At 43.8% G+C, this 274,152-nt stretch overlaps 4 protein-coding genes and 2 long non-coding RNA genes across 11 annotated transcripts; 3 read left to right on the forward strand and 3 right to left on the reverse strand.

Annotated features, from left to right (window-relative positions):
• Nucleotides 1–1,427: 1,427 nt before the first annotated feature.
• LOC146079592 (uncharacterized) lies at nucleotides 1,428–15,287 on the reverse strand. Its single transcript, XR_014474628.1, has 4 exons — nucleotides 15,169–15,287; nucleotides 14,481–14,681; nucleotides 2,838–2,980; nucleotides 1,428–1,545 (listed from the first exon to the last, which is right to left on the reverse strand). It is a non-coding gene; the product is annotated as an uncharacterized LOC146079592 (long non-coding RNA).
• On the forward strand, nucleotides 15,151–125,638 carry LOC146079591 (centromere protein N-A-like). 4 transcript variants are annotated; one of them, XM_083186306.1, is made up of 8 exons: nucleotides 15,167–15,508; nucleotides 18,645–18,825; nucleotides 32,248–32,293; nucleotides 50,432–50,491; nucleotides 50,635–50,711; nucleotides 103,468–103,638; nucleotides 108,031–108,132; nucleotides 125,477–125,638. In XM_083186306.1, exons 1-7 carry the CDS (start codon nucleotides 15,231–15,233, stop codon nucleotides 108,121–108,123), a joined length of 906 nt encoding a protein of 301 aa, XP_083042432.1. In that variant the 5' UTR covers nucleotides 15,167–15,230; the 3' UTR covers nucleotides 108,124–108,132; nucleotides 125,477–125,638. The 4 variants fall into 4 exon arrangements, with proteins under 4 accessions (XP_083042434.1, XP_083042433.1, XP_083042432.1 ...); XM_083186305.1 differs by having other exon boundaries at nucleotides 15,170–15,508; nucleotides 50,635–50,723; XM_083186308.1 differs by lacking the exon at nucleotides 103,468–103,638 and having other exon boundaries at nucleotides 15,151–15,508.
• On the reverse strand, nucleotides 64,263–65,493 carry LOC146079589 (uncharacterized). The gene is made up of 2 exons (XR_014474627.1): nucleotides 65,402–65,493; nucleotides 64,263–64,440 (listed from the first exon to the last, which is right to left on the reverse strand). It is a non-coding gene; the product is annotated as an uncharacterized LOC146079589 (long non-coding RNA).
• LOC146079809 (uncharacterized) lies at nucleotides 72,197–83,559 on the forward strand. Its single transcript, XM_083186451.1, has 7 exons — nucleotides 72,197–72,337; nucleotides 80,679–80,778; nucleotides 80,978–81,103; nucleotides 81,329–81,436; nucleotides 81,626–81,844; nucleotides 82,042–82,080; nucleotides 82,298–83,559. Exons 1-7 carry the CDS (start codon nucleotides 72,197–72,199, stop codon nucleotides 83,350–83,352), a joined length of 1,788 nt encoding a protein of 595 aa, XP_083042577.1. The 3' UTR covers nucleotides 83,353–83,559.
• LOC146079590 (uncharacterized) lies at nucleotides 106,209–107,189 on the reverse strand. The gene is made up of 2 exons (XM_083186304.1): nucleotides 106,961–107,189; nucleotides 106,209–106,881 (listed from the first exon to the last, which is right to left on the reverse strand). Exons 1-2 carry the CDS (start codon nucleotides 107,031–107,033, stop codon nucleotides 106,448–106,450), a joined length of 507 nt encoding a protein of 168 aa, XP_083042430.1. The 5' UTR covers nucleotides 107,034–107,189; the 3' UTR covers nucleotides 106,209–106,447.
• Nucleotides 125,639–147,127: 21,489 nt separating the features above from the next.
• Nucleotides 147,128–254,999, forward strand: GOLGA4 (golgin A4). 3 transcript variants are annotated; one of them, XM_083188235.1, is made up of 26 exons: nucleotides 147,128–147,469; nucleotides 153,418–153,510; nucleotides 158,343–158,441; nucleotides 170,151–170,204; nucleotides 182,276–182,590; nucleotides 182,938–182,985; nucleotides 183,379–183,435; nucleotides 191,191–191,289; nucleotides 191,929–192,049; nucleotides 194,030–194,217; nucleotides 197,163–197,246; nucleotides 202,154–202,301; nucleotides 217,953–218,131; nucleotides 218,250–218,381; nucleotides 218,597–218,752; nucleotides 219,300–223,195; nucleotides 223,438–223,559; nucleotides 228,714–228,844; nucleotides 233,068–233,181; nucleotides 234,505–234,528; nucleotides 239,135–239,203; nucleotides 239,989–240,064; nucleotides 241,792–241,895; nucleotides 242,437–242,523; nucleotides 250,390–250,446; nucleotides 253,989–254,999. In XM_083188235.1, exons 1-25 carry the CDS (start codon nucleotides 147,395–147,397, stop codon nucleotides 250,417–250,419), a joined length of 6,501 nt encoding a protein of 2,166 aa, XP_083044361.1. In that variant the 5' UTR covers nucleotides 147,128–147,394; the 3' UTR covers nucleotides 250,420–250,446; nucleotides 253,989–254,999. The 3 variants fall into 3 exon arrangements, with proteins under 3 accessions (XP_083044361.1, XP_083044362.1, XP_083044363.1); XM_083188236.1 differs by lacking the exon at nucleotides 250,390–250,446; XM_083188237.1 differs by lacking the exon at nucleotides 158,343–158,441.
• Nucleotides 255,000–274,152: the final 19,153 nt, after the last annotated feature.

Consider the following 274,152-nt stretch of genomic DNA (forward strand, 5'->3'; position numbering starts at 1 on the left):
TCATGGCTAGCTCTAAATAAAAGACTGGGACGTAGATATGATAGCTCACCTTTTATTACTCTCTGGGGGAACCCATGTTTTAAACCAGGATTGGAGAATGCTAATTATGTAGGATGGAAAGTAAAAGGTATATCGGCAGTGAAAGATGTTTTTGACCCGGGTGGAACTGTAATGTCATTTTCAGCAATGAAAGAAAAGTATGATATCACAGATAATTTTTTTTATATGTATTTACAAACAAGACATTTTGCCCAGTCAATCGCAAAAGCTTGGGATAATGAAGATCACCCAGATCCAGTCCTAGCTCTACTATCCACACACAATATTATGGGCTACAGAATTCGATATTTATATAATAACCTGGTTTTGAGTGATGTAGAGAAGCTGAGGGCCCCGTTGGAGACTTCTTGGAAAAGAGAGGTCCCCTCGGCCCCTGAGCTTAAAGAGGTGTTCAAGAAAAATACTAGCACTCTAAAATATCTAAGGGCTTCTTCCCTGCAGGAAACTCATCTAAAGTTTATGAATCGTGCCTACATCTCTCAAAAACAAAGGAGCCATTTCGTGATGGATGATATTGGATTGTGTCCAAAATGTAACATGATGGGTGCCTCTTTTATACATAATTTCTGGGAGTGCAAAAAGATTAGAACCTTTTGGCATAAGTTGACTATATATATAAACAAAATATTCAATGTAAAGCTCATACCCCAATTAACCCCATGTCTATTCCTATATTTTAAGGATTGGGACCTGGGCAGAAACAAGAGAAGCATAACCCCTGCACTAACAGTGTTACTCACCTTAGCTAAAAAGTTAATACTTAAATATTGGATAAAGAAACAGGCTCCATCTATTACAGAATATAATCGAATGTTATTGGATGTTATACTATACTAAAGACAGGCAGCCTTTCAAAATATAGAGAAGGGTGTGATCCAATTCTACAAGAAATGGGAAACTGTGATATTAAGTTATGAAGAAGAAACCCAAGCATATATCCAAAAATTGTTTGAAAATACCACATGGTTCCTCCACCGTCAGTTAGTAGGATGATTTTGACCAAGGTTGGTGTGGGCTCGGCTGGGATGACGAGCTTTATACAATAATTGTGACTACTCAAAGGATCTAGATGAAACAACCAGGCATGCCCCCCCCCCATTGTTTGTCTTCCTTGTGACCCTCAAAACCACCTCCTATGCCTTCCTCCCCCCCCCCCATTCTAACTATATTTGGTTTATACTACTGATTAATATATGTATTATATAGTATATAGAAACATGAGGACATGATACCCGGTACAACTCCATACGAGATAACAATTTCTGGCTCTTCAGGGATAACTCTAATTGAAGTATGAGACTTCTCCATCCCTGTGCTAACAGGGTATTGGGGTAATAGAAGAAAAAAAAAAAATCAGAAGAGATTTCTTACAGAAGAATTAAGTTCTTTATTTTTGTTTAAAAATAGAAAGGAGAGTCTGTTCCTTGCATAGGCTTGAAGCGAACTCATTCCACTGTATCCCAAGATGTGGTCTTCTTGTAAAGCCTAGAATTACAAAATGAGAACTGATATTATGTTTGACGTTGTTTGTTTTTGTATTACATGAATAACCTGCAAAAGATAAAATGTCTTCTTGTGAAATCAACTGTATGGAAAATTTGAAAAATACAATAAAAAGTATTTAAAAAAAAAATAAATAAAAAAAAAATAAAAATCCTTCGGAGAATTTTCAGGCTATAAAGTGAACATCGATAAGTCGAAACTCCTAACCATACAGGGACCTCCCCCGAACTTCCCGACAAGAGACATCCTTAATTCCATAAAACTAAACTCCAGCCACATAAAATACCTTGGAGTGCAGATCCCAAACAAATTAGCAAACTTAGACAAAGTTAATTTCCCCCCAATAATTGAAAAACTCCTCAAAACTTTAATAGATTGGAAGAACCTGCCCCTCTCGCTTTTAGGGAGAGTAGAAGTGGTGAAAACGGTAGTAATGCAGAGACTGATGTACGCATTACAGATGCTTCCAATAAAAATTAAAGCCCAAGAAGTAAAAATATTAAACCAAGCATGTTCCAAATTCATTTGGAACCACAAAAAAGCAAGGATATCATTATCCAAACTACAACTTCCAAAAAAAGGGGGTGGATTGGGACTGCCGGACATAACAAATTACTCTAGCTCCCTCCTAGCAAGATTTGCAGTAGGCTGGCTCGCAGAAACAGACATCTTCTCAATCTACGCACTTGACAGTGCAATGTTTTTCCCGTACACCCCGAAAGCCCTATTACACTCTGACCCCAAGCACATACCAAAAAACATCATGACCAACCCCCTCTTTAAGGATATCTATCTTTCATGGAGACAGATTTGCAAAAGAATAGGGACTTCCAGTACCCACACTGAGTGGATACCAATATGCGGCAACCCTATGTTCCCTCCAGCGGTGAACAACCCAACCTTTAATCGCATTCAGGCCAAAGGATTGAAACTAATATCCCAAGTATTTGACCCTGGAGGTAAACTAATCCCCTTCTCAGCTCTTAGAGAAAAAGTTGAACTGCCACACAGCAGTCTGTTTCCGATTATGCAACTACACCACTTCGTTCTATCATTATCCCTGTCCCAAATTATCTTGCACCCACATACAGTGATAAATGTATGGGTTGACAAACTAATGAAAGGCTCCTTTAAACCCAAGATCATCTATGAGGCATTATTACTCCTAGACACACAGAACATATGGAATAAATCCAAACTCTCATGGTTACAAGACATTCCTTTATTGGACACAACTAACATATATGACAGATATGAATTCTCAATGCGCTTACTTCAATTATCTGTTTTACAAGAGGTACATTTTAGATTCATACACAGAGCATACATGTCGCAAAGACAACGCAGTTACTTCGATCCAGATGAATCAGGTCAAATGTGGGTACCATTCAGCATGTTACTTTCACAACTTTTGGACCTGTGGACATATAAAAAAGTATTGGAACAAGATAATGTACTATGTAAACACCACATTCAATTTATGCTTATCGCTACATCCAATACCAATGTTATTTCTAGACTTCTCGTTATGGCAGTTGGATGAAACCCATTGCCATCTAATCCCATTTCTGACCACTTTGTTTACCGCTGCAAAAAAGGTGATTCTGACATCTTGGATAGATAAACACACCCCCACTCTCATGGATTTGGAGGGTCTCCTGCTGAAATATATGTCGTATGAACGGTATAACTCATTGCATGTAACAAAAACCTTATCCACTAGCTTCATGAGAAAATGGGAACCATACATTCGATCAAAACCCCCAGAGTTCCAATCACGCATTCTTTCGGCACTAGACCTCTAACAGACATTGTAACCTTAATAATGTAACCTGAATATTGTATATTGTATTTTTGAATGTGATGTATATGATGTGATATACCTTGTAAAAAAGTAGCCAGACGGAAAAGATAGAAGACTAAGCAAGTAGGGGACTGCTAGAATACCTACTACCTCCCCCATCCTCAAACCTCCTCCCCCCTCCCTACTGAGGAAAACATGGACTAATCGATCAATTAACGCAGACCCTAAGATAGTTTTTCCAGAGAATGATACCTCGAACAAACCCAAGATGCATGCAAATGACATCCCCCTCCCCCCCCTTTTCTATCCCCCTGATTATTGTAGTGATTATAACTATGACATATCCCTCTCCCTACCTTTGTAAATAGTTGAGACACTCCCTCCTCCCCCCCACCCGCTCCCCCCCCTCCCTACGTACTTCCATCAATCTTCCTCTCACTGACAGCAAACTAGTGTCTAACACCTCAGGGTAACTTACCTTCCCCCACTATCTCAAGACCATGAAGGTTCTCGAAAACCAAAACACCGAAAAGTTGCTTAGGTGCCGACACCAACCCAACACACAAGCAGGGAAGTCTGTATTCCATTCCGACACATTATTACAGATTAGATTTAAGCAAAGACAGACAGAGGTTGACAAATCCCCCCCTGGGGTATCATTGTTGGTGTAAATAATTTGCTGTTATGTTGGAAGACTTGATGTATACTTCTCCCTTTATACCCATTGTGAAATGTATGTAATTGAAGTTAATTTTGAAAAATTCAATAAACATATGTTTGAAAAAAAAAAAAAAAAATGATCACTAAATTTATTTGGGCAGCAAAAAAGCCCAGGATGCCTATGTCCAGACTGGTTCTCCCAAAACAAGGAGGATTCGCACTCCCCCACGCCCAAGCTTTTTCTCAAGCAGCCCATTTTCATTACACGACTGACTGGCTCCTTAACAGATCCACTTACACAAATGATAACCTGGAAAGGGCGCTCTTCCACCCATTCTCACCAGCAGCACTGCTCCATGCCCCACGTAAGGCCATCCCAAATGACATCAAAAATAGCTTATTGTTTAGAGAAACATATAAAATGTGGATTTCAATCCATAAAGGTTTTGGTAGAAACCCAGCTAGCACGCCACATGTTACCTTCTGGGGTAATCCCAGCTTTGCTCCGGGCCTGGAGAACCCGTTGTACCTGGAATGGCACCAGAAGGGAATATCAGCCATTTGCAACGTCTTCGACCCAGGAGGCACAATCATATAATTTGCAGACTTAGCAACTAAGTATCATCTTCCCAACACACAATTTTATATGTACCTGCAGGCGCGACATTATGCTCAATCTATCCCCAAGGCTTATGCGAATCCAGTTCACCCTGACCCAGTTCTGTCACTTATAGCCCAACATAATATTTTGGGATACAGGATAAGAAAGTTATACCAAGCCCTGATAGTAATCCCAAAAGATAAGCTGCTCCAGAACCTGGAGAATAGATGGAAGGTAGACATCCCCACCATCCCACCTTTTCTAACAATAATAAAAAAACTCCCCACCTCTCTTAAATACCTACAATCAGCCTCCCTTCAAGAAACGCACCTCAAATTTCTTAACAGGGCTTATATCTCACAACAGCAACGAAGCCACTTTATCCCAGGAGACTTAGGACTATGCCCAAAGTGCAAAATGAGAGGAGCAGACTATTTTCACAATTTTTGGGGATGCGGGCATATAAGAATATTTTGGAGAAAACTAGTTGCCTTCCTAAACATAACATTCACTCTGCAGCTGACATACGACCCACTAACATTGCTCTTCCTCTACTTTAGCAATTGGAACTTAGGACCCAACAAAAGGAAGATTATTCCTCTTATAACCCTGATTCTTGTATTAGCTAAAAGACTAATCCTGTCTCTTTGGATAGGAAGAAATTCCCCCTCTTTAGCGGAGTTAAAGAACTCTATTCTTAAGACTCTATTCTTTGAGAGCCAAGCAACACTAAACGATATAGAAAAGGGAGTCAAACGCTTCTATACCAAATGGGAAACCTACATTCTGACCCTGAGTGTTGAGGTCCAGACGTCCATACAAAAAATCTTTGAGAACACTACATGGTTTTTGTTGCGCCAGATTACCTAGGATCTTGAATGATAGGCTATTATGGTAAATATCTGTTGTCTTGTCCCCCCCTGTCTTGTTGACCTTCCCCTCCCCTTCCTTCCCACCCCCCCCATAAATCCTGATAAGATTAGTATGTTAAGTTGTTATTATACCATGAAGTTGTTATTATACCATGAGGCTTGAACAAGTTTAAAGCTATGCTCTTTTACGAACTTCGATTGGCTTAAAGGAATCTCTCCGCTGGTCGCAGGTTCCTTCTTTATCTGGACTTCCATCGGTAGGCGGGTCGGGAGAATTGCTCAGGAAACACCCGTTTGGTAGTTATCTCCCAGGACCACCCAGCCCAACTTTGCCATACTTTAATGATTATGTGATAGTCCAATGTATAGAGCAAAAAAACAAGCAAGCCATATGTTATGTTCAATGTTTCTTGCCTTTTTTGGATTTGTTATAACATGTACTGTTTTGAAATACTTTCAAATAAAATGTGATTTAAAAAAAAAAAGACCTCTTAGCGCCCAAACTGCTCCATGCTTTCAACGCCAACTCTGCAGATTCTCACTTCTCTAAACAGTCACTAGAGGCCCACATAATGGTCATTCCAAAACCCGGAAAAGACCCCTTGGTATGCTCCAGCTATAGACCCATATCTCTCTTAAACATCGATGTTAAGCTATTTGCTAAACTGATGGCGAATAGGCTAAACAAACTTCTCCCTGCATTGATCCACAGCGACCAGGTGGGATTTGTTCCTGGCCGTGAAGCGAAGGACAACACCACCAAGGTCCTTAACCTGATCCATCTCGCCTCTCAGCATCGGATCCCCACTATTTTGGTCTCTACTGATGCCGAGAAGGCCTTTGACAGGGTCAGTTGGAGTTTCATGAGGTCTGTGCTGGAGCATATCGGCTTGGGTACACAAGCACTCCATAGAATCTTGGCCCTATACCACATGCCCACAGCAAGAGTAAGGACAAACGGCTTCCTCTCCGATCCCTTCCCTATTAGTAATGGAACAAGGCAGGGCTGTCCTCTCTCACCGTTAATTTTTGTCCTATGTATGGAGGCCCTGGCGAGAGCCATAAGACTGAACAAATGCATCTCGGGTATACGAGTCGGAGAGGCGGACTACAAGTTGGCACTATTTGCCGACGACCAACTGGCAATAATTACACACCCAGAGACATCACTCCCCCACTTTGTACACGAGCTGGATCGCTTTAGCGCCATCTCCAACTTCAAAGTTAACATGTCCAAGTCAAGTATCCTTAACATCTCAGTACCCGCCATGGCGATCCCCCAACTGAAGAATGATTTTTCATTCACATGGCAACCCTCCCACATAACATACCTAGGTATTAACCTACCCAGCGACCTAACCCGATTATACTCTTTAAACTACCAGCCCCTACTAAAATCCCTCCGAGCAGACTATAGCAGATGGCATAACAAACAGCTATCCTGGCTAGGCAGAATAAACATCACTAAAATGAACTCCCTATCTAAATTGCTCTACATACTTCAGACCCTACCTATCTCTGTTCCAGAGATTTGATTTAAATCTATCCGAATCCTGACCCAACAATTTATATGGTTTCGTAAAAATAAAACAGAATTAGACAGGAAGTTCTGATGAAAAGTACCCAAAAAGGGGGATTTCAGCTACCAGACCTTAAAAATTACTATCATGCCATACATTTAAACAGGGTACTAGCCTGGACTAGAAGTCGGAGCAACAAACAATGGGTGGAACTAGAAGGAGCCTGTGTCCATCAATACCCTGAAATATTCCCCTGGCTTCCTAAGCTTCCTAAACCTCCATCTTCCCACCCGACTATCCCCCCTACCCTAGCTATTTGGAAATCTCAACGATGTAACCCCTTCATTTCTTCAGTATTTGGCCCAATGACTTCCTTTCTGTATAACCCAGACTTCCAATCAGGGTTGAACATCCCCGATTTCTCCAAATGGGCACTAGAGGGACTTTTTAGAGTAGGTCAGGTGATGGTTGGCTCGGGGATGCGCTCGTTTTCAGACATACAGGTAAAATGGGAAATCCCCTCTAGGGATTTCTGGAAGTTCCTTCAGGTTCGTCACTTCCTGCAAACAAGCTCTAGAACCACACTAGCCTCCCGAGAACTGACTTCCTTAGAAAGACTCTGCGTAGCTACATGCGACCCCACCCACACAATCTCACTGTTATACAAACTCCTTCAAGACTCAAATAACGATACATCCTCATCATTCACCCGAGCCTGGGAAAGGGATCTAGGCCTAACCATCTCTAACAAAGAGCCCACGCCAGTTCTGTCTGCATCCAAACAAGGGAAACCCAATACAAAATAATTATGCGTTGGTACAGACACCCATCGATCTTACACTGCATGAACCCAAACATCTCGGCAGGTTGCTGGAGGTGCGGGAGGGCCACTGGAACTCTCCTACACATATGGTGGGAATGCCCACTAATTACCCGCTTTTGGACCGATGTTATTGAGACCTCACAAAAAATAATCTACATCTCCCTTCCCACAACTCCCGCCTTCTGGCTATTGAACCTATCAACCACCCCGCTTTCCTCCTACAAAACCTCAAAAAAAAAAAAAAGACACCTGTGAAAGATCCAGCCCAACTCCCAAGCAGGGATAACAAGGTCATACCTCCCAGGCTTGTGCTTAATTAAACTCACAGAAGATTTAGCTGTAATGGCACAGACTCACCACTGGAGGCCACCAGAGAGTCCAATACCAGAAAAAAACTAAAACAACACAGAACAGACATGACAGGACTGAGCTATGATACATGGCTCCTGACAAATCCTGCCAAATTATTCTCCTAATTCTCAATTAGTCACAGATTTTTTTATTATCAATGATTGCATTGATGGGTGAGGGACAAACAAGCAGCACTAGGGCTGTTTAAAATCAACAGGAAATATGAGGCATATATTCGGATTTGCTTGCATGCGCTGTGGCATTAAATACCTGAGAGGGGAGAGCGCAGAGAAAAGCGGGGAGACGGAAGAGTACCTGTCTGTCCTGGATGGTGGTTCACGTCGATGTCTAGCCAAGTGTGCGGCTGCAGGGTCCGCTGTGCACAGCGAGTTATTACTAACAGGATCGTTTCGCTAAAGGGGCTACCTCAGTGTGTGGGTATGCGGTCATGGTTAAACAGGACGTTTTAAGCCCGATTGGCTAACCTAAATGGAGATGGAGGGTCAAACTCTCGTGGCTTGAGAGGGAGGAGTTAAACTTACTAGTGTAAGAGCACTGGGTATTTCAGCTTAGGGGATATAGATATATATTTAGATGGAGTATATTTGTAGGACCGACCTATATTGGGTAAATTGTTTTATAGTTATTACACGTTGAATCTCCCTTATCCCAGGACTTGACAATTTTTTTTTAAATCTAGGAGCTAGGCCAAAAGTGTAGGAGCCACACATGCTTAAGGCTGCCCATACACAGAGCGATGTGCCCGGGTGACAGAAGAGAGTAACTGGGTGAGGGGGCGGGGTGCTATGTGATGAGTTTTGAGAGGGAGTGAGGTGTTGTGTGGCAAAAGAGGGTGGGGTGGAGTAAGGTGACAGAGGGTCCAGTGATTGTGGTCAGTGAAAAAGTGTGGGTCCAGGGGTCACTTGCCCTAGTCTAGTCTCCTGCTAGTAGGGGAGACAGGGAGAGACTGTTAGGGAGAGGAAGGAAAGAGAGAGGAGAAACTAGAGGCAGGGAGGTGAGACAGAGGGGGGTGAGTGAGGGTTGAGAGAAAGAGGGGGCATGCGGAAGAGAGTAAGGAGAGAGTGGACGAGGGGGGGGGGAGCAGGGGAGAGAGAGGGTGACAGACTGGGTGGGTGAGATCACAGGAGAGAGGAAAGGGGATGGGAAAAGAGCAAAAAAGAGGAAACAGACAGGGTGGGGGGGAGGTGAGAGAGGGATGAGATGAGAGGTGGAAGCTGACTGGGGGTGAGGTGACGGTACAAGAGGAGGGGATGTGATTCAGGGTGAAGTGCCAGTGGGCGAATGAATAAGGTGATGGAGAGTAAACAGAGGGTTAGGTGGGAGGGGGTGAGGCAACAGTGGAGCGATAGGGTGAGGTGCTTGGTTACGCAAAGGGGTGAGGTGATAGGGGGTGAGGTGACAGGGGGTCAGGTGAGAGAGGGTGAGGACACAGGGGGCGATAGAGAGGGTGAGGAGGTGGAGGGGCGATGATAAGGTGCAAGATGTAGTAAGTGGATGGGGGTGACGTGACATGGGAAGAGTGAGTGAATGGGTGATAAGACAAGGAGACAAGGAGCGGAAGCAACGGACCAGTAGCGAGAGCAGCAGCTGGTGCTGGGGACCAGGAGACCCACTTTTGCTGGTGAGAAGACTTGCCTCACGCAAGTCTTCTCACCAGCAAAAGTGGGTCTCCTGGTCCCCAGCACCAGCTGCTGCTCTCGCTACTGGTCCGTTGCTTCCGCTCCTTGTCTTATTATCCCCTGCTCCCCGGTGCCAGACGCTGCTTGGTTGTGGGGGGAAGGGGGGTGTTTGCTGCCGCTGCTCTTTTAGGGGGGTTGCACTTCTGCCGCCGCTACACTGTTAGGAGTGGGGGGGGGGGGGGGGGCGCGCAGCGCTGCGGCTGAGCTTTGACGAGAGAGGGGGTCAGGAAGTGCTGCCTGCGCCGCGGTTGTGTTGTTAGAGGAGGGCTGCCCACACCACGGCTGTTAGGAGAGGGGGGTCTTTAGGGCTGCCCATTCTGCGGCTGTTCTGTTAGAAGAGGGGGGGGGGTCGTCGAGCAGTGCTGCCTGCGCTGCTGCTCTGTTAGGAGGTGGAGAGGGGGGAGGAAGGAGCACGCAACGCTGGCCCACGACCAGATTCTGCTTCCTTCCTTGTGGCAAAAAATAAATACAAACTGGTCACCAGGAAGTAGAATCTGGTCACCATGGCGACCTGGCGAATGGGATTTGTCGAGCCCTGCCTTATCCGTATATTGCACAAACCTAAATATTCCGAAAACTGTGGTTTTTCTGAATATTTCAGGGTTTTTGGTTCCCCCACCTCTTTTTTCATACTTACCTTGTCTCCCAGTGTCCACAGTGGCCATCAAAATCCTCTTCAGCGGTATCACCGGTCCCACGGATGCATTGCGTGGACCACCGCACCAGCGCACCCACACACTTGCACAATGCACCTCTGGGACCAGAGATGCCGCTGAAAATTATTATGAAGGCCACCATGGACAGCAGGGGACACTGAGGATGTTGGGAACCATCGGGGCACTTCTGGGGGACCAGTTTAGTATGTTAAAAAAATATTCCAAAATTCGCAAAAATCCTTTATCCAAAATGTTTGTGGTCCCGAGCATTTCGGACAAGGGATCTTCAACCTGTATCAATAGAAAGCAATAGCAGAATAAGTTTTATAGCCATCATCAGCAGACAGCAATCATTCACAAAAATCTGTAGCGGTCGTTCTGTATGGCTATATGGAATACCTAAAGGAGTTCATTCTTCAATGGCATAGAGGGGCACTCAGGGCTATTTTTGGGCCAGAATGCCCCGGAATGCCGTTCCTGAAGCTCTTTTGTCATTAGGAACAGTTTTCCGGGACCTCCATGGCCTGCCCTTCTGTCTGTCTCCTCCCCCACCGCTTCCCTTCAGAGGGGAGGAGAGCGCATTGTGTGTCTTCCCACTGTTTCCCTGTGACTGGGAAGTCAGCCAATCAGAGCTTGCAGGCCGGCTCCTGATTGGCTGCTGGCCCGCTAGCCAATCAGAGCTCGTGGGCCGGCAGCCAATCAGGAGCCGGCCCGCGAGGTATGATTGGCTGACAGCCCAGTCACAGGGACACAGTGAGGTGAAGGAGATACATGCGATGTGCTGAGCACTCCCCTCCCTTCTCCTGGAAAGCGGCGGAGGAGACAGACTCCTGTTCCCTTGAAAATGGCGGCGGCGGAGGAGACGGACACCGAACTGGGGTGAGGACAGGAGAGGCGCGTACTGTGCTCCCACCCCACTCCAACAAAAGCAGCAGCACATGGTGGTAGCAGAAGCAGCAGCAGCAACAATGGTGAGTTGCACTGCTGGTGGGAAATTCTGGCACTGTGGGGGCATATGTGTTTCTGGTGCTGTGGGTGCATACATGGCACTGTGGGGGCATATGTGTATCTGGCTTTATGGGGAGCATATTTGGCACTGTGAAGGGCATATGTGTATTTGGCACTGTGGGGGCACATCTGGCACTGTGGGGGCATATGTGTATTTGGCACTATGGGGGGCATATCTAGCACTGTGGGGGCATATGTGTATCTGGCACTGTGGGGGGAAATATGTGTATCTGGCACTATTGGGGGCATAGCTGTATCTGGAACTGCACTATTCGGGGCATATGTGTATTAATGTTTATTCTAGGATTGTCAGCGGGCAGGGCGCCGGGGGGCGGACCGGGCCCGCCGACGTCACAGCTGGGGGCAGTCCCGGGCCGCCACTGTCACAAGAGGAGCGTGCCCGGGCCGCCGCCGTCATGAAAGGGGTGTGCCCGGACCTCTGCCGCCATGAAAGAGGCATGATCAGGCCGCCGCCGACATAAAAGGGGCGTGCCCCGGCCGCCGCCATCATGAAAGGGGGTGGGCCCGGCTGCCACAGTCATCAAAGGGGGCGGGCCCGGCCCCTCCGAAGCCACTATGCTGCCGGGAAAGCGCCGGGCATTGCCGTCTATGGCGACGCTGGGCTTCCCCGTGAGGCTGTTTTACCAGGGCGTTGCGAGAGGGGCAGGGTGCATTTTGCCCATTAAAAATCGGGCAGGGCGCTAAAACAGCCTAGCTTGAACACTATGTATCATGACCCCATTTTCATTGGCCACACCCAATTTTTAGAGCACGCCACAGTACCACTAGGTATTTTTTGAAACTTGCACCACTGGGGTGCATTGTGTATCTGGCATTGCTGCGGGAATTGGAGGCATTGTGTAACTGGCACTGTTGAGGACAATTGATGCCCTGCTGCTTTGTTAGCTCCACCCCACCCATAACATCGCCCATTTCAGCCCCGCCCACAGTTCCTGAACCTATTTCCCTACAAAAATAGCACTGGACGTACTCATATTCACTATATGCACTATATGTATATGTCTGTCTGCTTTTCTTTCCAGCATGGCTCCCGGGACCAGGTGCTTCACGCTTCAAGATTTTCACAGTCACATAATATATGGGCAATACCCCTTCAATGTGCATATTCATATACATGAGTCTATGGGTGAACACCCTATGTGCCAGATGTTAGATAGCGTTATTCCTGGGACCTAGTAGTTTCACTTAGGAATTCTGCAGATAGATGCTACTGACAGTGATCTTTGTACATATAGTATGTATATAGGGAGATGAATGGTATGATTCTTATGTTAAGAAATAGAGAAAGTAAAAGAATGGTATCTATGTGTGTATAGCACCAGTGTGCCTGTTGGTTTATATAAGGTATGACTATTTAGAATCAATATGTATACATATAGGTATCCGTTATCCAAAATGCTTGGGACCAGAAGAATTTTGGATAAAGGATTATTCCGTATTTCAGAATATTTTTGTATTTCAATGATGTATCCATAGGTATCTTGCATTTATGTTGTTCAATCACATAAAATACACACAAATATATTTATTTGTCCATAAAGCAAGGTTTCAAAACATGAAACAAAGTTTGTATACAATCTCATGCTCTGAATTTGAATGGCAAACAATCATTTTCTTGCACATATTTCGTGCCAGTTACATAATTATCATGTAGTGCTGTTACCAATGTCCCCAGTATGTTTTTAGCAAGAAATGTATTTTCTTCACTTTCTGCAATGTATGGTTTTCGAAAATAATTTGGATAACGATTATTTGGATAATGGATACTCAACCTGTACCTCAATATACATCATTGAAATATAATAATATTCTGAAATACGGAATAATCCATTATCCAAAAATTTGGATAATGGATTTTGGGTAAGTGATACTCAACCTGTACTATTAAAAAATAATTTAATCGGTGAGAGGGGGGAGAGTGTAGTGAATTGTGCATTGGTGCAACAGTTATAATGTGTTAATATTACTTGAGTGTAATAAAGAAATATATAGTGAGTGATGAAGTTTGAAAAATGATTTCCTAAATGGTTTTAAGTAATTAGGGAAGAGAATAATGATACGTGTAAGCCAGGGGTGTCCAAACTTTTTGCGACAAGGGTCAGTTTTGGTGAGGTGAAAATGTGGGGGGCCGACCATTCAGCCTGACATTCTTGGAATCATTAATTGCATCAGAATGGTCCCCCACTTTGCCCCATTCACTTTATGTCCCCCAGCCTGCCCCTTCACTGTATATTCCCTAGACTTCCCCTCCCTTCTCTGTATCTCCTCCAGCCTGCCCCCAATCACTGTATGTCCCTCACTCTGCCCCCTTCACTGTATATTTCCCTGCCTGACCATCTTTCTCTGCATGTCCCCCAGCCTGCTCCCCCTTCACTGTATATCCACCATTCACTGTATGTTCCCCACTCTGCACCCATACACTCTGTCCCCCAGCCTGTCCCCCCTTCTCTGAATGTCCATCACTTCCTCCATTCACTGTATGTCCCAAAGCCTGACCCTCCTTCACTATATGTCCCCCAATCTGCCCCCATTCACTGTATGACTCCCATTCACTATGTCCCAGTCTGCCCCCCTTCTCTGAATGTCCATCACTGCCTCCATTCACTGTATGTCCCCCATCCTGACCCTCCTTCACTTTATGTCCCCCACTCTGCCCCCATTGACTGTATGTCCCCCTACCTTATCTCTATGTTTTCCAGACACTTGTGAGAGTCAGAGGACGGATAGGCAAAGCAGGAACTACAGGAGATGCTTGGGCTCCCGCTGCCGCCCCCCTCCACTCTGCATGTTACAGGAGCAAGCTTCCCCCTTGCTGCACCCCCTCCCCACACACTGCTGTCACTGTGATTGCGGAGGAGGGTGATATACAATTGCAGCTGCAGTGGTTGGATGCATACTCACCCAAAAGACGCCAAACACATCTCACTGTGGTGGCCGGCACCTCCTCACTGCAGCAGGTCTGCAAGGTAAAGGCGCGCTCGCCGGGACCCCACCTTTAGTGCTGTTTGTCCCGCATCTGATGCTCCACCCGCTTCTGGCTGGAGGCTGCTTGAAATGACAGCATGGGCCTCAATTGGCCCCCGGGCCGGAGTTTGGATATGCCTGGTGTAAGCATTATAAGTGATAAGTGAAAATAAATTATAGAAAGAGGTGGGTGCACTAATTACAAGCTTTTCAACCTTGGCATGGGCTTCTTCAACCAAATACACATGCACATATATGTTGTCTTAGGGATAAATGTTATATGTTGTATACCGGTATTAGCACCAAATTTTAAAAAAATCATTTAATTATACATTTCTATCTATATTCTATTTATCTGTAAATTTTAAAAATCAAAGCTTATAATCCTTCTATAAAAAAAAAAAGCATGTTTTAATATAATTATATTATAAACCTGTACATTATAAACCCGATATGCCCTGTAAAAATCACTCCATTGCGTTTAATATAAACAGTGTTTTGGGTACTGGTAGTACAAAGTATCCCCCGCCCCGGTTTTCCTAGGGATGAGCAAAAATGATACCCCACTGAGCGCGGAGCTGATCTCCACCGATCCACGAGGGCCCGCAGTAAATAGTCTCATTACCTCTGTTTCGCCGCAATGTGTAGTGTAGGACCCGGCGTAGCAGGATATGACAACTGAATCGCATGCGCAGTGCACCCCGCAGTTCCGCACTGCCCGGTGACCCATGGTTCGTCAGCAACTGTCTGTGTCACGTGGGTAAGACAAGTGCGAGTCAGTGCCGCGCCCTGCGCTCTATTAGAAGAACTAATATATACAGTAGCCGAATTTCTCCTGATATGGCAGCCCGAAGCCCACAGCAGCCTCAGAAGAGGAAGAGAGGAGGAGATCCGGACGGGGATCTTACAGGAGAAAATAATCAGGCCCGGCCCCGACGACTCAGGGATGACGGTCAGGAGTCAAGGTATGATACATGCTCTCTCATGTGTGAAACCACCTGAAATTAAACCATTGATGGATTTGTCCACCGATGGTCACCCCTGCTTTACAATTCAGTAGGCTGTGGACCAATGAGAGCCCAGGTGCGGGGCTTTGTGGGACTGTCTGTGCCCCGTGTCCAGGATCTTTGTCAAAATAATTATAGATACATTTTCATTGCTTGTGCTCCCAACTGTCACGATTACAGCGGGACAGTCCCGATTTTCGGTCCTGTCCCGCTGTCCCACCCGCGGCAGGCATTGTCCCGCTGCAGGGGGTGGCAGTTGGGAGACCCCCCAATGTAATAGAATAGACGCTGTGCGCGTGCGCACAGCATCTATTCTCGTATGAAAATGAGGTTGCGGCTAATTAGCATAATCCGCGCCCTCATTTGCATACGCCCCGCCCCCTTTGTCCCTATTTCTTAAGCACAGAAGTTGGGAGGCATGCATCATTGATGGTGGGAAACCATCTGGCCAAAGTATTTAACATAGCTCATAGACCATCAATGATTGAAATGGTCGATTGCCATCCCTAGTCCTGTTTGCACAGGTGACAAAGAGCCTGATTCAGACCTGATCGCATTGCTGCTAAATTCGGAGCCCAGCAATCAATTATACGCCGCTTCCGTGAAAGGACTGGGTACGCTTGCATTTTCCGTGACACAGAAAATGGCCGGTTACCATCCCCAACCACTGGCTTCCTGTCAAACACCTTTCGAACAGTCAGCAATTAGAAGAGTAGCAGGATTTTATCACAGGACAGACTTGCGCATGCGTTCTGTGGGCCATACACATGTGCAGTCCATAATCGTCCAGCCTGCGAATTCACAGCCGGACGGAGGCTGGGGGCAGCCCAGCAGCTTACCTGGGTGCTGGGTTTGCAGGGGTGTCAGGCGGCGTTGCGGGGGTGATGGTCGGCAGGTTTCCCAGCATTTGGAGATGATGTCATCTCCAAGCGCCGGCTCAGGACCTGAATTCACCGGCGTCCCCTACCCGGCATAATGTCGGGGGAAGCCGGTGTAAAAGGGAACAACTGCCGGGTGGTTTAGAAGTACTGTTGGAAGGTATCAAACTGATATTGACAAGAAATGATGACATCTAGTCCACAGGTTCTCAAAGTCAGTCCTCAGGACCCCACACAGTACATGTTTTGCAGGTCTCCTCACAGAATCATAAGTGAAGTAATTAGCTCCACCTGTGGATCTTTTAAACTGTGTCAATGAGTAATGAGTGCAGCTGTGCACCTGCTGGGTGACCTGGAAAACGTGAACTGTGTGGGGTCCTGAGGACCGACTTTGAGAACCCCTGATCTAGTCCAACAACACTTGGCGCTACTAGTTATGCGGAGTCTGCCAGGTACTTCTAGGTATTGGGATATCACAGTAGGCGTTACTTGTTCTGTACTTACAAAGTGATCTGATTCTACACAAATAAAAATATAGCACGTGTCTCCATTGCAAATATTTAGCAATTGTCTCTTAGCGATACTTTTTATCTATGCTGTGTTTTGTATGTCTGGTAAGTATGACGCCAAAGGAATAGCAATGCCTTACAAAATACATAAACAGAAATAGCAGAAGACTTCCAATAAAGAACATTGCAGAATATGGGGCACAAGCTATATAACCCCTGCTGCACATGCAATCCTTGTTCCCTCAGACACGGCACCACATGAACCCAAAAATTCAGGGCCATTGATGGTATAAATGAGGAGGGCCCTGCTCATAAGTGCTTATGTTTTCTAAGCACAATCTCTTTGCAATTTGGCTGACAGGAAGTTGGCGTTTGAGGGGGTGAGGTATATTTCACCGACAGTCGGGATTCTGACAGTCATTACTCAGACGTCGGAATCCCGACTGCACAGTGGGGGGAGCGCAATGAAGCCCCTTGTGGGCTCGCTGCGCTCGCCACGCTGCAGGCACGGTGGTGAGCTGTGCTCGCCACCTATTTTATTCTCCCTCTATGGGGGTCGTGGACCCCCACGAGGGAGCAGTGTGACACGATACTGGACAGAGATATTTTTGTAATTCACTTGCAAACTTGCACAGGGTGGGATTTCTTTCTGTGTTGTCAGTAGCTTAACTACTCGCATGCATATGCAAATTAGCGGATGAGTGATCAGTTCTGAACCAGGCCCCTTATCCGCACTTACTCATCCAGCAGCTCCTGAGCGGCTGGATTGCGTATGATACATTGTATGTGGTCCTTTTGCATACATTGTATCTTATGCGAAGCCAGCAAGGGCTACGAGCTGCGATAAATATCTATGGCAACCCGTCTGATTTGCAATGCGAGGCACACGGGAACACGCACACATTGCAATCGCAGGAAAAGGACATATGATATGACACTTTTAAAGCAATGCGTCGCAACAATGTGTTGGAATCGCATCAAAAGTACCCATATTTAACTATTGGATGGCGGCCTTAATTAAGGAAAATTCACGTCATTCATGGAATGTGACATATTCAGCAATCTGCACAATGTTCATTTTTTTTCATTGTTTTTTCCACGTTCCTAATAAGCGAAGTGTATTATGATGTTCCCTGCAACTGACAGATGTCCTGTCCTTGTGTGCATTCAGTAGCGATATAGGGCCTACAGTTATTCAGACCTGATTGTAGGACAACTTTGTTATCAAAATGATGAAAACCATGTGCATTGCAGGTGAGGCAATTATAATATGGGCAGAGAAAGTTGTGCACACACACACACACAGTGCGATTTGCTTCTTTTTAGTTCAAAATGCATTGTGTCTAGTTCAAATCACACTGTTTGGTTTCCCTTGCGACGCACGCTTCCACATAGTCAATATCGCAAGGCTAAATAGTATGTGCATGCAGGTATTTTTGTACTACATGTCATGCTATTGCACTACATACTATTGTAGTGTAGTCAAAATATGGTGTAGTTTAAATCACAAGTAGCACTTAGTCAAAATTGTATAGCACACATTGTATCTCTCTGATAAAAGCTTGAGCAAGCCCAGTGGAGCTGGCTGGGAGATAGATCGTTGCAGTGCCACATCATGTCAGAAGTTGTACACCAAGATTTAGTTTGCAAATTGTGTTGAAATCCTTGTCTGCTGCTAATTTTTGTTTCTTGTCACCCGTCCCCTAGTATTCCTAAAATAGATCCATGGGTTGGTCAATTTATCAAGACCACAGTCCAGAGTATGAAGCTTGCAGAATCAATGAATATTCTGAGGGCCTGGGGATTTTTTACAGAAAGTGAGCTCAACAAGCTGGCTCTGCAGAAGACCAAGGAAAATCGAGCATTGAAAGTGCTTGATTATTGCAAGGTAACAACAGTATTTTTGTTAATATAGCACTCTTTCTCCCATAGGACTCAAGGCACTTTACAACGATATAAGGAGGCTTTAGTGTTACAGCAATTAAAAAAAAAGGGAAAATCTAGAGATCATCCATAATACCAAGTTGAAACAATCATTTTAAGTTATAATTTCTTCTTCAGGGTTCCTGAGTCCCACAGGGATAACATTGGGTTGTAGGCGGATCCAGAGTACCGGCACCAACTCTCCAAAGCTTCCCATCATGCCTGGTTCCTCTCTCCTATAATCCCACCTCCATTCTAGGTCACTCAGATTTTTGTTGGTGCCTGCAGGAAGCAGGTGTACCAGTGTTTTCTCCTGGGATTGCGTGGAGGCAATCCCAAGCTTTTACTATTAGACTAGACTAGATTTTTTTTTCTAGTTTTACACTGAGCTAGTAGCGCTGGTAGTCATGGCAACTACAGCACTACCGTTCCATCACCCCCCTGGCCCGGCATCCATCACCCCCTGTCACCCCCCGGGGCGTACACAGGCAGAGAGGATGGAACAAGAGCCCAGTGCAGCACTGCTGGGTGCCGAAAAATTCCTGAACAGCTTGGCCAGATTGTGGGAGGGTAAGCGCTCTCACTGAGAGCATAAATCGCTGTTCAGGCTGTGTACTCTGTGGGAGCAGGTCACAGCGCTGGTGTGGATACTGCCCCCCCACAGCAGGGATTCCACTAGCCCACCAGGGTAAGGGAGTGCAGGCTGGAGGCAGTTCTCCTGAGAGGGAAGCTGTCCTCCATTTTACCATTAGGCTTCATTATACCGGTGGGGGAAGTCCAGCTTAGGGGGAGGTGGCACGGCCTGTGGCCCCTCCCCCCATAATTTAGGTGCCAGTTCACTTCACTGCTGCACGCCTATTAGCTGCAGATTCGTGCCTTCAGCTCCACTCACAGAAGCTGGCAGCCATCTTCATCGCTGTGCAGACTCCTGGATTGCTGGGCGCTGCTCCCCTGTAAAAACATTGCCTGCTAACAGGTTTTTAAAGCACTCACTGTCCTACCCAGCCTCTGGCTTATGGTGTACTGGACATAGTGCCATTTACAGTAGTATTCCAAACTATGGGAGAATCCACCACCGGTGGACTCCCACGTGACCAGCCTTGTTAAACCCACTGTTTTGCTGGTCACTTCTGGGGCCTCTCTAATAGACGTAACAGATAGACATCTAGAACAGTGCCTGAAGTCAGTATTTAGCCTGGGCGGCTAGGGCAGTGCAGGACTGGCTGAAGGTTGAAGCTGAACTCCCAGTGTCACACGTGCAACAGGCCACTACATACATAACTGAAGCAATGATGGATGCCAGCCAATTGGCAGCCAAGGTCTTAGCAGTCTCTGTGTACGCCAGACGCATGCTGTGGTTACGCTTATGGATGGTGGACACGGAGTCCAAACAAGCCTTAGAGGTGTTACCCTTTTCAGTAAATACTCAATAAAATAGTTGCCTCTCTGGCAGCAGCCAACAAGGCATGCCTTCACTCAGCTTCTAGTATTAATCGTTCAAAGGATAGCACTTTTCAGGTTTTTTGCAGACAGATGGGACAAACCAAATCAGCCAAACCTAAGCCCAGACAGCCCTAGGTGACGAGACAGGCACCCCCTAAGCCTGATAAGCCCGATGCCTGGCGGTGCTGGCCTCCCTCTGGGGGACCGACTTCTCTATGCAAATGAGACAACATCCGATGCCTGGGTAAGAGAATTGGTGATCCATGAGTATGCTGTGTCCTTCAACAGTTTTTTCCAACAAATCTACCGAAAGATCCGTTAAAAAGGGCCTTTCTACAACAGGTAGTGGACACCTTGCTTCAGTCCAGAGTGATTGTGCCAGTACCTCAAAAACAACGAGGTCAAGGGTATTACTCAAACCAAACGGATCGTTCAGACCCATACTAAACTTGAAATCAATGAACAAGTTTATAAAGGTGTCGAAATTCCACATGGAAACCTTAAGGTCCATTGTTTTCGCAATGGAACCGGGGATTACATGGTATCCCTGGATATTCAGGATGCATACCTGCATGTCACCATTGCTCAGTCTCACCAATGGTTCCTGCGGTTCACCATACCACCACAACATTTTCAGTTCCAAGCCTTCCATATCTGGACAATCTCTTGATTATTGCCAGTTCACAGGAGACATTGTTAGCACACTTACAGCTAACCAAGGAATTTCTACAGACTCACGGATTGCTGATAAATTGGGAGAAATCTGCCTTGGTGCCGTCCAAGCAGATGTTACACCTAGGAGCCTTGCTTAACTCCAAAGCCCAGAAAATAATACTCCCTCTGGAAAAGGGCCAGCAGCTGCAGGCAAAAATTCGGAACTTCCTTTGCCTCCAGAGAGTTACGTTACAGTAAGCCATGCACATGCTAGGTCTGTTGGTGTCCACATTTGACATGATCGAGTGGGCGCAATTTTATTCCCATCCTTTGCAAAGGCTGATCCTAGTCAGGTGGGTCAGGCATCATCAGTCCATTCACTCCTTCTGGATTCCACAGTGGGTGCTTCTCACCACAGATGTAAGTCTGCGGGGTTGGGGAGCTGTAGTAGAATCCCGATCCTTGCAAGGAAGATGGTCTTAGGAGGAAGCCAGATTGTCAACAAACATGCTGGAGCTGAGAGCAGTCTTAAACACACTTCAGCTGTCGCAGCATCGGCAGACTGGTTCAGATACAGCCAGACAACGCCACCACAGTGGTTTACACAAACCACCAAGGAGGCACGAAGAGTATAAAGGCCATGAGGGAGGTATCCAGGATTCCCCCTAGAGTGGGCCAAGTGCCATGTGCAAGCCATCTCAGCGGTGTTTCTCCTGGGAATTCTAAATTGGGAGGCCAACTTTCTAAGTCGACAGGATGTTCACTCAGGAGAGTGGTCACTGCACCCCAAAGTGTTTCGTCAAATAGCCAAAAGATAGGGCACTTCAGACATCTACTTCATGTCATCTCAACACAACAACAAGGTGCTGCTGTTCGGCTCCAGGGCCAGGGATCCACAGGCTGCATTCACGGTCCATACAGTGGAACTTTCATCTTCCATAAGCTTATCCGCCAGTTTTACTTCTGTCTCGGGTTCTCCGGAAGTTCAAACATTAAGGGGAAAGCCTAATCCTGGTGGCCCAGGAGACACTGGTTTCCTGATCTAGTTCATCTGTCAGCTGCTCCGTTTCTGTTACCACTGCGACAGGATCTGCTCAGTCAGGGTCCTTGTCTGTACCCGGACCTGAAGAGGTTAGCTTTGACGGCGTGGCTCTTGAGACAGTCTTAAAAAAGAAGGGCTTCTCTAAAAAAGTGCCTGGAAGCCGGCATCAGCACATATCTATTATAGGGTGTGGCACACCTATTTCTCTTGGTGCAAGGCAAGATCTTATGGCACCAGACAATTTAAAGCACAAGATTGTTAGCTTTCCTTCAGAGTGGCCTGGATAAGGGTCTGCCTCTGGTATCCCTTACAGTTCAGGTCTCAACTCTATCAGTGTGGTTCCAGAGAAAATTGGCAACACTACTGGACGTGCGCACATTCTTTCAGGGGGACTTAGGATTCATCCCCCCTATACTCCTCCCTTGAGATCTATCAGTGGTTTTAGAAGCCCTTTCAGGACCACCATTTGAGCCTCTAACTTCGGTGGAGTTAAAGTGGCTTTCTGCTAAAGTGGTCTTTCTGATGGCTATCACCTCAGCAAGGAGGGTATCAGATTTGGGGGCTTTTTCCTGTCGTTCCCCGTTCTGGTGCTCCATCAGGAAAGGGCTGTCCTGCGAACAAAATTATCATACTTTAAAATTTAAAATTATCATACTAAGATACTTTCGAAATTCTATGTCAATCAGTGGTTCCGGCCCTCTGTTCCTCAAACCTCTCTAACAAAGAGAGATCTCTGGATGGGGTACGGGCCCTTAACATTAATGTATAGCGTACGGAATCTATCAGATGTTCGGATTCCTTGTAGTGCTCTATGGATCGCTGGATTAGCATGGATAATTAAGCAGGTCAATGAGAAGGCTAAACTACCGTTGCCTTCATCAATTTCTGTACACTCGACTCGGTCAGTTGGTCCTTTGTAGGCTTCTTGGCGTGGTGCTAAGGCAGCAACGTGGTCCTCGGTCCACACATTTCTGAGGTTCTAAGCCTTTGATACTTTTGCTTCCCAAGATGCTGCGTTTGGGCGCCAGGCTCTGGTGGCCCCTCAGGCATCTACCCACCTGTAATATACTGCTTTGGGACATCCCGATGTTATCCCTGTGGGACCCAGGAACCCTGAAGAAGAAAACGGGAGTTACAGTAAAATCTACCTTTGGTTAACTCCCTTTCTTTGAGGTTCCTGGGCCCACAGGGCTCCCACCCTAGTACACCTGATAATCTATGGGTCATGTGACCTTGGTCCTTTTCCCTCTTGAAGGAGTGAATGTATGAATGTATATTGTGCCTATATTCTGTCTTCTTTCCTTCTCTGTTTTCTTCTGGGAGTAACTAAACTGAGTGACCTAGTATAGTAGGGGAGAGGAGCCAGGCATGATGGGAAGCCGCAAAGAGTTGGTGCCCGGTACTATGGATCCGCCTACAACCCCATGCTATCCCTGTGGGCCCAGGAACCTTGAAAAAAGGGTGTTAACTGAAGGTAGGTTTTACCATAACTCCTGTTTTTCACAGATGATCCATATCAGCAACCAGATGAGGCAGCTGCCTAGGGCGCCTAGAAATGACACAAAATGGGTGGTTGCATTGTGTAAACACAACTGTTAGATCCAGTGGCAGCTCCAGAAGAGGGGCTGCAGCACAGTTGAAAATTCAAATAGGGGAGCCACACGCACTGCCAATCCATACTGATGAAACTTATTGCATTGCTCATCACATCCCAAATTTGTGGTTAATCTATTATAGTTGAAGATGTTATCCTCATGGGGTCATCCTGCTGAATTCATAAGTACCCAAAAAATTTAGGTAATATACACTGGCAGTCAACATATAAAAGTATATATGTAATGTTGTGAATAATAAATATAATTCTAATACCCCTTTCAGATTGCAAAAATAACCCAGGTTATTCAACACAGATTATAAGAAGGGTTAAACCAGGGTCGCCCCCTGTATAATGGGCAAACCAGGTTTAGTGTGAATGGCATTGCGGTCTGAAAGCGATATAAGTAACACTCCTCATAAACTAAATAAGTGTCAGCTGAAACGTTTTGTACTGTGCAACACAAAATAAAATGTGAAATAAATAGTAAATACAGCACCAACTAGTATAGATAAAACAGTTGGGTGACCAAATCACCCTGTGATAAGTGTAGAAACAAAAAAAAAAACCCTGTTAGATCACATGACCGACAAGTTTGGATATATGTAATCAAAGTAAAAATATTAAACATAGTGTTCAGCATTTAAAACTCCATATGAACCAAAATGAATACTGTGATTAGTAATAAGGAACAGTATAGTCCCATATAAGACTCCTTTAAAGCAGATTTATTTAGATTTAACAATCAGCAGCAAAGATAAGGTAACACACAAGAAATAAAACCAGTAGAGCTTATGGGGGTACAGTCCCAGTTTCATTGTGTTTTGTCCTATCCTTTGGAATACATGGAATGTTGTATGTGATAACTTCCCATCCCCCTGGAATAGCAGCGCTGTTCACTGACCTGCTGCTGCACCCAGGGCACATTGTCCGGCTTGTCTTTCCTCTATAAACCTTCCCCCCAGACTCCCATTGTCTAGTTTCACAGGAGTTTGGGGGGGGAGTGGGTTTATAAGGAGCCGTAAAGCCAAATGATAGTCCAAGATGCAGCAGCGTTTTCATTAGACACTGCTGATGATCGCATGGCCATGTTTGCAGCGCCTGTGTGTGATGGCACACAGCCACCGCGGCCCTCCCCCTGACCAGCTAGATGCACCTATGTTGTCAGGACTACTCCCACAAAATGTCAGTTGCTGCCTCCCGTCACGTTGTTGCCGGCTCTAAAACTGCAATCGCTTGTGATCACAATTTTAGATTGCGCTTACATGCGCAGAAGTGCAACAATCTCCAATTAGCGATTTCTGCACTTCTCCGTAATGGTCTGAAATAGGTCCTAGTTCTAAATACATTCTTACAGCACATATATTTATCAGTTGAAATATTGGCCCTTATTCTGGTTCGTGCGGTACGGCCCGCGTGCGGCCGTACCGCCGATGTTTTCCGTCTGCACATGCGCAGAGGTCAATCTGCGCATGTGCAGGCGAATTCGCCGCACATAACGTTAGTACGCCGCAAAGGGGGCGTATAGGGGCGTGAGGGGCTTCATGCCCTCATTTCCCTATGTATACGCCCCGCGTTTCATGGGCGTTCCCATGCAAACGCGGGGCGTACGCATGGTAATGAGGCCATGACGCAACTCATGGGGGCGGAAAGCTGACGTCGCCGGATGTCAGCTTTCAGCCCCCATACAAGCTACCACACGGACGATTGTCCGTGTGGTCTCAGCTTGCGGGAGCTGCCGCGGCGTGCGGACCTGCCTTCGATGGTCGACGACCATCGAATGCAGGGGGCAGCTCCCACCATGGTGGAGGCGTACGCCTCCACCATTTTCATGCGGATCGGCAGCCGTCCGTGTACGGACGGCCGTGCCGATCCGTCTTGTAGGCGGGGATTCGTCTGGTGCGGTCGGAGCCGCATATGCGGCTCGACCGCACCAACCAGAATAAGGGCCATTGACTTTCTGATAATAGTGGGAACTAAAAAGCAATTTTATACTGGATGCACATTGGTCCGATATATGATCTTGTCGATTGAACAGGATATATCGGTAGGAGACCAGCTGGTGTGTATTCTCGATCTTGTCATAGAAACATATAGAAACATAGAATTTGACGGCAGATAAAAACCATTTGGCCCATCTAGTCTGCCCCTTTTTTATCCTTCAGGTAATCTCAACCCTTTTTGATCCTTATTTCTTTGTAAGGATATTCATATGCCTATCCCAAGCATGTTTAAATTGTCTTAGCCTCTACCACCTCTGATGGGAGGCTATTCCACTTATCCACTACCCTTTCTGTGAAGTAATTTTTTCTGTATTGTGGCTCCACTAGGAAGCTTGTTGCACGCCTGCACGCCTGCACGCCAAATAGTAATTTTTTCTAACATTTGTTCTATTACGTCTTTTCCTTTGAAGAAAATTTCCCTCCTGTACTATGTTAAAACCCTTGATATATTTGAAGATTTCTATGATGTCCCCCCTTTCCCTTCTCTGCTCCAAACTATACATGTTAAGATCTTTTAGTCTTTCCAGGTAACTTTTGTGATGTAGGCCATGAACCATTTTAGTTGCCCTTCTTTGTACACTCTCTAATGTATTTATATCATTCTGAAGACATGGGGTGACATTTAATAGGAGTTGATTTCTGTTTTTTTGCGATATTTTCGCATAAAAACTGAGATTTCGCATTTTTTCGCATTTTTTTGGGCCAAATCGCAACAGCCCGTTTTTCGCATTTTTTTGGCGATAAATCGCACTTTCTAAAAGTGCGTTAAATAATCTCACTTAATTCGCATCCAGATGTTTTCGCACAGAAAAGCATACAAATCTCTTATTTAATAGCATGCGCAAACGGAAATCGCACTTTTTTGGTCGATATAATTCACACTTTTTTCAGACCAGGGTCTGATGTGTGAATTGGACAGAGACATGCACAGATTATTGTGATCTGTGCATGTTTCTGGTGTAAAAATAGAGTTAAAAAAAAACGTTAAAAAAACGTTGTGGGGTGCCCCCTCCTGAGCATAACCGGCCCCGGGCTCAAAGAGCCATGTTCCCCTTGATTTTATAAAACCAGCACCAGGCTCAAGGGCCGGTCCTGGTTCCCAAAATACAGGGGACGAAATGACTAGGGGTCCCCCGTATTTCAAGAACCAGCACCGGGCCCAACCAGCCAGCAGGGTAATGCCGCAGCCGGGGGGGGGGGGGACGACGACGGACTTTTTATACAAGTCCCCCCGACCAAAGCATTCATCCCCCTGACCGGTCAGCATGGGCAGGGGTCCTGGGGGAGGGGGGACCCCCCGAAAGAAGGGGTCGTCCCCCCTCCATAACTTACCTGCCCATGCTGAAGCCCGGGGCTGTCCTCGATGCCCCTGGGTGGTGGGCATTGAGCTGATAATTGGTGTAAAAAATAGATGATAAACTATTGTCTTATACCGTGGAACTGTGAGTCCCAGCAAGCCTCCCCCGCATGCTGGGACTTTGAGAACCGCAAGTCCCAGCATGCGGGGCATTAAAGGGCCCGCTGGCACTCGTAGTTCCACAGTAAAAGAAATAGTTAAATAAACACACACTGACACCCATTAAAAATAAAACTTTAATACATCCAAAGCCCATACATACTGATACTTACCTATCTTGAGCCCGTCGGTAGGTCCCAGGGTCCGGTTCTGGTGCCTTGGTTCCGGGGCTGGTCCGGGGCTCCGGGGCTGAAGAGTCCAGGGACCTGTGGAAGGAAATCCTACTCACCCAGGTCCTCTGGCGAAGATCCCCTCATCTTCTCCGTCTCCACCGTAGTCTGTCGCCGGTACCCATCGGAATTAGAGCGGCGCAGAGATGTTTCATCTTCCGCGCCTCTCATCCGAATGACTCTATTGGCCGCCTAGCGGCCAATCAGGAGCCAAGAAAGTCGGCTCCTGATTGGCCGCTAGGTGGCCAATATAATCATTCGCCTCTCAAAGTCCGATGGGTACCGGCGGCTGACTACGGCGGAGACGGAGAAGACTAAGAAGATGTGGGGATCTTCGCCAGAGGACCTGGGTGAGTAGGATTTCCTTCCACAGGTCCCCCATGGATTTCTTCGGATCCAGGACCCTGGACTCTTCAGCCCTGGAGCCCCGTACCAGCCCCGGAACCAAGGCACCAGAACCGGACCCTGGGACCTACCGACGGGCTCAAGATAGGTAAGTATCAGTATGTATGGGCTTTGGATGTATAAAAGTTTTATTTTTATTGGGTGTCAGTGTGTGTTTATTTAACGATTTCTTTTACTGTGGAACTACAAGTGCCAGCGGGCCCTTTAATGCCCCGCATGCGGGGGAGGCTTGCTGGGACTCATTGTTCCAAGGTATAAGACAATAGTTTATCATCTATTTTTTACACCAAATATCAGCTCGATGCCCACCGCCCAGGGGCATCGAGGACAGCCCCGGGCTTCAGCATGGGCAGGTAAGTTCTGGAGGGGGGGGACCCCTTCTTTGGGGGGGTCCCCACTCCCCTAGGACCCCTGCCCATGCTGACCGGTCAGGGGGATGAATGCTTTGGCTGGGGGGACTTGTATAAAAAGTCTCCCCCCGGCTGTGGCATTACCCTGCTGGCTGGTTGGGCCCGGTGCTGGTTCTTGAAATACGGGGGACCCCTAGTCATTTTGTTCCCCGTATTTTGGGAACCAGGACCGGCCCTTGAGCCTGGTGCTGGTTTTATAAAATCAAGGGGAACCCTATTTGTTTTGCCCGTGATTTTATGAAACCAGGAACCAGGACCGGCTCTTTGAGCCCGGGGCTGGTTATGCTCAGGGGGGGGGACCCCACGCCGTTTTTTTTCCCCAGAGATCGCAAGTTTTGAAATGTGCACAATTTCATGAATGCAAATGCGCACATTTCCATGACTTAAAATCGTCACAAATCGCACCATTTCGCAGTTTTTATCCTCTTATGCGCATCCCATTAAATATGCGATTTTCACATGAAAACTGTGAGACAAAAAGTGCGATTTGCGGCGATATGGTGCGATTTTAAAAAGTGCGAAAAACTCTCATTCTATTAAATGTCACCCATGGTCTCCAGAACTGGACACAGTATTCCAGATGAGGCCATACCAATGACCTATAAAGTGGCATTATTACTTCTTTTTTTCTGCTACTGATTCCTCTCCCTATGCAACCAAGCATCTGGCTAACCTTCCTCGTTGCTTTGCTACATTGCTTTCCTGCCTTTAAGCACTTAAAATAGTGACTCCTAGATCCCTTTCCTCCTCAGCAGTTTCCATTATAGTACCCTCGATACTACTGTATATTGAGCTTTTGGGTTTTTGAGTCCCAAGTGCATAATTTTGCATCTTTTAGCATTAAACTGTAGTTGCCATGCTCTTGACCAATTCTCAAGTGCACCTAGATCATCAGTCATTTGATTTACCCCTCCTGGTGTGTCTACTCTGTTGCATATCTTTGTGTCATTTACAAAAAGGCATACTTTCCCTTCAATACCATTTGCAATTTCACTAACAAAGATATTAAAGAGCACTGGTCCAAGTACAGATCCCTGGGGTACTCCACTGGTAACATGTCCCTCCATAGAATGCACTCCATTTACTACAACTGTCTGTTTCCTATCCTGCAACCAGGTGCTTATCCATTTAATTTTTTATAATCCAATCCCACACTTTCAAGTTTATTTAGCAGTCTGCGATGTGGGACAGTGTCAAATGCCTTACTAAAGTCTAGATATGCCACATCTACAGCCCCCCTTCATCTATTATTTTGGTCATGGAGTCAAAAAAGTCAATAAGATTTGTTTGGCATGATCTCCCTGTAGTAAAACCATTCTGTTTTTTTGGATCCTGTAAGTTGTTTAATTTAAAATATTCCACTATTCTTTCTTTTATTAGTGTTTCCATTAATTTCCCTACTGCAGATGTAAGGCTCACTGGTCTGTAGTTACTTGCTTCTTCTTTGCTTCCGCTTTTGTGCAGTGGAACTACATTTGCTTGTTTCCAGTCCTCTGGAACTGCACCTGTATCTAGTGACTGGTTGAAAAAAACTGTTAATGGCGCTACCAGCACATCTTTTAGTTCTTTTAGAATCCTTGGATGTATTCCGTCTGGCCCCATTGATTTATCCTATGCCGTCTGGCCCCATTGATTTATCCACTTTCAGTCTTGAGAGTTCTGTTAGGACTTTCTCCTTAGTAAATGTACTTCCATCTACATTATATTTATGAATGTCCTTGCAACTTTACTGTGGTCCCTTCCCTTCTCCTATATTGAATATGGAGCAAATAATTTTTTAGATGTTCTGCAATTGCCTGGTCTCCCTTATTATTCCTCCATTTGATTTTCTCCTTTCACATATACTTAAAACAAGTTTTGCTTCCTTTATCTACTGACTGAGCCATTTTCTCCTCAGCTTGTGCCTTGGCATGCCTGATCACTTTCTTAGCCTCCTTGCGTCTGACAAGATACACTTCTTTGTCGTTATTATTTTGAGTCTGCTTGTATGTCCTAAAGGCCATCATTTTTGCTTTTACACTAGTTGATACCTCTTTAGTAAACCACACTGGCTTCCTTTTCCTGGTACTTTTATTAACCCTTTTGATACAAAGGTCCGTTGCCTTTAGTATTGCACTTTTTAATTTTTTTCACCTCTCCTGCACTCCTTTGAAGTTCCTCCAATCCGCTAATGAATCGCTTAAACATCGCCCCAATTTTGCAAAGTCAGTCTTCCTAAAATCCAACATTTTAGTTTTTGTGTCACTGGGGTTGGATCCTGCCTTGATACTAAACCATACTGCTTGATGATCACTGGATCCTAGGTTCTCACTCACATATATGTCTGATATCCTGTCACCATTTGTGAGTATTAAATCTAATATTGAGTCAAAATTTGTATATTTGTCCAGACATAGTGAAAAAAAGGGTACTTGTTTCCTAGCACGGCGCCCACTATTTTCAGTCGTATGGCACCTTATGCATTGTATCGCATCGCATGCCATATAGCCGCATGCGATGCAATGCAATGCAATGCATTTTAAATTGCATAAGCACCCTAATGGGTGTTTTCAATGTTAAATGGCCCCCCTATACGATTTTTTATTGTATAAGCCCCTAATGGGTGCTTACAATGTTAAATGCGTCCTCCGACCTTTTCATACCCCCACTATCCAAGCCCGAAGCGTGGCGAGTGCACACTATCTACAATCAACTCCACACCGACGTGGATAGTGGGGGTATGAAAAGGTCGGAAGACGCGTACTGCCGCCCCTAGCGGGCTCTCTACGCTTTGAGTTGGCATTGATACTGGGGGTGTCGTGGGGGTGCTTTTAACATTGTAAGCACCCGGTGCTTATACAATTAATAATCTTATAGGGGGGCCATTTAACATTGAAAACACCCATTAGGGTGCTTATACAATTTAAAATCGTATACCATCGCATTATATGCCATTGTATGCCATATACAATGGTATACGATTTTAAATTGTATAACACTGGGTGCCATTTCGTCGCATCGCATACCATTGTAAGGCTTATGGTATATGATGCGATGGGTGCCGTGCTAGGAAACAAGTACCAAAAAAAGTTCCATTCTATATGGTCCAAGTGGCTAGAGTCTATTTATTCAACAAAACATGCTCATGGGCAATAATACCATATGGTATGTACCTTACTGCATAAATCACCCCCTATAAGGATTAACACCCAATGTGACTTATCTCTAGAATAATATTTATTTACACTCTGGCATTCAGCTAATATTGCCTTACTCACCTACTATTGATTCCGAATACTTTATAATGTGACCTATAGCAATATACAATCTAATTATTTAGTTTCCCTTTTTGTGGTTCTAACCTATATGATAATAAGAGACCACACATGAAATAATAAAGTATGCTTACAGTTTTTATTGTTTTGAGGACAGTATGATTATATATACAACGTGAGTCAATGTATCATAATATTCATTTATAACCACTGTATGTTTATGACAATAATTTAGATTGTGATATTGAGACTCTGTATCTATAATCCCTTGTGTCTTTGTATTTCATGCTTAAGTGTTTGTTCGTTTGTTGCTTTGTTTTTTATGTATCTGAAAAACAAAAATCAATAAAAACGTATTGAATTAAAAAAAAATCTAATACTGAGTCTTTGAGAGTAGGCTCCCTCAATTGCTTGAGAGATGCACCCTGTAGGGAATTTAGGAATTTGCCACTTGATCTTGCAAAAGACTCCTCCCAATTCACATCAGGTAGATTAAAGTCTCCCATGATTATGACCTCTCCCTTTAAAGCCAGACATCGGCTCTGCATTACTGTGTGTATGAGTAAGCCGCCTGCACGGTGGCTTCAGGGACTGCCGACACTGATTCAAAGTCCATCCAGCTGTGATGTCAGGACTGACGTATTGAGCGTTGAGCAGAAAGTGTAAATGCTTACCAGAACCTGTTGGCTCAAATGCCAGTAGGCAAATAGATCTTCCATGTGTGTACCCAGGTGTACTCTATGGGTGCAAGAATCTAAAGTTCTTATGGGCAATCTATTTGATGGATCTTTCAGTGAATCACTATAATGGCATATCTGCACTACATTAAAGTATGATATCATGCCCCAGATGTTGACATTGCAGTTTTATGATGTGTGTGTGTTTTTTTTTTCCAGCGTAAAATGGCTAATCTATCTCATGCAGCTGATTTAGACATCATACGTAAGTTGAACTATTTATATGGTATTGGGTGTAACTAAGGAGTTGCTTGTTATAATGGTTTTTAATGAGTTACCACCTAAACAGTAACTAAAAATATATAATTGTTTTATATAATTTTTTTATTGAGACATTGTATGATAAACAAAGCAAAAGAATATCATATATAAATGTTCAATAAGCATATGGTAATAGTGATTGAATGGAAAATAGAGTATCAATCAATCAATCTTTGCTCGTGTACAGATTAATCGGTAAGGTGGGGAAAAACAATACTAGTAATACATTTGTTTCATACATGAATCAATTTGAACACATATAATTAAGTAATGTATGTCTCCGGAGCCTGAGGAGTATTCTGTTAACCCTGTTTTCAATTTATGACAGGTTAATTGGCGGATCATTTGTCACCAACCTAGTAAGATACCATGGGGGAAAAAAATAGGTGTAAAAATAGGTGTATTCTTCTACAGAAATGCACCTATTTTTTACAAATTCGGATTTTCAGGATTTACTATCCCAAAAATATGGCAATTCGTGTTCATGGCAAATTCGTATTTATATTTACAAATACGAATGTATACGCCATCGACAGAATACGATTAAGAATCACCATTGAAAAGAATGGTGATTCCTAATTTACTAAGCGGCCGTATTGAAACCGGCAATTGCCGGCCAAATACGCCAGGAAAATACACTTAATTTTCCTGGCATATTTGGTAGAAGCCTGCACAGATCAGTCTGATCCGTGCAGGCTTCAGTGTAAAGAAAAAAGAAAAATAAACAATTTAAAAAAACGGCATGGGGTCCCACAAAGCTCGTCCTGGTTGTTAAAAATCAGGTAAATTTGCGAAGGGTTCCTCTGATTTTTTACAACCAGCCCAAAGGTCAGTCCTGGTTCCCAAAATATGTGGGATAAAATGACTAGGGGTATTTTAAGAACCAGCACCAGGCCTAATGGCGCCTAGCGGCCAATCAGGAGCTGCTTGGCGGCCAATAGCGGCATTCGGGAGGAGGAGCCTTCAGAGGTAAGCAAACATCCTCTGGTTTCTCCTCCGTAGTTCGGCCTGGTTCACGTGAATCAGTTTTTTTTCTCTCCCCTGGATGCTACTGGAACAAAGAGGACGTGATCTACCCTGGAGAACCCTGGTAAGTATGGTTTCCTTCCACAGGTACCCCAATGAATTTGTTCAGGACCAGACCACCTGACGGATGGACGGAGTGCTACCTACGGGCTCAAGGTAGGTAAGTATCAGTATGAGGGGGCGCCGTGTGAAATAAAGTTCACATTCTGGTGTCAGTGTGTTTATTTAACTATTTGTAGTGCTGTGGAACTACAAGTTCCAGCGGGCCCTTTAATGCCTGTATGCTTGGACTTGTGATTCTCCAAGTCCATGCATGCGGGGGAGGCTTGCTGGGACTCATAATTCCACAGCAATATACAATAATTTTCATCTATTTTTGACATAATTTACCAGCCCGGTGGCCACCGCTCCAGGGCCACTGGGGACAGCACCCGGCTTCAACCTGGGTAGGGAAATTCTGGAGGGGGAACCCCTTCATTGGGGGCTCCCCACTCCCCCAGGACCCCTCCCCAGGCTGACTGGTCAGGCAATGAAGAAGGCAAGTCAGATGCTTGGTTGCATAGGGAGAGGTATCAGCAGTAGAAAGAAAGAAGTAATAATGCCACTGTATAGGTCATTGGTGCGACCTCATCTAGAGTACTGTGTTCAGTTCTGGAGGCCATATCTCTAGAAGGATATAAATTCATTAGAGACTGTACAAAGAAGGGCAACTAAAATGGTGCATGGCCTACATCACAAAACGTACCAGGAAAGACTAAAAGATCTTAATATGTATACTTTGGAGCAGAGAAGGGAAAGGGGGGACATGATAGAAACTTTCAAATATATCAAGGGCTTTAACAAGGTACAGGTAGGAGACATTCTTCACAGGAAAAGGAGCAGCAGAACAAGAGGACATACACTGAAACTAGTGGGAGGAAGATTCAGGGTAAATTTGAGGAAGATTTACTTCACAGAAAGAGTAAGATAAGTGGAATAGCCTCCCATCAGAGGTGGTAGATTCAAATACAGTAGTACAATTTAAACATGCTTGGCATAGGCATATTGATATCCTTACAAAAAAAATAAGGATCAAATATGGTTTGAGGTAACATGTTTAAAAAAGGGGCAGACTAGATGGACCAAGTGGTTCTTATAATAACAGCCGCATTCAACGGCGCTGGTTATGCCGGCTCCACCTCCGATGCCGCCTCGTCTCCAGTGTGACAAGGTGGCCCGCAGGAGATAGAACACACGGCAAAAAGGGTGAGCTGGCGATCACACCCAGTCTACCAAGATGCAGGCAAGAATAACCCCACAGGTGCAACAATGCACAGTGGTGGTATATAACACAATTTAAATGCAACAGTGCACAGAGGTGGTATGTAACACAATATAAATCTCCAGACTCCTGCACAGGGAAGGAATGACCCCTAGAAGGCATTTAAAAAATTATTTATTTTTCTTCTTTTTTTTCACACTGCAGCTGATACTAATTCGTATTTTAAAGTATCGGCAAAAATACGAATCCATATGCCATCGGAAAATACAAATCAGTCAAATACATCTGATTAGTAAATACGAATTTGCATGTGGCTATAACAGCCATATGCATTCATATTCAGGCGTATAAAGAATACAAATATGAGTTTTCGTATTTGTATTCTTAGTAAATTTTCTGATGCAGCCTTAAAACGGTATATTGCCGATTTTTGAGGGCAAAATACCGTTTAAGGCTGCAGTGGGAAAGCGCCAGAGTTGAAATACCGTTTAAAGTTAAACGGTATTTCAACCCGTTTTCAAAGCAGTGTTTTAAATGGTAATCTACCGTTTAAGAGGCAATGGGAATGCATCTTAAACGGTAGAGATGATTGCTGATTTTTTCAGCCATCATCTCTGTGTGTGTACGCTGCCGGGCTGAAAGATTAACCACTTTCAGCCCGGCGGTACGCCCCGCTGCCACCCCCCGCCCCCCCTCCCCCCTCTTGTTATACTCACTTGTCCACGCTGCCCCGCTGTGTCCGGCTGGCTGCTGCTGCGGCGGCTGGATGCTGAAGAGCCCTGCTCCCCCGCCTGTCTCACCCTGCCGTTAGCCACGCTGGTCCGGTCCGCCCCGCTGGCCATCTGTGCTTGTCCTCCCGGGTCCGGCCACATGCCCCGCCTCCCTCCGTCCTGCTCCACACAGAGCAGCACTGGCCACCAATGTTTTCTTTTGTAAGCCAGTAATATATAGATTGCTGGCACATGCCAGCAATCTATATATTACTGGAACCACTGGGCACCAATGACAATCATAAGCCAGTAATATATAGATTGCTGGCACATGCCAGCAATCTATATATTACTGGAACCACTGGGCACCAATGACAGTCATAAGCCAGTAATATATAGATTGCTGGCACATGCCAGCAATCTATTTATTACAGGCACCACTGGGCACCAATGATTTAGTTATTAGCCAGTAATATATACATAGCTGGCACTGGCCAGCAATGTATATATTACTGTCCACCATGGGTTAAATTGAGCTGACACTGTCATGTATAAAAACATAGCACAAATGTTGACGGCTGCGGGATTTGTACGCACCACTGGCCCCTCCCCCTCCTTTTATTATGAGAAAACAACTGTGGGTGTGCACCTTTTTAACCCTGAAAAGCCCATTAAAGTCACAGGCACTCATTTGTGCTGTAAAAACATTTTGAAGAGCTAAAACGTTTTACCTGCAATGGGAATTGTACTTAAATGGCATTTAAAACTGTAATCTGCTGCAGTGGGAATGCTAAATACCGTTTAAGATTACCTGTAACTTAAAACGGGTCTGCAGTGGGAAAGCAGCATAAGGTTCCCACAAGGACTAGTGACTTTGGGCCTTATTTTGGTTCATTCTTTCTGACAAAATCCTTCTTAGATGGGCAAAACCATGTGCACTGCAGGTGGGGCAGGTGTTACTTGTGCAGAGAGAATTAGATTTGGGTGGGGTTTTACTTCAAAGTGAGATCTATATTGCAGTGTAAAAATAAAGCAGGCAGTATTTTCCCTGCACAGAAACAAAATTACTCACCCAAATCTAATTATCTCTGCACATGTTACATCTGCCCTCCCTGCAGTGCACATGGTTTTGTCCATCTAAGAAGGATTTTGTCAGAAAGAATGAACCAAAATAAGGCCCTTTATTCAGTCGAGTAACATGACTCTGACATTTATACCCCTTTCCCACTGCAGGCTTTACACGGTAAAATGCCGTTTTTTTAGCCTTTTTAAACGGCTAGAGCTGCAGTGGGAAAGCTCCAGGTTGCTTTACACGGTTAACAAATACCGGTATTTGTTAACCGGGTAAAAAGCAGTGTTTTTACCATGTAAAAGCCGTTTTTTCGGCAGTGGGAAAGACCGGCATGGGGTCCCCCCCCACTGCTGTAACCAGCACCAGGCTGAAGGAGCCGGGGCTGGTATTCAAAAAATCAGGAAACCCGACAAATAGGGGTTACCTGATTTTTTACAACCAGCCAAAGGCTCCAGGTCCGGGGCTGGTTCCCAAAATACGGGGGACAAAATGACTAGGGGTCCCCCGTATTTTAAGAACCAGCCCCAGGCACAACCAGCCAGCAGGGTAATGCCACAGCCGGGGGACACTTATGATATAAGTTCCCGCGGCCAAAGCATTAACCCTACCGACCAGTCAGCCTGGCCAGGGGCCCTGGGGGAGTGGGGACCCCCCCAATAAAGGGGTCCCCCCCCTCCAGGACTTACCTGACCAGGCTGAAGCCTGGTGCTGTCCTCGATGCCCCTGGGCGGTGGGCATCGAGCTGATGGTATGGTGTAAAAAATAGAATAAAAACCATTGTCTTTTACTGGTGAACTATGAGTCCCAGCAAGCCTCCCCCGCAAGCTGGGACTTGGAGAACCACAAGTCCCAGCCTGCGGGGCATTAAAGGGCCCGCTGGGTCTTGTAGTTCCACAGTAAAAGAAAGAGTTAAATAAACACACTATATACACACTACTGTGGGTGCAGAGTGGACCTCTAAGGGTTCTCCACAATCCACAGGGCCCGGCGCTAGATAAAGAGAAAGATATATCTATTGATGTAAAGAGTAATAGAACTGATTAATTTGAACTCAGCTGCAGCAGATGCAAGTGGGTCTGCTTGGGACACACTGGAAGATTACAAAAGACTAGGATTTTGTTGCACTTGCGCTGCTGAGATCAAGTAATTTCCCAGTGAACCGTACTAAACAGAAGGACACCAAGGCACAATTTAGTTATCACTGATAATTCTTTATATATATAAAAAAGATTTTTACTTTTATCTTTAAAAAAGAATTTGTACACATAAATTCAAAAAAACAATACAAAAATACATGAAAAAAGAATACATAAATAAAATCACAGGCAGATACCATATAAAAAAGAAGAAACACATATATGTGTTTAGTAATATATATCAAGCTCCGGAGCGGGTCACGTAATGATTAGATGGATCAAAAGATGCTTTAAGGAGCAATGTTAGTACAGCGTTACAGCAGCCAGGGTATTAGTGATGAAATGAATGGGTTAGGGTAATGATGGAGATGGACGCCAAAGCACTGTGAATTAGGAGTAAGTTGAGAGTAACCTGTTAGCGCTTCAAAACGCAGGATTGCAGAAAGTCAGGTAGCGTAATACCTCCACACAGTATGCTCACCCTCCTTGATGGATGCTTGTGGAGGGGCGGGGATCCAGATGACACCGTGGCTCAACCCGCTGCACAGATTGTGCTGGCGTCGATGCTTCTCTCCAATGGGGGACGGCAGATGGAGACGCTGCAAATGCAGCTAGTGTAGACTGCTGTGAGCGGCTGAAAAGGCGCTAAATGCGCTGGCTTGTAGTGTCCGGACAAGACAGCATTAGTGGATGTAATTGCTGGCTCCGTGTACGTGACCTCGTGACCTCGGGAGTTGGGTGACAAAGCGGAAGTGACGTCGACGCGTTTCGTTCACTTGGCAACCGAACGAAACGCGTCGACGTCACTTCCGCTTTGTCACCCAACTCCCGAGGTCACGAGGTCACGTACACGGAGCCGGCAATTACATCCACTAATGCTGTCTTGTCCGGACACTACAAGCCAGCGCATTTAGCGCCTTTTCAGCCGCTCACAGCAGTCTACACTAGCTGCATTTGCAGCGTCTCCATCTGCCGTCCCTCATTGGAGAGAAGCATCGACGCCAGCACAATCTGTGCAGCGGGTTGAGCCACGGTGTCATCTGGATCCCCGCCCCTCCACAAGCATCCATCAAGGAGGGTGAGCATACTGTGTGGAGGTATTACGCTACCTGACTTTCTGCAATCCTGCGTTTTGAAGCGCTAACAGGTTACTCTCAACTTACTCCTAATTCACAGTGCTTTGGCGTCCATCTCCATCATTACCCTAACCCATTCATTTCATCACTAATACCCTGGCTGCTGTAACGCTGTACTAACATTGCTCCTTAAAGCATCTTTTGATCCATCTAATCATTACGTGACCCGCTCCGGAGCTTGATATATATTACTAAACACATATATGTGTTTCTTCTTTTTTATATGGTATCTGCCTGTGATTTTATTTATGTATTCTTTTTTCATGTATTTTTGTATTGTTTTTTGAATTTATGTGTACAAATTCTTTTTTAAAGATAAAAGTAAAAATCTTTTTTATATATATAAAGAATTATCAGTGATAACTAAATTGTGCCTTGGTGTCCTTCTGTTTAGTACGGTTCACTGGGAAATTACTTGATCTCAGCAGCGCAAGTGCAACAAAATCCTAGTCTTAAATAAACACACTGACACACGTGAAAAATAAAAGTTTAATACATACATAACACATACATACTGATACTTACCTTTCTTGATCCCGTAGGTAGCCCTGGTCCTGATGTCCTGGTCCGTGTCGGCGTCTGTATCCATGTCGGCATCCCTGTCGGCGTCGGCGGTCCGGAGTCCGAAGAAATCCATTTGGGAAGCTGTGGAAGGAAACCATACTCACCTGTCCCAGCGCGACGTAGTCCAGGTAAGGTCTTTGCAAAAAAAACAAACCGAACACCCGAACCAAGCGAACAGGCAGAGAGCCGCACGGTGTGTTTACATCGTGCGGCTCCGCCCCCGAATGCCGCTATTGGCCGCCTTGCGGCCTAGCGGCCAATAGCGGCATTCGGGGGCGGAGCCGCACGATGTAAACAAACACTGTGCGGCTCTCTGCCTGTTCGCTTGGTTCGGGTGTTCGGTTTTTTTTTTTTGCAAAGACCTTACCTGGACTACGTCGCGCTGGGACAGGTGAGTATGGTTTCCTTCCACAGCTTCCCAAATGGATTTCTTCGGACTCCGGACCGCCGACGCCATCGCCGACAGGGATGCCGACATGGATACAGACGCCGACACGGACCAGGACATCAGGACCAGGGCTACCTACGGGATCAAGAAAGGTAAGTATCAGTATGTATGTGTTATGTATGTATTAAACTTTTATTTTTCACGTGTGTCAGTGTGTTTATTTAACTCTTTCTTTTACTGTGGAACTACAAGACCCAGCGGGCCCTTTAATGCCCCGCAGGCTGGGACTTTTGGTTCTCCAAGTCCCAGCTTGCGGGGGAGGCTTGCTGGGACTCATAGTTCACCAGTAAAAGACAATGGTTTTTATTCTATTTTTTACACCATACCATCAGCTCGATGCCCACCGCCCAGGGGCATCGAGGACAGCACCAGGCTTCAGCCTGGTCAGGTAAGTCCTGGAGGGGGGGGACCCCTTTATTGGGGGGGTCCCCACTCCCCCAGGGCCCCTGGCCAGGCTGACTGGTCGGTAGGGTTAATGCTTTGGCCGCGGGAACTTATATCATAAGTGTCCCCCGGCTGTGGCATTACCCTGCTGGCTGGTTGTGCCTGGGGCTGGTTCTTAAAATACGGGGGACCCCTAGTCATTTTGTCCCCCGTATTTTGGGAACCAGCCCCAGACCTGGAGCCTGGGGCTGGTTGTAAAAAATCAGGGAACCCCTATTTGTCGGGTTTCCTGATTTTTTATTACCAGCCCCGGCTCTTTCAGCCTGGTGCTGGTTACGGCAGTGGGGGGTACCCCACGCCGTTTTTTTTTTTTAATTCTCTCCCCCCCCCCCCCCTATCTTTACACTGCTTAAACGGGTTTTTAAACGGGTAAGTGTGAATGTGACAAAAACAGCTTTTAAACGGTAATTTACCGTTTAAAAGCTGCAGTGGGAAAGAGTCTTTATGGCTCTTACCCGTTTAAAGACCCGTTTAAAAAAAAACGGGTCATTACCCGTGTAGGCAGTGGGAAAGCAGCATCACTTATAGTACTGTATCAGTTGCATACCTTGTAACCCTGCCATCACTGTTCTTCTTGTGAGTTGCATTCTCACAATGTTTCCTGCTACTGGGGAAATGTTTTGTTTTTTTTGCAATAAAATAGTTCATATTAAGATCACCAAAATCATTGACACAGGGAGAAAAAACACTCTCAGAAAACAAGGTACCATCAAAATCAGTATAGTATACAATTATAAATTAACAACAATAAAAAGAACAACATAAAACACATCATAGGCAAACATTTTTAGGACATTAGGGATAATAACAGTAAATAGAAATGGAAAATATTAAGAACAGAGGAAAAGTGGGGGAGAGTAGAAACCACCCAAGAAGGTTGGAGGAAATAATAATACCACTGCGGGGCAGATTTATTAAGCTCAGTGAATTGATAAAGTGTCTGGTTTGTATCACCGGCCAATCAGTTCCTAACTGTGAAGTTACAGGCTTGGTTTGAAAAATGACAGGTGGGAGCTGATTGGCTGGTGATAAAAAACAGACACTTAATCACTTCACTGAGCTTAATAAATCTACCCCTATGTGAATTAACAGCCACCATGAACATTATTGAGGTAGGAAGGAGAATTTTTAAAAGGAGCCATGGGCTCCAAATAGTTTCTAAAGTCTCTGATTTTAGTAGCTCCGGCCATAATAAGGGTATCCATGGTCATAGAATTCCAGTCTGGTGAACCATTCAGCTATGGTGGTGGTTAGGGGGTTATAGATTTCCAGTGAACTGGATGCACTTTTTATATTTCATGTTGCGAAATAACTTCCTGGACTAACACGTCTCTAGACAAAGATGTCACTAAATTCCAAAAGGGGCGTAGAGCTACACAGTACCACCAAATTTGGAATGGGGAGATGTTCACGGTGGAACATGTTATACTAGGGTAGGGTTTCAGGAGTGCAATGGAGTATTGTGTAAAGATAAAAATACATACTCTGCAACATACGGTATAAATATGAAATAGAAATGTATTTGTACTTAGCTATAGAGGTTGATCAAAGTTTTCCTCCAAATACAGCAGGCATGTCCAAACTGTGTCCCTCCAGCTCTTGTGAAACTACACATTCCAGCATGCCTTGCCATAGTTTTAGCGTTCCCTAATAGCAAAACTGTGGCAAGGCATGATGGGACATGTAGTTTCACAACAGCTGGAGGGCTGCTGGTTGGACATGCCTTAAAAACAGCGATCAGCACTTCTTCTTCTCGCTTCTTCAGTCAGCGAATCTTCCAAGGAAAAATTCTAGCTTCATAGCTCCAAAGTTACTAGAAGCTGCATGGTCTTAACAGCTGATCTTTCTCTCCTATTTGGGCAACCTCCTACTATGGTATTATACCCTAGTATATACAAATACCTTATTTAGACAAAGACAAAAAATCCAGAGAAGGGGGCTGTTTGCACTATGAGCTGCAGCACATGGTGACATGCTGGATATGTGTTACTACTTAACCTGTATAACCAATCCAGTGTCAAAGTATGCCCTCCTGTACTATGATTGTATTTACTAGGGCAGTGGAATCAAACTCATGGCCCTCCAGCCGTTGTGGAACTACACATCCCAGCATGCCCTGCCACAGTTTTAGCCATCCATTATATAAAATCTGTGGCAGGGCATACTGGGATGTGTAGTTCCACATGGGATGTGCCCCCGGACACTTGCCAGGGGTGCCTTGGGTTGGTGGCCCAGGACTAAGTTAAATTATTTATGTACAGTGTAACAGACAAAACCAGTTCTTGTGGCTCCCAATCATTACATTTGTGGACCAACGAAGCAAATCCCCCACAAGTGACCCCAAGTATGACATAAAACACCCTCTTACTTAATTAAATATTTTTTCCTGAATTTATCAATAAGAAACATTCGGCACAGGGGTGAAAATTATTTGAGGCTCTGGGGCGCCGTAATTCAAAATAGTTTGGGAACCACTATAGTTCCATTTCAATGGAAGGGAATCAATGGAGAAGTGGAATAACACTAGATTTGCCCCAATTAATTAGAAGTCTAGAATATTGACCAAATGTGATAATGAGCTTAAGGAACTTGGGCATAGACCTTGCATAGTCATTTTTAAAAAGCAAGATGTCCTGCGCATAGAGGGCAAGTCTATCTTTTCTAGTACCCATCCTAATTCCCTGAATATCTATATTAGTCCACAACAAACAGGCCAAAGGTTCAATGGAAATAACAAAAAAGTAGGGGAAAGAGGTGTCCCTTTACAAAAGAGAAAAGGATTGTAATACATAGCCATTTCCAGAAACTCTTATCTCCGGGTTAGAGTAAAGTAGTTTTTTTTTTTTTTTTAAATATAGTCTTTATTTTTACTTTCTTTTTCATATACAAAAAAAAAGACAAACCACACAGATTTTATACACATATACATAAAATTTCCTTTTGGACATACATTTTACATGGTAACATATCGATATCACTACTATACATGCATTCTTATCCTTACCACATATACCCACCACCCTCCCCCCCCACCCTCCCCGGAATCAGTCTATTTCCTTCCTATTTATGGACTTACTCTCTCTGTTGTCCTCCCTTCTCTTTCTACTGTGTGTACACTTGTGATACTTTTATTATTCTCCATTATAATATTTTGATTTCAACCAAATATCCCATATCATGTGGAATTTATTTATATTTCCCCTCTTTGTGTACATATATCTCTCGTGATTTATTGTGTTATTTACTAACCTTATCCATTGTTTACTATTTGGGCTATCATATGCCAACCATTTCCTTGCTATTAAAACTTTAACTAGTGTCAATAGATTTATAATAATTTGTGTTTGGTGCTTCTTTATCCCTTTTAGTATTACTTTATTAAATAAACATACTTTCTTATTTATCGTGAAATCTGTGATGCCTACGTGTCTTATTTTATCTTCTACTTGTTTCCATATTCTTTGAATGTGTCTACAATCCCATATCATATGTATGAAGGTTCCCTGACTGGCGCTACATTTTGGGCACATGTCATTGTGATAGTTATCAAATTTCTTTAATTTGACCGGTGTCATGTACACTCTGTGGAGAATAAACAATTGGATTTGTTGGAATTTTATTGAAGCTGTCGCTTCCGTTGGGGATGCCTGCATCTTTGCCCATTCCTGCTCCATTATATCCCCTATATCTTTACTCCATTCCTCTCTATTCTTGTTTATTTGGGGGCTTTTTAGGTTCTCTAATAATATTTTATAAATATCCGACACCTTCCTGTTCTTTCTAGGGTCTACAATCTGTTTAATTACCGACTCTTGTATGACAACACCCTCTGCCCCATAGGTGGCATTCAAACAATTCCTTAGCTGCAGGTATCTATAAAACATATTTTTCCCCACATTATACTCTGTTGCCAGTTGTTCAAATGATTTCACCCTCCCTCCTTCATACACTTGGTGCACACTTTCTATACCGACCTTATTCCAGCATATCTTTAGTTCTTTATTTCTTATTGCGCTGTCTTTCCCTCTTCCTAGTGCCCCAATCGATGTTTCCGGATCTATCCCTTCGTTATCCATAATTTTACTTGCTACTTCCCATACTTTTATATGCTTATTAATTGTTCCTCCGTTCTTCTCCAACAGTATTTGTTTTGGGGTATATCCTACCTTAGCCTGCGCTACTAATTCTTTTAGATTTTCCTCCCCCTCTCCCATCCATTCCTTCAGGTGCCATAGTTGTGATGCCATATAGTATATTCTGAAATGCGGTAATCCCATTCCCCCTTGTTTTTTATTTCTTATCAATGTATCTATTCTTATTCTAGCCCTCTTTTCCCCCCCAGATTAATGATGATGTTATACTGTCTATTTTTTTGAAAATCCTACCTGGGATATACAGTATGTTGGAGATTGTAAGAATATGTATAACATCTTCGGCAGTACCACCATGTTTATTAAGTTTATTCTGTTGGTGACAGATAGGGGTAGTTTCACCCACGTTTTCATTTTCCCTTTATACCATTTAATTAGGGGCTCTATGTTGATTCTGACGAAATCCTCCGCATTGTTGGATATGCGTACTCCAAGGTACTTCATGTTATTAACCCATTTTAGTGTATCCACCCCATCCGGATTTTGGGGGCACTCTCCTCTTAGGGGGATTTTATTAGACTTGTCCCAGTTGATTTGTATCCCCGATCTTCTCCCAAATTCTTCCAGGCTAGCTAATACTATTGGTATTTCTGTTCTCTGGTCTGCCACATAGATTAACATATCGTCGGCATACAGTGATATTACTTGCTTTTTGCCCCTTTCCTGTCTTTTACCTATACCCCTCAGGTTTAGATTTTGTCTAAGAGCGCATGCAAACGGCTCTATTGCCAGGTTGAACAAGACAGGGGATAATGGACACCCCTGCCTCGTTCCCCTGGCCAACTCAATTGTGTCCGTTACATAGCCGTTTACCTGAACTCTTGCCCTTGGGGCTGTATACAGGGTTCTTATCCAACCTATAAATCTCTCCCCAAAGCCAAACTTTCCTAGCACCTCCCATAAGTACCCCCACTCTATGCTATCATACGCCTTAGCAGCATCTAATGATATAATGGCAGCCTCACCCTCTCCCTTTTGTTCTATTTGTATATTTGTGTAAAATCTTCTAATATTTTTTGCCGTGCTCTGGTTTTTACGGAACCCTGTTTGGTCACTATGGATGAGATTTACTACCACACATTCCATTCTTTTTGCTAGTATCTTCGCTAGTATTTTGGCATCTGAGTTAATTAGTGAAATTGGCCTGTATGCCTCCAACGCTCTTGGGTCTTTATCTTCCTTTAATATTAGTACTATCACTGCCTCACGCATGGTTTCTGGTATTACCCCCTTCTGTAGACTGCTATTAAACATCTCTGTCATTTTTGGTGCTATTTCATTGCAAAATTTCTTATATATTTCGGATGGTAATCCGTCACACCCAGGTGCTTTCCCAGCCAGGGTTTCCTTTATGGCTTGACATACTTCTTCTATTGTTATTTGTTGTTCTAACATTTCTCTTTCAGTTTTGCTTAGGTTAGGCATTTCTATCTTGCTCAGGAATTTTTTTGTCTCCCCCCCCCGGTGTCTACTACTGTGGAGGTGTACATCTCCTTAAAATATTGTAGGAACGCATTTGCGATGTCCGGTGTTTTGTCCACCACTATACCATCTCCCCTTATAATTTGTACAATTTTGTTATCATTATTTTTTTCTCCCTTAGCCAATTGCGCCAGATAGCTGCCCGGTCTATCATATACTATGTATCTATTATGCGCTAGGAAGGATTCTTGTTTTACCACCCTTTTTTGGATTTCATCCATCCATATTGAGTTTGCACTTAACCATTCTAGTTTGGCTTTCTCTGTCCTCTCTTGCCAATATTTCCTTTCCAGTTCTTTACTCACTTGCTCTACCTCCACATTTCTCTCCCTTGCCTTCTTTTTTATATATGCAATTCTCTTTATTAGCAGTCCCCTTACATATGCTTTCCCAGCATCCCACACAATTTCCCCTCTTGCTGATCCTTCGTTGTTTTTAAAGTAAGTTTCCCTCCCCCATCTGCTCCAGCCACGATGGATGACATTTCCAAATCCTCCTTCCTTTTTCTAAATCCTCCCTCGGCTGGACCATAATGGGCGCGTGGTCGATGATACCCCGTGCCATATATTCCACTTCCTCGATATAGGGGCACAGTGCATTATCCATCCATGCCATGTCTATGCGGGATAATGAATCATAGGAGTGGGAATAGCATGAGTAGGTGTTGGTTTTTGGGTGCTTTTCCCTCCACCAATCTTTCCAGCCAATATCTTCTATAAAATGGTGCAACCCCTTGTTTCCCATGTTTTTACTAGGGCCTCCCTTTTTCCACCTATCCAGGCTGGGATTGAGTACATTGTTCATATGCCCCATACATAGTACTGCGGCCCCCTCAGATTTGGCCGTAAATTCCACGGCCCTTCTCAGCACTTCGTACTGGAAGGGCGGCGGAATATACACTGCCAATATACACATCCGCCTTCCACAGAGTTGACCTTGTAAGAATACATATCTCCCCATACTGTCAATTTCTTGTCTTTCACATTTAAATGGAGTGTTTTTATGGAATATTACCGATACTCCTCTAGCTGCGTTAGAGAAGCAGGAATGGTACATACTGCCGACCCATGCCCTTTTTAGGGCTTTAGTTTTTTCTCCCACCAAATGTGTTTCTCCCAGACATATCACTTGTGCCCCATATTTTTTTTTTTATTTAGCACCGTAGACCTTTTGATCCGTTCATTTAATCCTCGTACATTCCAATATACTATCTTCACCATATTTAGATTATTTTTTTTAACATATTGTTTAAACACATTCCATAATTTTACTTTAGACTGATCCCTCCCCCTTCCCCCCCTCCCTGTATACCACCCCCTCTGCAGTATACCTTCTGTCCCTCACCCACCCACCCCCCCTCCCCTTATCTACACAACACACAGTCTTACACATTTACGTCAATCACTTGGGGCAAAAACAAAAATTTCCCAATGTGATCACTCTCACGTGTGAGACCCCTGACATTTCTATTATTCAATATACATTTAACCTGAGAGAAGGAGAGAGAGAAAAAAAAAACCACACCGCCTGATGACAACATATCGGCAACTTTCATTTTTTAACATTTTAGCTGCTTATTTTCCCTCCTTGGGTTTATAGCTTTCCAACCATCTAGCCGCTTCTTCTGGGCTGTTAAGGAACTTGGTTTGCCTTTCCACAATAATCCTCAACTTTGCCGGGAACATCATAGAGTACTGTATGTTAAGCTCTCTTAGCTTTCTTTTAATGTTCACGTATTTTATCCTTTCTTTTTGTACCTCCTTGGCAAAGTCTGGGAAGATCATTACATTACACCCATCTATTACCAGGTTCTGGCTTCTGGCCTTTCGAATTATAATGTCCCGATCTCTGTAGTTAAGTAGCTTTGCTATTAGTGTCCTTGCTGGAGCTCCTGGTGGCTGTGGTCTCATAGGCACCCGATGGGCTCTCTCCACACAGAACTGCATCGTAAATTTCTCCCTGCCAAACTGAGCTACCAGCCATGTTTCTAACCAGGTCTCAGGATTAGCCCCCTCTATTCTTTCTGGTATGCCAACCAGCCTGATGTTATTGCGTCGGAGACGCCCCTCCATTTCTGCCATCTGGCTCTGGATAAGTGTCACTGACCCAGTTAATTCTTTGATTTGTTTTACCATGGGACCCTGTATGTCTTCCACTTGGGATATCCTGGTTTCTGCCTCTTTGATGCGGGTCTGCATATTTTGTACTGATTGCCTTAAGAGCACTATTTCTGTTTGGGTCTGCTCTATCTTGCCACTTAGCCTTTCCTCACTTCCATTAATGGCCTCCAGTAGCTTTTGAAATGTGGCTTCTGGCACGGGGTCTGCCAGTGTTGATTTAGACAGCACTGATTTTTTTGGGGACATGGATTCACGGGATTCCGTATTTAGGGATTTAGACTGGCTATTTGTGTTTCTTGCGAATTTTTCTAATTTTGCAGCAGCTGCTGCCTGCCCAGTCTTTTCCATGGTCCTTGTGTTATACTTAGAGAGCAGTTTCCCTTCCACCTCTCCCCGCTTTTTTAAAGTAGATATGTCCTGCTTTGTATGAGCACAAGGATTTTTTTTTCTCGCTCACCAGTCAGCGCTTCTCAAATCACCACTTAAATGTATTCATTACAGTCTTGCTGTGGTATACCCCAGTACCTTGTTGCAGCCCAACTGACCGTCTCTCCACGGCTGTCCGGTTCCTCTGCTGCTCTGTTATAGGCTGCAGAAGGTCTCGCTTGTCTCCTTCTCTGTCTGCCAGCTCTTCCTGGCCACCCGGGAGCTGCTTCAACTTTTTGTAGTCCGGCTTCACTTCCCCTGACCGTGCTATTACACAGCCGGTCCCGGCGTGATACACGGCAGGGTCCGACCTGATGCTGTTATCTGCGGCTGCTCACTGCGTCTCCTCAGCGCAGCTCCCCTTTCCGTCCTCCGTCACCTCCCGGCACGACTCGCTGTGCTGCTTACTTGTCTGTTGCTGGGTCTCCCGGCTGCCGCCCGGACGTCACTCCCCGTCACTCTCCTGCGCCCAGCGCGTCAGACTTCCGGAGCGCTCGTGCAGGACTCACTCCTGCCGGGATCGCCACCTCAGTCACCGTCTCACACCACCGCTTCCTCCTTTTAGAGCACGCCGACAGGTAAGCTCTGGGATGCCGCAGCCTCACAGGGTCGTCTCAGACGGTGCTTCTCTCCCTCTCATTCCGTACACAACATGCCAAGGGTCTCACAGGCTCCCGCTCCTACACAGAGACTTCCGTGATCACGCCCCCCCCCCCCCCAAATGACCTAGAGTAAAGTAGTTTAATACATTTAATAAAATTCGGATCAATGCCAAAATTACAAATTGTCTCCCATAGAAATTCGCATTTTGCTGAATCAAATGCCTTGATGGCATCTAATAAAACAATAACAGAGGTGTGAGCATTTTCAGATGGGTAAAATGACTTCTGAGGTTATGGATGTGGATTTTCCTGGCATAAAGCCTGTGTATAATTTGTGATGTGACCTGATGTAATGGATACATTTTCTACATAGGACATTCTTTGGGATATGGTTTTTGGAATAATGCTCCAGTACACTGTAAACCTGGTGGGGAGCCAATATTTCTAAACTTACTATTTTAATCCTCCAACAGTGAATCATTTGATTATTATATGCTTGGACTGTGCCTTTTACATTAGGAGCCAGATATCATCATTTGTCCTACATATGGTGTCCAGTTACAACAATAGGAGTGCATATGTATGTCGTGGAATAATGTGGGCAACACACAGGCTTCACAATGAGGTTACACTCCAGAGAAACCTAAAGCAATCCCCACATTTCCCGGCCTATTGCCCAGCTGCTAAAAGGCACTGGAAATCCTGGTCCTCTGCGCAGGACAAACATAAAACAGGAACTAACAGGTGTCGTTAATTAGCTGACATCGATTCACCACAGATCTTATGAAAACCCGCTGCTGATGCTGTTCTAAATCCTGAAATGGATCTTCCGCATTCACTTCATGTAGAAGTTTGCTGTCCCTGCCACAATATTGTAAAGTTAGCAGAAATAAACTCAAATTGTGGTCAAATACAAATAGAAGGGTTGTTAAAACCTGTTTCCCATTATTTTCTATAGCTGTTGTATATAGAAACAATGCTTTTGGTGGTTCACTTTTTCATTATTCCTTTGTATTTGATAAAATGTTCACTTCCCATCTAAGCAGAAGGAACAATCACAAGCTGTTAATTAAAATATTGCACTTTAATTGGTTTGCTTGCTTTCCCTTTCCTACTTTTTTTTCCCATCAGTTCAATGTCTGATTAAGAACAGCCATAAATTGCACTTACGGTACTGCTTAGCTTGTAGGTTTTTGTTTGTGTCCAAAAATTAGAGCTCTATCCATTTTCACACAAATACAATTATTTCATCCCCACATATCTAATTGAATTGACCCCTTCAAGCAGTGGTGCTCAACATAAAATGCTTATAATCAAGGGTACTGTGATAAAAGTTGGGGAACCACTGTGTAACACAAAGTGATGGTGTCAAAGTGTAGTAAGCAATTCCTCTAAAATGTGGATCATCTTTTTTTATGCAAATCAACATCACTCTAGACTAGTTAAGTAAGGCATTGCAATTTAATTATGTAATGGGTCACCAAACCTGTTCTCTTTTCCACAGTAAATCAAGCTACCCCAAATCTGAAAACGTGGTATGTTTATCAAATGTCCATGCCATCAGGTAATTACACGGAATTGTCAGTGTCACTGTGTCATTATCAGTTCCATAGTCCTCTTCAGTACCATATGATAGCCCTTAATGTGATAGGTGTATACATACTGTGTTTCAAGTTCTACCACTTCTATTATCTGTTTGCTTTGCAGATCCTGAAATGTTTCCTGTTGAAGTGTCGGAATTTAAAGAACAGTTTGAAAAGAATATTTATGCTGTTGTGAAAAATGTTGTGAAAAATGTAAGCTTTACAATGTGCTTGTTTTCTAAAAGTTATACTATCAAATAAGTACTATTTAAGTTTATTAACTTCTTGAAAGGCCACATTTATAAATGTATACAGCAGAAATACTTTTATAATCATTTTCTATAATAGAAGCCTTTACCAGGCAATTTGAGGGGTATGGGTAAAAGCCAGAACAGGACCCCCTCTGCCGGACCGGACGTCAAACTCTGCATTTTGGAGCTTGTAGCATCCGGTCCGGGGGGTGTCCTGTCCGGGGGGCTGCCTGTGACACCTGTCACCAAGGAGAGGAGGAGGGGGAGGATAAAGCCTCCCTGTATGGTCCACTATGTAGCAAAAACCAGAATGGTCCGGACCACACGAAGAGACTGTAATCTCCCCTTCCCTATGTCCCTGGTGATAGCTATCACAGGGACCCCTCCCCCCCACCCCTGACAAGGGACCCCCCAGATGGGACACCCCCCCGGACCGGACACTACAAGCTCCGGACTGAGGATTTTAATGTCTGGTCCGGCGGTCCGGGGTATAGTCCGGGTCCGGTTTTTACATAGTCTCCAATTTGAGATTTGCAGATACTTGCACAAATGTTTAATTTGTTCTTGTTTGGGTCCTGGCTGCATGAAGAAATCCACAATAACACTGCTTATTTTGTGATGAAAAGATATACCTCTAAGATGGATGTACAACATCTTCAAACAGTATATAAAAAGTGGATAATTCTAACTTTGAGGGCTAAATGTAATAGGCTTGTGTTGGCCTTGGTTTTGCCTTGTAAATGATTGCCGTACAGACAAAGGAACTCAGAGGCAATTAAATTTAGCTTAGTTCTTCATGTTCAAAAAACAGTAAAGAGTAGTGTGCCATATATGACTTGGGAGAAATGTATCAAGCCTTCTAAAGTGGAGAAGTTGCCTATAGCAAACTCTCAGTCTGCCTAACATATAATATAATATACTTGATAAGTGCTAGCTAGAAGCTGGGTGCTACGTTCAACTTGTTTTGTCCTCTCTTCCACTCTTTAAAAGGCTTGATGTATGTCCCCCATAGATCTCCAGTATTTAATTCAAATTAACATGTTACATTTTTGTACAAAAGTATAAATAAAGCAATGGGCGTGGCTTGTCCAGGGCAGCCGAGAGGAATGCCGGGCCCCGGTAAAATTTTGGGGGCGTGGCCTAAGTGTGTGTGTTGTGGGAACCTCCCACACACAGGCCATGCCCCCAAAATATTTAGAATAGGGTGAAAGAAAACTCTAAAAACTGTAATCTCAGAAGCAGCACACACCTACAGCATGTGCTGTGCTGACAGCAGGCTCAGCATGACCTCTCACGCTGTCAGTGAGATGCTCATGCTGAGCCTGCTGTCAGCACAGCACATGCTACCCGGGAGGGATGGAGAGGGAAGGGAGGGGTCAGACCAGGGCCCCTGCGGAGCCCCTTCAGCAAGCGTGGGCCCGGGTAATTAGTACCCGCTCCCCCCCTCTCTCGGCTCCCCTGGGCTTGTCTGGCAGAGCTGTTGTGCCTTATCTCAGCTCCAACAGCTCCGTTACTTATAAGCACCTATTGACGGTCCCCCCAACCACCACCTTTTGGTCTTCTAAAGTGCCCTCTAGCTCTCTGTCGCACCGCTGGGCTTCCTGGCAGCACTTCACCTTGCCACTGATCACTTTCCGCTGGGGTCAGCCCTACGTCCCACTGTCTTCAGCATCTCCATCTGGCTAGGACATCCTTTTGCCTGGTGCATCCTTTTGCCATCTTGGACCCCCTGCTATATTGATCCTCCCTGCTTCATGAAACACCCAGGCATCCTCTCTGTTGGCACTAGTGATTGTTTGCCCATTCGAGTAAGTTGCTGCACTATAGATACCAGCAGTGACACTCTGGGGCTCATTGACTGGGACTGCTGGCTTGGGACTCCCTTACTTGGGAGTAAGGACTGTAAGTACTTTATTATTTCTTCATTATGTGCACACCTATTCACATTTCAGAGGGATTTATTGTGTGTGCCTGTTCCTAAACCTGTTATTGGAACACCCTCTAGTAATCAGCTGTCCCTAGGCAATTTTATTTTTTTTAAAGTCTGTTTATTAAAAAAAATTCCAATTACATAGAAATGCAACAAAGTGTATACATTGCGCGTATATGTATATCAGGGGCATAGTACATAGTGGTATAAGCAAGTTTACAACATTTCTCCTTCATCCACTAGGTGTCACTGGAGTAACAGTGGGGATAGAAGGGCGACCACAGGGAGCATGGGCACTTTAAATATAATTAGTAAGTGTGGCCAACTCCTCCCCCTTCTACTCCCCACCTAGGCAGTCGTAGAATGTGCCCTCATGGGAGCTGGTCACACTTCTGGCTTGCTCCAGGGCACAAGTTTTAAAAGCTTGAAAAATATTTTTTTTTTTATAATTACTACAACAGTCTGCTGCTGCCTGTCTGCATCGTGGGAGCTGTCGGTGGGGATCCGGCCGCAGCTGCGGAGACCACCGTCTCCAGAGAGACAGCCACCACTGTACGTGTTGCGTGTCCCGTCCTCCCTCAGCCTCTACCGCCGCCGACCAGCAAGGCAGCGGTAATGTATTCCTGACCTCCCGCTTAGCACGGGGGTCAGTGCTTTAAAAAATGGCAGTAGGGCAGGTTTTAAAACTGGTGCCATATTGGGAGCACGGAGCAAAAGGGGGGGGCGGAGCTACCGCGTGGTATGCTCCCAGCAGCCCCGGCATCTCCCCATAGTGACTGAGAGCTGCGGCGGTCATCTTTTTAGTGCGCACCGCTGCGGACACGCTGAGGGACTCAGTTTTCAGCTGAGATAGTCACGGACTCAAGCACAGCCTTCTCCGCCCGGTGTCCAGACCTGCAAAAGCTTCCCCAAGCCCTGCATGCAGACAGTGGGGTTAGAGCTGGGTGAGACAGTTCTGGGCTGTATGTAAATTGGGCTATAGCGCTCTCTGGTATATACCATAGCGTAGTTGATGGCCTCTGGCAGCTTCTCCTCCTGATACTGTCTCTCCTGTCCAGTCTTCTCTTCTGGCTTCTGACTGTACTATCCCTGGTGTGTGTGTACAGTTGATTAACCTGTTGATTGCTGCATATATATTCATATATTGTGTATAGCTTAATCACTGATAGCATGGCAGGAGGCAGCTCAAAGAAGTGCAAGAAATGTAATGCCAGACTTACACAGTCGGCTGAGGGTGTTCTGGTGTGTGAAAAATGCACCCCTGAGCCCACCCCTTCCACTTCCCAGCAGCCCTCCCCTGCATGGGATTTACAGCTCTCAGAGGTGATGTCACGCCTGTCCTCTGAAATCTCAGATGCACAGAAGGATAGAAAATCCTCTAGATCACAGCAGCGGGAATTAACCTTAGCTGTGGAGGGTTTAACCAGGCCTTGGCCCCAGAGCCCATACGGCCCTCTGCCCGTGACACACAGCCCCCAGTGTTAAAGAGACTGCTCACACAGGTCTTAGACACTGATACAGATGATGATATGCCTGACCTTGAGGAAGGGGAATACACTGCCCCTGAGGTGGATGTGCAACAGGATTTGCCGCCACAGCAACAGGAACCGGTTGCGCAAGGTTTAGATGACCTTATTGATATGGTCAAACTGGCATTAGATGTGGAAGAAGGGGCATCTGCCCCCAGTCGCCCCTCCCTGTTTGGCAAAAAGCCAAAACAAGCGGCTTCTTTTCCTCCCGCAGAGGAGTTAGATGACCACGTGCTACAGGCCTGGAAAAACCCCGATAAGAAATTCCAGATTTCTCAGAGACTCCTGTCTTCATACCCCCTAGCGGCCGCAGGCAGAAAGCTGGTGGAAACTGCACCTGTAGTTGACCCTCCAGTCACGCGGCTTTCCAAAAAGACTGTCCTCCCAGTACCGGGGGCCACCACTCTTAAAGACGCCTCAGATCGTAAGCTTGAACTTACACTACAATCTATTTACACTGCGGCAGGGGTAGTTCAGCGTCCGGCTCAGGTCGGATGCTGGGTCAATAAGGCCATTGGGGTGTGGGCCTCCCAGTTGGCTCATCAACTGAAACATGGCGGTGAGGTGGATGTCCTGGGGCAATTAGCAGAACATATTTCTGAGGCATCGTCCTATATGGTAGAAGCCTCCAATGATGTTTGCATCTTAGGAGCTCGCATATCTGCTCTGTCCATATCGGCACGCCGTTCACTCTGGCTCCGCCAGTGGCAAGCTGATGCTGAATCCAAGCGGGCAGTAGAAGCACTCCCCTTCACGGGTGAGGTACTGTTTGGGCCGAACTTGATAAGTGGATATCACAAGCCACTGGTGGAAAATCCACATTTCTCCCTTCCACAGCCCCTCTTCCTACTCGTAGGACCTTTCAGGGAACATCCTTTCGGCCCCAGCCAAAGTTCAGAGGTCGCTCTAGAGGAGGCGCTGCCTCTCAGAGAGGCTCCAGAGGTCGTGGCAGAGGTGCTTCCTCTTCCACCCAAGAGGCCAAGCCGGCCACCAAGCCCGCCGCATGACGGGTTTCAGGCCCACCAGGGGGAGCGCGTCTGCAAGACTTCAAGCAGGTTTGGCTACAGTCTTGCCAAGATGCTTGGGTGCGAGATCTTGTAGCCTTCGGCTGTACAAGATACATTTCCAAAAACCACCCCCTCACCGGTTTTACAAAACAGGTTTGCCAGTTTCAGCAGAAAAAAGCCTGCTACTAACTACGGCCATCCAAAAGTTGGTCTCGGCAGGGGTGGTCATCCCGGTTCCAGTAGACCAAAGGACCTTGGGGTTCTACTCCAGCCTCTTTCTGGTCCCCAAGCCAGATGGATCGGCACGTCCCATTCTGAACTTGAAGGACCTCAATCCTTACCTCCAACCGGTCAAGTTCAGGATGGAGTCCCTGCAATCGGTGATCGCGGGGTTGGAGGAGGGCGAGTTCTCCTCCAACCCAACATCAAGGACACCTACCTACATATCCCTATTTGGCCTCCTCATCAGGCCTTCCTTTGGTTTGCACTACGCAGCCAACATTGGCAGTTTCAGGCCCTTCCATTTGGCCTCTCCTCAGCCCCACGGATCTTCACCAAGGTCATGGCGGTGATAATGGAGATTCTGCGGAACCAGGGAGTGACGGTCATACCATACCTGGACGATCTTCTGCTGAAGGCCCCATCCAGGAGTACTCTCAGAGTACTCTCATTCGCCATGGATGGATACTCAATTTTCAGAAGTCCCAGCTCCAGCCGTCTCAACGGTTACAGTTCCTGGGGATGGTACTGGATACCTCTCTTCTGAGGGTGTTCCAGAGGACAAGATACAGTCCCTCCAGACCTTGATCCGCTCGGTCCTTCTGACCAGACAGTTGTTGGTCCTCACATGTACCAGGCTTCTGGGGAAGATGGTCGCCTCCTACAAGGCTCTCCAATACGGTCGTTTCAGATCAAGACCCTTCCAGCGTTGCCTTCTACGTCAGTGGTCCGGATCTCACCTGCACCACAGGATACGCTTGTCTGTGCGGGCACGGCACTCTCTCCTGTGGTGGCTGAATCCATCAAATCTCAGAGAAGGAAAGAGGTTCGCCATCTGGAACTGGATACTGCTCACCACAGACGCTAGTCTTCGCGGGTGGGGAGCAGTCATTCTGGACCATCAGTTCCAGGGCCGTTGGACTCAGCAGGAGGCCCTGCTCTCCATCAATATCTTGCAGTCTACAATGCTCTCCTGCAGGGCCATCATCTCCAGGGTCAGGCCATCAGAGTGCAGTCGGACAACGCCACTGCAGTGGCCTACATCAACAAGCAGGGAGGCACGCGCAGTCGCGCTGCCATGAAGGAGGTGAGTTGAATCCTGCTGTGGGCTCAAGACCACGCCCTGGCCATCTCTGCCATATTCATTCCTGGCGTAGAAAATTGGGAGGCCGACTTCTTAAGTCAGCAGGACGTACACCAAGGAGAATGGTGCCTCAATCCCCAGGTTTTCCAGCAACTGGTCCACCGGTGCGGGTGTCCCCAAGCAGACCTCATGGCGTCTCGCCACAACTACCAGCTACCCCATTTCTTTGCCCGCACGAGGGATCCTCAAGCGGTGGGAGTGGATGCGTTGGTGGCCCCCTGGCCATTCCACTTTGTGTACATTTTCCCTCCTTTTCCGCTAATACCTCGGGTGCTGCAGAGAATCCGGAGGGAGAGGATCACTGTCCTCCTGTTAGCTCCGGACTAGCCGCGCAGGTCATGGTACACCAGCCTCAAGTCTCTTCTGATAAACGAGCCTTGGCCCCTGCCTCTTCAAGAAGATCTGCTCAGCCAGGGGCCTTTCGTCTTTCCAGACGTAAGTCGGCTTCATTTGACGGCGTGGCTGCTGAAAGGTCCATCCTGAGACAGGCAGGTATCCCGCGGGCGGTGATACCTACCATGATGAGGGCCAGGAAGGACGTCACCTCCAGGCATTACCACCGCATCTGGAGGGCTTATGTGGTCTGGTGTGAGAGTCGTGGTGTGTCTACCACTCTTTTCAAAAAGGCCAGGCTTCTTCTTTTCCTGCAGGCTGGCTTAGCTGCAGGGTTGCGTCTTTCCACCTTGAAGGTACAGGTATCGGCATTGTCCATCTTTTTTCAAAATAAATTAGCCCTTTTACCTGAGGTACACACCTTTTTTACAGGGAGTTTTGCGGCTGCAACCTCCTTTTCGTCCACCCACGGCTGCTTGGGACTTAGACCTTGTTCTAAGTTTCTTACAGTCTGCGGTGTTCGAACCGCTAGAGGACGTGGACCTTCGTTACCTCACATGGAAGACAGTGCTTCTCCTGGCCTTAGCATCGGCATGGCGAGTTTCAGATCTGGGGGCTCTGTCATGCAGGCCCCCTTTTTGTGTTATATGGTTTGACTGTCGTAGATTGAGTATGCCAGTATTATATTGGTATTTTACCTATAACAATTTAGAATTAAATCTTAATATGTCTAGTAATCAAATCATGTAACATAAAGACAATGGACCAGGGTGACAAGGAAAGTAGGGGAGGGAGGAGAAGGGGGGGGGGGTGAAGGGGTTAGTTGTTATCTTTCCAGAGAACCATATAACCATTCTTATCTATATCAGCTGTAAAAGAAATAAAGTATTTCACATATACTTATAGAGGTAAACACTTTCTTATGAAATTACGTAAACTGGTTGTATCTCAACTCACACAAGTTAAAAACAGACTATGTAGAGGTTGATGTATTATAAGACACCACAATTTTCAAATGCTATTGAAATGTGATTTCTTTCTCGGGTATCCAGGGTGTTTATGAAAGGAGTCCATTTCTGATAGAAAAGTTTTGCACCCCTTACTAGATCAAGTCTTGCGTATCTTCTCTCAAAAGACAATATTTGTAGAAGTTTTTGTTTAAGTTCAAAAACGGTGGGGGCTGTTTTTTTTCGTCCAGTGTATAAGGACACATTTTCTTGCTGTAGTTATGACCATAATAAGGAGTGAAAGTGCATGTTTACTTCGGCCTTGGAGAGGCCAAGCTTGAAATGATAGTCCCATAAATGCTGCCATGTCTACTATAAAGGAAGAGTCAAACATAGTATTTATATACTGCAGGGTCTTATTCCAGAATCGCTTTAACTTATAGCAGTCCCACATACAGTGTGGAAAATCTGCATCCTGTTTTCCTCATTTTATACAATTTCCTTTTTCTTCTTGGACCATGTACTTGCGTCTATGCGGTGTTATATATGCTCGGTGTAGAGTTCTAACATACACTTCTTGTAGATAGACTGATTTCAAAGAAGAAATGGTTGATTCATGTGAGTCTAACATAATTGTGATATCCATTATTGTTGGTATATCTAAGTTCCATTTGGACCATAGTGTATTCCACTGTGGATCCTTAGCAATATCCATAGACATTAATAGCGTATATAAATACTTAACCTTATAAGGTTTTCCTATGGTATAACTAATTAGTGTATCAATGTTTGTTATCTGTGACACCATCTCTATCTTGGTATTCAGTGTTAAAGGGATTTTTAAAGATAGTAAAAAATGTCTAGTCTGCAAAAACATAAATAGATGTGAGTTTGGTAGGTCGCATTTAGAGGCTAGGTGCTGAAATGTATGGAGATTTCCTCCTGGGTCAAACATTTTAGAAGAAGTATCTAAACCTTTTTCTTTCCATACCTTATATCCTTTGTTTTGAATAGAGGGGAGAAATAGGGGATTACCCCAAAGCGGGATATAATAAGTAATGTGATGGTTCCTATTAGATTTCTTATTCCTGTTTGTCCAAGCCACATGTGAATCACAGAGCAGAATATGTGTCTTAAACTTATACGGCACCTTGGCCATGTCTGAATGAATAAGTGCGCTCGGAGAATAGGGCGAGAAAATTGCAGTCCAAATTATAATTTGTGTAGTTGGAAGTAGCTGTTATCCAATCGGCTATATATCTAAAAAATATTGCATCCGAATATGCCGCTAGATCTGGGTATCCCAGTCCTCCCTGAGATTTCAATGTTTTAAGCTTTCGTTTGGCTATTCTCTGCCTTTTATTTTGCCAAATAAATTTAGAAAAAAGTGAATCAAGTTTAGTAATATCAGTAGAGGATACGGCAATGGGGAGCATTTGCATACTATAAAATATTTTTGGAAAAATGATGGCCTGTATTACCGCTAGTCTACCTAAGAGAGATAGTGGCAATTCTTTCCATGCTTCTAATTTAGTTGAGATTTGGGCAATAATTGGCGAGTAATTTAGAGAATATAATTTGGAAAGGTTTGCTGGGATCTGAACTCCAAGGTATTTAAAATGAGATGTATTCACCACAAATGGTATATCTAGATTTTTAACTAGATTTATGCTAGCTTGGCCAATTGGAAGAATTTCTGATTTATTTAAATTAACCTTATAGCCGGAGAGGACTCCGAATGAGCGAATGAGATGCAACAAAGCGGGTAGGGAGTTTGAAGTGTTAGTAATAAAGATCAGCGTGTCATCAGCAAACAGTGCGATTTTTAATTCCTCACTACCAACTTGTATACCCTGTATTAAGGGGGAAGTTCTAACCGCGATCGCAAGAGGCTCTATGGCCAGGGCAAAGAGGAGGGGGGAAAGAGGGCATCCCTGCCTCATGCCTCTGGCCAAAGTGAAGGGTTCCGAAATTTTTCCGTTACAGGCAATAGTTGAAGGTAGGGGATTTGTTTAGCATTTGAATTATTCTTATAAAAAGAGACGGGAAGCCAAATTTTTTCAACTTTTAAAAGAGATGAGGCCACAGCACCATATCAAATGCCTTCTCGGCGTCCAGCGTCAAAACCAAGCTGGAAGCCGAGAAGGAGGTCGGGACATTTGCAGACTGCTGAATAGCCGCCAACATTAACAACTGAGTGTCGGCCAGTTATAAATCCAGTTTGATTCTCGTGGATTATCAAGGGTAAGATAGGTTTCAATCTTTCTGCTATGATTTTCGTGAAATATGAACGTGAACGATATAGGTCTATAAAATCCTGTTAAATTTAGAGGTCTACCTGGTTTTGGAATTACTTTAATTATTGCATCTGAGAAATGATCCGGTAATACTCCTTTGTTTATAATATCATTAAAACATAGAGTTAGGGGTTCAGCTATTTGTTGTGTCATTGCTTTATAAAACTCATTTGTAAAGCCGTCTGGCCCTGGGGCCTTAGCTAATTTTAATCTACCTATTGCCCATATAACTTCGTCTTTGGAAATTGGTGATATAAGAGAGTCTAGAAGTTGCGGGGGTATCTGGGGAGTTTGAAGTGTATCCCAGTAAGAATTTCGTTTATTTGAGTCAGGGTCAGTGGAAGGGGGTGTTGCATCTATTCGCTTATTCCCAGCCATCTGCAGAGGAGTATAAAGGTTTTGGTAATAATCCCTAAAAATCTGGGCAATTTGGGTATTAAAGCTAGTAAGAGTGCCGTCTGGTTTCAATAATGGTTGTATAGTATTTTGAGTTCTAGATCCCTGCAATAAATTAGTCAGAAGTTTTCTGACCTTTATTCCCAAATTTATAAAATTTTGAGTTAATATTGAAGAGATATTTATCTCCTTGTAGTTGTAAGTAGTCTTCAAATCTTTTTTTAGAAAGTTGGTATTGGGTTTTATTCGCGGGTGTGGGGGATAGTTTAAATTTATGGAAATCATCTGTTAGTGAGGTCTGTAGGTCTTTATAGTCTAGATTTTGTTTTTTTCCGGGGTCTCAAGACATGAGAGAGAACCTCCCCCCTTAGTACTGCTTTCGCAGCCTGCCAAAAAATAAAAGGGTTCTCAGCAGCATAAGATTTATTTTCCGTAACATAGTTAGACCAAGTGTGGTTGAGATTATCTATCAAGCCCCGAGACTGGGAGAGATGTGATGGGAATCTCCAAGTTGGGGTTGGTTTTTCCTTATATTGTAGGATCAGGTGTATAGAAATTAGGCCATGATCAGATAGGGTTGGGGGTAAAATATCTGCTCTTTTTAAGTTATGGAAGAAAGGTTCTAGGATCAATATGTAATCAATCCTGGACCATGTGCCATGTGTCAAGGACAAACATGTGAAATCCATTTCTGTTGGATTAAGTGCTCTCCAGGAGTCTATTAAATTAAAACATTTGCTAAGGTAAGGTACTCCTATTTTAGGAAGGGTAATAGGGTTTTTAGGTGAGGGTGTGCGATCTAACATTACAGCGGACATAAGGTTTAAATCTCAACAAATAAACAATGTTTTAGGATCGTATGTATATAGTTTAGCAATTATTTGTGTAAAAAAGGTTTTCTTATACTGTGTGGGGACATACAAATTACAAATGGTAAGAATCTTATCCATAACTTTGACAGTCAGGATAATATATCTGCCTTGAGGATCTGCATCCACTTTAAGGGTTTTCACTTTTAATTCTTTTTTTGCAAGTATTGCAACTCCACAAGACTTGGAATTTAAATGGGCAGAGCCCAGCAATTCCCAATTCAACATAGCGAGTTTTTTATGTTCAGACGGCATTAGATGCGTTTCCTGAAGGCAGATTAAATCTATGTTCTGCTTATTTAAATATTTTAGGAGTTTTCGCCTCTTAGCCAGTGTATGGATACCTCTAATATTTAGTGCTCCTATAACAACTGACATTTCAGTAAGGTAAAACCAGGTATATTATTGACATTGGTTCTTTCGTGGACAAGAGAAGGGGAAGAGACATGAGGAAAGGAAGACGACATAATGACAAAATAGACAACATACATACCAACTAGTAAAATATAAAGAAAAAAAATGCAGCAATATTAACAACAAGAAGAAAGACTTCCGTTATAGGACTGCTATGAAGTTTCAAGCGTCCACTTGGAATTGAAGCAATTATTATGACGGCTAGCTTCCGTCAACCGAGCTTCTCCTCATTTGGTCTCTTTGGGGTATTCCAAAGGGAGATATATATATATTTAAATCCCCAATGGTAAAAACAAATTTAACATGTGTGGGGCCCAATGGGAAGAAGATCATATATGGAATGGCGTAGCTTGGGGTACCTCTTTGAAACATTGGTATCGCTATATAGACGATGTGATATTTATATGGGAGGGGACAAAAGAAGATCTTGACCTCTTCTGTGAAGGCCTGAATAGAAATGATTGTAATATATCACTCAGTTACAACATCAGCAACCAAGAAATCAATTTTCTCAACTTGACTCTATATATAGAGGAGAACAAGCTAGAGACAAAAACTTATAACAAACCCACGGACGCAAATAATTACATTTCCACCAGCAGCGAACACCACAGGAATTGGTTAAAAGGAATTCCAAAAAGCCAGTTTATAAGAGTCAGAAGGAATTGTAGTAAAAAAGAAGTATGTCTACAGCAAATAAACAAGATGAGCGCGAGGTTTGAACAAAAAGGTTATAATAAAATGGATATAGAAAATCAAAAAGAAGCAATTATGAAAATGGAAAGGAAACATCTGGTAGAGGGAGAACAATCGAAGCTAAAGCAAACACAAAAACAAAGACCAGACTTAGCTTTTGCCTTTATCACAGAATATACAGGCCAACACAAACTTCTAGAATCCAGCATAAACACTGGCACCTTCTTCTTAAAGATCCAATTTTAAAAACCTCCTTGCCCCCAGCCCCCAAATTTATATATCGGAAGGCTCCGTCATTAAAAAATAAATTGACAAAAAGTGCTTTGAATACAGATCCCAAAAACCCGGTAAGAAGCAAAGGTTTTTATAGATGCGGCAATTGCCAAGGATGCCGTGAAATTAAAAGAAAAACCACTAAATTTGACAGTTTTGAAAGGAATGGTCACCACTATAAAATTGACCAATTCATGACATGCCACACAACCAATGTCATTTATCTTATTGAATGTAGCTGTAACCAAATCTATATTGGAAGAACCAGCAGAGCACTAAAAACGAGGTTGGGCGAACATCTAAGGTATATTAAAAAAGGTGTAATAAATCATTCCTTATCCAACCATTTTAAGGAAAAACACAACTGTTCAGTAAAAGGAATCACCAATTTCATGGCCATAGAATTGGTGAAAAATACTTGGCGCAATAGAAATGAAGAAGCCATGTTGGCTCGGGCAGAAATGAAATGGATTTTCAGATTAAAGAACTTGATGCCAAGAGGACTGAACTCGGATTTTGAAATTAAGTGGTTCCTTTAAAATTTGTACTTTTAATTTGCACTTTATTCGAGAGTTGCATATTGGTATATTTTAAAAGAGTTTTTTATAAAAAATGGTGTTCCTCTTTTTTAGTCACCTTTGCACTTTGTGGGTATTTTTATAAATATTTTGAATATTTTTAAGTATTTTTATAAATATTTAAATATTCTATATAATCATTTTGATGAATATTTTAAGAATAATTTTTATACAAGTCACTATCTCTTTTATTAAACCCAATGTGGGATAATAATGCCAAATCTTTGTTTAGGACAAGAAGCCTTGTAAATATAAGGATTATCTTGGGGATGGAGAAATACATCTGCAAAGCAAACGATGCTGCGCTCCTCTCTTTGGCCCTTATTCTGATCGGTGCGGATATTCCCGCATTCTTACGGAGCGGTCCGCACGCCACGGTGTTTTGCCGCATGCGGCCATCGTCCGTAGAAACGCCCACGTGTCCTCCGCATTCGGACGGACTCACTCTTTAAGAACAGGGCGTGTTTACGGACGACATACAAACCATGCGTGTGCGGGAGAAACACTCCGATTCTGCACGGTATTACAGAGTATTACAGAGTATGCTCGGAAATACCGCATCCGACCGGGAGCCAAGCGGTGCTACCGCCCGTAAGCGGAGTATTTACGCCAAACAACCCACTATTAAGTATCTTCTGCAATACATCACATGACCCACTTATTCAATTACCTATCCTCATAAAAAACTGCTTATTTGGAATTGGAATCAATTAGATGCCAATATATCCTTACAAGCATGCCTAACACATGCATTGCACACATTAACCCTTACAGCAATTTAAGTGCAATGGTTTGTATTAGACCCTGTGTAAAAGATTATAAACAATCTACACATATACTGTTTAATGTGCAAAGAAAACCAACAACTGTGAACTTGCATAAACAATTTATTTGAAAACACAATTAACATATAAATAAAAAAATATCAAATAATAAATTAAATCAGGAGATCTCTGAGGTCCTGCAGGTCGGCTAGCAGTAGCCTCAAATGGTGCTCCGCCCGCAGGAGGGCCCCACGCACCCCCTCATCTGCCGGTGTGGTGTCATCTGTGGGCATGTCAAAGGGGCAAAAATTAGTCATGTTATTCATGCATACATTTCACATACTGCGACATAAATTGCACAAATGCTAGGTGACATGTGTGTGTATATATATATATATATATATATATATATATATATATCTATCTATGTAGAGAGATAGAGACACACATAGATAAATAGATATGACACATACATATATACATACATGCAAACTTATTTACTACATACTGTCTTTTTTTGCCTCTACCCTTTACTCTGCAGAAGACATAACAGTCATAGTGTTTCTTCTCAGTCACAACCCACCCATGACTAACCAATGACAAGCATGTCATGGCCTCCGTCAATAAGAACTTGTCACAATCTGCTCAGTCTAAGTTCAGTGATGGTTCGTGGCATGGGAGTTATGCAAATGTCAGGAATGCACAGTACACATCCTCAAAATCATAATTCTGTCTAAACCAACCTACAATTCTGTGAGGGCAAAAAAACAATCTGAACTACAGGGGGTGTTTAGGTAGAGGAGGCTCCTGGGACACTGGCAACTTCTGACTCCATTCCAAGGTAGGCCGGGCCATACTCCATTTATAGCATACATCCTAGAGTTTATAAATAACATTCACCAACAATATAGATTCCACTATTTGATGGGTCATAATCTACGATTGCAGCAGGTGAATTTAATCCACAAATGATCCACTCATCCCTTTACTCCAGGATCCTGTTTAACTACAACGGTTATGTGGCAGTCAAAATGGAGCTCCAACCCATCCCACAAACCTGTGTAATTGAGAGGTGTCCTGGATGAAAGGGATGCCTTGGACACCCCATCTAACCCGTACCTGTATCTGTAGCTACCCACTTTGGGGTCTATATGAATAGTATTGGAACAAAATTTTTAATCACCAGTGCTACATAACAAATACCAGTACAACTACTTCATGAATGATGCATTATGTAAACATACCGATCTGCTGGGACTCCGGGGCTTGGCACGCCTCCTCCCCCTCGGAATCGGAATCCTCTGGGGCAACCGTGGCCTCCTCAGCCCCCTCCTCCGCCAGCTCCTCTGCCACCATGACCACGTCCACCTCCTCCGCCACAAGCACCTCCTCCTCCACCTCCTCCTCCTCCACCACCTCCACCACCACCACCTCCTCCTCCACCTCCTCCTCCGCCACCAACACCTCCTCCTCTGCCACCAACTCCTCTTCCACCTCCTCCACCACCACCTCCTCAGGCACCTCCTCCTCCTCCACCACCTCCTCCACCATCTCCTCCACCATCTCCTCCAACATTTCCTCCTCCTCCACTTCCTCCTCCTCCACCCTTGCCGCCACCTCCTCCTCAGGGTCTTGGGCCTCCTCCTGGGCCAGGGCTGCCTCGGCCTCTTCACGGGCCTGTCGGGCTCGGGCTCGTGCTGTGTGGTAGAAAAAAAAATCATGGTCAATGTCGGGTCATTGGGGCACATGTATTAATCCATAACAAGACATACATGGAAGGGTGATAATGATGGCAAACGATGCAGGCAAGTAGCTCCTTACTGTTAATGGACTCAAAAATGTGACATTTAAATTATTATGTGATTGTTAGTAATTTGTTCAAACATTACAACCCTGGCATTTATCAATGTGTAACACATATTAGATCTGGCACATTGTATGCATCAGAATCCTCAATGCTATGTCATTACATATAAAAGCCACATGACTGCATGTTAACCAGGAAGAAGCACACATAACAGTCTATGGACTTTTAAACCCATGGACACCCACTTATCATGAGACACCTGTTATTGTTTATATATGCTATGTTGTAAGTGCGAAATTTCATAGCTAAAATACTCACAATCAGCAATTTCGCCCCTGATTTGCTGCAACAGCTGGGGCTGGCGCCTGCGGAGGTCCGACCACCGCCTCTCGAGCTGCCCGAGGGACCTCCGCACCCGAGTGCGGGCGTAAATACGGCGCCCTGCCGCAGCATAGGCCCTCCGCTTATGGCGGTTAGTGATAAAGGGCCCCGCACGGCCCAGCCTTGTCTCCATGACGGAGACCAGAACCCTCAGCTCCGCATGTGTAAAGGGGTCTGCCCTTCGTGTCTCCGCCATGTTAACAATGGCATCTATCAACCAATCAGGTGGTGGCATTGGTTGATCACAGTTATTTGTGTTAATAACTTTATTGTTCATCTTTACATGAACAGCGTCTCTGCGCCAACACAAATGGTGACAAATTCGCATGCCTTAAAAACAGTAGTGCTGATGTATGGCAATGAACAAATCTGATATATATAAAACACAGTGTGTATGCACTTAGCAAATCCAATGACGCCTCGCTCCGCCAAGCAACGCGTGCTATAGCTTAGCAACGCATAGCTGTAGTTAGCATTACTTACTCTATGCATCTATGTGTATGCGTACATTTATGTGTAAAAGACACATACACATACTTGCAGGTATCCTGAGACCAGCATTATACACCAGCCCTGCCTGCCTGGGTGCCTGCCTGGCTGCCTGCTCCTTGAAATGTTGAAACATGTGAATAAATTCAAATATCATATATATAGATATATATATATATCTGCAAACAAATCATACATCAACACAGGAAAAAATCCCCAACACATTAGAGAATAAATCAATGTACTCACCAGTCATCAGGGATAGTATCAACTACAATAATGAAGATATAACAAACACATAAGATCCCTTGTACAAGGTATAATAATGAGCACCTATATTGAACTTCCCCCAAAACTAAGCACATATGATAAATATCTCCTATTTCTTTGCCATTAGGAGGGCAGGCTGGCTAATTTTCGTTTTGTAACACTGACAACTAACACACTGTACTTATTTGAAGGGGTGATTTTTACTAAAATTGGTGTGTTCTGTCAACTCGATAACATGTACCTGAAGTATCTTTGCGCCACAGAGTCCCGCAGCTGGTATCCCCTCCGGCATTCAGGGGCGCGGGATGGGCGCATGGGCGGATCTTGCGGCTCAGATGGTACCTCCCACTCATCAAAGGGTATCTCACGCCGCACAGCAATGTTGTGGAAAAATATACACAGGCCCACGATCCTCGACACCATTTGAGGCGCATATTGTAAGTCACCACCAGTGCGGTGGAGCACTCTAAATCGACCCTTTAAAAGGCCAATTGAGCGCTCCACCACTTGCCTGGTGGCAACATGCGCCCGATTGAATGCCTCCTGTGGGCCCGGTGCTGGGTAGCTGTACGGCGTAAGTAGCCAGGGCGTACATGGGTAACCGGAGTCACCCAGAACCCACGCATCACGGCCTTCCAGCTCTTGTAGTCTTTGCCATATCCCGGTTTGTCGGATGACATGAGAGTCATGGGCACTTCCGGGAAACTTCGAGTTGAAGGCGAGAATCTCCATGGATGGGCCACATACCACCATCACGTTCAGTGAGTGGAACAATTTGCGGTTCCTATATATCTTCTCACTTCGAGATGGAGGCACAAATGGTACATGGGTGCCATCCACAGCCCCTATCACATTAGGGAAGCCAGCAATTTGATGGAAGGCCTGCTGGCTTCTGCGCAGGGTCTCGGTGGCAAATGTCATGGCCATGAAGTGCCCCTTGCGCCTGAACATGGCCGACGTCACACGCCTCAGGATTCGGCAGAAGGCCGGCTGAGATATTCCAGCAAGTACTGCCACTACTTGTTGGAATGATCCTGAGGCGCAGAAATGCAACACCGCCAGCAGCTGTGTGTGAGGCGGAATTGCTGTCGTGATCCCGTGTAGAGGTTCCAGATCACTCTCAATTAACGAGAGCAGATCCAGAATGACATGTGGCGGTAACCGGTACCTAGTAAGTACCTCATCATCGGGCATAGCAAACAGAGTCACCCGTGTGCGATAGATTCTAGCACGTCCTGGCCTCCTTGTGCGACGAGTGGGGAGAGCCGCAAGTGCCCTTAGCCTCCTCTCCATGTAGCGCATCATTGCTTCAGCAACCTATAAAGAAATGAACATAAATACTGATGCACCTATGCACATAATGGCCATATCCGACTACAAATAGATTTGTATGCTTCAATACGTACAATAGATGGCCGCCCCGTGAAATCCCGCAGATCCATTTGACTCTATAATGATGTAACAATAATATGAACTCAATACACACCGTCCTAAACACACAGATAAAGGTGTCAGCATTTTTTGCCAACATCATGTACTATGAGACATTTCATCTATTGCTGGGACATGTTGTCCTGCAATAGATGAACCCACACAGGTTTAAGACCTGTGAGTGAAATAGTGAACATGTGACATGTTGCAATAATGCTACACGCACTTTGCTGGCCCAACAATCTGTAGGCAGTGAGGCAATGGTGCATACATTCATACACTTACATTGTTAATGGATATCATATCTACAAGGAGCATGGAAGAGCTTACCTTAGACCCTGACAAGTCCAGATATGGAGACAAATGATTCTAGCAGCCAGTCACTATTTATAGGCCTCTCACATGTGTGGTCTATAACAGTAGAGATGAGTATTGCATGACTTGTGGCCTGGATTATCTAAGGGATTGGGCTACTTTTAGCTTGCTAACAAACTCCACAATACCACAGTAGTCATGAATCAAATGTCATGTCATGCTAGCAAATAGCATGTGTATTGTGCAATAGTCACAGGTGTATCAGAAGATTCTATGCAATGTTAGCATTGGTGACCAGTATTTCATGTCGAACTTTCGCCAGGTTTTACACAATGGAATTTCCGCCACCGTATGCGGCGCGAAAAAACAGCGACGTACGCTCACGCACGGAACGCAGCTGCCGCTGATGTCCGCCAAACAGGATACACAAACAGTATATAAAGGTGTATTAGAAGGTGACAATGTTGTTGCTAACATGTCTGGATCACAACCAGAGGTGGACCCAGACCTGCAGCAACTATTTGACCAGATGGACTCCAGCACCACCTATGTGCCACTGCACATGCGGCCAGTGGGTAATGAGGAGGCTGCTGGCCCTTCTACAGCAGGGCAACCTGCACCTGACCATTCTACAGCAGGGCAACCTGCACCTGGCCCTTCTGCAGCAGGCCAACCTGCAGCTGGCTCATATGCACCATCAGCAGAATTGTTTGGAACACAACCGGGGACTTCACAAGGTAGTACCATGGCCAGCACTTCAAGTGCAGCGACACGTGACAGGGGGCGTGGCCATGGACGTGGCAAGGGGAGAGCCAGGGCAACAGAGGAACCACCAAAAAAAAATAAGGCATATGAAGCACAGGAGCTTGCCATCCTGGTTCCCCGAGCACGTGATTGGATTGAGTGTCCATCGGAGAAGCTGACACACACACGCAGATGGAAGATTTGGGAACAGATAACGGCAGAGATTAATGAAGTAGCGCCACAAGTTCGTGAGACGGACCATGTGAAGAAGAGGCAAGTTGTTTTGTGATACATGTGCCCAGTAATAGCCAAGTAATGATTTAATTGATGCTTAGATGGATTTTGCAAATGGCCCGTGAGGTTGTTACGATACACAGACATTATTGACATGTTATTTCGTTGAGAGTTAGAGTAGGGTGATTGTGAATGTGTATTGTAACGGTTGATATCCTAGTTGCATGTCATATTATCTATTGGACATTAATCACATGTCGTAATATGTAGCACAGTGCAATGGCTGCAACAGCTAACATCTGGAGTGACATGTATTAATATGTCAACTTACATTGCAGGTGGCAGGACTTCAAAACCAACCTGAAGAGGAAGATGACCAAGCGGTGGGAACACAGCCAGACATCTGGGGCCGGGCCCATGCCATCAGGGCTAGAGCTCACCCCCCTGGAGTTGCTGGCCGAGAGCTGTATATCAGTTGAGGAGATCAGGGGGGTGAGCACGATGGATAGCGAGGCCCCAGCTGAAGTGTTTGCGTCTTTTATTGAAGGTAAATATTGGTCATGCCATAAACTTGTGCAAGTAATTATCTTAGAATGTGTCCTAATTTTGTTTATCTTTTTCCACAGACAACCCACCGCTTGGTGCCGACTCTGCTCAGGAGGTGGAGGAGTCCGTGCCACCTGGCCCCAGGGGTAGGCCTGTGCAGCAGCAGCCATCGGACCAAGCCGATTTGGCCGCCTTGGCCAACATGCTTGGGGACATCAACCAGCAGGGAGAGTTGGCATCAGAACGGATGCATAGGACCGAGGAGATCCTGGCGAGCTTGGTCAGCACCCAGCAGGCCATCGCTGCGAGCATGCAGGCCATGGCTGAGTCACATCAGGCCATGGCTGCAAGTGCTCAGGTGCTGGCCGAGCAAGCCACCCGCCAAAATGATCTCCTCCTCCACCATAATGAGCTTATGGTGGAGCTGGTTACCAGCAACAGGGTCCTAATGTCATCCGTTTCTGGTGCATTACCACCGGCAACACTCCCTGCTGGCAGGAGGGGTAGACCAGCCAACCCCTCAACATCATCTGCTCCACCTGCCCCAGCATCTGCCCGTGCCAGAAGAGCTGCTGCACAGGCCAAGGAGCCTCCCAAGGCCAAACGTGGTCACAAATGAACTTGTGGCTGCATTAATCTCCACCGTTATGTGGTCCCAAATCTTCCATTGTGCTGTGTGTGTCAGCTTCTTGTGTCCAATCACGTGCTGAGGGTAACCAGATGAGCCCTTGCTTCATATGTCCTTTTTGGTGCCCCTGTTGCCCTCTTTTGCCTGCCATTACTGTCAGCTGTACTTGAAGTGATGGCCATGGTACTATCTTGTGAAGTCCCCGGTTGTGTTCCAAATGATTCTGCTGATGGTGCATATGAGCCAGCTGCAGGTTGGCCTGCTGCAGAAGGGCCAGGTGTAGGTTGCCCTGCTGTAGAATGGTCAGGTGCAGGTTGGCCTGCTGTCGAAGGGCCAGCAGCCTCCTCATTTCCCACTGGCTGCATGTGCAGTGGCACATAGGAGGTGCTGGAGTCCATCTGTGTGCAATTATATTTGTTTTGTATTCTTATTTATTTTTGTACATTCCTGCCATGTTGTTTTTGTTTGGTATTTTTTATTTTTTGGTCATTGCATCACAGTGGCATTGACTGTGACATGTATAGAAATAAATTTGTTTACTTTACCAAAAATGTGTGGTTTCATGAGTACATGTCGAATACACATGTGTATTGCTAGTATTAATATTCAGTCATGTCCATTGTTAGCAGTTTTAAAGTGTGTGACAAGTACAGCATATGTGGGGGATTAGTACGGTTTCCTTGAAGCAGCAATGGTTTCCATTAAAGCACTGACAAGCGTCCTATTAGTGAGTAATGAGTAAAGGAGTCGATTCTATTGGGTTCAGGTGTTAATGCTTGTAGTCATTAGGCGTACGTTCGCCTACCGCATGAACGAGTGGTGTCCGCAAAGCAATAGTACACTTGTGGACACCGCACATTTCTTCCCTTTTTGATCGCGTGCATTCGGAGTGGTATCCGAATGTACGCCCCCCAACATAAGTGTACTCCCCCGTGTCCGCCCATGTTTCCGCCCCGTTTTGCCCACTTTGAAACTACGCCCATGTGTCATTCCGCATGACGCCCATAATACGCCCATATTTCCCGACTGATTGCGGGGAACAGTTTTGGACGGGATTTGGCCGAACAGGTACGGAGTCAAGGCGTGGCACATGCGCGTTGCGTTCTCCACGCATGCGCAGACGCCGTAAAGACGCGATCCGAAAGTATGCGGTAAAGTACGCGTCAATCAGAATAAGGGCCTTTATGATCTATCATGGCAGTGCGTTCCATTGAGGCAGAGGCTGACACGCACCATACAACATCTATACGCAGCACGGTGAAGAATCTCTACACCTCAAATGACGATGCGTTCCAGAAGACGGGAGATAAGCCGAATGACGACTTCCGGCTTCCGGTAAAATGGCTGTGCGCTCAACGGAAGACGGAGCGTGCGGTCCAAATGCCGTGATCTCCGTTCTCCAGTTTGAGGAGACTATATAAAACAAATTTTAAGATGCACTCAATGTCTATGGATTGCGAGACATTATATATAAAGGTTACATAGATATTAAATAGGGTATACCCCAGTTTTATACGTGTTTAAGATTATGTCTGTTGGACCCGGAAGTTCATCACAGGAGGGGTATATATATCTCTAGAGGATTCATTTCCAGGATACTGCCTGAGGAAGGAACAAGGTAGTTCCGATACGCGTTGCAGTAACCTGGAAACTATCTGGAGGGGGACCCAGTATTGCTGATCTTGGAGACACCTGAAGGCCTGGTTTATCCGGAAGACCAGTGGCACCTTTTAAGATAAAAAGATCTATCTACAGGCGTTTTTATCATCACAATCTGGTAAACCTCCATCTTTTAATATTATATGACACAATTCAGTGGTCATTTTATACTGTTTAGAATTACCCCTTGTTTTAAAAAAAATATTTTTGTTCATTACCCTTTTGTTGAATAAATTTGTCCATTCTTACAATATTATACTATTTTGGATTTTTTTCATTTTATGTCTCCATCATATTCACAATAATGGAGAGCCTCTGATGAGGTGAAGACACGTAAGCGAAGGAGAGTAACGTTTCTTTATATATATATCCACTTGTGTTTTCACTTAAGTAGAAAAAGATATTTCACGACTCACGGTTACGGTTTCAGAAGGAAGGGATCAGCGCACAAAGTCACTTACTACTGTAACCATATACGCTATCTTTAGTTACTAAGGGAGTAACTTTAGTGACTAGTGCTGCAGATACCAAGTTCAGCGCCACAGAGTTTGGACTCAAACAAAAACATAACCTTTTGATTATCTTGCAGTTAACTTAGCAAAAAGGTCACGTGAGGTTGTGACCATCGGTTATATCTTCTGGCTCCTGATTCTGTATAATACCAGGGAGTGATTTCAACGCTTCCTGTGGGTTTAGAAAATCTTTGTGTCCAGAGCATGTGAAAATTCTTAATCGTGCGGGGAACATCATGTAAAATTTAATGTTTCTTTTCACCAATTCCGAGCATACTGGGGTAAAGGCCTTCCGTTTTTTGGACAAGTCTAGAGAAACGTCCTGATATAAACGCAGGGTATGTGTTTCCCAAGTAATTGGGTTGTTCTTTCGGGATGCCGTCCACAAGAGTTGCTTGTGGAGAAAATTAAGCACCTTAAAAATAACTACCCTTGGTTTTGAGTCTGGGTGTGCCTGCTGCGGCCCCATTCTATGGACTCGCTCTATCACCAAGTCCGCGCATGCAGATTCTACATTCAGTAACTTAGGGAACGTGTTTCTTACAAAATACTCCAAGTGTGGCCCTTTAAGAGTCTCTGGTACTCCTGTGATTTGCAAGTTACAGCACCTAGCTCTGTTTTCAATATTTTCTACAGAATCATTAAGACGCTTATTTTCTGTCTGGAGGAATTTTACTTAGTCTTGTAATGATTTAATGTGGTCTGTATTATCACTGATTAACTGCTCGGCTGAGATTTAAGCTGCTCAGTGATATCTGCTACAGCTTTTTGCAGAAGAGAGGCCATAGCATTTTGGATGGCTTCTACCAATTCCGCATAAGGGAGCGCAGAAATACCTGCAGGCGAAGTCCGGTCAGTGCTTTGGTCTCCAGTGGCTTTTTTTGCAAGTGGTGTTCCCTTGGTGTTATCTGGGTTCGGGCCTGTTGCATGATCTCCGCGCCTCTTTTCCTGTCTCTGCGGCTGTGGATTCTGCAATGGCTGCTGCGGCGGCTACTGCAGAGTTTTAGGAGTCTCCGGCACGGACTTGCTCTTGTCCATGGTAGCAGGAGGTTATCTGGGGGATCTGGAGTGATTTCTCCGTGGGGTATTCAGTTTGCGGGTTGAGGAGTGCTTTCGGGAATGGAGCGGTGTGGAGTTCCTGCTCACTCCGCGCTGCCGATACCGGAAGTCGAGAACAGTACTCTTGACGTAGTCAGGGCCCTAAATATCTATGTATCCAGAACAGCATCGCTAAGGAAGTCATACGTGTTACGTATGATCCGGTCAGGCGGGGCTGGCCAGCCCTAAAGCAGACGTTGTCTCGTTAGATCCACCTGACTATTCGTCAGGCCTATGTGGCAAGTGCTCAACGCCCTCCTGCCTCCATCACAGCGCATTCTACGCGCTCGGTGGGCCCCCCTTGGGCGGCTGCCAGAGGGGTCTCCATTCAGCAGCTCTGCAGAGCTGCTACCTGGTCTGGTCGTCAGACTTTTGCTCGGTTTTACCGATTTGACACTTTTGCAGCGTCGGCTTCACAGTTTGGACGCTCAGTGTTAAGGGGGTCTCAGCGCCATCCCACCCGTGTTGGGAGCTCTGGGACGTCTCCACTGTTACTCCAGTGACACCTAGTGGATGAAGGAGAAAAAAGGGATTTTGTACTTACCGTAAATCCTTTTCTCCGAGTCCACAGGTGTCACTGGACACCCGCCTCGGCGCTGTTCCTTTGTTGTTAGGAATTCCGGCCTTAAAACTTTACAGTTATATTGCTAGGTTAAGTTATGTGTGGCATGTTTGATTCAGTGGTTCTCACTGTTCTTTTTATATTTCAATCTTTTCTGGTTGATCGTTTACCCTTGTGTGTTATACTAACGTCCTCTGGAAAGTGTGTTCTTTCTTCCAGCTCCATTCGGGCACATCCTTATGACTGCCTAGGTGGGGAGTAGAAAGGGGAGGAGTTGGCCACACTTAATTATATTTAAAGTGCCCATGCTCCCTGTGGTCGCCCTTCTATCCCCACTGTTACTCCAGTGACACCTGTGGACTCGGAGAAAAGGATTTACGGTAAGTACAAAATCCCTGTTTTCCGATGTATATATGACATTCAACAATAGGAGAAGTAGGAGGAAGATTACGGTACATCCAAATTAATGGGCATTACATATGACATATAGTCATGGTAGATATCATGCTGGTGCTTCTCCTCCATTATAAGTAAACTGGATATCTTCAATGAGATACCCCATGTCTGTAGCCCTACCATCCTTATACACTTTAATAAATGTATATACATATTCAGAGATAAAGAACATAAAACATTGGGGAAACCACATGAGGGAGGATTAGGAGGGGAGGGGTTTTTAATTAAGTTTACATTACAATTTTATAACTGTTTCTCTTGATACTGTGATATATAGAAATTGTGTAGGTAAATACTTTTAATTAATTTCTCGTATCATTATACCATCTAAGCAGACATAGTTAATTGTCTATGTAATGCCCATTCTGTATTGTCAAAAACACTCAAGATCTGTCTCTGTGTTGGTTGATCAAGTGTTTCAATATATTTGCCCCACAGCTTATAGTATTTTATTATACTAGTTTCTATATTTGGAACAGTGGCTGTCTTCCTGTCGAAGTATAATAGTTAAAGCATTTTCCCATGAACTTCTCCCAAAGAAGGGGAGTAGTGAGAGACCCAGTGCTTTAATATAACCTCTTTTGGGACTGTTACAAATATCGTTATCCACGTTTTCAAGCAGCGATGTTGGGGAGGTAAACTCCAGTTTTGAAAGTTAGCACATAAACAGGCCAACTGGTCAGGAGGTACTCCAGTTTGGAGCATTGAGTAGATGTTGCCTAGTAATTTATTCCAAAACTGGTGGATTTTTCTGCATTCCCAAAAACAATGGAAGAAGGAAGCTTTGGAAACGTGGCATTTTGGGCACTCTCCCGCTACCGAAGGCACGAAGTGTGAGAGACTTGCTGGTGAGATATATGCTCTTTGTAAAGTTTTGACCTCTTGTAGGTAGGAGGAACCTAGTATTTTAAGTGCCTTTTCATAGTGGGGGCTGAGACTGTCATGTGAGAGCATGGGGGGGGGGATATCTGTTAGCCATTGCTCATAAAGTCTGGACCATCTGGTCTCACATGTGTTCTTTAGTAGGAGCTGGTAATACGGTTTCAGCCGAAAGACATTAGTAGCGTTAGTATTTAGGAGCCTCTGCAGAGGGTCAGAAGGTAAGGTGGAAGTAGTGTGTTGCCATGTGGGTTTTAGTGAGTAGAGATAATGGCGTACGTGTAGGTACATGTAGAAATGATTTTGTGGCAAGGAGTATTCCTCACGAAGTTGTGCAAAGGACTTGATATTGCCCCCGGGGTCGAACACTTTGGATGAATCAGAAAGACCTTTCTTCTTCCATAAACAAAAAGCCTCTGTGAGCAAGGACGTAGGAAAGTTAGGATTACCCCAGAGTGGGATTTTTTGTGTAATAAGATGGTTTCTGTTAAGTTTACGATGTATAGTCCGCTATACTTTAAAAATATCATGAAAAAGTATGTTGTTCATTATATGAGGTGGAATGGTTGATGCCCTGGAATGAAGTAAAGCTCTTGGGGAGAAGGGGTGGAATAGAGCAGAATCTAACTCTGTATTCGTGAAGGAATGAGTGTCATTGATCCAATCTGAAGCACATCTTAGTAGTGTTGCTACTGTACATTTCAAAGTCTGGGATTTCAGCTCCGCCTAAATTTATGGGGGCTGACAGCTTAGAAAAGGCAACTCTAGGCCATTTGCCGCACCACATGAAGGTCGCCATTGCTTTACGTAGTTTGCGTAAATCGGATTTGAGTAGATAAGGCACACTTTTTCTTCAAACTAATTGGTTTTGACAGGTCCACGCCCCTTTTATACAGGTTGTCCACGCCCTTTTATACACTATGTTATCAAACGTGATAGCGTGTGATAGCCCGTATCACGTTTGATATGAAAGTGGTATAAATAATATTAACCCCCGTATTAAAATATAATTGGTTTGATACTGTAACTTCATACACTGATATTGGCTATGTCATATAACACCACAGCTGTATAAATTAATTTATAAAGCTCGCTTAATGTTATCTTAATCAGCTGGTAGAATTTCTAAACATAATGCTAATTTGATTTGTGTAGGCTGTCTCGCAACACCGATCATCAAAACAACGTATTAAAGCCGGGGAGTTTTTGCGGCTTTGATAAATATTATAAAGCTTTGAAAAATAAATTTAAAAGATCCGATGTGAGAAAATGGTTACAAGAGCAAGACGCGTACACATTGCACAAACCGGCTAGAAAAAACTATAAAAGGAATATGATATGCGTATCGGATATAAATCAACAGTGGCAATGTGATTTGGTATCGATCATAGATCTTTCACAGTGAATAATACAGTCAGATCATTACCAACTATAATAACACTTACCTTAGAACGAGCCAAAAGCGCTACAACGAAGTGTCTGACCAACCGTGTATCAAAAATAAATAAAATAAAAATAAAAAGTTATATTCCACACGATAACTTCCACAGCGTCTAAGGCCATTCTTGCTTTTAAAATAAATGAAATATCCGCGTACATAACAAAGAGGTCTGGGTGTACATATGTTATGCATTTAAAGACAGGGGCCTGAGAAATGGCATATTGTTTTACACACACGTCAACCCATTTTGACTGATGATTGTAATTTTCAAAAGTAATTTTAAACACCGGATCCCATAGTCTTTGAAGACGTTGATATTTACGTATGACGCAATTAGCGTAGACAGCACAGCAGGGCTGGTAACAATTATATTCATTAGAAAGATCATACCTCTGAAAAAAACATTTTCACATGCCTATCAGCTTAATTAGTTTAGACAGAACAAAGAAAGGCCATGAAATCTTTGCAACAGAGCATGAGTGGCATCTAGTGGCCATGTATTGCAGTTGCAAGCAAGTTCCAGACGGAGCTAGAGACTACAGAATTAACTTATATATAATATATTTAACTGAACATTATCAATGCTGATAAATAAAGTATCTATATACAGTATATATATATATATATATATATATATATATATATATGTGTGTAATGTGATGGTATCATTATATTATGTGATGAATAAAACATGGATAATGTGCTATATTATTAAAATCAAAAATATATTTTAGAAATAAAAAAAAATAATGTCTAGCGATTCATGAAGCACAACCACGTCACTAATATTCTATATATAATCACAGCTGTAGCGTCAACGTAGTATATATTTTAAATTAAAAATTGAAGGATGTTGTTGATGGTGTGCCATATCTGTCATTTATTAATAAGAATTATTAATAATAAGAATAAGTGTTTTTATACAGGGCAATTTAGTGTCGAGCAAAATATTCTAAACACAGCTGTGTTTTGTACAATATGCTATATTATTTAAATCAAATATATATATATATATATATATATATATATTTGTTATGTCTGTCTATGCCTTTGGAACACAACTCATGAATATTCAAATGAGACAAATGCAACACAGATGTGTTAACTGACTGAAACGTATAAATATGTTCTCCATGGGACCAGACAACTACCAGGCATCTGCCACACATTGAGGTTGAAGGTCTTCACACACACAAGCTATTCAAGACAGAGAACTTGAAGTTTTGTTCCAGAACAGAGGGTAAGTCTATTTTAAATTTCTAAATAACTATATATATATATATATATATATATATATATATACAATATTTCTAAATAGCGTAGTTTTAATATTTTATAATAGTATTAACAATGTATTATGCATGCTGGGTGTTTGTAGTTGATAACCGGCCATTTGTATGTGTAGATCTGTGATTAGTGTGTTGTATATAGCGATTTAAAATGATAACCGGCCATTTGTATGTGTAGATCTGTGATTAGTGTGTTGTATATAGCGATTTAAAATGTATTATTTAGAGCCAGCGGCTTTAACACGCTTTTAAATAATCTTAAAATGTAGCTTGTTGGTGTATGCTAGTTATTACGGGGGCCTAGGCTGTATAGAGACTTACGCTGGTTTAGTATGTTGTGGAATTACAAAGCTGGCATGGCTGACCTCAATTTTGCTATTAGGACTTGTTAATACAATGGCAATGCATGCGGGTGTTTGTAGTTGATAACCGGCCATTTGTATGTGTAGATCTGTGATTAGTGTGTTGTATATAGCGATTTAAAATGTATTATTTAGAGCCAGCGGCTTTAACACGCTTTTAAATAATCTTAAAATGTAGCTTGTTGGTGTATGCTAGTTATTACGGGGGCCTAGTCTGTATAGAGACTTACGCTGGTTTAGTATGTTGTGGAATTACAAAGCCCGGCATGGCTGCCCTCAATTTTGCTATTAGGACTTGTTAATACAATGGCAATGCATGCGGGGGTGTTTGTAGTTGATAACCGGCCATTTGTATGTGTAGATCTGTGATTAGTGTGTTGTATATAGCGATTTAAAATGTATTATTTAGAGCCAGCGGCTTTAACACGCTTTTAAATAATCTTAAAATGTAGCTTGTTGGTGTATGCTAGTTATTACGGGGGCCTAGTCTGTATAGAGACTTACGCTGGTTTAGTATGTTGTGGAATTACAAAGCCCGGCATGGCTGACCTCAATTTTGCTATTAGGACTTGTTAATACAATGGCAATGCATGCGGGGGTGTTTGTAGTTGATAACCGGCCATTTGTATGTTTAGATCTGTGATTAGTGTGTTGTATATAGCGATTTAAAATGTATTATTTAGAGCCAGCGGCTTTAACACGCTTTTAAATAATCTTAAAATGTAGCTTGTTGGTGTATGCTAGTTATTACGGGGGCCTAGTCTGTATAGAGACTTACGCTGGTTTAGTATGTTGTGGAATTACAAAGCCCGGCATGGCTGACCTCAATTTTGCTATTAGGACTTGTTAATACAATGACAATGCATGCGGGGTGTTTGTAGTTGATAACCGGCCATTTGTATGTGTAGATCTGTGATTAGTGTGTTGTATATAGCGATTTAAAATGTATTATTTAGAGCCAGTGGCTTTAACACGCTTTTAAATAATCTTAAAATGTGGCTTGTTGGTGTATGCTAGTTATTACGGGGGCCTAGGCTGTATAGAGACTTACGCTGGTTTAGTATGTTGTGGAATTACAAAGCCCGGCATGGCTGTCCTCAATTTTGCTATTAGGACTTGTTAATACAATGGCAATGCATGCGGGGGTGTTTGTAGTTGATAACCGGCCATTTGTATGTGTAGATCTGTGATTAGCGTGTTGTGTTTGGTATACAGATTTTGTGCACACAAATTCTTTTATGATTGCTGAATGATGTATGTTGTTATCAACAGTGACATCTAGTGGTTGTTGCAGAAAATACCTTTGAACTTAAGCTATCAACAAAACCTCAACATGCAGGTGTGTATATGATATTTACAATAGTTTAACAATAGCTTATTGTATTGTTATTTCAACTTATTATTATTATTTATTACAGAGAAAGGAATACAAAACCATTAATGCAAATAAAATAAGTCTCAGAGACTTTCAAGATTTACCCAGCTTTCAACAGCAGTCAAATGAGCAGACAAATACGTGTAAGTTTACAGATCAAAGACACATTGTTGTTGGTGGTTATAAATGTTACTCTGTTGGTGTTAATTATCAAGCGCCCTATTGGTATTAATGTTACACGTGTTGATTGTATTTTTCGTTCTACAAAATTGTTGTGTTAATTTTTATTTTATTTTTTATGTATATATTATTTTTTATTAAATTGTTAATCCCATAAATCAGTTTCAGATGTCACAAATGACGCATCTGAAGTTGGATCATATGGTTCGGATTTCACAGTCGGGCCGGATCTGACGACATTCGAAAACCCATACGCAGCATACTCTGATTTGTCCGAATCGCAAAAATGTAGGTGATCATAAGCCGTCAAAAAAAAAATGTGATGTATGTTAAAAAAAATGTGATATATTATTATTTCCAAAAATATGTCTCTCTCTCTCTCTCTCTCTCTCTCTCACGCTATCTCGCGCGAACTCTCACGTTCTCACTCATATATATATATATATATATATATCCTGTTATATTCATTTTTATACAGCCTGTGATATTAATGTGTTATTTGTTCTCTGTTAGTATCGCCGATTATGTCGAAATCTGATGCAGAACACATAATGGATGATCTCTGGAATTTACCATCGGCAAAACACTATAAACAGCTATACCAGACCCCGGCTATACAAGGTGAATTTTGACGATTGGATGGTGATGTTTTTATAATGTGTTTTTGTGTTAAATGTTACATATCGTCGCAAAATCATGAATAGTGTCCACAGGAGTTGTTGTTATCATGACTTAAATGACGTTTTTTTTTTTTTTTTTTTTTTCTCAAGTCGGCGAATGTGTCGTTAATTGATAATATATGTATTACAGATGACATAGCTAGCCGGTATGAACCTACGGTACCTAGGGCCGATACGTGTGAAGCGGGACCATCCGGATACAGAGAACCGACATCGAGTGTTGGATCAAACGCCAAACAACCCAACAGCACATTGGCTAAAGGAGCAAAAAGAACCCAGATCAGCGATCAAGCTTTCTGGTCATTGTTTAAAGGAACCATGCCGGCGCAAACCTTTGACAAATACCCGTGTATGTTTATTTATTTGGTTTCTTATATAGCACAACATTTACCACTGTTCTTTACAAATGGAAACCACAGGTATTAAACAGACTGTGTAGATGAAAACCGACAAGGAAGGTGGGGGTTGGGAGGTCTGAAGTTGTTATAAAGCGACTGTCTTTGTGGCCGCGTATGTGTAACTAAAACGGTGTGATTTTTATTACAGTAGGAACCACGCCGATGGAAAGATCTGGCAAATATTCAGGTGTGTAATGTAATGTTTATTTATTTAGTTTCTTATATAGGACCGCGTTCATCATTGTTCTTTACAAATGGAAACCACAGGTGTTAAACAGACTGTGTAGATGCAAACCGACATGGATGGGGTGGGTGTTTTGGGAGGCGGGTCTGAAGGTGTTATAAAGCGGTTGTCTTAGTGTCCGCGAATGTGTAACTAAAACGTTGTTATTTTTTATTTACAGCGGATCCGCGACGATTCGCAAAAATGATAGCAGCGGCCGGGGTTGCTCAACCACTCAATGCTGAAATGGATGGGGGTGAATCAGCTAAAACGGTGATCGACCCACAACTTCAAGAAGATGTATCAAGGGCCGAGATCATGGCCACCGAGCGCGACGATTTCAAGCCAAGCAAGCGGAGAATTACAAAAAGTCGAGTCGGTCAAGAAAACAAGGCCGATTTATCAGACCTTAAAAGAAGATTGAAATATTCGGAAGGTAGACCCGTGAGAAAAAGAATTGCATTACAAACAGTGCCAACCGTGAGTAATGTGGATTACCCGCACGCATTTACAACACCTGCAACACCTACTGAATCCGACATTGACATTGCCGGTAATACAAAGACTGTGAAGACTCGTAAAACTTTACGACTGTCAAGAGAGAGATACACGCCGCTGACGGATGATGATGTCATCGTAATTTCAGACACGCAGGAACATCATACTACAGAAACGCAAAGCGTGGGCAGTAACACGCCTGCAGCTACATTATCCGCTAATGATGAGGACTTAAATGGGCAAACATTTTTTATCACCCCTAGTGAAGAGTCAGGCTCAGATACACCACAGAATGATGATGAGGCTGTAACATCTGTAGCCGGAATCCCTGATAAAGTAATGGGTGATGATTACACAAAACTACCCAGTGTTTTTACCACGGTCGGCGAGGCAACCGCATCGGGCGGTGCGGATGCCCCGCCGACCGTGGTATCGACAGACATAGTTGATGGGGTTCAGAATGTGGAACAATTAGGACAAGATGCGGAAATACAATACTACGCGGTCATGGGGAGGATGCGTGAGCATATAGGGTACATGCGTAGAAATGTCAATACCATGTTGAACCGTATAAAAGATGAGCTTTATGGTTCAAAAAAGAAGCCGGAGATCATTAAAGAACTTGTAGAAATGTACATGAATGTAACATCAAATCATATATCAGAGACCGTGAGGACTAGGGATTTTATTAAAGCGAACATGTATCATTTTGCCGAGATAATTGAAACGGATCCGTGACTAGGCATGGTGGGTTATGGGTTGAAACGTAATTTACATGTGTGTAAAAAAGCCCCAAGAATTAAAGCAAATGTACCGTGCAAAATCTCACACTTATTTCGCCGTTCGAAAATAAAACAGGCTTTAAAATGCATATACAGGCTGAGAAAGCGTAAACAACACAGGGGGCGATGCACAACCCCAACCCCGTGTGCACAGGCTGACAAATCACCGGACCAACCATTACCGGGTGACGCTGCGTCACCTGACAATGTTGAACACCCCGCAACGCCCATGCATAATGACATAGATGGGGGGTGCGCCACCCGGTAATGGTGAAGGTCGGCGAGATGTGTACTTAGAAGCTGTTAACAGGTATGAGCGACACCATCCTAATTTCAGAGCTATTGAGTATCATAATAATTTTCAATTTGTTAATTTGGAAAGAGTTACATCATTTGCAGAGGGTGTTGAAGCCGTACACAACGCTATACAGGTTATGATTGATGAATTCATGGTTGGTGTTGACCCTAATGATCGTGTACAGTTAAGATTGGAGGGGGGTGGTTTACACAACGCCATCTACTCACACCGAAAGCCGCAAGAATCATTAGACGCTGTCAGTTTCTTGAATCAAATTACAAACACTCTTCAAAGTAACGCTGAATTCTTATTAGGCACGGGTTTAAGGTTTGTGATCACTGTTTTTAGAAATAGAGCGGGTGGGGCCCTAACTGGTCGCGGCCTTAGACGCATTCCATACAGCTTAATTATAGAAAGGCGCAGAAGACACCTGTATGATTTCAACAATACGCACAATTATTTGTGCTTTGCGGCATCGATCTGCAAACTTTTGGATAAAGGTAATGCCACAGACGCTGAAATACACGATCGGGCGCTTCAAATTCATAAGGATTTGAACCTACCGATCGATAAAGCAGTCAGCTTTAGCGACGTTGTTGTTTTTGAAAAACACTTAAAAACAAAAATTACAATATTATATCATAATAATCGTTCTTGGCATTACTATTCTTCAGATTCGCGCTACGGTGATACCCTGTATGTATTATATCACGATTCACACTATTATGGCCTGATTAATATCTGCGCATTTCTCGGATCGAGATATTTCTGTTCCTTATGTAATCGAACTTATGAGCGCAAAAATAGCCACGATTGTCTTTTCTTTTGTAAGGCTTGTCACAGACAAGCGTGCGCTGATGATGGGGCTTCCGCATTAAGATGTTCGGTTTGTAGGGTGTTTTGCAGATCGCGTGAATGTTTAGAGGAGCACAAATCCTTAGCTTTAGATCGCAAAATATCCTGTCTTGAACATGTTTATTGCGACAGGTGTTGTCTCTACCGTCGCAGGTCTCATGAGTGTCAGGGGCTAAAGTGTTCTACTTGCAAGGCATATGTTGATGGGTTTGCGGATCATTTGTGTTACATACAGCCCATCAAAGCGGAAGAACCCACCACCAAATACATCTTTTTTGATTTCGAATGCATGCAGGAGACAGGTATACATATACCAAACTACTGTTACGCTCTCACATTAATGGGTGAGAAATCCTGGGAGTTTAAGGGCAAAGCTTGTATCGATGATTTTGTAAAGACGTTCATGAAACCAAAATTTGCGCATTACACATTCATAGCCCATAACGCTGGGCGGTATGATTCGTATTTTGTATTGAACAAGATCATCAAAGAACGGTATACAGTATCCCTCATCTCTAATGGCGGAAACATAATGTGTATCACAATAAAAGATCTGAAGATTAGGTTTATAGACTCTCTCAATTTTCTCCCCATGAAATTGAGCAGATTTCCAAAGGCCATGGGATTTGATGGCGTTAAAGGTCATTTCCCGCATTTTTTTAACACAGCCGATAACCAAAATTACATAGGGGTCATGCCCTCAATAGAATATTTTGGCCTACAACACATGATGCCTGAGGAGGCCGCTGATGTTACAGAGTGGTACGAAAAAAACAAACACAAGGCGTTTAATTTTCAAAAAGAATTAATACGATATTGTAAAGAGGATGTCAGAATATTGCAAAAAGGGTGCGCAGCTTTCAGATCAGCCGTTATAGCCATGACAGAACAGGAGTTTGTAATAGCGGCAGAGAAAAAAGATGTAGCCGTTAAACGTCACGTTGATCCATTCCAGCTGACGACTTTAGCGTCGGTTTGTATGGCTATGTATCGTTGTAAATATTTACAGGCAAACACATTGGCTCTTGTACCGGGTGATAACTATCACAAGACCCAGAAGCGTTACTCAACACCAGCCATACAGTGGTTAATGTACATAGAACACAAAGAAGGTGTGAGTATAAGACACGCTTTACAAGGTGGTGAGAAGAAAGTCGGTAGATACAGTCTGGATGGTTACGCCGTGATTAACGGCGTGCCAACAGCTTTTGAATTCCAGGGGTGTTTTTATCACGGTTGTGACAACTGTTACAAAACCGATGATGAAAACAATCTGACTAAAACAACCTACGGTCAACTGCGGCACAAGACACAGTTAAGGATACAATACCTTAAACGGTGTGGATTTCAGATAAGGGAGATGTGGGGGTGTGAGTGGAAGAAAATGAGGGAGACTGATGAGGAGCTTCAGGTTTTTCTGAAAGGTTTGGAAATCCCTGACCCCTTGGATCCTCGTGATGGTCTTTATGGCGGCCGCACTAACGCCATAAAACTTTATCACAAGACAGAGTGCGATGAAAAAATACACTATTTTGACTTTACTAGCCTATACCCATTTGTCAACAAGACCAAAACATATCCTATACGTCACCCACGCATCATTTATAAGGACTTTGATGATGTCACAAAGTATTTCGGTTTTGTTAAATTAAAAATTAATCCTCCGCGAGGCCTTTTCTTTCCAGTTTTACCGGTTAAAATGAATGGTAAGTTAATGTTTCCGCTGTGCCGCACATGCGCCGAATCTGGACAGTGTGAGCCGTGTGTTCATGACTCAGAAAACCGCGCCCTAACCGGTACATGGTGCACAGTGGAGATAAATCTTGCTATAGAAAAGGGGTACAAAGTGTGTAAAATCTATGAGGTGTGGCATTTTGATGAGAGATCTGATGATCTGTTTTCAGGTTACATTAAAACACACCTCAGAGATAAACAGGAGGCTTCTGGTTACCCCGATTGGTGTACAGACTCTGTGAAACAACAAGAGTACATAGACGCGTATCAAAAAAATGAGGGCATAGCTTTAAGACACGAACACATAAATGTCAACCCCGCCAAAAGACAAATTTCTAAATTGTTTTTAAACTCATTATGGGGTAAATTTGGTCAACGTAGCAACATGCCCAATACTTGTCTAGTGACAGATCCTGATAAGCTTTTTGAATATGCCTTTCAACCACACTATGATGTGTCTGCTTTAGACTTCATAGACTCAGAAACTGTTATGGTCAACTGGAAATACGCCAAAGACCATTATACCAGGTCTTCAACAACAAATATATTTATAGCAGCATTTACCACAGCGCACGCCCGCGTCGAGTTGTACAACCTATTGGATAGATTACAAGATAGATGTCTGTATCACGATACAGATTCTGTAATTTTTGTCAGCAGGCCCGGTGACTGGAATCCGCCATTAGGCGATTATCTAGGGGAGTTGACCAGCGAACTACCAGCTGGTACGCATATAACAGAGTTTGTTTCAGCCGGCCCCAAGTCATACGGCTATAGACTAAGCAACGGCAAGACGAGCCTCAAGGTCAAAGGTATAACGTTGAATGTTTGTAATGAGCAGCACGTTAACTTTGACAGTCTGAAAGAACTGGTCTTAGATTATCCTTTAAACCCCAAAGGCGAGGATCAGAAAAAAATTGTGACCAGGCAGCCCGGTATAGTACGTGTGAAAAAGTACTGGCAGATTGAAACCCGTATGCTGCAGAAAACGCAAAAGTGCGTTTACACTAAACGTAACCTCACGGATAATTTTACAACCCTACCATTTGGTTATTAAGATGGATATCCGTTTTCAACACCCCTTCTCCTGTATTTTAGCCGGGCCCTCCAATTCGGGGAAAAGTTATTTTGTGAAAACGCTAATACAACACGCATCCACACATATGACGCATGTACCTGATAATATTGTTTGGTTTTACACCTGTTGGCAACCGATATATGACCAACTTCTGAGTGCTCACCCTGGTATGCGTTTTATAGAGGGGTTGCCCGAGTCATTTAGCGACGACCAGCTTTTTCCCCCTGATAAGATTAATTTAACGGTGATAGATGACTTGATGGATGCTGCGAGTAATAATTCTGAGGTTGAGAAAGCGTTCACAAAGTATGTGCACCATCGTAATCTCAGTGTCATGTACCTTGTGCAAAACATATTTTGTCAAGGTAGAAAGAGCAGGACTATACATTTAAACACAAAATATATGGTCCTGTTTAAAAACCCCAGGGATAAAATGCAGGTTAGCATTCTGGCTAGACAAATGTACCCATCAAAATATCGTTTTTTTCTTGAAGCCTATGAGTCCGCTACGGAGCCTCCATACGGTTATTTACTGGTTGATTTAAGAAACAATGCCCTTGATGATTATCGTTTACGAAGCGGTTTATTTCCCCCCGACACACCAGTAGCTTATGTTGTTAAGAAGCGGGGTTCTAAATAGCTATAACCGCGCATCCTATAGTCATTCATTACCACTTCTAACAGCTGTGAACATGTCGACCAGGATAAGGCGTAATTGGGCCCTTTTAAAAACCCTCATTAAAGCCAAACCGGCCCAAAGAAACGCTATATTATCCAACGCTTCAAACGATTTGGTGACAGCCATATGTGAGATTGCTCTCAATACGCTTAAAGGTAAAATACCCCTGTCACAGCGCCAGTTGAACTACCTTAAAAAGAAGAGGTCCCTTATAAAATCGCTTTGTAATAAGAAATGCGCCATTGGGAAAAAGAAGAGGTTGGTGAAACAGTCGGGTGGGTTCATCGGATCGTTGCTAGGATTTGCCATTCCATTAATTACCGGACTACTGTCTAATCGGTGATGGAATACGCTGAGAAAATGTATCTGGTCCCCCAGCAACAGATAGACCGTTTAAACAACAAACCAACCGGCGATGATATACGCAAAACAGCCACGCAAAGCCTAGATGCTGAGATCATAAGTATACTACATAATAATGCTTTATCAGAGTATGAAAAGGCAAAACGCTACACAGCTGTGTTACAGAGATACCTGGTGTTGAGTAAACAAACTGATAGAGAAATGTCAACTTTAACGCTTTTATCACCCGGTGCAAATGCTGTTGAGGATACAACTAACCCAACACAAGACGATGCTACCGACGCTGTTTACCACGATGTCTTGAACAGTGTTAATGCGCGGTATAAAAAGAACTGTGAAATACTAATGAGTAAAATGGTTCGCTCTAAAGACATTGCGAATTGGGACCGCAAGGGTGTGTTTATGTATAAAGGTGTCACAGTGCCAGGATCCAATGTGTTAGACTTGATAAGGGGTATCACGCAAAACCACAGCGTGACGAGTCATAAAATGCCTAACGGATGGATTGAATTTATGCGCGCTATGGCTGAGTTGAATATCCCGTCCACTGTAGTTGGTAATGCATCAAACAGATTACAGTTAGATCGCTTAAAAGCTGAAATCTACGATGATGAAATTGGCAATGTAAATATAGCCTCCCCAATACACAACATTAAAAAAAGTCGTATAAATGCTTTAAATTCCCCCGGGTTAACAACGCCCCACGGATACTTACTACCGAGGAAAAGATCCGTAAATCTGTTTCAGGATTCGCAGTGGTTGAACCTTTAACATATAACTATTTTATAATGTTTTTATACGATGTATTTTTTTTTGTTTGTTTAATTTGTACGATGACGTTTAATTTGTATTGTATCATGTATTTAGTGTATTGTTTTAACTGTAAAGTTTATCGTGTTATTCGTGATTATTTTGCTGTAAATACATTTTGTCTGTACCAATAAAATATGATTATGATTTATAAAATGCTGTTTTGTTCTTTGATTCTAACCAGTTTGTCTGCAAAAATATGCAATCACACGGTATAAAGTTCAATAAGCAAGATTTTTTAATAGAAAGTAACCATAAGCAATGTACATACAGCGCTTCAATCACAACATTAGTTACAAGTTACACAAACAATTTTGTATTACACATTATTTTTATCAAACACATGTTGGTTACTGGTGACACAGGACTGTATACAGTTACCCGTATATCGACTCAAACAATGACTTCTAGGGAGACGTCTTACAAAGTTTGATACATAGCGATCATTACGTTTTGTATCAAAACTAAAACGGACCAACACATCTGTATATTTGTAATTTTTACACATGAAAAATATAAAGTATATACAATATTGTCCACAAACGGTACTGTTAAAACCTTGCAACTGCTTATTTTGGTGATAAATTCTTTTTGAATTTGAGTTTAAAAAATTTATTATGGCCTTTGGGAATAGGGGGTTGTCAGGTTCTAAACCGTAAGAGTCCAAAAAGTAACACTCGCGCTGGTTGTTAAAATAAACGGCCAACCAATGCTCCCCCGGTTGGGCGCTGGTGTGTGTGTTGATTACAAACGCGCAGGGGTATTGCGATAGTTTACCGCTCGGAAGCATATCACACGGGTAGGTCCCTTTAAAAAACAGGCGCGTCACCGGATTAGCGTACAGTATACAATTTATCTGCAATGTGTTCATATCGCTGATGGGGTGATGAATATTGGTAAATATACGATAAATATAAAAATTATTTATTTCATTTATAGATAATCATACAGCACATCGCGTCGCTGGTTGATCTCGATGATATTATCAAATAATGCGTATATTATTATGTTGACTGTCCGGTCTAGCGCTCCTGCAAACCGGAATTCAGCTCGTAGATTTCCGGTTCTGATTAGAGACAGATGCTCCGCGCATTCCTGTTCAGGCGACAGATCAAAAGCAAATAGTGTGTAGCCGTTGAGGTACTCTTCACGGTCAATTAGTATACCCGAATCTGATTTCTGTTTATTTGTGATCTGAATGAGCGACATATACTCGCGAACCGCATTACCGTGTTCAAAGTCTGGTTGAAATGGTTTGGCCGGATGCGGTGTTCCATCCAGGTATAGGGATGCGAAGTTTACATTTTTATGTTCAAACCGTAGAGGGTTTTTGTCATAGGCTCCTGAAAACGCTTCATTATCTACAAAAGCGGCTATAACGGTTTTTGGCACCTGTCCTAAAAACAGATTTTCTAAATTAAATACGCGACTCCCCGTCGGTATGCTATAGATCTTCATGCCCACTCTATCGATCGCATATTTGGCGTTGGTGGTCAGTAAGGCCTGGGCGTGTCCAATCCGGACGGCGGGTGAGACCTGAACCCTTTTCACAAACAGGGACGCTGCAACAATCTGAATTTTAAAGGCCTCCGCTTCAGCAGACATTAAGCAGAAAGCATCTTTGTTTCTGATGAGTTTTATCTTCAAGTCCACGGCGTTCAATATTAGTTTATGTTGATGAAAAAGGTCACAGTGTAGCGGCCCCAATAATTCAACCGTTCGACTTTGTGCCGTTGTTCTTGCCCTTTTTATAAACCCTGTGTTTACACCATCCAGGGTTCTTGTGTTGTGTTCTCCAGCCACATCTTTGTAGAATAATCCAGTTGTGTGTTTTGTGGATAGCGCATCTGAGCTATAATTCAGTATGGTCTCTATGTAGGCCCTATAAGCGTAAAGATTATTGGACTGCGATATTAGCCTATCGCCCAAAGTGACATCAACCTGACTAAATAAAGTTGCTATGGGGTAATTAATAAGAGCGACCTTGGCGTCTTGAGGTATAGCCGTGTTATCAGGCCGTACGATCTTGCAGGTCACGTACAGCAACGTGTTGTTCAGATCGTAGTAGTGTTCACCGCTGGCCGCTATGTAGAATTCAAGCGGCGCGGTCTCGGATAATGCCGCCAAAGGTTGAACTTCGACGTAGAGGCTTTTCTCTACGCTGGTCTGCGTCGGTGGTACGTCAAAAAGGTCAAGTTCAGATTTTGCGCATTCCATGGATTCATTGTGTATGAAAGACATGCTTAAAAAATATCACCGACCCTTCGCTTCGGTTTCCTTTTTTTAATTAAGCCGCGTCTGCTCCGTTTTTTGTTTAAAAGGGGTCTGCACCATGTCGGAAGTCGTATTGCCCGCTTCCGTTTATTTTTAGCCGCCCCTTTCCTGGCATAGATTAAACCTGATCCATCTTGCTTCGCTTGATTTGCGTCGTGTATTTTGCTCACAACAGCCGCTGTGGCTTGTCCGATGACGTCTTTCGCGATGTTGCGTGCTGCATTCTTCACGTGGGGCTTTGCTATCGCCAGCCCTCTTCGGAAAAGCGGTACCGCTTTTCTGAACAGGCTTCGAAAAATTCCACCTAAACCGCACCCGTACATATACGCGCTGCCGTGAAAACCGGGTAATCCATTACCGGCCTGTGTTTTATAATATTGCGCGTAGAGCCCCGGGTCGCCATAATTTTTAACGGCCACCATTGTCTTTAATAAAATTCGGATTTGCGGCGTCTGAAATGTAGTTTCACGTTCGCTTTCCCAAACTTGAATGACATGTTTTCGTTCTGATCATTCTTTATCTCTATGGCTATAGTGTCAAAATGCGTCTTGCACAACGGAACATAATCGGGCTTCTCATACCGTATAGTGACCATCTCGTTGTTACGGCCCTTTATTTCAACGGTACGCAACAACGGAACATAACTATCACCGACCCTCTGATGTTCGATAATATCTGTGTACACGAAGAGCGTATATTGCCCGCCGCTGATGTCGGCGCACGGTTTTAAAAACTTAGTTTTCGGGTATAACCCCAGTATTCTCGACAATTTAGGACCGGCTGTGATGTTGTACATCGCCTTGTTGTCGATGATTATCTCTCGTTCAAGCGGATCGTACAATAGTTTTAAACCATCCAGTTTATGTCGGTCAATTTCAGCGTTGAAAGAAAACAGTAACGCCCCGATGGTTTCATAAAACCCCGGTTTAACGCAAACCCTCGTTGCTGTACCGCTCGTCCCATCCCACTTTGTTATTTTCAACACACAATCACGCACATCGATTGTATTCCAGGTGTGTGGGTATTGTATTTCTGTAAGAGCTACTTCCCAATCTCCACTTAAGTCTATCGGCCTTGCTAACTTTGTGGTATAGTCAGAAATCTTATTTTGTGGAAATGTATCGGCTGAGGCGTTACTCGGCAATGTTATGTAGAATGGTTTGTCATCCATCTTCCTCTTTGTTTATATATCTTTTATCTCCGATGCAGCGACCCAACTGTTAAATTTTGTGGGGTATCCACGCCACTTGACTAATACGTGTTTCCTCCCTCTAACCGTCTTATTTTTTAAAATCTTCTCCACTTTGTAAATCCTATTATAGTTTTTCGGTATACTTTGAAGTTCTTCGGGGTAAAAACTACCCGTTATAGCCTCCCCGTAGAGATCCTCCAACGTGTAAAGCGGCTTAAGTCCTTTAGTGTTCACTCCGCGTATTACAAATATTTCCTCAGAAAAACTCTGTTCGTAACCTTTCTGAAATATATCCTTATATTTTGAGATACGAACGTGGTCCCCGACCGCTAAACAAGCCTTTGTTTTCTTACTTCTAAAGTAATCGCCATATATCGTCTTGAAGACATCCAGCGCATTAGAGCCATCCACCTCATTCGGCGCCCGCTTAATCGTTCTATGGTATGTGTTATTATAACTGGTAATGAACGCTTGTAAAACGTCTATATATCGGTATGTATTATTCGCCGTGAAATATCGCCACATTCGTGTTTTTAAAGTCCTATTGAAGCGTTCTATAACAGCTGCTTTCACATCATTATTGGTTGTGAAATGTTGTATACCGTATTTTTCTAACAACTTTTTTAGGACTTTGTTTAGAAACTCTTTACCATTATCGGTTTGTAGTTTCCGCGGTACGCCCCCCTGTTGGAATAATTTTTCAAAAGCCTTAGCGACAGTCGTCGCGCTCTTAGCAGTCAGACTTTCAGCCCAGGCCCTCTTACTGAATATATCGATGACGGTTAGTATATATTTTACGCCGTCGTTGTGCTTTGCCAGATCTATGAGTGATACCAAATCACATTGCCACTGTTGATTTATATCCGATACGCATATCATATTCCTTTTATAGTTTTTTCTAGCCGGTTTGTGCAATGTGTACGCGTCTTGCTCTTGTAACCATTTTCTCACATCGGATCTTTTAAATTTATTTTTCAAAGCTTTATAATATTTATCAAAGCCGCAAAAACTCCCCGGCTTTAATACGTTATAATAACTGGCTTTCAGCCGGCTGTTTTGATGATCGGCGTTGCGCGACATCCTACACAAATCAAATTTGATATAAAACAAGATCTACAGTTCTACGAATTATATATCTGTTGTATACCATATTTTTCTAACAACTTTTTTAGCATTATGTTTAGAAATTCTACCAGCTGATTAAGATAACATTAAGCGTACTTTATATATGTGTTATTTCACATAACCAATATCAGTGTATGAAGTTACAGTATCAAACCAATTATATTTTAATACGGGGGTTAATATTATTTATACCACTTTCATATCAAACGTGATACGGGCTATCACACGCTATCACGTTTGATAACATAGTGTATAAAAGGGCGTGGACAACCTGTATAAAAGGGGCGTGGACCTGTCAAAACCAATTAGTTTGAAGAAAAAGTGTGCCTTATCTACTGATTTGTTTATGGCAAAGGGTAACATCTGCAGTAAATAAGAGTTTTGGGAATATTATGCTTTGGAGGGCTGAGATCCTGCCCAATAAAGACAGTGGGAGTAGCTTCCAGCTAGTGAGGAGTGTAGTGATTTTAGTTAGAAGGGGAGATTTACTGTATTTATAGTATAAGTAGAGGGGAGTTGTCTAGGGGTCAGTATTCCCAGATATTTAATGTTCGAATTAGCCTTAGTGAAAGGTAATGAGGAGATGTATTCTGTTGTTGGTGTGTCTACATCGGTTAGGAGTAATAATTCTGATTTAGTAAAATTTAGTTTGTAGCCGGATTTGGCTCCAAAGGCAAATCAATGAGGCAAATTATTTCTGGGACTGAGCAGTCAGATTTGGAGATAAACAATAACATGTCATCTGCAAAGAGAGACAATTTTAGTTCCAATGGGCCCACATGTATTCCTGAGTACATGGGGGAGGCTCTCAGGGCTATAGCTAGGGGTTCTAGTACCACAGCAAACAATAATGGTGAGAGGGGGCAACCTTGTCTGGTTCCCTTGCATATTGCAAATGGTTCAGAAAGAAGACCATTGCAAGTGATTTGTGTATGGGGGTTGTGATTAATTAAGCGGAGGATAGAGATGAAATGAGAAGGAAAGCCAAATTTAGTCAGTGTGAGACCATTCAACTAGGTCGAATGCTTTTTCAGCATCTAGGAAGAGAATCATGGGGTTTTGCGATGAGTGGGTGTGTTGGGGAGTCGTTGAGGCAGAAATTGCACTGAGAACCTTTCTCACATTATGCTCCGAAGGGCGGCCGCAAATTAAGCCGGTTTGATCCGGGTGAATAATGGTAGGGAGAATAGGTTTCTGCCTTTCAGATAGAATTTTCGTAAATAATTTATAGTCAAGGTTTAAGAGGGATATAGGGCGCAAAGAAGACCATATTGTCGCAATGGATACATCCTGATCATATATCTCTGGCCCTATTCCTACCTAGATTATCTTATATGTACCAAATGGATTGGGTGGATTGTGTATTAGATGTAGAATCTCGGGCCTCAAAATTCTTTGATGTCTGGCTACCATATATACTTACATTGCCCGCCATAGATCGGGATAGAACTAGGAAGGCTGTACAACTTTCTACTTGGTATAATATGACCGTCCTGGAGCTGGGAGTACCTCCCTTTTAGATAGACCTTGATGTTACCTTAAATATTGACCTACTTTCTTACTGGTTTACAATAAAAACTATGTTGGAATGCTATATGTACACCCATACACGTATGTAATACATATTACCTGTACCTGTGTTTTGACTTTTGATATATGTTATGCAACATCATTTTGCTATTTCTCAATAAAAATTATATTCAAAGAGGTATATAGGGCAATATGACCCAGGAAGGGTCCAATCTCTACCCGGTTTGGGTAATACCCGGAGAATTGCCAAATTGAAATGTAAAGGGGGGGGGGGGTTGCGGTCCTTAGATAATTAATAAGGGAGTTAGTATTGGAATAAGTCTCGTGCCTAATATTCTATAAAAGTGACCACTATAACCATCTGGGGCTTTATCGCATTTTAAGTGTATTATGGCTTTTTCGACTTCTTCCTCAATGACGGGTGAGATCAGGACATTCGATTGGTCAGTGGAAATAGTAGCGCATGGAAGTGAGGACCAAAAGTCTTCAGGGAGGGAGGGAAGTGAAGCAGGGGGGTGTGGGGCAGGAGGTGGTCCTGAATATAGTTCAGAGTAGAAAGAGTGTATTACAGCTGCAGTTTCTAGATCAGTAGTGGTCAGAGTCCCCTGTGGGGTTTTTAGCGGGTGAATTTGAGAGGGTGGGCGTGACCCTTGGAGCAAAGTGGAAAGTATTTTACCGGTTTTATCTAAAAACTTATGGAAACGGTGTTGGTGTTGGCTAGAAAGGAATCCCAGGTGGATTCCAGACGGTTGCGGAATTTTATGGATTTTGCTAGATAGCACGGGAATTTCCAAAGTCTAGTTTTATTAGTTAGTGTGTGCTCCCAGTCTTCCCCTCCCTCTGAAATTTAATTTTGATCTGTTTAGTTTAAATGGTGCGGTCCCGCTGCCGGCTCTCCCACCTGCCTCCAGCCTGAGACACGGTGTGTAACACTGAACACCGCTCAGTGCTGACAAGCAGGCAGACGGCTTATCGGGAGTGAAGCGGGTGTACTTTACCGCTGTCACTCCAAGCCGACTAGCCGTGGCTGCTGCCTACTACCGTCACTACCCAACTGGCTGTCTTTGTAGCCACAGGGAGGACGGGGCAGATAACTGCCGCTGCTGTGCTTATGATAGACAGGTACCTCACTGTTTATTATATACAGGGGCTGCCTGGCACCGGGACAACAGACATAGATCTGTTAGATTGCTCCAACAGTAACTAATATTGCTAGCAAGATTCATTGCCCTCACTAATTGACAGGAGACCTCTCCCTTTATTAATTGGCATTTGGATACTGTTGTGATTATTACCATCCCTGTTTCAACTGTCACAGTGCAGATAAAACCAAGCCTTAATGGTACCAATGTTCACAAGCACCACTACAGACAAACCCAGATAAAAAGAAGGGATACAGATCCTGTGGGCCCCACGGTGTGAGGATTATTCCTTTTAATCTCACTGTCCGTGTCATATTTGTATTCGTATTTGTGTTGTATATTTCGCAGCTTTTAGAAAATAACAATTAAAGGTTATATTTTATTAAAACTTTGTAGGTGCACCACACCGAGACACTCCTCATTTCCCCCCTTGTTTTGTGTGCCTAGGCACCCTGTGGTGCCTCGGGACACTTGCAGGGGTTCCTTGGATTTGTGGCCTAAGACAAATTCATAATAGTTATAGGCAAAGCAATAGGCAAAAGCAGAGTTGGTGGCCGCCAATCATGAAATATGTGGGCAAACAAAAGGTTTTTCACTACATAATTGATCCTAAGGATAACATATAAACACAATTAACTTAATTGAATATATTTTCTAAAATGATCAACAAGAAGCTTTTGACCTAGGGGTGCCGTTAAAAATATTCTAATATTCTAGGGCGCCGTGGTTCAAAAAGGTTTGGGAACCACTGCACTACTAGACATATGTTATTTCTGTGTGATCTGTTTTCAATGTCATCTAGTTTATTCCAAATATGATAGTGTTGAGTGGTGATGTTCTTAACAAAGTGTTTCAATTCAGCAATATCGTAAGAGGCTACTCCTAGCTGATTTTCAGTTTGGGAGACTCGTTGGGTCAAAGCTTTTAGCTGCCACCGCTTGTTGTAAGAGGGGCGCCATGGTGTTTGTGATGGCGGCAACCACCTCACCATATGTGACCGGGGAGTCTGGGGTGCTCGGTACCTGTGAGTCTGTAACTTGTGTGTCCGCTGCTGCCTTTTTGGATGCCGGTGCTGCAGCATGTGATCCGGCGTCCGGCGCCATGTTGCCTTCTGCCTGGCGTTTCTCCTGTCTCTGCTGAGACGCGGTAGTGGCGGTCGGCGGGGACATAAATTTGTCCATCGCTGCTTGTGGATGGGCAGCGAGGGAGCGTCAGCGGGTCCAGGGGAAGCTGTATTACAGCCGTGAGAGCGGTGTTTGCTGGCGGGTCAGGACGGAGATAAGGTGTCTGCTTCCTCACTCCATCAGCCCGGAACTGGAAGTCATCCCTAGGCAATTTTTAATCAATACCTTTACCTTCTGCTGTTATTTATATGCTTTGCCTTTAGTTATTTGTCATATGATGTCTGTTAGATGGTTTTGAGTTGTGCGCTTAGAATGTATACACTACTAGCAATTTACAATCCAAGTTTGTTTATTGAAGGTGCTGTGACCCCGATCGCCAGATTGTTTTAGTTTTTTCTTGGCTTCAATCGTGCCCTTCAAGCCCGATCTCCCAACTGGCAAACAATATATTACTTGTTTTTCATAGCATATCCCTTGACCTTGGTCATGTTTATCATGGCTAAGCTTTATTTTTTTGTTCTACATTTACTACCTTATTTAGCTTTGTTTCCAAATGTTGACTACTGTAATTGATGTTTCTTCCCTTCGCTTCTTTCCCATTGTGTTCCTTCTCTACCTTGCTCACCTTGTTTGGCATGATAAAAACAAGGGGGTGGTTGGGCACTGTGTGGGAGTGTCCACCAAGGGGCGCTGAAATGAGCAAGGCAGCTGCACTGGCGGGTTAGTTAGACCCGGTTAAAGACAAGAAAAAACGGGGTATCAGAACGAAGTTCTGTGGCAGCGCTGGGTGGAATATATTGTAGTACAATTAATTAAGAGATTGGATGATCTGTACAAATAGTTTTATTAAATTGGACAATCTGTCCATATATAAAATGAATAAGCAAAAATTGGCATGTACATACACTATAAAAATACAACAATGAAAATAAAATAAAATGTATAAAAAACACTCTGCCTGCTGGATTTCATGTATATATAATTGCAATTAGTATTAGATATCCGGTATAGTTACCAATCCTGGTGACAGGGAAATGTTCCAAATTTCAAAATTGAGGGATTTGGTCGATAGGGCCCCAATGGGCTGGTAAGATGGTATGAATGGTGCTGGACCGCACAGCCAGTGATATTGGATCCTCTCTAGTTGGTGGCCTGGAGTGATGTGAAATGTTCCGTGGCCACTGGAGGTTCTTCCAAGCGAAGTTGTCACTGATGGATGTTTTCGGTCATGAAATATACTTGTTAGGCTCCTGTACAGTGTTGGTACAGCCTGATGGTGAGCCCGTAGGGCCAGGGATGCCTCCCAAGGCTGGGGAGGAAGGGAATTATTGGGGGGTCCTCTCTGTGGATGACCGTATCGGACAGTTGAAAATAAGTCCACGGTCCCTATGGAGGGATGGTTTCCTGGTGGTTCCCAATAAGGACAGGACTGGGAATCAAGTCCAATAGTGGGTTTTACCAGCAAGACGATGTCCGATGAATAGTGGAGTCTCCAATGAGACTTGGGGATAGGTCCAATGGTGGACAGTACCAGCAAGGCAGAGTCCAATATGTGGTGGGGTCTCCAACGCGTTTCGCTGCTTTCCACAATGCAGCTTTGTCAAAGCTGCATTGTGGGAAGCAGCGAAACGCGTTGGAGACCCCACCACATATTGGACTCTGCCTTGCTGGTACTGTCCACCATTGGACCTATCCCCAAGTCTCATTGGAGACTCCACTATTCATCGGACATCGTCTTGCTGGTAAAACCCACTATTGGACTTGATTCCCAGTCCTGTCCTTATTGGGAACCACCAGGAAACCATCCCTCCATAGGGACCGTGGACTTATTTTCAACTGTCCGATACGGTCATCCACAGAGAGGACCCCCCAATAATTCCCTTCCTCCCCAGCCTTGGGAGGCATCCCTGGCCCTACGGGCTCACCATCAGGCTGTACCAACACTGTACAGGAGCCTAACAAGTATATTTCATGACCGAAAACATCCATCAGTGACAACTTCGCTTGGAAGAACCTCCAGTGGCCACGGAACATTTCACATCACTCCAGGCCACCAACTAGAGAGGATCCAATATCACTGGCTGTGCGGTCCAGCACCATTCATACCATCTTACCAGCCCATTGGGGCCCTATCGACCAAATCCCTCAATTTTGAAATTTGGAACATTTCCCTGTCACCAGGATTGGTAACTATACCGGATATCTAATACTAATTGCAATTATATATACATGAAATCCAGCAGGCAGAGTGTTTTTTATACATTTTATTTTATTTTCATTGTTGTATTTTTATAGTGTATGTACATGCCAATTTTTGCTTATTCATTTTATATATGGACAGATTGTCCAATTTAATAAAACTATTTGTACAGATCATCCAATCTCTTAATTAATTGTACTACAATATATTCCACCCAGCGCTGCCACAGAACTTCGTTCTGATACCCCGTTTTTTCTTGTTTGGCATGATGGCAGTTCACACACAAGTGCAGACTATTAAACTTGTTTCCATTAATGCCAGGGGGCTTAATATCACCAATAAACTTTCTTGGGCTCTCCAAGATTTCATTGCATCTAAAGCATGGGTAGTTTTTTTTTCAGGAAATATATTTTAAAACAGGGACTTCGGGGGTTGCTATGCTGTTTCTAAAATGTTTCCATCTCAAGATTTCTCACACGTGGGGGGTGATTGGATCCCCCACGTATTCGAATGGGGATCGATTTTTCTACCTGCATATGCGCATACTGATGTATGCGCATGGGCGGGTCCCTGTGTGAACGGACTTGGCTACTTGCATAGCCGCGATCCGTTTGCACGGGACATTGCGGGCGGGGGACGTGGGTCAGTGTTGAGGGGCTGTGTCGTTCCCATAGTAATTCGGCAATGGTGTGGGGGGCGGACAGCTAATGTCAGCTGCCAGCCTTCTTCCCGTACAGGGAGCATGCAGATCTAACAGAGGGTGTCTTAGATCTGCGTGCACTGTAGAAATCATTCGATTGTAGGCGGGGACATTCGCCGTGCGTGCGGCAAGCCTTCGTGCGGGCGGCGTATAAAGCACATGCAAAGCTGCGAATTTCACAGCTTTGCGTGTGAACCAGAATGTCCTCCACTGTGTTGATCGGTACTAAAGTGCTCGTGGTTAAGTACTCACTGTATAGCCATTCTTACTCTTCAACATGTATGCTCCCAACCAGGGCCAAGCACCTTTTTTGCCAAGGTTTTTTCAAATAGATTCTTTGATAACTGATAAGTGCTCCCCAAAATGGCATAGATAAATAAAATGCATCTTCCATGAACACCAGTTGGTTGACTCCAGGGGACTCTAACTCCCAAGTGATATGAACTATACATTTTATTCACAACCACATGATGTCTACTGCATAGGTTTCTCCACCTTCTTCAGCATTGTGACTAATGTCTTGCCACACAGTGAGATTATTCCTGATGCTGTTGACCACATAACCCTCTACTATATATATATATATATATATATATATATATATATATATATATATATATATATGACATTGTAGGGGCTCTGCACACACTAAATTAACTGAAAATAAATAGTGGAGATTTGGTTCATGAATTGATCAATGCATTTAAGCCTGCAGCCCCCTCCACGGGACCCCACTTTTCTGCAGGTCCTAACACTATCGTTTAAAAATGGCTACATTTCACCCTATATCTTTTAGATCTATCCTAAATACCTGTAAAGTGGGATAATTTATTTCAGTATTGATTGGAATCTATTCACCAATAGTATAAATCTGCACAATAATAACGCGGTTAGTTCTCTTTGTTCATTTTTATAAATTGATGATATGCGGCTATTATGTTATAATCTCTTTTTATATATATATTATAATGGGTATAATAAATTGTTTATTGATTTGACCTTGTTGCACTCCCTAAATCATTCTGTTATCAAACCAGGTCACTAAATGATTGCAGCACAGAGTACCTAGCTCGCTGCACTTGATCATTACACTCTTCAGTTCAAATACTTTGTACAAAGTAGAGACACACGCGTTAAGCCTGCAGTGGACCATTGACCATATGTTGAAAATATGTGCTTGAGTTACGTGTCCACCCCATTTTCTCAATATGTTGATGAGTATAGGTTGAGAATGTTTGCTCTAAAACTCTGCTGTAGGATTACTACTATATATTTGCTGGGAATGTCGAGCGCTACATCCCATTATGGAGAAAGTTATATACATCTCTGCATTACTTTTAGGATCTGTAGTTCCCTTAGATCATACTCTTATATTTGTTCCCTGGACTGTTATCGCTTTACAAAAAATCTCAATAGTGCGGAGAAAGAAGTTATACCAGTTCATTGGAAGTCAGTACCTCCACCTTCTCTGAATGAATAGTTTACTAGAATAGATCATTATATGGATATGGAAGAGTTACGTCTTGGAGTCGAGATACACTGTGACTTTAGCACCACATAATAAACATAGAGGGTGAGATTTAATAGGATGAGAGATTCAGAAAGTGAGAGACTTGGGCCCTTATTCTGATTGACGCGGACTTTACCGCGTACTTACGGATCGCGTCTTTATGGCGTCTGCGCATGCGTGGAGAACGCTACGCGCATGTGCCACGCCTTGACTCGGTACCAGTTCGGCCAAATCCCGTCCAAAACTGTTCACCGCTATCATTCGGGAAATAGGGGCGTATTATGGGCGTCATGCGGAATGACACATGGGCGTAGTTTCAAAGTGGGCAAAACGGGGCGGAAACATGGGCGGACACGGGGGAGTACACTTATGTTGGGGGGCGTACATTCGGAAACCACTCCGAATGCACGCGATCAAAAAGGGCAGAAATGTGCGGTGTCCACAAGTGTACTATTGCTTTGCGGACACCACTCGTTCATGCGGTAGGCGAACGTACGCCTAATGACTACAACCATTAACACCTGAACCCAATAGAATCTACTCCTTTACTCATTACTCACTAATAGGACGCTTGTCAGTGCTTTAATTGAAACCATTGCTGCTTCAAGGAACCCGTACTAAACACCCACATATGCTGTACTTGTCAGACACTTTCAAACTGCTAACAATGGACATGACAGAATATTAATACTAGCAATACACATGTGTATTTGACATGTACTCATGAAACCACACACATTGATTCCAATTCCAAATAAGCAGTTTTTTATGAGGATAGGTAATTGAATAAGTGGGTCATGTGATGTATTGCAGAAGATACTTCATAGTGGGTTGTTTGGCGTAAATACTCCGCTTACGTGCGGTAGCACCGCTTGGCTCCCGTTCGGATGCGGTATTCCCGAGCATACTCTGTAATACTCTGTAATACCGTGCCGAATCGGAGTGTTTCTCCCGCACACGCATGCTTTGTATGTCGTCCGTAAACACGCCCTGTTCTTAAAGAGTGAGTCCGTCCGAATGCGGAGGACACGTGGGCGTTTCGACGGACGATGGCCGCATGCGGCAAAACGCCGTGGCGTGCGGACCGCTCCGTAAGAATGCGGGAATTTCCGCACAGATCAGAATAAGGGCCTTGGTGAGAAGTCTCCAGTTTTTTTAAAGGGGCAATCATTTGCACTGCAAAACCAGTTTGATTTTGAAGTGTAAATGATTGCCGCTTTAAAAAAACTGGAGATTTCTTACCAAATCTCTCACTTTCTGAATCTCTCATCCTATTAAATCTCACCTATAATGTGAATACAATAATTGTTAATAGTGTAAGAAAGCTATGAAAGCAATGTGAGAAAGCGATATGTGAGTTTGAATATGGGTCAGTTTTTCCAACCTATCTGTACAATTTAGCTGTCCAAAAGTTTGTTGTTTCTTATTTTCTATTAAAAAAATCTTTTTGACTTTAGGTGACCATCCACTTTAAAAGTTTTGGAGATGCGCTGTGGATCCGCATTGCTTGGGCGAAAATTCACATTAAACCCGATCAGTACAAGGCTACCTTTCTTGTTTACCACTCCCAGACACCTTATGTCTTCTTCAAAAGCCTTTCAAATACTCACCAGCCTATTGTGTGTCAGGTACTTTTGTGGTTGCATCAATGTCAGATTTCCACACTAAGGGCAGTATTCAATGAGAAAATTCTCCGTGCATGGAGAGCGTTTTATTTCGCTCGCCATGCACTCTCCGTGTTTTTGCGGAGGTTCTCCATGTTTGGAGATTCTCCGTCACGGCACTTTATCCACTATTCAATGTGGCTGATGCTCGCCGCCACTCGCGGCGAGTCTTAACCCCTGCAGGGAGCTTTCAGGGAGCCGGGGGACGGAAGCAGCCAGAGAGATTAAAGTCTCCCTGGCTGCTCCAGAGGAATGTGGAGAGGAGGTGGGCTCCCCGGGACCCAGGCAGCACAGGCTGCCCCCCCCTATAGCCAGCGGGGGACCCAGTATTCACTGCACCCGATCGTGCATATTAACGATCGGGTGCAGTGAATATATGAATATCTAATGAGCGGCTCGAGCGCTCCGGCCCCCTGCTGGCTGCACTGTGTAAAAGAAAAAATATATATATATATATATATTTTTTTAATTAAATATATATTCATGTGCTATAAGCACATGAATAAAAATAACATGCCCCTTCACAGAAAAAAACACCTGATTTTTTTACACCAAAATTAAAAAAAAAAACCTTTTAGTTTAAAAGTTCACATTCCAGATCTCCATCAAAAGATGGAGAATTTCTACACGGAGAGAGACGGCGAAAATCACTTAGAAAGACGGAGAATATTTCACATTGAATAGGGTGGTTCACTTTTGGAGCGCAAAATGCTCCGTCCAAGGCGAAAAAAGCAAAAATTCTCCATAAAACACGGAGAATTTTTCTCATTGAATACTGCTCTAAAGCATGTCTTAACCCTTTAAGTGCCAAGTAATTTTTTTAAAATCGGTGAGAAAATTGTCAAGCAAACATTTTTATTCATCATAATGACCTGTAATATTTACCTTATATAGGAAATATAAGCTTTTTTTTTACACAACATTTTTTATTTGAATTTATATAACAAATGTGAATGATGCTGGAATTTTTAGTGGATATTTTGCACATCGCTCACAGAGATGTTGACACTGTTTATGTGCATCTCTCACAGAGATGGTATCATTTTTAGCAGATACTTTGTGCATTTCTCACAGATATGTTGATACTCAAAGGGTTAAAGGAGATAATTAAATTGCTGGCAAATCAAATTGGCAAGGTAGCCTTGCTATATGGCTGGACAAAGTTGTACAAGTGTTTTTTTTTTCTGCAAATTTGGCATTCGGTTGGACCAGGCAAAGTGTGCGGGATGGGTGCCGCTGTCAGCTTTTAAGTGCCGCAGCAACAGCAATTTGCACTCTTTGGCCAGAACTGAATTTCCTCAATAGTAGTTTTCACCAAAATATTTTAAAAAAATTGCTTACACTTAGACAAAACATTAAAACTGTTGACAGATGAAGTGAATAATAGGAATTATCTTATTATAATGGCTCCTGTCAAGGGGTGGGATATATTAGACTGCAAGTGAATGCTCAGTTTTTGATTTTATTGTATTGGAAGCAGGAAAAATTAGCAAGCTGTCAGTGGGCCTTATTCTGATTGCCTCGCTCGGACACACATTCTTTCAGAGCGCGTATCTTAGCCTACTATGCATGCATATCGTTCGCAAATTGCATGTGCAGGTTTGGGCAACCATGCATGATCGCGATGTTACAAATAGAAATACGCTAGCAAACGAGCTTGTGCAAAGTAGGCGTAATGTGGGCGTATGGATGGGCGCAGCCACAAAACTGTGCGGAAACCGGGGCGTACACTGGAGTGGTGACTACAAGTGCTGGCCATTGGCTTCGCTCCACTGTGCGAGCGCTCGGACTTATCGAGGTCAAAATCATTCACTTGGTAAAAGCAAGTCTCACGCCTCGCAGGCCAGCCGCTTATTGGCCCCACATTTGCAAATACATGCACCTGCACACAATACCCATGCAGCATACAAGTTTCTCTCATTAGCCAATTAACTAACTACATGCCAGCCACACGGGAAGCACATTTTTGCAGTTTAAACATTTACACTTCTCTGCATTCATACTGTATCTCTTATATCTTTCATTGTTTTTACACACAATTGCAGTAGTATTCTTAGCTGCTTTTTATGTGCCATTTTTAAATCTCAAACCTTAACACACAAGTGTGCATGTCATGTTGGCCCAATAGTACACACAATTACAACAAGCCAACATGTGTCAACTCTCATACTTGCTTGCAAACACAACCATGATGTTGTCATCACATTACACACACCTATCTTCTCATGTATTTAAAATGTACACATGTTTACTCCTATAACAAATTTAACAAACCATTGCTTCGTGACCCTACAAAGCTCACACAATATTGAACCTACACACACACACACACACACACACACACACACACACACACACACACACACATTACTATTAAATGTATGTGCACAACTGCAGACAAAACATTGGACATGATACACATTATTGATTTAGAGAAATTCATTTATTTTTGGGTGTTGGTCATCACACCATTAGGATTGGGAAGAAATAATGAAACAAAACACTAGAAAAAAAAACATATACAAACACAGGCATCTCAAAATATTCAAACATCAGCAACATCTGGCCCCGAACAGCTGGGTGCTTAAGTGCCAGGCCATGCAATACTGAATGTGCAGCTCTCACTAATCATGTCAGCCAGGGTAAGCTAAGCAAAGTCAGAAATTCACATTTACAACAAAGGTCCTTAAGAGATCTTGGTACCATCAGCACGGGCCCAGAAAGATGGGTGTACAAAACAAAGAGAACATTTGGACTAACATCACGGAAGCAATCAATACAGAGTAGCCTTCACATCACTGTTTGCAGCCTCTTTTGCCTTTGCCGCTGGTAGGTGGGCGGGCGGAGGCTCTTCGGCTTCATCTTGCCGGGGGAATTTGGGGGAACCCCTGAAGGACCAGGAGGTGGTGGATTTGTGGCAGCAGGGGATGTGGCTGGTGCTGTTGCAGCAGAATGGCCTCTCGCGAGTTCCCAGGTGATGGAAATGAGATCCGCCAAAAGTTAATTCTGGTAGCTGGCCTGCTCCTGCCTGCTGTGCATCCGCAATGCGGGACAGGACCGCCAAAATGTTATCCTGCCACTCGGCAGCTAGTATCCCCTGCTGCTGGATGTCCTGGAGGACCTGGCTTCTGGTGTGTCCACTCTCCGCCTCCCAATGTGGCTCCCCCTGTGTTGGTGGCGTTTTTGGATCAGGCTCAGCAGTCACATCTTTAAAGAAAGAAAACAATATCAGCATCACACACGTTTACAATCTGCAAAACCATAACAAAACAATGTCAACATTTACCAGGAAGGTCAGCATCAAATTCCTCCACCGGGAGTTCGCTATCGATGTTAGCCACTGTGGCCATCCCGACCATTGTAAACTTCTGCGCACAGCATGGCTTCTTTGCCGCCCGGCGTCACCCGGAGCGTATGAAACCGCCCTAACTATTTAGGAAAATGAAACAAGTGTTATTTTTTCCCAACTAAACTTTCAGGGGTAGGGGAAAAGTTACCCACAACTGAACGATAAATACACTGGCCAACACTGCCTGTCTACTTTTGACACACGGGCTCCAGTCCAGACAGCAGAAGTTGAGCATCTCTGGTCCACACCCTCCTGCATCCCATGGGTGATGGGTTTTCTCCCCCGTCCTAAAAGCAACACTCCCCCCCCCCACCCACCACCTTTCTCCTATGCTCACCTATAAGCCTGAGAAATGCATTGTCTTTTTTCATTCACATTCGTCCTAGGAGCTTACACTAGTAGATGTCATATTTATTTCTCAGGCCTATTTCTTTATAGAATGCGGAAGGTTAGCACAGCCCTTCATCCCTTTTTTTTTGCTGGGGGATTTTGTATTTCCCCAGTTGTTCTTGTGCTACACCACAGTGTGTCTTTGCGAAGGATGTACTCTGAAGCGATTCAGTAGGCTGAATGTGAATGTTTGACTTCAGATCATTGTCTAAGGCAATTTGGACTCCATGTGAGAAGTGAAAGCAATTATCTTAGACTCTACTGGACTAGTATGTTGCAGGCCTTTTTGTAACCTTCAAGACTGACCCCTTTCCAGAACCACTCAATCCACCCTGCTTGTCTCTTTTTTTGGTGAAAAAGAAAGTGAGACTAGACAGAAAGAAGATGTGACTGGAGAGACATTCAGCCAAAAAGTGTATCTTAAATTGAAAACCAGCCTTCATGAACCCTTCTTATAAAACATATATGCCAATAAATCTCCCTTCTCCTTTTCCCTCTGTGACCGGTCTTAGATATATTCTATGGGATACATCCTGGGTTATATCCTGGGATACATATTTATTGATGTAAGTTAATAGTTTCATTGACCAATAAGATGAACTCTTCTTCTGTCCTAGGCCCTTTTAAGTACTGCTGGATATAGTCAGATAGAGCAGATGGAGCTGAACAGTCGCTGTTTGGAAACCCTAACAGACATCGTATTCAAGTGATTTATTCAGGTGAGCAAACATCTTTAAATGTAAATTGATCTCTAAATATAAAAATAAATATATCAACGGATATGAAGGTGCGCTAAATCACAACAAAATGTTATAAAATGAAAAAGACATGTTAATATTTAAAAAAACATATTTAAAACAAAGAATACAGTATATATGCATATATATATTCACCCATGGGATCAATAATAGGGACGAAGTCATATGGTTGGTTGTGAAAGTCTGTTCCTAGTATACCCTGGTAGGTATCCCTTAAGGCCCATACACACTTGACGATTTTCAGCTGAAAATCGGTCAAAACAGCCGTTTTGAGTGATTTTTGGCTGAAAATCGCCCAGTGTGTATGCCCCAGAGATTGCCGACTAGCGATGATGCGCGCTCCCTCATCATCGCTAGTTAAGTGGTTCATCTGCTGGTTTTACCAGCAGATGTGGCGATGATGGATGGTTTTTCATCCATCATCGCCATGTGTGTACGCCTGCCGGGCTGAAAGATTAACCACTTTCATCCAGGCGGACCGCCCCGCTGCCCACCGCCGCCCCGCCCCTTGCCTGTCATACTCACCCTGCAGGATTGGTCCGCGCTGCCCCGTTTAGACTGCTGCTGCAGCTGGATGCTGCAGTGCCTCACTCCCCCGCTGTCCTCCTGTTCTCCTGGGTCCCAGCTCTGCCGCCCAGCCACACTGACTGACACACTGATGCCCCGCCCCCTAAACCCTGCTCCCTCTCCCTCCCTCTGTCCTGCTCCACACGGAGCACCACTGTCCACCAATGTTTTCTTTTTTAAGCCAGTAATATATACATTGTATATATTAATGGCACCTCTGGCCACCAATGAGATCCTTAAACCAGTAATATATACATTGCTGGCATGTGCCAGCAATGTATATATTACTGGCACCGCTGGCCACCAATGAGATCCTTAAACCAGTAATATATACATTGCTGGCATGTGCCAGCAATGTATATATTAATGGCACCGCTGGCCACCAATGAGATCCTTAAACCAGTAATATATACATTGCTGGCATGTGCCAGCAATGTATATATTACTGGCACCGCTGGCCACCAATGAGATCCTTAAACCAGTAATATATACATTGCTGGCATGTGTCAGCAATGTATATATTACTGGCACCGCTGGCCACCAATGAGATCCTTAAGCCAGTAATATATACATTGCTGGCATGTGCCAGCAATGTATATATTACTGGCACCGATGGGCACCAATGAGTTTCATAAGCCAGTAATATATAGATTGCTGCCATGTGCCAGCAATGTATATATTACTGGCACCGCTGGGCACCAATGAGTTTCTTAAGCCAGTAATATATAGATTGCTGGCACATGCCAGCAATCTATATATCACTGGCACCGCTGTTACTGCCATCTATATATCACTGGCACCGATGTTACTGCCACATTCATAAGGCAGTAATATATAGATTGCTGGCACCTGCCAGCAATGTATATACTACTGGCACCACTACTTACCAATGATTATTTACTGAATTTATTGGCCAGTAATATTGTCTGTCTCAGAGCAGGTCCATCGATCTGTGGGACGGCTATTTCAATTGACGCGCCGGCTCGCGACTCCTGAGCTAATTGGAGCTAGCAGCCATGCAACCAATCAGGCACTGCCACGCCGCAAGCTTCGATTAGCTTGCGAGTCACGAGCCGGCACATCATTTCAAATAGCCGTGCCACGGACAGATATACCTGTTCTGAGACATCAGGGTTTCCCATCGCTCTGCCCCGGCTCTCTCCTTTAACACGGAGTGCAGTGCACAGAGTAACTTCCCCTGGCAAAGAGCATGAAACCCCTTGCAAAGAGCATGTAACCCCTGGCAAAGATAAAGAAAGTCCTAGCTAGCAGCGTAGGGTGGGGTTTACATTAGTTCTGAATCAGGCTCCAAGAACAGAAATGCATTAAATACAATGGCCTCTGCTCCCGCCCTTGGAATTCAAACCCAGCCCATTATGTAAATCGCCTTTTAATGAAAGATTTTCAGCAAAGTCTTTCGCCTCCTGAAAATCTTTTGCTCTTTGGGAAAATAGCTCAGTGTGTACGCACTACTTTGGTGAAAGATATATCAATCAAAGATTTTGCCAAAGTCTTTTGAAATGAAGATCTTCTAGTGTGTATGGGCCTTTAGAAGCAAAGGCTGGCAATATTGATATGTCATAATTATTAAAAAAGTTGGGACAATTATCCCATAACGTACAGACAAGACACATACACAGAACACTGAAATATATACATGCAAAGGTTACAAAATGTATTTATTTACAGTTTCTTATGTAGCGCAGCAAATTCCGTTGCGCTTTACGAATAGGAAACATTGATAAAACAAACTGAATAGTAACAACCAACATAGAGGTACAGTATGAGGGCCATGCTTGCAAGCTTACATTCTATACAAAATATACAAAGTTTACAGTAATAAATTATGCCCCTTTTCCCACTGCAGCTAAAAAACGGTAAATTGCAGATTTTCAGCGCAATTTACCATTTTAAGGCTGCAGTGGGAAAGTGCCAGAGTTGAAATACCGTTTAAAGTTAAATGGTATTTCAACCCGTTTTTAAAGCAGAGTCCTACACGTTAAAATAACGTTTAAGAGGCAGTTGTCAATGCCTCTTAAACGTTATTTAGCCTCCAGGCAGTCCCAGTGCCTGATGAGACCTAGTAGTTCTCACTTTGTGCATGTGTTATGAGTTCACGTGCATAATAAAGAGCCGCTCATTACATATGCGCATATGTAATGAGCGGCTCATTAGTATGCACGTGCACTCAGTACATATGCGCAAAGTGAGAACTACTAGTTCTCATCAGGCACTGGGACTGCCTGTACCCCGCATGGACCCCCGCTGCCTCCCCACTGCCCTGCATCCCCGTGCAGGTAAGTACAAGGGGAGGGGAGGTGGGGGCACAGGGCAGGTACGGGGGGTTAGGCACTCTTTACACTTGGGGGGGGGATTAGGCACTCTTTTCACTGGGGGGGGGTAGGCACTCTACATTTTACACGGTTCACTGCAATGGGAATGGTACTTAAATGGTATTTAAAACGGTAATCTGCTGCAGTGGGAATGCTAATACCGTTTTAAATACCATTTAAGATTACCAGTACTTTAAAATGGTCTGCAGTGGGAAAGCAGCATTAGAGATTTTTTTTTCTTTTTTCTCCCAAGTCTGGTTCACTCTAGAGGACTTCGAAATATTGTTTTATATTTATTTATTTGTAAGCATGGAATAGTGATTTTATGTACATTGGATAATAAACATAGCTTTAACAGTCAATGCTGATTATGTACAAAAATAATGATTATCTCCTAATATATTGCTAGGTGAGCACCATCTAGTGGTTAGAATATATATATTGATACATGTAAATATACAGATATATGTTTAAAAAAAAATATTTTAAACGTGAACTGAATAAGTAATTATAAATAAAGAAAAAGAAACCAAGAAAAAGAGAAAAATGGTGAAATATTAGCCTCTGCAGACTGGTATTAACCATGTGACTGTTGCTGCTTAAATTATATCGGTAACTGCTTTGATCTCCTCAAGTAATCGAGTTGCCTTCGGTCAGTCAGAAAAGATGGGTTGAAGAATAGTAGGGCGTCTAGGTAGCAATTTTTGCCCTTGCTGGGTAAGGATCCTAGAGGTAACGGATGAAGCAGGATCTGCGAAATGGCCATCTGACACGCAGTCTGTGGCGGTAACCCGGCCACTGTTGACAGCACGATACAGTAAACAGCACCTCTGTGGTCCTTGAAGTAACCCCAGCTGTACTCTGATACATTATCACAGATATTTCCCCTTTTTTCGGGCATTTGATAAGTTTGTATCCGCCAATCAGAGGCACATAAAGGATATTATACAAACCTGCCGCTACTGTGTCTTACTCATTCGGTTTGTGTACCTTCTCAACAGATTCCGCTCATCTCCTATCAATTTCTATCAAATAAGAGACAGCAGCGTATTATCTGTGGCTTTAAGGACACCATCTCACCTTTTTCTATATAGCATAATAAGGACTCTCTCATCTGTGACCTTTAGGATCCTTTCTTAATATGTACTACTAATAAAAGTTAAGTTTTAATTATAAGTGTGCCCCCAAACAAGAGAGTGCTTTTCTTTTCTTCTGTTCGTATTCTATTGACTCTTTGTTTAGCACCTCCACATACCGCAGCTTTTTGAAAGGTATTTTAGAAGCAGTCCTCATGGGACTAACAAATATGGCTTCTAATTAGCATCTGGTGCGTGCAATCAGGCAATGGATACATACATAAACAATTATATACAGAAAGTTTAGCAGCAGAGAGTTTATTAGAAGGCAGAACACGTTTATTCAAAATATAAAAAATAGCAATAAAAACAACTTAATACACAAAAAAAGATTTGATTTCATCCTGGCTGTATGGCCAATCAGGGCCTTTGTATGGTGCTCATAGCCTAGCAACATTTACAAGTTCTGTCTCACAGCCAATCCCGGCCTTTCTATATAGCTATGTAACTGAGTTGGTTTCGTGGTTACAATTCGCGTGACCGGCAATGGAAGTCAATGAATTCTTGCGTCAATGGAGTGACAATACACAAAAAAATAAATAAATTAAGTTTCATCCCGGCCTTACAGCCAATCCGGGCCTTTGTATATGTCTCGTAGCCAATTCCCGCCTTTGTGTAAAGCCTCGTAGCTAGGTAATATTTCCTGGTTCCGGCTAATGTGATCGGCAATGGAGGTCACATGACTGTCCATAGCCAATGGCATTGAGCGGCACTGGAGTAACAACATATGGGACATAAGAATAATCTCTCCCTCATACGGCCACATTACCTTTACTGCAGCTAATAGTACATCCACAATGACCTGTTATGGGACCGCCTAATCGCATAATATTATGTAAATTCACTATTTCTCCTATCGCGATCACGTCACATCATGATGGCAATAGTAAGCACTCTATTTACAATTCATTCAAACAGACAAAAGGTCCCCATCGCTTGACTCTGGCCAATGAAATATCTGCTCATGATCAGTATGAAAATAGTCACTTAGATCAGTGATTCTCAACCTTGGTCCTCAGGGACCCCCAACAGTGCACGTTTTCCAGATCTCCACACAGAATCTCAGGTGAAATAATTAGATCCATTTGTGATCTTTTAAATTGTGCAAGTGAGTAATTAGTGCACCTGTGTATCTGGGGTAGATTTATTAAGCTCGGTGAAGTGATAAAGTGCCTGGTTTTGGTTCTTGTGTAGTTTCACGGCGCCAGCATGGCTACTACCGGGTTGGGTACGCTCGCCAAACTATCTAAAATAAAGTAACTTAGCTCCATGCCAACGTGGATAGTTCATACCCCCACTATCCACGTTGGCATGGAGTTGATTTTAGATAGCGTGGCAAGCGTAGCGAGCCACCGAGCCCACAGCGTGGGCGAGCCCCGCAAGTACCCTGGTTTTTATTACCGTTTTTTTTTTTTTTTACATTACATTTTTATTGAGAATTTTTTTTTATAAGGTAACAGCATATGGTAAATTTAAACACGTATGGAAGCTGTAAGAGGGGGTGGGGTTCTCTCGAAGTCTTTGGAGGACCATACAAACATGACGGCGATGTTCGGAAAGACTCTTAGAGAAAATTAAAATGTCGTCCAGGTACACCACTGCGAAAGTTCCTAAGAACGACCGAAGCACCTCGTTAACGAAATCCTAGAAGACCGCAGGCGCGTTGGCAAGTCCAAACGGCATCACCAGGTATTCATAGTGGCCGGAATGGGTATTAAACGCGGTCTTCCACTCATCACCCTGGCGAATTCTGATGAGGTTATATGCACCCCTTAAATTGATTTTAGAAAAGATGACTGCTTCACGAATCTGATCAAATAAGACTGAAATGAGAGGTAATGGATAAGAATTCTTGATAGTTATTTTGTTAAGAGCTCGAAAGTCAATACATGGGCGGAGTGACCCGTCCTTTTTTTCTACAAAGAAAAAACCTGCACCCACCGGTGACTTAGAGGGACGAATAAACCCTTTCTCGAGACTTTCTTTGATATAACTATCCATAGCCTGGGATTCAGGAACCGATAAGGCATAAAGCCTCCCTTTGGGCAGCCGGGAGTCAGGAATCAGGTCAATGGCACAGTCAAAAGCACGGTGAGGGGGCAAAGTGTCTGCTTCTTTTTTCGAGAATACATCAGCAAACTCCCTATAGGGAGGAGGCAAAGAAGAGACGACCGAGTGTATGGCCCGGAGAGGAAGCGTGAGACATTTGTCAGTACAAGATGAACCCCACCGCGTAATCTCCCCTGTCTCCCAGTCAATATTGGGATTATGTTTCTTTAACCACGGTAAACCCAGTACAAGAGGAGCCCAAGGACAATGAAAAATGTAAAAAGAGATCTCTTCCGCATGAAGAGCTCCCACCGACAATTGAATACCAGGAGTGCATGAAGAGATGCTGCCTCTGGAGAGCGGGAGGCCGTCTAACCCACAGACCGACACGGTGTTAATTAGGGGTACGGGCTTGAGCCCCAAAGCGTGAACCAGTCCAATGTCCATAAAGTTGCCGGCCGCCCCGCAATCCACAAAGGCAGAGACCTCTGATGATCTTTTATCACTAGAGACAATGACCTGTAATAAGATCGAGTTGAGGGAAGAAAAACTAGATAGGCCCAAATGAACTCCCCCGAATTCATCTAGGCCCGGTCTTTTACTGGTTTCAAAGGACAAGCAACTGCACGATGACCCTGACCTCCACAGTAGAGACATAAACCCCGGGTCCTCCTACGGTTCTTTTCTGCGGTGGATAAATGAGTAGCTCCAATCTGCATGGGTTCTTCATCTAAATTCTCCAGGGCAACCCCATGCGACTGTGTAGGCAGCACCCCTGAGTCCCTCTCTCTCTGGCATTCGCGAAAACGCCGGTCTACCTTGATGGCCAATTGTATGACCTCATCAAGGGATGTGGGATAATGGACTAGGGCGTCCTTAAGACCCTCCGACAACCCTATTCTGAACTGGCTACGGAGAGCTGGGTCATTCCACCCGGAATCAATAGCCCATCTCCGAAACTGGGTGCAATATGCCTCCGCAGTTCCTTTACCCTGCCGAAGGGCCCGAAGATTAGCTTCAGCTGAGGCGGCCCGGTCTGGGTCATCATATAGCACCCCCATGGCAGAGAAAAAAGAATCTACTGACGTGAGGGCTAAGTCTCCTGAAGGGAGCCCAAAAGCCCAGGACTGAGGATCACCCTGGAGAAGGGAGACGATAATCCCTACCTTTTGAATCTCCGTACCTGAGGATATCGGCCGGAGTTTGAAAAACAATTTGCAAGCCTCCCTAAAATTAAAAAACTGGGAGCTATCCCCAGAAAAACGGTCAGGAAGGTTTATTTTTGGTTCAGGGTTTCTAGCAGGAGATAGGACCCTATGTGCCCGCTCCTCCTGTGTATTAACCCTGAGGGTAAGCTCCTGGAGCTTCTGAGTGAGTGTATGCATCTGCCCTGCGTGACCTGCGGCCTGTTGAGCAGGATCCATGATACAGAAGCGGATCCCCAAAAATAGGTACTAAGATGCCTCTTCTTTTTTAGGCCGGTGATAATGTTAGGATCCGTAGAGTCCCCGCCAACCCTAACTCCGTTGCCTCCGGATAGAATTGACGGACGCGTGCAAGGGCTAAGGCTTCACCTATAATAGCCGTGTTCGACAGAGCCCGTTAGGCTCCGCCCCCGATGCCACCAGGTCTTACTTGTGACAACGCGCCCGTCAAGGCCAACGGAGGACAAGGGGAACTACTAACTGTAACCACAGGCGAGGACTCCCTAGACTAGGAGACAATAGAACTTGCCAGCAAGGCACTGGGAGTAACAATACTCTAGAGATGTTATTAGCAGCAATAAACGATATATGCAAGTAACAATACTCAAATGATGGTATAAGAACAATAACACGAGTACAGGAGTAACAATACTCAAAGGATGGTACGTAACACGAAATGGCATACAGGAGTAACAATACTCAAGGATGGTATTACAAATATTACAAGAATGACCAGGAACAAAATGAGATAAGGATAACCCCCCACTTATCTGAGAGAGGTGGAAACAGAACGGGAAGGGTTAATCCTCAGCAGCAACACAGGAACAGACACTGGAGTGCTGGAAGCAGGACAGGAGCCAAGACCACCAGAGACCAGGGAACCAGGAGCACTCTGACCAAGCAAGGAAGGACTATCACCGGCATCAGAGAGTGGTGCCTGGGAGTTTAAATAGGGCGCCAAAAGGCATCCCCGGCAGCTGCTGCAAATCAGCTGCAGACTGTCCCCTCCTCTCCGCGGCTGCCTGGCGTCCCCCGCCGCCTAGGCAACCGTTGCGGCAGAGGAGGAAGGAATTGAGAGGACACCGCTGAGCGCGCGTCAACGTCCGGCGGAAGTGCGGGACTGATAACGCGGCGGCGTCCCGGCTGCCTGGCAACAGCCGGGGCGCAGGGAGAAAGACTAGCCGGAGCAGTGCTACTTGCACCCGCATCCGGCGGAAGCGCAACGGGAATGATGCGAGGGCGTCCTGGCCACCTAGCAACAGCCGGGGCGCGTCGCCCACGGGCCCCCGGAGCCGCGCAGCCCGCACTGCTCCTAACACTGGGGCGGCCAGAGTTCTCCCTATATATGGACCATTTAAACCACCTCATATGCATAGAGGAGGCCATTGTGGAACCATTGTAATCAGTTGTTTCAAAGACAAAGTGTTTATGTACCTTGTTTTCAATTGCTAATATATTGGGGATTTCTGTGGATTTCCACAACTGGGCTATAGTAGCTTTTGTGGCTATCAGGATGTGGCCCAGGAGGTATTTGTCTTCCCCCACCATTTCATTGGGGAGGTAGTGAAACAGAGCCAGGAGGGGGTTCCTTGGAATATCTACTCCCAATACCTTTGAAATGAGTGAGAATACCTCGCTCCATAGGGGTTGAATTTCTGGGCAGAGCCAAAAGACATGTAGGATATCTCCTACCATTCCGCAGTTCCTCCAGCAGCCTGGTGAAACATCAGGCCATATTTTGTGTAAATGCTCCGGGGTATAATATAATCTATGAATTAATTTATAATACATTTCTGAATGATTTATACATCTGAAGAGCTTAAAGCATATCTGGAAAATAGCTTCCCAGACACCTTCGTTGAAAGTGTTGGGTAGGTCCTTCTCCCATTTAACCTGTGCGGTGAACTTTGCTTTCTGCACTACGCTAAGTAGGTGCTGGTACCACCTAGAGATGTTCCCTTTCCCTTGCCGATTCTAGGCGCTGTTTGTACTGACGCTTCAGTCTAGCTGCCACTTGAATTGCAGAGCCTCGGATCACTGCCTTCAGTGAGCACCAATGAGTGAAAACAGACGTATCTGAGGGGGAGTTGGTGTCAATATAAAGATCTAGTGAATCTGATATGGCCTGGCGAGTGTCCGGTCGTGTGAGAAGATGGGTACCCAATCTCCAGGAACCCGGGGCAATTGTGCGTTTACTAAGTTTCCAGACTATCATAAGTGGGGAGTGATCTGACCAGGATATTGGCAAGATATCAATCTTGCGGATGGATGCAAGCATCACTCGATCAACCAATGCCATGTCTATTCTGGAATAAGACCGGTGTACATGAGAATAAAAGGTGTAATCTCTTACTGATAGATGCTTAGCTCTCCATGCATCAAACAGTACGTATTCGGCCAATAGTTGGCGGAACTTAGAGGAAGGGTCTTGGGGCAAAGACTGATGAAGGGAGAGTGTGGGGTGTGAACGGTCAATAATGGAGTCAAGTACCATGTTAAAATCCCCAAGTATCATCAGGGCCCCTCTGACATGCTGTTGGAGGGTTCTACAAAAATTCCTCCAGAATGCAATTTGTTTAGCATTAGGTGCATAACACGAGACCAAGGAGGTCTCAACATTGTCCAGGTGGCCAAAAAGTATTAAGTACCTCCCCTCTGGGTCCTCATATCTAGAGGAGAGCTGAAATGCACAGTTCTGGGCTATAAGTATAGCTACTCCGGCTTTTTTCGTGGGACCGTTGGCCTTATAGCAATGCGGATATCTGGAGTTAGTGAAGAGGGGGGGGGTTATGCCTTTGGAAGTGTGTCTCTTGGACTGCCACAATCTGCGCTTTGAGCTTATGGAAATAGTTCAGGGCCACTTTCCTTTTGTGGGGGGAGTTTAAACCCTCTGAATTTATGGATACTATATTAACCATTTTTTTTTAAAATGAAGATGGCTTTCACCTTGCTAAAGGGTTCTGGTGTAAAAATAACTGTACCTGATGCTTTAATGGAAAACAAACACAAAGAAAACTTGGGAAAACATGGGGGAAGTAAAATACAAAGTAAATACAGAACTAAATCGATCTCTCTTGAGATCCATGCCAGTCGCCATACCAAGGCGGCTGTGTACATTGAGTGGGGGGGGGGGGGTAGTGGCAGACCTCCCACCTGCTAATGTATAATAAACTTAATGCTAACGGCGAAGGAAACCAGAGCCTCGCAAGTATTATAACTATGAGGACAAGAGCAGTCATCAACTGAAGAACAAATTTAAATGTATAGGTAACATTCCAACCACTAAATTTTAACCAGAATGCACAGAATGGCATATAAATGTCTCAACATTTGACAAGGCAATCTGGGGCAGATGTATGAATGGTCGTTATGGGGGAGAAGGGGTTTTAGCGCACGTTATGTGCACTGATACCGCTTCTCCCCCATGTATGATGCGGCCGGGATGCGGTAATGGACAGGGGCGCTATGCGCCCCTGTCCATATCGGCGCTGCTATCAAAATGATAGCAGGCCGAATGTATGAACGGTCAGCATCGCTGACCGTTCCGCACGAAGCCGGATTTGGCTTCGCCAGCCTCAGGCTGGCGAAGCCCTATCTAAACAGCAGGGACAGCGCTGTCCCTGCTGTTAGGTCTGGGCTGCGCTGGGGATCTCGCGTGAACAGCGAGATCCCGCGCATGCCCAGTGCGGCCGGCCAGGGGACAGGAGATAGCGCATCAGTATTAACTGATGCGCTATCTCCAGAAAGGGACATCGCCGAAGGGGGGAGTTAGCGCTCCCCCGCTTCGGCAGACAAGATGTTAATACATCTTGTCGATGTCCCTTCCTGCTTCGCCTCGCTATTGAGGCGAAGCAGGAAGTATCATAGCGGCGCGATGAGCGCTGCTATGATACATCTGCCCCTCTATTTCACATATGGGTAAACTCAGATTTTGAGACAGTAAAATGCAATTATATAGCAGTCAGAACAAGAAAATGTGCAGGGCTTACCCCCTAACCCACCGCAGACCAGTCCTGCTGAAGTCTGCGACTGGGGGAGCCAGCAGAGCTGGGGTCGGTACTGTTCCATGACTGGAGTATCCTCAGACCTTCTTCTACATTGCTTATGGAGACATTGGAGCCTTCGCGGAACACTAAAAGTTTAGTGGGGAATCCCCATCGGTAAGGGATGTTTGCTTTCTGGAGGGCAGCTGTAATGGGCTTAAGTGATCTGCGTTTCAAAAGAGTCGCGGCCGACAGGTCCTTAAAGAGTTGAATTTCTCCCAGGGCTGTAGCGGTATCAGATGATGGTCTAGCAGCTTTGAGCAGGGATTCCTTTGTGTGGAAATAATGCATCCACAGCAGGACATCACGCGGCGCATTATCTGGGGCTGCCCTGGCCTTAGGCAGTCTGTGGATTCGATCAATAAGCAGAATTGTGGCGGAGGCATTTGGTAAGAGCTTCTTGAAGATGTCGATAGCATAGTCATGCAGGCTACTATTCGACACAAATTCAGAAATGCCACGCAGCTTGAGGTTATTACGTCGCGATCTATCTTCAAGGTCTGTTACCTTATCACGTAATGAACGTACCTCCGCCTCAAGTTCACCATGAGAGTCCAACAAGCAATTATGTGACCTCACCACTTCCTCCATCTTGGTTTCCAAATGGTTAGTGCGGCCACCTAGGTCGTCAATCGAGTGTTGGCAGGCTTGTAGGGTGGCACGAAATTCAGCAGTAACATCATCTTTAAATTGGGACAGAAGCAGCTTCATTGTGCCTACAGTCAAGGCGTCCCCATCTCCCATGGAATCTCCAGTGGGGCAAGCTACAGACGAAGCTACGGGGTCGCCATGGGAGACGTGAATTGAGGAGTTGTGGGAGTAGAGGGGAGGACCACGTCTTTAGGTCTTGAGTGTTGGGCAGGTTGTTTGAAGAAGGCGATTTTTGGTTTTGGGGTCTTGCTGCGTTTGGATGGCATATTAATTGACCTAATAGGCTATAAGAGGATTCCACTTATTCAAAACTTAACGTTAGAAGGCTCCGCTGTCAGAGGCGAGACTATGTCATCCCCTTAACTCTGTGAGAAGGTGGAGGAATTTGCGTGTGTTATAGTAGCATCGGTGGGGGGGTTCAGTCCATGGGAGAGGGACGTATCATAGTCCCAATTACAAAACACTTCTTAATTTCCTCAAATTGAGTCTGCCGCATCAAGTGCCTCCAGCAACACGTGCAGTCAGCCTCACTCCTCTGCAGTATGAGCTCTGGTCTGCCAGCAGAAGGGAAACAATGTCACGTTTACAGTAGTGGGATATTAAAGATGCTTATATGGGCACCAGCTCTCTGTGGGTATAGGTACCCAGTGTCTGTACCCCTCAGAGGGATTAGATGTCGGCCAGGGGAGAAATCTGAATTAGATTTATGGAGCACCGCTTCTACTCCTCCTCTGGGGCTTTCACAGAAATATCTCCCCCTGGGCTGTGGTATGACAAAGTGCCCAGGTATGGCTGCAGCAGGAGGAGGTGCTGTGAATTCCAGCAAGGATAGTGCACTGGGGCTGGGTCGGCTGACTGGTGTACAGGGCTGGTATATTCTGCTCCTGCTCCAACCAATATGGCCGCCGCACCCAATTATCCCTGCTCGCTGCTATACTCCTGCCCGCCCCAACCAATATGGCCACCGCCTGCTGAATGCCTCTCCCTGGGCTGGGCGCCCTGTCCACTGGTGCTGGGGCACCCCCAGGGCTGTGTGGAGCCTGAGGGGGGGCACCTGGTGTCTGGGCTGCAGAAGGGGAACAGGGGGGCAGCGCTGGAGCGCGTCTGCGGCTGTCCCTGAAATCCAAGATGGCCGCCGCCACCTCTGTGTGGAAGCTGGGCGCTTCTTACCGCTCAGGTGAGGAGTTTAGGTGGTTGGGAAGGGGTCCGCTGGGAGAGTAGGCTGTGTCCGGGCTCCGTCCCTGGAGCCGTCCTCCCGCAATCTACGCTGCGGAGCTCCGGCGGCGGGTGGGCTGCCTAAGCGAGGCCCCGGCTTGCAGGGGTACTAGGCCGCAATCTGCAGAGACCCGTAAAACGGGTCTCCCGACTCTGCTGCCGTTCCCAATCAGGTCCCCCGGTGGTCTGGGGGTTACTGTGAAGGCGGATGGGGCAGGGGTGGGTCAAAAGAGGGTGTTTGTGCAGGTTTTGGGGTCTAGGGATCAGGAGCTCTGTATGAGCACAGCTTTCCTCTTCCCCAGTCAGGCCACGCTCCCTTTATCACCGGTTTTTATCACTGATCAAATTACCCTGGTTTTTATCACCAACCAATCAGCTCCTACCTCTGTCATTTCTCAAACCAAGCCTGCAACTTCACAGTTAGGAGCTGATTGGCCGGTGATAAAAAAAACCTGACAATTTATCACTTCACCGAGCTTAATAAATCGGCCCCTCTGTGAGGTCACCTGGAAAAATGCACTGTTGGGGGTCCCTGAAGACCAATGTTGAGAACCACTGACTTAGATAAATATAATTTCAATTTTATTAACATTATACATGGTCCTTATAGTTTTCAACCTTGATTTTATTAATATTATCCAAAATTCCTATAATTTCTTCTTTTCTGATCCCAAGACTAAGGCCAGTATTCAATGCCTCAGATTCGCCGTTTTTTTTCAGTGAATCTGGCAATTCGCTGGGTTAACGGCGAATTTTCTGTCACAAAAAAACAATTCGCCATATTCAATGGAGGCAATTCGCCACAAATGAACAGCGAATGTCTGCCGATTCGCCGTAAATGATTCTCCACAATTCGCCTGTGATTTTCAATGGGGTTTTTAGTGGAATTCGCCGACAGTGTATTCAATGCTCAAATGGAGAACTGCTTTCTCCATTGATTTTCGCCATGATTCTCCGTTTAGCATTCGGCAGCTTTTTTAGGTGAACTGTAATGTGATCTTTTAAATTAAAGCGTTTTTAATTTTTTTTTTTGTGTTCAAAAATCAGAATATTTTTCCTATGAAAGGGCATGCTATTTTTATTCATATACGTGCAGCACATGAATATATTTTGAATATATATTTATTTTTTTTAAACAATATTTTTTTTTTTTTTTTTTACACATTCGCCAGCAGGGGGCCGGGAGCCGGAGCCGCTCATTAATATTCATATATTCACTGCACTGATCGGGACCAGTGAGTGTAGCGGCTCCGATCCCAGCACCCTGCCAGCACCCTGCGAGCCCTTCTTCACCCCCACAAAGTGACTGGACACCCCCACAGGTGGGACACATGTGTGTTGCTGCGCTGATTGTGGTGGTAGGGGGGAGGGGATGCGGGGGACATGAGCTGACAGGCAAGAGGAGGGGACATGAGCTGACAGGCAGCGGAGGGGAAAGGGGTGAAGATACTGCTCATCAGTACACCCCGCCCGCTCTGTTCCCCGACCCCACAGACCTGCCTCAGCTGACGTAGAGACAGATCCAGCAGCAGTAGCAGACCTCCGTCTCAGGCAGCCCCAGCGCGGTGATAGCAGATGTCAGCGCTGGGACTGCTGGAGCCGGAGGTCTGCCACTGCTGCTTGAGCCGTCCCCATCCTCATGCTGTGCGGGGGCTCCTGGCAGTATCAGCGCTCTCCCCCGCCGGGACTCTGCTCAATCCCCTGCAGTGGCAGTGTAGCCGCAGCAGCAGGGGAGAGAGCCCTGCACTATTCGCCCCAGAGAGTGATTATCGCTGTCAGGGGCAGAGAGCCCCTGACGCGTTGAATAGGGAGGACGGGAGGCTGCTGGGCGAATCTCTCTGAAGGGAGAATTGTGGCGAAAGTGCAGCGAATCCTACACAGGATTCGCTGCCAGCCGCCAGCCCGGCCATTGAATACTGGCCTAACAGTTAACCAATACTAATCACTCTAAAATCGTCATGTGTCAATTATACAAAAACACTAAGCTGGAAAAAGAGTGAGGCTTGGCATGCACATCCACATTGTTTCAGATAACCGATTAATTAATGAAACTAAACCAATAAACTTGACCATAATTATAAAACATAAAATATAAGACATAAATAGGAAGTTCCAAAATAAGGAAGATATCATTATATAATATGTTTAGTTTCATCAATCACAACAAAAACAAAGTAACCAAATAATAACTTAGTATATTACCACACGGTGTCTCATTCTGGCTGAATACAGTCACAGGTATTCAATGCTCTGGCGAGCGCAAGGTAGCGAATCCTGTTTTGGATTCGCTGTGCGCTCGCCAGGAAAAATCGCTCCTCTTACATTCGTGAGCCTCCCCCAGCCCACACTATTCAATGCGTCAGGGGCTCGCTGCCCCTGACGTCGAATATAGGCGAATACAGTAGTGGCGAATCCCCGTGTCCCCCCCCCCCCCCCGCACAGCCCGCAGCATGAGCGCAGCAGCAGTCCTCCGGCTCCGGCAGCCCCAGCGCTGACATCACCGTGCTGTGGCTGCCGGAGCTAAAGGCCTGCTGCTGCTGCGTCCCTGTTCTGAGGCTGTGCGGGGGCTCCCTGCATGAGTGAGGGGGGCAGGCGGCAGGCGAATATGGCATGGCGGAGGGAGCCCGCGCACAGCTCCCCCGCCTCTGGCCAGCCAATCAGCTGCAGTGGCGAATCCCCGTGTCGCAACCCCCCCCCCCCCCCCCCGCACAGCCCGCAGCAGCAGTCCTCTGGCTCCGGCAGCCCCAGCGCTGACATCACCGTGCTGTGGCTGCCAGAGCCAAAGGTATACTGCTGCTGGGGTCCCTGTTCTGAGGCTGTGCGGGGGCTCCCTGCGACATCAGTGAGCCCCCCGCTGGAGAATCTCAGCAGCAGGGGGGAAAAGTGCCATGGCAAAGGGGGCGGGCGAATGTGGCATGGCGGAGGGAGAGCACTACAGTACGCACAGCTCCCCCGCCTCTGTTCACTGAAAGCAGCAGTGGCTGCTATCTGCAAAAGATTCGGGCTGCTGCTGCTGGTCCCGTCCCTGTCAGCTTGTCCCCCGCATATCTCTCCCCCCTCCCGTCCCGTCCCCTCACCTCCCTCCCCTCACCTCCCTCCCCTCACCTCACCCCCAGCAGAAGGGCTTGCAGGGTGCTGCTGGGGTCGGAGCCGCTGCACTCACTGGTCCCGATCATCGGGATCAGTGTGCAGTGAATATATGAATATTAATGAGCGGCTCCGGCTCCCGGCCCCCTGCTGGCGAATGTTTAAAAAAAAAATATATATATATATTGTTTAAAAAAATATATATATATATTAAAAATATATTCATGTGCTGCAAGTATATGAATAAAAATAGCATGCCCCTTCATAGGAAAAATATTCAGATTTTTTAACACCAAAAAAAAAATTAAAAACGCTTTAATTTAAAAGATCACATTACAGTTCACCTAAAAAAGATGACGAATGCTAAACGGAGAATCATGGCGAAAATCAATGGAGAAAGCAGTTCTCCATTTGAGCATTGAATACACTGTCGGCGAATTCCACTAAAAACCCCATTGAAAATCACAGGCGAATTGTGGAGAATAATTTACGGCGAATCGGCAGACATTCGCTGTTCATTTGTGGCGAATTGCCTCCATTGAATAGGGAGAATTGTTTTTTCTAACAGAAAATTCGCCGTAAACCCAGCGAATTGCCAGATTCACTGAAAAAAAACGGCGAATCTGAGGCATTGAATACTGGCAAGTATGTTATGATTTGATATAATGTAATATGATATAAGAAAATTCTGTCTAAATATGTTAGTTATTTAATCCCTCTCTCTTAACCCTTTCCATTTTTTTTTCACATGAATGCATATATGAGTCAATGGCCTTTTGAGGCCATCTGGATGTGTGTTATTTATACAAAACATTCTGTATACCTCTTGTTTGCACAATTTTTATTTATTTTTTCTAAAAAAAAATTTAGTGACTGGTTTGAAATTCAGTAGCACACACTGTGCACAGTACATAAATCTGAAACAAAAACAAAACCTGAGACATACGATAACACCTAAATATTGTATACAATTGATTTGCACAATTTCTTATAGTGATCTTTTCCCCTCTTTGTTGCAGTAACAAGTTCCAAGACATCCTTAAACTGCTCGGATCTCCTGCATGTTTCTCAAAGTTATACCTCGACACACTGTGGACCTGTTTCAATATGTTTCTGCGATGTTCACATTAGTTTTAGATAACAAACTGTGTGTCACAATTAATAAAATTTATTAGGTTTAATACTTTTTCCATTTCTATCTCTTATTTTGCTATTAATTTTCATTTTGATATGGTTACACATGATACATCATACATACATACATACATACATACATACATACTACATTTATGTAACCCTTTTGGTTTTTCCTTTAGCCAGATTTTGGATGGAGATACAGTAGACATTGGGTCAACAGATTTGAAGAAACTTGTTGCTAAGATGTTGCGTAAAGATTTATTTATTCAACAAATACATATGGGATCTTTAGGAAGTGATTCTACAAATGGGATTGTGTTTTAATACACTATACTATTTATTTTATTGAATGGCTATTAGAAGTGGAAATGAAAGCTACATGATGTTTTTTAGGTAAAATCAATGTATCTTCCATGCTCACAGTGCGGTTTTTCAGTAACTCCTTCCTGTTCAAACTAATTGTGTAATTATATGCCTTGGTAATGATATCATGGTACCCTCACTAGTTAAAGGAATACCTCATATCCTTAGCTTGAGTTTTGAACACCTCAAAATTAGAACAATTCCTAAATAGCTTTAAAAGTTGTCCCCTTGGAATATTCTTCTTCCAAGAGGGGTAATGTGCACTACTAAAATGAATATATGCATTGGTACCTACATCTTTGATGTAATAGGAAGTGGTAATTACATTATCCCTGACATTAAGGGCCACATCCAGGAAGGTCATATTGTGAAGGTGAATTATGTGGATAAATATAAGATTATAAATATTATGATTAAGGTGATCAACAAATTCAGGGGCAGAAGGAGTGTCCCCATCCCAAACAAAAAAAATCAATACAATGGCCATAGAGGACCAAGTGTGCGCCAAATCTGCTTAGGTCTTCTACCTCACCCATATAGAGGTTGGCAGAACTCATGGTCCACATGGCCGTCCCCATCACCACAAATAATTGTGCTGTACAATAAACTGTATGGAATCTATTATAAAACATTGGTGTCTCCTCCCCAAGTCCCCATCACTTTCTAAACAATCAGATAACCTGAATTCCCAATTCATGGGGAATATTAAAATAATCGAGTGTGAGGAACTGGTGAGTTTCCCTTCACTTGATGCTGCCAAAAGGTTTAACAAATGGGTGGTTTCTTTAATGTGAGACTTGAGAATGGAGACACGTAGCTGAAGGTTTGAATCAATATAAAAAGATAAATTAGAAGTGATTAATGGTATACCAAAAATTATAGGGCGTATAGGGGGTGAAGTGAGACTCTTGTGAATTTTGGCGAATGATAATAAATGTGGATTAAATAAAAAAAAGTGAAATTCCTGCCTGGATATGACCCCATCCATCTCTGCTGATTTTAACATATCATAAAGTTCCTCTCTGAAGCCATTAGTAGGGTCTGTTTTCAGAACAGTATACAAAGAGATGTCATTAAGCGGTCTATTGGCCTCCAGCACATAATCAGACCTAATCTGTATGATAATGTCTCCCCCCATGTCCGCTTCCCAGATTATAGTTGAGGAGTCTTTCATTCATTTCTGAAGGATTTGTCTTACACTTTCCTATGGGAATTTGAGCATGGAATATGGGAATTGGTCCTCTTCCTATATTGCTGATTGGGACAAGCTGGTATACTTGTAACCCTATGATTTTGGTTTTGATTATTTCTATGTTTAGTTCTAAATGTTCCCTCATCATAATCTGTGAGATACCTATAACATTTTTTACATCAGATTTCTGGTTACTTCCACATTCAACTATACCACTGTCTAGATACAAGAAATCAATCATCAGACATATGAATAATGCAGCTAGAGCAGTTGTCCCGGTCAAGTGGCATTCCACAACACCACCGACGGTATGGGAATGGTGTCAAAGATTAGATCTTATATGAATATGGATAACGTTTTCTTCTCCTCCCCAGAAAAGCAACCTGACTTTACTGCTCGTTGGTTTAGCTGGTTAGAGTTTAAACTCACATCCACGTACAAGACCCTGATTCCTTACCCATCTCCCGGTGACACGTGAAAGCTCCATGGTTCTCGGAAACTTCATTTCTAGCAACATAATTTGAATTCTACCTGCCATTAATTTGAAGAGATACGGCTCTAACTGATTGACTGAAGATTTGACATAACAAGCTAAATAATAATTAGGTTCCTCACCTCATGTGTCGTCGCCCCCCCCCCCCCCCTTTTTTTTTTTAAATTGTTAATACATACTGAAGGGTACTTTTAGTAACAAACTGTATTTCCTATTAGATCCTCTGTGTAATCTCTCGCTCTGTTCTTTCTCCACTCTTTGGCCCTTATTCTGGTTCGTGCGGTACGGCCCGCGTGCGGCCGTACCGCCGATGTTTTCCGTCTGCACATGCGCAGAGGTCAATCTGCGCATGTGCAGGCGAATTCGCCGCACATAACGTTTGTACGCCGCAAAGGGGGCGTGAGGGGCTTCATGCCCTCATTTCCCTATGTATACGCCCCGCGTTTCATGGGCGTTCCCATGCAAACGCGGGGCGTACGCATGGTTATGAGGCCATGACGCAACTCATGGGGGCGGAAAGCTGACGTCGCCGGATGTCAGCTTTCAGCCCCCATACAAGCTACGATTGTCCGTGTGGTCTCAGCTTGCGGGAGCTGCCGCGGCGTGCGGACCTGCCTTCGATGGTCGACGACCATCGAATGCAGGGGGCAGCTCCCACCATGGTGGAGGCGTACGCCTCCACCATTTTCATGCGGATCGGCAGCCGTCCGTGTACGGACGGCCGTGCCGATCCGTCTTGTAGGCGGGGATTCGTCTGGTGCGGTCGGAGCCGCATATGCGGCTCGACCGCACCAACCAGAATAAGGGCCTAAGCCGTGCTCCGCAGATTATTTCTGATTTTGTGAGTAGTGTAGCTAAACACCAGTCTATTGGAGCCCCTCACACAGATTACTTAAAAGGTAGTAGCTTGGTCACTAAAATCCTTCCGGGATTTCTACTATGTCTCACCTCTTTGTCACATACCACGGCTGGGGAATTTATACAGTTTGGTCTGCCTCCCTATATTGTATATAGAAGCTCTGGATTTGGTTTCAAGGCCTGTCACTAAGATACCTGTGCCAGCGCAGCTCCAATGCTGCAGATTCAGCCTGCTGTCAGTCACTTAGGCCGCACCTTTGCACTGGCCCTCACTGCTGGATGCTGAGGTTGTAGACTGCTTCACTGTCACTGCGTGTCTCTCAGCACTGGGGTCTCAGATCACTGTCTCCTTTGTATGTGGCCCCATACAGCCTCCATTGGCTGTAACACTGCAGCATTTCTCACCTCTCTCCTCATTACCTCAGACTGCCTTGCCCAACGGTTCCTCACTCTCAACTGTCATCTCCTGACACTGGTCATGTGACCAGCTCCTGACCTCTTAAACAGTTGCAGAGGCTGCTGGGAATTGTCTGCCTGTAAAATTACAGACCTGTGTGTAGCACAATGCACCATGTCAGACATACCGTAATACATCGCGGGAGCAGGGTATTACATTTCCAGGCTCCTAGCTGCCCAGCGTTTCCAGTGATTCAAATCCTGTTGCTGCTATCTCTCCACCTGCCAGCCACTCCTGCATATTTCATCACTGTGGTAGAGTGTGCCCAGCCATCCCCAGCAGAGGTCGCCGCTGGTTCTGGCTAGCTATTCCTACTAGTTCCCAGGCTAGTTACTCATCTTGGCTCCAAGGCCAATCTCTTGTTATTGTATCAGTGTTCTGACTGTTGACACCCCGTGCCATCCATCAACTGCAGTGTTGCTCCAGAGACTACTACTATCTGTGTCCTGACTGCTGACACCCCGGGTCGACCCCCAGCTGTTGTGTTCACCAGAGACTGTTACCATTCCTGTCCTGGCTGTCGACATCTCCAGCCCATCAACTCAGCAGTGTTGACTCCCAGGTTGTCAAACAGCCTGTGTCGACTCCCAGGTCGTCAACACTTCTCTGGCTCCCAGGCCATCTTCAGTCCATGTCAACTCCCATGCCGTCTACAAGCTATATCCGGCTCCCAGGCTGTTGACAAGCTATCCCCGGCTCCCAGGCCGTCGACAAGCTATCCCCGGCTCCCAGGCCGTCAACAAGCTATCTCCGGCTTTCAGGCTGTCATCACTTCTATCGGATACCAGGCAGTCGACAAGTTACTGTATCTCTGGCTCCCAGGCCGTTGTCACTCCTATCGGCTCCCAGGCCGTCTTCAAGTTATCTCCGGCTCCAAGGCCGTCGACAGTTATCTCAGGCCATCGACAACTGCTACTGGCTCATCAGTCATCTCCGACTTCCAAGCCATCAACTACTCCTAACTGTTCCCAGGCCGCCTACTATCATCCCCGGCTCCCAGGCTGACAGGTCATCTCATGAAATTCCTGTTTCCTGTCCAGCATCCTCGGCACCAGCCAGCTGCTTCCAGAGGACCAGGGCAGGGGGCCGCGACCTGCTTGTCAGATGCAGACAAGTTCAAAGCTCCTTGCGGGGCTCCCTGGTGAATACCGCTGATGACTTAGACTCCGCACCACTGTTCCTGGTCTCCGTCAACTCTCTGGTCCAGCTGCTCCCTGGTGTCCTTGTGCATGAGCTCTCTATGGGGATTATTTTGGTTCACTCTTTCTGACAAATTCCTTCTTAGATGGACAAAACCATGTGCACTGCAGGTGCAGAGAGAATTCGATTTGGGTGGGGTTTAACTTCAAAGCGAGATCTATATTGCAGTGTAAAAATAAAGCAGTGCATATTTTCCCTGCACAGTAACAAAATAACTCACCCAAATCTAATTCTCTATGCACAGTTTACATCTACCCCCCTGCAGTGCACATGGTTTTGTCCATCTAAGAATTAATTTTTCAGAAAGAGTGAACCAAAATAACCCCCTATATCTCAAACCATCCTCCTTCCAGTTCCCAGCTCCCTCCACTGGTCCACCATGGTCATAGCCCGTAACACATAACACAGCAGACCCCGGTGCGGACACCTAACAAATATGTCTGCCTCTGGTGTGTGCAATCAGGCAATGGAAACATACATAAACAATTATATACAGAAATTTTAGCAGCAGAGAGTCTAATAGAAGGCAGAACACAGCATGTATTCAAAATATAAAAAATAGCTATAAAAACAACTTAATACACAAATAAAGATAGATTAGATTTCATCCCGGCTGTACAGCCAATCAGGGCCTTTATATGTGGCTTGTAGCCTAGCAAGATTTACAAGGGCCGGCTCACAGCCAGTCCTGGCCTTTGCATATAGCCCTGTAACTAGGGTTGGTACCTCAGGCATCTTCAATTCCTTGAGATTCTCCCCCACCGCCTTCATGTGCGTGCGTGCTCCCGGAAAAGTGGGCATGGCTTTGTAAACAGACGTGACCTCATCGGAAAAGTGGGCCTGGTCTCTAATACAGGCATGTATTGAAGTCCCTATTGTTACATTCAATAACACATTTCTCCTACTGACAACTCCTACCCAGAGATACCCCATAATCCTTTCTCCACCCTGACACCAGTGACAACAACTTCACAGCAACCTCCCCCACCCCCTCACTTCTCTAACATGCATATATGCCCCAAACACTGACCGTACACACACACAAATCCCTCCCATCCACACTGGCTTCACCATTTCCTCAGCTGACAGCACAGACGGGCAGAGGTCCTCTGGGACTGATACACAGTAGCAGCCAGCTTATCTCTCTTCTGAAGCTCAGTTTGGTTGAGATGTATCAAAATGAAAATGCGGTAAAACCCTCGTTTTACCGCATTTTCATATGTACTATTACCCAGCCGCACCGATTTCGATGGCCACCCATTGGGTGGCGATACCCTATAGAAGCCTATGGGCTTTTTTTTGCCACCCGCCGCAACCCCGCCACCTCCCCGACCCCCCTTCTCCACCTCCCTTGGGCTTACCTTCTTGCCGGTCCTCCTGGCCCCCTGGAAGGTAAGTCCTTCCTCCCCCTAGCAACGCAGCCGGATGTCCTTCCAGCTGCAGAGGGGAAGGGGGAGCACCAGGGACAGCCTGCTTAGCTGTCCCCGGCGTGAAGGCAGCAGGAGGCGGCAGGGAGGAGACGGAGATCCCCCGCACACCACAGTACAGGTATCACGGGGGGGTCTCCTTTACCGCACCGCGATGCCAGCTGCATATGTTAGTATATATGCGCTGGCATCGTGGCGGGCGGCGAAGAGCGGCAATGTATTTTAATACATCCCGCCCTTTTGGAGGAAGCGCTGCTGCAGCATCTTAAACTGTTGGCTGCACAGTGCTCCTTTGTCCTCTCCCGCGGCCCAGTTTAAATATTTATAGAGGTGGAGGAAGCTTTGGGGCGGGCAGCAACTCGCAAGTGCTGGAGATGCACTGTGCATGCCCTGTGGTTTTTCTGGCACCCGGAGCTCGGGCAGACTCAGTTGGGAGGCTGTGGAGGCTTTCAAAGTCACCCGGATTCAGGGAGAATCCCAGAATCAGGGAGACTGCAAAAATGTCCTGGAGGGTTGCCACCAATTCAGGGAGAATCCAGGAAATCCTGGAGAGGTGACAACCCTACCTGTAACTGAAGGCCACCTGGATAGAGACTCTCAGTGGTGGCTGTCTTTCAGTCCCACTGGCCAGAGATGGATGCTGCAGATAGATCGCCGCCGGGCAGAAGTACTGTACAGCCGGCTGTACAGTACTTCTGCCCGGTGCCCGCTGCAGCCCGACAGTGATCTATCTGCAGCATCCATCCCTGTCCAGTGGGACTGAAAGACAGCCACCGCTGAGATTCTACATATAGAGGTGAGTGGAGGGGAGGAGAGGGGGAAGCTTCACTGGCACTGGGGGGCAATGTGTATTTGGCACTGGGGGGGCAATGTGTATCTGGCACTGAGGGGCAATGTGTATCTGGCACTGAGGGGCAATGTGTATCTGACACTGAGGGGCAATGTGTATCTGACACTGGGGGGCAATGTGTATCTGGCACTGAGGGGCAATGTGTATCTGACACTGAGGGGTAATGTGTATCTGGCACTGAGGGGCAATGTGTATCTGGTGCTGGGGGCATATATGTATCTGGCACTGGGGAGCAGGGCATATCTGGCACTGTGGGGACATATGTATCTGGCACTGGGGGGCATGTGTGTCTGGCACTGGGGGGGGGGGGGGCACGTGTACCTTGCACTGTGGGGGCAATGTGTATCTGGCACTGTGGGGGCAATGTGTATCTGGCGCTGGGGGTATATATGTATCTGCCACTGTGGTGACAGCTGTATCTGGCAATGCTGAGGGCACGTGTATCTCGCACTGTAGGGGCATGTGTATCTGACAATGTGGGGCATATAATGTGTATCTGGCACTGTAGGGCATATAATGTGTATCTGGAGCTGCAGAGGGCATATAATATGTATCTGGCACTGCTGGTGGCATATCATGTGTATCTGGTACTGTGGGGGGCATGTCTGTCAATGTGGGGGCATATTTTGTATATCTGTCAATGCTGTGACATATAATGTGTATCTGGCACTGTAGTGCAAGGGGCTGTACTTGGCGTACCATGTGTAAAGGGCTGTACTTGGCGTACCGTGTGCAAAGGGCTGTACATGGTGTACCGTGTGCAAAGGGCTGTACCTGGCGTAATGAGTGTAAGGGGCTCTACCTGGCAAAATGTGTATAAGTGGCTGTACCTGGCGTAATTTCTAGGAGCAGCCATTGGCATAATTAGAATGTTGTCTCATTCCGTGTGGCATAATGTGTAAGGGGCTCCTACTATAGTGGTGCATAATGTGTATAAGGCATTTATGGTGAGGTAGTAGTAGTACGTTTATTTATAAGGCGCCGCAAAGTGTCCGCAGCGCCGTACATAGCAAACAAAAAACAAATGACAAGGTAACGTACAGGGTGTGCTGAAAAATACAGTATAAATAGGGGTATAGCTGGTAGAAATAAAATCAGCATCAGTTCAGAAGTAGGTGTTAAAATTGTCGAGGAGACTGAAGATGAAGCAGAGGAAGAGAAGAACAGGAAGGAGGACAGGTGAGGTAAAGAGGTAGGGTGAGTACGTGAGGCAGGAGGACCCTACTCATAAGAGTTAACATACTAAAAATAGGTGGGTGGACGAACGAAAAACAACAGGATAAGTAGGAACGGAGGGGAACGGAGGCAGGATAGGAGGATCAAAAGAGGTTAGGAGGAGGGATAGGCTAGTCGAAAAAAGTGGGTTTTGAGGGAGCGCTTGAAGGAGGTTAGGGAATCAGAAAGCCTGATGGGTGTTGGGAGGTTGTTCCAGTGGAGGGGGGCAGCGCGAGAGAAGTCTTGGACACGGGAGTGGGAGGAGGTGATTAGGTGAGAGGTCAGTCGGCGGTCAGCAAAGAAGCGAAGAGGACGGGAGGGAGTGTGGATAGAGATCAGTGAAGAGAGGTAAGGAGCGGTGGAGGAGGAGAGAGCCTTGTAGGTGGTGGTGAGGAGTTTAAAGAGAACTCGGAAAGGAATGGGGAGCCAGTGAAGAGATAGACAGAGGGGGGAGGCGGAGGTAGAGCGGCGGGAGAGGAAGATGAGCTAGAAGATGAGGTACACTACACTTAAGGACAAGCCCCTTTTAAGTGACCACGCCCCTTTATAGGTGGTCACACCCTTTTCAAGTGGCCACCCCCCTTTCCCTTCGGCGCGGGCATAATTACATCCTTAACTTTTGCATACCCCCACTTCTAAATTTCCACTTCAACCACTGGGAGTAACAACATATGGGACATAAAAATTAGCTTTATTCTCTTCCTTATACGGCCACATTAACTTTATTGCGTCTAATAGTGTAATGTTATGTAAAATTGCTATTTCTCCTATTGCGATCACGTGACATGTCGAAAAATGACCATTTTATGGTATATTTTACTTGTGTCATTCTTACATAGTTTAAAGCAAAATACCTGAAGCATGTCTGTCTGAATGTGGTAATCTCGAAAACAGCTGGGTGATATTTTGTGTGGTTTTCTCTGTTGGTAGTACAGTTCTCCCGGAACGTTTACTTATATTCACCCTCACGCTATCCCGTATGGAGCATAGCAGAATGAGTTTATCATAATTAACCATTCAGCATGCACTATGCAAGTGCATGATTGGAATCATCAGAGGTGGGCTGCATATCCATTTACACAGCAAGCAGTCCTGCTGGCTGGGCCCTGGTAAGATTTCAGGGGTGTGGCCTAATTGTGGGAGGCGTGGAGAAAAACTGTGTTTAAAAATGTTTTGTGCAGGGGAAGCACAAAACGCAGGGGCATCTCGAACGCAGCAGCCTCTGCAGTACAGAACACTCCAGAATGTGCTGAGCTGCTGCTGCCCAGGAGGGAGAAGGTGCTGCAGACAGGGCCCCTGCCGGGCCCCTTCATCAGGCCCGGGTAATAAATGTCATCCATGACAGTAAGTGGCAGCAAACACAGGGCCACAGAGATGCCCAAAGCAGCGAGTGCTCTCCCCATCACCTGCTGCACAGGGGAAACAGCCAGGAGACTGCAACAAAGAGAGCAATTATGGGCACCACACAGAGGGGTAGATTTATGACCCGGCGATCAGGGGAATATGCCATAACGCACGGGGATAGAGCTTCCCCTGATCTATGACACCCGCCAAGCGGGTGTCTAACGTGCTGCGCCCCTGCCTCCTGCCTGATTTATGAATGGTCAGCATCGCTGACCGTTCCGCCGCCTGCAGCTGTCGACTTCGACAGCTGCAGGCGGCGATGCCCTATACCTACAGCAGGGACAGCGCTGTCCCTGCTGCTGGCACTGAGCTGTGCTGGGATCTCGCGTGAGTAGCGAGATCCCGCGCATGCGCAGTCCAGCCGGCCGGGGGGAAGGAGACAGCGCGTCAATGTTATCTGACGCGCTGTAAGCTGGAGGGGACATCGCCGGAGGGGAGAGTTAGCGCTCCCCCGCTTCGGCGGCAAGATCTTAGTAGATCTTGTCGGTGTCCCCTTCTGCTTCGCCTCGCTAATGAGGCGAAACAGGGAGTGTTATAGCGGCGCTCTTAGCGCCGTTATAATAAATCTACCCCAGAGGGCCATAGCACAACCGCACACAGATTGTGTCACATACCCAGGAGGAGGCAGCATCCCCCGGGTTACACGTAATGGCAAACAGTATCACTGGTGAGGTGTATTGCGCAACTCAAGCGCACACAGGAAGCCTCCAGCTCCGTCTGATGAGAGGATGAGATGGGAGCGCTGGCAGCACGTATTTGTGGATTGCTGTGTGTGTGTGTGTGACTGGGGGGGTCAATACAGAAGGGTGGTTGTTCTTGCACACAGTCATCCACAAATAAGCGCTGCCACCACTCCCTGGCCCTTCCTCTTCTCTCCGGCCGGAGCTAGTGCTAATGATTGATGTGAGGTGGGTGGCTTCCTGTGTGCACTGCAATTGGCGCAAGACACCTAACCAGGGATATTGTTTGCCAGATGCCGGATGGACCGTGAATCGCGGGAGGGGGCGCAGGGGGGGCGCGAATTGCGGGAGGGGGGCCGTGAATCGTGGTCGCAAATCGCGGAAGGGGGTCCGCGGGGGGTGCCGTGAATCGCGGGAGGGGGGGTCCGCAAATCGCGGGATGGGGCTTGGGTCCGCAAATCGCAGGAGGGGGGGGGTCGCAGGGGGGCCCCGCGAACCTTGGGAAGGGGGGTCGCAGGGGGCCCACGGATCGCGAGTGGGGGGGTCGTGGGGGCCCGCGAATCGCGCAAGGGGGGGGGCGCGGGGGTCCCCCGAATCTCGGGAGGGGGGTCGCGGGGGGCCAGCAAATCTCGGGAGAGGGGTCGCGGGGATGCCGCGAATCGCAGGGGGGGTCGCGGGAGGGGGGGTCACGGGGGTCCCGTGAATCACGGGAGGGAGGGAAGGGTGTCCGGGGGGGGAAGGGTGCTGGCAGGGGGGGGGGGTGCAGGAGTAATGGTGGATGGTGGCTGTGGAGTAATTGCGGATGGTGGGCATGTACTGTAGCCCTGGCTGTGCAGGGGGAGGTGATGCCAAGGGGGTGGGGTGTGTAGAACACTGGTCTTTTCCTTAGGGGGGGCGGGTTTGTGTAAAGTTATACACATAGAACACTGGTCTTTTCCCTGGGGGGGGGGGGGGAAGGGCGGGTTTGTGTATCCCGCTGGGCGGGAACATTATATACACAGGGGATGAGTGACAGATCTGGCTAAATATATGAGATTTACGCAAAAGTCAATTGACGTTAGTTGCCCACCCGCATACCCATGGAAATGTCCAGCATTTTTCTGGGAAGCCCATATAATGCTGTGCGTTCCCATGGCCCCGCACCGTCACCGCCACCCTCCCCTCTGGGAACTGCCTGGCGAGTTAGCAACTCGACGCAGCTGTTGCAAGTCAGGGTTTTGCACATGGTTTGCACATGTGCAGAAATACGCATGCGCAATCCCCAACCATAGGGGCAGGGGCCGAATCCGGTCCACTACACGTGATCCAGAATCTACCCCCAAGCCTATTCACGTTCCAAGCACATACCGTACACTAATCCTTGTAACTCGCCTATGCTATACACATGTTGCATCATGCAGGTTCTAGAGCCACTTCTCTCCTTCTTTCTCAGCCCTGCTCAGCACTGTGGATCTCCAGCCCAAACTGATAATAACTTCCCACGCACAGCTGTCAGTTGCGCTTCCTAGCTCGGAACAGGACTAGACGGCATGCAATGGGATACGATTGCAAATTAAAAACATTGGCTGTGGAACTGAAGAAACTGTTTTAATACTCAGAATGCTAATGATTCACGTCCTATTTACACAACATAAGGGTGGGAGGGTCCAAGGACAATTCCATCTCGAACTTTTTTCTTTTGTGAGGGGATGTACGCCAACACATCACCTCTCATGCGGCCAAAGGGGGAGAGAAATAATTTGATGGTCGCCGACCATCGAATGATTTCTCTCCCCTTCGGTGTCTGCCAAAGACACATGACCCATGATTGCATAGGAGATGGGAGAATGCAGGCCAGCTATACAGGATCATCGGGGTAGACACAGATGATTGCAGAGGAGTTGGCCAGCTACACAGGATAGCCGACAGAGTCAGGTGGTGCTCTAGATGGAAATAGCACAGAAGTTTCAGATAACCAACTGAGGCAAATGGAAACTCCCAACTGGTTGAAGACAACTACAGTAAGTACTGGCAATTAGACAGTGCTGGGAGACTGGCTTTATACCCATGACTTGCTGCTGATTGGAAATAACAGTCACCTGGCATCAGACTGACTGCCGATTTGGAACAAGGAGAGTCAGCTTACACGGAGTGTCATGACAGCGCCCATGTCTGGGCTTTGAGAGAAACTCTGACGTGGAGAGCACCACATGTAGACAGAGATGGCCACAGGCCTAGGGAGAGCAGAGGAACCAGCTTACAGCATGATAGAGCCAGCACTGACTGACAGACGTAGCAATACCAGACAGTATGCGACTCTGCTTGTGGAGCAGGAAAGAGAGTGCCGGCAGGGTAGTGCTGTTATTACCTGCTTTGTGACAGTACACCCTCCCCTTTAGGAGCAGCCACTGGATGCCATTTAGGCCTGCAAGGAAATATTTTGGTCAGGACCATACCCTCCAGACCATACCCTCTCCAGTCTATCAGATACTGGAGGCACCCATAGCGGATATGCGAATCCAGAATTTTCTCAATTTCAAATTCGACTCCCTGTGTATTGCAAACTTTAGGCCTGGAAGGAACAATAGTTGGAATTGGATTAATGGCTTGAGCAGAGATACCTGAAAAGTGTATCTCTAACTCGAAGACAGGAAGGTAGCTTAACCCCTTCCTGACAGAGCCAGTTTTTGCGTTCCTGACAGAGCCCTTTTTTTCAAATCTGACATGTATCACTTAAGTGGGGATAACTTTTTTTTGCTTTTACTTATCCCAGTGATTTTGAGATTGTTTTTTCGTGACACATTGTACTTCAAGTTAGTGGTAAATTTTCGTCGATACAGTCTGTGTTTTTTTGTGAAAAATACCAAAATGTCGGAAAAAAATGGAAAATTTAACAATTTGCAAAATGTTAAATTTTCTGCTTGTGAGACAAATAATCTTACCACTCAAAATAGTTAATAACTAACATAGACCATATGTCTACTTTATGTTGCCATCATTATTTCAACTTCCTTTTCATTTTTTTGGACACTAGGAGGCGTAAAATATGAATAGCAAATTCTCAAATTTTCAAGAAAATTTCAAACACTGATTTTTTTAGGGACCAGTTCAGTTCTGATGTGACTTTGAGGGACTTGTATGTGAGACACCCCCATAAATGATGCCATTTCAAAAACTGCACCCCTCACAGTATTCAAAACAGCATTTTGGAAGTTTGTTAACCCTTTAGGTGTTTCACAGGAATTAAAACAAAGTGTAGGTGAAATTTCAAAATTTCATTTTTTTTGCAGATTTTCAATTTTAATACATTTTTCTAAGGAACACAGTAGATTTTACTAGAGAAATGTGACTAAAAATTGATTCCCCCAATTCTTTGGTTTTCATAAATGTCCTATATGTGGCCCTAGTGTGCACGGTGACCAAACCACAGGCTTCATAATAGAAGGAGCACCTACTTGATTTTGGAGCCTCCTTTTTATGAGATTATTTTTTAGGCACCATGTAGGTTTCTAGGCACCATAAGATGCTAAAAGTTAGGAACCTCCCCCACAAGTGACCCCATTTTGCAAACTACACCCTTCAGGGAATTCATCTAGGGGTATAGTGTACATTTCAAACCCCCAGGGGTTTCACCAATTTTGATACAACTGGGCTGTGCAAATGAAAAAATTTAATTTTTCATTTTCACAGCTCAGTTGTATCAAAATTGGTGAAACCCCTGGGGGTTTGAAATGTACACTATACCCCTAGATGAATTCCCTGAAGGGTGTAAGTTGCAAAATGGGGTCACTTGTGGGGGGGTTCCACTGTATGGGTGCTTCAGGGGTCATTCAACCAGAATCTGTGCTGCAAAATCCAAATATCACTCCTTCCCTTCTGAGTCCTGCCATGCACCCAACTGGTATTTTTTGGTCACATGTGAGGCATTGCCATACTCGGGAGAAATTGGGGCACAGATTTTGGGGTGCTTTGTCTCCTTCATTCCTTGTGAAAATGAAAAATTTTGAGCCAGATCTGCATTTTTGTGTAAAAAAATGTACTTTTTTACACAAAAATGCAGTTCTGGCTCAAAGTTTTTCATTTTCACAAGGAATGAAGGAGACAAAGCACGCCAAAATCTGTGCCCCAATTTCTCCCGAGTATGGCAATGCCTCACATGTGACCAAAAAATACCAGTTGGGTGCATGGCAGGACTCAGAAGGGAAGGAGTGATATTTGGTGGTGGAATGAATGGTGGGTGCTATGTCGCATTAGCAAGACCCCGGAAGCACCAATACAGTGGAACCCCCCCACATGTGACCCCATTTTGCTCACCAGATTTTGGAGGGGGTCTGGCGCTGCGGCTGGTGGGGGGGTGGGAGGGGTGCTGGCGCTGCGGCAGCCGGGTGGGTGGGAGGGGGGACTGCCGGGTGGGAGGGGGGGGGGCTGGCGATCGGTGGTGATCGGTGCTGTACTTAACAGCACCGATCACCACCGATCACTGTGTTACCGAGCGGCTTAGCCGCCGGTAACACAGAAAACGCTGCAATTGGCTGTTCACATTTGAACAGCCAATCGCAGCGATCGCCGACCGGGGCTCAGGGACAGCAGACATCTCCAAACTGTCACCGCGTCTATGGACGCGGTGACAGTTTAAAACCATGACGTATATATACGTCTTCGGTCGGGAAGTACCTCCCGACCATGACGTATATATACGTCTTCGGTCGGGAATATCTATCTGTATATATATATATATATATATATATATATATATATATATATATATATATATATATATATATGTATATACACACATATATATATATATATGTGTGTATATACACACACATATATATATATATATATATATATGTGTATATACACACATATATATATATATATATATATATATATGTGTGTGTGTATATACACACACACACATATATATATATATATATATGTGTGTGTGTGTGTGTGTATATACACACATACACACACACATATATATATATATATATATATATATAATCATTTCATGTCTCATTTTATTTTTTTTCATTTTTAAACTGTCCCTAGTGCTGCTGCTGCTGGCGGGGGGAGGGAGGGGGGAGGCAGCGCTGCGGCGCATAGCAGAGGGAGGAGAGCGGCTGCCGGGTGCCGGGTAAGCACATAGTGCTGCCGGGTGGGAGGGAGGGGGTGTCCGCGGATCGGTGGTGATCGGTGCTGTACTTAACAGCACCGATCACCACCGTTTTCTGTGTTACCGAGCGGCATAGCCGCCGGTAACACAGAAATAGCTGTGATTGGCTGTTCACATTTGAACAGCCAATCACAGCGATCGCCGACCGGGGGGGGCATCCCTGCCCCCCCCGGGCGGCGAGGGGGGATGTCTGCTGTCAGGGACAGCAGACATCTCCAAACTGTCACCGCGTCTATAGACGCGGTGACAGTTTACATCCATGACGTACATTTATGCCATGTGTCGGGAAGTACTTCCCGACCATGACGTAAATGTACGTCAATTGTCGGGAAGGGGTTAAGCTAAAAAGCTACAAGATTCATTACCTTGGAGATGGTGAAGGATCCGATGTAGCGAGGTGCAAATTTCATGGAGGGCACTCTCAGATATAGATTTCATATGGAAAGCCACATCTGGTCACTGACCTTTAATCTGGGTGCCGCTTTACACCATTGATCAGCAAAGAACACAGTGCCTTCCACAAGTAAATAGAGAAACAAAGTGATCCATTTTGAGAAGCTTTCAACAATATCCCAGATAGTGTTTTTGCCTTGAGAGTCAGTAAGATTAATTCCTCCCAACATGACCCTCTCCAGGAGGGACACATTGCTCTGTTTCTGGACTTCTCCCTTAAATAATGATTGCCATTACCTGTGTTGAAGCAGCTTTCTAATCAATTACCCTGTCTGAAACAGGTGATGGCAATCATACATTATGAGCGAAGTCCAGAAACAGAGAAATGTGTCCCTCCGGGAGAGGATCATGTTGGGAGGTATGAAGATCTGTGATGTGATGATCTGTGATCGATATGTGTTCACGGACGGACAATGAATGAAGTGTACAGACTGGAGCCTGGCAAAGAGTTTTATGCTGAGCGTATATAACACATGAAGCAGCAAAGGCCAGTGAGTGTCTTGTCGCATAGTGGGCTCTCCTGAGACAGTATAGGGTTTTCTGTACCTCACCATGTCCAGAAAAGAGTGAGGCATATGTTCAGTGCAGGAGTTGGTTCTGTAATTTGGGAGCAACAAATGTCTTCTCAACTATAGGATCTGGGTTAGTTTGGTTGAGGCAAACACTGCTGGATTAAGGATTGGGCAATGATCCTCTGTAAGTATGTCTTGAGATTTTATTTATTATTTATTTACAGTTTCTTATATAGCATATTCCGTTGCGCTTTACAATTGGAATGATGACAGAGATCTAATGATCCATATCCATGGTTATTAGGAACTGGACTCCCTCTAAAAGATATTGTCATTCTTTAAAGACGAGCTTGATGGCTTTAAAGTTCCTTCTCACCAGTTGGGTAGTTCCTCTCGGTGGCTGTGAATTTCCTAGAGAAGAGCAATTGGTGGATCTTGTTGTCAGATACAGTGTCGCATGCAGTACAATATTTTCTCTTTTTTCCTGGATAGAAGCCGCATATAGGGTCTCTACAGCCATCTGGCAGCGGTGATGCCTGTGTTTTGCAAGGCGGAGGCAGTGGTGCACGCAGGGGAGGTGCAGGCATATGGCAGCGGCGATGCCTGTGCTTTTCAAAGCGAAGGGGAAATGCAGGCATCCGGAAGCGGTAATGCCTGTGCTTTGCAAGGCAGAGGGGAGGTGCGGACATTGAGCAGCAACAAGAGAAGCAGGGTTGAGCTGCAGTCAGCTCCGGAGCAACAGGTTGCAGGCACAGAGCAGGGGCGGGAGAAGCAGGCATTAGTCTGCAGAGCATCGTGCACTCCACTGACTTGCGTACACTGTGTGCATGTATTAGATTGTATGTGAATATACTGTATAGTGCATGTGTAGATATATCTGCGTATAGTCAGCAATAGTTGACCTACATATGTATTTTTGCGGTTGTACAGAGTATGTTGTATGATTTTATATATATATATATATATATATATATATATATATATACGAGCATGTTTTTCTTAGGCTTGAAGATGAACCTCTGCTACTATGTACTCATATAGGAAGGCACCCCGGTGAGTGTCAATCCTCACATTCACATAAGGAATACATCCAATATCCTGGCGCTGGCGGTCAAAAGACCAACCCCGGCACTCTGATATGAAGAAACCCTATAGGTAACTAACCCCCACTGTGTACCCCTAAATGTTCCATCTAGCAGCCTATCCCTAACCCACGTACCCCCACCATCTAACCCTAACCCTCCTACCTGCAACCTATCCCTAACCTCCCCCTTTTGACTAAACCTAACCCCCCCATCCCCGGCTGCACACTAGCTCATCATCACGCATACTATGATTGGGATGCTGGCTGACAGTATTCCTGCATCCGCATCCTGATGTTTGTGATGTTCCTGCACCAGCCATGTAAGTCACAAAGGGGCCCATTTCTCACTGATCGCATGAACGCACTGCAGAATGCAATCACATTTGTTGAATATATTGTATCACCTGGCACAGGAAGGGATAGGGCTTAATTGGATGCCAGATAGGCTATACATGCTTGGTCGCTTGGGCTTTCACAATCTCAAGATGGCGTTAACTAATATTGGGAATGCCTCGCGTTCTGAGTATTGGTAAATCTGGGAGCATCGCATCCAACATAGAAACTTATATTGATGCGGCTGCCAGTGGGAATGGAGGGATTGCAGCAGATATTGGAGATACCTGCTGCAGTCCCCCCTTCATTGCAGCTCCCAACTTTTCCATTTCATAATGCACAGAAAATAAATGAAACACAGGGGCACAGATAGTGCAGTATTTTTTAAAAAAGTAAATGATTTACTTCAAATATGCATGTACATTGTACAATATACAAACTGCAATATCAGGGTGCACAGGCTGTATATGGACAGCGCTTCCAATGCCTGCTATACACCAATCCCCAATACCATGGAGTCTTTCCAAACACACTCCTGTTTCTGATTGATGATGTCACTATGTCTGTGTCATCACATATTTGGAAAACCCCCCTGGAAAATCCTGCTTTTGCCCCTGGTCCTGGCTGTGGTTTCAACTGCACATTCATAAATGGGGGTTTCTATACATGGGGCAGATGTATTAAGCCTGGTGAAAAAAGATAAACTGGAGATAAAGTGGAGTTAATTTGGAAAGAGATAACACTCCAGCCAATCAAATCCCAACTGTCATATTTCAAAAACAGCTGATTGGCTGCCGCATTATGTGGTGGCGTGGACCCAGGGTGGTGGTGCTTATTTTTGGTGATCCTTCCTCGTACAGTATGACTTGCCGTACAGTATGTAAGTTCAGTAGTGTAAGCAATGTCCGCAAAGATGAGAGAGTACCCATCTGGCACCATGCGTGAACCATTGTGATGGCGCTTCCAAAGAATGGTTTATAATATACTATTTAGTTTCTACCGCTGTCAGAAGCTGGTGTCCATCATAGGATTGCAGGCTTCCGATGTCCATCCATAGTCAAGTAGCATTCCTTACATGCTTGCCGATACTCCCGCATTTTGCGGGAGCCTCCCGCTTTGGCCCCCAGTGCCCTGCAAAGCCCTCCCAATCCCCCGGAATTTCAAAGCCCAGTCTGAACATCCCGACTGCGCATTTGCTTGTCTGGCGCGATGGGGGCAGAGCTTCGCACTAGCATGGCATATACAGGTACTTGCATGATTGTGTGAGAGCTGCCGCGCCGCCCAGCAGAGCCTTCAGGGAGACTGTACCAGGCTACCAGCAGCAGTGGAAGCAGCAGAAGCGGAGTCTGCACCTCAGCCCTGCATGGTGGAAGGAAGCTGCTGCAGGCTGGAGACACAAAGGAGGGGGAGTGATGGGGAGCTAACACAGGAAGCAAGCAGCTCGGAGGAGAGCTGGGGGAGGAGCAGGTTACATACCCTCCAACATTTTATCTATGAATTTCGGTACAGGGGGTGTGGTCACTGATATAGGGGGTGTGGACATGCCCCCACCTGAACGGAGTTAATTTTAAATGTGTACTGTACCCCCAGAGGACAAGACAAGACACGACACTGGCTGCATGGCCGGCCGCTCCACTCACCACCAGGTGTTCCCCTCACCACCACTGGCTGCACGGCCGGCCGCTCCCCTCACCACCAGGTGCTGCTTTGTCATCCGAGTCTCGCCGCGCTGGCATCTTCCAGATATTAAAGGGATGCATGCGCCAGGCGGTCTTTACTGTGCGGGCAGCCCCTGAGTACGGGAGCGGGGCCGCATGCTGACCTCATGTGATGCACGCACGCTGGCTGCCGGGACACCGCGCAAGGCACCACTGGGAACGGGGGCAGCTGCACTGGGACAAAATTACCCCCGCTGGGATCCATCCATTGCAGCCCGAAGTCATCACCTGCGGGTCGGAGGAGGAAACCGGTACATCGGTACATTTATTTTTTAGCCGGTACAGCCCGTTATAAAACGGTACTGTACCGGCAAAAACGGTACAGTTGGAGGGTATGAGGTTAGTGTCATGTATTTCTGCCTCAGCCGGCACTGCAGCTCCATACTGGCTGCAGCTGGTACAAGGTGCAGGCAGGTCTGTAGTGTGGTGTGTTTATTTGTGTGTTTATGTAGCTTAGCACTGACTCCAATGTGTGTTTGTAGGTGACCCCTGGGTGCACGTATTAGAGCTGGTACTGTCCCCTTTGTGTGTGTGATCAGATACTGACCCCTGTCAGTGTGTGTGAGTACACTGGCATTGTGTGTTTGTGTATAGGAGAACACTGTCCTGTGTGTATGTTTGTGTGTTAGACTGGTAGTGACCCCTGTGTGTGTGTGGGGGGGGCTGGTTGTGACCCCTGTATGTATGTATGTATGTATGTGTGGGCTATTTGTGACCTCTGTGTGTGTGTAGGCTGGTAGTGACCCCTGTATGTATGTGTGTGTGTGTGTGTAGGCTGGTAGTGACCCCTGTATGTGTGTGTGTGTGTGTGCTGGTTGTGACCCCTATGTGTGTGTGTGGTTTGGAAGTAGACGTGCTGACACTCCCGCATTTTGCAGAAGACTCCCGTTTTAGCAGCCAGTCCCCCCCCCCCCCCAAAAGCCCTGTATAGTCCTCCCAATACACCCAGAATACTCAATCCCATCTAAAAATTTGGACAGCACAGCAGAGCATGCCTAAGAGGCCTGCCAAGCACTGCTGGCCGTGGTCAGCACAAGAGCCACTCAGGCCAGCAAAGCCTGCTAGCAGCCAGCCACCAGGGAAATATGACGAAAATGGGTGTCGCTGCACTGGGCCATGCCCACTTTACTGGAGACCACACCCACCTTCTTTGTAGCCCCATCCCTGGTCAGCCGCATAAGATGATCCTCATTTTTACCATGCTCAAGTTGTGAGCTATGGAATCTCCCTGAAACCAGTTTCCAAAGGTAGGCAAGTATGATTGCTTACTGTTGGCATTGCAATGTGCAGTAATCTAGCTACTGCAGGGTTGCCTACCTGACCGCTCCTCCAGAAGGAAAATGCTCTGTACCGGGACCTTCCTGGTAATGTATGATTGCCATCACCTCTGGTGAACCACCTTTGTTATCCATACTTGCCGACATTGGAGCTGCCCACTCCGGGAGAGGGCAGCCAGCTCTGTTAGGCAGGGGGGCATGGCCATCGTCAGGAGGAAAAAAGAGCCGGCTTGGGGGCGGAGCCACAGATGGGTTATTCTGTTGGCTGGGGCATGTCTATGGGGATAGCGTCATTTTAGCCACGCCCCTGCCGTGCAATGCTGGTATTTCAGGCATTGCATGGCGGGGCAAAAATGACATGATCGCGTAATTTTACCAGCAGACACCCCCGCCGAGGGGCGATTCGTGGGAGATGGGGGGTTATGCGGGAGTGTTTCCCCCCTTTCCAGGGGGGGGGGGGGGGACCTGATTTCCGGGACCCTCCTGGCCATTTCGGGAGGGTAGGCAACCCTGTTCTTATCAATTAAGTAGCTCCCCACATGTGACAGCAATCATACATTAGTACTAGGAAAGTCCAGGAACAGAGCATTTTCTCCCTGAAGGAGAGGTTCGGTAGGCAACCCTGAGCTACTGTGTGGTGTGCTACTACAAACCACAGCATACCCCTAACAGAAAAACTGTGGCAGTGCATGCTGGCTAGTGTAGTTACTTGCACAAGCAGCTTGACTGAGTATCGGATGTTTTCTACTACAGCAGTTTTAACATCACGTGACTCACGTCCCCAACCCAGCACCTCGCTCGAGTCTGGAACACTGCGTGTACCTTCCAAGCGCCCGTAGCTCCACGTTGGCCACGCATGCGCAGTAGAGAGCCCCGGCCCCACGGCAGTAGTGGCAGTGCCAGTGATCACCTAGAAGCAGGAAGTGGTCTCAGTAACGCAGCAGCAGCTCTGCAGTATCAGTGTCTGGTTCAGTATAGATATATGTATATGTGCCGGTATATAGGCGGCAGTGTGTAGCTCCGTAGCCGGGGGGAGGACAGATAATCAGTTGTCGGGACCCCAGGCTGTCACTGTGCTGCCACCCTCCATCGCTGCTGCTCTGTCCCCTCCACCTCCTGCACGATGTTCAAGAAGCTGAAGCAGAAGATCAGTGAGGAGCAGTCTCCTGTGCGGAGTAGCCTCAGCCCCCAGCAGCAGGTAGGAGGACATAGGGCACTTCTGTCTGACACCTGTCACATTGCTCTGGTGATGTTATTATTCCACTTCTGCCCAGGGGCGGATCCAGGATAAAATGACAGGGGGGGCACCATGATAAAAGAGGGTTTAGGTGGGGGTTAGTGGTGCCAGTGTACATGCTAAGAGAGCGGCAGAGAGAGGGTGGGAATGGGACTAAAAATAGGCCCTGGTAGTTAAAGTACGCAGGCCCACCATGGCGACAAATGTGAAGTATTTAATTGTGCGCGCGCCGAAGGCGCGCTCCAGAAAAGGGGGTGTGGCCACTCAACAGGGGGCGTGTCCTTGAGTGTAGTGTACAACACCATATACAACTTCTACACATTATGCAACAAAATACTACACCCAATTATACTTGCCCCTTACACATGATGCCAAATGGAATGAGCCAAAATTCACATAATGCCACACGGATTGTGCCAGAATTTACATAATGCCACACGGATTGAGACAAAATTCACATAATGCCAAATGGATTGAGACAAAATTCCCATAATGCCACATGGATTGAGCCAGAATTCACATAATGCCACACAGATTAAGCTAAAATTCACAATACGCTTCATAAACAGGGACATTGTGCGCCAAAGGCGCGCATTAAACATTTACACCATAATATCCATTACACGTTAAGTTACACACCATTATGTCCATTATGTATTATGCCAAACACCATAATGCCTATTAAAAATGCTACATTATGCTACATAAGTGCTGCTTATCTACATGCTCATTGCCAAGGGTTCCATGCTCATTGCCAGAGGTTCCATGCTTGTTGCCATGTGGGATTACATGCTCATTGCCAAGGGTCGAATACATGCTCGCGGTAAATGGGGACAGCTGCCGCCAGGCAGAAGTGATAGCCACTGACAGTGGCAGAGCCCGGCTGTATTCAGAGCACTGCAGGTCCCGGCTATTTGAAAAAATACCCCTTTCACACCAGAAAATGCATTCCCAGGTTGGCCCCTTTTACACCAGCCTAGTCCCTGCATTTTCTGGTGTGAGGGGGAGAGAAAACCACCCCTTCCCCCCTTTAACCAGTTATCTAATTTAACTGGCTATATCTTCGGAACCAACTGACCCATTTACATGAGACAAATATCATATTGAAGAACTTTTGAGTGGGCTTTGAATGATTTTGATCCAGTGAAACTGGAACGTTTGGTTCCAGAGTAATCTGCCCTCAAAGAACATGAACAGCCATGAAATTACATTTCAAAAATAAAAAAATTGGTTTACATGCAATATCTCTGAAACCTATTGACCGATATGGACCAGCCTGGTATCATATTGAAGGCCCAGCGATTTGGAATGGAATGAGATCAACCACAAGCTTCTGCAATGCCAGGGGGGGAACTGGCAGCCGCCGGAACCGGGTGGGGGGGGGTCGGAATTGACGGGTCCCATATTATCCTATGGGGAAAAAAACGTTACAGGTTTGCCAGGCGATATCTCCGGTTCCCGGGAGGCTAGAGACACGGGGCTGGGCTCGTTGGAAAGCCCTGGTCCTCAGCTACAAAAATAATGACAGGGGGGGCACGTGCCCGGGTGCCCCCCCCCTGAATCCGCCACTGCTTCTGCCTATCATATTTAGGTTTCTGGAACCGTGTCCTCTCCTGTATCTCTCCCCTCACTACAGTATACCATGTCACCTTTACACAACTTTCTGTTAGTGTGGCCTGGGAAGCAGCTGTATGACTATGTCATGCCCAGCTTGAATGGACAAAATTATAGGTTTAATATAGCCTTCATTTTTTCATTCTCCCAGGTTGGTGCAAGGTATTTCGTTGTGTGTTTTTTAATTTGAGATAAATAACTGAAATCTTGTTTAAATCTAAGGTACAATGTTTTGCTTATTGCCATTTTTTTTAATTGCATGTATTTTATATCTACAGTCTCAGACCAGTGTTTCAGTATAAGTGGAAATTGGATGTATGTAGTGTATGTGTGTGTAGCAGCATATATAAGCTAACTACTACATAGCAGAATAGGTGTTCCATTTGAATTTAACGTCGTGGACAGGTGTAAGGTGAGAACTGTGTACCATACCATGATACTATAATTCAGAGTTTCTCAAATGTCACCATTTAGAGTCAAGGTTTTAAGGATATTCTTGATCACGGGTAACTTAATTGGTACCACTGTCAGTGTGCTCTAAACATCTGGATTCAGGCATGGATATCCTTAAAACCTGGACTATAATGGTGTAGAAACTCTGCTATAAATCAGTCTTCCATGCTGTGAAACCCCCCTGAGGTTTTTACATTGTATATAAAAAAATTCAGATGACAAACTGGGAGTTACAGAGTACATCATCTGATTTGTAAAGTTTAGATTTCAAGTAAAAGGCTCAGAAAAAGCGTAAGCAGGTTTAACAGAATATAGGCTGAAAAACCGATTTAAATCATGTAAGTGTCCTATATCAGATTGACTGGCCTTTCAGCAAGCCTGTTATACAGGTCTGTGATCTACAGTCCATATTGTTCATGAAACAGGAAGCTGCTGTCACACACAAGGATCCAGGGGTGTGTTCTTCAATCAGTTTACATTTGCCAAATACAGAGTGATAGAAAGCATGACCACGTGGTGTAATTTTGTGCTAGTATAAATCTCTATTGTGTGATTTACTTTGGGGTTAGGTTCTGTTTCTAAACTTTTTGTCCTGAAGTTATGTATGCTGCTTTTACTCAACACCGTATCAAAACATAGAATGTCATGTCTATGAATTATTCTGGAAACTGGTACATGGGTAACATTTCATACCAGATTTTTTTTCTTCTTTGTTACTGTTTTTCTATATATACATTACCTCCACTTTTTTTTTTTTTTTAGGATCCATAGGCTCTACAGATTACTTTGGGGAATTAAGTGGTTCCCATCCCCAGTTTAGTTTTGGTGCCGGCAGCAGCTGGATGCACCTTGTTTGCAGGAGACTGCTGCCTTGACAAAGGGGCACGTTTGGCCCCGGAATGTTGGTCAGCAGAGACACATTTTGTATTGTGAACACATGCCACTGTTCTTTTTATGCATTTATATATATTAAAGCTAATCTCACCAAGTGGCAAACACAGTGATCCTGCAGCTCTGACACTCCTGCTGGCGCTGCAACACTGGTGCCAGTAAATTATATGCTAGCTATTGCTTTTTCTGGGCCCAGGATCACAGCCAGATGGGAGAAGGTAAGTGGCGGTTCAAGGTCTCCAGAGTTTAAGATGCTGATGACGGAAACTGGGTCGCTTGCAACTTCTGCAAGACCACCAGGGCATGTGTATATACGCTACCACCTGAGGACAGGTTTTTGGACCCCGAAACATTGTGTTCATGCAGTAAATACTTCACTGAACTGAAAAAGCCTTTGTCCTGCCCTTGGAATAAATTAATGGGAGGAAAGGAGAAAGAGAAAAGCTGCTCCTCTCAATGAGTGCCCTGCTCCTCTCAATGAGTGCCCTGTTCATAGAACTCCAAACAAATTAAATGCCTAATAAATTTGAGGGGGTGCTCTATAACACCATCATCTCCTTTCATATGTATCGGAGAAAATACATACCAATGTTTTAGTATCAGACCTTTTTGGCTTGTGTCACAGCTTTTTGGTCTGGAGTAGGTGAGATCAGTCTTCACAGCTATCCAGGTTCCTTTTATATCCTTAACCACTTACCAATGTGGCCTGTATGTGTGATACTTATGGCTACTTACCTCAGATGCCTCTTTTTAGAGATTTACTCTGCACATGTTACATCTGCCCCACCTGCAGTGCACATGGTTTTGTCCATTATGGAGATAATTTGCTTTGTCTCAGAGATAAAAGGCATTGGGTTCTGTATCCAAATTGTGAATTTCAATTCAGAAAGTTGTATGTAATGCTGGAGTAGTGTTCATTCTATCTCTCACCATCTATAAAACCCATGCAGTTCCTCTTCCCTACCTGGGGTGCCGCTGTCTGCTGTATCGCTTCTAGTGGTCTGTATATCAGCACTGATATGCAAACCAGACCTGTGCTAGAAACACCACAGCAGACAGTGACACCCCAGGCAAGGAAGAGGAACTGCATGGGTTTTCAAAGATGGTGAGAACTAGAATGAACACTACTGGAGTGTGTTTTACTCCTGTTTTAATAAAACTGTATTATGCTTTTTATGTGAAAAAGTGTTCTCCTATACATAAAGTGCTGCAGAATATGTATGTGCTTTATAAGAAACTGTTAATAAAAAAATAAGAACGGAGAAGGTGATGTAATTAGAGCACCCACACAAATTATATATGGTAAAGTCTTTATCTTTATTTGTAGGTGCACACAAGGCAACAGCATGCCAATTGTTCAGTTACAGTATAGCTGTAGCTGGGGGGGTGTTTGGGGGCTCTATAGGTGCTGCGCCAATGGACACCACTGGCGTGCACCTATTCTATATCCCCTTCCCGACATTTGAAGTACATTTACGTCATGGTCGGGATGTACTTCCCGACACATGGCATAAATGTACGTCATGTTTTTAAACTGTCACCGCGTCTATAGACGCGGTGTCAGAGGGACAATGTCTGCTGTCCCTGACAGCAGACAACTTCCCTCATTGCCCAGGGGGGGCAGCGATGCCCCCCCTCATCGGCGATCGCTGCGATTGGCTGTTCAAATGGGAACAGCCAATTGCAGCGTTTTATGTGGTCTGTGTATAATTTTGACTCTGCTGCCCCCTAGTGTCCAAAAAAATTAAAAGCAGGTTGAAATAATGATGTAATAATAAAGTATACATATGGTCTATGTTAGTTATTAACTATTTTGAGTGGTATGATTATTTGTCTCACAAGCAGAAAATTTAACATTTAGCAAATTGCCAATTTTTTAATGACATTTTGGTATTTTTCACAAAAAAAACAGACTGTATCGACCAAAATTTACCACTAACTTAAAGTACAATGTGTCACGAGAAAACAGTTTCAAAATCACTGGGATAAGTAAAAGCAATAAAAAGTTATCCCCACATAAAGTGATACATGTCAGATTTGAAAAAAAGGGCTCTGTCAGGAAGGCAAAAACAGGCTGCGTCGGTAAGGGGATATTAGTGGCTGAGCCCGGAATATTTCCGGGCATACCACCCAAGGGGTTAAGAGATGGTTGTTAGAGTAGGACTTGCAGTAAAATGGGGTCCCTTGGCGATGGGCTGCAAGCTTAAATGCATTTATTAATTCATGAACTAAAACCCCATTATTTATTTGACTATTTGTGTGTCAGAGAATAAGTTTATTATGATGAGTGTTGATCCCTCTGTCTCTGTGTGTGTGTGTGTATGTGTATATATATACATACATACATACATACATACATATACATACACACAAAAGCTTGGTTCAAGCAAGGGCGTCACACGGAGATCCTTTTCAAAAGTGCTTTATTGCAAATGCAAGTGTTACATCCAACAATTGTTTCGAGCCTCCTGGCTCCCTGAGGACGAGCCACTTGCATTTGCAATAAAGCACTTTAGAAAAGGATCTCCGTGTGACGTCCTTGCTTGAACCAAGCTTTTGGACCGTGTATATTTGGGGTGATTCCCCTGGGAAGGAACCGGAGCAGCATTGCCTCTACACAGTTTGAGTGCTGGGTTCCATATCCTGATATATATATATATATATATATATATATATATATATATATATATATATTTTGTCCAGAGATCCGCACACTTATCCAGGTAATGTATAAATATGGGGTGCTCCCCAAAGGAAGTCAAATTCCAAATATAGCAGCTAGGTCCACAGCAGGTAAAAATGCTATTTATTCATAGAAGATCACATCACATAGTTGACTGTGATCTTTTTCTCTGAAAAAGTACAGTATGCAGGGAAGATACAAGAAAGTGTAAGGTATCTGAACCTTGAAACATGCTCTTACTGAATGTGTTTTTTTTTTTTTTGTTTAGGGACAGCCAAGAGCATCACCCACTGGGAACAGGAGTCGCACATCTTCAGTGACCGAGCAGCTGGATGACAGCACAGCCACTCCTGACAAAGAGGTCAGTTTGTCATTTATTCATAGCTTGTCCGTCTCAAGAGGAGGTATCGGTGTATGCAGATATTTAGTGTGGGGAATGACGGTGCCCAGGATCTACTTCTTATCTGGCCACACACCAAAATGTGAAGAGTTTTTGCATTGCAGCATACCTGCTAATAATTGCTGACTGCTTTTATAGCATGGAAATCCTTGTGATCGTTTATTCAAGTTTTTATTTCACAAAACAGCATAAAAGGATTTAATGGATGTCCAGTTGTAAAGGTCAAACTGTTTCCACAAGCTTTGATGTGAGGTCTTCCATTTGAGTCGGAATCCCCCTGTCGAAGCATCGGCAGTCGGGATACTGACTGTCGGGATCCCCAATGTCTGAGTGTCATCTGGCACCCCAGCCAAGGTTATGAGGTCCCTGAACCACCTTCATTTCAATGCAGCCACCGGTCTCATGTCAGTGGCTGTGGCAAAAATGGACAGCTGTAAGTGCCAGCCTACTTCTATAGCTAGGCTAATTATGTTGAGTAGTCACCTGATTGTTCATGGTCAATTGTGTGCTTTTTTTTTTCTTCATTCCTGCAGACTGCGCACCCCTTGACATGCTGTCAGTGACCTACTGCCATCCTTTACTGATGGCGATGGTGGAAATTCCGACCAAACATATATGCCTACACAGCATTCAGTAATTTTATCAAAATTTTAACAATGTTTTTGAAAAGGGCTTTAAAGCTACATTTCTATCTATATTCTCATTCCAACCATCGCCTACCCATTGTTCTGCTCCAGTGGCTCAGCCAGCGTTTGACAGGACCGGGAACTAAGATGGAAAAATAGACTCTGTAGGCACAGCGGGTACCCCTTATCACCTGCAGATATACCACTCACCCTCCCCTTGTCCTTGACATTTGGGAGTTATGCAGACCTGGACGCACAGCTGCTAATTTGCAGAGCGCTGAAATTGTGCCCTGTGCAAACCTGCACATTGATGTGCAAGGCTTGTAAAAATAACAGCGCATCGTTACATAGCTGCAATTGCATTTGCAACCACTCACCGGATTCAGTATTGAATCCCGGCGTTCAGAATCCCGACGCCGGAATCCCGACAGCCGAAATGCCGACAAGGGGGGGATGTGGATTGCCCCCCCTTGCGGGCTCGCTGCGCTCGCCACGCAGCGGGCCCGATGGTCAATTATTAGGTCAAATGCCCCCCCCCCCCATTGTTAACGCCACCCCACGATCAACACCAACCCGAAGCGTGGCGAGCACTATCCACGTCGACGTGGAGTTGATTTTATTTTAGCGCAGCGAGCCACCTAGCCCGAAGCGTGGCAAGTGGCCGCGGAATACGAGCCCGAAGCGTGGCGAACGGACGTGGATTTCTTAACATGTATTCCGCGACCCCTCGCGGGCCTCCCTGCTCTCGCCACGCTTCGGGCTCGTATTCCGCTGCCCCTAACGGGGCTCACTGCGCTCGCCACACTATCTAAAATCAACTCCACGCCGACGTGGATAGTAGGGGTATGAAAAGGTCGGAGGACGCATACCGCCGCCCCTTGCAGGCTCGCTGTGCTCGCCACGCTTCGGGTTGACGTTGATCGTGGCGTCAGTTCAGTGCTTCCCTGAACTGACGACAGGGCCCCGAGCTCCGAAACGTTTTCTGTTTGGCACATGGAATAAAACTTCCACTTTCTTCACCATTTGTGTCAGTCTCCGAGTGCCACTTTCTGCCATCCTGTACATATTCAGAGGACTCATCCCCTCTTGTTAGAGGGCACCGTAGCAAGTATTCCCTGGCTTCCTGGCATTTTGGACTATGTGTGGATATGTGTGTATATATATATATATATATGTATATATATGTATATATATGTGTGTATATATATGTGTATATATATATATATATATATATATATATATATATTTTTTTTTTTTTTGTTACGTTGGATGTGCTGAATCCTTGTGAAATATTCGCCAGAATAATAGTAAAAATACTTCAGATCCACCAGTAAAAAGGTGAGCACCATTTATCATTTGTTTTTAATCCGCTCTTCATCTGGATCTGGAAAGAAGCAGTCTATGTTCTCTTTAATTTTCCAGTCTCCTGCGCTGAGGAATTATTTTGTGTTTGATTTATTTTTGAAACCGGTTAGCCACTAACCACATGTGGGAATGAACTATTATTTTGTGGTGAACAGGGTTATGACAAGCAACTTTGTGTTAGAATGGGATACAGTCACTGGGTCACCAAGCATTTGGTGGACATGTCATAAGGTTGACAGGGGGAAAGTTCACAGGGTCATATGGTCGACATGGGGTTTTTCATTGTTTTTTGTGCCGACAGTAGCTATCTCATGCCCTACCATCCACTAGGGCATGGTGGGAGAATAAAATATTGTGCCGAGAGTAGAGAAGTACCGTGCCGGAAGTGAGAAAAACTCCATGTCTATCTTATGACCCTGTCGACCTTATGACCCTGTCGACCTAACCCCTGTCGACCTTATGACCCTGTCAACCTAACCCATGTCGGCCTTCAGTCCGGTCGGCCTTCAGTCCGGTCGGCCTTCAGTCCGGTCGGCCTTCAGTCCGGTCGGCCTTCAGTCCGGTCGGCCTTAATGCATGTCGACCTAGTGGTGCCACCTAATGCTTTTAGACCTAATGCTTGTCTACCCAATGATCTCTTTCCATCAGAATGCAGAACAACCGTGTTCCCACAGCTTGTATGAATGCCTTGATAGTCTGGTCCAGCTGCACGACCCATGGTCCATAGAAGATAGTAGGATTTCTTCCTTCCCCTCTGAGCACAGACCTTATTGAACAGAGCAGCTGAGAGGGGGTGATATAGAAGATCTAATGTAATTCATCATTAAGTCGACCCCATATGGTTGACTGTGGGTAAGGTCAACGGGTACATAATTTGACTTCCCCCTTCCCTACTTTTTTGAAAGACTCCTTCGGAGTAATCTGACACTGGTTCTGGAAATGGACAATGTGTGCATCCGCAGAGGCTGCAGGAGAAGGTCTATCTCCTGCTACTATACATTCATAGGCTTAAAGTAGTTTTACACCATGTGAAGATCTTCACTTTGAAAATGAGGGCTGCTATCTGCAGCGCTAACTAGCTTTCTGCAGATTTCTGTGAGATCTCCTGCATTACAATATTAGTGCAAACCAGGAATACATAAAATGATACAGAAACTACTGTCTCAACATAGTTATATGGAAAATTGATTTTGTAATTGAAAGTTGTAAACAGCTAAAGTCACTGGAGACAGGGTGTCCCTTTCATCTGCATTTAGAATTGCATTAAAGTGTACCATTAGTTAATAATGGTGTAGGATTGGGTCGACCAACTGGGTTGACCACTGAAGGTCGACTTAGATTAGGTCGGCACCTGAAATAGGTCGACATGGTTGGAAGGTCGACAGTGTCTTGATCTGGGGTAGCCAACCCTAGTCCTCGAGAGCTACCAACAGTGCATGTTTTGCAGGTCTCCTCACAGAATCACGTGAGCTAATTTGCTCCACCTGTGTATCTTTTCAAATGTGTCAGTGATTAATGAGTGCAGCTGTGCAGCAGCTAGGTTGTCTGGAAAATGTTAACTGTTGGTAGCTCTCGAGGGCTAGGGTTGGCTACCACTGGTCTAGATCCACACATATTTTTCACTTTTTTTTTTTTTTTGTCCCGAATGTCAACATACCGTGTTTCCCCGATAATTAGACCTACCCCGAAAATAAGCCCTACCCCAGATTTTGGACATTGGTCAAAAATAAGCCCTCCCCCGAAAATAAGCCCTATTAATATTTGCCTAAAACGGAGTGCAGGCATTAAATTGTACCCCATCGCCACCCATGCTAACCCCCCCCCCTCACCTCTGCGATACAGGCTTCGACTGAAGCCGTTTTAGTTCCCGGTCCCAGGGATGCACTGCGGGCAGCGCGTGATGTCACCGCACACATCATGCGGCTGCAGCAGGGAGCAGTGGCGCAGCCAATAAGAAGAAGTGGAAAGTTGGTGAGCAGGACTCTTAATTCATATTGAAAGGGGAAATGGGGGCTGTTTAAAAGGACTGGGGGCATGTTAAAGGAGGACTGGGGTCATTTAAAGGAGGAATGGGGGCTGTTTAAAAGGACTGGGGGCATGTTAAAGGAGGACTGGGGTCATTGAAAGGAGGAATGGGGCTGTTTAAAAGGACTGGGGACATGTCATTAAAGGAGGACTGGGGGCATGCTATTAATATAAGACCTACCCCGAAAATAAGCCCTATTGTCTTTTTTGTTGAGAAAAAAAAAATAAGACAGTGTCTTATTATCGGGGAAACACGGTAGTCGACACAGACACCCTGACAGTGCACCTCGTCCACTCGCCATGCTTCAGGCTCACTATTCTATTGCCCCTCTATGCCCTAGTGGATGGTAGGGCATGATATATCGCCTGTCAGCTCAGAAAAGAAGTGCAAAACCCATGTCAATCTATTTCAGACGTCTACCTAACCCATGTCGACCGTTACTGTGTCTACCTAAGAACTTTAACAATGGTTTATGGTTAATCTTTTCCAACTGTCTAAAATCCTCTGACGTCCATAATGAAATATCTGATTAATCCGTATGTTTTCTACTTCTTTTTCATTTTGTTAGACTGAATGCAGAATGTTCATTTAAGCTGGTGCACAGGAGAAGGCTGCTGTATCCCATAGTAACAATGTGGCATATATCCTCTTTTTCTATGCACCAGTTTCCTTAAATATACCCAACTGGGAAATGTGAAATGTTATGTAAATGAAACCCATCTTTCCTGTCTGATTATTTATCTCCTCATTCCATTCCATTGCATTGTATGGCACAGCTGCTGGCCGGGATGATAGCAGAGCCTGCTTTACTCTCTGAATACACTATTTTTGCCCTGGACCAAACCAAAAGGTCCAAACCACAGAGTGACAGTGTGGTGAGTCCACCCTTCCTTTCAGTGGTGCCTGAAGTGGAATTATTCTAGATCTGCTTCTAGAACCCTCCAGTAGTAATTCAATACCCTCTGTGTATTAGTAACTACTAATTGGCATTTTGTTTATCTGTGCTTTCTCTGTGGGGTTCCTTAATTTAAAGGATTAACCTGTTTCTATGTTAATATGTAAATGTTTACTCATCCTGCTTTCTTGACCAGGCTTTTGCACGAGCCTAGTATCCCGGTGCTTCTACTTAATTACTCATTAACCTGCACAATTAACAGCTCTAATATCTTATTTTGTGATACAGTATGTAACCATAAAGGACAAAGATAAATATGTATGTTTATACTGTAATATGCTGCAAAAAAGCACATAACATTGCTTAGAACTGGTAATTACATATACTACAATTGTGTATAGTTTGAGAAGACTGTTCACTTAATTGAAAGGCAACAGTGAATAAGTGTCAAGAAAATGGTCAGTTACTGTTTTACTTACTTACACATGACCTGTACCACAATATGTGGTAAAAACAATACGCATTACAAATGCTACCTTTCACATAGGTATAAATGCCTGACAATTGTTTGTCTGAGTTGCTTATGTTTTGGGTATGACTTACTAACATCAGAGTTTGGGCAGTTCCAAATATATTATTTAGTTGTGTTGTTTGACTCCCACATTGTGATACGTTCTAATGAAAGCTGTAAATTCTGCAGCCTCCTTGGCACATTACACACCTAGCATTATACAGACCTCCCACTGTATGTGTACAGGCCGAGCAAATGCATTGGACATTACATAGCTCGTCATGGTGCTCATATTAGGAGTCACTATAACCAGGGCTATTTTTCAGCAGGCTCCAGCAGAAACTGAGGCCCTTATTCTAGTTCACTCTTTCTGGCAAAATATTTCTTAGATGGACAAAACCATGTGCACTGCAGGTGAGGCAGGTGTAAAATCCCACCCAAATCTAATTATCTCTGCACAAGTAACACCTGCCTCACCTGCAGTGCACATGGTTTTGTCCATCTAAGAAATATTTTGTCAGAGTGAACTAGAATAAGGGCCACAGTTCCTGCTGGAGCCTGCTGAAAAATAGCCCTGACTACAACTAAATGTTGTAATGTTAAATGGCATATTCCAGTGCCTGGTACAGACTATATGCAGTATAAATACAGTAGACTAATATTGAACCGCTTGTTTGGCATTCTTACTGGGGTGCAATGCATACTATAGGGTGTTGTTGCTACCATTCACACTCCATCCCATCGGCCCATTGCCCGCTTGGCCTTAACATCGGATTTAATTGCATCCGCATAGTTCTCAGTGGGAAAATGTCAGTCTGGCCGCACATTTGTAGAGATCTGGGATAATGGGTCGACACTGTCTATGTCAACAGTCATTAGGTCAACCACTGTTGGTTGACGGTGTCAAGGTCAACACCTAAGAATGGGCGACATACCCTAGGTCAGCATGTACTTGGTCAACACTCAAAAGGACGACAGGAGTTTTTCATGTTTCACTACACCATAGGCATGGTTACAGCAGTATAGTAGGACACCATAAAGTTTAGTGTTGCTTTTGTCCACCTCAGGGGAAAATTTTACATTCTAAAGAAAACAGACAGGGAAGTTGCCCATAGTGACCAATCTGGAGCTGTTATTTTTTGATGGAAGATAATTAATAAAGCTATGTGCTGATTGGTTGTTATGGACAACATATCCACTTTTTTTGATTGCTCTCACTTTGCTGTTACAAGTGGGGTTACAGGGAATGGTTAGTGGATGGTTAGAGAAAACCATGGAAAGACATAAGTAGATGACTGACGACCAGCTAGCATTGTAACTGGACAGGGACTAGGTAGTGTGTTGTAATAATGAGGATTGGACAGGGACTAGGTAGTATATTATGCTTAGGACTGGACAGGGACTAGGTAGTATGTTGTAATGCTGAGGACTGGACAGGGACTAGGTAGTGTGCTGTAATGCTGAGGACTGGACAGGGACTAGGTAGTGTGTTGTAATACTTAGGACTGGACAGGGACTAGGTAGTTTTTTTTTTTTTTTTGTTTTTTTTTTTAATTGTGTGATTTTTATTGTCAGAAATAAATGTATACACTACTGTACAAATGAAATAGCACATTGAACAAATGTGACAGGCAGAAAAGAGATATCGATAACTATAAACAATCAAAAGTCTTTCATTGGTGTCTGCGTTCAATCTCCTTGGTGTTCTTGTCCATTGTAATAACATATACAAATTAGTTTGACAATAGCACAGAGTGTACAGGTGAATCAAATGCTTGATGAATTTTCTCCCTAATCAACTTAACCTAAAACCCATAAGATAGGGTCGTCGTCCCCCCCCCCAACCCTCATGAAGAAAAAAATATATAAGAAAAAGACAAGAGAACTAACTAACTTAAAAAAAAAAAAAAGTAACATTAAAATGCAATGCAGATGGTAACACAGCACACCAACCAGGTTATCATTCAAAGAGATGTAGGCAGTAGAGGAGAGATGATAATTCTGCCTAAGTCCTGGCGGGCAGCGTACGGGGGCCCAGCGGGAGCATTCAGAGTGAATGTATAGACGAATCCTGTAGGGGTTTACCAGACAGGGCAAACCTAGAGGAAGTCCAGCTACGCCATTTAGCTATGTAGCACCTTGATTTATAGGAAAATCTCTCGTGTCCCACAACTTCAGTAACAAGGGCCCTCCAATTGTAAATATTCGGATGGGAAGCGTCCAACCATTTCCTGGCAATCTGGACCTTAGCTAGGGAGACCAGGCAAAGAACTTATTTATATATGGGGGGCGAGTGAGATTCCCAAAGGCCCAGAGCAAAAATACAATATCTGGGGTCTAAGTTGGAAGAGATGGTTTAGTAGTGATTATGTCGGCCCAAACCGCCTCCCAAAAGGTCAACACCGGCGGTCAAGACCACAGCATGGGCCAGAAATCTGCACCAGGTGAGGCACATCTAGGACAGGCGTCATCAGATCTTAGACCTGCTCGGAGCATGGATACTGGGGAGCGATAGGCTCTATGTAACACATAAAATATTTCAAACGGGGTAGCATACCTGACCGAGTCAAGGACCTCAGCCCACTGTTCCCCATCTAGTGACCCAACATTTAGTTCCCACTTGGCTTTAAGGGGGTTAAGACTATTAGTGTCTGTCCGGCTGACTCTATTCTTGTAAATGGTGGAAACTTGTTTTGTAGTGGCCAGATTTTGGAGCAGAGTCTTAATTGGGGAGTCAGAGGTAGGAGGGGGGGAGTCTTTTAAATTTAAATTGAAACCAGTTTAAAAAAACTGTCTTTCGTATGGGGCAGCCATTTTCCAAAAGTCACTTTTCTTATAAGAAAAGTGACTTTTGGAAAATGGCTGCCCCCATACGAAAGACAGTTTTTTTTAACTGGTTTTCCTATAGGGCAGCCATTTTCTGAAAGACACTTTTTTTCATAAGTGCTTCCGACCATACAGAACTGCAGTGCCGGGATCCACAACGGAGGTACCGGCTGCACGGGGGTAAGTCGACACGGGGGGGGGGGGGTGTCGACACGCGCGCGGGGGGGGCGCGGGGCGGGGCGGCTCCAGTGCTGTGAATATTTAATGAGCGCTCATTAAATATTCACTGTGCTGAATTTAGGACCCAGCTCATTGGCTGGGTCCTAAATACCGTTTCAGAACCCAATTTTGAGCCTAAAATACCGGTTCTGAAACGGGTAGGACCCTGCATTTTAACCGGTTAGAAAAAACGGTATTTTCTAACCGGTTAAGTGGTCCTGCACCTTTCAGACCGCACAGATTACCGTTTTATAAACGGTAAAAAAACGGCAATATACCGTTTACAAAGTGCGGTCTGAAAGGGGCATTATAGCCTCCACCATAGACGGAGGAAGAACACCCTCCCTTTTTAAGATCATTGTATAACTGGAGAAGGTAGGGCACAAAGTATTCTTTAAACTTTTTATAGACCTCTATCGGTATACCATGGCTGCCTGGGGCTTTTTTATTGGGAAAAGAGACAATAGCAGCCTCAATCTCAGAGGGCCTTATGTCAGCTTCTAAGAGGTCAATAGACTGTTGAGAGAGGGAAGGTATATTGACCTCCATGAGGTACTGCTTTAATTGGGAAGAAGTATATGTTACCCGAGACGTGTAGAGAGATGAATAGAAGGATAGGAAAACCTGTGCAATCTGGGGTGGAAAAATACTCCCTCCCCTGCGAGTCGCAAATCTTTTGGACGGAGCTGGAAGATCTCTCGTTTTAATGCTGAGGACTGGACAGGGACTAGGTAGTGTGTTGTAGTGCTGAGGACTGGACAGGGACTAGGTAGTGTGTTGTAGTGCTGAGGACTGGACAGGGACTAGGTAGTGTGTTGTAGTGCTGAGGACTGGACAGGGACTAGGTAGTGTGTTGTAGTGCTGAGGACTGGACAGGGACTAGGTAGTGTGCTGTAATGCTGAGGACTGGACAGGGACTAGGTAGTGTGCTGTAATGCTGAGGACTGGACAGGGACTAGGTAGTGTGTTGTAGTGCTGAGGACTGCACAGGGACTAGGTAGTGTGTTTTAATGCTGAGGACTGGACAGGGACTAGGTAGTGTGTTGTAGTGCTGAGGACTGGACAGGGACTAGGTAGTGTGTTGTAGTGCCGAGGACTGGACAGGGACTAGGTAGTGTGCTGTAATGCTGAGGACTGGACAGGGACTAGGTAGTGTGTTGTACTGCTGAGACAGCTGGAAGGAGTTGAGATGTCAGGTGGGAATAAAGGTAGAAACAATACGAATGATAGGCTGGCAGATGGATGCAGGAGTTTAGTGCAGCTTATCATGATGCTGATGGGAAAGGTTTCCCTCTTCTAGACTTTGTCTAGGTCAGTACCATGTGGTTGACATGTACAAAAGGTGGACATGACAACAGTCAACACATGCTTTGGATTTTCTATGTGTTTCCCCAACATTTGCTTGATTTACTAAACACATTGACTACGATTGGGAATAGTCGTCTTGCCTGACGCATGACGAGCAGATACATTTTTACTGGTGCTGGTCACATATTGCAAAATATAAAAGATTTCACACAATAATTTGTCACTCATTGGCATTTTAACCTTCTGTACCTGTCAATGTAATAAATGTCAACCATTTAGTGTTCCCCTATTGCAGTGATTTTTACCTTGCGGCACACTAAATATGATTTTAAAATTGCCAAGGCACACCATGTGATCCCCACAGGACAAAACACATTGGCCTCCACAGAAAAAAAATCAAAAAAACCTATTGGCCTCCATATAAAAAAAACAATCACACTGGTCCCCATAGGTAACAGAAATAAAATACATTGGCCCTTTACACCTTTACATGAAAAAAAGAGACCAGTAGATAACAGTTGAACTGGTGGTGGCTGTAAACTGGTTTGGGCATTTTTAGATCTGGGGGCACACTTGAGAACAGCTTAAGGCACACTAGTGTGTCACGGCACAGTGGTTGAAAAACACTGCCCTATTGACTGCAGATCTTCAATAACACAGTGGAAAGTGCGGCTATAGTGTACGTAGGAGGGTCTTGTTCATGACCCACAAAGTCTTTTGTCTGATTTTGTTATTTTTTTTCAGTAGAACATTAATGGACAATATATATTAGTAGGTGGAATTTAATCTGTTCTTTGCAGGAATCCAACTAATACTTTTTTTTTTATTTGAATTAATGAATATTTTTTCTTTATCACAGTCATGTGAAAACTAAAGTTTACCCATTTTATATCGGCGTTTGATGCATATCCCGTCACAATTAGCAATGACGTGACTCTTAGTAGCCTTTAGTTGTAGAACTCCAATCTCATGTAAAACCTTTTACTTTCTGATTTTTTTATTCTTAAAGTGTGTGAAAAGCAAATAATTAGATTCAGTAACCTCTGGAACCACCTTTAACACTAATTTGAAGTAATTGATGGGTGAATTTAAAAACATCTTGCAACTTGCATCTTGTTATAGCACTGCTTTAATCCTTGATTAAAGTGTTTTCAACGTGTGTGGTCGACATGAGTTTTTCACAATTTCTTACAGTTACTTTAACAGTAAACCGAAGCATGGCAAGCAATGCAAGGGGACACGGTACACTCATCGGATGTCCATGTGCAACAACATAAAAATTGACATCCCGGAAAAACAAACTGGTCGACCATTTTCTGTTGCTCTAATCAACCATACCCGTACTTGGCTTTCTGAAGGTTCTGACACAGTATTGTAATGGATTTGATATCTGCAATTTTTGATTTTACCATTCCATAAAAAAAAATGTTGGGGTTAAATAATTACATTGTATAGTTTCTTAATGTGCCTAGGACCATTGTTGATTTTACAGAATTACAAGCTCATCAACCCTTCAGCATTATGCTTGGTGACTTGTATGCAGTTGTTATTGTGATATGCTTTGTTTTGGTATTCACCAAACATGTCTTTGTACAGTAAGACCAAACTGCTCCACTTTACAAGCTAATGTAGGCAATGTCACCTGACCAATTTCCTGGTGCTCATTGGTGAACATTGATGGTTGCATATCTGTTGGGGAATCTGTGAAATCCAGCATCTTAAATCTCTTATGGTGTGTACACACTTGTACAATGTGCACGAGATTTTGACTATATAGTCTTTATCTTTGATAAAGCTGCACTGCCACAAGCAGCGAAACGCGTTAGCTATAGCCTATAGCCTGGACCAGGACCAGCTGAACACATTTGGACCCTACCCATCAGATTCTCCAGTGTTCTGGGTGCCCATTTCCAAATCTTGAGAGACAACTGCCCATATACCATCCCGCATCTGCGGTTCATTGTTGTCGACACCACGTGGACATATCTCCAAGCAGGAATCATGGTTGGTTACAACGAACTGAGATCACTGACCAGTTGGTCTTAAAATTTTCCAACCCTGAGGACACCTGCCATTCGATCCCATCCCCAATATTGGAGCCTCTAAGCGACGTGAGACATTGTGGCCTAAACAGCTCGCAGCCCTACAACATCAATTGGGTTTCCAACCAACTGTGGCCCCACAGTCGCATCCATTTGAGGACCATTTGCTACTCAGCTTTCGGGACTGGATCATAATCACCATCAGTGGTAACTATTGGGCAATCCTCATTATTCCAGTTATTTACCCACTTCCACCATTCCTTGGGTCCATTCCATTCAGCCTCCGGTCCAGTTATTGATTTACCTTTTTATTGTTGTATGTAATTGATTTATGACATGTTGTTTTAATTGTTATTAAATATTTGTACGATTATTTCATCAATACCAGCGCCACTTCTTTTTCTTGTTTAATCCAGATCTGCACTATATAGTCTAAATTGTATGCAGATAGTCTAAATTGTATATATTGTTTGCAGATAGTCTAAATTGTAATAGTCATGATTGTACAAGTGTGTACACACCATTAGACGCACCAATCTCAGTAGATTTTTGGATGAAAGCCGCATGTTGTGAATTACCATCATGTTAAATTGCCCAGATACTATGCTAAAGTGTGGACCACTTAAACCAAAACCAATTGTTTTGGTGTTTTGATTTTGAGAGAAAGTCTCCTGGTTACCATTCTATGAGTTTCTGATAGTATTGGATTGATATTCTGATAGTAGGGGCATTAATTTTACCATTATTTTGTTTGTTTGTTTCCGGTTACCCTTTATTGGTTTAAAGGCAATAAAGTGGTACTTTTTTTTTTTTTTTAATAGCTAATTTTTGTTGACTTATTTGTCATTGTTTACAACCACAGCAAAAATGTTATGGGTTATTTTGTCATGTTCAACAGATTAATCAATTTTGCCACTTCATTGGAATTAAATGTTTGTTGTGTACTGCTGTGCAAAAGACAGATTTAAAAGAGGGTGTACCGTATATACTCTAGTATAAGTCGACCCGAATATAAGCCGAGGCACCTAATTTTACATTAAAAAACTGGGAAAACTTATTGACTCAAGTGGGACCCTCACTCGAGCATAAGCCGAGGGGGGCTTTCTCAGCATAAAAAAATGTTCTGAAAAAGTAGGCTTATACTCGGGTATATATGGTACTTTTTTTTCACATGACTGTATTTGTGCATTACCAATATCATTTGGTATCCAAGTTTAAAAACATTTTTTATGAGCTTCTATATGATAAAGATGACTGATTTTAAATGTAGTTCTCTATTTGGTGCAAATCTGTCACATATTACATGTGCAGTGTAATCACCTGACGCTTTCACTGGTTACCGGCCAGGGCTTCCTCTGTCCAGTCACTAGTGGACCGTCGCTGTGTAGCATCTACCTGGTCCATAGCACTGGTGAAAGGATGGAGAAGGTATGACATCTGAAGAGTATGTGGAGATGGACTGAAGGTAACGGTTTGTAAAGAGGAAACTGGATGGGTAGAGCAGTCAGGGTTTATTTACAGAGCTGAGTTGTGAAACAAGACATCTGTATACTTTAAAAATAAAAGGCCAATACTGTCACTAGTGAGACACAGCTAGTAGAAGTATTTCCCTTTAAATATCTGGCATAAACAAGCTCAGGAGTGTCTGGTTTTACAACCCTTCTCTTTGTAAATAAACCCCCAGGAGAGGCATACCCAGAAGGGAATAGAAGGAACCCCAGAACTCTGCGGTAACTATTAGTAAATAAGGGCATATGGTCGATTGGTCGACATGCTGAAAGGTCAACATTGGCAAGGTCGACGGTTAAAAGGTCGACATGGGGGTTTTCATTGTTTTTTTAGATGACCTATGCCGACATGCGGTATTTCATGCCCTACCATCCACTAGGGTGTGGTGGGAGAATAAAATAATGCGCCGAGCGCAGCAAGGCACCGTACTCGAAGCATCGGTGCTAAGTTTAAATGTCCATATTGACTGTGACGACATTTGGGTCAAAAACAGTGAAAAACCCCATGTCGACCTATTGACTATCGACCTTGTACCATTTCAACCTAGACCCATGTCTACCTTTCAGCATGTTGATTTTAGAGGTGTCGACCTAATGACTGTCGACCAACATGCTGTAGACCTAATGATCCACACCCGTCAGACGGTTATTAATTTTTTTTTATATAAAACCAGCTTGTACTTGCAATGTAGTTAAGTACAATAGTATGGCTTAAATAGGATGTTGTATGGCTTGCGTAGAAGCGATAATATATTGAGCCATGTTGTGCTGGCCCACCCATGAGTTATCGCACTAAAATTACAATGTTACGTTTTCCCGGCCAGTGGTCAAGTCTGCTGCCTGCACTGACACATCTCACATGGCCAAGGTTTCCTGTTACACCCGGTCTCCTTTTAGCCTGTGACTTGTTCCAGAAGGCTTGTGTGGAATTCTGCCCAGTCATCGGTGTTCATGTGCTTCACTAAATGCTTTCTGCAATTCTACAGAATATGGTACCCTTTTATGAGCTAATACATCTATTGCATGGGTTTAAGTGGCTTGTTAATTTTCATAAAAGAAGCCACATAACATTTAAACTAAACCTATTTATGTCCGTGTCCATATTGGTTGTGGGTTAACTCTCTAATGCGTTTATCATTTTTGTGTGATATACATACACATGATATATGCTAGTGCTTTTTATGGTAGATTGTTAATCTACATACAGTACAGGTGTGTCCTATTACATTAATGCTGCAGTTGTGACAAACAGCCCCTCTCTGACACTGGGTATGTTCTCTTTACCCCAAAATTTGTCTTGCTGTCAGTGTGATGGTCTTTCTCTTTTTGAGACTTGGTCTGTCTAGCTTAGATATGACACTAGTATACATGTGTGTGACTAAAGCTGGCCATACATCAGAAAGATCGATCTTAAGATCGATTGCGCTCATGATTGTGTACAATTTCCCTTGAAATCCCCGGCAGTCCTTGTTGGTTTTTGGACACACATCTACTCACAATCAGTCATCTGCTGCATAATTGTGTACACAAGATGTGCACACAATCTGCATACAATCCATCATACAATCAGTCATACAATCCATCTGCTGATTGATTGTATGATTGTGTACACAAGATGTGCACACAATCTGCATACAATCAATCTTATGTAGGGTACACACCAGGACGACCCGCTCACGATGCACATCGTGAGCGGGTCGTCAGTGTCTCGTCCGACCCGCTCACGGTGACGCGGGGGGGCACGACCCGCTCCCGGGTGCGGGTCCGATCCAATGGCGACCCGCACCCGGCTGTATGGTCGTCATTGAGATCCTACCTGCAGCAGGTAGGATCTCAATAACGACCGACCCGCGGGACCGCACATCGGAACGGTATCGGTCCACACCAGGACAGAAAAGGGCCCAATCACCACACAATCTACATCCAATTGGTCGGAATTGGATCTAGATTAAGGGGATCTAGTCCTGGTGTGTACCCAGCATTACAATCAATTGAGATAGTATGATTGGGTACAATATCTTTCTGATGTATAGCCACCTTTAGTCTCTCTAAATCTCTATATGAAGTGCTATGATGCAGCAACCACAGCTTTTTTCACTGCCAAGTTCTGGTGTTCTATATGTGCAGACTCCATCACACAAATCTAGAACTTAATCCGCACAGTCTCCTGGTGTGTCCTAGTTGCATCACATTGTGACCAAGATTAGGGATGGCCATTGTTGCCGTTGCCATCGATGGTTTCCATAGATGGAAATACGGCAACTGGCCATTGATGGTGTTAAAATATGCTATGGATGACCATCGATATTTTTTTCTATCGATGGTCATCCATTTTGGTTGACTGACTGGCCTGTGAGCCAATTAAAACGCGAGGACGGGGCTTCGTGGGTGCCGGGGGCGTCCCGGCACTTTGAAAAAAATAAAAAAGCAAAACATCGGTTTTGCTGTGCCATCGATGTAGAGAAACCATTTTGGTTCTCCCCCATCGATGGCAAAAGTATTCGACATTTCAATTTGTCGATGGCCATCCCTAACCAAGATGCATTTTAGGGTAAAAAGACTCCCAGAGCTAGCCAAATCACATGGCACTGGTGGCTCACTCATGTCAGACATAATGTTCCTTTTGGTATAGTTGTATGAGTACACATCTGTAGCTATAAATTTGAACACTTTTTATTTAGAACATTCGTGTAATTGGGGCATTTATGCAACCTGCTTTTCTAATATACATATTAACAAAATAAAATCCTTACTGGTATAAAAGCCATATATCTGTATTTATAATTTGGGCAAAATCAAACCTGGTCTAATCTGTGAAACACAGAAATGTCTTCAGATAGAAACAAGTATGGGATTCGTTATCTGGAATACTTGGTATGTGGCGTTTTCAGTATGAAATGGTTTGCCATAATGTAGTGCACCATAATTAAGTGGATTTAGTTTAATTCAAATTGACTCCACTTTTTTCACACTCTACTCATGCATTTCATTGTTTCGCAGTACTCCTTATAGTGATTATGGGAGAATAACTTTCATGTCTTTGTGTATGATATTATCACCAAGTTATTTATTCATTTTTTTTAAATTGTGTTTTTTATTTTTTTTAATACCTTGCTTTATATTAGGTTTCCAGGCAACATATCCCATAGCTGTATTTAGTTTTATTGTCCCGGGCACACATTCCTTATTTAACTGCAATAGAAGTAACTGTTACTCATTACTGTGTCTAATAAAACAGTTTATAAATTGCATATACCTTTTAACTCTTTATACAGAACCTGTCCAGGTCTGCAGACAGCGTAAATGGCAACGACTCTTCCTCCAGTCAGGTGAGTCTATCTTTAAACAATTTAAACATGGTTTGTTTTCAATATTTTGTTTCCGCATAATCTCTCAAGACTGATTTCCTTGCCGAAATATGCATTATTCAAAACCTATTGCAAACCAATGCATTTTAGAAAAGATTGACATGTTGTACATTCTTCTATACTGAAGAGATGTCTCTGTTACTTCTGCTATGGAAGGGGACATTCATCTAAGTCATAGATAGACTAGCTAGCACAATGGTAAATAAATATAAATGAATGAAGTTACAATAAAACTACAAAAGTGACCTAGCAGTTTAGCAGGTACTTGTTTCCTAGCATGGCACCCACGATTTTCATCTTATGCCATCGTATCGATCGCATCGCATGCGATGCGATCAGACCCGATTTTTAATTGTACAGGCACCCTGATTGGTGATTACTATGTTAAATGCACCCCCATTGTTAACGTCACCCCCACTATCAACGCCAACCCGAAGCGTGGCGAGCGTGTCACGGCTGGCGGGTCAGCTCAACAGCCGTGGCCCAACATTGAGTACCCCCCTAAAACTGAGTTTAGCAACAAGTTTTTTTGAAAATGGGTTTGGAGTATGTGTTGGGGGAATAAGATATTACAAAGGAGACCGGTCTTAAGGGGAAATTTTGTAAGATCGGAGTACCTTTTCACATGGTATGTTGCTATGCGTAACCAATCAGAATTTACAGATGGAGCCGCTTCTCCTGGCACGCCTTATGCTGGCCGCCAGAATGGGGCCCATGCGCACAAGACTCTTGCGCTCCCCATTCTCGGCAGTGGGACACCCGAGCGTGTAAGACGATCGTATGTCTCTGTCCGTCAGCTGTATTTATTTATATAGTATCTGATTGGTTACCCATAGCAACATCCCATGTGATCTAGAACTCTTAAATTTCCCCCTTACGACCAATTACTTACCTCCCTACGCGCCTCATCTTCCCTCATCAATACTCTCCCTATCACTACCGTGTCTCGGCTAATCCCTAACCTCAACTTGTCCCTCTGGAAACACAGTGGGATCACTTCCCTGGGGGATGTAGTAGACACTAATAAAATCCTCCCCTTCTCCTTCCTCCAGGAAACATATTCTCTCCCCCCTCACGAGTACCTCCACTACCTGCAGGTAGCACACTGGTGGAACTCTCACTTCTCCAAACGCCTCGCAACCCGACGGTCCTCTCACGACCCTCCCTGACACTCTCCAAAGGGGACATCTCCTTTTGGTACGACACCCTGATAACCCCTGTAGAGTTCACCAAAACATCGGCCCATAGAAAATGGGAAGCGGACCTGGGCATCCAGCTCTCCGCCCCCCAATGGCGTAAGATTTTCCTATCCTCATACACAATGTCTCGTTGCCTCAACCACTCGGAGATGCATATCAAATTGATCAATCGCCTCTACCTAACTCCAGACCGCCTCCACACCTTCTGGCCAACATGCTCAAATATGTGCTGGCGACAGTGTGGCCATATAGGTACCATTTATCATATCTTTTGGTCCTGTCCCAAACTTAGGGCATACTGGGGTGAAGTCTTTAAATTGATCTCTGAAGTGATCCAGCTAACCCTCTCCCCTGACCCCCTCCTAGCCCTATTCCATGTATACCCACAGGACCTCCCGACAGGAAAAACATATGTCTTAGGACATATCCTCATAGCGGCAAGGGCAAATTTAGCTCAACAGTGGAAGCAGCCTTCCCCTCCCCTCCTTCTTCTGGTTATTCTAAAGACGAACCATCATTTCCACATGGAGACCGGTTTTCAACCCTACTCTCCCAAACCCTCCTCACCCCACTCAAAGTGGGCTCCCTGGTCCACTTACACAACTGTGAGGGAGGGCACTAGATTCTTTCCCCCGATCGTGCCTGATCAATCAGCCACCCTTAGTCTGAACGAACCCCCTGATTCAGACCCTCCTTCCCCCCCAGTCTCTATTTAAGGATGTTAACCCTTGGTTTACGTTATAACTGATTTTGTGTTGTTATATTTTTGTATAGCTCGCTCTGTGCAGCGACATATTATGTTTGTTTTGCCTATGTGTAAAATTCATTGTGTAAAATACACTGCTCTATATTGTCCGTGGCCCAGAATGCAGTCTCCCCTACCCCCCCCTCTTCATTTCTGTACCCCATATAAAAACTTGTGTTAATAAAAATGTATTGATGTAAAAAAAAATTTTTCCCCCTTACAATTTATCCTAAGAATGACAATACAGTAACGGTTCTCTGGGTCAATGACCCTATCAATGCTCTCATGAGGAACGTTACGTTTTGATAAATATAACCACACCACGGGCTTTAGTAAAAGGACTAGATCCCAGTACTTGCCATTCTAGCATATTGAGTTTAGTTACTTGTGAGGGAACGAAGTGGGTTTCTTGGAGAAACGCTAATTGGGTACCTTGTGTGTTTGAGAAACAAGAGGATTTTTCTCCTCTTCGCCAGGGAATTTAAACAACTGACGTTCCACATCCCAATATTCAAATCAAATCTAACTCTGAAAGGAAGATGTACATGCTAATTGATTTCTAAGAAAGAAATATAGGGGTTTGATCAGTCTTTTAACACTGCAAGTGAAGCATAATATCCCTTTGTTCAACTAAAACCTCTTTCATTAAAAAAAGGAGTCAACAGCTCATTAAATGTGGATGGGACTGGAAAGGCCATTATGAATCTAATGTATAGAAACAGATTTTGAATAAAAAAAGAAATCAAAGGCGCTATATATGTATAATAAACACATGAAATTCTATCACTCTCATTTCGGTTAAACTAGATATTCTAAATAATAACTAGAAAAAAAAGGGAAAATGTGCTAAACTCTTCTTAATATACTGGTTCAATAGTCCTTTAGACAAACTGGAAATAACTTTCTTGGGTACGTCTTCCAATGTGGCTATTAATCCATAATTTCTCATGTGTTGAAAATAAATCAGAAAAAGCAACAATGTGTATATTAAGTACATAATTTTTTTTTAAATAAAATATATATAAAATGATTGGACTCTTCGACCAGGAGGCACAAACAAACACTCTAGACCAATCACTAAAGATGTTATAAGGGTTCGGACTGGTAAAAAGTAAAGAAATGTCTCAATTACCTCTGTGATTTCAAAGGTCTGAGAAAATCCCTAAAAAATGTTAACCTGTTTTGCCTCTAATGGAACCTTTTTCAAGACATGTCTTTAACATCACGGAGGTAATTGAGACATTACTTTATCTCCAATCTTTATGTGGTTTGTGGTATTTTGTGTTTTTTTCTTTTTTTTTTTATCAAACATATTTTCCTCTACCTCCCCCATGGCAGCCATTACATATGGGTTTTTCCCTGATTGGGTAGCTTTGGAAAGGAAAAAAAGACTCCTCCTGTATAAAAGGCTCCTCCTCCTTCCTGCTTGCGTCTTTTTTTCCTTTCCCTAAAGAAACATGGGTAGCAGAAAGGTGGTGGCTTGCCCTGTGAAGTCTGGTTTAAATCTCCCCTCATTCCTTCCGGGGATATGGAGGGGAGAATGGGTACCTGAAAGGGCCCGGGTCTCACGAGCCGCATGCCGTCCTCAGGTGTGGGCGGCTACAGGCGGCGGCGTCCTAGGTGACTGAGGGAGCGGTCATCTGTCCGGGTCCATCAGACAGTGAAGCCGGGCGGACGTCGAGGACACTCGCAGCAACGGCGGCGGGTGAGAAGGCGTGCGCGCGCGGAGGCGCCGGAAGATGACGACGTACGCGTCAGCGTCACCGGCGTGGGAATGCGTGTCAGTGAGTAATGGACGCATGCACGCAGCGCGCGGCTGGATGACGCGGCCGGCTCCGATTGGAGGGGGGCCGGCGCGCCAGTATATGAGCAGCAACGCCAGGCAGCTATGCCACCAACGGAGCTCCCAGCTGAAGTGTGTAAGCGGCGGCAGACGGAGGTACTATCGAGCGAAGTGACCACTGGAGGGTGAGTGTGCTCACAATGTGACTATTATACCTGTCTTGGCCGCTTGACACTAAGGTATCATGTCTTTTTAGACTAGACTACCTAAAAATGGAGGAGGAAAAGAGACAAGCCATACAAAAGTCGGGGTAAGCCACCATGAAAAGAGAGCAGAAAGGTTATAATGTGTACGTGTATAGTAATCAAGAGGCTTGTTTTAACAGGTCTGACAGCAGTAAAGATAAAGCGGGGAAAGCCAGGCACAAGAAACAACATGTTGACAAATGCCTGATGTGTGACAAAAACTTGCCGGATAAACATGTGGGCAGTGTATGTGAAACATGCAAAGTCCCTAGGATCCCATTGTCACAAATGTCCGGACTAGTGGACATGCTTAAAACAGCCCTTGCCGGGACTTTTGTGACCCAGGAAGACCTGGTGAAAGCAACTGGGAAAAGGGGGCGCTCCCGCATGAGTGAGGAAGAGTCTGGGGAGGAACCAGGAATCTCTACAGCAGAGGTTGTAGAGGACACAGAGGACACACCAGTGGATAAAGCTGAGAGTGACTTCAGTGTGGATATGGTGGAGAATTTGTTAGCCCTGATAAATAAGGCACTCAATATAGAGGAGGCCCCAGAGGAGCTTAAATTACAAGAATTACTATTTAGAGACAAGAAAAAGAGGAATAAAATCTTTTCTTTATCGCAGCCTTTAACTGAGATGGTACTGGATGAATGGAAACATCCGGATAAAAGGACGGTGGTTCCGGCGAAAATGGGGAAGATGTACCCATTCCAGGCGGATCTCACTACAGCATGGGATGAGCTACCGAAAGTAGATGCAGCAATTGCGAGGCTTTCGAAAAAAACAACCCTCCCCTTGGAGGACGCAAATAACTTTAAAGACCCAATGGAACGGCGTATGGAACTGGGGCTAAGAAAGCAACACCTGATTGCAGGAGCAGCACTGAGGCCGGCAGCAGCTATGGCCATCACGTCTAGGGTGACGCGAGAATGGTGTAATCAGCTGGAGGCGGACATGCTGGACGGCATAAGGAGGTCGGAGCTGCTGAAAACCGTACAAAATGTGCAGTTGGCGATCGAGTTTATGTGTGAGGCCTCACTCGATGCAATGAGGCTAGCAGCGAGAGCCGGGGCGACAGCAGCAGTGACCAGGCGAGCACTATGGCTCAAACCATGGGCGGCCGATGTACAATCAAAGAATAAGCTGCTGTCCCTTCCTTTTCAGGGGGACTACTTGTTTGGTACCCAGCTGGACCAAATCATTACAAAAATTTCCGGAGGCAAATCAGTGTGGCTGCCCCAAGAGAAACAAATTAGAAAGACGCCTGGGAATAGGAATTTTAAATTCCAGAGTCAAGAATATCGTGAGGCGAGAAGCTACAGGCCAGGCAGAGGGTACAGAAGAGGTACCTGGCTTTCAAGGGCGAATTTTCGTGCCCAAAGAGGCAGAGACAGCAAGTTCGTCACAAAACAGAATATACAATGACGCCGAACCCCAGGCAGTTGGGGCCAGGTTGCTCAAATTTCAGACCACCTGGGAGGTATCCACTTCAGACAAGTGGGTACTGGAGATCGTTCGACAGGGCTACAAAATAGAATTCAGAAAACGTCCAGGGTCGTTCTTCACAGAATCCCCAATGCCAAGGGATCCGGTAGAAAAGGAGGCCTTGTTGTCCAGCCTAAAAGAAATGATACAGCAGAAAGTGGTGGTGGAAACGCCACAGTCACAAATAAAAGAGGGCTGGTATTCGCCGTTCTTTGTGGTTCCAAAACCGTCAGGGGGATTCAGGACTATACTGGATCTAAGAAAACTGAATCAGCTAGTGGAAGTGAAGACGTTCAGGATGGAGTCGGTAAGAAGCATATTACCAGACCTCAAAAAGGACGCATACATGACCTCTATAGACCTCAAAGATGCGTACCTCCACGTGCCCATTTGTGTCAGCCATCAGAAGTACCTGAGGTTTTCTATACAGGGGATAAGTTACCAGTTCAGGGCTCTACCATTTGGCCTGGCAACATCACCAAGGACATTCACCAAAGTATTGGTAGTATTGGTGGCAAAATTAAGACAAAAGGGCATAGTGATATGGCCGTATTTAGACGACTTGCTAATTATGGCAGAAACAAAGGATCTGGCAGTAAAACACACCGAGGAGGTGTTACAATTCTTAACAAAGCACGGGTGGTTGATAAACAAAAACAAAAGTCAATTAGAACCGTCAAACAAGATAAAGTACTTGGGAGTGATTCTGGACACTCAGGCGCTCCGGGTCACTTTAACGCCAGAAAGACAGGAAAAATTAATTCAGTCAATAAAACCTTTACTAGGGAAATCAGTGACTACAGCAGAAGCATGTATGAAGGTGCTGGGACTGATGGCCTCGGCCTTGGAAACCCTACAGTGGGCAAGATTCCATACGAGAAAATTGCAGAGGTGCTATCTGACGCAGTGGAATGGCAACAACAAGGATCTGGCCCAGCGAATTCGGTTAACACAAAGGGCGAAAGAAGATCTGAAGTGGTGGTCAGACAGAAGCAGACTGCAGGCAGGAAGACTGGTTCATTTGCACGACCAGGTGGTGATCACGACGGATGCAAGTGGGACCGGCTGGGGAGCCGTCTGCGAGGGTCAGGCGTCCCAAGGGATCTGGTCGACAGACGAGAGGAAAATGCATTTGAATCTCAAAGAGATGAGGGCAGTCGTATGTGCATGCAGAGCTTTTCAGGAAATACTGAAAAACAAGGAACTGGTGGTCAGATCGGACAACCAAGTAGTGGTGTCATATATAAACAGACAAGGAGGAACACGCAGTGTAGGCATGATGCAGGATGCCGAAAAACTGCTGACCTGGGCAGAGGTACAAACACTAAGTGTAAAAGCAGTATACTTGGCGGGCAAGGACAACCAGGTGGCGGACGGTCTAAGCAGGACCCTGTGTGTATCAGGGGAATGGGGACTGAACAGAGAAGTCTTTGCAATGCTAGTGGAGAACTGGGGCAACCCGTGTGTCGACATTATGGCGTCGAGGCAAAACAGGAAAGTAGAAAGGTACTTTTCAAGGTTCCAGGACCCACAGGCCGAGCAGTGGGACGCGCTAACAGCAACCTGGCCGAAGCAACTTCTCTATGCATTCCCACCGTTCCCAATAATCCCAAGGTTCCTAAGAAAGGTGCGAAGGGAGGAGGCAACCGTGATCGCAATCTTGCCAAATTGGCCCAGGAGACCGTGGTTTCCCCAACTACTTCGTATGGCGATAGGGGGACCGGTGCAACTTCCAAGGAGGGCGGATCTGCTGATACAGGGCAAAGTGCAGCAGGATCAGCCATCAGCCTGGAATCTGAAGGCATGGTTGTTGAAACCAGGACATTGCTAAATAAGGGGTTCTCTAGTAAAGTGGTGGAAACGTTACTTAGGGCAAGAAAGAAAAATACATCGAAGGTGTATTACAAAATGTGGCTAAAATACACATCATGGTGCAGGGACAAGAATAGAAACCCGGAACAGATTCCAGTAATACTAGATTTTCTACAAGAGGGCCTAGATAAGAGACTGGCAGTTAGCACTCTGAAGGTGCAGGTGTCAGCACTGGCAGCAATGCTGGACAAAAATATAGCAGAGGATAGATATATTCAGAGGTTTTTTCAAGCAGCGAAAAAGATTAGGCCTAGGTTTCACCAGCCGTTAGCACCATGGGACTTGAACTTAGTACTCAATGCACTCACTAAAGACCCGTTTGAACCATTACAAGAAGTCTCGCTGAAAATACTTACCTGGAAAGTGGCTTTTCTAGTGGCCATAACATCGGCCAGAAGAGTATCAGAGATACAGGCCCTGTGGTCAGAGGAGCCATTCATGAATGAGTTTCAAGACAAAATAGTATTACGAACGAATCCACAATTCTTGCCCAAGGTGGTATCGAACTTTCACGTAAATCAGGAGATTATACTCCCGTCGTTCTGTGGCAATCCGAAAAACGATAAGGAAGCGCGATTGAACAAACTTGATGTAGTAAGGGCACTGACGATATACAAACAAAGAACGGAAGTGATCAGAAAGGAGAAAAACCTATTCATACTCACAGAGGGTAAAAACAAGGGGCAGAAGGCGTCAAAAATGACAATTGCTCGATGGATTCGATGTTGTATTCTAGAAGCCTATAAAGTGATGGAAGCAGAACCACCCAAAGGGTTGAAGGCGCATTCAACCCGAGCGATGGCAACTTCATGGGCAGAAAAGGGTGAAGCATCCATACTAGAACTGTGTAAGGCGGCAGGGTGGGCTTCGGTGCACACTTTCGCTAAACATTATAGGCTGGATGTGATGGCGTCAGCGGACGCAAAGTTTGGACGTAAGGTACTGTCTGCAGTGTTATAAGATAAAAAAAAAAAAAAAGTTTAAAATTATAAAAAAAAAAAAAAAAAGGAGAAGGAAATCTTCTTGTAAAGTTATGTTATAATTTGGTTTGCCCAGCCCTGAAACGTGGAACTGCTTGGGTATTACCCATATGTAATGGCTGCCATGGGGGAGGTAGAGGAAATATCAGATTCTTACCTGATAATATGTTTTCCTCTACTCCACCATGGCAGCATAGTTCCCGACCCTGTATTTTCTGTGCAACTAACTGTTTGTGTTTGAGAGCTAGAAACAAAGACGCAAGCAGGAAGGAGGAGGAGCCTTTTATACAGGAGGAGTCTTTTTTTCCTTTCCAAAGCTACCCAATCAGGGAAAAACCCATATGTAATGGCTGCCATGGTGGAGTAGAGGAAAACATATTATCAGGTAAGAATCTGATATTTCTCCCTTATAATTTTTGGGTTACTTGGCATACATTTGGAGTACCCTAGGAGTGTATAGAAATACTTTTCCAAGAAACCTATCCACCTTCAAACCCTTGAATACAAGATAAAGTGACGGTACTTGTTTCCTAGAACGGCGCCCATCGCGGGCATCGCATGTACATCGCATGCCATTATAATGGCATCCGATGCGATGCCCGCGATTGTACATAGAAATGCATGGTAAATCGCGTCGGTCTCATCGAATGCGGCCAAAAAATCGCATGCGATGCGACCGACGCGATTACTGCGATTTTACACAGGGAACAATGTTAAATGGCCTGTCCTCCGACCTTTTCATACCCCCACTATACACGTCGGCGTGGAGTTGAGAATAGAAAGTATGGCGAGCCCCGCGAGGGGACACGGATACCTGTGAAGCCCGCGAGGGGACGCGTGTAGTTGTGAAGGTATCCGCATCCCCTCGCGGGGCTCGCCACGCTTCGGGCTCGGTGGTTCGCTGTGCTCGCCACACTTTCTATTCTCAACTCCACGCCGACGTGGATAGTGGGGGGTATGAAAAGGTTGGAGGACGCGTACCGCCGCTCCTCGCGGGCTCACTACGCTTGCCACGCTTCGGGTTGACGTTGATCGTGGGGTGGCGTTAACAATTGGGGGGGCCATTTCACACTTCAGGGTGGCTATTTGGGGTCTGTGGGCCATTTAACATTGTCCCCCATGTGAAATCGGGTCAATTGGGCCATTTAACATTGTTCCCTATCCCTAAAATCGCGGTAATCGCATGTGATTTTTTTTTTGCCGCATGCGATGCGACCGATGCGATTTTTTTCCTTGCGATGCCTAAGATCAATATCGTGGGTGCCGTTCTAGGAAACAAGTACCAAAGTGACCTTAGTATGTGTGTTCTCCTGCACTCCAAAATAGTGAGTGTGGTATGCCATCCTTGGTTGGATTTATAACACATAACTATACTAAAGAAACCTTTATGCACTCTATCACAATATTTATTATGGGAGTCACAGTACGTTTCCTACTTAATTCTGGTGGAGGAATACACAGTATTCACAGGAGATAAAAGAAACCTTTGACATCTGTCACCATTTACGAACGTGTGAGTGTGGTACAAGTATACACTGTATATAGACTAAAGAACACTGAAGATTTTTCACATTGACATTAATATCAAACAATATTACACATTGTTGTTGATTTATTTTCAACACGTGAGAAATTATGGATCAATAGCCACAATGGAAGAATTACCCAAGAAAGTACAGTAATCTCCAGTTTGTCAAAAGGACTATTGAACCAGCACACTAAGGAGAGTATAGCATATTTTCCTTTTTTTTCTGATTATTCTTTTGGATATTTCATTTATAGTAAATGGGAGTGATATCATTCATATATGTTTATTACACATTTATAGAGCCATTGGTACTTATGTATTATCTGGACTCCCATGTTAAATGCACCCCATTTTTTCATACCCCTACTATCCAACTACGCTTGGAGTTGATTTTATATAGTGTGGCGAGCGCAGCGAGCCACCGTGCCCAAAGCGTGACGAGCGGACGCGGTCTCATAAGAAAAACGGGAGCCCAGATATTACATAAGTACCGAGCCTTTGAATTATTTGTTTTATTCAAAATTTGTTTCTATACATTACTGCATTTTTTTGGATCACGTTGATACCCATTTGTGAATTTGAAAGGTTACACATTGGCTTCTTTCCACGCAGATTTTCAGTTAGACATACCATTTTCCATTATGAAAATGTTAAAAGACCAAATCTTTGTAATCTGAGTAACAAAGTGATGCATTAAAAGTACTGGTTGGACCCCATGCATTTTATCCATGGGAGACTTGACCTGTACCTTTATAGCAGCACTCTTATATAAACCATACTCAACTTTTTTGTCCACTCTAGGACCTTTATCAAGACCATCAAAGTGCCAAAGATGAGGTGTTTTGGAGCACAGCCTTTTCTAGACAGATCATGCTATGTATTCTTCATTTCTTTATCATGTGCTCTGAGAAATGTTAAGGGGGAGATTAACTTAATGCAATTGAAATGTGGTTGGCACAGTATGAATGTTGCAAATGAGATGCTTCAACACCCGTATACTTGATTTTTATATTGTACATGTTATTTACATCATATACAGTATTAAAGTGTGGTAAATGCTCAAAATGGGTTACATTGTTTTCGTCCTACTGTATATTGTACAAGTTAAGTTTTTGGGGGGTTCTTGAATAATAATAAAAACAAAAAATGCTTTGTGATCATGTTACATTTTAAATTTTAAGGTCATTAGTGTTAATATTGAAGTTCCATCCATAAAGCTGGACCCTGTAGATAGTTAACTATTTACAATAGAAAATGATCTGGCAAATGTTCTCATATACCACTTTTACACCGCACCTCGGACCCGGCTAATTGCCATGGGGCAGTACGGATGGTGTAATGGTTAGCGTTACTGCCTCATAGCACTGAAGTCATGGGTTCAATTCCCACCATGGCCCTTACTGTGTGGAGTTTGTATGTTTTCTTTACTTGCATGGGTTTCCTCTGGGTACTCCGGTTTCCTCCCACAATCCCAAAATATACTGGTAGGTTAATTGGCTCCCAACAAAATTAACCCTAGTATCTCTTCGTGTGTTCAAGTACATGTGGTAGGGAATATAGATTGTAAGCTCCATGGGGCAGGGACTTATATGAATGTTCAGATATTCTCTGTAAAGCACTGCAGAATATGTGCATGCTATATAAGAAACTGTAATTAAATAAATAAATGTTGGTGATGTGTCGGCCCAGGATGAGGTGCGGTGTGAAAGCACCAAAGCTTATAACCTGGGTCGGCCAACCCGGTATTTTTCTAAGCAATCTGTTTAGATCGCTTAGAAAATAAGCACAAATTGTTCTGTGTGTACACTCCATAGCGATGGCTTTGCGCGGTCCCATGCATCGCCTGATCAGATCTTAAGCACATGTAGTCAATTTAGATAGATAGATCATCTGCATGTGCTTAAAGAACAATGAGTTAGCACAGGTCAACCATACACACATCATTGTGTGTGTGTGTGTATGTATGGGCGATCTAGCCACCGGGAAGCTCAAGGGCTATTTCCCTAGCCTACATAGCTTAGCTCAGATCTAAGCATACATTGCCTCGAGTGTATGCCCCTTTAAAACCATGTCGCGCCAAACACTGGTCCGTCCCGATATTGCAATGTGCAAGGGGTAATCGAATGTACCGTGCCTGTTCCATTTATCAGTTAATGTCATGTTTTGACAAGCTTTTTGCTATATTGTTCTTTCAGAACAGTGAGGGGCAATCTTTTGCACAAAGGCTTCAACTCCGTGTCCCTTCAATGGAGTCCCTATTCCGGAGCCCAATAAAGGAAACCTTGTTCCGCTCTCCATCAAAAGAGTCCCTAGTGAGAAGTGGTTCACGCGAGTCCTTAAACCGAATAGATTTGGACAGTTCTGGTCCTGTGTTTGATCCTCCGTCTGATATTGAAAGTGAGGCAGAAGAATCTGTTGGTAATATGGAGGGGCTCAGTAAAGAACAACTTTTTCATCGATTGCGTAGGATGGAGAAGAGCTTAGGCAACTACCGAGGGAAATATTCTGAGGTATGGCAATGTGACTGGGGTAATGTGGTTTGGGTTTTTTATGCACTGTTATTGGCAGTTAAGTAAAATATAGGCTATGAACCTCCTTTCTATAAAATTTAATAATTGTACTGCCTTTACTGGGGTCCAGTGATACCGTATGCAAGGACTACAATTTCTGTGTATACTATTAGCATTTATATGTAAATTGTTCATTTTCTGAGCACCATACAGAGCAGGAATGGACTTTGTTCTAAAATTTAAAGGAAAACCAGCATATTTGTACACAATTGCAAGTCTGTATATATTAGCTAAGTGCAATGACTTTTTTGATGCACGGTCACAGTTTTTTGTGTTTTGCATTACAGCTAGTCACAACATACAGGACTGTGCAGAGGGACAAAGAGAAACTTCAGGTGAGGTTATTATTTTTATTTCCAATATATTTAGGGGCATTGAATTGCACTATTTGTTTCTCTTTAAACCACAGTGTGTATAAGATCTGCACTTAGATCAGTATAGCATTAGTTCAGCCTGGCCAATTGTAACATTTTTATAGCACATTTGTATTATTTTCACTTAGTTTGTAAATGGGCCTGCTTTGCCTCCAGTAAATGCTGCATAATGCAATATAATCACTGCTCAGATAGGGAGATAGTGCTATTCAATTAACAGTACTCAAGGGTGTAGTTTCATTTTTCTAATCATCCCTCTCTGATCTACACATTTTATCTCTTTTTTGTTTTTATTATTCTCTTTTTTTCACAAAACTTGTCGGTTAATTTTTATCTTATTTTAACTATTTTCAGTCCATTTTGAGCCAGAGCCAAGATAAAGCACTAAGGAGAATTGGAGAACTTCGAGAGGTAAGTACCACTAGCTATAGCTAGATAAATGGTTTATTCTTGATTCAGGAGCTATAAGTTTCAAAACATCAATCCTCCTTCATCCTGATAACATTTCCATGGAGGTCTCGCTGTCATACCTGTTAAGAAAATTAGGACATTTTTCTTGGGAGGTTCTCTGTCAATTGAATTATCGAGCCTCTGAAAAATAGTAGTAGGTAATTATGGAAGTATGACCCAGTGCTGCACCCTGCAAAAACAAAAATCCACATAATAGATGGAGAGCAACACTTATGTGTTTCACAACACCCTAGACAACTTTGTGAAAGTTTGGACTTCCTGGACATTCCACTTTGAGGCCATTTTAGCTACTTTTTTTTTTTTGCTAACCTGTCCGTTTATACCCCTTTCACACCGCACAAATAACCCGGTCCGACCTGGGTTGTTGCTGGGTCAACCCAGGTCACTGTGCGGTGTGAAAGGGCATTTTGAAAAATATTGGGTCCAACAACCCAGCAATCCGACCCAGGTAAAAATAAGGGTTCTACCAGTGTTGGACCTGTGTGGGCAGTGTGACCGAGTAACCCGGGTCGAATGACCCGGTTCCCGTTCACTTCTATGGAGGAGGCAGCAGGTCAAATCACTGCCCCAACCTGACACACCGCCTCTCCGCCCCCCGAATGATGCCAGCGACTCGACAATAATCCGGGTCAATGAGAGCCGCATTTTTTTTCCATTATGCAATTTTTATTGTTTTATATAAACATCAAATACAATACGCCATTACACGTTACATTCCAATAGAATCTCACCATTCCAGAGAAGAAGAAATATGAAACTTGTCTGAAGCATCTCCTCATATATAATTGATACATACCACATAACATTAAGAATATGCAGTCCGCATATGAGATTAAATGGAAAAGTATATATGTAGAGGTAATTTACGATAAAATAGCCAGATGGTCAAAAGTAGGATGTCCATTATAGCCCACAAACTACCATCACCAAACATAACACTGAGGCTATTGACACCGGCTCCCCTCCCTCTTTGACTCGCCTCTCTCTCCTATTCTCTCTCTCATGTCCTGAACAAGCCACTTCCCTCTATAATGCTTCCCTTACTACTGCTCTTGATTCTGTCACCCCCCCCCCCCCCCAACCTCTATTCACCCTTGCAAATAAACACCTCAAGTCTGGAACACCAAATGCACCAGATACCTGTAAAAATGCTCACGTACTGCTTAGCGACATTGGAGGAGATCATGCTCTAAGACAGTCTTCCTCCACTTCAAACTTGTGCTTTCATCCGTCAGTGCTGCTCTTTCCCTTGTTAAACAGTAATACTTTCAGAACCACTTCCTTCTCCCCTCCCCTCCTCACTCTATGTACTTGACTTTGCCATTTACTTTACATCCATACACTAGTACATCACATCCCACCAGACAATCTGACACCAAACACTTCCTCTCTCTGACAATCCCTCCTCCTCCCCCTCCCACCAACTCTGACATCCTTCTCCCGTGTATCTGGTGAAGAAGTCATGGCTCTCATCCGTTCTTTCCCCCTCACCACCCATTTGTCCCTATCCCCTCCCAGCTCCTTCCCTTCCTCTTTCCCTCTGCTTGTTCCTGTCTTGCCCATCTCTTCAATCTGTCCCTGTCATCATGTACTGTCCCCTCTGCCTTCAAGCATGTCCGTCTCTCCGATCCTTAAAAAACCTACCATTGATCCTACTTCTCTCTCTAACTACTGACCCATTTCTCTACTCCCTTTTGCCTAGAAACTCATGGAGCGTATTGTTTACAACCACCTTTCTTTCCTCCCACTCCTTCTCTGTATCTTGTCATAACTCTACTTCTGCTGACAGTAAGTGTCCCCCAATGCTCTGTTCTTGGTCCTCTCATTTTTTCTCTATACTTCTTCTCTAGGTGAGCACATTCGACTTCCAGTATCACCTCTATGCTGCTGATACTCAAATTTACCTCTCCTCTCCTGACCTCTCCTCTGATCTCCTCACTCATGTTTCCAGCTGTCTCTCCACTATCTCTTCTTGGATGTCCCAGTGCTTTCTTAAACTAAACATGTCTAAGACTGAGCTGATCATCTTCTCGCCCTCCCACCTAACCTCACCTTCCAACATTTCACTTTCTATTGATGGAACAACGATCTCCTCTAGCCACCAAATACACTTCCTTGGTATTATTCTTGATTCCCATCTCTCCTTTAAACCACACTTTGAACACTTCTTACAGTCCTGTCGCTTCCACCTCAAAAATATTTCCAATACCACACCCTATCTCACCAGGATGCCACAAAAATCCTCATCCACCCTCTGCTCATCTCCAGATTGGACTACTGTAATTTCCTACGGTACTTGTGTAGTTTCACGGCGGCAGCTTGCGTAGCAGCCTGTTAGAACCGGCGTAGTGTTCCCGCGGCCAGCATAGTCAGCGTAAGCGTAGTCAGTCAGAAGTAGCGTAGTGTTCCCACAAGCATCCCTGTCAGAAGTAGCATAGTGTTCACGCGGCCACTTAGCGTCCCTGTCAGATCCAGCGTAGTGTTCCCGCGGACAGCGTAGTCAGTCATCAGGTACATTGTCTCAGCGTTACATTGAGGTCAGTTATGGCTGCTGAAAAGCTTACTATTTTTAACCTGCCGCAGACGGAGGAGGAGTCTGTGGCTTTTTTACAGAGTCACAAGTTTCTCCCTCTCATCAGAAGCTGTGGCAAAAAGGTCAGCGTCAGGGACGCACAGTGTTTCCGTGGGTGCCATCTCACCTTTGTGACGCTGATTCGATTAATCTTTTGTTGGGCCGAGGAGCTCACCAGCATCACCTTTTGTGAGCGACATCTGTCCATCTCCCAAAAAATCAACAGTGCAGTACAACAATCTGATGCGGGAGGCCTGCACCGTCGACCTAATGTTGCAGCACCAACGACAGATTGGCGGCCCAGGCAAGATCGTTGAGGTGGACGAGAGCCTCTTCGTTCAACGGAAAAGCCATGTCGGACGTATGCTGCCCCAGCAGTGGTTGTTCAGAGGCATTTCTAGGGAGACCGGTGAGTGCTTTGTCACAGCAGTTGAAAGAAGTGACGCCAGCACCCTGATGGCCTCCATTGAGAAGCACATCGAACCGGGGACCCACCATCTACTCCGATTGCTGGCGTGCCTACAACACAGAGCAGCTGGAGCTGTTAGGGTACCACCACGCTCGGGTAAACCACCGGTACAACTTTGTGGATTCGGAGACCAGGTTTCACACCCAGAACATTGAGCGCCTTTGGGGATCCTGCAAGTGGCGCAATAAATGCCAAAGGGGCACTGAGCGCCATCAGCTCGACTCCTACTTGCAAGAGTTCATATGGCAAAAGACTGTGGGCGCCGAAAACGCTTTTGAGCGTATCCTCCATACGCTAACCCTGCTCCCCCAGGCTGAGAATGGCAACGGCGCAGATGCAGAGACAAGTGCATCCACTTCTGATGCTGTTTCTGTCAATGCAGATTCAGAAGAATGATTGATTTATTGTTTTGTTTTCTCATGATTAATTGATTTTATTGTTATTTGTTAATGTGATCTTTTCTCCTTTATTATTAACTAAAATCCAGTTACAAGTTAACACATGTTGTCATTACTGTCTCAGATGTATGATATGGCAGGTGTGAATGTGTTCATGAAACACCACCACTATCCACGGCACCCTGAAGTGTGGCGAGCGGATGCGTTACGCATCCTCCCAACCTTTTCATACCCCCACCATCCACATCGGCATGGAGTTGATTTTATATAGTGTGGCAAGTGGATGCGGATTACCTTACATGTAATCCGCGTCCCCTCGCGGGGCTCGCCAGACTATATAGCATTAACTCCACGCCTACATGGATAGTGGGGGTATGAAAAGGTCAGGAGGATGCATAACGCTTCCCCTCGCGGGGCTCGTTGTGCTCCCCATGCTTCGGGCTGCCGTGGATAGTGTGGGTTTGAAAAGCAGGCTCCTGCGTCTCAAACAGATGGAGCACCTCTCCGCCGGTGCCCGCATGGTGCCCTCTCCGCCAAAGAGAGGGGATCATGCTGGCGCCGGCGGTGTGAGAGAGGCGCTGACTAGGCTTGCCAGGGACGCCGGGGGCAGAGATGCAGTTCACAGCAACACTTGTGTAGTTTCACGGCGGCAGCCTACACTGCTACACGGCAGCAGCCTACACTGCTAACATAGCTTAGGCTGCCGCCGTGAAACTACACAAGTAAGGCAGCCGTTGGGATGCGCTATTAGCGTAGCTTCAAACGTAGCGTAAGCTGCCGCCGTGAAACTACACAAGTACCTTTCCTACTTTCTGGCCTCCCTGTAAAACACCTCTCTCCACTCCAATCTATCCTCAATGCTGCTGGCCGGCTCATCTTCCTCTCCAAACGTACTGTGTCCACTTCCACTCTCTTACAAGCCCTGCACTAGCTTCCCTTCAGAATAAAATTTGAGCTCCTTATACTCACTTGCTAAGCCATCACCAATTCCTCTCCCACTTACATATCTGGCCTTATCTCTCTTTACACTTCTACCCACCCTCTCTCTGCTCCTCAAATGCACATCGCCTCTCCTGCCAATTGGTTCCCATTCCTGCCTCCCAAGAATCTGGCCATTGTGCTCCGTATCTCTGGAATTTTCTGCCCCACTCTCCCAGACTCTCCAACCCCCTACAAAACTTTAAATGGGCTCTCAAGACCATCTTCTTCATTAAATCGAACAATTTCTCATCATAACCTTCTGTTTATGCTCACTGCTATACCTGCTGAGTCACCCGTTTGTCTGCCTCTTCAATTTAGAATGCTAACGAGCAGGGTCCTCTCTCCTCATGTGCTTTTTCTAAGATTATATCTGTTACTTTTTTACTTATCAGTGTCTGCTGCTGCAACAACTGTCTTTTATTTACCATGTGCTTGCCCTAACTTGCATTTGTACTCTAAATCATTATTTTTTTATTTTTTTTTGCTATGTATTGTCAGGCGTTGTGGAACCCTTGTGGCACCATATAAATAAACAATTATAATATAAACTCCTATATACCTAATAGTAGAGCAAGAACAAACATCCCGTTGCCATAGAAAAATTTCCGGGCATACCACTTTACATTAGGTGCGCGCCAGTGGTGCCTCCAGCGGAGCACCACTGGTGCACTACCTTTAGGGGTCCCCCCTGACACCCCCTCCGGCGATCGTACCTGAAGCTCCCTTCCACCAGCCGCCATTCACTGTGACGTAGGCTGTGATTTTGCATCATGGTCCAGCCACTCATAGAGGCCATTAGCCAGATGCCACACTAACAGAGCTTGTCTTAGAGTAGGAGGAAGAGTAGAGACAGAGTGACCAGATAGTAAGAATTGGATAGGAGAAATAGGGGACTCCACCCACTCAGTATAAAAACAAGTTAGCGTGGACCCACCATTACCTGTAGCCAATTGGAAATTTGAAGCAATTGTGGGGCTAGATAGTGAACTTGCATATTGGAAAGACCCAAGCCTACATCCAGTTTGGATTTAACCAGAGCCCTAAGTGCCACCCTGGGCTCTCCACCACCCCATATGAAAGAGACTTGCATTTACCGCAAATGATGGGTCGCTCCCGGAACGGACCTGTGTCCTAATACCAGTGCGACCCAGGATTTTAGGTCTGAGAGCAGTATTACTGGTTTCAGCCCACTTCAACTACTCCTCAACTGCCTTGCTTTTTCTTCCCCTTTTCAATTCCTTCTTTACTACTTTTTAATTTAATTACCTACTCTTACAGTATATCCTTGTCTGGATATTACTTGTATTTTTCTACAAACATTCTGACCATGTTTTATTTGTTTATTTTGTGTCCCAATTTATGACTTTAAGAAGAAAAAAAAAACAGAAACAAATTAAATTAGTGCTATGAGTGAAGGCTTATGGTGTCAACATCGGATCGGAATCGGATGCAGATCGCAAGGGTTTTAACCCTTTAGATCCTGATCCGATTCCGATGCGCGTTCATGTATCGCAAGGCAGAAAGTCTTGTCTGCCTTGACTATATAGTGCAGATCTGCACTATATAGTCAGACTTGTATGCAAATCGGATGTTCCTTCAGATACTATCCACGATCCGATCTGATCGGATCGTGGATAGTATCTGAAGGCACATCTGACCTTGTGTACACGTTCTTAGGGAGTATTTAATGTGTGCTGACAGTGGAAAATTTCGGCATACATCTATTCAATGTGGCCATTTCTGACCACATTGCAGGCTTGCAGTCGAATCTGCATTGTCAAAAACAACCCCTGGATTGTCTAATTAGCGTAAATTTTGTAAATCTGCGGCCGTTTTCGTTAACACACAGCCGTTCTGATATTTATATAGTTTCCGACAGTTGGAAGATTCCACCTGTCGAATTTTGGCCATCTACAGTCCTCAATGTTGTCCATTTCTTTGTGCTTCTATAAGATGGCCCATCTTTAAACTCCAGTCTGCTTTGCCTATGATGCATGCTGTTACAGTATAACTAACTTGTGTCCTGTGGCTGTGCTCAGTCTCCCCAACATCACCTTTGTAGCAGAGTTTGGCTGTTTTCACCCAGTGCTGCCTCCCGCGCAGCTGTTTTTGTTTCAGTTAATTAATTTTTTTTTTTTTACCGGGTTGGGATCATTTAGTCTACAGCATGATGGTCGACAGTCATTAAGTTGACATGGGGAAAAGTTGACATAGTTCTAGGGCGAAAGGTCATTAGTTCAACTGGTTGTTAGTTCAACAATGTCTAGGTTGACAGTGAAAAGGTCGACATGGGGTTTTTCACTGGTTTTTTTACCTGAATGTCAACACAGTCAACATGGACACAGTTTAAAGTGCTCTCGCAATGCATCTGGCACACTATTTTATTCTCCCACCACGTCCTAGTGGATGGTAGGGAATGAAATACAGCCTGTCGGCACATGTCTGCTTAAAAAACAGTGAAAAAACCCATGTCGATCTTTTGACTGTCGACCTAGACATTGTCGAACTAATGACCTGTCAAACTAATGACATGTTGAACTAATGACCTGTCGACCTAGAACCATATAGACCTTTTCCTATGTGGACCTTTTCCCATGTCGACCTTTTCCCATGTCGACCTAATGACTGTCTACCATAATGCTGTAGACCAAATGACCGCATCCTGTTTTTACCTACATATGAAAATGGGTATCGTTATCGCCTGTTTGGTATGATTGGTTAATCATACACCTGACTACAAATCCTACAAAATCACTGGCTTTGTGCAGGTGTACCTAAAAGTATTGATAACAAAAGGTGCCCACACCAAAAATGGATTTGGTTTAGATTTCTCTTCTTTCCATTCAATTAGCATGTTATTTTATACAATAAACTATTAAAGTAGCATATAATATAAGTTCATGTGTTCGCAAACACCTGACGCCTTGTGCTTACATAATACTCTTTGTTCTGTATGGCTAACATTGATAGTTTTTGTCCTCACTTACAAGCCTGACATTTAAGTATATTCTCATGCCCCTTTAGTAGCCGGTGCTTTTGTGTAGCTGCACTATGAAATAGAAAAATATAATAATGTGTCTTGTCTTCTCTGGGCAGCCTTGGGCGCCGTTGGAGTGATTTGGCAGAAATTTACTAACAGTGTAGTGTAGTGCCTTTATATGTTTTGAATCCTTCATCTTTTAATATATACCTTAATTAGAATTATTCTGAGAAGAGAAAGACATACTTTACATTCTGAAATGGAAAACCTGTTTAATCAAATGTGTGTTTGTCAGGAGCTGCAGATGGACCAGCAAGCCAAGAAGCACCTGCAGGAGGAGTTTGATGCTTCCCTTGAGGAGAAGGACCAGCTAATTAGTGTGCTACAGACTCAGGTAAGCACATACTCAAACATTTGGTGCATTAATGGGCTGTGGGGTAGCTATATTATGAAGCGGTATCGAGAGCATGTTACATGCACTGGCACTGCTTCTCCCACATGTATGACTGTACAACAGTGTGTGGTAAATGTCAGAGACGCATAATGTGCCCCTGTCATTATCAGTGCTGGCACGCAAATGTGTGGAGCAATGTAAGAACACTGACTGACACTTGCAGCTACTGATTTTCAATAAATGCAGGAGTTGTTGCCCATTCAAAGCCACTGTTGTGGATGCTGCAGCTGCCATGCTGCTTGTGAGATCAGCCTGCTGAGGGTAGAGATGCGCTGCAGGGGGTCTGGCAGTGATCCGTGTTGCTTTAGTACATTTACTTCTGTGAAACAAACACTAATAAGAGACAGAGTGAACTTACTAAATGGAGAGTTCATCCCCCAAAATTTCTCGCACTTCTACTGTATGTGCTCTATAGAACTGTCTAATCAATCCTGATAAGGAAGTTAAGGTTTAGGCCATGCCTACGTCTACTTTCCGATACATGATGCTTTAGGTAAGCTATTTGTTAGGGTGCCTTTATTTACTGTGACAAACACATGTATATTGTATCTCCATTTTTTTCCTTCTGTATTTGTCTAGGTAACCTTACTTAAACAACGGTTTGCAAAAGAACAAAGAGACCCGGAGACTAGCGGTTCATCAGAGCATGAAACTCAGAGCATTGTGCAGGAGGTGGACACAGACAGCGGGTCTACACCTGGTAAGAGGACACTTGAAGGTTTCAGTATACAGCAATTCTGTATTTTCCGTAACCTAGAAAATAATGTGAAGATTGGGAGGAAACACAATTGATATTTCTAGCATACAGAAGTTTTTTTATTTTTGTTTCAATTACTACACAATGATGCTACTGTATTGCTTAGTATGTAAAATAATGTATTCATTGTTAGAATTTTTTTAAACAAGGGGGTAGGGTTTTGAAAAAAATGGTGCTGAATTACGTTGGAGTTTGGACAATACTTATCTATTCATGTGACTTTTGATGTTTGTGACTTCTCCTCTCATGCTTGCTTTTATCACGGTCGTCAACATGCAATGAAATATGGAACCAATTTCCACATACAGGGTCACTCTGACTCAAACATTCAAAATGTACAAGCAGGGGCGTATACCTTACTTACACATAAATGAAATGCTTGACACATGTGAAGGTATCTTTTAAACGATACCCGTACTCACGATGGAATGTGTTACTAACCATATAACCTTTTTGCAAACACCTGACAAATCAATTGGTCTTCCATCAGGCAAGCCCTATACCTCGGCACTACTAACAAGCCAGATAAGCAACATCTCCTAGACATATGGTCAGCTGCGATCTAGCGGCAGGCAGGGAGATGGACGTCTCCCTGCCTGCCCCAGAACTTATGTGGAGGGGAGGTGGGCTCCCCGGGACCCAGGCAGCACAAGCTGCCCCCCGGGAGAGCCAGCAGGGGAACGGGTATACACTGCACCCGATCGTGCATATGTAATGATCGGGAGCAGTGAATATATGAATATGTAATGAGCAGCTCTGGGCTCCCGGCCTCCTGCTGGTTGCTAGGTGTAAAATAAAAAAATATATATTTTTAAATTAAATATATATTCATGTGCTGTAAGCACATGAATAAAAATAGCATGCCCCTTCTCAGAATAAAATTCCTGATTTTTTTTTTTTTACAGCAAATTTAAAATAACAACACCATTGTTTTAAAAGTTCACATTCCACTTAACCATGAAAAGATGGCGATTGCTACACGGTGACACATGGCGAAAATCACTTAGAAAGCAATTCGCCATCTTCTCATTGAATATACTCCCGGCGAATCACATTGAAAAACCACAGCGAGTTGCGGAGAGTATCAGACGGTGAATTGTCCGTCATTCACTGTTCACCGTTGGCGAAAAGTGCACATTGAATAGGGTGATTCACTTTCTGACACAAAAAAATCACCTTCCAAAGTGAAAATAGCACAAATTCGCCATGAAACATGACGAATTGGCATCATTGAATACTGCCCTTTATATTACAAGGACTCATCTGTACAAATTATTTCATCTCTTACCTGCAAGATATACCCTTTATGGTCTTCTTCAGGCTACTGATCATCATCAGCTTTTATTGATGCATTTAAAACTACAGGGGTAAATGATACACAAGCCTGCTCTTTCATTGGTCCCTGTGGCCAAATGTAATAGCTGAGGCTGGTACATTTGTCCACTGTTGTCTTTATAAATTGACCTGTCTGTTCTTTCCAGTTCTTTTGTTTAAAGAGGTCATGCAATTGCCTCATGAGTTGAAGCTGCAACTCCAGTCATTAGAATAAATATTTCTATTCGTATCCAATTAGACTTTCCTTCTATTCACTCTGCAGTGGAAAACATAGCTATAGTCACTTTGCGCTGACAAGCATGGTTCGTATTTGCAACTCTGCTGTGCATTCCGCAGTGTAATATACAACCTAATGGTGCAGCCATTAATGTGTGTATTCTAAGTGTTTCTGGCTTTCATTGTCTTCATTCTGTACCCTTAACTACTGTGTTAATTACTGCCAGCCTGCCCAAGATATGATATGATATAGATATGATTCAGGAAATGGTATTGGTATAGTAAAGACTTTTAATAGCTCTATGATTTTTTTATTTACTGGTTCTCACCAAATGTCACCAAACCACGTCTTGTCATTTTTGTTGCTGGTAGGTGGAGGTGAGGACACTGCAAAAACATTAGATGCTTTGCAAATAAGAGTGAAACGACAGGAGAACCTTCTTCAAAGATGTAAAGAAAAGATTCGGTCATATAAGGACCAGTGTTCACAGCTTAGCAGTGAAAAAGATGCACTACAGAACCAACTTGATGAGAGGCTCCAAGAGCTGGAAAAAATTAAGGTACAGTACACTAGCAAATTTTTATTTTTATTTTTTTAAGCAAGTTTTGGAGAAACAAAAATAGTTTGCTACTGTTTAGCAATGCAAGTCTGGTGTACTACACGGCACGTCTTTCTACTTGTCCTTCAGTCCTTTTGGACTATAATTACATCTGCAACATTTCCTTTATGTTTGTGCTGTTTGAACATTTTAAAAGCTGTAAATACACATGCTAAGGCTCTCCTTATAAACATATTTTGGTACTTATGTACTAACTGGGCTGCCGATTTTGAAATCGGGTCCATCGCATCGCATCCGACCATATCGCACGCGATGCGATGGACCCGATTTTTCCATAGGATTCAATGTTAAAATGGACTGAGTCCATTTTAACATGTAATTCAATGGGAAAAGGGGTCCTTTTCATCTCCTTGTGTTTCCCTCCTATATAACTAATAGATTGTAAGCTTGCAGCAGGGCCCTCCTACCTCCAAGTCTGTCTGTTACCCAGTTTGTTTTATCGCTGTCTACTATTGTAAAGCGCAACGGAATCTGCTGCGCTATATAAGAAACTGCAAATAAATAAAATACCCCTATTATCCAAGTGGGCATGGAGTTGGATATAAACCGAGCGTAGCGAGCCACCGAGCCCGAAGCGTGGCGAGCGGACACAGAATACCGTCCCCTCGCGGGGCTCGCTTCGCTCGCCACGCTTCGGGCCCGGTGGCTCGCTACGCTCGCCACAGGTTTATATCCAACTCCATGCCCACTTGGATAGTAGGGGTATGAAAAGGACCCCTTTTTCCCATTGAATTCCATGTTAAAATGGACTCAGTCCATTTTAACATTGAATCCTATGGAAAAATCGGGTCATCGCATTGCATGCGATATGGTCGTATGCGATGCGATATCGCATCGCATCTGATTGTATGCCTTAAGTTAAGGCATACAATCAAAAAATCGGCAGCCCAGATAATACATAAGTACCCATATTTTTTTTTCTAATATTTGATTAAGCTCCGGCAGTATTTAATAAGAAGGATCTGTTTTACCTCATTAAGGGCCAGATGTATTAAGCTTCAAAGAGTGATAAAGTGGAGAATGATAAACAACCAGCAAATCAGCTCCTACCTGTCCTTTTTCAAACCCAGTCTGTAACATGGCAGTAGGGAGCTGATTGGCTGACTGTTTATCACTCTATGTTATCACCTTTTGAAGCTTGATACATGTGACCTTTAGTTTTGGACTTGGCTTTTTTCCTTATGTGGCTCATACAGAATACATTTACAGAGTGGGTACTTATGTAGTATCTGGGCGTCTGATTTTGTGATTGTATGCCTTACCTTAAGGCAGTGGTTCCCAAACTGTGTGCCGTGGCTCCCTGGGGTGCCTTGGGACACTCGCAGGGGTGCCACGGGTTGGTGGTCCAGGACCAATTCAAAATGATTTATTGTCAATTATTTATGGTCAAAACCAGTGCTGGTGGCTGCCAATCATAAAATATGTGTACAAATAGAAGAAAATACTGCCCTTTGCCACATATAAACACAATCTACTTAATTTTATACATTAAATTCATTATTTATATTTTTTCTACATTTTTGTTTTTGGCCTAGGGGTGCCGCAAAAAAATTTTGATACTCTAGGGTGCCGTGACTCAAGTAAGATTGGGAACCCCTGCCTTAAGGCATACAATCAGATGCGATGCGATTTTGCATAGGATTCAATGTTAAGAAGGTCCTGTTCATTTCCCCACTATCCAAGTGGGCATAGAGTTGATTTTATATAGCGTGGCGAGCGCAGCGAGCCACCGAGCCCGAAGCGTGCCCCGCGAGGGGACGCATATTTCTTAAAAAGTATTCTGTGTCCCCTCGCGGGGCTCGCTACGCTCGCCACGCTTCGGGCTCGGTGGCTCGCTACGCTCGCCACAGGTTTATATCCAATTCCATGCCCACTTGGATAGTGGGGAAAGGAAAAGGACCCCTTTTTCCCATTGAATTCTATGTTAAAATGGACTCAGACCATTTTAACATTGAATCCTATGGAAAAATCTTGACCATCGCATCGCATACGATTTGGTCGCATGCGATGCGATCCGATTTCTAAATCGGACGCCCAGATACTACATAAGTACCACAGAGTGTACTAACATAAGAATTCCTCATTCCTGTTGCTTTCCTGTAATCCATTCACATCCAGACCCCATTTGTACAATTTAAACTGATGATTTCTTCTTGTTCGGGCCATTAATACGCAGTGCTGGAACTTTTAGATACAAATAATTAGGTTAGTCGAGCCACATGTCCTTTTTAGCTGTCTTTTACAAATTTTCTTATATCAATCTGTCCCAAAGTTTCATGTAGTCATTTCGCTTCATTGCTTACTATCCAGATTTTTTTCCTTACATTTTAACCCTTTGAGTGCCAATAGTGCTGTAAGAGATCCTAAAAGTATCTGTTAACAATGCCAGCATCACTCACATCGACCGTTCTTTTAGTATACATACTGTAAATCCAAAAATAATTAATTAAAGTTTAGTTAAATATTGCACCCAAAAAACAGTTGCTGTGTGCGTCGCTGGCACCTTAAGCGGGTATTTTTACGATCTCTCACCGCAACATTGGGTTAAATAATCTTAATCCCACAAATGTTTATGTAACTAGATCTAACCTACTGGGCTTTTTACCTTCCTTAGCCTTACTTATATTGGGTAAGCCAAACTTTTTCATTGGAATTAGTTGTAATTCTATAAAAGTTTTGCTTTGCAAGAATAGCATCTTGGGAGCTTGTTGACTTGTTAACAGAATAAAACGTAATGTAATGCTCTCTAGACTTATTCAACTTTTTTTGTTAAATAGCTTAAAATGTGATTTCTACAACATACCGCTCCTTTCAAAACGTAAAAAAATATATGTTTAAAAAGAAAATGTGCACAATATCAGTAAGCATTGTGTGTGACATTCCAGGAACTTCACACCAGTGAGAAGACCAAGCTGATAACCCAGCTGAGGGATGCCAAGAATTTAGTTGAACAGCTGGAGCAAGATAAGGTAAACATTCAGCTCAGATAGATGTCAGCACAACTTTACTTGACGTTGCCATGAGTTATAGTAAAGCACAGATATACTCTCTTAGCACCTTCCAGTGACACCTTCTTTATGTTAATTGCTATAAACTTTGGAGAGTGAAGTCATATTGATCATTATAGCTCATTCAGTTATCCTTATCTCTGTTCAGTCTCGCTGCCAGGTGTGGCAATATGAGCATAAATGGTTATAATGTGTCATGCATTTCTTCCCACGCAGATAAGAAAAAGGAGGCGTAACTGCACCTAGGGATGCAGAGTGGCGACAAGTCCAAGTCAAGTCATGCTGCTGCTTGTGTATCCAGCCCAAGTGGGGTTAGGAAAGCTAGACCGGCTTCTGTGGCAGCTGGAGAGTCAATCCAGGAAGCCAGTGTTTAACGGGTTGACATACCAAGTAGGGAGAACAGTGGAGAAGTGGATCAGCAGACAAGCTGTCCATAAAAACCAATCAGCATCTACCAATCAATTTATAGAATATATTTTCTACGTACTTGCTCAAAGCTGATTGGATGCTACTGGCAACCTCTCCACTATTTTCTCTACTAGATACATCAACCCCTCTATCTGCACAAGGCAGAGAAGACCACCATTCTCTATGACTGGACTTAAGTTGCTGAGAAGAAGTCCGACCAATGGGCATTGAATATGAAAAGGTCAGGAGGCTATGTCTAAGCTTTAAAGAGGCAGGGAGGACTTTGAGAAGGCCAGGAGGTGCCTTACCCGTGATAGACATGATTGGGACTTTGTGATCCAGACTAGCTGTCCGTTTTAGAGAGGGGGAGAGAAGTGATCTAGTGCCCCGAGTCAGGGCTAGGTTGTTTTTGACTTATGCTGAAAGCTGACCGTAAAAGCTCTATTTTGTTTCAAATTTACCTGAACAGTTGTGTGTAGACCCCAAAAGCACCCAAAACACTGCACCGCTAAGTCCTGTACCAAGTGAATTACCACAGGTTTGTCACACAGGAAACACTGTATTTATGTATATAATCTGTTTCTCTGTACAACAATATTCCATAAAGTACATTCTTCACAAAGAAAAGGTTTTTGGGTACTTGTTTATTGTCACGGCGCCCGTTACATAGTAAGTGTAGCGGCGCTGCCAGAATCAGCGTAGTGTAGTCAGCATCCCTGTCAGATTCGGCGTAGTGTTCCCGCGGCCAGCTTAGTCAGTCAGCGTTACGTACTCAGAGGTGAAGGTGAAGTGACTGCGTAATGGCTGCAGAACCTGCCACAATGTTTAACTTGCCCCAGACAGAGCCGTCATTACTGTCTCAGATGTATGATATAGCAGGTGTGAATGTTTTTCTGAAACACCCCACTATCCATGCCAGCCCGAAGTGTGGCGAGCAGATGCGTTACGCGTCCTCCCGACCTTTTCATACCCCCACTATCCACAACGGCATGGAGTTGATTTTATAAAGTGTGGCGAGCGGATGCGTATTACGTTACATGTAATCCACGTCCCCTCGCTGTGCTCGCCACGGTTCGGGCTCGGTGGCTCACTGCGCTCGCCAAACTTTGTAAAATCAACTCCACACAGACGTGGATAGTGGGGGTATGAAAAGGTTGGGAGAACGCGTCCCCTCGTGGGGCTCGCCACGCTTCGGGCTGGCGTGGATAGTGGGGGTTTCAAATGGAGGCATATGCCAGTATGTAACATGGAGCACTGGCAAATGCCTCCTTTATTGTGCATGAGACGCACCCTTGCGTCCGCACCCCCTCTTTGTGCAGGAGACACATGCGCTACTGAACCCTTAACCCTGTCGACAGGGTTACTGCACCCTGCCGCAATAGTTACTCAGATGCAGGAGCGTCTCAGACAGATGGAGCACCTCTCCACCGCGCCCGCATGATCTCCTCTCCACCGGCATCCGCCAGTGGAGAGGGGATCATGCTGGGGCTGGCGATTATGTGAGAGACGCTTACTAGGCTTGCCATGGATGACTGGGACAGAGCTATGGACATCGGGGACAGAGCCAGGCTACCGCGGAGTCCCTACGCTAACTACGCTATGCAGCCGTTGGGCTGCCACAGAGTCACTACGCTAACTACGCTAGGCAACCGTTGGGCTTTGATTACACCGTAGCTTAGGCTACGCTGAAAACTTAGCATAGCCGACCTATCTGATCTGAATTTCACTAACATTAAATATAAAGGGATGTATTAAATTTGAAGAACGTGGGATGAATTACCATTGTAACAGTTTGGAAACACAAACACTGGTATCTCAGCTTAACCCTCCTAACCTGGACTCTCAAGCCCTATGGGCCTGGGAACAAAAATATACAGGTTTGGGGATAACCTGCTACTCTGAACCACTAGAAAGGTTGGGCTTTTATTTTGCTGCAATATATATGGGCTGGTTGCCCATACAGTAGGTCCTCGTTTCTCCCGTCATACTGATTTTTAAATTGTCAGGCTTCTTACCTCTTCATTATTTGCACAACACTTTTGTTGTTAAGCTGCTCAATCAGAGGTGTGTCACTCAGGTGCCAAAAGGGAGGGGTAATTCTGTCTAGGAAAAAAACATTTGGTATCCCAATTGCACACTGATTGAGAAAATTACTACATAATAATCAGATAATACAGAGATCTTGGTTGCATATATCTGCAGATATAGGGCTAAGCCCCCAGGCCGTACGTCAAGGCATCTCTGTCACTGGGGGTCCCTAATACTGGTTATGGGTCTGGGGTGTGGGCCCCCAACATGCCGACACAGGCTGAGTACTCCAGGGCAGCACACAAATGAAAATTAGTAGGGGTTAATAAGAAGCACATGAGTGCTATGTAGGGAAGTGAAGGTGTGATTAAAATACAAAATATATATAATGTGATAGGAAAAAATAAGTGTTAATAAAGTGTTAGGGTGTGCCAACCTGGAGCAGACCAGCCCTACCAACACAGGGGGCACCACACTCCCAAAACCATCCCAGTAGCAATAACATATATGTCTGGGCTTAATAGCCCAGTGTAAGGCCACATGATAATGGCGTATAACATCTGAGAGCCAGCTTACCTGGAGCTACCCCTGGCTTCTCCAATGGCACTCAGGAGTCAGCAATCCATCATAATGCTGACCCATATATGCCTCTCAACTGCACAACACTTTTGTTGGTAAGCTGCTCAATCAGAGGTGTGTCACTCAGGTGCCAAAAGGGAGGGGTAATTCTGTCTAGGAAAAAAACATTTGGTATCCCAATTACTCACTGAGTGAGAAAATTACTACATATTAATCAGATAATACAGAGATCTTCATTATTTGGCAGATCCATGGAATATTTGTCATAGGCAATTTAGTGCATATCACCCTAAGGAGGGCTGTCACACTACAGGAGCTTGGGGACAGATTTTAAGTTCTGTAGGCCTATCCCATGGCATACCTCCAGGCCCAACGCTATATTAATATTACAGTTGAGGTCCTTCACAGTTAGTTTAGCAGAACCCCTTAGGCACTTTTTTTTTTTTTGCGAAGACCACTGCAGACCAAAAGGTTAATCCCTACATATTATAGTTATAATCAAGATCAGCTAGTCTACACCATGTCATCGCAGGGACTATCACACTGGTTTCCTAATTTGCCATCTTTATTTATCTGTATTCTACAATGTAAACTGAGATGTCTCAAAATTGCATAGGACATACTTATATCATAGAAACTATGTTTCGGGTCAGTCTATCACACATACATGGAATGTGAACCAATGGTGGATCTATGTCATTGTCTTTGGCAGTGTCCTTTACTTTGCCATTTCTGGTTACAGGTTAAGGCTGATCATTGATAAACTTCCAACAGCTCACATGGGAATGGGCTGTTTTAGGGATTATTCCCACCCATCCCCATATCACTCCTGGTGGTAAATTACTATTGATGGCTATTGGAGCAGCAGCTCATAAGACCATTCTTCAAACATGGAATCACCCAAATGCATCTGCCATATTGTTATTTAAGAAACATGTTTCTATCTTTTTATAATTGTGTAGAATAGGTTTTTTTTTCGAAAGAACCTAAAACAGAAGGCTATTCCAAACATATGGGAGAGTTGCATAAACATCATATCACCTGAAATTAAAGACCAGGGGCCAAATGTAATAGGGTGTGAGAATCAGAAAGCGAGAGATTTTGGTAAAGTAAATAAAAGTCCACCCTATGCTTCTTGGTATTTGACGCGATGTGGCTGGGGCCTTTTATTTGGCGCAGAAGAGGTGGTCCCTTTTCTCTTTTTTTAGCAAGGAATGATTCCTCCTCTGAGGAGTACGTGGGCAAGGGAGAAATTATTGTACAGATCTATTTGTGCAATCTGCAGGTTATAATTATCTCCATTGAAATAATTTTATGTTACTTATCTTTATTTACTATCAGTACATGGTTTTTGACTGTGATATTCTACTATATGTACTAACAATGTTTGTTAGTGCTTACTATGTAATTTTGGAACATGTGAAGCTTCAAAATTGTATTGAAAACATAATTATACATAATAATACATGTTACAATTATTGTGTACAATATCGCATCTCAGTTTTGTGATGAGATCTAGTACAAAAAGTATGTGCTGCACGTGTATGGGCACCTTTAGACTGCACGTGCTGCCTAAGGCCATTTATACAAAAGGCAAGCCGACTCACAGCTAATTGCATTGTCTAAATTCTGGTCACACCCAGGCAGATCTCATTCAGCCATCAAGGCAACCACATACTAAAGTTTCATTATAAATAAAGAAAGCTAAATTGCTTTTTTTGAAGAAGACATCGTCATCTTAAAGTTTTAAAAGTTAGGTATAAAAACACACACACACAAAAAAAAAAAGATATTGAATTGATTCTGTCCTCGTGAAGTTTTACATAAGTTAATGATTTATATATTCTCTATAGGGGATGGTCATTGCAGAGACAAAGAGACAGATGCATGAAGCACTGATGATTAAGGAAGAGGAGGTTTCTCAGCTTCGTACACGGGTCAAGCAGTTAACTACAAAATGCGATCAGCTACAAAAGCAGAAAGAGAAATCTGAGAAAGCTGGTAAGAATTTTTTTTTGTTTTTATACACAGGCTTACAGCAGGTCTGATTATAAAAGAACATAGGCTTTCATGTGAGTGTGTAGCAGAGAGTGGGGTGGTGTAGGAGATTGATGGTTTGGAGGATTGGGGAAACACCAAGGCAACAGCATTTTACCCCTTCTCCCACAATAAATTCCTGCCTTAGTAGAGCTGGAATGATACTAGTGGAGAGATATTACCGATTTTTAGTTTGAGGAGTGTGGCACATATGGTTTGTTTGATTGGTGAGGGTATCAAGTTAATTATACTGGTAGTTGAGTGGGAAGATTTTAAGAAGTAGAAACTTCATAATTTGTGAGCTAAAATGAAGAAAAAAGCCAGAGTACAATGGGGGATTCAAACATGTTTCATTGTGTATCCCAGAGGTTCCCAAACTTTCTTGAATCACGGCACCCTAGAGCATCAAAATATTTTCAAGGCACCCCTAGGCCAAATGCTTCTTATCGAGAAATTCAGAAAAAAAAATATTAAATGAAGTGCATTGTGTTTATATGTCACAGTTATCTGGTACGGGACAGGATTTGCTTCTGTTTGTCCACATATATTATGATTGGCAGCCACAAACACTGGTTTTGCCTGGTACATTGACCATAAATAATATGAATTGATCTTGGTCCACCAACCTAAGGCACCCCTGCAAGTGTATTTAAGGCACCCCAGGGTGCCTAGGCACACAGTTTGGGAACCACTGGTGTATCCTAACAATCTTGCCCTTTATTTTGGAAATGAGATCTTGGACAAGGATGGTAGTCTGAGGGTCTAGTTTGAAGTATTTGGAAGAGATTTAAATGTACTACATGGGTGTTTGTGGCTAAAAACTTTATAAAGTTAAAAGGTTCACAAAGTGTGACGGTATGAAAAACATTTTTATTTTATTTTTTAAACTCTGTATTTTCTAAGAGAAGCAATACAAAACCGGATCTTGACAAACACACATACATAAAAAAAAAAAAAAGCTAGTTTCTTTTTTTTTTTTTTCCCACACAAGAAAGTAAACTATAAGGGAGGGGTACTTGTTTCCTAGCACGGCCACACCGATTTACATCGGGGTGGTCGTGTCGGAAAAATCGGGTCGATCGCATCGCATGCGATTTGGTCGCATGCGATGCGATCAATGCGACCGACCGATTTTGGACCCGATTTTTTTTTTTTAATGAAATGTAAATCGGGTCCCTGGGACCCGATTTTACGTTGTATTCAATGTAAAAATATTCCCAACCCCCCCATATTTAACGGCGTACACCGCACCCCACGATAGACGCCAACCCGAAGCGTGGCGAGCTCAGCGAGCCCGCGAGGGGCGGCGGTGCGCGTCCTCCGACCTTTTCATTCCCCTACTATCCACGTCGGCGTGGAGTTGAGAATAGAATAGTGTGGCGAGCGCAGCGAGCCACCGAGCCCGAAGCGTGGCGAGCGCACGCGGATACCTTCACAGGTAAACGCGTCCCTTCGCGGACTTCACAGGTGTCCGCGTCGCCACGGACACCTGTGAAGCCCGCGAGGGGACGCGTATAACTGTAAAGGTATCCGCGTCCCCTCGCGGGGCTCGCTGTGCTCGCCACGCTTCGGGCTCGGTGGCTCGCTGCGCTCGCCACACTATTCTATTCTCAACTCCACGCCGACGTGGATAGTAGGGGAATGAAAAGGTCGGAGGACGCGCACCGCCGCCCCTCGCGGGCTCGCTGCGCTCGCCACGCTTCGGGTTGGCGTCTATCGTGGGGTGACGACGGGGACATCTATAATGTGAAATGGGTCATATTGGCCCATTTCACATTTTTCACATTTTTTCACTATTTCAATGTCAAAAAATATTTTAACATTGAACCCGATGGAAAAATCGGGGGCATCGCGTCGTGACCATTGTTAATGGTCACGACCGACGCGATGCCCCCGATATTTTACCTTTCCCGACACGATTTCAATGTTAAAATATTTTTTAACATTGAAGCCTATGGGGAAATCGCGGGCATCGCGTCGGTCGCGTCGGGACCATTGTTAACTGTCCCGACTGACGCGATGCCCCCGATATTTTATCCTAGCCGGCCAAATGGACCTGATTTCAAAGGAAATCGGGTCCATCTTATGGATCGTGTACCTTAACTAAAGGTACACGATCCATAAGATTTGTGGCCGTGCTAGGAAACAAGTACCAAGGGAGGAAATGGACAGGGAAACATGGAGCGGGAGAGGAATGGAAATGAGATAAGAGGAAACCAAAAAGAGATGAAAAAGAACAGAAACAGGTACATATATGTCATGGAAACACGCATATAAATTAGAGAGCATGAGCACTTAAATACAGAATGTGGTTTTTCAAAAACACTATAGACTCACTATTTGTCTCAAGGAGGACCCAGGGGTGGCCTGAGGTAGCATGGCACGTCCAGTTCCTAGCCTTAAGGGATTTGCCAACAACCAAAATATGGGATAACTATTTATTCAAATCAAAGCATTTTAATATAGTATTTAATGTAGTATTAGCAGTATATTTGAGGAAAAATTTGATTTGGAAGAATTTCTCAATCATCCATAGGGTACGCTGGAAAGGAAGATTTACATTGGGGTATAGATGGGTGATTAGGGGAGCTGGCACTTTAAATAATTTGAGTGTGTGGCAGGCTCCTCTCCCTCTATACCACTTCTTTCCACCAGTTTTAGTAAATAATTTGAGTGTGTGGCAGGCTCCTCTCCCTCTATACCACTTCTTTCCACCAGTTTTAGAAAAAATGCCTAAGTGAGTCGGACGTTTCTCTGGAGTCTCCAAAGACCTTTTTATTTTATTTTTTTAATTTATACTTTTTAAGTCTTAGCATCAAAGGTCAGACAACTGTCACTGTCTGCCTGCACCGAGGGGAGCTGTTCCCACCCTGCCTGGCTTGGCGCCCGGCCGCGGAGACCCCTGTTTCTTGTGTCTCCAGTCAGCTGCTAACCGCTCCCACTGTAACCACTTGTAGACAGCCGTCTCCGGCAGCACGGCTAAAGAGAGGACCGGTAGCAGAGCAGAGTTGCCAGGTACTCCGTGCACTAGTTAGGGTGACCACTATACTTTGCCGCTATTAGGGTAGGAGACAGGGGTGGATCTTAACTCTGTACTCTGAGTTCCAGCAGTCCCCACATGCATTCTCAGCCATTTCATGGGGAACATGCTGTACAGAGCTCCTGCTGTGTGGCTCAGCGCTCAGATTTTCTTGCAGACATAAGGTTTTAGGTGTTGTGCTGTGTTTGCTAACTGCTTGCACTTTAGATGTATAGTAATTCATATATATCGTATATTTAATATGCTTTGCACATATATCTATATTTCTGTGTTTATAAAGATATTTTCTGTGTTTATATAGATATTTACTGTGTTTAGGGCAGTGTGTGGTACTCCTCCCTCACCTATCACTTTCTTGTATTCTCGCTGTGCTGTGTGTTTGTGTGAGAATGACAGGCAAAGCTGCTGGTAAGAGCGTTCAGAAACTTTTGTCCTGTAAAGGATGTAAGATTTGTATAGAATCCTGAGAATATCTCTTCATATTGTGAGACTTGTACTGATCTGTCAATGTCTCCTGCACTAGCTAGACAGAATGATAATCCTGAGTGGGTCTCCTCTCTTTCAGGAGCTATTTAGGATTTGTCCTCTGAACAAGGTGGTGGCTTCCGATGCCCTTCCCTACTGCTGATTCCACTCGCTAGCTTGTCTGCTGGACCTTCTTTTCAAATGGACAGGGTCCCACCTGTTTCTCCATCAGTTGGTTCCTCACTCCCCTTGGGCGAGGATTTCTCTCCTTCGGTGGCTGCGGGAGGATCACCTCCTTGGGGGTCATCCTTTCGGCACATGAGATTTTGTCCTCCTGACATCAATCTGCGGGGTTGGGGAGCAGTGACTTGGAATGCACCTTTTCAGAGTCGCTGGTCTCCCCAGGGATCTCTTTTTGCTGATCAACATTCTCGAGCTTCGAGCCATATTCAGTGCATTGTCAGGCTGCCAATCTGATTCGCAGTTGCGCAGTTCAAGTCGAGTTGAACAACGCTCCAGCGGTCAATAAACAAGGCGGGACACGCGGCAATGCGAGAGGAGGTTCCCATTCACAATGTGCAGAAGAGTATGCGCTGGCAATCTCAGCAGTATTTATCCAAGGAGTCAACATTTGGGAAGCCAATAATCTCAGTTGCCAGGACTTCCATCCTGGGCAAATGGGCTCTGCACCCTCAGGTGTTTTAGCAGCTAGTGGAATGCTGGGGTCTTCCCAGCGTCGATCTCATGGCATCCAGACACAATGCAAAGCTTTTGCTTTACGTCTCAGAACACGGGATCCAGGAGCTCTGGTGGTGGATCGTCTAATGACACCTTGGCCTTCCCAGTTGATTTCTCTTCTCTTGCCACGTCTTCTGAAGAGGATCAAATGAGAAGCGCCGGTGGCCATCCTTGAAGCTCTGAACTGGTCTTGACGATCATGGTATGTGGACCTTCTGTCGCTCCTCATAGACGAACCTTGTCGCTACCTCTCAGACTAGACCTGCTCCAGCAGGGTCCTTTTCGCTATCCAGACTTACAGCGTCAGTCTCTGATAGGGTAGTACTACTCCAGCAGAGCATCCCCTCAATAATGATTCCTACTATGGTGAACGTTTGTAAGTCTTTGACTGACTTCTAAGCATTACCATTGCATATGGAGATTGTATTTTGCTTGGTGTGAATGAACAGTTGTCCAACATTGTCTGTTCAGTTGGCCCGTTTTGTCCATTTTCTTCATGCAGGCCTTGATGCTGGTTTAAGGCTGGAATCTTTAAAGGTGCAGGTTTCTGGCTATGCCATCTTTTATTCAAGCTTGCATTGCTGCCCCAGGTTCAGACATTCCTTCAGGGGGTTTTAAGTCTGCAGCTGCCGTTTATTGCTCCTACAACACCTTGGGATTTGCCTCTGGTTTTTAAATTTTTGTAGTCTTCTTTTGAACTGTTGGAATCCATAGATTTAAAATATTTTACTTTGAAAACTGTTATGCTGTTAGCCTTGAGTTTCACTCTGAGAATTTTGGAGTTGGGGGCTCCTTTCTGCAAATCGCCGTACCTGGTTTTCCACGAGGACGGAGCAGAGCTTTTTTTCCTATAAACCAGCCAATTGTGGTACCAGTTCTTACAGATGATTCGGTACTCTTTACCTAGCACGGCGCCCACGATTTTGATCGTGGGCATCGCAGGTAAAAAAATCGCGGGCATTGAATGCACTCAAAATCGGGTGCGATGCCCGCGATTTCCCATAGGGAACAATGTTAAATGTCTCAATTGACCCGATTTTTCCATAGGAAACAATGTTAAATGGCCCACAGAGGCCAAATAGCCACCCTGAAGTGTGAAATGGCCCCCACAATTGTTAACGCCACCTCACGATCAACGTCAACCCGAAGCGTGGCGAGTGCAGCGGTACACGTCCTACGACCTTTTCATACCCCCACTATCCACGTCGGCGTGGAATTGAGAATAGAATAGTGTGGCGAGCGCAGCGAGCCACCGAGACCGAAGCGTGGCGAGCACAGCGGATACCTTCACAGGTAAACGTGTCCCTTCGCGGGCTTCACAGGTACACGCTTCGCGGGGCACGCTTCGGGCTCGGTGACTCGCTGCGCTCGCCACACTATTCTATTCTCAACTCCACGCCGACGTGGATAGTGGGGGTATGAAAAGGTCGTAGGACGTGTACCGCCGCCCCTCGTGGGCTCGCTGCGCTCGCCACGCTTCGGGTTCACATTGATCGTGGGGTGGCGTTAACAATTTTGGGGGCCATTTCACACTTCAGGGTGCCTATTTGGCCTCTGTGGGCCATTTAACATTGTTTCCTATGGAAAAATCGGGTCAATTGAGGCATTGAACAGGAAAATCGGGTCAATTGAGACATTTAACATTGTTCCCTATGGGAAATCGCGGGCATCGCGTCGGTCGCGTCGCACCCGATTTTTTTAGTGCATTCAATGCCCGCGATGGCCGCCGTGATAAGTAAAGAGTACTGATGATTCCCTTGATGTTAGATCTTTTAGATGTGATTTGTGCTCTCTAGATTTATGTAAAAAGGTCTGTGGCTTTTTGGAAGTGTGATTCCTTGTTCATGCTTTTTGACACGCACAAAATTGCTTGGCCTGTGTCAAAATGGTTTATTGCCGATTGGATCTGTGTAGTCATTACCCAGGCGTATTCTGTGGCTTTACAGTTATGTCAGTCTATTGTTTTCGCTCATTCTATTGGATCTTCTTGGGCAGCTTCCTGGGGGATATCATTTTTTTTTTTTTTTTTTAAATTGGATTTTTATTAACTTTTTTAGTATACATATAGGGGGAAGAGGGTACAGAAGTAAAAAAGAGGGGCAATGGGGAAAGAGAATATAAGTGCAAGATTACAATACAGTGTCACGAGACAAAAAGGTAATAAAAAAATTGCTACAAAACATTATGTATAAATACACCTATACAAACATTCACATACATATGCCGTCATAAGGAAAATAAGTAGTTTCAGTGTAAGGTGAAAACAACTAGAAGGCTTATATACTCTCTAGGTATATCATTTCAGAGGAAGTACGTTAAGACTTGGATGGGCCACCGGAGAAGAGTAGGCCCGCAGTTTTGTATTCATAGTGAGAATGAGCTGCATGTTCGACTGCTGACATGGTAGAGACTTGGGGGGTGCACCAATGTTATGCAATCAATAACCTAGTCGATATCAGTATATGGCTCATTACATACTTATCACCCGGGAAGAGAGCACTGAAGTAAATATGTAAAAGTGCGAGTTTAGGTAGAGGAAGTACACGATAGCCTAGGACATCAGATATGAGGGTGAAAACTGCTGTCCAAAGTGGAGTGAGGGCAGAGCAGGACTAGAAAGTATGATGCAATGTACCAACATCACCACAATTATGCCAGCAAGTATTTGAGTGAGACGGCCAGATAGAATGATGCCTGGCAGGGGTAAGATTTAGATGGTATATCAATTTATAAAAATGATAATGATATATGATGCATCGTCCAGTCCAAAAGTAATAGCGAGATTTTGCAAAGAAGGGGAGGTGGTTAGTGGATATTAGGTCCAAGATTTTCTGGGTGAGGTGGGTCCCGAGATACTTTAGGCTTCCATCCTGCCAAGAGTAGTCATACTGGGATTACATGGATCGTAGGAGATCAGCAGGAAAATGTATCGGCTGAGCCTCTGTCTTAGAGGTGTTTAGTTTATAATATGAGACAGCCGAGTACTCTGCTAAAGTCGTATGTAAATGGTCCATTGCTGCATTCTCACGTTGTATTACCTTATATGAGCATCGGTGCCTCCACATCGGGATCACCCACAATGTGCATTTATCACTACTAGCTTTGTGATGACTGATCTTATTTCATTTTTTTTAATATTGTTTTGGAAGGAAAACACTAAAGTTAAATGTATTAGCATATTTTGTATACAAACTAGCATTATCTGTTATTTTCTATACAGTTTTCAATGTTTATTGACTAAAGCATGACAGAGAAGATTGCACGTATCCCTATGGAGTGATGGCAACAGTCTGTTTTCTGAAAGGAAATAGATTTGTGGGTTTTCTTGCAAAACAGGTTGTTGTACTTTTAGGGGAGAAAGGCAAAAATATTTGTATTTCTATTTCAAGCTATAAGTCACTTGGAAACGCAGGCAGCCCACTGATATAAATATGACCAGTGTCTATTTGAGTTTCACAGAGACAGCTGCACATAATTATGCGGTGATTTTATTTATGTAAGTGTGCTAGTGATGTGCTGACACTTCTAATTTCTATAGTGTGGATATAAGCAGAGGTCATACTAGTGGTATTAACTCATTAGATAAAAGGTTAGCAAATTCCAATTGGAATGCTTTAATGTCTTGTTTTGCGAGCGCAACCTTACATTTCCGCATCTCATTGGTGGTGTTTGATGGATACAAGATGTGAGTGTACGAGCTATGAAATTTCTCACTGCACTTGCTCAGTAGTCTGTACTCTGGCAGGCTAGAAGAAAACCTCTTCTATTTAGTCCCTTATTGAAGGCATAACATCGCCATTAGGTTTGCCAGTGTTCTAAAGCTTTTTTTAACTGTACAGTATATAGTTATAATGATCTGTTAGTTGTCTCTCCCTTTCAGCATGCAGGTGGATAATGTGGCGATTGAACTGTTTTATTAAGCTCATAATCAGAAGTATGGTATTAACAAGCCAATTTTCTGCTCAAACGTTTTGTCTAAATTAGTGGTTCTCAATCGTTTTCCACTTGGGTACCACCTGGAAGCCCATGGTCTTTGTTTGTATTTTTAACATTTACTAAGCAAAACATCTGTAATAGCATTTTTAGGCACCATTATAAAGAAAATAGGCTGTAAACAGATTTTTTAAAGATATTGTACATGTATCTCTACAACTTAAGAAAACTGTAAAATTGGCAGGAAGCCATGTTCTTCTTACTGGGCCTGATTAATGGTAGTATTCAAACCCCATAGTTTTGCTAAAACTCCAATTGTTGCAGGTCTGCGCATGCGCCGACTGCAGCTGTGTGTGTGTGGGGCAGGGGTGTGGTTGGCCTATGTTCTTACCTTTCTGCAGCTGTGCAATAACATACAGTTGTGAATCAGTTATTTTTTTTTAAATTAATAATAATGAATGTATTTTATTTGTAAAAAACATTTCTACAGCTTTGTTATTTATCAACTAGGCACTGGTAAACTCATATAAAATGTTGTACAATACTTATTTATATTGAATTCACAAATTAATTAAAGTAACATTATAGGCCGTTATCAGAAATGATCAGGATTTATTGAAATCTAGATAATCTATCTTGTGCAAGAAACACTGGTGATCATGTCACTGCTATCAGGGTCCTTCTGTGATGCATGGGCTTAGATCCCGAAGACGCAGCTTTCCCTTTGAGTTGAATTATCACCCTCTGCCCCAACATTACATAAATGTAATCCTGAGCATCACAGCATAACCCAGGTTAATATCCACTGGTATAAATAATTGTCTGTTTGTGAAGCTAAGTTTGGAAACATCGTAAACAGGCATGTCCAAACTGTGGCCCTCAAGCTGCTATGAAACTCCACAGCCCAGCATGCTTTGCCAAAGTTTGAGCATTCCCTAATAGCAAAACTGTGGCAAGGCATGCTGGAATTTGAGGTTTCACAACAGCTGGAGAGCAATAGTTTGGACATGCCTGATCTAAAATGCTTTGGTAACCCTGCTACCATCTGCCCCCCATCCCCTGTTGCCTCTTCTGTACCCTAATTGTGGGGCTGAATCTACAACTAACTGTTGTGGAGTGATTGTATAGTTGGCTTGATAGCCACAGTAGGTGTAGGCTGGTAGGTTTTTATCAAGCAATGCTGCGAGGATAACTGATAGCTTAAAAGAGAAGATGCATTTTCTTCCTTATTATAGTCAAAAGCTAGGTGTTGATATATAAGGAGAGAGTGGTGTGGAAATGTAAATGATGTTGTATTGTGAGAGCATAAGGTCCCAACCAGTGTAGTATTATAAATAGTGGTAGTGTTATTCACATAGTGCATGGAAGGTATGGTAAAGGCTATGATTTTAAAGGGTATGAAGATCTAAGCTCATTGTGATGTACACTGTTGCATTAATTATACATATAAATATATTTATTTTAAGTTTGTGGAAATATAGTAAATACATTTAACTTACAATGATTACAAATAATTGATTTTCACAATGGTATCACTGGTAAATAGGTTACATTTTATTAAGTTTATGGGTCATAAAAGATATATTGGATTGAGTGCATAGTTCTCGCCTTTGTTATTCAGGACATATGGAATTTGGTGATGCCAAACAATGCATAATGTGATATAGTAATAATATAGACAAAATAGTGAAGATGTAAAAAATAAAACCTTGCAAAGAGAAATGAAAGGTACAATACCATGATAGTCAGCGTTTTATTACTCACTGCTATGTTTTTGTACTCTTCTAAATATAATTTGCATATGTATTTTTTCTTGTGTTGTTTTACCAACCACACACCAGCATTACCAATCTCAGTGACTAAAGCTGGCCTTACACTAGGGTGACTTCTCACCTAGGAGGATCACTTGCGATATATCATATATGGTACTTTTGCATACGATAAATGGCATGCAATCCTAGCAAAGAATTCCTGCAGATTGCTTCTTCAGCCGCTTCAACTCGCAGGCTCCAGTGCGATTTGACCTGCTGTCAAATACTTGCAATTTGGACGCATTTTTTGCGATTGAACGCAAAAGTGACCAAATAGCATGTGTCCCTTGCCCTAGTGTATGGGCACCTTAAGACTATTGAATATTTAAAATTATTGTCTATAGGGTGAGCATTTTTTCAAGAACTAAACACGGGACAATTTTTTGGGGGGCTATCTAGTTTAAATCCATTTTCAAGCGTCCTGTTTTCAAGTAATAAAACAAATAGAATCCATGATACGGTCACAGACCTATGTGTTTTTATTGTGGCGGTTGTGAAAATCATGTGGTCATGGATTTTCTATTCCGGACCTCCGTCCTGATAAGTACCAGAGTCAGGCTGACTTCTGGGATAATTGGACAGGCAAATTAATTCCCTCCTTTATTTGCATCACCTTAGGTCACGGGAAATGAATATACTATACATATAGTAATACACTTCAAACACAATGGGGGAAATTTACTAAGATAGGACATCTGTTTCAGATGGGTTGATGCTATGAGCAACCAATCAGATTCTATCTATTATCCTCTAGATTAGAATGTGCTAAATAAGTAGAGTCTTAAATAGAACCCCCATCTTAGTAAATTTACCTCTTATGACTCTAAAGGTCCATACACACTTGGAGATGATGCCCATCCGGACAGGGATGATTGCTATCATCGCTGGGGGGGGGGGGGGGGGGAAGCCGTTCAGTGCATACACACTCAGTGGCTTTCCTGCCCGGCACCATTAGCGGGGGGAGGACTGCTTTCCGTAGCGCAGTGCTATGGAAAGCCGCCCTCAAACGCGCTCACCTGCTGGGAATACCATCAGATGAGCGACTTTCTCTGCGATGATGCAGGAGTGCACACCACCACTCATCGCCGGGCCTTACACGCTGGGTGGCTTTGATGCTGAAAGCCGCTCAAATGAGGAAACTGAGCGACTTTCACGTTAAAGCCACTCAGTTTTCTCGTTTGAGCGGCTTTCAGCATGACAGCCACCCAGTGTGTATGGGCCCGGCAATGAGTGTATGGGCCTTAAGACCTACTAATATACTATTGTTGAGAGAGGATTCAATTTTGTAGTTGTTAAATATAGTGAAAAGCCCTTGTTGTTTTTATATATAATATTTTATTCCGTAATAGAATAGCCAGATAAATACAATCCTACTAGATTACACATGGTAGACCACACTGGATAAAATAGATAAATCTCCTGTAACTGACAACAACTTGAAATCTGTAAACCAAAAATTTTTCTTTTTCTGTTATGAAGATCATCTTTCCTTAATATTGTATAATCAAATTTCATTCAAATTAAATTTATAGTTTTATTATGTTTGCAAACAGCTCACACAATTCATCTTATTTTTGTGTATTTATGCATGCCAATTAATGGTTCATGGTGTCTTTCCCAAGCCTTGTATGAACAGGATTGGGGTAAGGGAATTTATTTTCTATAGTAATTGTTACAGGAAGAGTCTAGTTATATAAAATGTCTTGCTACTCAGACAATTATTTATGCAGTGTTACACAGTTCTTAATAGTTCTCTCGAATGGAACAACGCACAAATTGCATCTAGTGGGCAACTGTGAGCGAAACACTTGAATTCCCCCTGCAGAGGTGAGGGGCAGTGTTAGCCTTTTATTATATAGGATGTCTTCTTTTGTAGCAGTCTGTGTAAAAGTAGCAGTTTGCCTGCCTTTTGTCTGTGTTGTAACTACATTTTTGCTGCTACACGTGTTCATTCACTGGGTAAAATGCCCTTTCATACGAAGTCATCTTTTTCGTATTCATTACTGTATATAAAAGTGTATTTCCAATTGTAAAGTGAATTGGAATTTACTTTGCTATATAGGAAACTGTAAATAAGTAAGAATACTTTTATATAAATATACTTTAATTTATTTTTTTGGGGGGTTTTGTTGCTCATCTGATGATCCGGGCAAATATTTTGTATAGATGACCTCTTATAATATAACAATGAACTTCTAAAATACAGTAAAACCCAGTATGCACTTTTCTACCCTGTATTTTAGTATTGGGTAATTAGTATAATCGAGGAATGCACAATTCCCATTTGTCTGAGCAGCAAACATTACTGTTGTAAATAAATACTATAGTTTGGGTGTGTGGCTTGGAACCTTTCTTAATAATTTTTTTTGCAATGTTAATGTCACTCGTTGATCTCCATGCTTTAAATACAATGCTGTTTACTGACTTCTGACAGTGCATGTAGAGGACTAGTGCATGTTTTGGTTTGCTGTGCATTTTTACAGATATGTCCACATACATCCAGTCTCCTTGCGTGTTAAGCAGCCCCTCTAGTCGCTCCATGCAATGGTGTGTCTCATAGCACTGAGCATCTTTGCTTGCAACTTTTCCATTACAATGCATCTTACTCAGGAGTGCTGACAGCTCTTACACCAGGGGTGCAGGTAGGATCGCTCAGAGGGAGAACAGGCTGCAGCTGCCTACCTCCCCAGATCAACACAGCAATGAGAAGCGTCCTCTTTCTCCCACTGCTGGCTCTCTGCAACAGGGGAGGGGGTACTGGGGAAAAGTACCAGTCTTCACCCCCCCCTCTTACAAAAACGTAAAATAGGCTTTATATGCATACAAAATGTTACATTATTACTGCGATCCAGCAAAACGCTGCAACATAGCATTTAATATGCAGCTACAGCCACGGTCACACACACACAGAATATATGCATGCCACATATCATTTTAATCAGCAGAAGCTGATTGTGTGTCATATTTCACAAATAAGATGCATAGTGATGTAAAAAGTAAAAGGCAAAGATGCTTAGCGCTACTGAGTCACGCGAAGCTCACATGTTATGTGTAACAACTTGTAGCGCATGGCGGATAGATATATGCGGACACATCCTGTAACTTTGTTATGGAGACTTGTAGGAGAGCGAGACAAGGTTACATTCTTCATTAGTGTGCCATCAGTGTTTATATCTATAACCTAATAATCAACATCATCCCATACTTAGCATGTATAGCTTGATGGCCAGTGACCAAATTCAGAGAAGCCTGATATATTTTTGCCGAGCTCCGTAAGGTGATTTTGTATTAAGTTTGCTCCTTCATATTTCAACATTTTTATTGATGATGGCAGGGTTATTTTAAGTACAGAATACAAATTTGAAGTGATTTGTAGTATTTAGTAGATACTGGATGAACTAATTAACTGCATCGTTTAACGAGAATTGAATTTGACAGTGGAACAGACTGTTCCGGAGATGTGCAACACTGCGGTGATGAAATCTTTCTACTCTACCTTCACCATTTGACTATTTTCTGTATTTTATTTTAATTTGCCCTCTGTAAATAGCAAATTTGTTATTACTGTGGTGTTTTGAGGTATAATAAGGGAGGAGACCACACAGGACAAAAATGATTAGTGTTCCATGGGCAGTGCTGACAATTCTGGCTAGCGAATTGTGACATTTGTCCTCCAAATTAATAGCAAACCAATATTCTGTGAAACATTATAGGTTCTAATTATGTCAAAGAGCAAACCAACTTGTAATGAACACTTCTAGTTAAGCAAAATGTAGTGATCCAGATGGGTGGGATGCTGGCTGTCAGGAGACCTGCACTGGAATCCCGACAGCTGACATCCTGGATGTAACTATGCTAAGGAGGGTTATAGTTAAGCAATAGGCTAGTATGGCAGGTAAAGGTTATGTTGCAAGGAGGGGGGTTAGTGTTAGGCAAGAAGAGAGGGTTAGTATACTTATCCGCCAAGTAATAGGGTTCTAGGTGTCTGAATGCCGCTGTTGGTCATGTAACTGCCTTTTCAATGGCACTTTGTGCCCTGGTATCCCTTACCCAACTTGTTTAAGCAACAGTAGTTATCTTTAGTAACAAGATATAGTTCCTTCCACAGCAGCTCCTACCTACCTATGCCTAGAGAGAAGATAGCCAGCCCTGGCTAGTGAAGTGCAGCCACCTTTAGAATGCATCTGGCAGGCGCCAGGACTGGCACATGAACACAAATGGTGGTCCGACCTTGCATGCGCAAAACCCTGGCTTCTATTGACTGCATATGCTACAGTCCACAGAAGCTGGCTAGGGCTGACTGTAAGAAGGATGTCTTATTACTGGAAGCATGCTGTCTGTTAATCACATCCCAGCCTGGCAGTCCAAGAGGGAGAGAACTGCTCGCTCTGGGGCTTTCTGCCATGTGTGATTGGTAGGTAGCATTACAAATATGAAGCCTGCAACTGGCTCACTAAACTGAGGTGCTGGATTTGTACTGGGGGTGCTGCATTCCTGCAACGCATATGTAAGATCCACCACTGGAGCCTTCTGAGTCTTTCATTTCATATTGCTAGAAAACTGCTGGCATAGAAGATGGAGGGGATTTTTTTGTATGTCTAATTTTATTTTACTTTTTACACTGACAACAATTTCATTGTTTTTACCTTCTGGCGTATTATAGTTATGTTTCTCGCCTATTATGTTTGTAAGGTTGAATTGATGGGTGACAGTTGCTCACCTAGAGTAAGTTGATTTGTATGAAGATGGCTCAGTAGACATTTCCTCAACACTGGTATTTCTTTAGTGATCAGTTTCTCCTCCTTTTTAGCCTGTCAAAAATTCAAGTACACACTGTCTAAGATGTAGTAATGTTCTCAATCCAGTGCTCTGATATGTTCTTCCCAGGTAAAATCTCTCCACTTGCTATATGCAATTGGCAAATATGCTACAGAGATGAATTGCTGTTTGCTTGCACTCACATGGCAAGGGAGCTATAGGGGGCAATTCAGTTGTGGCAGTGTTTAAACGCAGACAATGGCAGCTTGTTTTGCCTGGCCATATTGCACCATTATTTCCAAAAAGTGTTTACCCCATGGGGAATGAGATCCCATTGCTGTACAGCAGCTAGTTAGCAAATTCATGTAGGCTATAAGCTATTCACCCATAATGGAATCAAACCAGCCTCCCCCCGCCCCCCGGTGTACATTATGTGTTTTACATAGACAAATTTCAAGTTGTCTTTTAGGCATTGACCTGAAGTAAAATGTAGTTATCTTTTGCAGGTTGTCCTTAAGTTCTGTTTAACAAAAGAGCGAAAAACGACACAAAGCTAATTGTTAATATTGTGAGTGTAATGTAAACAGTAAATCAGTCAGGCGAATTGCTGGCAATGCCCATTAAGTGCCATTGTCACCATATTAGAACTCAGAAATGTCACCATAAACCACTGCAGTTTAGGGGCAGCTGATATGCAAAGTGTATTGCTGTCTTTGCTCCTAATTTAATTAACCCTTTAGTAAAATGGTCTGATGTTGCCACCGATTGATATGTACAAGTACAAAGTTGTATTTGCGAAAATATTACATGGATATCCTTGTACAGTACATGCAGCTTTATTGAATATTTACTATCTTCTTTTCACATTAGCATTTGAACAACTAGAAAAAGCTGTAGGTGCCTCCCAGAGCTCAGAGGAGGCTCACAAAAAAGACCAGCAACAAATGGAAGATCAGATTAAAGCCATAGAGCAAGCTAGTGAGGAAGAGCGTCTGAATCTCCAAAAGGAGCTTAGTCGTGTCAAGCAGGAGGTTGTCGACATAATGAAGGTATGAGCTGTTTTCTAAGAATTAACCGTTCTCTACGTATATTGCAACTTGCCATTTTGAATCTTCTTTGTACCTATTTATGTGGGTGATCTAGATTTTTACCTCCTTATTTGTGTAGACAACTCATGAGGCACGTGTTCTTGAATTGGAAAAATTACACGCCGAAGCGTTGCAGAATAAAGAGCAGGAATACAAGGAAAGCCTTAAAAAATTGGAAGAGGAGTACCAAGAAAGATTAAAAGCAGACCTGGTAAGTCTTGAGGCTTAGCTTGCCTCTAAATTGATTTTAAATGTAATTCCGTACTTATACCAATTATTGATCTAGTAACTATGATGTATGGAAATATAGCGAGTAGCTATGGGTATTTTAGATTTATGCTACTACTGATATTGCCACTATATTGTGTCCTAATGCAGTATAATTTTACAACTACTCATTCTTGATTTTTTAATATTGCACTGTAGATTAAGAGTCAAGATGATCATTTAAATACTATGCAAGAAAAAGAACAGCAAGCACTCCTAGCTTTAGAAGAAATGGAGCTTCAGAAGAAAGCCATTCAGTCTCAAACTGAAAACCAACTTCAAGAAATGCAGCAGGAACTTGAAGAATGCCGGACGGTGTGTTTAGAGATATATTTATATTTATTTTTTATTGTCTTGAAACCAGAAAAACCACCTTCCCACTTTTTAAATTACGTTTCTAATTTACATTGAATGAAATCAAATAATGTTTATAACCACTTAAAACCAAAGATAATCGAACTAAATGTTTATGGTACGATAAATCAATCAATAAGTTTTCATATAATATGGTATATTGTAAATGATTTAAACCTGGATCGAATTTGTTTGTAGGATTTAGATTAGATTCGTGGCAATGTAGCTAACGTAAATAAAGGGTGTCTTCCATCTATAATTTAGACAATTGTAAGTTATTCCTTTATTATATACACTTGTCTTAATATATAGAAAATTATTACAGTCATAATTCAATTTATAGCAACACTGTTTAAAGAAATATAGACAAATGCGTTTTTTAATTCTACCAATTTTTGCCAATTATGAAGTAGCATGTGACTGCTGTTTTTTTTTTATATTTTATATGAAAAAATGTATTTGCTAATTTTTTGAGGTTTATATTTATCTTGCAACTTTCTTTTGACAGCGGATTCTTGAGTTAGAGAGTTTCCTTGCCAAAACATCCCAAGATAGTGATAGCAAATCAGAAGAATTGGCGACACGAATGGAAAGTGAGACAAACAAGCACAATGCAGAAATCACTGAGATTATGGAAAAACACAAGCAAGAGCTTGAACTCAAACAACAGGAAGGTGAAAAAATCTTAAAAGAAAAGCTTGAAAGTCTGAAACAAGAGCATGAAGCAGCCATCACCACAGTAAAAGAGAAATACCAGCAAGAATGTGATCTGCAGATAAAAGAGAAGGAGCAAATATTCCAGGCCCATATCGTAGAAATGAATGAAAAAACTTTGGAGAAGCTAGATGTGAAGCAAACGGAGCTAGAAGCCCTCTCATCTGAATTGTGTGAAGCCCAGAAATTACGTCAGGACATTGAGGAGAAACGTTTTGCATGTCAGAATGAGATGGACAAGCTGAAACAAGATTTTGAATCTAAGCTGAATGAGTTAGAGAAACAGCACCAAGAGCATGTTGGTGCCATAGAAAAAGAAAAGGAGACCATGACTCAGGGGGTTGAAAAAGGCCTGAAGGAAGAAATCAATCACCTTAAACTTTTGTTAGATGGAAAGGAGCATGAGCTAGAACTCGAGAAGCAAACACTAAAGAATGCTGTCGAAAAGGCTACAGAAGACTATAAATCTGTCTCTGCCAAGTTAGAAGAGCTGCGCTGTTCACACGAGAAGATGACTCAGGAGGATGCAGAGACGCATGCTGCTCAGTTAACCACTATGCAGGAGAAGTTGGCCATTCTAAATGAGGAGAGAGACCATTTAAAAAATGTAGTGGAGGAAAAAGAATCCAACCTGAAGATTCTAACTGTGAGCCTTGATTCACATAAAGAACAGGTACAAACTCTTGCATTAAAAGTTCAAGAGCAAACCATACTCATGACTGATCAGCTTAACTCTCTGACATTGCAATCGGAGACAAAGATCAATGAGTACAAGGGTCAGATAGATGAATTAACCAGAATGGTTTCAGAGAAGGAAATTGAAACCCAGAGTCTCAAAGAAACTCAGAACCAGTTCGTTATAGAGCTCAACCAAACTATATCTTCTAAAGAGAAGAAAATGGCATCTTTGCAAGAGGAATACCAAGCAAAGGTTAAAAGTCAGGACAGTAAGATTGAAAAAATGAAGCAAAGAATTAAAGAAATGCAAGAAAGTTCGAAGAAAAAATATTCTGAGATGGAAAGTAAACTGAAAAAAGAGCTGGAAAAGAAACAAATCGAGCTTAATAATAAAGAAAAGCAATTTAATGAGAAAATGCTGGAAATGGCACATGCCAGCTCAGCTGGAATTAATGATGCAATGTCTCAGCTGGAGCAGAACCACAAGGAGCAGGTGCAGAGTATAAAAGATACTCACCAGCGAGAGACCGAGGAGACCATACAGACCTGGGAGAAGAAGCTAAACCAGCATGTGGAAGAACTGAGGGAGAAACATGAAGTAGAACTTCAGGAAAAAGACCAAGAGGTTGCAGAGTTTAAACAGCGGTTTACTAATATGAGCAAAGAAAAAGAGGATGCAGACAAACAAATAATGCAGCTAAGGGAAGAAAAAAGTAAATTAGATATATCTTTCCATGAATTACAAGACACCCTAAAACAGGCATCTGCTAAAGTTCTCACCTTAACTGACAGTGAAACCAATGTCAAGTCTCAGCTTGAAAAAGTACAAAATGAATGCATGTTGCTCTTGAATGATAAAACCATCCTTGAGGAGCAACTTGAAAAGCTAAAAATAACAATAAAAGAGGGTGAGAGCAGAGTAAATGAATTACTTGATAAATTACAAGAAGCAGAAATAAAATGTCAATCACTAGAGACTGAGTCTGCTGCACTTACTAAAGAAATGGCAGAAAAGCTGTTGCAAAAGGATTCTTGGTGCACTCAACTATTAATGGATCAAGAAAGGAAATTGGAGTCCTGCTACAAAGAAGTTGCCTTGCTGTTAGAATCAATGACTTCAGGACTAAGTAATAAATATAATGATCACATGAACAGATTGATATTGAGGATTACACATTGTGAACAGGGGACATCTAAATTGAAAGAAATAATTTCAAAGCATGTGGACAAAATCCATGAACTGGAGAATCAACTTGAACAAATAACTAAAGAATATATTTTAGTAAATACATCTTTGACCCAGGCCACTCAATTATTACAGGAAAAAGAAAAAGTTTGTTTGTCTATGAAGGATGAGTTGAATGTTCTTGCCATAGAGAAAGAGGACTTACGGAAAGAAGAGGGCAACCAGCAGAAAGTAGCTGATGAGAAAGAATCTTGCATTACGCAATTGAAGAAAGACCTCTCAGAAAATATCAACACTGTTACATCTTTGTCGGCTACACTAAAAGAGAGAGATGCCGAGGTAAATGAACTAAAAGTAAGACTTGAGAACAGTGTAGACTTGTCAGAAAAAGAGAAGGCTGTAACTTTTCTTAGTTCTCAGCACAGGGAAAGTCAGCAACAACTACAGAATGAAATTCAAGACTTAATGTCTAAGATAGAAGATTTAACTAAAGAGAAAACAAGCTCTATAGAAGAAGTGGAAAAATTAAAAAGCAAGCTGGATGAATGGAAGAAAAAAGCAGAACTCAAATTTGTGCAAAACCACCAAACCATCAAAGATCTGCAAGAAAAGGTTGGAGTGAGTAATAAACAAATTTTAGAGAAGGATGAACAAATTCAAAAGATTACAGAAAATTTTGAAACTCATCGGAAGAACACAGAGGCGGATTGGGCAAAGAGAAATGGTAAAGAGATTGAATTGACGACCCATGTAGAAAGCCAAAATTTAAAGATTAAGCAACTTGAAACCGAAAGAGACCAGTTGATCACTGAAAAGGAAAGTTTAATGACAGAGGTAGAAAGGCAAATTCAGCAAGAGAGTATGGAAAAGAAAGAACTTGTACAGCAGCTTCATCATATCCAAAGTGTGTCCTCAGAAAAAGACAACAATTCTGCAGAAGTGCAACAGCAAATGCTAAGACTAGAAACGGAAATTGCGACCTTGAAAGAGGAGTCTAATACAAGAGAAATTGCATGGGAACAGCTGAAAACAGAACTTTCTGATGGCAAAGATAAAGCACTCAAAGCATTGGAAGATAGACTTACTGCTGAAAGCACCAAAAAGATGGCAGAGTTGAAGAAAAAAGCAGAGCAGAAAATTGCTTCTGTGAAAAAGCATCTTATGTCTCAGATGGAAGAAAAGGAAAAGTCTAGGCAAGATCTGGAAATACAACTTCAAAAACTAAAGGTACAAATGCAGAGTGAAGGCCAAGCCTTACAAGAAGGTCTGAACCAAGAGAAGGAAGAACTTGAGAAGAACTACTCACTGCTGCTAGAGCAACACCGTAACAAAGAAAGTGAATTGTCTAACATAAGAGAGGAGTTGATGTTAAAGGGACAGAGAGTAAAAGAGCTAGAAGACATGGTTGAGATTATTCAAAACAAACTCTGTGAAAGTGAGCAGATGATGACAGACAAAGAGCGGTCTATTGAGAATGATAGGGAAGCTGAGAAGCTAACTATTGATCAGTTATCTTCCAAACATATGGAAGCTTTGGCCTCTTTACAAGAACGGTTAGTGGCCAAAGATTCAGAGTTGAAAGCTTCTAATGAGAGAATGCAAGAGAAATCAAGGATGTATGAAGAGCTACAGGTACTATTTGATGAACTCCAGTCTCAGGAGAGCACGTTGAAGCTGAAACTTCAAGAAGCAGAAGGTAACATAGAAAAATTCAGAAAGGAAGTAACCAAGCTTCAGAAAGACATGCGGAGTCTCCGAAAGGAACACAATCAAGAGCTAGATTTGGTAAAGAAGGAACTGTTGGATGAAGCTGAGCAGAAAATTAAGTAAGTTTGGGGAATGCAAATCTGTTTTCCGTAACGCTTTTGTTTTTCTTTTATTATAATTTTTTTTAATTATTATTATTTTTTCTATGATCTGTCTATTTTTCCTCTTTCTTATTCACAGTTTTTAATCCTTTATATTATGTAGGAGCCAGACATAAAATATTATTATTTATTTGTTATAGTCAAGACTTTACTTTTGCCATGTTCTCAGTTCCCACCATTCTTGTTTTCTTCCTATGTAGATATGAGCAGGAGGATACACAATTAAAGCACAATTCTGCTTTAAAGCAGCTAATGAGGGAAGTTAACACACAGATGGCGCAAAAAGAGCGTGAGCTTGAAATAGCTGTCCAGGAGACAATTGGTGCGTATGATTATTAGCTTATCCCTCTGTATTTATTGCATGCGGTTCTCGAGCCCTAACATACAGTGGGGCAGATGTATTAAGCCTGGAGAAGAGATAAAGTGAAAGGAGATAAAGCACCAGCCAATGAACTGTGTTTGAAAATGGGAGTTGATTGGCTGGTGCTTTATCTCCTTTCACTTTATCTCCTTTCACTTTATCTCCATTTTATCTCCAGTTTATCTCTTCTCCAGGCTTAATACATCTGCCCCACAGGGTATTGGTTATATCAATGTGTGTGTGGGGCATGTGAAAATGCTGTCCTCTCTGTTGTGAAGCTGCAATGTTTTATTTGAAACAAGTGTTATCAAGATTAAGACTAAAAGGCTCCCTGGAACTATGATTCAATTTTTTTTTGAGCCCAAAAAATGCAAAATAATGCACATTTTCCAATTAGTTCTATGGGCCTTAGGATCATTCATCTGACTTTTAAGATTGATGTTTCAAGAAATATTAGTGAAGTTACACTGCAAGGTATTTAGATGTAGTGGGTCTGTACAGATCAGTTATCCTGAAGACATTGGGCACTCGTCAGCAATGACATTTCCCTAATGTTTGTCCGGTTTTAAATACATATGTTAAGTAAAGTGTGGAACTTTATGTCATTTATTTTCTTCCTCAAAACTGCATGTAATCTACAGTTAGTTTATGTGCAGGATTAAGGATTTGGGGCCCTTCCCAGGGCATTTAAGAGTAATGGGCCCTTAAGATCAAAATTTGTGATGCGGAATGGCCAAGCTAAGCTGCCAAGACCAGTGATTCTGCATCTGATGGCACAGGTGCTGGTTTTTACATACCTGTAACCTGATGAACCTCCATTTTCTGAGACTCTCTGTTACCACCTCAAATGCCTACAGCATTTCATGGGATGAATAACAGAAGAGCACATGAGCGGAGAGATAGAGGACAAATGTATAATTGAGTATATAAGAGAGCAGAAATGGCCGGTAAAAGGAAAGGGACTGGAAGCCAGAGAGAACATACAAATTAAAAAAAGGGGTACTTGTGTAGTTTCACTGCGGCAGCTTACGCTACGTTTGAAGCTACGCTATTAACGTAGCCCAACGGCTGCCTTGTGTAGTTTCACGGCGGCAGCTTAAGCTACATTATCAGCATAGCCCAACGGTTGCCTTATTTGAGTAGCTTCACGGCGGCAGCCTAAGCTACGTTATCAGCATAGGCTGCCACCGTGAAACTACACAAGTAACTACCGTACTGTTGCCGGGAACTGCATCTCTGTCCCCGGCAAGCCTACTCAGCGCCTCTCACACCGCCGGCGCTAGTATGATCCCCTCTCCCCTCTCTTTGACGCAGAGGGGATCATGCTGGCGCAGACGGAGAGGCGCTCCATCTGTTTGACACGCAGGAGCGTCTCAGACGCTCCAGCAATGAGATGCTCCTGCGTCTGAGTAGCTATTAAGGCAGGGTACAGCAACCCTGACTACAGGGTTAGGGGTTCTGTAGCGTCTTTTCAAACCCCCACTATCCAAGGCAGACCGTATGTTTTGCAAGGACCATTTGCATAGAATGGCACCCTAAGAAAAATTACCTTATGCAAGTGTGCAATTTTCCTTAAGGCTGGCTGTAATATATCTTTATACGGGGTACATTCCAAAGACATTCATAGTCAAAAATACTGTGTTTTGAAAACATATTCATAGTAAAAATACTGTGCTTTGAAAACATATCACTTTCGGATAAATGTCCCGTCTTATATTCTTATAGCCCTGAAAATGTTAGATATGTCTTGAATACACAGTATTTTTGTATGATAAATATCTGAGTGCCTTCCTTGGAAACTATCTATGTAAGAGGAGGTGAATGGCACTGGAGTCAATTGTAATAGTAGTGGAGTGCCTCCAGGCGCTGAGTTTTATATGCAGGAAGCATACAATATTCTGGCATCCCAGTCATAATACTGATCCCGGTAGTGCAAATACAGACAGTGGTTGGGAAGGCACCTTAACCATCTCCCCTACCCCCCTAACCCTCCTTTCTAGCAGCCTATTCCTAACCCTCCCTCCTAGTGCGTAACCCCTGCACCTGCCGCCTAAACCTAACTTCCCGCCCACAGTATAACCCCCCCTGTAGGTACCTAAACCTAACCTTCCCCTCTCCGCAGCCTAACTCTAAGTATCACCACTAGTACCTAAACCCCCCTTCCCTGGCCCGCTAGCTAGTCCTGCCTACTGACTAATCGGTATCCAGACTGTCTATATTCTGGCGTTGGGATCCTGATCTTTTTGACCTCCAGGATGTTAACCTCATCCCCTTTATACGATAGATAGATAGATAGATAGATAGATAGATAGATATAATATTCAGATACTGTATTTAGAATCCTCCACCCCATCCCTTTCCCCAAATCCTGTATTTGCTCCTGGATGCCTCCATCACTACTTCAAGCACAGTATGTCCTGCACACTGAGGTAGGAGAGTTAAACATTAGATGTACTGGAGCTCTAGATGACTGTGGTAGCTCCATCACTGTGTATGTGGATCTTTTGAAGGCATTGGCTATCCTAAGAGGATGTAGAGTCTCCATGCACTGAATAGGGGCACAGCACTGGTTGCACACCATTCAGGCCTGCTCCACAGAGACAGCCAAGCTGCATCCACTCTTTGCCTCGCCTGACCCGTCGGGACTGGCCTCTACACCCGCTCTTAGTGCCCGGTTGTCCTGCCCATGCCATTTAGGAGCAGACTTTGCAAATGCATCTACATCCTTGCAGCAGCAGCCTGCTCCCAAGCACTGTGCTGCACTGAGATGCAGCCTACCATGGTGACATGTTGATCAGCAGTCCTAATCTGCACTTTTTTATGGTATGGTGGGCCCTGTGCCCCCCCTTAACCTGGCTTGGTGTGGTTTTAGAACCATATGTTGGTAACCTAAGGGTAAAGGCTCTGTATATTAATTGAGATAATCTAGTGAAGAATGCTTATATCTGTGGCTGTATCTAAATACGGAATGCTATGCTTCAGTGTTCTCCTGGAAAACACAATATTGTAGCATTTCAAATACAGAAACAGCCACAGTCACACACAGAATATTGATGTAATGCATAACCTTTTAATCAGCAGAGTGTACTTGTGCATCTTATTCACATAGCGCTTCAAGTAAAAAGCAAAGAAAAAGCCTCCCAGTGGGTAACAGAGTTGCATGGGACCTGTCAGCTTACTTATACCCAGTATCTTCTGCTGCTTGGTTTATTGAGGCAAGATGTATGAGGACACATCTGTACATTCGTGTTGCCCTACATGTCAGTCAAATTTAGATAGAACATATAATCTAATTGGTCCTGTATTTGGCTAAATTGGAGAATATTTCTATGCTTTCATAAAAGTGCATGAGATAGAGCAAGGGTTCCCAAACTCTGTTCCCTTACTCCAGGCATGTCCAAACTGTGGCCCTCCAGCTGTTGTGAAACTACACATCACAGCATGCCTTACCAAAGTTTTATCATTCCCTAATAGCAAAATGGTGGCATTATGGGACTTGTAGTTTCACAACAGCTTGAGGGCCATAGTTTGGACATGCCTGCCTTACTCTGTCCTCAAGAAAATCCTATGCTTGAGCATCGATTAATTAATTCCTCATTCATTTTGATTTCACCATCTGTACTCCGCCATGGATATCAGTAAAACTTGGACTGTTGGTGTGCCCTGAGGATCGTGTTTGGTAACTACTGAACTGTTAATGGTGATTAAAATATAACCAGAGTGACAATAAGTGAAAAGCGTTGATTACGTAATAAGTCCGCAACCAACGTACCCTTTATACCTAGCTACGTGTGAACAAAGCGTAGCGCAGCGTAGCGTACCTTTTATTGTATTATGTATACCAAGAACCAATACCTTAATCAGAGATTCCTTCGCAGTACTTTGTCTCTAATCTGCGAATATACCTTATCGGACTGTGTCCGCAATATACCTTATCGCTATTATGCGAATAAACAGACAACGACCACTGTATAGAAATATGGAGATAAGAGCTCCGTAAAAAGGTTGTATTTGAGTCCCTAATGGACAAAAAGGGGGTTACAGAAATAAGAATAAACTGGTATAACAGGTAATACAATATACTAACAATGAATACTAAACAGACTCTACTAAGGGGAAAGAATACAGTTACAAGACACAATCAGCCAACAATACTTATAAGAATAAATACCGTGAAAATGCAACCGTTTACCGTGGTCATCTAGTAAGCGAAGCGCAGTCCGGTCAGAGCTCACTATCGTTCAGGAATGAACTATAGTCCGGTAGGAAGGTCCAGGGAAAGTAGATGTGCCGAAAGAGACCGAGCCTGCTCCGGGTCGCCTATCTTATAGGGTCAGAAGGGGGAGGTCAAAGGCCATTCTCATTGGTCAGAGATCATATGTCCGGTCCACTGTGATTGGAGGTTAGACGCTGTACCTGGTCTGACCAGGTGCAGGGGAGTGAACTTTAAGAGTCCTTTGTTTGGTGGTTTCGGCGTCAGCAAGGATAAGAACCGGTTTGAGCTAGTTTCCTTTGTTAACTACTTACAACAGAAACTGTCTCTGGAATATGGATAGTTATGTCCATAACTATCGGGCAATGTACATTGCGACATATTCGCAATGACCGGAATACTTCGCATAATGAACTGAGCGGAACGGTACTAAACACGATATAGACAGGTGTGTGCAGGGCTAACTAAGCTATGTGTGGCGTTCTAAACCTTTTAACTATATTTCATTTCGTGTAAGTGTGTTATTATGAATTTATGTGTGATAGTATGTCTACTCTTCTGGTCCACATTGTCACACATACTCGGGTATGGAAACTTTATTTGCGCAACTCTGCGAACCAAAATGGTGGCCATACTATCACATAATGGCGTGTGTGTACCTAGACTTCCACAGAACTTAGATAAAAAATAAATAAATATAAGGCTTGAAGTTTAGGGGATAGGAATTAAGAGGTTGTGTATAGGAGACCAGCGCTTAAAATGCTGTCGGTCACATGACCAACAGCAGCATTCCTGACGTGTAGAACCCTGACACCTGGTGGGTACGCATACACACTCTTCCTTCCCTCAATTTAAATTAATTTATATGAATTTATGGCCTCACAAATCTTTCTTTCCTAAAGGCAAAGCACAGGAGGTGGAGGCCGAATTAATGCAATCTCATTACATAGAAACAACCCAGCTTCATAAAAAGATTGCAGAAAAAGAAGAAGACTTAAAAAGAACGGTTAAAAAATATGAAGAAATTTTGGATGTAAGTTTTACTGAAATTTTGGAATTATTTTCTGTGGAGAATTATTTACTACCTTTTTACTGAAGTTAACATGTTCTAGTTACACCTGATTAGAATTTTATATCCGCCTAATATTACAGAATGTAGGCATTGGGGTAAAATTGGATGATTAACAAAGGAAAGTGTAGTCTTATTCCAGAAATGTGTATAATTGACATATACTTTGTTTTTGCTTCTTTCTTTCTTGTTTACGATACATACTTTTTATGTAGCCCATACATCTAGAATGTGTCAGACCTATTCTCTGTGTGCTGCTGTTGGGTCAGGTTGATTGGCAAGATCAAACCTGTCGGACAATCTTGATTTGCCCATTCAATCCAATAATTGTCATTATCTGTGAAAACAGGTTTTTTATCATGTTGTTTTTTGTCGCTCATTAAACTCTGGATCAGGAATGGTTATCCACTGAATGAATGTACTGGCTACATTATTTTGAGTTGTGAGTTACAGTAGGTATACTTTTTGTATAATTAATTGAATAGATGTGTGTAAGCTGAAACCTTGCTCTCAGTTCTCTCACGCTGCTGTGTCATCTTCATTCACCTTTACTGCTCTTCTGATTTGGGAGTGATACATAGTAAAATACTCCCCTACAAGCCATCTTAATGATAATGGTGCCTCCCAAAACATTGTTAGGTGTATATCAGAGGTTCTCAAATTCAGTCCTCAAGACACCCTAATGGTCTATATTTTCAGGATAACCAAGCTTGGGCACAGTGACTTAATCCATACCTCAATCAGTTTGACTTAAACATCTGTTCTGTGTCATGGATATCCTTCAAACCTAGACTGTTCGGGTGCCTTGAGGAACACATTTGGGAAACTGGCTTATGTATACAAATAGCTCTAGTTTGTTTAAATATAAATTTTATGATGCAATTCTTCCAATCTGCTATTGTACATTTTGCATCCTAAATACTTTAATGATGTTTAATGAGATTGAATGGCAAAATGTACCTTTCAGGAGCTGAACCGACTTTACATGGATCACTTAAAATTGTATTCAGTTCATTGGAAAAATGTCCTCCTCCTTGCTTGGTCTGAAGAGGTACCAGCTATAGCTGTGCATGGTGTGCTTCCTCCCTACAGTAGCTGTACATGCCTTTTTATTGAATAGTTTCATAGATTCTTCATGTTTCTATTTGTGGGCCAAATTATTCTCACTACAGCAGATCAGAAACCATGTATGTTGCATCTGAAAGCAGGTAATATAGGTGATCTTCAGAATATTTACCAAACAAGCAAAAAATACTGTTGTCATACAGAAGAAGAATCCTATACATTTCTGGCCGCTTCTAAATTACATGTTGGATATAGCTGCTAAACTCACATATATGGAAAATGTAGGCTGGTTGTTGAGATCTAAAACAATCATGAGCGCCATGAACCCAACCAACCTCCTATAATAATAATTTTTTTATTCATACCATTGAGGATATCAGTCCGCTTTATTTGGCCAGGTATACTTGCGTTTATTAGGAATTCGATTTGGATTGCTGTGCTACTGCCAGTTAGGTAACAGTTAAACAGTAACAATACAGTACATAACACGCACATGTCTATGCTAGATGTACCCTGGGGAGGGTGATGTACGTGTAGAGGGGAGACACAGGGTACATATATTAGCTGAGCTGCACAGCACCTAGGCAGCCATTCGCAGCACCACTTGGTCATTGCCGCAGCCAGATAGGTATCCATAAGCAGAGGCGGTACAGTTATCGACACAGGGAGCATATGTTTGATGAGCTGCACAGTGCCTAGGCAGCCGTCAGCGGCACCACTTGGTCGCTGCAACACCCAGATAGGTAAAAAACAGTACAGATAAGGACACAACAGGGGAGACATGGGGAACATAAAAAATTGGCTGAGCGACACAGATCCTAGACAGCCATCGGTGGCGCCATCTTGATAGTTGCTACTCACAGGGCTGCAGTGGACCGGCTCAACAGGCCATCTCCCATTCAGCAAACCACAGGAGTCAGCCAGCATGGATAGATCCTGAGGCTGTCTTGCTGTGGGGCTCGGGGAGGGGGGGCAGCAAGTCAGGGGCCTTGGTTGGATCCTTGGCCGGAGGGAGAGCCAATGCGCACAAGGCCTAGGGCCGAAGTTGGGTCCTCTCTGGGCTTGGGTCCACCGCCACTGCTCCCCAATTGTTTCTCACACAGTTTACAATCTGGGTATTGTAAGCGGCTATAACTTCTCTTTTTCATATGCCATGACTTATTTTTTTGACACTTCTATACTCTTAAGATGATCCCAGGGGATCACAGAGGAAACTCTGTTTGTCTGAGCACTCAGCCAGGTTTCAATAAAATGTATACATTAAAACATGATGTAAGACACACACACATTTAAAAAAAAAACGTTAAAAAAATCCCTAAATTCCTATATTAGGGTGAGAAAGGTATGAGAAAATGTTATAATCACTTTGAAATGTCTGTACTATAACTGAATGTATACCACTAGAAATTTAAAACTCTCAATAATTGTATAGTACAAATATATCAAAAAGATTATGCTGGCAGGGGCATAACTCCCGGAGACAGTGGGTGCTCCAAGACCTTAGTGGCACCTAATAATACATATACAATTTGAATAAATGAAAAACAATTTATTAAACACCTAACAAATTCATAACCACCGGTGGTGTCATAAATAATATAAATTAATTAAAATAATGTTAATCAGTGTGGACCAATATCAAATTTCCAGCTCCAGGCTGTGTTCTTAATTATTTTACAGGTGATATGGGCAACCTTTGACCCTCCAGCTGTTGTTGAACTACGCATCCAAAATGCCCTGCAACAGTTTTAGTATGGCCAAATAGCAAAACTGTTGATATGTAGCTTAACAACCGTTCCCCATCTCTGCCATAGATGCACATTTAAAAGTCAGTGTTTGAAGGTTCTTTTACATTTACTACTCATGTAATTTAGGAGAATAGGGATAGTGTCCTAACATATACAGATGGGGCTGCTCTCAGTGTTGCTGCCAGACCACCATCCGCAGGTTTCTGGTGGATGGCGATCTGGCAGGCGGGAAAAGGACATGGATGCACGAGCATCTCACACGCTCGTGCGTCCATTGCTGAGAGTGGGATGCGCAAGCATCTCGGCATGCGAGTAAAAGGGAGAATGAAAATTAACTCTTATAGCACCTAAGCTCCTACAGAAGCAACACATTCCTCATGATGCCTTTATTCCTCAAAATATAACATAAAGTACATGTATTGGCATCCGTTTTAGACTGTTCCTTTCACACTTTTCCCTCTATAATTTGTTGTGGTGTGCCCTGTTTTTGTTTCCGGGGGTCAAACACTAGAGTTTAGTTTGTTAATAAAATAAATTTTATATATTATAGTCCACAGGTATAGGCCACGTCACATTGTCTTATGGTGTGTACACACTTGTACAATCTGCATGAGATCCAGATGAGATTTTGACTATATAGTCAAAATCTCATCTGGATCTCATGCAGAAAGTCTTGGCTGCATAGACTATATAGTGCAGATCTGCACTATATTTTTGCAGATAGTCTAAATTGTATACACAGTCAAAATCTCTTCTGGATCTCATAGCATTACAGTGAAATCTATATTATTAATTTTCTTCATCAAAACCCTTTAAGTAAGTTCTTGTTTCAGAGGAAGTATAATTAAATAAAGAACCCCCGAAAACTATTGTTCATCAAATTTATTAATAGTAAAGTAATGTGTGTGTTCTTCTTGCTTGATCCATCATTATTCAAATGCAAATCCCAATTGACTTTCTGTGAAAGTTTAAAGCAAAACCACAATAACATCAACACCTGCCCATTTTTAGTTATTCACATTTATTTTTTTAGTATAGTCAGCCAATTGCAATTCCATGCTTTTAAATCTGTGATTACACTTCCGCATGTGATTTATAGTTACATCTGCTTACACCACAGATTTTGCTGATTCAGCAATTTTAAATGAAATTGTGTGTAATTATCATCCACATCCTTCACTCAGTGTAAACGCCTGTTCTCACTGCAACATCATATATTTCAAGTATGTAGCAACAATTACAATGATTTTATGAAGAACACTGATCGGTAAATCAAAGAAGCAAAGACTGTTTTGACGTGTTCTACATCTATAGAAATATATGTTAAGATCATAAAACATAACCATAAGAATGTATGTAAATTTCCTTTTCTAGGCACGAGAAGAAGAAATGAGCACAAAAGTGACTGAACTGCAGGAGCAGCTGGAAAAATTGCAAGAAGAGCTAACAAAGAAACAGGAGGAGGAGGAGGCAGCACAGGATGGAGAGGTAAACACTGTAGCAATGGAAAAGTAACTGGGGGCTTATAACCTACTATATTTGTAAATCTGTAGAAAAGATTATACTATGCCAGGGATTATCAAATGATTAGAATTTTACCACATCTCATTACAATGGCAACTGTCAGGGGTATAGCTGGATTAGACGCAATTGAACACTCCGTTCTTTAAGTTGATGTGTTAAAAGCAGGAAAAATATGTAATCATAATGATCTGAACGACATGGGACAAATTATGATGGCTCAGTAGAAGTGGTCTAAGGAAGGACAAATGGTTATCTGGCTACAGGGTTAAGGGTGCCCAGGGCTCACTGTTGCCCATGGCATGGGGAAGCAAAGGCTAGCCCATGTGGTCTAATAACACTGAAGTGCTACTGTAACAAAAATTGCTGACCTTTTTTAATGCTGGGGCAGCAGACCAGACGGATTACCTATACTGGCCTTTGTCCACTTCCAAAAATGCCTACAATGGGCACAAGAATTTCAGAACGGGCTATGGGGTAATGGAAAAGGGTGATTGGGTCTTCTTTACAACATGTAAATGGCCAGATGCATTGTTTTATATGGGGCAGGGATGGCTACTGGATGCATTGCAGGAAGGCAAGCTGGTAGAGGCAGTTTGAGGCTCTGGGGAATGTTCTACCAGGTCTTGCCATCCATGTGGGTGTTACTTTTGAAAAATATGATCTACATGAATATTGTTGCAGGCCAAGTACGCCCCTTCATGGCAGTGTTATCCACTGAAGGCAGTGGCCTCTTTCAGTAGGATAATTCACTCTACCACACTTCAATAAATGGTGGATGGTGGGCGTGTACTGTAGCCCTGGCTGGGCAGGGGGAGGTGAAGTCAAGGGGGTGGTGGTGTGTATAACACTGGTCTTTTCCCTAGGGGGGGCGGGTTTGTGTATAATGCTGGGCGGGAACGTCCTACACACAGGGGATGAGTGACAGATCTGGCTAAATATATAAGAGATACAGGGCATTTTTGAACAGGAGATTCCATTCTTTCTTCCTCCTTTTTTTTTTTTTTTATTTTCTATAGTATGGTAACAACTGTTTTGCTTTACAAATGTTTAGTATCTATTTGATGTTACATTTGTGATATATGTTGCTACTGTGCTTAAAATGTTAAAACTGGCAGCGCAATCCTGGTAGAAAATAATAAGAAAAAAACATCTTATAAAGCATTTTCTATCTTTTTAATACAAATGGCTATGACTGTTTGGGTGATTACACAAGTACATTTTCAGTGTGTATATTATAGCATTATCTATTAAATAAAAAAATTCTAAATTGCACTTTGTTTGTTTTAGCAATCACCTCATGAAGAACTGCAGGTAAGACCATGTTACAAATAGTCATCTTGTCTTCTAATAATATGCTGTTTCACAGATAATTCCACAAGGACATACCAAGCCAAATTGCAGATCATAAACATAGCATGTTTTCTTTATTAGGACATCATTTATCATGGTTTTTACATCCTTTAAATATTTAATTAGGAATATTAACATTATTGTACTGTTCTTTATAAAGAATGTTCATATTTGGAAGTGCGTATCCCTATGTATGCATCTGCAAGGAATGTAACTAGGAAAGAGCTTCATACTTACCTCCTTGATCAGAGTTAGAGGTTCCAATGGGCAGGGACTTCGAGTGCACCCCACCCGAGTTTCTTTTTTCTCCTTTGTTCTCTAACTAAACGTGTTATTACTCGAGGGTGCACCACTGACCATCACATCTCTTAAGCCAGAACCAAGGGTGTAGGCTGATAGGTGATGTTAGTTTAGGGTTCACCTTCAAATATAGTCAGTTTTTTCCCCAACCTTTCTATCTCAAACATTGAAAATTTCCAATTCTTAGTGCAGGCTCCTCCCACCTCTCTCCTAATTATCTCCTTTATTAGAGTTAGAGGTTCCAATGGGCAGGGACTTCTAAAAGCCCCCATCCACTAGTGAGATATGGCCACTTTTTTTATTCGATTCCGGGATGTCCTTTTCCTCCATCTCCAATCTGAGGCACGTTTCTGTGCTTCTCCAATAAGAGTTGCATATGGTCATGGCTGCCATGAATATTCATTGTATTCCGCAGCCATGACTGGAATCGCATACAATACACTTTATGCAAAAGAAGCACTTACAATGTATTGTATGTAGGTCCAGCCGCCAGGGAGTGAGTTGTCGGGCAATCACATGCAATACCTCCGCTAGTAGATGGTTGCCTTAAGAGTTCTTATTATGGGATATTTTGCCATGCCTCATCCTCTGCTAGATATTGAGATCCCACACCACATAATGGTCAGTTGTTTATTGGGAGATTAGCAGCTTTGAGGCATTTATTATACATCCTGAACTTAATACCCTTATTTTCGAAACAATAATTTAAATTTTGTCGTGTACAAGCCCAAAAACAAACCCTTATTTACAAATGTGCAACATCCAATTGTAAAGCGCAACGGAATATGCTGCGCTATATAAGAAACGGTAAATAATAATAATAATCCCACATTGAGAAGGGCAAGATTTTTTGATAATTTTCAGTAGAGAAGATGTTTAAGAGAAAAACCCTTGAATATAGGGATACCCCTTCAAAATACAGGTTGAGTATCCCGTATCCAAAATGCTCGGGACCAGGAGAATTTTGGATAACGGATTATTCCGTATTTCGGAATATTTTAATATTTCAATTATGTATTTTGAAGTATCTTGCATGTATGCTGTATAAACACATAAAATACACACAAATATATTTTATTACCACATAAAATACACACAAATATATTTTATTTGTTCAAAAAACAAGGTTTCAAAACATGAAACAAAATTTGTGTACTATCTCAGATATTGAATTTGAATGCCAAGCAATCATTTTCTTGCACATATATAGTGCCAGTTACATATCATGTCACCAGTAGTGCTGTTACAAATGTCCCCAGTGAGTTTTTAGCAAAAAAAATATTTTTTTTTTCACTTTCTGGAATGTATGGTTTTCGGAATAATTCGGATAACGGATACTCGGATACGGGATACTCAACCTGTAGTAAATAGGAGACCAAATTCGACAAGTTTAAATTGATGGCTAAATGGTTATATCAATACAAATGTACTTTTAATTAGGTTTATCACTAAAGATGTCCAAATATGTGTTTAAAATGTATTTGCATGTACAATTATGTACAGTAAGTAATTTGTTCTTTGATCTATTTTTGGTACTTATATGTAAGTTGGGCGCCCACTAAGCTATTTGCTCAGTTTCAAGCGTCCCCTCGCGGGGCTCGCCATGCTTCGGGCTCTGTGGCTCGCTACACTATATAAAATCAACGGTACTTGTGTAGTTTCTTTGCGCCGTGCTTCGCTCGCCCACGCTGCGGGCTTGCCACGCTATCTAAAATCAATTCCATGCCAACGTGGATAGTGGGGGTATGAACTATCCACGTTGGCATGGAGTTAAGTTACTTTATTTTAGATAGTTTGGTGAGCGTACCCAACCCGGAAGTAGCACGGCACAATGCTGGCACCGTGAAACTACACAAGAACCAAATCAACATGCCGACATGGATAGTGGGGGTATGAGCGTACTTACTTATAGTGGGCGCCCAACTAACATAGAAGTACCATGTTTTCATTCTAACCACTAGAACAATGTGAAAATTGTTGTCTTGTTAGGATGCGATGTTTCTCAATGGTACAGCTTGTTCATATGCTTTTCGAATCTATGGAATATATTCATATGAAGCTTGCACGTGTTTATCTAAGAATGTGGTTTATTGTCTTATCCAAGAGTGTGGTTTAATCCACTAAACAGTGTTTATAGGCTGAAACAAATACGAAACCTTGGAATACGCTGCCTGACCCTTGTGGATTAAGCCTTATTTTCAAACCAGTTATTTGAGAAGCCTATATTTTATTTTGCCCTTCTTGGTCTTTTGGGAAGTATCCTAATCTGTTGGCTATTGCCTTCCAATTCCATTAAGATCTTTTGCACTTGCTTGATTAAACAGCTAAGCAAGAATCGGAAAGAATACATGTATAACTTCTTAAAACCCAGCAATTGTGTTAGAGAAAGTTGTTTTGGATTGGGCGCACAAATTTTATTGAGCAATTAAAATTTCACCTTTTAGTCTTATTTCGTTAGTCAAGGATCAAAGAAAGAAGGAGGTTGGTGTAGTGAATTCTAGAGCTTGAAAATGTTCACCCTAATCGGGTCAACAGACTCCTTTGATCAATATCCACGTGGATACATATATTTTGAAAATATTTTCCTATATTTTAACCCGTTAATTACCTATTTAGGATATGTATCTCTTATGCAGGAATAGGAAGACTTACTCAGGGTGGATAAGGTAATACCCAGTTCTGGTCACCCAACACTGTTGGATTATGATGTACTGTAACTTCTGCACCAACCCTGGTAATTATTCCTATTATTACATAATAGATTCATATCCTGAATAGGGTTATTATACAACTACTCCTCATGATAACCCCAATATTCAAAATAACTATAGGAATATTTATCCACGTGGTATATGACAAGAGATGATTATATTAGGAACCAGAAGGAGTTGTGTGTTATTAGTCCCAATGCTAGGGTATAATGCATTTGATTCTTTTATTTATTTATTTATTTATTAAGTTTCTTATATAGCGCAGCATATTTGATTGAACTGATTCAACCATATATAAATGAATCCATATTGAATGATTGCTTTACGCCATATAAAGTGGATAGGAATAATACCCTAATGCCCAGAAACACATTAGTGAGCAATCTTAGAACCGGGCAGATCCTGACAGTGGGCTATTCCTATATAAATAAAGCAGTGCATTAATCCCAATTGTTGGAGCGTTTCACATAGATGGGCACTCTACTAGTGTCTTGATATAACACTTATCTATAATTCCGACAGTCATTTTCGCTCTGCTCACCAAAAACTCAACAGCTGGAATTTTAGTGTTCCTTCTGTTGATTGTCAGAAAGTGGACGTGCCATCGAAAACAGCTTTTGTCAAAAAAAAGGTAGTGGATTCGACAATCTGCAGCCATTTCTCACAAAACAGATCCGACTTGTTTTAAAGTCGTATGTGTTTTGTCAAAATCTGTCTTCAGTGCTGTCGGAAATGACAGTATTTGATAAGCGGGGGTCGCTATTTTCACTGTTGGAAATAGTGGACGGCATTGAATACCCCCCTATATCCGTGTGTATATATCTTTTTCCAATCTCCTCCTTCCTTTGATCCTTGACCAACGAAATAAGGAAATCATATGGGGCCAATAACTGCTTTAAATTCCAAAATAAACATAAATGATGTGCATATCTTCTTCCATTTTCACCTTTCAGAACCCAGGCAGTTCTTCTTTCCTGTCTGGAGTGTCACTGTCTGCTGTGGTGTCTCTCACATTGGGGCAGATGTATTAAGCCTTAACAAGAGATAAATGCAAGGGTGATAAAGAGAGATAAACGTCCAGCCAATCACCTGCTAACTGCAATGTTACAGTTGTGTTAGAAAAAAGTCATTAAGGAGCTGATTGGCTTGACGTTTATCTCTCTTTATGCATTTATCTCTTGTTAAGGCTTAATACATCTGCCTCAGTGTGGCCTGTATCTCAATACAGACCAGAATATTAGCAGAAACAAAGCAGACAGCGACACCCCAGAAAGGAAAGAGGAACTGCACAGGTTTTGCAAGGTGCTAGAATAAACACTTCCATAAATATATAAATGCAGGTGATCGCTTGTTTCTACTTTAAATACTTGTTCAAACCATGTTAACTTCTTTGTCTATAATCATTTATTATTTGGTTTGTATTTATGACAACATATTGTAGATATTCAGTATAGCTTAATGGTTGCGCTTCTGTATACTGCAATATTTTGCATAGTGCAGGATATTTGGAGCACATTGTACTGTTATTTTTTACAGATAATTATTTTCTTGTTTAGACGCAGCTGGCGATGAAAAGCACACAATTAAATGAAGCAAAATTGAAAGAACAAGAGCTAAAGGAAAAGGTATTTTTCTAATGAAGGTTTCTCCTGTAAGAGCTGGTCTTAGTGATCCTTATCACAATGTAGTATCCCAGCATAGCGTAAATTCTGCTTGGATGTAGTGCATTCTACTTTCAATAATAAAATAATTGTATGTTGAATATTGGCTATAAAAAAAGAAATCTGTCCTCTAATAAGGTTGCTGTATCTTACAATGATAATGATATATATATATATATATAACAGAAATACATGTCCAGATCATCTCATTGTTGGAAATATTACCAACCGACCATCTGGCACTAGATTTAATGGCTACGGAACCTCTACACCAAACAATGGTGAAAAGACAAAGTACAACAGAAATAGTGATGGTATATATGGACAAATGTATTAAGCTTGATGAAGTGATAAAGTTGAAGGTGATAATACATTAGCCAATAAACTCCTAACTAATTTTTCAAGCACAGCTGATTGACTGGCATGTTAGCACCTTCCACTTTATCACTTCACTTGGCTTAATCCATCTGTCCCTATATCTGTGCCAAGAAGAAAAGCTGCCTGTGGAACCTTAGGTATGAAATATATTATCTAGCGCCAGATGAACTGTTGTTAATATATTCTGGTTTGTTTTATTGGTGTAGTATGGATGATCTTTTTATACCTGCTGTTCAACAGGCAGCTTTTCAACTAGGTGCCAATATATTTCACATCACTGTTTCTGTTATCTACTGTTAATTGCAATATTTAGTGTGTTTCCCTTCCTGATCAATTTACTTCCATGTCCTTTTTGGTTTGTACTTGTACAGATGAACATCTTGGAAGACCAGTTGAAAAGTTATTCACGTGGTGTGTTTGTCACTCCGCTTGGAACTCCATATAAAGGTGAGACTTTCATCCATTTTCCTATTGTGAATGGAATAGGCCGTATTATTGCACACCCTACAGTAGTGCACTGTGTACAAAAGACAAACAAGTTATTCACCTTATAATTCCGGTATGATCTCTCCTTACTCATAACCTTTACATTTTTTGGAAACCGTATGTTCAAAACTGAATCATTTTACCAAAGTATTTCTAAATATTCAACCAAATTCTGTTTCTCAGCTGGAAGACTAATATTTTGCCATGGCCAGAAGTTTTGAAAATTACAAGTATTGGTTTTCACAAAGCTTACTGCTTCAGTGTTTTTGGACCTGTTTGTCAGATGTTAGTAATGTATACTGAAGTAAAATTACAAGCATTTCAGAAGAGTCAAATGCTTTTATTGACAATTTAATTAAGTTTATGCTTAGTTGACCCTTCTTTTTCATGATCTCTGTAATTTCCCTGGAATGCTTTTAACATCTGGACCACATACTGACTGATGGCTGCCTATTCTTGCCTAATCAGAGCTTTAATTGTGTCCGAATTTGTTGGTTTTTGTTTATCTGCCTGCCTTTTGGGAATGGACCACAAGTTCTCAATGGGATTAAGGTCTGGGGAGTTTCCTGTCCATGGAGCCAATTTTTTTATTTTATTGATATTTTGTTCCCCGAGCCACTTAGATATCACTTTTTGCCTTATGGCAAGGTGCCTCATCATGCTGTAAAAGGCATTGTTCCGTCACCAATTTGTTCTTGGATGGTTGGAAGAAGTTGCTCTTGGAGGATGCTTTGGTACCATTTTTTATTTATGGTTGTGGTCTTCGGCAAATTGCGAGTAAGCCCACTCCATTGACCGAGAAGTAACCCCAAACATGAATTGTCTCAGGATGCTTTACTGTTGGCATGACACAGGACTGATGATAGCACTCACTTTTCATTTTCTGGATGAACGTTTTTCCAGATGCTCCAAACATCAGGGAAGGGGATTAATTTGAGGAAATTATTTTAACCCAATCTTCTGCAGTCTAATCCCTGTACATTCTGCAGAAAATCAGTCTTTCTTCTTCTTCCACTAGGGGACACTGCAGTCTTCTTATAATGGGGATAGAGTGGTGGTAGGAGTCTGCACTTTAGAAGTTATTGACATGTGGCAGGCTTGTCTCCCTCTATCCCATTCCAAGACCCCCAGTCTTAGAAAAGTGGCCAGAGGAGTCCGATCCTTGGGCTGTTTTTCTTGACCTTCTTGGCACCAGCTAAGCCTCCAAAAGTCTTTGTCTCACTGTGTATGCATATGTAAGCACACCTGCCTGCTGCCATTCCTGAGCAAGCTTTGCACTGGTACAGCAGCTGTATCAACAGAACATTCTTGGGTACCCTATAGCCTTCTTCACAACTATTGAACCTCTCTCCTTGAAGTTCTTGATGAGCCGATAAACCGTTGATTGAGGTTCAATCTTAGTAGCAGAAATATCCTTTCATGTGAAGCCCTTTTTGTACAAAGCTATGATGACTGCGCTTGTTTCTTTGCAGGTAACCATGATTAACAGAGGAAGATCAATGATTTCATCCAGGATCCTCATACAACTCTTACAATTTAGACTAATTGCTATAAACCTAATAATAATGAAACAAGAGTGGAATAGATATGACTAGTAACATTAGTATCATTGTTCCTGCACAATGTAAACATGCTATTGACTCAGTGACCTTCACTTAACACCTGTAATAAATTGTTCTCTTTTACAGATGTCAATCATCGGTACACTGATGTCTCTGTTTTCGGCGAGCCTACTGAATTTGAGTATTTGAGAAAAGTAATGTTTGAGTACATGATGGGACGGGAAACTAAGGTAAGGAGCTCTGTACTGTTGGGTTACCTTGTACTCCGTGCATAAGAAAAATATTTTCAATTTTAAGTGTCCATGTATAATGCTCAGCAAGGGATGACCCCTGAGGAGTGGCCTTTACAAAAGTAGGGTAGGTATCAATGTGACAATGGTCCTTATCTAGAAACTGCAACCTCAGATGCAGCAGCGAATCACAGAAACCTGTAGTGGGGTTTTTTTTAACGTAAGATGCCTCCTGCAACATTAGTATATTTTAACACCAGCACTGTGCGCAAAGACGCAGCGGCGGTGCAATTAGCGTCCACCTCCGAATCTGCCCAAAATGAGCTCCAGTAGTTACTGGCCAAATGCAAGAAGGACACTTCAAAGGTGAAAATAGATCTCAAACGCATAAGGACAATTATACTGAGAGCTAATCATTGGTGTCATAGAGGGCAAAGAGAACAGATTATTAAAGATGATTTTGTACACAGAAAGTTAAATGTTGCATTTTAAATGTTTTCTGAAATCCTTTTTAACACCCTGTCTTTTTTTCATTTATCAGACAATGGCAAAAGTAATTACTACAGTGCTAAGATTTCCAGCTGACCAAGCTCAGAAGATCTTGGAGAAAGAAGATGCTCGACCTGTGGTAAGGTTCACTCTCTCTAACCCTAATGTGTTGAATCAAAGGATATATATATATTTTTTAATGATAAAATTGCATAACTTGTCACAAGCATCATCAGATGGTTTTCTGTCCTTAGGTGCTCTGGCCTGTTATGCCTTAACCTCCACCAGAGATTCGGTATAGAGAGATGCTCTGTAGGGCTCAGTGGATTTCATCACCGGTCATGGTTGCAGCCTATTAAGGCCTATAATATTGGCATGGGAGACCGGTGTTGGCATAATCAAAATGTTAAGTTCTTATAAACCTGCTTTTTCTTCTAGACCGAGAAAGGAGAGAGCTGGTCATAATCTATGTAATGCAATTGTACACATAGGGGGACTTACTAAGATGGGAGATCTATTTCACATGGGATGTTGCTATGGGCATCCAATCAGAATCTAGTTCTTATTTATTTAGCAAGCTCTAGAAAATAATATATAGCATCTGTTTGGTTGCCCATAGCAACATCCCATGTGAAATAGAATTCCCATCTTAGTAAATTTCCCCCATTGTATTTGTTCTTTATAGTGAATTTATAGTAACTTTTAATATACCGGTAAGTTCATACAGGGTTGGTTAATAATTACTAGGTATGAATGAGAAAAAAGAAGTTGCATTGGGATGCACACCTTAGTGAAAGAATCTTTTATATTTAAAATGCACTTTTTATTAGGTCTTTATTAAAAAGAGGGGAGTCCCATCAACCTTTTATTATATACGGGGACACCTCCTTGCTTGGGTGAAATATTCAGGGGTTAAAATCAGGACATACACCATGGATAAACATGTACCAAAGTGCTCGAAGAAATGAAAAATAGTGTAAGATAATTAACTGGTGAGATGTTTTTTTAATTATTACCATATCATTTTCACTGCTAGTTAGGGAGATGTTCAAGTAGATAATTGTGATAACCGATAAATGCTACTCCATTGACACACGAGAAAAGAGTAAAAATAAATTTATTTACAATTCCTACATTCTCTTCTTGTGTCTGTCTTAAGCTCCGTACACTAGGAGCAATATATTCCTCAGTGTCCCATTTTCATCAGCGACCAGAGAGGGTCGCTGATAAAAAGGAGACTCTCTGCAGGGGGAAACAGCTGATTCCAGGAGCATGCTCCTCCAAACATCAACCACCCCAGGGCTGGTCACAGCTGCACGCTCCCGGGGACATTCTCCCCGTACACACGGGGATATGGTCACTCTCAAGCCTTTCAGCCTTGAGAAAGCTAGTGGTGGACACGTGTCGGCACTATACTGTTGAGATGTCTTCTCACTGAAATTAATTTATCAGTAATATGATTTATTAAACTGCCAGAATGTTAGGGATGATTTGTTCATTTAGATATTCATTCCTTAATTGTGGCTGGTACATTGTGTGGTGGGGATCTTGGGACCCCAACCCAGTAACATCAGTCAGATGTGTGGGTGACACCCCGAATAAGTCCTTAAGGACTACCACCTACTTGTTAACCCCATGATTAACCCAGGGTCTGATATCAAAACAGTGTTTGAGCACTTTTTTAGGATAACTGCATATTGTTGAAAACCCACCAGTATATCCAGCCATAAATCGTTAAAAAAGTCTAAAAAAATTATCTGGATTTTACTGGTGGTACCATAAAGGTACTTTATGCTCAAACGCCATACTATGTTACACAGAATCCAGTAACGGTAACAAGTAACAATTTGTCAGAACACACATTATCAGTTTTCAAAAACGATTTCTGTGCTGCATTCCAAAGTGTCAATTTTAGCTTAAAGGTGCCCGTACAATTATTGTATGCAATGTGGACTAGATCGCATTGCATTGCATACGTTTTGTAATGCAATGAGATGCAATCTAGTACAAAAAGTATGTGCTGCACATACTTTTTGTACTAGATTGCATGTGCAGCACATACTTTTTGAGCTGTGCGATGGAATGTGCACGGGAGAGCGCATGTCATCGCACCTGCCAATTGTTCCGTGTATGGGCACCTTTAGACAGACACTGGAAGAGAACCTAAAAATTGTAAATACATTGATATTTTCTCTTTTCTCAGTGTGTCAATGGAGTAACAATTATCTGTCAGCACAACTATCTACCTGAAACAGTTATCTCATAGTTAACCTGTCAAAATATTAGTTATCTTAAATAATTTTCCATTTCTATGAGCACTTTGTTACATGTTTATCTGACGTGTATGTCCTGATTTTAACATTTGAATATTTCACCCAAGTTAGGAGGTGTCTCCCCAACCGCCGTAATTAATAAAAGGTTGACGGGACTCTCCTCTTTTTAATAAAGACCTAATAAAATTAGCGTTTTATATATGAAATATTCTGTCTCCCAAGGTGTGCATCCCAATGCAACTTATTTTTTTCTCGTTCATACTTAGTATCGTTTCTGGTTGTTCAGGATAGAATCCCTGCAAATAAATAATACATTTACTGCAGTTTCAAACCTGCCCAATTCAAAACCACTCTTCCTCTTTGGTTAAGAATTATAATATATAAAATAAAATACCTAACCATTTACAACGGCAGAAACAGATGTGGCTGTAGTGTCTTATCACATATTGTACAGTTGTTGGTTTCATACTGTATATCTGAGCCAATGTAACGCTGGCCACATTCCATGTCACCTGCAGGGATTCAGTACAGTACTGCTGACTCTAGTGACCAGAACCATTTCAGCTTAATTTATACAGTAAATGAACATTACAATGAATATGTGGTGCTATAAACTGTAAATAATAATAATGAATAATTACATACATCACCTGTATCCACACTGCCATGTCTAAAGGGGCCTACACACGTAGAGATTTGCTGAGCGTTCTGATCAATGCTAGATTGCTCAACACACAGCGATGCGTCAGTGCTGAGTGATCTGACCGATTTTAAGATCCAGAATTCTGGATATTAACCACGGGACAAAATCGACGTGCAGGGCCGGGCATTACTAGATTGCTTAGAAAACGTCCCCACATTGCTACGTGTGTAGGCTCCATAAGGGAAGCTTTGTTTAAAATGTGCTGATAAGGCCAAGCATAATATTTTTCAGGACAAATTGTCCACTGGGACACTACACTATTGGCATCTGTGGCTGAAATATCTAATTTGTTGACAGAAGCCACTCGCGTTAATACATATATGTCCTCACACAGAGTCTCTGAATATGTATGCAAAGTACTAGAATGTAGCAGTTGCAGTTGTGTTTCCCTTACACAAGTTCTGTTCTGCTCCCTATACAGACTCGGGGTTATTCAGAGCTGATCGCTGTAGTGCAAATTTGCAGTCCGTTCTATTATCGAACTACTGCGCATGCATCAGGGACGTGCAGTCAGGGGGGGGCAGTGCTTCCCCTGTCATTTTTCTTTAAAATAATACAAAGAATATTCCTATGACACATGTTCTGTGTCATAAGTATTTTCTTTATATTATTTTACTAGTTTGAATTATTTAACCTAGTTTGGGAGGCACCGATAAGCGTGCCTCCCACACAGAACTACAAGGGGTTGAAGCAGGGGGCGGGGCTTGGTGCGGGTCTTAACAGTGGGCTAAAAAAGCTCATTAAAATTAACACCAAAAGCGGCACTTCTAGAAGTGCCTAATTGACAGGGGCTGTTGTGATTGGCCAGCTGATCCAGCTGCTGTCCAATCACAGCAGCCTCTGTCATTTAAGGTTCTGACAGTGCCGCGTTTGCTCCACCCTCCCCTGTGACCTGTTTCCCCCAGCTTCCTTCCTGTATGCCTGGTGAGTCCCCTGCCCAGTGAGTATATATTTTTTTCGGCGGGCGGGGATGGAGGTGGAGGCGGCGGATTGTTGCTAGTTGCTATGGACAGGTGCAGGGGGGTCAGCGGGTGGGGACAGAGGTGGTAGCAGGGGACAGGGGCTGGCTGCTGCTGGAGGTGGGCAGCCAGGTGTGTCTGTGGGGGGGGGGGGGGGGCGCGGTGGGGGCTGTGACAGTGCCTCTCCGTTCACAGCCCCCACCGCACGTCACTGGCATGCATACGGATAATTACACACATGCCGATCCAAAATAGCTGAAAAATCAAACCACAATCCCCTCGTAATTTGACAACATTTGGGGGTGGTAACTGGCTGTTTTCTGGGAGTATCAGAAAAAATGCAGCCATTTTGATGAAGGGTGTGTGAAATCCATACCAGCCTCAATCAGCGTGTCTTGCCTCAAAGTTGTGGAGGGTTAGGCGTTAGGGGCTACATGTGATATAGACTGGGAAAATCACTACATGGGGAGTGAATTGCAAATGGATTGCAAATTGCGATCATTCACAATTTCCTTGCAGATTTGCATGGGGTGGGGTTTTCTTTCTGTCTGGGTGGCGGCTACCTACTTGCAGTCATCTGCAAATTTGCAGATGAACGATCTGGTCTGAATCAGGCCCTTATTCATACAATATGCAAGTGTCCTATATTAAGTTACTCGGCACAATCTCCTGGTGCAGTCTAGCTGCATTGTGTTGCAGCAAAGATGCATGTTGGCAGGAGTTGCACATGATCTGGCTTCTCACTCACACACCGGGCATCTCACACTGCATGGCGTAGTGAGGATAGATTCACTTCAATCCACACAATGTTATACATATCTGGTATAGATTCCCTGTGCAGCTTTAATCATCGTGAATGTCTGATTGAGCAGCATACTGTGGCATTGCTTTCTAATCCTGTTTAAGTGATAACTAATGGAAAAATATATTTCTATTATCTAACTTTAACTTGCATTATTAAAATAACACTTTTGTGTAAATTTAGGTTTTTTTTTTTTTTTTCACAATGCCACAAATAACGTAAATAATGTTGAGAAAACATGAATAATTATATCACTGAATTAATGGGGGAGACAAGAGGATGGACAAAGACAGACAAAGGAGAAACTTCACACATGACATGCCAACTAAAGAACTTTCAAAAGTTGAAACCCAAGTTGGTTCAGGAGACTATATTATCTCCAGGAGTGTGTGTGTGTGTGTATATATATATATATATATATATATAGAGAGAGATAGATAGAGAGAGAGAGAGAGAGAGAGAGAGAGAGAGAGATAGATAGATAGATAGATAGATAGATAGATAGATAGAGATATAGATCGGGGTAGTGGACAGCACTCCAATGTATGTAGAATTCCTTGCTCTGGTGCCCTCAAAGGACCTGTTATGGTCCTGGTATACAACAGTGGGATAAGCGGCACTCGGAATAAATGATACACAACAGCAGGTGTTTAGGGATCAAACGTTTTCTATGTATTTACAACATCTTCATCATCTGATGAAGAAGTTTGTAAATACATCGAAAACGTTTGATCCCTAAACACCTGCTGTTACACTCAGTGCTTGAAAGGGTATAAGGTCGACATGCATTGGGTCAACCACTGAAGGTTGACATGGATTAGGTGGACACATGAAATAGGTCAACGTGGCTAAGGGCCACAGGGTTGGAAGGTCGACACAAACATTAGGTAAACAATGGCTAGTGTGGCAGTCAAAAGGTTGACATGAATTTTTCACTTTGTTTTTGAGCCGACATGTGCCAACAGGCGATATTTCATGTCCTTCCATTTATTAGGGCGTGGAGGGAAATAGATTTGTATGCCAAGCGCACGCGATACACTTCGATGGTGACCATGTCGACATTCTGGACAGAGTAAAGTGAAAAGCCCATGTCAACCTTTTGACTGTTGATCTACCGATTATCAACCTTAGCCACGTCAACCTATTTCATGTGTCGACCTTCATGTTGACCTAATGTTGGTCGACCAAATGACCCATACCTTCTTGAAAGGGAGGGGTAATCTTGTTCAAGATAGAAGCACATTGTGTTGTCCCCAGCACCCTGAATGATATCTGTAACCAGATTTAATTCTACATGATTATAGAAATCAGAGATCTTGGTTACATATTTTTTCAAATATTTGGAAAGCCCCCAAGCCAAATGTCAAGGCTTCTCATGAGTATTGGGGGTCCCTATTGCTATATCTAGGTGTGGGATGCGGCACCCCAAAAATCAGTATAAGCCAGAAAGCCTAGAGCAGCACACCAATGAAAAACTAAAGTGTTAATACGTGTTAGTGTTAAGAAGCCAGAGCTATGTATAGAAAGTGATACAAAAGTGATGATTGGCATTAATATGTATGAAAGGAACATTGTTAGTAAGATTATTAGTAAGAAAGATGTGATAGAATAGGGTACAACCTCAGAGTCATCCAGCAACACCAATCCAGGGGCACTGTGCAACTATTGGTCTAACATTCTCAATATTGTGACAAAAATGTTTGCACTAAGTAATAGTTTATTGGTTATTTTGTATTCAATCTTTATACAGTAACCTTTAGATTCAGCTTAAAAGATGCCTTCACTTGTCTTAAGGTCCATACACACTGGGCGACTATGCCCAGCGTGTATGGACAGCGATGATGTCAATCATCACTGTCGGGAAAGCCGCTCAGTGCATACACACTGAGCGGCTTTCCCCCTGCCCGGCACCGACTGAGGGGGGAGGACGTCTTTACATAGCGCAGAGCTATGCAACGCCGTCCTGAAAGCCGCTCATCTGCTGGTATAACCAGCAGATGAACAGCTTTCCCGGCGATGATGCGGGAGCGCGCAGCAGTGCTCACCGCTCATCACCGGGGCATACACACTGGGCGACTCTGAGCTGAAAGCCACTCAAACTGGGTGTTTTGAGCAACTTTCAGCTCAAAGTCACCCAGTGTGTATGGGCCTTTATCACACAATTCAGTATCAATTCCTATTGCCATCCGAGATGTTAATGTGCTTCAGCAGGAGGCATGAACTTGCTGGTTAGGATTTACCTTGTAATTCATGGTCTTGCCAGGAGAGGGCAGACTTGGCCATGAATCTGTCTCCACAGGGATTTCTGGATTCATTTGCTGAACAGGTTTTTCTTGACTTGAACTAAACATTACAAATACATCTATATAAAGGTAGTCATACACTTGTGCAACTTAGAAGTCGCACGCCATCCCCCATGAACCACTGAACAGCTTCCCCAGTGGCAGGATTTTATATGATACACTGTATGCGGTTGTTTCTGTATACAGTGTATCGTATGCAATCCCAGCCAAGCCTGTCTAGCTTAGCTGCAATGCAACACATCTTATGTGTAGCACGTGAGACCCAATAGCTTTGATACTGCGCACGGGATTGCCCATCACATCAGACCTGATGTTAAATACATGTGATCTGAATGCTTTTTATGCGATTAATTACCGCAAATGCATATAAAGTGACCAAATCGCATGTATATCGCCCCAGTGTGTGGGTACCTTTACAGCTGCTATGTAAGATTGTGCATAGATATAAAAATGTACAATTCAAAATAGTCATCTGCAATGGTGCAAAACTCCCTAGTCCTATAGAATGACACCAGTAAAACCTACGTAATCCCCTTTTGCCTCAGCATAAACATGAAGAGAAAACTTGCTGAACAGCAAATATGCCAACCCGTTAGTATTTGTTAAATAAAAAAAAAAATTTAAAGTGTAAATACACAAGTTTTCCTAAAAATGTTTACCAGTAACATTCCCTTCAATTCAAGAAATATCTGCATGCTGGCCACCTGTTTCTGACATTGGCTGTTTGGTCTATCACACACTGTCTACAGTATGTGGCAAAGCAATTAGCTAATGTTGTGCTGCTGTCCAACATATGTGTTGGATGCTAAGAAAATCTTATGGCTCATATGCTAGTTTTTTTCTGACTTCATTGGTTAACAAATAACTGTCACACTAATCCTCATAGGTGTATTTAATCAGAGCATATCACTAACTTTCTATGTCTGAACTAACTGCACTAAGCTATTTTCTCCCTGGCTTTGTAGTTTACCCCGCCTCGCAGTGGTATCTTCTGAGCCAGTCGGTGCTTAGTTAGCATGCGGGTGAGTGAATAATTGTATTTTGTACTAATAGTCCTCCGTAACCTTAAGTCTCTCATGTTTTGGCTACTCTATTCTTTCCCTGCCTTGTAAAACCTCTCCTGCAGAAATACATGTTAGAACTTTTGTTTCAGCTTCATTTTAAACTACACACCTTGACATTTTTCTCAAATAGTGATTTAGGGACTGATTCTGGCTGACTCGCTAAGCATCATAAATTAGCTGCTTAGCAAACCAACGAACGCCACCCGCCAGGCTAGCGAATGTCCGCCCCCCCCCCCCCCCCGCCGCCGCCGCACTTACATTCCTGGTGCATTGCAAATGGATGTTTTGCATAAACTTCCATTTGCAAAGGTACATACGGGGGCAAAATCATTTGAAAATGATGGGCGTCCCCATGCGAAAGCCCATTGGCCGACTCGATGCGGGCCCATCCGGTGCCAGTGCCTCGATGAGTATGCAAGTCACCGAAGGCGTCCGTACAACAGCCCTGCACATGCTCATATGTGCAGAGGACAAACATCGGTCCCCAGTGCAAATAAGGCGGGAACCAAACAGATCAGAATGACCCTTAGTGTATTGGCCTGTCTTGTAGCCCCCACTAGAGATTGAGACTGATTGAGAGACTATACTTGAATCCCTACTTGAGGTGATAGCTGCATCTGGCAATAACGGCTTTTTTAACTCCCATAAAATATTTTTCATGTAAAATAAATGGTCCCTAGTTCCTGCTGGCTGTTGGGGATGGGTCAGGTTATGCACTAGAAGAGGGGGTGTACTGATAATGGAGAAATACCGACCAAAGCATCGAAGGCCTGACCTTAGGGCTGCTTACATGAGTGCCATGACCTAGCAGGCACAACTGAAGCCATGAAGAAGGTATTTTACCGCTGGGCCACCAGGGAAAATATGTTGACATTCTAAAATGTTGACATTTCATGTCTGTGTGCCGGCATGATCTATGATTATGTCAAAATATAATACCCAAACTTAAGTGCTATAAACTTAAATACTGAATACGATAATCAATCAGTTTAATGTGTCTAGTGTCTGGCTGCAGTGAGTTCCTAGACTTTGTAAAGGTGCTTCCATGTCACTGTGGCTGGTACAGCTTGCCCAGCAGATACATTTTAGTAATGGAATAATTGGGGGACAGTCGGGTATGAATGCGGCTGTTGTAAGCATATAGATCAATGATTTTCACTGCACATGCGTGATAGCCGCAGTGTGCATAAGCAGCAAATGATTTGCAAGTGCAGTTGCAGCCATATTTTAGTTGCAATGTAACAGGAAGTCTTCATTTGTGAGTGGTATTGGGAAGTGGTAGCACTGGGCATTCTTTTGTATGGGACTAACAAAAATGTACTTGGTGTCCTGCACCACAGAAGACCGCAGCCCAGAATACACATGGAGTTACCAATCCCTAAACACCATAGGCTCTACAAAAACAGTGTGATCCCGAAGGCGCTGTCTTGAATCAAATGTGATCAATATCCCAGGAATATACTATGGAGCCACACTGACCTTGATGTTGGTCCCTATATGTATATCAAGGTTTCTTGGTTTTCAGATACACTTCGTCCAATCTGAGAGATCCTTTATAGTTCACTGACCTTAGGGACAATCCCTATTTTCACATGAAGGTATATTTCTACTTCAGTTATCTTCCCACATCACAAGACCCACATAAGGAAATCTACTGACCTGGGATTATATCAATATGTTCCCATAAAGGTTTTTTTGGACCGGGTCTCTTGCCCACTTAAGTAAGTCAACACCTCCAGTTCTCCATAAAAAGGGTTTTTTCTATTCTTAAAAAGTTTCCATAAAACAAAGCAGATAAATATTTTTTACAGCAGAAAAACAGCCTCCACAGGTAGGGCCAATAAAAACTCAACGATATGCGTTCCTCTCACCCGGAATGGGCTGAAGTCATACTTTGCATGGATCCTCCTGTGGCAGGTCTGATGTCACCAACACGTTTTGGACAAGAACTGTCCTTCCTCGGGGTGTTTTCCATTTTGTATGGGTTAGCTTCTGCCCATATATAAGCACAATTGCATATGGAGAAGAACAGCTGCACTTGAATGACTCTCATTGAGCCGGAGACCATAAATGAAGTTGAAATAGACTGTTTGATACAATGTGAGCGTGAATCCAGATTGATGTGGTTTTGGAAAACCCATGTAGCATATTTTAACTGCTGTTTACAGATTAAAATAGCACAATTTATTCATTGATTTCTAATGAAAGAGAGTCTCACCCTAGACCGTGATTATGTAAAATAGATGTGATCATGTTTTTATAAACATTGTTGAAAACTAAAGTGACATTAAGATGAGATGCATGTATAACAGTATTACAATAAGATATGTTTTGAATGCTGTTAAATGTTTAATATTCTAGTTAAAGCTCCTAATCCTATTCCGACAGTTACAGGAAAATGTTAGGTAAATCACCTACACTACAGGCCTGCTGGGGTTCTCACCAACTGCATTTGGGTGACTAGAACACCAGGGCTCTCCTGATTTATCCTAAGTTGCTTCCCCTATACTAAGACTGCTTCTTACCTCTGTCCACCTTCCTTTACTCTTTATTTCCACCAGTCTAGGCCTTACTCTGATACTACAGTACCATTGCTACTGTAGATCCCTTTTTCACATGTACAGTACAATGAGATCCACTCATCTTAGGTCATTTACATCAATGTTGTTAAGCTATACAGATGTGTCCTCATACATCTTGCCTCAATAGCCCATGCAGCAGGAGATGCTTGATGTCAGTGAGCTGGATAGCCCTGTGCATCTCCGTTTGCCGAAAAATGTGTCCTATTTTATTATTATTTATTATAGGAGTAAGACACACAAGCAGACTGTGTAGTATGTTGTATACAGATACAACCACAGAATGTAGATACATACCACATTTTTTAATCCACAAAAGCTGCTTGTGCTTCCTATTCACATTGTTTTGCTAACAAGACACCTTTTAATGAAAAAAAAAAACGCACAAAAGGGCTTTTAGTGCAACCACTCACACCGTGGTAGTGTGCAATTATAAAGGGCTATTTACCATGCAGGGATGCGAGATGTATGGGGATACATATATAGGTTATATATATGTGTCTATGCTGTTTGTTGTAATCACAAATAGAGATGTTTCCTAATATACTTTTTTTCCCCCTTTCTACCCATGATATTTTTTTGTGCTTTCAAAAATCTATATTAAAATATACTAAAGTTCTAAAATATCAATTATGTATAGCCTACTATCAAGGTGCATTTCTATTTCCAAAGTGTATGGATATTTATAAATTGCCTGAATGATATTGTGTGCAGTAGCATTATTGTTTTTATGTTTTGGACATGCAGAGGAAAAACCTCCCGAGTACTAAATGCCGGTGGTTTCATTTCACAGCCAACTGAATTACCCCCATGTAGACTCCATGTTAGAATAGAGCAAAGGTCACAAAATGTTTATTGCCTATGAATGCATTTGTTAGCTGATTTTCTGGCTTATGGTGTTTCTTATTTCTTTGATTGTAGTCTTGGTTGAGACCTTCTTCCTGAAGATTATTTTGATGCTCTTTACAAGATGCTGCTTTGGCTGGATATATCAGCGGTGATTTCCTTCAAGAACTTGGAACTGAAAACCAAAACTGTTCTACAATCAAGAACTGTTACCGTTTATTGCCTTGAGTTGAGCTGATGCTACATAGTTACCATTTTTTGTCAGAAATCCTTATTTTTCTTCAGTCATAGATCCTGAGGGTGTTCTGTACATTGAAACATTGCCTGCCATAAATTAAAACTTAATAGAATTTAAGAATCAAATAACGGTTTGTCCAAATAATGGTGTACTGAAAGTAACTTGGAAGCTTCAAGCAGATTAATTCGTACATATTTACAGTTAAATTAACATTTTACAGAATATTCAGGCAGAGCGTGGCATTCCTCATTACCTAATAAACACCAGAGGCCTTCATCGCCTCCTCATTTGGTGCAAGGCACCAATTGCTGCAACCTGCTCTTAAGTGATTTGTGTGATCTCGCCAGAAATCCACATTTTTATAAATTATAATAATAATAATAGCGGTTTCTACTAAGTTAACGACATTTTAAACCTGTGGGTTTATGTTCTGTTTCTAAATTGTGTGAAATAATTGTGCAATATTTTATTTGGGGAGGAAATTGTGGTACAGAAAAATACTCACACATACACACAAACACGCATACTGTACACACACACACATACATATTTACATATTTATATAAACACACTAATAATTTAACTGCTTGGCTTAACTCCCCTTTCATCCATGTTTGATTTTGTTTGCTATGGGCCAGTTCTATAGACTTTCATCTATGATGAAGCATCCTAAATTGGAGTACTCCATTGGGTTTCTCCTAGCTTTTGTAACTATATTTTTCAGAGATTGAATACACTACTGTATATTGTAAATAGTTAATGCATACCTGTATAATAATGCTGTTTGTGTCGGTTTCTATGTTAATCCTGGAAAGAAGAGTAAAATAAATTTTATTTCCTAAACCTCATTCTGTTATTGGTGTTTTCATGTTTGTGGGAAAATAGAGATTGTAAGACATTATTTCACTAACAAGCATTTTCGCATTTTTGTTTAATTTGATTTATTTAGCTATATTCATTACTTTTAGAATTTTAACTGTTTGCTAATTAATATTCATTTGCCTTGTATTGCAGATATACAGTATTTAGCCTTCAGGTTGAAGCACAGATAGAGAGTGTATGAAACATCAGTTAACAAGAATATGGCTTCGGAATCATTTAGATTGGGTGTTCTCAGCTAAGTATTTTGGTACTGAATCACAGGCTGTAAATAAGTGTCTAAGAACTGGGATACTCTATAATAAATTGATTCCCTTGCAGATATTATAGGCCTAGTTTACAAGAAGGGAAAAGGGGAAATTGGGAGGTTGGAGTATAACCGCACTGGTGTGTATGTGGGATAGGTAATGGATAGAAACTGTAAGGACTGACTAGGACCTTGATTGACAAGGTATATAAGTCCTAGTGCACTGTTGGTACTCTAACCAATTAGTGCCTGGTTATAGGACAGTCAGTGGTGCACCCCAGAGTTAGGAGAGCAATATGTTTATTTGCCAAGAGAGGAGGAGAAAAAGAAAACTCGGGGTGGGGGCACCCTTGTATTACAGTTTCTAACGAGTGTTTATGATACTACATAAAATAAAAATACTTTAATGGTTATGCTTTAAGATATATGTTCCTTGTAATTGGACTACAGTGACACAAGTATATGTAAGGCGCCGCAAAAATATTTTAGGATATGGGGCAGTATTTGCCGCTTAAGAAAAGAAAAGGGAGAGACCGGTTTCTCTTTTGTAGTAGGTGATCCCCATTAAGCCTCTAATTTCACCATGGTCCTGGTATAAATATAGTGGGATTTAAATCATAGGATCATTTTTTGAGAACCTGTGATCTCACCTTAAGGCAGGTATTACAGTGGGTAATTGGTATTTCTTTATCGTCCACTAGGGGGCACAGGAGTTCACGTTGGGTATGAGAGGTGAGGTAGCAGAGCGTGCACCAAAGGGTTACAGAAATGTACCCAGCATGCTCCCTGCCTCCCTTCTCCCTCATATCCCGCCCCCTGACCCTGGGTCACCAGTTTTTTCTTTGGTGCTCAGGCAGACTGAGCGGCGCCATTTTTTTCTCGGCTGTTAGTACAGCCAGGGTTACTGAGCTGCCGCAGCGACTGCTCTTTTAGTGAGTGTCAGCGGCGCAGCTCCTACACCCGGAGACGGCAGCGCTGGCAACTGGGCTGGGGTCTTCCGTCGCGGGGTCTTCACTCCGGAGGCTCCCGCAGCTGCGCCCCGTCCTGGGACAGGTAAGCAGCGGTTCCCTGCGTGCAGGGGACCGCGTCTAGCAGCAGATTCCCCCCCCCCGTTTTGTGGGAGTCAGCGGGGGGGCAGGCGGTGTGGGTCTGGCGTAGCCACCCTTCCACTAGACCACCAGGGACTTTTATTCAGGTGGGTCCCCGGAGGTTGATGCCTGAGGGGGTTAATGGGATGTCCTGAGGTCCCTCCCCCACCCCTGGGGACGTGCTGAGTGCTACCTCTCACAGCCCCAGGTGTTCCAGCTCCTCCTTTTTAAAGCCTAATCAGCAGCCATTCTGGCACATGCTGGGTATAGAGACAGGAGGCTGCTGGAATTCTCCCTTACACCTTGCTCCTGGAGCCTGGTTTGGTAAAGTATTCTCCTCTCCTGCTGCGGGCTGGATTGTTGAGCTCTGCTACTGTCTCCTTTCCTGTGTACAGACAGGCCAATCTTGTCTGTTACAGGTGAAAGGAGTTGTCACCATACAGAGTTTGTGTGTTGCATAATCTCTGTCTCCTATTCAGCTTGCTGAACTGTGATATATTTGCCCTTTACAAATTGCTTTGCTAAGGCTTTTTGTGTGAAAGGCTGCAAGTGTGTGGTGCCCCTGGGCCTTTCCTATATAGAGACACTTGCTTATTCTGTGTCTGGTAGTAACTGCTGGTGTTTGTTTGTTTGCTCGGTCAGTATGCCTAAGGCGAAGAGCAAGGAGGCTCCTTCTCCAATGCAGCGTACCTGCAGAGACTGTTCGGATGTACTGTCTCAAGAAGAGGAGGAGGTTTGTTCCAGGTGTATCACGGTGGAAGCAAACCCGGTACCTCTGCCTCCTACCCAGCAGGAACCGGCCTGGGCCTCGACGTTGACTCAGGTAATGACACAGCTTATTGACCGCTTGTCTGCACCAGCTCCCCCTGCGCCCCTGCCCCCTGTCGCTAGTGCCAGTGGTGGGGCAGCTCAGGCTTATGTAGAACCCCCATGGTTGCAGTCCTTTGCACAGTCTGTGCAGGGGTTAACGGATAGTTTGGCAGGCAGGGGGTCCAGGCGGCAGCCTAGGCAGAGGAGTCCTGTGCAGGATTCTCACGATTCCGATTCGGACTCTGCTGCAGGGGGGTCTACTGATACTTCAGATCACGGATCCGCTGTGGCTGACGACACTTTGTCTTCAGCAGAGGTAGACTCACTGGTGCGGGAGGTCAGGGCAGTCCTCCAGTTGGAGGATGAGGCCCCTGCTCCTAGTAGTAAGGTCCCGCTTTTTAAGCGGCCTAAGAAGGTGTTGGCTCAGTTTCCACCTTCGGCCCATATGGAAGATTTATTGGAGACAGCATGGGCTCAGCCGGCTAAAAGGTTCCAGCTTTCTACGCGCCTTACTTCTTTTTATCCGGTCCCTCCCTCAGAGAGGGCTTAGTGGGAGAAGCCTCCCCCGGTGGATGCTCATGTGGCCAGGCTGGTGCGCTCTTCAGTTCTGCCCATTCCGGATTCTTCCTTAAAAGACCCGTCGGATAGGAAATTGGAAAATTTCCTTAAAACTGCTTATTCACAGGTGGGCGCAGTCACACGTCCCTCTCTTGCAGCAGCATGGGTTGCCAAGGCAGTTTCTGAATGGGCGGGCATGTTGGAGTCGGGATTGTCCGATGGTTCTAGTCGCAAATCTCTCCTGGGCCACGTACAGAATATACAAAAGGCTAGTTTGTATTTGGGGGAGGCTGCTCTGGACTCGGGGGTCCTGGCTTCTAAGGCTTCCGCAGCCACTATTGCTGCCAGACGTGTTTTGTGGCTTAGGTCTTGGCGAGCGGATAACAATTCCAAAAGGGCTTTGGAGGCTCTCCCCTTTCAGGGGGATACCCTGTTTGGTCCAGAGTTGGACAAGATTGTGACTACCCTGGCGGCCTCTAAGACGGCATTTTTGCCTTCGGCGGCGCCTCCCCGGCAGAAGTCATCGTTTCGGTCCTTTCGGACCCAGGGTAAGGCCAGAGGTCAATCTTCGGCCAGATTTGCCTCGGCCTCCAAAACAGCCAAGCCCCGCACCAAGCAGCCCTGGGCTACCAGACGCCCAGCGGCCAAGCAGACTGACAAGCCTGCAGCCTGACGGGGCGAGGCCCCACCCGGGGGATCCCAGGGTGGGGGGCCGTCTCCTGTCCTTTGCGCCGACGTGGTGCGACACCACGACGGATGCTTGGGTCAGGGGGTGGTCTCCAGGGGCTATGCCCTAACGTTCCGGGTTCCCCCTCCTCAGCGTTATTTTCGCACTGGTCTTCCAAGGGACAGCTTTCCATCCGATCCCTTTTAGACTCGAACGTTATTGTTCCAGTTCCTCAGGAACAGAGGGGGCAGGGGTTCTACTCCACTCTGTTTCTGATCGACAAGCCGGACGGTTCTCACAGACCGATTCTCAATCTGAAGTCGCTCAATGTGTTTTTGCGGGTGCCGAAGTTTTGTATGGAGTCTCTTCGGTCAATTATTCTATCCCTGGAACCGGGGGACTTCATGGCCTCGCTCGATATCCAGGACGCATACCTCCATGTTCCCATCCGGCTGGACCATCAGCGATTTCTGAGGTTCGCCGTCCAGGAGGACCCCTTCCAGTTCAGGGCTTTGGCCTTCGGAATGTCTACGGCTCCCAGGGTGTTCACCAAGGTGATGGCAGTTATGTCGGCTCACTTGCACCGTCTGGGGGTTCGATTGATCCCGTACCTGGACGATCTCCTGATTGTGGCGAATTCTCCAGTCCTATTGCAGAGTCATCTGCAATTGGCGATTACGCTTCTATCATCTCACGGCTGGAAGATAAACTGGAGAAAATCATTTCTGACTCCTTCTCAAAGGATGGTCCACTTGGGCGCTCTGCTGGATACTCAGCTCCAGAGGGTTTTTCTGCCGGAGAGCAAGATTCACTCTCTACAGAAAAAGATTCTCTCCCTGCTCAGTCACAGAAGGGTCTCTGTGCACAGTTGCATGGTGGTGTTGGGCTCTATGGTCGCTTCATTCGACATGGTGGAGTATGCACAGTACCATTCGCGACAGCTTCAGCTGTGCGTTCTAAGCCAATGGTCAGGAGATCATTCTCGTCTGAAGAGTCAGGTGATCACGCTATCTCCGGAGGTCCGCCTGTCTCTCACTTGGTGGTTGAAGGCGGACAACTTATCCCAGGGTCGTCCATTTTGGATTCCATCTTGGATTCTAATAACCACGGATGCCAGCCTTCGGGGCTGGAGGGCGGTTTGCAACTCTCAGTCGGTTCATGGTCGCTGGACAGCGCAGGAGAGTCGCCTGCCTATCAATGTCCTGGAGTTGAGAGCAATCCTTCGGGCTCTTCAGGCCTTAGAATCTCTCATTCAAGGGTGCCCGGTAAGTCCAGACTGACAACGCCACAGCCGTGGCCTATGTCAACAGGCAGGGCGGGACACGCAGCAAAGGAGCAATGAAGGAGGTGTCCAGAATCTTCAGGTTGGCGGAGAGACGTCTTCCAGCAATCTCCGCAGTCTTCATCCCAGGGGTTCTCAATTGGGAAGCAGACTATCTGAGTCGGCAGGACATCAACACAGGAGAATGGGAACTTCATCCAGAAGTGTTCCAGTGGCTGACGTCCCAATGGGGAGTGCCGGAAATAGATCTGTTGGCGTCCAGGCACAATTGCAAGGTTCCTCGGTACGGCTCTCGGACAAGGGACCCCGGAGCTTTCCTGGTAGACGCTCTCACGGCACCATGGCCGTTTCGTCTGGTGTATGCATTCCCCCCATTTCAGCTTCTTCTTCGTCTTCTACGCAAGTTCAAGAAGGAAGGAGGAATGATGATTCTAGTGGCCCCAGACTGGCCCCTTCGAGGTTGGTATGCCGACCTAAGGAATCTGTCAGTGGCGTCTCCTCTGAGACTGCCTCTACGTCCAGACCTCATTTCTCAGGGTCCGCTCCACCACCCGGACCTGAGCCACCTGGCTTTGACGGGCTGGCTATTGAGGTATCCCTCTTAATGGATAAAGGATTTTCACCGGAGGTCATTCATACTATGGTGCGTGCTAGAAAGCCTTCGTCAGCACGGATTTATTACAGAGTGTGGAGGACCTATTTTGATTGGTGTTCGTCTAGAGGTTTTCAGCCTAGACGTTTTCGTTTGTCCCGCCTGCTGGAGTTTCTTCAGGCGGGCTTAAATTTAGGTTTACGCCTTTCCTCTTTAAAGGTACAAGTGTCTGCCTTGTCAATTTTGTTTCAAAGGAAGTTGGCGTTCATGTCAGATGTAAAAACTTTTTTTCAAGGGGTTCTTCATCTGCAGCCTCCGGTAAGCCCACCGGTGGCTACATGGGATCTTGCTTTAGTTCTCAGAGCTCTTCAGGCAGCTCCTTTTGAACCTTTGGAGGAGGTGGATTTGAAGTGGCTGTCCTGGAAGGTGGCCTTCCTCCTTGCTATCTCTTCGGCTAGAAGGGTTTCCGACCTTAGTGCATTGTCTTGTAGGCCCCCCTTTCTGGTGTTTCATCCGGACAGGGCGGTCCTACGTACCAAGCTAGATTTTCTTCCTAAGGTCGTGTCGAAATTCCACCTCAACCAGGAGATTGTAGTTCCTTCTTTTCCTGGATCATCAGAAGCGGAGGCTTCTCTGGATGTAGTCCGTGCGTTGCAGATTTACCTTCGCAGGACTAAGGCGACTCGTAAGTCGGATTCTCTTTTTCTTTTGTATGAGGCCAGGAAGCGAGGTTGGCCTGCTTCCAAGCAATCCTTGGCGAGATGGCTCAGGTCAGTCATTCGTCAAGCGTATCTTTCAGCGCAGTTGGTTCCCCCGGAGGGGGTTACGGCACACTCTACCAGGTCTGTGGGTACATCCTGGGCCGCTAGTCGAGGGGCCTCGGCAGAACAACTCTGCAAGGCAGCGGTCTTCTTCCCACACATTTATCAAATTCTATGCGTTTGATACCTTTGCATCGGCTGATGCACAGTTTGGTAGACATGTGCTTTCCGCAGTCCAGGAGCGTCCCCCACCCGTGAGGGGACAGCTTTAGGACGTCCCAGCGTGAACTCCTGTGCCCCCTAGTGGACGATAAAGAAAATAGGATTTATGGTCTTACCTTGATAAATCCCTTTCTTTGAGTCCATAGGGGGCACAGGACGCCCTCCCAGACGCACCTGGTAGCGGGGCTTCCTATATGGGGAAGTTCCATGGCTTTGGCCTTGTATGCTATGTGTGTGTGTTTGCTCTTCCTTCTTCTCTGCTCCGCTCCTGCCTTGGGCTTGCTAACGAAACTGGTGACCCAGGGTCAGGGGGCGGGATATGAGGGAGAAGGGAGGCAGGGAGCATGCTGGGTACATTTCTGTAACCCTTTGGTGCACGCTCTGCTACCTCACCTCTCATACCCAGCGTGAACTCCTGTGCCCCCTATGGACTCAAAGAAAGGGATTTATCAAGGTAAGACCATAAATCCTATTTTATAATGCTGTAATTAGCGTGTGGACTCACCAGGGGGCAGCGTGGTGACACAGTTCGGCATATATGCAAAAACGTGCATAGATGTATAAGTACTTAGTGCACGGTAATGGAGATTATGGATGATAAGAAAATCCACTGGATTTAGCCAGTGGTTACCTTTGGACCTGCTCAGTCTCTATAGAGGTACTGATGCAGGGTCCGCAGATGTGTCTCCCGTTCGCTGCCTCCTGTATGAGTTCCTGCCTGGCCGGTCGGTCACGTGGGTGCACCCCGTGGTCCGGCAATCCCTGACGTACGTTTTGCGTCTGCGCTTGGTCACAGGGGGGTACGCGAAACGTACGTCAGGGATTGCCGGACCACGGGGTGCTCCCACGTGACCGACCGGCCAGGCAGGAACTCAGACAGGAGGCAGCGAATGGGAGACACATTTGCGGACCCTGCATCAGTACTTCTATAGAGACTGAGCAGGTCCAAAGGTAACCACTGGCTAAGTCCAGTGGATTTTCTTATCATCCATAATCTCCATTACCGTGCACTAAGTACTTATACATCTATGCACGTTTTTGCATATATGCCGAACTGTGTCACCACACTGCCCCCTGGTGAGTCCACACGCTATCTACAGCATTATAAATACCAATTACCCACTGTAATACCTGCCTTAAGGTGAGATCACAGGTTCTCAAAAAATTATCCTATGATTTAAATCCCACTATATTTATACCAGGACCATGGTGAATTTAGAGGCTTAATGAGGATCACCTACTACAAAAGAGAAACCTGTCTCTCCCTTTTCTTTTCTTAAGCGGCAAATACTGCCCCATATCCTAAAATATTTTTGCGGCGCCTTACATATACTTGTGTCACTGTAATCCAATTACAAGGAACATATATCTTAAAGCATAACCATTAAAGTATTTTTATTTTATGTAGTATCATAAACACTCGTTAGAAACTGTAATACAAGGGTGCCCCACCCCGAGTTTTCTTTTTCTCCTCCTCTCTTGGCAAATAAACAGATATTATAGGCCTGCCAGGCAGGCAGGCTGGGTTCTTTTGTATCTTAGGCAGCATATATAGTACTGGTGCCACTGGAAAGTCCTGGTAAAGTGCACGGTGAGTATACTGTAGTTCAGACATGTCCACACATCCCAGCATGCCTTACCATAGTTTTAGCATTCCCTAACAACAAAACGGTGGCAAAGCATGATGGGACTTGTAGTTTCACAGCAGCTGGAGGGCCGTAGTTTGGACATGCCTGCTGTAGTTACAAATAATGTTGTCCGTGTTGCCTTGTTGTAAAATTACTTTCAACTTCTTGTTGAAGGTATCAGATGGGTCCGAAGGTAGCTTATGGTACACAGATTCATCATCCAGCTGTCTGTAGGCTTCTTGAAGATATTGAGAGGGATCTTTGTCAATGACACCACCCCACTTGTCAGCGGGGAAGATAACGATCTGTTCAAGGGTATTCAAAGCATCTCTTTCCTCTTTGGTGATGTTATTAGGGGCCGTAGTAGAAATTTCTTCATCAAGAGCTCTAGCAAAACTTTCCAGCGATGGATTGCTAGACTTAGGTTCAAAACTTGAGGACGGCTGTATTTTCTAATGCTGGCCATACATCTATAGATCGATTTATCGAAATGTCAGATCTGGCTGGTTGGAACAAAAATGTGGTAATATCTGAATGACCGTTTTTGGCAGTTTTCCAGCCTTTCAAATAAAATGGTCAACTGTAATTTGCTCACATCCATTACCAGGATTTTGTTCCAATCAGCCAGATCTGACAATAAATCTGTAGATTTATGACAGCTTTACAAATCATTGGCAGGTCTTGTTTGAGAATATCCAGTTGAAGGAATTCTATGGGGCTACAGATATTCAAACAAGACCAGCCTCTTCCGGGTGCAGAGAGGAGGAGGCGGAGCTGCCGGGCAGGAGGGGGTAGTGCTGACGGGGACCCACTCACACATCGCTGGGCGCATTGCAAAGGGTAGCTCTTAATGCAAGAGCTGTCCTTTGCGCTAAAGATCGCATATGTTAGTGCATGTGTGATTATTATCTATACGGTAGCCGACGATGTGTGGCGGAGAGGGGCTGCGGATGTTACTGCATCCCACCCAATTTATCTAGTCTTGGATATAAAATTATGGATCATGAGCCCAATAGAGTGAGAGGAGGAAACAGAGCCAAACATTATTACAAAAGTAGACCGGGTGGATACACCATCTACAGACAAAACCCCCTTAGGTCTCAATGAACATTTGTAAAGTGCAATGGAATTTTCTGCGCGATATAAGAAACTGTAAAGAAATTCATGTATCTAAACTCATTCATAGGGCAGGGTTTATTAATATTATTTATTTGATGTGCCCAGTTTTAACTAAGCAAAGGTTTGCTGAGTAGAACATTTTTACCGCTTTTAAAAAATTCCTGATAATGGGTGGCTACAAATAACTGTCACAATTTCAAGACCACCAGCCGGTCACATGTTACATATGACCGAGCAGGAGCACATTCCTGATATATTGTCAATGCCAGGTGGATGTTTCTCAACATAACTCTGATATATCAATTTGATATATGATGTGCTCAGACATCGGCGTCCTAGAAATTAGTCCTTAATAAAAGTCGTCCTTCTGCTATTAATATATAGGTAATAACTTCTAGTCAGTTTGTCATACACAATTACTCATAGTGCAAGTATGGCTATATCACAGAATCATGAGATATTGCATGCAATCAATAGATAGTATGTGCTGCACTCTCAGCCAATCAGAGTACCACCCAATGTCGCAACTTTTTTTTAAAGTCTGCTGCCACGCTGACCCCCGCCACCTGCTTCCCGCACTCTTCCAGCACCAGATGCGCAAGATGGCACGTGACATCGGGTGCTGAAAGGGGGCACTTTTTCTACCATAAGATGCGATCGGATGTGATGGACATCGCACTTCAGTGTCACATCGAATCCGATCGCATAAGTGTATGGGCAGCATATGTTTAATGCCCTGCTCAACCTTTAACCCCTTCACGACATATGACGTATATATACGTCATATGTCGGTTGCGGGGGAATCAAGCCAGCTCACGGAGTGAGCTGGCTTGAAAGAGAGCAGGTAATGGCTGTATATTACAGCCAGGTCCCTGCTCTCACGGCCACGAGCGGCGAGTTCGCCGATCGTGGCCGTTTAACCCTTTAAGCACCGCGGGCAAAGCGCCCGCAGTGCTTAAATAGCTGATCGGAGGGGGGGCGCCCCCCTCCGGCGCCGATCGGGGCCCCCCGCAGCGAGATCGGAGGGTGCCGATCGGTTGCCATGGTAGCCAGGGGTCTAATGTAGACCCCTGTGCTGGCCGTGTATGCATACCTATTACATCCTGCCTCAGGCAGGATGTAATAGGAAGTGCATAAAATCACTACGTTCAGCCATAGAGCTCTATGGCTGAACCTAGTACAGGCGATCGCGCCCCCTAGTGGTCAAGTACACTAGGGGGCCTTGTAGTAAAAGTAAAAAAAATAAATAAATAAAGTTTAAAAATAAAAAAAAAATAAAAAAATATTAAAAGTTCAAATCACCCCCCTTTCCCCATTTCCCAAATAAAAATAAATAAAAAATAAAAAAAATAAACATATTTGGTATCGTCGCGTTCCTAAAAGTCCGATCTATTAAAATATAACATTAGTTCTCCCGCACGGTTAAAGGCGTAAACGGAAAATAATCCCCAACGCCAAAACTACGTTTTTTGGTCGCATCGCGTACCCAAAAAAAAATAACTAAAAGAGATCAGAAAGTCGCCCATATCCCATAATGGTATTAATTAAAAAGTACACTTCAGCCCGCAAAAAATGAGCCCTCACCCAGGTCCGTAGGTGGAAAAATAAAAAAGTTATAAGCCGCAGAACATGGCGACGCAACGCAAATTAGAAAAACCGTAAAAGTTGCGATTTTTTTTTTTAGTGGTAAAACATAAAGAAAACTATATAAGTTTGGTATCACCAGAATCGTAACGACCCATAGAATAAAGATAACCCATCATTTTAAACGAACTATGAACTCCAAAAAAACCGTAACCAGCGCAAAATTGTGCAATGGCGTTTTTTTTTTTTTTACCCCACATTGAATTATTTCCTGATTCCCCAGAATATTATACGGTATAGTAAATGGTACCATTACAAAGTACAACTTGTCCCGCAAAAAAAAAGCCCTCATGTGTCTATATAGCCGGAAAATTAAAAAAGTTACGCTTATTTGAACGCAAGGAGGAAAAAAAAAAAAAAATTACCTTAAAAGGCAATGTCGTGAAGGGGTTAATACAGTACATTTTAGCCAAACGTTAAAAGCAACAAGAAATATACTGTATGCTTGCTATAAAATGAAGATGTTTCAGAACTGTTTGACCCTGATGCAAGAAACTTTCTTATTCACAGTAACTCTGTGACAAGAGTTAGATGCTGTAACAGCATAATAGGTAGGCATTCTGCTATCTTTCTATTTGTTATAGTAATTTATACATTTTGCGATGTTAGTTTTGTGTTAAACTATTTTGCTATGTAAATGTATCACAAAGAAAATATGTCCACTGCGCCAAGATAAATCCTCAAGTAGGCTGTTGTCACATCAACGCCCCCCCCCCCCCTGCTACTTGATACATCAGGACTAAAGCCCCACACACACGGGGCGATTCTAGCCAGAATTGCTCGGTATATGGTCGCTGAGTGACCATATCCCCATGTATAAAGGGCGACTGTCACCAGGAGTGCGCTCCCTCAACCAGCCCTTCAATGGTCACTGGCTTCCCCCGGCAGAGTGTACCGTTTTCATCAGCAACCATCGCTGGTCGCTGATAAAAATGGGACACTGAGCAATTTAGTCACTGAGCGATATATTGCTCAGCAACCAATCGCTCCGTGTGTACAGAGCTTAAGTGCTTTTCTCAATTGCCTAATTTTCACCACATGTACTAGTTCCCCCAGAAAATTGCTATAATTCCAAAGTTTTATCAGTTAAACTGGGAGCTTGTGTTCTCACTCTTTTATCTTTGGCCAAGTAACATCCTTTTGTGTTGAACATGTATGTATGACGCCAGCCACTGCAATTGGTCTCCTCCTATGTGGAGAAAAAGACTGATCCATAAAATAAAGAGTATGACCCTTATGGCAAGGTCAATGATCTTATGGTCTACCAGTACCCATGACAAGCCAACTAAAAATTAAATTGTGCCCTTCGGAAAGAACTGGAGATTTGGTGCTGATTGGATTGGCGAGGAGCTGGCAGAAAGTATCAACAAAGATGTTGCTGGAAGACTCATCTTGTCTGAGTTGAAGGCCACTTTCCAAAAATTAGGCTGACAAGCTTAGGGCTCCTTCGATACAGTCTCATTGCTAGAGGTGCAAACAGATGAATGTATGGTGACCATAACCGTTCCTTTGCAGGGGATGTGTATCTAGTGTGCAACTGTACATTGTAAAAGTCTTGCAGCCATATTGTTAGTTTGTTAGCATAGGTTGTCCTGTTTTTGAACATACTCACCTAGAGGTGCAGATTGAATCCTCTCAGGACAAGATTTTGGAATTGGCCTGATATTGCTTTTTCAGTGCTGGAGCTGTACTTGAGACTAGGAAACTCTTTGCTAGTTGGAACAGATAAAGGGCCTCATTCAGAGTTGATCGCTAATGTGAGTAGTCTTAGGAGTAACCAGCCACCCTGACAGAAAGAGTAACTGTCCCCCAAACTGCAAGACAATTGCAAATCAATCGCTAATCGTCATTCACTCACAAATCCATAAGCAATTCACAAACCATTGAAAGGATTTTACTGTCTGAGGCCGCCACTAATCTGCTACTGAGACGGGGGGGGGGGGGGGGGGGAGAAATCGTCATCGCAGACATCATAGATCCTCCCTATAAACCTGCAGTTTTTCAGCCACACCCAGATGTCAGGGTTCCACCTTCAAACACCAGCTTTCTGTCACTCAAACTCTGAGAAGAGTACAATCATTACACATTTTCTGTCACTATTTACCCTTGCACATGCACGTTTTGGTAGGTATGCATGTGCAGTCGTTCAATATTCGCTCAATTTGTGAATTCTCACATTAGCAATCAACTTTGAAACAAGACCTTCATGGGTTTCAGGGAAGAACACAGGCATTGCACCTCTTTCTAAGTGAAATGATTTCATAGAGATCAAAATCATTCTTTTACAATCTCAGAAAACAAAAAATATAATGCCTAAAATCTCAGCATCAATTGGGACATTGTTTAAATTTCAATTTGGAAAATAGTACTCAAAATTCTGTTGTATAATGCAACTTTTACAGTGGCCTTTTAAAAATGATGTTTTAGTATTTCTTGTTAAATTATGACTTCTACTGCTTATTATCTTGTGTCACTCTTGCTGTCACAGCCTGTCGGACAGCGGTTTGTGCTTACCTGGTCCGGGGGCGCTGGTGGTGCGGGCAGCGGCGGGGATCCGGGCGGCTGGTCGGCGCTTCTCTGGTGGGGTCCCCGGGGCAGCCACGGGCGGCTCCCTGCAATGACAGGGTCTATTGGGCAGCGGGGATGGCTCCTGTGTCTTCCAGGCTGAGCGGGCGCGTGCACCGCACTGAAGGCTCTCTTAAAGGGCCAGTGTAAAATTAGCTGATGTCATCAGACATCTGCAGCTAGTTACTTCCCTATTTAAGGAAGTCTTAGGTTCACATCCTGCTCCAGCGGTTCTTGTGCTTATAGTATTCGCTCCAGACTATTGTTTTTTACTTCATCTTGTTTCCCAACCACTCTTCAGCCTCATCCTAGTGTACCGCAAACCGTGCTTCACTGTGTATGACCCGGCCTGACCTTGGACTCCTCTTTTGCCTTATCCTTCAGTACCGGTTTAGTCCATTCTGTTCTCGACCCGGCTAGACGAATACGATTCTCCATATTCCGTTTCCTAGTATATATCAGCTCAAAAGGGGGACATGTCCAGGGGGAGCGACCAGCGTGTCGGGTCCCGCAGAAGCCGAAATCCCGCTTGGAGGGGTCACTGGCACCCCCCAGCTCGGTAAGTCTTCACGCCCTTGCGTCAGGTCACATAAATCCCAGAGTTGATAGACTAATACCGCTTTTCCATCTGCAAGCCGGGTCGCACACAGGATTTTGTACCCGGCTACAACCTGGGTGCGACCCGGCTTGCAAAACCGTTCACACTAGAGTCCCCACCCGGCAGTTGACGTCACCGGGAGGCGGGGTTGGGGAAGCGCTGGGAGATGAAAGCATCGCCGGCTTTTGCACTGTAGTGAACGGGATGCCGCTTCTCATGACCCGGGTTATTTCTACAGGGAGCTTTTCACCTGCCTAAAATCCCGGGTTTTGCGCGCTCCCGTGCATTTTAGGCTAGTGGAAAAGGGGTTATAAGTTACAATAGTCTGTGACAGTAGCCTTATTCTGTTACTGCTAATAAGACTGCCAGCGTACATACACTTTTAATCCACATTACTTTACTTTAAATTGAAATAATGTGACTATATGATTAACTGTGGTAATAGATATACAGTGGGTAAGTTAAGGCATTAAATAGTATAAATCCGCTTCCAAACAGTAGATAAGAAATATGATCTCTAATAATTCTATGCCCGCAACGTTGTAAAATAAATATATAATTCCTGGTAATTTTTTAATAATGTCTGTCGCTGGCAGTGTATACTTGCAAGAAAACACATATGGTTCTCGTATTGCTAGTAATTATAAAATTCTGGAGAGGAACAGACCACGGATGCAGGATGGATGTAAATAGTTGTTTTGCAAGGATCAGGTACAAGGCATCAGGAACCGATACAAAGCAACATGAACAATGCATCAGGAACGGGAACCACATAAGAACAAACTATAAGTTCCCCTGAGGCCCAGGGCAGACAGGGATATAACAGGCAAGGACCAATGGTAACAGCACATACAGACAGGCCCTCAAATCTACTCATGGGCTGCAGCTGGAAAATGGTAAATGAGAGAAATCCGATTTAGCTAGAGTAACAGCTGGGACTGCTCTTCAGAAACCAGCACCTCTGCCAGCCCAGAGGTACCGCAGACCAGAACATGCAGCAGCACCTCTGGCAGCCCAGAGGTACTGCAGGCCAGATAAACTAAATGGCAGTCCTAACAATATGCCCCCCTTTGAGAAGGTGGATTCCAGACACCTCCTGAATATTCAAGTTCAGGCTCTCCCTTCTGGGCAGGGCAACAGTAATTTCTGGCAATGGCAAGACATCAGACCCGGCAGATGCCGACAGGACCTCCAACGTGGCAGACATAGACAGGATATCAGTCAATTTGGGAAAAAATTACACCCAGAATGAAAGCCGACACGGTGGCCCTCAATACCTGCCTAACGGTAGGAACAACCATGTCCTCATTCCCTGAGGCAAGGGCAGACAGGTCCTCATGCCTGAAGGCAAGGGCAAACAGGTTCTCATGCCTGAAGGCAAGGGCAAACAGGTTCTCATGCCTGGAGTCAAGGGCAGACAAACCCCCTCCTGGGTCTATGATACATGGACCCCCTCCTGTGGTGACAGACTCTGGCTGGGCAGCTCTAGGAAGAGACTCTGGCTGGGCAGCTCTAGGACGAGACTCTGGCTGGGCAGCTCTTGGAAGAGACTCCGGCTGGGCAGCTCTGGGAAGAGATTTCCGTGGGACTGGAACATTGGACAAAGATTGAACATTGGGCCCGACTTCTGCAGTTCCGAACATCGGACACCGCTCCGGGAACCTGCACATCGGACACCTCTCCGGGGACCTGCACTTCGAACACCGCCCTGGGGACCTGCACATCGAACACCGCTCCGAGGACCTGCACATTGAACACCGCTCTGGGGACCTGCACATCGGATCTAGCTGGAGTATCAGCTGGGACTGCTCTTCAGAAACCAGCACCTCTGGCTGCACAGAGGTACTGCAGGCAGGAAAAAAACAGCAATGCCCCTGGCAGCCCAGAGGTACTGCAGGTCAGATAAACTATCTTAGATATACAGTGGGTATGCTCCCGCCCCGCTACTTAACTGAGGTAATAGATAGTGGACATGCTAATTAACTGCGGTAATAGATATACAGTGGGTATACTCCTCGCCGTACTAATTAACTGTGGTAATAGATATACAGTGGGTATACTCCTCACCTCGCTACTCTATCTCTACTCTCTTTCTCAGTTTGCCCTCCAAGTGTTAGACTCTTAGGGGGAGATTTATCAAATTTGGAGAGCTATCCAGCACCAACTAATCTGTTTTTTTGGTACTTATGTAGTATCTGGGCGTCCGATTTAGAAATCGGATCGCATCGCATCGCATGCGACCAAATCGTATGCGATGCGATGGTCAAGATTTTTCCATAGGATTCAATGTTAAAATGGTCTGAGTCCATTTTAACATAGAATTCAATGGGAAAAAGGGGTCCTTTTCCTTTCCCCACTATCCAAGTGGGCATGGAGTTGGATATAAACCTGTGGCGAGCGTAGCGAGCCACCGAGCCTGAAGCGTGGCGAGGGGACACAGAATACTTTTTAAGAAATATGCGTCCGCTCGCCACGCTTCAGGCTCGGTGGCTCGCTGCGCTCGCCACGCTATATAAAATCAACTCTATGTGAAAAAAGATAAATGATTCACCAGCATTCAATTTTATTTCTATATTTATTTTTATTTTTTTATTAAATGTATGTATGTATTTTATTCGATAATTAAATATATTTTTATGAGAACCGTGTAATTACTGAAGCAGCGAGCGCTGGCACATATATATTTCTCTTTTCTATGTGAAAAAAGACTGGTGTATGTGACTCTACTAATGCGCACTAGGCTGCCAATGTGGTCTATCCCTTCAGGTGCCCTCCCACCTGTACAGAATACAAAAGACAAAGATTTTGGGATAAATCCACTTTCAGCGCCACTATTGAGGAAGGGTATTATAAAAGAAGATATACGTTCCTTATAATTAAATACCGTTCCTCTTCTCCGTATGTGTCACTCAAGGATTCAATCGAAATGACAGGCATTTTTCAAGGTGTCCTTTAAGCTGTATTCCTGTCTCCGGGGTATTTCATCCAATATATATGCAAAAGAATGTGCAAAGGAGATGCATATAGTGCAATGACCCTTTTTTATTTGAATATATCACAAACTAACATATACATGGACAATAAACAAATGGGTAGTGGAGGGAGAGCTGTGAGGAAAAAAGGTGGTCTGTAATTACCAGATCAAATTGAGAATTCCTTTTGGGGAGATTCTCAAATGAAGCATGGATTGAAGGAACAGCGTTCTGTCCTGTCCGGATTCAGTCCAGTGTAATGTCCCTCCTGCTGGTAATCGTGGCCTCCGTTCCCCTCAGTGCCTCCACAGTCCCGTACACCAACGCGTTTCGATCGCTGACTGCGATCTTTTTCAAGGTTAACAAGTCTCTGGTTCTGTGCGGGTTTAAATCCCCCTCCCGATTGCATATCCCGCCCCCACGCCAGCCCCCTGGCGTCACCGCTGCATGACGTGTTACGTCAACGTTCTCTAAGCGTCCCCCGTTGCTAGGACCCGACGTGACGTCTTCTGGGCGTGTTCAGTTGTTAGGACGCGACCTAGCGTCCTCTGTGCGTGCTTGGTTGTTAAGACGCGGCTCCCCGGCTTCTAAGAAAGTGGTCACGTATTTCCCTTACGTTGCCATGTAATGTGCCGGACACGAAACAAGAGTCTCTGGTTGCTAGGAGACCGCAACGCCAGCGTCTTCTTTGTCATACGCATTCCCCGTGTCTGTCCTCCAATATAATGTAAAGGGGTGCATAATCCATGTGTTTCTTTGTTCCATAGGGGCGACTCTTAATAGTCCCGAGTAGGGACTGAGTGCTTTGGGATAATAACATTTGTACCCCGGAAATGAGAATAAAAAACATATAGCAAATGTTAAAAACCATCTATAAAATAGATAATACATTTATCTAATAAAAAATAGATAAAACAATTCTATATAATGTGGTTTTTAGATGAATATAAATATATAAAAAAAGTTTGCTGAATAAATGGTTAAAATATGACATAAAAATGTTTTTAAAATATACAATATAAATAGTGCATGACTAATCCTCCCCTAAATATTGCACTTTACTCATTCAATTAAAAGGAATGTATATTCAAAGGGAGGAAACGGAACATATAAGCCCCAAAAAAGTGCTACAGGTAAAAATGGATGGTAAGAAGAAAGCAGGGGTAAAAAGTGGTTTTAAAAGATAATTATAGGAACCATTTAAGCTCGAAATCAGAATTTAACCCCCCTGGCTTCAGGGTGTTGTGTTCATAGATATAACGCATCTCTTCTTTTGCCAGGGTACTTGTTAGGTTTCTTTTTCTTGGGTCTAAAATTACTGATTTGATTCCCATGAATCTTTTAATGTGTGCAGTGGAACTATTATGTTTAGTCTTGAAGTGGTGGGACAACGAGTGTGTTTCCAGACCTTTGCGGATGTTATTCAAGTGTTCACTCATTCTGATTTTAAACGGTCTAGTGGTCCGGCCTATGTAGAATAGGTTGCATGAGCATTCTATGGCATACACAATGTTCTTGGTATTACAAGTTATGAAGTTCCTGATTTTACAGATTTTTCCTCCAATAGTGACCTCTTCAATTTTCCTAATCCCACCGCTTTTAATCTCTCTACATCCCTTACAGTCCCCACATCTGTGGAAACCTTTGGTGGTGATGGTGCCTTTCTTAGTTGATGGGAGGGCACTCCGTACCACATTATTACTGAGATTGGGAGCACGTCTATATATAAACGTGGGTTTGTTGGGGATAAGGTTCCCTATGATGGTGTCTTTCTTTAGGAGATCCCAATGTTTTTTAAAAGATCGTTCAACTAATTTGTGTTGTGAGTTAAAGCCCGTAATGAAGGCCCATTCTGTTTTCTTCTTATTTGAGTTATTGGGATTTAGCTTTGGTTTATCTCGTAGTAAATCACCTCTTTCTATATTTTCCACTTCTTCTGCTACTTGTTCTAAAGACTGCGGGTCGTACCCACTGCTTTTGAACTTAGATATCATCTTCGAGGCTTGTTCTTTATATACATGGTCCTCACTACAGTTTCGTCTTATACGTTTCAGTTGCCCGCCCGGAATGGATTTGAGCCATGTATTATGATGGCAACTGTCTCTGCCTATGTAACTTTGTGAGTCTGAAGGTTTTGTAAATGTCATAGTTTTTAATTTATCGTCTTCAGTGTAGATACTGATGTCCAAAAAGTCTATCCTTTCTTCGCTTATATTGAAGGTTAATTCAATGTTATAGGGGTTGTTGTTTAAATACTCACAAAATGTTTTTAGTGTGTCCCTATCTCCCTTCCAGAAGAAAAGGATATCATCTATATATCTAAACCAGGACACCAGATTCGCTCCAAAGGGATTGTTCTGCCAAACGTA

This window comes from Crinia signifera, chromosome 5 (genome assembly GCF_055691185.1).
Source record: "Crinia signifera chromosome 5, ASM5569118v1, whole genome shotgun sequence".
Lineage (NCBI taxonomy): Eukaryota > Metazoa > Chordata > Amphibia > Anura > Myobatrachidae > Crinia > Crinia signifera.

What these genes read in the sequence shown, in the direction of transcription:
- LOC146079591 (XM_083186305.1), top strand. Translation starts at nt 15,231, where the DNA reads ATGCGCAGTGCACCCCGCAGTTCCGCACTGCCCGGTGACCCATGGTTC. An exon ending in TCAAATGTCCATGCCATCAG is followed by an intron (nt 50,492 to 50,634) that starts GTAATTACACGG and finishes TTTGCTTTGCAG; the next exon opens with ATCCTGAAATGTTTCCTGTT. An exon ending in TGAAAAATGTTGTGAAAAAT is followed by an intron (nt 50,724 to 103,467) that starts GTAAGCTTTACA and finishes TTTTGACTTTAG; the next exon opens with GTGACCATCCACTTTAAAAG.
- LOC146079590 (XM_083186304.1), bottom strand. Translation starts at nt 107,033, where the DNA reads ATGGTCGGGATGGCCACAGTGGCTAACATCGATAGCGAACTCCCGGTG. An exon ending in ATTTGATGCTGACCTTCCTG is followed by an intron (nt 106,882 to 106,960) that starts GTAAATGTTGAC and finishes CTTTCTTTAAAG; the next exon opens with ATGTGACTGCTGAGCCTGAT.
- LOC146079809 (XM_083186451.1), top strand. Translation starts at nt 72,197, where the DNA reads ATGGCAGTGCGTTCCATTGAGGCAGAGGCTGACACGCACCATACAACA. An exon ending in AAATGAGCAGACAAATACGT is followed by an intron (nt 80,779 to 80,977) that starts GTAAGTTTACAG and finishes CCCATAAATCAG; the next exon opens with TTTCAGATGTCACAAATGAC. An exon ending in CCAGACCCCGGCTATACAAG is followed by an intron (nt 81,437 to 81,625) that starts GTGAATTTTGAC and finishes TATGTATTACAG; the next exon opens with ATGACATAGCTAGCCGGTAT.
- GOLGA4 (XM_083188235.1), top strand. Translation starts at nt 147,395, where the DNA reads ATGTTCAAGAAGCTGAAGCAGAAGATCAGTGAGGAGCAGTCTCCTGTG. An exon ending in AACCACAGAGTGACAGTGTG is followed by an intron (nt 158,442 to 170,150) that starts GTGAGTCCACCC and finishes CTCTTTATACAG; the next exon opens with AACCTGTCCAGGTCTGCAGA. An exon ending in AACAAGAGCTAAAGGAAAAG is followed by an intron (nt 239,204 to 239,988) that starts GTATTTTTCTAA and finishes GTACTTGTACAG; the next exon opens with ATGAACATCTTGGAAGACCA.